At 41.0% G+C, this 249,054-nt stretch overlaps 4 protein-coding genes and 1 long non-coding RNA gene across 61 annotated transcripts; 2 read left to right on the top strand and 3 right to left on the bottom strand.

Moving 5' to 3' along the window:
• The first annotated feature begins 12,514 nt into the window (after positions 1 to 12,514).
• On the top strand, positions 12,515 to 112,187 carry TASOR2 (transcription activation suppressor family member 2). Of its 47 annotated transcripts, XM_070601914.1 has the most exons (27): positions 34,946 to 35,484; positions 37,486 to 37,613; positions 57,583 to 57,716; positions 61,908 to 62,053; positions 62,346 to 62,441; positions 62,886 to 63,029; positions 63,509 to 63,581; positions 67,066 to 67,157; positions 73,997 to 74,134; positions 74,281 to 74,405; positions 74,486 to 74,505; positions 74,608 to 74,707; positions 76,582 to 76,682; positions 77,580 to 77,683; positions 80,849 to 80,921; positions 81,020 to 81,082; positions 83,702 to 84,421; positions 87,591 to 87,833; positions 91,227 to 92,106; positions 93,707 to 94,136; positions 97,939 to 101,826; positions 105,171 to 105,296; positions 106,009 to 106,162; positions 107,199 to 107,304; positions 109,985 to 110,166; positions 110,941 to 111,055; positions 111,462 to 112,187. In XM_070601914.1, the coding sequence occupies exons 10-27, from the start codon at positions 74,380 to 74,382 to the stop codon at positions 111,463 to 111,465; spliced, it is 7,335 nt and encodes a 2,444-aa protein (XP_070458015.1). In that variant the 5' UTR covers positions 34,946 to 35,484; positions 37,486 to 37,613; positions 57,583 to 57,716; positions 61,908 to 62,053; positions 62,346 to 62,441; positions 62,886 to 63,029; positions 63,509 to 63,581; positions 67,066 to 67,157; positions 73,997 to 74,134; positions 74,281 to 74,379; the 3' UTR covers positions 111,466 to 112,187. The 47 variants fall into 47 exon arrangements, 46 of the variants coding, with proteins under 46 accessions (XP_070457999.1, XP_070458033.1, XP_070458011.1 ...); XM_070601907.1 differs by lacking the exon at positions 62,886 to 63,029 and having other exon boundaries at positions 34,797 to 35,484; XM_070601915.1 differs by lacking the exon at positions 57,583 to 57,716 and having other exon boundaries at positions 34,799 to 35,484.
• A 1,721-nt stretch (positions 112,188 to 113,908) lies between these two features.
• Positions 113,909 to 145,743, bottom strand: GDI2 (GDP dissociation inhibitor 2). 3 transcript variants are annotated; one of them, XM_070601946.1, is made up of 11 exons: positions 145,455 to 145,743; positions 131,417 to 131,524; positions 128,923 to 129,022; positions 126,431 to 126,565; positions 120,608 to 120,806; positions 120,216 to 120,347; positions 118,205 to 118,304; positions 116,577 to 116,748; positions 115,202 to 115,346; positions 114,944 to 114,998; positions 113,909 to 114,854 (listed from the first exon to the last, which is right to left on the bottom strand). In XM_070601946.1, exons 2-11 carry the CDS (start codon positions 131,501 to 131,503, stop codon positions 114,708 to 114,710), a joined length of 1,272 nt encoding a protein of 423 aa, XP_070458047.1. In that variant the 5' UTR covers positions 131,504 to 131,524; positions 145,455 to 145,743; the 3' UTR covers positions 113,909 to 114,707. The 3 variants fall into 3 exon arrangements, with proteins under 3 accessions (XP_070458047.1, XP_070458046.1, XP_070458048.1); XM_070601945.1 differs by lacking the exon at positions 145,455 to 145,743 and adding an exon at positions 144,531 to 145,403; XM_070601947.1 differs by lacking the exon at positions 145,455 to 145,743 and adding an exon at positions 144,084 to 144,407.
• A 31,496-nt stretch (positions 145,744 to 177,239) lies between these two features.
• On the bottom strand, positions 177,240 to 180,244 carry LOC139080560 (uncharacterized). Its single transcript, XR_011535161.1, has 2 exons — positions 179,520 to 180,244; positions 177,240 to 177,495 (listed from the first exon to the last, which is right to left on the bottom strand). It is a non-coding gene; the product is annotated as an uncharacterized lncRNA (long non-coding RNA).
• Positions 180,245 to 181,994: 1,750 nt separating this feature from the next.
• ANKRD16 (ankyrin repeat domain 16) lies at positions 181,995 to 197,876 on the bottom strand. Of its 8 annotated transcripts, none has more exons than XR_011535157.1 (10): positions 197,419 to 197,876; positions 194,550 to 194,770; positions 193,036 to 193,078; positions 190,569 to 190,677; positions 189,895 to 190,056; positions 188,623 to 188,701; positions 187,347 to 187,586; positions 185,623 to 185,690; positions 185,338 to 185,452; positions 181,995 to 182,711 (listed from the first exon to the last, which is right to left on the bottom strand). XR_011535157.1 is itself a non-coding variant. In XM_070601895.1 (8 exons), exons 2-8 carry the CDS (start codon positions 196,057 to 196,059, stop codon positions 187,429 to 187,431), a joined length of 966 nt encoding a protein of 321 aa, XP_070457996.1. In that variant the 5' UTR covers positions 196,060 to 196,080; positions 197,419 to 197,630; the 3' UTR covers positions 187,010 to 187,428. The 8 variants fall into 8 exon arrangements, 3 of the variants coding, with proteins under 3 accessions (XP_070457996.1, XP_008515106.1, XP_008515107.1); XR_544379.2 differs by having other exon boundaries at positions 185,631 to 185,690; XR_011535160.1 differs by lacking the exon at positions 185,338 to 185,452.
• Positions 197,877 to 198,266: 390 nt separating this feature from the next.
• On the top strand, positions 198,267 to 243,108 carry FBH1 (F-box DNA helicase 1). Of its 2 annotated transcripts, XM_070601892.1 has the most exons (21): positions 198,267 to 198,466; positions 208,843 to 208,998; positions 211,229 to 211,830; positions 214,757 to 214,887; positions 214,993 to 215,128; positions 216,698 to 216,888; positions 219,186 to 219,278; positions 219,630 to 219,724; positions 221,750 to 221,918; positions 222,620 to 222,842; positions 223,493 to 223,580; positions 223,664 to 223,750; positions 224,453 to 224,589; positions 227,996 to 228,095; positions 228,185 to 228,306; positions 230,129 to 230,204; positions 230,820 to 231,017; positions 231,570 to 231,695; positions 233,224 to 233,330; positions 241,985 to 242,116; positions 242,624 to 243,108. In XM_070601892.1, coding segments are annotated over exons 1-21 (3,141 nt in total). In that variant the 5' UTR covers positions 198,267 to 198,465; the 3' UTR covers positions 242,795 to 243,108. The 2 variants fall into 2 exon arrangements, with proteins under 2 accessions (XP_070457993.1, XP_070457994.1); XM_070601893.1 differs by lacking the exon at positions 208,843 to 208,998 and having other exon boundaries at positions 198,301 to 198,466.
• The last annotated feature ends 5,946 nt before the right edge of the window (positions 243,109 to 249,054 follow it).

Genomic DNA, 249,054 nt, shown 5'->3' with positions numbered 1-249,054 from the left:
CTAATAGTCTTAGCAGATAAAAGCTGGGGCACGTTTGACGGAAATGAAAAACCTGTTTCCAAATGATTCCAAGCCAACGACTGAGTAGGGGGGGCGGGGGGTGTTATAGGCGGCCTACGAAATACAGAAGGTTTAACCTTAACCAAAGTTCAGTGCAGCCCGGTCACGAGATTTCTCAATCACCCTGACCTGTGCTGAGCCTAATGTAAAGGTAGTTTGGGCTGGAAAGTAAAAATATGAGGAATCATGCGATCTGGAAATACATAAGGCCTTGCAGAGAGCAAAAGGTTTCGTCTTTACCCGGAGTGGGCCAGGCTCCCCGGGGACGGGAATCATTACCTCCAGGCTCCACCGCAGGCCCGCGTTGAGGAAGGATTTGAAGCCTATCTGTCAGAATCCCAGCCTCCTGAGGATTAGCGCTCAGGCCTGGGAAGGACATTGCCAGCCTATTAGCAATATGTGTTTGTACCCTTTTTGCCACTTGTCTTCAAAAATTAGGCTCTTGCATTTTTCTTGCATTTTTTAATGTAATTAAAATGTAATTTTAATTTAATTAAATTTAATTTAAATTTAATGTAATTTTTAAAATGTAATACATGTTCGAATTGATATAATTGCCATGGGATGTTATGTTTTCTACTATGACAATGTCATGTGTTTCTACGTTTTCATTTTCTTCAATATTTCTTCCTTGACAAAGTATCATCTAGATCTGAGTATAGACCACATATATATGTTTATATTTACATGTATACCTTATATATTTATAAACTATATATTTATTTATATGTTTCTAGTTATGCGTGTATTTGTCTATATATATGCATGCATATATATACACATACATATATGTGTATATATGTGCAAATATTTGCTGAATATATTAGAAAGCAAATGTTTCATTATTATTATTTTGTTATATTGTCATTTTTTCTCCATTCTCTTGCTTGATATCAATATTTTATTGCAGAAAAGCTTTTTTAAGTTTTTATATATTCAGAAATATATTCTTTGAGAGTATTTCGTCTTTCTTCAATATTCAGAAAGTATTTCCCCACCAAGACCCAGAATGTGTATATTATTCTGTTTCATTCTGTTCTGTTGTTAAGGCTTTAATCCATCTGGAATTTGTTGCAATGTATAGGATCTATATTAATTTTTCTCTAAACTGAAATAGAACTGTTCCCAAAATATTCATAAAATAGTAAATCACATCTATTTTTGTGTTAATCTCCTTTTATTGGATATTAGCTTCCAATTTTTTTCTTCTTTTATTGATATAATTGACATATAACATATTAGTTTCAGGTGTACAATGTAATGATTTGATATTTGTATATATTGCTAAATGATCACCACAATGTCTACTTAACATCCATCACCATAATTATAATTTTTCTTCTTGTGATGAGAATTTTTAAGATCTACTCTCTTAGAGCTGAGAACCACCTTGTAGGCGAGTGGCCTACAGAAATTGTAAGCCCCTGAGCCTAGCAACCAGCCATGCTAGGAGCCTACTCACCTAACAGAAAAACTGCAACAGGAATGTGCTGTTAGACCTTGCAGCCAACTGTGCTCAGGCTCCCCAAAACTGATATAGTGGCTGAAGGGGGACAGCCTAGACTCCTTGGGCAGCTGCAGCAAGAGCAAACCTACCACAACAGAAAGACACAAGTAGCCCACACAGAGGTCACTCCCGGAACATTTGGAACTAGTGACAAGAGGGATGCACACTGCTGGGCCTCAAAAAGCATCTCTTACATAAGGCCACTTCTCCAAGATCAGGAGACATAGCTGACCCACCTACTACATAGATATAAGCACAGAGAAAGAGGCAAAGTGAAGAGGCAGAGGAATACAGATCAAGCAAAGGAACAGGACAAAACCCCAGAAAAAGAACTAAATGAAACAGAAATAAACAACCTACCTGACAAAGTGTTCAAACAAAAAGTCATAAGGATGCTCACTGATCTTGGGAGAAGAATGAATGAACTCAGAACATCAACAAAGAATTGGAAAATATAAAAAAGAACCAATAAGAAATGAATAATACAATACCAGAAACGAAACGTTCACTAGATGGACTCAATAGCAGAGTAGATGATACAGAAGAACAGATCAGCGAGCTGGATGAAAGACTAGAGGAAATCACCCAAGCTGAACAAATAAAACAAAAAAGAATTAAAAAGGAGAACAGTCTAAGGGGACTCTGGGACAACATAAAGTGCACTACATTCGTATTATAGGTGTCCCAGAAGGAGAAGAGAAAGACAAAGGGGCAGAGAATCTATATGAAGAAATAATATTCCTAACCTAAGGAAGGAAACAGACATCCAAGTAGAGGAAGCACAGAGAACACCAAACAAGATAAACCCAAAGAGGCCCACACCAAGACACATTGTAATTAAAATGTCCAAAACTAAAGATAAAGAGAGAATCCAAAAGGCCACAAGAGAAAGGCAACAAGTGACATACAAAGGACATCCATAAGGCTATCAGCTGACTTCTCAGCCAAAACCTTACAGGTTAGAAGGGAGTGTCATGAAATATTTAAATTGCTGAAAGGAAAAAACCTACAGACAAGAATATTCTACCTGGCAAGGTTATCATTCAGAATGGAAGGTGAGATAAAGAGTTTCCCAGACAAGCAAAAATTAGAGGAGTTTATCAACAAGAAATCAGTTTTACAGGAAATGCTAAAGGGGCTTATGTAACTGGGAAAGAGAAGACCATAAATAAGAATAAGAAAATTATCACAAGACAAAAGGCAATAAAATCACTGGTAAAGGCAAAAATACAGTAAAGGTAGCAGATCAACCACCTATGAAGATAATATGGAGGTCAAAAGACAAAAGTACTAAAATTACCTATTTCAATGATAAGAAGGTAATGGATACACACACAAAAAAAATAAGAGGTTAGATAGATATCTAAAACACAAAATGTGGGAGGAGGGGAGAAAAAGAGTAGAGCTTTTAGAAAGAGGGCAAAGTAAAGAGACCATCAATTCAATATAGATTTGTATATATGTAGATTATTATGTATGGACCTCATGGTAATCATAAATCAGAAACCTATAATAAATACACAAATAATTAAGAGAAAGGAACCCAAACATTATACTAAAGAAGGCCATCAAACTACAAGGGAAGAGAGCAAGAGAAGAAGAAAGGAACAGAGAAGAACTACTAAAACACCCAGAAAAAAAAGTAGCAAAATGGCAATAAGTACGCATTTATCAACAGCTACTTTAAATGTCAATGGACTAAATGCTCCATTCAAAAGGCATAGGGTGGCCAATTGGATAAAAACCCAAGATTTATACATATGCTGCATACAAGAGACACACTTCAGACCTAAAAAACACAAATCAAAAGCGAAGGGATGGAAAAAGATACTTCATGCAAATGGCAAAGTAAAGAATGCTGGGGTAGCAATACTTATATCAGACAAGATGGACTTTAAAACAAAAACTGTAGCAAGAGACAAAGAAGAACACTACATAATGATAAAGGGAACAATCCAACAAGAAGATATAACACTTGTAAATATCTATGCACCCAACATAGGAGCACCTAAATATATAAAGCAATTATTAACAGATATAAAAGGAGAAATAGGCAGGAACACAATAATAGTAGGGGACTTTAACACTCCACTTACACCAATAGATAGATCAGCCAAACAGAAGATCAATAAGGAAACATTGGTCTTAAATGTGATATTAGATCAGATGGACTTAGTAGATGTATATAGAACACTCCATCCAAAAACCACAGAACAGACATTCTTTTCAAGTGCACATGGTACATTCTCCAGGATTGATCACATATTAGGCCACAAAACAAGTCTCAATAAATTTAAGAAGATTAAAATGATATCAATCATCTTTTCTGACCACAAAGGTATGAAACTAGAAATCAACTACAGGAAGAAAATCAGAAAAGCTACAAAAATGTGGAGATTAAACAAAATGCTACTGAACAATGATTGGGTCAAGGAAGGAATCAAAGGAGAAATCAAAAATTATCTGGAGACAAATAAAAATGAAAATATGACATGCCAAAATCTACAGGATACAGCAAAAGCAGTTCTAAGAGGGAAGTTTATAGCAACAAAGGCCCACCTCAACAAACAAGAAAAATCCCAAATAAACAATCCAACAAGCCACCTAAAGGAAGTGGAAAAAGAACAAACAAAACCCAAAATCAGTTGAAGGAAGGAATTAATAAAAGTCAGAGCAGAAATAAATGAAATAGAGACTAGAAAAACAGTAGAAAAAAATCAGTGATACCAAGAGCTGGTTCTTTGAAAAGGTTAAACAAAATGGGCAAATCTTTAACCAAACTCGCTGAGAAAAGAAGAGAGAAGGCTCAAATAAATAAAATCAGAAATGAAAGAGGAGAAATTACAACAGACACCTCAGAAATACAAAAGATTCTAAGGGAATACTATGAAAAGCTATATGCCAACAAATTGGACAATCTAGAAGAAATGGAAAAGTTCTTAGAATCATACAACCTTCCAAAACTGAATCAAGAAGAAATAGAGAATTTGAATAGACCAATCACCAATAATGAGATCAAAACAGTAATCAAAAACCTCCCAAAAAATAAAAGTCCAGGACCAGAAAGCTTCTCTGGTGAATTCTACCAACACTCAAAGAAGACTTAAAACCTATTCTTCTCAAACTCTTACAAAAAATTGAAGAGGCGGGGAAGGTTCCTCTTCTATTCTTCTATTCCTCATTCTACTAAGCCAACATTACCCTGATACCGAAACCAGTCAAGGACATCAGAAAAAAAAAGAAAATTACAGGCCAATATCACTAATGAACATCACTGCAAAAATCCTCAACAAAATGCTAGCAAATCGAATACAAGAATACATTAAAAAGATGATACATCATGATCAAGTGGGATTTATCCCAGGGATGCAGGGATGGTTCAACATCTGCAAGTCAATCAAGGTGATACATACACCACATTAACAAAATAAAAAATAAGAATCACATGATCATCTCAATAGATGCTGAGAAATCATTTAAAAAGATACAACATCCATTTATGATAAAAACTCTGATTAAAACAGCTATAGAAGGAATGTACATCAACATAATAAAGGCCATATATGACAAACCCACAGCTAATATCATTCTTTTTTTTTTTTTTTAAAGATTGGCACCTGAACTAACAACTGTGGCCAATCTTTTTTTTTTTTTTTTTCTGCTTTATCTCCCCAAATCCCCCCCGGTACATAGTTGTATACCCTAGTTGCAGGTCCTACTAGTTGTGGCATATGGGACGCCACCTCAACATGGCCTGACGAGCAGTGCCATGTCCACGTCCAGGATCCAAACCCTGAGCCGCTGCAGTGGAGCGCGCGAACTGAACCACTTGGCCACGGGGCCGGCCCCGCTAATATCATTCCTAATGGAGAAAAACTGAAAGCTATCCCTCTAAGAACAGGAACCAGACCAGGATGCCCACTGTCACCACTCTTATTTAACATAGTTTTGGAAGTCTTAGCGAGAGCAATGAGGCAAGAAAAAGAAACAAAAGGGATCCAAATTGGAAAGTAAGAAGTGAAGCTGTCCCTATTTGCAGATGAAATGATTTTATATTTAGAAAACTCTCAAGAATCCACCCAAAAAAAATCTTTTAAGAAGTAGTAAATGAATACAGTCAAGCTGCAGGATACAAAATCAACATACCAAAGTCAGTTGCATTTTTATACACTAACAATGAAGTAGCAGAAAGAGAAATTAAGAATACAACCCTATTTATATTGGAAAAAAAAGAATAAAATACCTAGGAATAAAGTTACCCAAAGAGGGGAAAGATCTGTACACTGAAAACTATAAAACATCGTTGAAAGAAATTGAAGACACAAAGAAATGGAAAGATATTCCATTCTCTTGGATTGGCAGAATTGACATAGTTAAAATGTCTATACTTCCTAAAGCACTCTACAGATTCAATGCAATCCCTATCAAAGTTCAATAACATTTTTCACAGAAATAGAACAAAGAATCCTGAAATGTATGTGGAACAACAAAAGATCCCCAATAGCCAAAGGAATACTCAGAAGAAAGAACAAACCTGGAGGTATCACACTCCTTGATTTCAAAATATACTGCAAAGATACAGTAACCAAAACAGCCTGGTACTGGCACCAAGACAGACACACAGATCAATGAAACAGAATTGAGAGCCCAGAAATAAATCCACACATATATGGACAGCTAATTTTCGACAAGGGAGCCAAGAACACACAATAGAGAAAGGAAAGTCTCTTCAATAAATGGTGTTGGGAAAATTGGACAGCAACAAGCAAAAGAATGAAAGTAGACCATTATCTCACACCCTACACAAAAATTAACTCAAAATGGATTAAAGACTTGAATATAAGACCTGAAACCATTAAACTTCTAGAAGAAAACAAAGGCAGTACACTCTTCGACATGCGTCTTAGCAGCATATTTTCAAGTACTATGTCTGACCAGGCAAGGAAAACAACAGAAAAAATAAACAAATAGGACTACATCATACTAAAAAGCTTCTGCACAGCAAATGAAACCATCAACAAGATGAAAAGAGAACCTAACAATTGGGAGAAGATATTTGCAATCCATATATCTGATAAGGGGTTAATATCCAAAATATACAAAGAACTCATACATTTCAACAGCAAAAAAAATAGCCCAATTAAAAATTGGGCAAAAGATCTGAGCAGACATTTCTCCAAAGAGGATATACAGATGGCCAATAGGCACATGAAAAGATGTTCAACATCATTAACTATCAGGGGAATATAAATCAAAACTACAATGAGATATCACCTCATTCCTGTCAGAATGGCTAGAATTAACAAGATAAGAAACAAGTGTTGGAGAGGATGTGGAGAGAAGGAAACTTTCGTACACTGCTGGTGGGAGTGCAAACTGGTGGAGCCACTACAGAAAACAGTATGGAGATTCCTCAAAATAATTTTTAATAATTCTTAATTAGAATAGATCTACCGTATGATCCAGCTATTCCACTGCTGGCTATTTTTCCAAAGAATATGAGAACACGAATGCATAAAGATATGTGCACCCCTATGTTCATTGCAGCATTATTCACAATAGTCAAGACTTGGAAGCAACCTAGGTGCCCATCAAGGGACAAATGGATAAAGAAGATGGGATACATATACACAATGGAATACTACTTAGCCATGAGAAACGATGAAATCTGGCCACTTGTGACAACATGGATGGACCTTGAGGGTATTATGCTAAGTGAAATAAGTCAGAGGGAGAAAGTCAAATACCATATGATCTCACTCATAAGTAGAAGATAAAAACAACATACAAACAAAGACGTAGAAACAGAGATTGGATTGGTGGTTACCAGAGGGGAAGTGGGGAGGGGGTAGAGAGAAAGGGGTGATTAGGCACATCTGTGTGGTGACGGATGGTAACTAGTCTTTGGGTGGTGAATATGGTGTAATCTACACAGAAATCGAAATATATAACGATCTACACCTGAAATTTATATAATGTTATAATCCAATATTACTGCAATAAAAAATATATAAATAAATAAAATAAAAAATAAAAAATTTGAGAGTACTGGAATAAAGAAACATGTAAATATGGTTGACCAAAGAAAGAAACCTCTCAGCAACATTCAAATATACAATACAATATTATTAATCATCGTCACTATGCTGTACATTACATCCTCAGGACTTATTTATCCGATAACTGAAAGTTTGGACCTTTTGACTACCTTCACCCATTTCACCCACCCTGCATCTCAAGCAATCACCAATCTGTTCTCTGTATCTGTAAGTTCAGGGGGTTTTTGTTTGTTTATTGTTAGATTCCACATATGAGTGAGATCGTATAGTATTTGTCTTTCTCTGCCTGACATTTCACTTACCATAATGTCCTCAAGATCCTGCCGTGTTATTGCAAATGGCAAGATTTCATTCTTTTCCATGGCTTGTATATGGTATATGTATATATACCACATTGTCTTTATCCATTCATCCATCGATGGACACTTAGGTAGCTTCCATGTCTCAGCCAATGTAAATAATGCTGCGATGAACATAGGGGTGCAGATATCTTATTGAGTTAGTGTTTTCATTTCCTTGAGATAAATACACAGAGGTGGAATTGCTGGGTCATATGATAGTTCCATTTTTAATTTTTTGAGGAACCTCCATACTGTTTTCCGTAGTGGCTGCACCAATTTACATTCCCACCAACAGTGCACAAGGATTTCTTTTCTCCACATCCTCACCAACATTTGTTATTTCCTGTCTTTTTGGTAATAGCATGTATGAGGTCATATCTCATTGTGGTTTTGATTTGCATCTCCTTGATGATTAGTGATGTTGAACATCTTTTCATGTGCCTGTTGGCCATCGGTATGTCTTCTTTGGAAAAATGTCTTTTCAGATCTTCTGCCCATTTTTTTAAATGGATTTTTTGGTTTTTTGCTATTGAGTTGTATGAGTTCTTTGTATGTTTTGGATATTAACCCTTTATCAGATATATGATTATCAAATATTTTCTCTGATTTGATGGGTTGGTTTTTCATTTTGTTGATGCTTTTCTTTGCTGTGCAGAAGCTTTTTGGTTTGATGTAGTCCCACTTGTTTATTTTAGCATTTTTTGCCTTTGATTTTGGTGTCAATTCCAAAAATTCATCACCAAGGCCAATGTCAAGGAGCTTACTGCCTATGTTTTCTTCTAGGAGTTTTATGGTTTCAGGTCTTACATTCAAGTCTTTAATCCATTTTAAGTTAATTTTTATGTACAGTGTAAGATAATGGTCTAGTTTCATTCTTTTGCATGTGGCTGTCCAGTTTTCCCAACACTATTTATTGAAGAGACTTCCTTTCCCCATTGTATATTCTTGGCTCTTTTGTTTAAAAATAATTGACCATATAAGCACGGGTTTATTTCTGGGCTCTCTCTTCTGTCCTATTGATCTATGTATCTGTTTTTATGGCAATACCATACTGCTTTGATTACTATAGTTTTGTAATATGGTTTGAAATACTGCTTTGATTACTATACTGCTTTGATTACCATACTGCTTTGATTACTATAGTTTTGTAATATGGTTTGAAATAAGGGAGCATGATGTCTCCAGCTTTGTTCTTTCTCAAGGTTGCTTTAGCTCTTTGGTGTCTTTTTTGGTTCCATACAAGTTTTAGGATTGTTTGTTCTATTTCTCAAAAATGCCATTGGAATTTTGATAGTGAATGCATTGAATCTGTAGATTGCTTTGGATAGTATGGACGTTTGAATGATATTAATTCTTCCAGTCCATGAGCATAGAATATCTTTCCATTTATTATGTCTTCTTCAATTTTTCCATAAATGTCCTATGCTTTTCACTATACAGGTGTTTCACCTCCTTGGTTAAATTTATTCCTCAATATTTTATTGTTTTTGATGCAATAGTAAATGAGATTGTTTTCTTAATTTCTCTGATTGTTCATTGTTAGTGTATGGAAACACAAAAGATTTTTGTATATTAATTTTATATCCTGCAACTTTACTGAATTCGTAAATTTATTTATTAGTTCTAACAGTTTTTTGGTGGAATCTTTAGGGTATACTATCGGGTCATCTGCAAATAGAGACAGTTTTACTTCTTCCTTTCCAATTTGGATGCACTTTATTTCTTTTTCTTGCCTAGTTGCTCTGGCTAGGACTTCCAATACTATGCTGAATAAAAGTGGCAAGAATGAGCATCCTTGTCTTGTTCCTGATCTTAGAGGAATAGATTTGAGCACTTTACTGTTGAGTATGATGTTGGCTGTGAGCTTGTCATATATGCATTTATTATGTTGAGGTACGTTCTCTGTATATTCACTTGTTGAGAGTTTCCAATTATTTTTTAATCTATTTCAAGAATCTCTATAACATTAATAAAATTTTTATTATTTATGTAGCAAATAGTTACTGATTACTTATTTTAAGGAGGTAACATTTAAACAAGACACACATGGTTTTCTTAATAAATGTCATTTTATAACATCATAACCTTTTTTGTTAGAGTTTTAAAATCTGATAAGATAACTATTTGGAAAATGGTATACGTAGAGACTCCCCAAATGTGATGAATTGAGATGTCTTAAAGAGCTAGATTGCCTACCAGACAACAGGACTTTCTATGAAGCAGTGATTAAAACAGCGTGATAATATGGAATGTAAGAGAACCCTCCGGAAACAGATAAGGGAATCTGGTGTTCAATAGAAAAAGTATCAGTGGGAAAAGAGGATTCATTCAATAAGTTGTGTTGAGTCAAATGTCTGTGAAAAAAGATAAAATTTGCTTCCTACCTCACATCATACACAAAAATTAATTCCGGATGAATTAAAGAGCTAACTGGGAAAAAACAAAAATGTGACTATAACATAGGAGAAAATTGTCGTGACATCATGATAGGGAAGAATTTTTTAAACAAGACACAAGTAACACAAAGCATAAAGGAAACTATCAGTCAATTTGACTGCCTTAGGCCAGATTTGGCCTCTGGGCACAGTTTGCCAACTCCTGCTTTATGGCGTTAATTCTGCTCTTTCTACACTCCATTGATGTTTTCATTTTGTCTTTATTTTTTTCCTTTTTTTTGCTGAGGAAGATTTTCCCTGAGCTAACATCTGTACCAATCTTACTCTATTTTGTATATGGGTAGCCACCACAGCATGGCTGCTGAGGAGGGGTGCAGTTCTGTGCCTGGGACCAAACCAAGGCCACCAAAGTGGATCACGCTGAACTTAATTAACCACTAGGCCATGGGCCCAGCCCCCTCATTTTGTCGTTAGCCCTTAAAAATTTTTCTTTTTCTTTTGATATCAGAGCATGTGCCTTTTGGGCTGGAATTTCTTCTCCTTTTTTGCTTTTAATAAAAATTAGTTTCACTGCTCTTATGTTGGTTTGATGGTCTTGGAGTTATTAATCTTGAGGATGAAATTAAGGAGTGTCTTTCACCTAATCTCAATTGCAACACGAAGAACAACAGTGAGATGCCAGTAAGAAAGACCAGTTCCTGGGCCCCGACCCTTACCTAGTTAAAAGCATTTCTAATAAGCTCCACAAGTGTACTAGTTGGGTTCCCTGGGAAGGAAATGCTAAAATGAGTCAGGGTTATGAGGGCAAAATGTTTATTGGAGACTGTGTCAGTTTGGGTTCTCCAAGAAGCAGATACCAAGATGGGATAGATGCGTGAGAGATTTTTCCATGACGGAAAAATGGAGAGCACACAGGGGTATATGGGGAGAACCTACAGATGGAGATATAAGTCCAACACCTGTGAAAGAAGAGAAATAGGAAGTTTTGGCTATCAGCAGTCTCAAGTGTCACCTCAGGTCTGAGAAAGTTTTGGCCAGGTTGATGGAGAGTCCCAGAGCAAAACTTGTCCATTGGAGTCAGGCAGGAATGGGCCTAGTACCCCTGTTGTGCTCAGTTACCGTCTGGGAGCATCCTGGAGGAAGTATGAATGCCACAGTGGGTCCAGTGGGGTGGCAGTTGGAGCCTGTGTTTCGCTTCCACATCAGCTTCTCTTGAAGGAGATCACTTCCATTGCTACCACAGTCTACCCCTTGCACCACACAGATCCATTTCTCCACACGTATTTGGGGAGCAGTTCTGTTATGGTTCCCAAGGGCTTCTCAAGGGGAAACTTAGAAAAACAATGTTGGTAAGGTAAAATATAGCCACTGCCTCTGCAGTCAGTTTCAGGGCCTCAGTTAGTATCCATCCTTTCTCTTCCACTATTCATTTTAAATTCCCCTCGCTCTCAACTATCATCGCAATAGGTCTTGGTGGCTCACTTGGTGGTGAGACTCAAACCTTGCTTCTTGAGACATCTGAACCCATAGTAATCATACACTTCATACATTGGAATTACTGTATGTGCCCATTTGCAGTTATGATAGGGCAAGGAATGGCCAAGACATATCCAAGTGGATCACCTGGGTACACAAGTATTCCTTCTTATACGTAAACATAGTCTTACCTCCTCCTGCTGATACTACCGTCAATATAGTGACTCCTTTTCTCACCCACTGCCCTCTGGACACGAGTCCAGAGTGTCTTGCCAGCAGTCTTAGCTTGCAGTTTAAAGGGCCCAAGCTGAGTCTCCTGACAAGAGTGTACTTCCTCTGGAGACCAGGATCTCCAACCCAGCAGAGCCAAGAGTTTTGGAAATGAAGCACAAAGTCTCTTAGTGGGTCATTGGGAGTGATTGTAATTTGGGCCACTCCTGCTTCCAACTCAACCCTCAGTTTTCCTCTCTCCCATTCTGGCTTTCTTCAGGCCAGAACCCTTATTAGCTGCCCACTTATTTTGCTTCTAGAGACATCATGTCTTTTTGGTATCTCCACAACTCCCTGTCAAACCCCCTTGGCTGTCTCTCCAACTTTACAAGTCATTAGAGTAATTGTGACCTTTGGTTTCTGTTACTACCTGGCCTTTATTACCTCATGTCCCATCAGTCCCATGGATAATAATGAGCCAACCCTGTGAACACCTCTCCCAGGGTGAGCTCTGACCTGCAGAGTCATCTCATTTCTCAAGTTATCACTGGTGATGTCTTCAACAACTGGGCCACCAAGGGCCCTCCTGTACCTCAAATCCCATTTGGAATGTGTTCCATCTTGTCATCTGGAGAGTGAGTGAGCCAATCCTTAAACTCCATCTAACCTCCATTTTTCTTGGGCCATTATTAGCATTATCTGAAACAGTTCTGGTTCTCCATATACAAGAGATTTAGAGGGAGAAACACACGTGAAGGACAAAGAAGAAAGAAGTAAGAGTAGGTGGGGAGAGTCTTCAGATTGTGGTGCAGGTCTGATACTTGTGAATGGAAAAGGGGAAGGAAGAATTGGGTGGGAAGAGTCTCAGACCACTGCGAAGTTCTGAGAAAGTGTCAGCTAGGCTGATGTAGAACCTACAAGCAAAGGTTTTCCATTAGGGGAATCCTGCATTAAGTAAGAATGGCCTAACACTAGAACCCCCACCATGCTCAGTCATTGGCTGGGAACAGCCTGAGGGAGGCACGGTCTCAGCATGGATGCTGTGGTAGACTAAGGGTGTGGCAGTTGGATGCTGTCAGTCAATGGTGATCCCCACAGCAGGTTCTCTTGAAGGAGATCTGAGTAGGGCATCTCCATGGCCACCACAAGGAGTAATCCCTGTGAAATAACGGATGAGGGAGCAGAATTGGGCAGGAAAAGTGATCAGACTGCAATGCAGACCTGGTAAAGTCTCTGCCAGCCCAACAAGGAGCTCCAGAGCAAATTGGAGGAATCCCATGTTGGGGAAGAAATGGCTGAGCTCCTGTACCATTGCCTTGTTCAAGCATTGGTCAGGGGCTGCCCCCAAAAGAGCATGACTTCAGCTCAAAAATTGAGGCAAACCCTGAAGGAGCTGACAACTGGGTGCATTAACTGACCATACTCCTTGCATCTGAATGGAAACTTCTTTCTTTAAGGTAGACCTGAGCAGCCCATCCCCAAGCTGGCCAGAAGGAATTCTTACACTAGCTAGAGTTTAAGAAACATGACTTTAAGGCTGCCTAACTATCCACTTGCTTGTCCTCATTTGTTTCAATACTAGGTGATAATTATACCTGGATTCTATTTTGTTATTGAGGTAATATTTGTGGTTGTTAAGATTTGCTTATTTTGTGCTGTCTGTTTTATGGTAGATGTTTCTCTAGATTGGACCAGGTGGTATACCAGGTGGCCGTTTTAGCTAAGCCTAAGATTTCTAACACTCAAATGAGGAAGTAAAGCTAGCAGCTAGTCAAGAGGAGACTGAGAACAGGAAGCGATTGGGGAAATTTCTAAGCAAAAAAAAAAAGTTACTTTCAGACCAGTCATCTAGGGCTTTTTTCCACAGAATGGGTGGAATGGAAGCTAGAAGGATTTGCTTAATCCTGTTTGCTTCCTCTCATCCAGTTTCCTCTGAGTGCTTCTCCTGTCTTTGCTTTCTTTTTCCCTCACTTGTTCTCTCCTCTCTCCACTTCAATATAACAGAACACACCCTTTGATTCTGTGAGTCAGTAATGTTTATCTATTGAGTCTCACTTTGTGCAAAATTTTGTACTAGATACTATGGTGGATAGGAAAGCAATGGAAAATGTGATCTCAAGACTTAAATAGGTCCCGGTTATGCCTCTGTGTCACTCCCATATCCCCCCCCAACCTAGCCCACCCTCCATATGGCCATCAGAATTATCTTTTTAAAACAGATCCGATCAGATCCCATTGCATCTTCAGCACTCTGAAAGCCTATCTCACAAATGACTTGCCATCTTCTGCAACACTGAGCATTTTAAACTTCTGTGCCATTACTGCTTCTTCTGCCTGTCAAAATCCTACTCATCCTTAAGGAACAAACTAAATATCACCTCTCCCATGAAGGCTGCCTGGTTTTCATGATCAGATTTAACCCCACACTCCCCTATACTTCCATAGCACTTTTTTCTTTTTTCAAACCACACAATACTTTGTTTACACTTTTCTCATGGCATTTTGGGGAAGGAAGTGTTGTAGTATTGCTAAGTTTCATAAGTTGGGCAATAGGGTACCCTGAAAACACCTAGAAATACTCTTGGTTTCCTGCTTATTAGTAAAGATTATTTAAGTCTTTTTACTCTACTTCCTTTTTTATACAAACATATCTTCTGTCCCTTTTCACCTAATATAACTGTGTATGTACATGTATGCATGTTTTGTTGGAGAATTTGGGGATATATTTTTGATAGCTACAGAGAGAAAATGGAGCCAAGTATTAACTCCAAGGAAGACAAAAAGTTGTGCAAAAATTGTTTTATGGCTTAGCTGTGAACATGCTTATTTAAAAATGGTGATTTAACATTATTGAGAACATGAAGAGAGGCAAACGTATATTTGCAGGGTATTGTCTAAAAGAGCTCAGTCCTAATTACTCCTATTAGGAAGATCTCATCTAAAACTGAGAAATCGAGTGGCAGGAAAAATATATATACTTTTAGAAATATGTGGGAAAATAGCAGAAAAAACAGCCAAAAGAATTGGAATTGCTTGTTTCTGAGGAGCAGGAATCAGGGTAGTGAATATGTAGAGGAAGGTGTACCCCACCCAATCTTTGGGAGTCGAGACAGGCTTCCTAAACTGAGACCTGAATAAACATAAGTTAGAAGAAGAGAAACTACACAGAGCAAAAGTCTGGAAAGAAGGAGGAATATGAATTTTTGACTACATAAAAAAAAAATCAGTGTGGTTAGAGAGTAGAATACAATGGGTTGGAGTGGGATTAGGGTTGAAGTTATAATCATGAGTGAAGTGATAACAAATGAAGTTATAATTATAAAGATGGAAAGGTAAACAGAGTCAGTTCTCAAAAAGCCTTATAAAGCATATAAAAGAATTTGGACTCCAGCTAGGAAAATGGAATCATAAGTAATATTAAGAAACTTCCTTCAAAGTCATGCATTTCTAAATGAAAGTAATCGAAGAAATCACTTTCCATTTTCACTTCTGTTTATCTAGATCCCACCTATCTTTCAGGCCTGGCCTAAATACCAGTGACTCAAATGAACCTTCTCCACAATTCCCTAGCCATATAACTCTTTCCTCTGACCTCCCATAAAATTGTATCTGTTCCTCTTAAATGACACCTATACTTTTTAGCCACATCCTGTTCATTGTTTAAATATCTCAAACCTTCAAATATAAGAGCTTTAATGTTGGGGTCTTACTCATCTGTATATCACTTAGCCAATAACACAATGTATGAACATACTATATGCACATAAATTTATGTTAAAATATAATTGAGTAAAATTAAAACGTACTGGTTGCTTTTAAAAAGAATATCTTTTATGTGGTGTAGCTGTGAGTCCAGGCAAACAAACCTTCAGCTTCCTTAAGTGCCCATAGCTCTGCTGTGGCCCCAAAGGAGGAAGTGTGACCCAGTGGGACTGTGGGAGCAGGTGGCAGCAACCCTGAGCCCCCAGTGATCGCTCCTTGGTCCAGTGGGAAAACTCTCAGTCCTACCATGGCCCCAAGGAGTGACTCAGGCTCTATCCCAGTGGAGAGGCCCCGCCTACTAAGTTCAAAGGCTGGTGTAACCTAGGAATAGATGGCAGCATATCTGCAGCCTGAGCAAAAGTGCCCCCAGCAGTTGCAAACATCCACAGTATCACAGGGTCCCCCTGGAGGGGAGTACATCTGGTGGGACAGTGGGAACAGGTGGCAGCAGCCCAGAGCCCCCAGGTGACTGTTTCCACAGTTGGTGAGAGAGCCTACAGGGCCACGGCAATCCCAAGGAATGGCCCAGGCTCAGACAAGCACAACTGATGGGGATCCTGGTGGGCGCAGATTACACAGCTCCTGTCCCCTCCCCCCAGTGGCAGCAAGTGGAAGCTGCAACCAAATTCTATCTCTATGTGGAGGCACAAATCCATGCCATCAAGCAGTATGAAAAAAACATATTAAATCTCCAAAACAGAAGGAAAATGACAAGTACCCAGAAATCAATCCTGAAGTCACAGAAACCTATAATTTAAATGACAAAGAATTCAAAATAACTATCACTTAAAAACTCAGCGAGCTAAAAGGGAATAAAGATAGACAATTCAAGAAGTTCAGGAGTTACTTCACAAAAGAGCTTGAAACTATAAAGAAGAACCAATTAGAAATGTTGGAGATGAAAAACATAATGGATGAGCTAAATAAAAATATGGACACCTTGAACAGTAGAGCTTATATTATGGAGGACAGAATTAACAGTCTGGAGGACAGAAATACAGAAATGCTTCAGATAGAGGAGGAGAGAGAACTAAGACTAAAAAGAAATGAAAAAACTCTCAAGAAATGTCCAACTCAATTAGGAAATGCAACATAAGAATTATAGGTATCCCAGAGGGAGAAGAGGAGAATGGAACAGAAAGTTTGTTCAAAAAAAATAATAGCTGAGAACTTCCAAACCTGGGGAAGAAGCTGGAAATCCACATGACAGAAGGCAATCTCCAAACCTTATCAATGTAAAAAGACCAACTCCAAGGCATATAGTACTAAACCTGGCAAAAGTCAATGACAAAGAAAAAATATTAAGGGCAGCAAGGCAGAAGAAAATAAACTACAAGGGAACCCCTATCAGGCTGTCAGCAGATTTCTCAGCAGAAATCTTACAGGCTAGGAGAGAGTGGAATGATATATTCAAAATTCTGAAAGACAAAAACTTTCAGCCAAGAATACTCTATCCAGTGAAAATATCCTTCAAATATGATGGAGAAATAAAAACTTTCCCAGATAAACAAAAGTTAAGGGAGTTCATTGCCACAAGACCTCCTCTACAAGAAATGCTCAAGAAGACCCTCATATCTGGAAAAAAAGAAAAAAGAAAAAGAAAGGGCTTACAAAACCCTGAGCAAGGAGATAAGTAGATAGGAAAAATCAGAAAATTGCAGCTCGCCATCAAAACAGGTTAGCAAACACTTGATTATAACATTAAAGATAAAGGGAAGGAAACCAACAAAAATAAATATAATCTTGTCATTTTAACTGCAAACTCACAACACAAGATGAAATAAGATGTGACAATAACAACTTAGAAAGGGATAGAGGAAAGGGATGGGACTCGCTTAGTCTAAGCAAATAAGAGGCTATCAGAAAATGGACTATCTCATTTATGAGATTTTTTTATGCAAACTACATGGTAACCACTGAACACATAATTAGAACAGAGTCACAAATAATAAATAAGGAGAAAACTAAGAAAACCAGCAAAGAAAACTACCTAACTGAATTGGTAGTCCAAAATACACAGGACAAGAAACAAAGGAAATGCAGGAGAACTGGAAAATGAGCAATAAAATGACAGCATTAGGCCCTCATATATCAATAATCGCTCTAAATGTAAATGGATTGAATTCTCCAATCAAAAGACACAGAGTGGTAGGATGGATTAAAAAACAAGACCCAACAATATCCTGCCTCCAGGAAACACATCTCAGCCCAAAGACAAACACTCAGAGTGAAGGGATGGAAGACGATACTCCAAACTAATGGCAAACAAAAGAATGCAGGTCTTGCCACACTTACATCAGACAAAGTAGACTCCAAGACAAAACAGACAAAGAGGGGCAGTAAATGATAAAAGGAACACTCCACTAAGAAGACATTACACTAATAAATATTTATGCACCCAACAGAGGAACACGAAAGTACATAAAGCAACTATTAACAAACCTAAAAGGAGATACTAACAACAACACAATAATAGTAGGGGACCTCAACATCCCACTTACACCAATGGACAGATCATCCAGACAGAGAGTCAACAAGGAAATTGTAGAGTTAAATGAAAAACTAGACCAGATGGACTTGATAGATATATAGAGAGAGAACACTCCCTCCAAAAACAGCAGGTTACACATTCTTCTCAAGTGCACATAGAACATTCTCAAGGAGAGACCATATGTTGGATAACAAGGCAAGCCTCAATAAATTTAAGAAGATTGAAATAATATCAAGCATCTTTTCCGACCATAATGCTATGAAACTGGAAATCAACTACAAGAAAAAAGGTGGGAAAGGGGCAAAGATGTGAAGATTAAACAACATGCTACTGAATGACCAGTGGATCATTGAAGAAAGTAAAGGACAAATTAAAAATTATCTGGAGGCAAATGAAATTGAAAGCACATCATACCAACTCATTTGGGATGCAGCAAAGTGGTCCTAAGAGGGAAATTCATTGTGATACAGACTCACCTTAAGAAACAAGAAAAATCTCAAATAAGCAATCTCAAACTACACCTAGTAGAATTAGAAAAAGAAGAACAAACAAATCCCAAAGTCAGTAGAAAGAGGGAAATAAATAAAAATTAGAGCATAAATAAGTGAAATTGAAACAAAAAAGACAGTAGAAAGGATCAATGAAACAAAAACCTGGTTCGTTGAGAAGATGAACTAAATTGATAAACCCTTAGCCAGGCTCACTAAGAAAAAAAGAGAGAAGGCTCAAATAAAATTAGAAATGAAAAAGGAGAAATTACAATGGATACCACAGAAATACAAAAGATTATAAGAGAATAAAAAACTGTGTGCCAAAATATTGGACAATCTGGAAGAAACAGATAAATTCTTAGACTCTTACAACCTCCCAAAACTGAGTCAAGAAGAAATAGAGACTCTGAATAAACCAATCACAAGTAAAGAGATTGACACAGTAATCAAAAACCTCCCAAAAAACAAAAGTTCAGTACCAGACTGCTTCTCTGGAGAATTCTACCAAACATTCAAACAAGACTTAATACCTATCCTTCTCAAACTATTCCAGAAAACTAAGGAAGACGAAAGACTTCCTAACAGATTCTATGATGCCAACATCACCCTGATACCAAAGACAGACAAGGACAACGCAAAGAAGGAAAATTACAGGCCACTATTGCTGATGAACATAGATGCAAAAATCTTCCACAAAATATTGGCAAAACAAATACAGCAATACATTTAAAAGATCATACACCATGATCAAGTGGGATTTATACCAGGGACACAGGGATGGTTCAATATTCACAAATCAACCAATGTGATACACCACATTAACAAAATGGGGAAGAAAAACTACATCATCATCTCAAAAGACGCAGAGAAAGCATTTGACAAGATCCAACATCCATTCATGAGAAAAACTCTTAATAAAATGGGTATAGAAGAAAAGTGCCTCAACATACTAAAGGCCATATATGACAAACCTACAGCCAACATCATACTCAATGGGCAAAAACTCAAAGTCATCCCTCTGAGAACAGGAACAAGACAAGTGTGCCCACTCTCGCCACTCTTATTCAACATAGTACTGGAGGTTTTGGCCAGAGCAATTAGGCAAGAAATAGAAATAAAACGTATCTGAACTGACAATGAAGAAGTGAAACTCTCACTGTCTGCAGACAACATGTATTTATGTATAGAAAATCCCAAAAAATCCATCAGAAAGCTATTAGAAATAATCAATAATTATAGCAAAGTTGCAGGGTATAAAATCAACTTACAAAAATCAGTTGCATTTCTATACTCTAATAATGAACTAACAGAAAGAGAACTCAAGAACACAATCCCATTCACAATCACAACAAAAATAACAAAATACCTTGGAATAAATTTAACCAAGGAAATGAAAGACCTATACAGTGAAAATTACAAGACATTACTGAAAGAATTTGATGATGACATAAAGAAATGGAAAGACATGCAATGCACATGGATTGAAAGAATAAACATAGTTAAAATGTCCACATTACCTAAACCAATCTACAGGTTCAATGCAACCCCAATCAGAGTCCAAGTGACATTCTTCGTGGAAATAGAAGAAAGAATCCTAAAATTCATATGGGGCAACAAAAGACCCCAAATTGCTGAAGCAATCCTGAAAAAAGCACAAAGCTGGAGGCATCACAATCTCTGACTTCAAAATATGCTACAAAGCTATCATAATCAAAACAGCATGGTACTGGTACAAACACAGATCAATGGAACAGAATTGAATGCCCAGAAATAAAACCAAACGTCTATGGACAGCTAATCTTTGACAAAGGAGCTAAGAACATACAACATAGAAAGGAAAGGCTCTTCAAAAAATGGTGTTGGGAAAACTGGACAGCCACATGTAAAAGAATGAAAGTAGACCATTCTCTTACACCATAAACAAAAATAAACCCAAAATGGATCAAGACTTGAAGGTAAGACCTGAAACCCTGAAACTTCTAGAAGAAAATATAGACAGTACACTCTTTGACATCAGTCTTAAAAGGATCTTTTCAAATACTATGTCTTCTCAGACAAGGGGAACAAAATAAAAAATAAACAAGTGGGACTTCATCAGACTAAAGAGTTTCTACAAGGCAAAGGAAACCAGGATCAAAATGAAAAGACAACCCACCAACTGGGAAAAAATATTTGCAAATCATATATCTGACAAGGGCTTAATAACCATAATATAGAAGGAACTCATAACACTCTACAACAGAAAAATCAAACAACCCAATCAAGAAATGGGCAGAGGATATGAACAGACATTTCTCCAAAGAAGATATACAGATGGCCAATAAGCACATGAAAAGATGCTCAACATCACTGATCATCAGGGAAATGCAAATCAAAACAACACTAATGGAGCCAGCCCAGTGGCACAGCGGTTAAGTTTGCACATTCCGCTTTGGCTGCCCGGAGTTTGCCGGTTCAGATTCCAGGTGCAGACATGACACCTCTTGGCAAGCCATGCTGTGCCAGGCATCCCACATATAAAGTAGAGGAAGATTGGCAGCAGATGTTAGCTCAGGGCTAATTGTCCTCAAAAAAAATAATCACTAGGATATAACCTTACACCCATTAGAATGGCTATAATGACCAAGACAAAATATAAGAAATGTTGAAGAGGTTGTGGAGAAATGGGAACCCTCATACACTGCTTGTGGGAATGCAAACTGGTGCAGCCACTATGGAAAACAGTATGGTGATTTCTTAAAAAACTAAAAATAGAAACACCATATGACCTAGCTATCCCACTACTGGGTATCTATCCAAAGAACTTGAAATCAACATTTCAAAGAGATGTATGCACCCCTATGTTCATGGCAGCAGTATGCACAATAGCCAAGACATGGAAGCAACCCAAGTGCCCATCGACTGATGGCTGGATAAAGAAGATATGGTATATATATACAATGGAATACTATTCAGCCATTAAAAAGATAAAATCATCCCATTTGCAGGAACACGGATGGACCTTGAGGGTATTATGTTAAGTGAAATAAGCCAGACAGAGAAAGGCAAACACTGTATGATTTCACTCATATGTGGAAGATAAACAAACACATGGACAAAGAGAACTATTTAGTGGTTATTGGGGGAAGAGGGTGGGGCGTGGGCACAAAAGGTGAAGGAGTGCACCTATATGGTGACTGACGTACAATAATGTAAAACTGAAATTTCACAATGCTGTAAACTACCATAACCTCAATTTTAAAAAAGAATATCTTTATTTAATAAAATATGATTTTTAATAATACGCATTAAATATTTTGTATTCACTTCACTTTGTGCAAATTATATTTTTCTACAAATTTATTTTATTTTTTCTGTCTATAGTTCTTATCTATGTTCTTCATAACATTTGAAAGCATTATTTATTACAGATTTGCTTTTTTAAGGAAATCTCATCTTAAAAACATAATCTAGGACCCATGATTCTGAACGTCTTTTGCTTTCTAGTCTGTTGCTGCGATTCTGCTGAAAATGCATATAAAAGTCACTTGCTGAAGGGAATGTCCTGGTCTTCTCGTTTTCTTCTATTGCTAGCTTGTTCCCTTTTAATTTTTGTCTGATGTTATTTCCCTCTACACTGTTTTGTTCTCTGAAATATTGTCATCATTTTCTTCGGTGAGTTTCCTCACTCTACCAGAATTAAAGAGAGAGAGAAGTAAAACGTTGCTTTGGAGGAAAGTGGACAGGGAGATGATAAAAATCAAGATATTTCATGGACTTTTTAATAGAGTTCTATTCATCCTTCAACAAGAACTAACCATCTTCCTTTCCTTCTTTAGTTACACGTGTTCTGTCATTTTTTTTTTTTAAGGTGTGCTTTTTGGTGAGGAAGATTGGCCCTGAGCTAACATCTGTTGCCAATCTTCATCTTTTTTTCCTCCCCAAAGCCCCAGTACATAGTTATATATCCTAGTTGTTTGTCCTTCTAGTTTGTCTCTGTGGGATGTTGCCACAGCATGGCTTGATGAGTAGTGTGTAGGTCCACACCCAGGATCCGAACCAGTGAACCCCGGGCCGCCAAAGTAGAGGGCATGAACTTAGCCACCACGTGACTCAGCTTGTCCCTCTGCCGTGTTTTTGTCACTTAACTTTTCCTGAGCTGGAATACTACACAAGGCTAGGTTCTTAAGTCTCAATTTACATAATAGAAAACTCCCTGGAGATGCTTTGACTTCCCTTCACGTCATTGTTGCTCAGGTTGTAACCTATTGAGTGCCTTTGGCCTGTTAGATGCAAGTTGAACAACCATATCAACCAAATTGACCTAACGTATTACAAATAAGTGAAATGCAGCTAAAGCAGCACTTTGGGGAAATTTATAGGATTAAAGACTTTTATTAGAAAGGAAGACAGTTCTCAAATCCATATTAAAAATCTCTACTTTAAGAAACTTAAAAAGGAGGGCAAATTAAAACCAACAAAGAGAAGAAAGAAAATAATAAAGAGAAGTACAAAAATAAATCAGAGAGAAAACAAAAACAATACAGAAAGCCAATGAAAAAGCTGGTCCTTTGGCATGATCAATAAAAGTGATAAATATCTTGCCAGATGGACTAGCAAAGAAATGGGAAAAAAAGAGAGAGAAGACACAAATTACCAATATCAGGAATGAGACAGGGGATATCACTACAGATTACATAGACATTAAAAGGATAATAAGGAAATATTATACACAACTTTATACCAAAAAATTTGATAACATAGATTATATGGACAAATTCCCTTAATGACGCAAATATCCAAAGCTTGTTCAAGAATACATATTATTTTTCATTTTTGCTTTACTGAGAAATAATACACATACCATAAATTCATCTCTTAAAGTGCACATTGCAATGGTTTTTAGTATATTCACAGACACGTACAACCATCACCATAGTCATTTTAGAAAATGTTCACCACCTGCAAAAACAACCCTCGCTATTAGGTCCCTATTTCCCGCCCTGCCCCCCAGTCTTTAGCAATCATGGACCTACTTTCCGTCTCTATAGATTTTGCTATTCTGGAGTTTTATATAAAAGGAATCATATAACATGTGGTCTTTTGTGACTGAATCCTCCTACTTAGCATAAAGTTTTTAAAGTTTATCCATGTTGTAGCATATATCAAACTTTATTCCTTTTTATGACTGAACAGTATTCCATTTTTTGGATATACCACATTTTGTTTATCCATTCATCAGTTGATGTACATTTGGGTTGCTTCTTTTTTTTTTTTTTTTTTTGGCTACTATGAATAATGCTACCATAAACATTCGTGTACAAGTTTTCATGTGAATGTGTATTTTCTCTTCTCTCAAGTATATAACTGGGAGTAGAATTTCTGGGTCAATAGCAATTCTATGTTTAATCATTTGAGATACTGTAAGACTATTTTCTAAAGTGGCTGACTATTTTACATTCCCACTAACAGTGCATGAAGGTTTAGATTTCTCCACATCTTCATCAATACTTGTTATTTTCTAACTTTTTTTATTCTAGTTATCCCAGTAGATATGAAGTGGTATCTCACTGTCTTTTTGATTTGAATAATGTTGATTTGTTCTTGATGGTGTTTTTTGAAGCACGAAAGTTTTTAATGTTGACAAAGTGCAATTTATCCATTTTTCTTTTGTTGCTCAGGCTTTTGGTGTCATATCTAAGAATCCTTTCCCTAATCCAAGGTCATGAAGCTTTACTCTTATGTTTTCTTCTAAGAATTTTATAGTTTTCTTTTTATGTTGGATTTTGATAAATTTTGAGTTAATTTTTGTATATGGTATGAGGTAAGGGTACAACATCATTCTTTTGCATGTGGCTATCCAGTTGTCTGAGCACCATTTGATGAAAATCAGTTGACCATCTATATATGAGTTTATTTCTGGGCTATCAATTCTATTCCCTTGATCTGTATGTCTACCCTTGTGCCTGTATTGCAGTGTCTTGATTATCATTGCTTTGTAGTAAGTTTTGAAATCAAGAAGTATGAGTCCTCCTAACTTTGTTCTTCTTTTTTTAAGATTGTTTATTGGCTATTCTGGGTCCCTTGCAATTCCATATGAATTTTAAAATCAACTTGTCAACTTCTACAAAGAAGTCACCTGGGAATATGATAGAGATTGCGTGTAATCTGTAGATCAATTTGGGGAGCATTGCTATCTTAACAATGCTGAGTCTTCTGGTCCAGGAAGATAGGATGTTTTCCCATTTATTCAGATTTCTTTTGACAATATTTTGTAGTTTTCAGAGTATAAATTTTGCACTTGTTTTGTTACGTTTACTCCTAAACGTTCTATTCTTTTGGATGCTATCATGATTGGAATTGTTTTCTTAGTTTTGCTTTTGGATTGCTTATGTAAGGGTAGAAAAATACAATTGAGTTTTGTATATGTATCTTGTATCCTGAAATCTTGTTGTACTCATTTATTTCATCTGGGAGTTTTTTTTTACTGAACTCCTTAGGACTTTTTTATGCACAAGACCATATCATCTAAAAATATAGATAGTATTACTTCTTCCTTTCCAATCTAGATGCCTTTTTTTCTTTTACTTTCTTGATCGCCTTAGCCAGAACCCCCAGTGCCATGTTAAATGGAAGTAATGAGAGCAGACACTTGTCTTGTTCCTGATCTCAGGGGAAACACATTCAGTAATCTTAGTTATTGTCTTTTTAAAAAAGAAGAAAACAAGTATTCTCAAGGTCTCTATACTTGGAATTGGGAACGTTCAAAATTAAGCACATCACTTTTGGATTAGTTCTTTAACTTTCTTTTGTTCTTTACAATGTCGAATGTGGCTAAGTTATGCAAATGATTAATCAGTCTGCACTGATGAAAGTTTTGACTTTGTCCCTGGTACAATTTGCATTGAAATACTTTATGAAATAAAAAGGTTCTGCTAGAACTAGTGTTAGGACATTTCACCGAGCAAAACTATCGAGCTGACATTTCTTCAGTTGCTTACTGGACTGAGTAAACTCTGTTCTATCTAGTTAAAAAAAACACCTCAGCAGGATGTTGGAATGGATCTTTTGTAGATGCCCTTTATCAAGTTGAGGATGATCCCTTCTGTTTCTAGTTTGCTGAGTGTTTTTTATCAGGAAAGGGTGTTGGATTTTGTCAAATGCTTCTCTGTGTCTATTGAGAGGATCATATGACTTTCATTTTTGGTCTATTGATATGATTTATTACTACTAAGGGTTCTTGGACCCAATTCCAACATGCATGTGTGGAGTCTTCCCCACACAACAAGCAATTCTCAGACACGAGCAGGGTGAATTTAACTCAGTTCTGATACTATCTACCCAGAGATAGAATCAGATTTGATGGGTAAAGCACTCAATTCCACAAGAATGCCCCCCGCCAGTTCAGAAGCCAGTCACATGTCCCAGATTGTGACCTGTACTTCTGACCAACTGGCTATAAATCAGAAGTTCCCACAACCCCCTCCTTGGGTTTGATTAATTTACTAGAGTGACTCACAGAACTCAAGAAAACCCATTTACTCACTAGTTAATGATTTACTACACAGGATATAAAGGAATCAATAGTCAGATGAAGAGATACATAGGGTGAGGTCTGGAACAAAGGAGCTTCTGTCCTTTTGGAGCTTGGGCCTGGCACAGTGGCACATGAAAGCATTCTGGTTTCCCAACGTGGAAGCTCTCCAAAAAGGCCAATTTGCTGTCCTTTTTGGCTTGTATGGATGCTCCATTATGTAGTCATAATTGACTAAGACATAAGCCATTGGCAATTGATTCAACCTCAAGCCCCCCTCTCTCCCCTTGAAAATCAGGGAGAGGGACTGAAAGTTTCAATCCTCTTGATCACAGGGCTGGTTCTGGCAACCATCCCCAGCTCTTCAGTGGGGTCCAAAAGTTACCTTCATTAATGTAAATAAGAGACACTTTTATCGCTCTCAACACATAGGAAATTCCAAGGGTTTTGGGAACTGTGAGCGAGAAATGAGGACAAAGACCAAATATATCTGAGAAATATGTATTTCAGTTATCTGAATAACCATTCATTTTGCATTCATGTTCATAAGAGATATTGGTCTGTAGTTTTCCTTTCTTGTGATAGTTTTGTCAGTTTTTTTGGTATCAGGATAATACTGGCCTCATAAAATGAGTTGGGAAATGCCCCACACCCTTCTATTTTCTGGAAAACTTTGTGGAGAATTAGTAATAATTCTTTAAATGTTTGGGAGAATTCAACAGTGAAGGCCTCTGTGCCTGGGATTTTCTTTTTGGGTAGTTTTGTGTGTTTTTAATTACTAATTCAATCTCTTTACTTGTTAGAGTCCCATTCAGATTGTTTATTTCTTTTTGAGTCAGTTTTCAGTAACTTTTCAGTATTTCTAGGTATTCATCTATTTCACCTAATTTATCTAATTTGTTGGCATGCAGCTGTTTGTAATACTCCCTTACAACTCTTTTTATTTCTGTAAGGTTCATGTTGATCTTCCCTCTTTCATTTCTGATTCTAGTAATTTGAGTCTCCTCTTTTTTTCTTGGTTAATCTCATTAAATGTTTGTCAATATTTTCATAGAACCAGCTTTTGATTTCACTGATTTTTCTCTATTGTTATTCTATTCTCTATTTTCCTAATTTCTGTGCTAATCTTTATTATTTCTATCTTCGTTATTATTTCTATCTTACTGTTTTAGGTTTAGTTTCCTCTTCCTTCAGCAGTTTCTTAAGGTGGAAGTTTAGATTATTGATTAGAGATCTTTCTTATTTCTCAATATTGACATTTACAGGTATAAATTTTCCTCTAAGTATTTCTTTAGCTGCATCCCATAGGTTTGGGTATATAGTGTCATAATTTTTACCCAACTCAGAGTTTGTCTTCTAATTCTCTTTTGATTTATTCTTGGACCCATTGACTACTTAGGAGTGTGTTAATTTCCACATATTTATAAGTTTCCTAATTTTTTCTGGCTATCAGTTGCTAATTTTATTCCCTTGTGCTCAAAGAAATACTCTAAATTTATTGAGGTTTGTTTTATGACCTAGTATATATTCTATTCTGTAGAATGTTCCATGTGCACTTGAGAAGAATGTATATTCTGTTGTTGAGTGGAGAGTTCTTTAAAGGTCTGTTAGGTCTACTTGGTTTATAGTGTTGTTTGAGCCTTCTATTTACTTGTTGCTCTATTTAGTTATTCTATTAATTATTGAAAGTGGGGTATTGCAGTCTCCAACTATTACTGTTTAATTATCTATTTCTTCATTTATTTCTGCAGTTTTTACTTCATGTGTTTTTGAGTTCTTTCATAAGGTGCATATCTATTTATAATTGTTATATCTTCCTTATGGATTGACCCTTTTATCATTATAAGATTTCCCTCTTTATCTCTACTAACATCTTGTTCATTTTAAAGTTTATTTTGTTATATATTAGTGTAGTCATTTCAGTTTTCTCATGAATGCTACCTGCATGACATATCTTGTCCCATCCTTTTACTTTCAATATATTTATATCTTTGGATTTAAAGTGGTCTCCTGCAGGTAGCATATAGTTGGATCATTTTTTAAATCCATTCTGCTTATATCTGCCTTTCTATTGGATTATTTAATCCGTTCACATTTAATGTTATTATTGATATAGTTTGATTTATGTCTGCCATTTTATTTTTTGTTTTCTATTTGTCCCATGTGCTGTTTGTTCCTCTATTTTGCCTTTACTGTTTTTATTTGCATTAAGTGAATATTTTCTATTGTAGCATTTTCATTTCCTTAAGTTTATTTGGGGTTTTTTTTAGGGGTTGCTATAGAGTTTGCCATATATATCTTAACTTATCAGAATCAGCTTCAGATTTATACTAACTTAATTCCGGTGATATATAGTAATGCTACACCAGTTTAGCTCTGATCCTTTTTCTTTCTTTTTTTTTTTCTGTATTACTGTTATACATATTACATCTATTAATATTACAAATCCAACAATATATTGTTATAATTATTACTTTACCATTTGTTGTCATTTCCTTAGCCAGATACAGTTTTGTTCCCACCTACGTCTTTTATGGTTTTATTAGCAAATATATTTTACATATACTACATTTCTAGATGTTATAAGGCCAATATTACATTATATACATATTATTTCATGGCTTTTTAAATCAGTTATGAGAAGAAAGGAGAAAAATATGCATTTATACTGTTTTTTATCATTACATAATTAATTTTACCAGCCTTCTTTGTTTTTTCACGTAGATTCAGATTACCATCTGCGGTCACATGGTTTCAACCTGAAGCACTTCTTTAGTATATCTTGTAAGGCAGATCTGCTAGTGACAGATTCTTTCAGCTTTTTTTTTCTTATCTGGGACAGGGTTTTATTCACCTTCACTTTTGAAAGGTAGATTTGCTGTATATAGGATCTTTGGTTGACAGGTCTTTTTTTCCTTTGAGCACTTTGAATATGTCATCCTTCCCACTGCCTTCTAGAGTCCATTGTTTCTGCTGAGAAGTCAGCTGTTAATCTTATTGGGTTTCTCTTGTAAGTAACAAGTTATTTTTCTGTTGATGCTTTCAAGATTTCGTCCTTGTTGTTGCCGTTCAGCATTTTTACTATGATATGTCTATTTGTGAATCTCTGAATTTATCCCATTTGGAGTTCATTGAGATTCCTGGATGAGTATATTGTTTTTCAATAAATTTTGGGAGTTTTCAGCCATTATTTCTTCAAATAGTTTTCCTTCTCCTTTCTCTCTCTCTGCTCCTGGTACTCACATTACACATATATTGGTGTACTCAATGTTGTCCCACATTTCTCCAAGGTTCTGTTCATTTTTCTTTAGTCTTTTTTCTCTCTGTTCTTGAGCTTGCATAATCTCTATTGATCTACCTTCAAGATTGCTAATTCCTTCTTGTTACAGTTCAACTCTATTTTTGAGCTTCTTTAGTGTTTTTGATTTCAATTATTGTACTTTTCAAATCCACATTGTTCATTTTGCTCTTTTGTATAATTTCTCTTTAGTGATATTCTCTATTTGATGTGACACTGTTATATCTTTCTTTACTTCTTTTATCACACTTTCCTTTAGTTTGTTGAACATATTTATTATGGCAACTTTGAAGTCTTTCTCTGTAAAATCCAACATTAGTTGCTTTCACAGGAGTTTCTTTCTTCTTTTTTCTTTAAAGTTCGGCACCTGAGCTAACATCTGTTGTCAATCTTTTTTTTCTCTTCTTTTCCCCAAAGCCCCCCAGTGCATAGTTGTATGTTTTAGTTGTGAGTGTCTCTGTTTGTGCCATGTGGGATGCCACCTCAGCATGGCCTGATGAGTAGTGCCATGTCTGTGTCACTGGCGAACCAGCAAAACCCCAGGCCACCAAGCAGAGCACAGGAACCTAACCACTCAGCCATGGGGCTGGCCACCACAGGAGTTTCTCTTGCTTGCTTTTTTCTCAGTTTATGGTTCATACTTTCCTGTTTCTTTGAGCGGTATTGGCAGTTTCTTTGCAGTGGTATCGGTAGAGCTCTCTTCCTCTGACATAGATATTATTAATACCTCTATATCTACTAAATAAATAAAATCTGCACTTAAACATCTTCCTATAAAGAAAATACAGGCCCTGATTACTTCACTGGTTAATTTTATTAAATATTTTGAAATAAATATTACCAATTTTAATCAAAGTATTTTGGAAATCAAAAGAGAAAGGATTACTTATCAACTCATTCTGTGAGGCTAGAGTTACCCTGATACCAAAACTAAGATATTACAAGAAAAGTAAATTATAGACCAATATCCCTCATGAACATAAATGCCAAAATCCTCAAGAAAATATCATCAGTTTATGTCCAGTAATATATAAAAAGGATAAGCCCCCCTAATTAAGTTGGACTTTTCCCAGGAACTCAACTCAAGGTTGGCTTAACACTTGAAAATCAATGCAATTCACCATTAGTAGACTAATAAAGAAAAACTATATAATCCTCTCAATATATGCAGACAAAATTCAACGCTGATTTGCGATAAAAGCTGTCAAAAACTGGGAGTAAAAAAGAAAATCCTAAACCTAAAAAAGGACACAGAACACCAAAGTTAACATTACATTTAATGGTGAAACACTGAATGCTTTTTCCCCAAGATCAGTGGTAAGATAAAGACATTTGCTCTCACCTCTCATATTCATCATTGCCTTGATGCCTGAAACAACGCAATAAGGAAAAAAAAATACACATTGGAAACAAATAAAAGTATTTTATTTGCAGTCAACATGTTTGTGTTAAAAAATATTAAAGAATCACACACAAAAAAATTACAATTTTTACAGCTATTACATCTAAAAAGTGAGGTTAGTGAGTTGCAGGATATAGGGTTAATATGGAAAAATCAATTATATTTCTATATACCAGCAACAAACCATTGTAAATTAAACTTTTAAATACCATCAAAAATATAAAGAAATAAATATAACAAAATGTGCATAAGACCTGTGCACAGAAAACTATAAATATTGCTCAGAGAAATTTTTAAAGACCTAAATAAATAGAGACATCATGTTCATGAATTTGAAGATAGAATATTAAGATGTTAGTTCTCTCTAAATTGATCTATATATTCAACAGAATCCCAAATGAAATCCTAGCATCTGTTTTTTTTTTTTTTTTGAGGTAGAAAATGATAAGCTGATTCTAAAATTTATACAGAAATTCAAAAGACTTAGAATAGCTAAAACATATTTGAAAAATAACAACAGTGGAGGCAACACAAATTCGAACCATAACATATCCTCCAGAATATCTAAAATTGAAAAGTATTGGCAAAGATGTAGAGCAACTGGAATTCTCATACATTGCTCGTGGAAATGTAACTTGGTACATTGTACAACCAATTTGCGAAAAGTTTGGCAATATCTACCAAAGTGGAATATATGGTCTCTGTATTGCCACAATAACGTTGCATAATAAACCACCTCAAACTCAGTGGCTTATGACAAGAGCATTCATTCTCTCTTACTCATCAACCTTTGGGATGTCTAAGGTTCTGCTAATCTAAGGTGGGTTTGAGCTGCAAGTTAGAGTCACATCTGCTCCATATATGTTTGTTCTAAGGGCCCAGGCTGAAGGGACAAGGGCTACATGAGACATGAAGTCTCTTCATGTACATCATCTGAGCTCAAGAGCCAAGTTAAACTACACAAGCACACCTAGGACTCCTGCTTATACCATGTCTACTAACATCCTATCAGCCAAAAGAATTCATATGACCAAGAAAAATATTAATGGAGCAGAGAAGTAAACTTGGCCAACAATGGAAGGGGGAAGGGAATAAACATTTGCTGAAACAAAAATCCAAATTATCACGTCCAGCATGATAGGCACCCAACAAAAATAATGCACATGTGCACCAAGAGACATGAATAAGAATGTTCAAGCAGAATTATTCATAATATCCAAGAATTGGAAACAATTCAAATGACTATCAATAGTACAATGGATAAAGAAAATGTGCTACATCTACGCCTACACATATAGCAATGAAAATGAAAAAATAAGTACACACAAAAACATGAGTCTCATAAACAATGTTAGTCCCAAAGAAACCAGGCACAAAATTATTCAATTCATATAAAGTTCAAACCACAAGCAAAACTAAATGATAAAGCTTAGGGATGCATATTTAGGGAGAAACCTATTAAGAAATGTAAGGAAGAGATTACCGTAGAACTTAGATTAATGGCTAGGTTTGACGGTAGGAAAGGAGAGTGGGTATTGATTGGGAACTGGCACAAAAGGGAACTTCTAGGGTTTCGGCAATGTTCTGTTTCTTGACCAGGTTAGTGGTTTCATGAACATTTGCTTTGTGATAAATAGGAAGTTGTACAGCCTGGTTTTGTGTCCAAGCGTACCTTGTACTTCACTTTATTGCCCGACACAGATATTACACATTTTACAAAGGTTTGTGGCAACCATGTGTTGAGCAAGTCTATTGGCGCCATTTTTCCAACAGCATTTTCTCGCTTCCTGTCTCTGTGTCATATTTTGGTAATTCTGGCAATATTTCAAACTTTTTCAGTATTGTATTTGTTGTGGTGATCTGCGTCAGTCATCTTTGATGTTACTATTGTAATTGCTTTGGGGAACCATGAACCATGCCCACGTAGTACAGCAAATTTAGTTGATAAATGCTGTGTGTGTCTGACTGCTCCAGTGACTGGCTATTCCCCTGTCTCTCTCCCTCTCCTTCAGCCTCCCTATTCCCTCAGACACAATAATATTGAAGTTAGGCCAATTAGTACCCCTACAATGGCCTGTAAGTGTTCAAGTGAAAGGAAGAGTCATATGTCTCTCACTTTAAATCAAAAGCTAGAAATGATTAAGCTTGATGAGGAAGGCATGTCAAAAGCCAAGATAGGCCAAAAACTAGACCTCTTGCACCAAATAGTTAGCCAAGTTGTGAATGCAAAGGAAAATTTCTTGAAAGAAATTAAAAGTGCTTACTCCAGTGAACACCTGAATGATAAGAAAGTGAAACAGCCTTTTAGATGGACTTAATTTTTGTCCTAATTTAACAAATTGCCACAGCCACTCAGACTTTCAGCAACCACCACCCCAACAGTCAGTATCCATCAGCATTGAGGCAAGACTCTCCACCAGCAAAAAGATTATAACTCAGTGAAGGCTCAGATGATGGTTAGCATTCTTTAGCAATGATATATTTTTAAATTAAGGTATGTAATTATTTTTTTAGACATAATGCTATTGCACACTTAATAGACTAATGCAGAGTGTAAACATAACTTTTATAACACTGGGAAACTAAGAAGTTTGCATGACTCATTTTATTGCAATATTCACTTTATTGGTGTGGTCTGGAACCAAACCTGCAACATCTCCAAGGTATGCCTGTACAGTCATGTGCCACATAATGACACTTCCGTCAATGGAGGACTGCATATATGATAATGCTCCCCTAAGATTAGTACCATATAGCCTAGTTGTGTACGCTATACCATCTAGGTTTGTGTAACTACACTCTATGATGTTTGCGTAACAAAATCACCTGATGATGCATCTCTCAGAACATAACCCAGTTGTAACGCAATGCGGGATTGTACTTTCAAAATATCTATTATATTTCATTCTCTTCTTCTACAGCCAACCTTCTTCAGTTCTAGAACACACTTAATTTCACTTCTGGGGCCTTTCCACTTGCTTTGCCTTCTGCTTGGAAAGCTCTTCCTCCACTTCTTTCAAAGATTGGTTTGTTCTGTTTTCGTCATGGGGTTTTGACCTCAAATGTCCTTTATTCAGTGAGACCTTATAGCTCTGCCTCTTCTGCTCCTGGCCTCCGGCCTCCAACATCATTTCTAGCTTTGTTTTCACAGCAGTACTGTTAAATGAAATTCTATTTTTTGTTGCAGTAGTGGTGGTCTACTTGTTACTGTTCAGCATCCATCTCTAGAATAAGTTCCATGATGTGCAGGATCCCTGTCCAGCTTGTTCACAACCGTAATTCTAGGGTTTAATTCAGCATCTGACCACAGCAAACAATAAAACGTGCTATTGAATGAGAAAATCTTTCTATTCCCATCATGTAGGACTAACGCTATTTGTGGTCCCTTGGCGCTCTCTGCATACATTATAAATTTATACAGGTGTTTTACTAGAGAACTAGCACGTGAACAAATGCTAGTGGATTTAATATTTATTAAATTACAAGAACGAGATTGGTTAATGTCCCACTTGGGCAAGACGAAACAAGCGTCATCGCAGCAGCCTCAGCAGGACCCTCAAGGAGAGACCGACACCCGACCAGAGCGCGAAGGATACCCAAAATCACGCGCGTAAGTCATGGCGGCGTCTCCCGCGTCTTCCCGTGCGTGCTTCCGCATCCGGCGATGTCCAGCCCCGCGAGATTCCCGGTCTCGCCCCACCCCACCCCGCGCAGGGCCATCATTTTCACGAGACTCCGTCGTCCAATCCTGGGGCGCGCTGCGACCTCGCGCCTGCGCAGAGGGGAGAGTGAGCGCCGCGTGGACGCCGGTCTCAGCGCACGCCTGCGCGTCGCTTTTTCCTCAGCGATTGGCTCCTGCCTCCTACGGGGACGCCACAGTTCAGTTTTCACTTTCTCTTTTTTTCCGTCCGTCCCCCCCTCCCCCTTCCTGAGGCCGCGGGGTTTTACTTCCGGTTCCCAGCCCCCGTCGCTGAGAAAGGCGACATGTTCCCTCAGGCCCCGGCGCGTCTTGGGGTCCATTCCTATCTATGAGCCTCTGGAAAAGGGACGACGCTTGGCTGAGGAGCGCGGCGGGGCCTGCGGGCTCGGAGCCTGGACGCCGGTCCCGCCTGTCTCCCGCGGGCGCCTCGGGCCGCCCTCCCCGCGCGCTGGCACAAGGGCGGAGAGGAAGGACGGGCTGCGACGTGGAGCTTCCAGCGCGCCTCTGACGGGCTGTGGTGACGGGAGGCCGAGGGCGCCCCTTGGAAACCCGGGAGGAGAGGAGTCCCGGAAAAGGGCGACTCAGGGCTCTCTGGCTGGGAAGGAGGCCGAGACGGCCGCGTATTAACAGGGTCCGACAGCATCTCTGTCACATTTGGCCACGAGGGACCGAGTGAAAGGAAGCGCATGTCTGGGGGCGTGGACGACCTGCGAAAGCATGGGGAAGAAATTGAACAGTAATCTCAGGTCGTCGGGGGCGGCGGCGGCACGAAGGACAGGTAAAACCTCGCGCTGCGGGGACCCTTGTGACACCTGGGAGGAAGCAGGGGCGCGCTGGCTGCCTGGCCTTGGGTCGTGTCTGTCGCGGGCTTCGCTGTTGTTATGTTAAGAAAGTTTAAGATGACGGTTGCCGTTGCATGCTTTTCTGGGACGGTGAGTGACTAACGCGCTTTGGCCTGTTTACCCTGCTCTGGGGCGCTGGGGTGGGAGAGGTCGGTGGTGGTAGACTTGGCTTTTGCTTTGCTTTTCTTGGCTGCTTTTTTTGGGGAATGGCCACTTTTCACACCGGTGGCCATTCTCAATGTTGCTATTATGTCGATCCTGACTCGTTTGGAGGAAGTCAGCGTTTTACAAGTTCGTCTAGGGCTTTAGAGTGCGTTTTTCCCCTTTTTGAGGCAGACAGCCTAGAACGGCTGCAACGTGTCCTTTGAATTGTCTGTCAGAGGACAGCTTCATCCTCAGGGACGCGATGAGAAATGCTTAGTTGAAGCCTTGCTCGTTTGGTTTGGACCGACTAGTCGATAATTGTCTGAGGGTTCTGGATGAATCTGCACCTCGAGTTTCTCTCTGGGGAGACTTCACGGCAGTCCGGGCCCCTTTCCTTTTTAAAGTAGGCGTAAAAGGAAGGGGTCCATCCATTGGGAGGCTCATTTAGCAGGAAAACGAAGTAGTGCGTAAGGAATGTCATAATAGGCCAGTCCCTGTAACCCGGCAGTCTGTCTGAAGGTGGCACCAGGCAGCATTGTCGGGGAGAACGTGGCAGATTAACCTCAAAACTGGAGGAAGATACTTTGAAAATCCTCAAATTTCATTTAATAACCATCTGTTTGAAATCCCAAAATTTAAATACACCTTTTCTGTTACCCTGCTCTGTTCTCCCTGTAAGGTAAAGTTAGAATGATGAAGTTTATGAAAATGTAAATTCTAAACCTGAGGGTTGCCGGAGTATATGGTGTCACGTAGTGGATTGGTGATCTAAGGACCCACAGTTTTCCCCTGAAAGAGCATTAGAAGATAAAAAGGGGGTGTGTACGTTTAATCTTACAGGATCTGAGACTGGTAGGAAGCCCCCTCAGGAGGTTTATAACGAAGCAGGTGTTCCTCAATAGTGAAAGAATACTCTTCTGTTGAAAAACTGCCTTCTAGAACTGGATCGATCTATGTAATATGTTCAGTACATCAGCAAATAACCCAGACTAGAGAAAAATAAAAAGTGACAAAGTGTCCACAGTTATTTTAAGAAAGGCAAAAAACGGTGTTTGAAATCTTGTGTTTTCAGAACACTTGCCCAAATGTAACCAGTTCTCTTTACAAAGAGCTGTATCATGAGCATCTCCTGTAATCCAAACATAGTTGCTTCAATAAATTGAAATCCTCGAAGTGCCTAAAAACTTGCCTGAGACGTGGTGTTTGTTAAATAAATGCGGTATGATATCTATTTAGTATAATTAAATAGATGTGGCATCTGTTTATCAAATGAGTCTTTCGTTCCTCTCCTGATGGACGTTTAAGTTATGTTCAAGTTCTTCCCTATTACCAACAGTGCTGCAGTGATTATCTTTTTTGCTGTTATAAACAATGCTTCATGGGCTCATGATAGTATGTCTAGAATTGATTCCTTATGAGAGCTGGATAATAATGCTGTTAAATGGCCCTCAAGTGATTGTACCCTTTTATATTCACTCTCTGAAAAGGTGTGTTTTTATTTCCTAGCTAGCCAGCACTGGATGGTAACAGTATTTCTTTAATATTTTACTAATTTTCTACTAAGTGAAAATAACATTTCATTTTAATTTTTACCTTCCTTGGGTAATAAGAAAGTTAAACATTTTTGGCTGGGTCATATCCTTTGCTCGTTTTTTTTTTTAATTGGTTTCTGAACTCTCTTCTTTGACCCTTTTAACTATTACCACACTGTTTTAATTATTGTAGCTTTATAGTATATTTTGGTACTTTCTTTTGAAAAAAGCTTTGGGCTCTTCTTTGCATTTTTCTTCCAGATGAAATTTAGAACCATCTTTTCAAGTTCTATAGAAAATCTTGTTGGGATATTGTTTGTGATTGCATTGAATTTATAGATTAATTTGAGAAGAGACATTCTTTTGAGTTTTTCCTTCTAGGAGAATAGGTATGTCTCCTTGTTTCTTCTACTAATATTTTTGTTGTGATATATGTCGTTTATATGTACTGTTAAAAAAAAAAGTATATCTGTGTACCCAGCTTAAGAGAACATCACCCCCATAACCCTGGTCATTCTGAATTTTGTGTTAATTATTCCCTTGCCTGCCTTTACAGTTTTATTACTTATATTTGTATCCTTAACCAACATATTGCTTACTTTCACCTATTTTTGAACTTTATTTAAATAGAATCATACTGTATATTCTGTGAATTACTTTTGTTAAACATTACGTTTCTGAGATTCACCTGGGTGGAAGCTTGTGCTTGTAGTTCAGCAGTTCAGAAACTTTTCTGTTGTTGTTGATGTCTAGTTGACATACAGTATTATGTTAGTTTCAGGTATACAACATAGTGAGTCAACATTTACATACGTTGTGAAATGATCACCATGATAAGTCTAGTAACAGAAACTTTTTGGTCTCAGGACTCCTTTACCCTTTTAAAAGCTATTGAGGATCCCAAAGATCTTTTGTTTATGTGGGTTATATCCTATTAGATAGTAAAACTAAAAAAAAATTAAATATGTTAGATATGGCATCTATTGGTATGTTTGTGGATACCAATAAATGTATGGCATATTTATTGGTACCTCTAAAAGTAATAATGTCTATTACATCTTAACATAAATATTTTTAATGAAAAATAACTATTTTCCAAAACAAAAGAAAGTAGTGACAAGAGTGGCATTGTTTTACATTTTTGCAGATATCTTTCATGGCAAGAGTCTCATGGCTGCATCTGCATTCATTCTGTTGCAATATGTTGTTTTGATTGAAGTATATGAAGAAAATCTGGCCTCAGTTAGCTGTGTATTTAGAAAAGGGAGAAATGTTTTAATAACCTTTTTAAATAGTTATATTTTTCTTAGATACTCCTCAAAACCTAATGGTTTCTTAAAAGTTAGCTGCAGTGTAGAATTTTAAACCGTATCAGTGAACTTCTCAAACTCTATGACATTAAAACCCGTTGGTCTGTCTTGCATTTTGAAGAGATCTTTCACCCATGCTTTGGTCACGTGGAAGATAGTTCACTGAATTATGTTGATCTCCCAAAAGATCACACATTTCGTTATATAATATCAAAAAATCACATACATTAGCATCGTCACCACTTTGAGAACCACTGCTATAATTCACTCATTTTCATTGAAATATAATGGTCTAGTGTAAGAATATATTACATATTTACCCTTTTTATTCTTTATGAACATATTGGTTATTTTCAACATTGGGCTGTTATAATTAGTGCTGCTCATAAACGTTCTTGTTCGTCTCCAAGTGCATATATACAATACTTTTGTTTGGGTGTATTAGTAGTGGAATTGCTGGATCCATTGGGAGGGTGTGTACATGTTCAATTTCATTAGATAATATCTAACTTTTCCTAAATGCTTGTTCTGATTTATGCTGCACCAGTTGTGAATGAAACCTCCCTTTGCTCTCCATATCTCGCATTGTCCAGCTTTTTTCATTTTTGTCATTCTGCTGGAAGTGAAGTGATATATTATTGTGATTTTAAACTACATTTCTCTGATTACTTAAAAGAAATTGAGAGTCTTTTCTCTTTTGTGTAATATTTAGTCATGTTTTCTCCGCTTTTTCTATTGGGTGCTTGTTTTCTCTTATTAATATGTACAGTTTTTTTAATATGTTATATGTACACAAGTTGATGAACTCCTCCTGTTGCTAAGTTAGGTTACTAGGATCACTTATTTAAACAATTAAGAAATATGTAGAGACGTACACTGAACAGTCTTTCTTCCCTGTACCTATTCAGCTCATTCCCCAGTGTATTTTTTTATATTCCTCTTTCTTACTCTAATTTCTGCTATGCTACATTTTCTTCTCCACATACCAGTATATCCTAGAAATCTTGACAAATGGGTATACAGGAAGTATGCTCCTTGTACAGCATAGGAGCACAGTTTCCCACTGTGTGGCTGTACCAGTTTATTTAACTAGTCTATAGTAGGTTGACTGACTATTTGATTTTCTAGTCTTTTGCTGTTAAAAACTGTAGTGCATGGAGTAACTTTGTAGAGTTGTCATTTTGGATTTGAGCACATATTTCTGTATTATTAATTTCCAGAACTGTGATTACTGGGTCAAAAGATAAATGCTTTTGAAATTTTGACAGATATTGCCAAACTGCTTTTCTCTGGGATTTTGTACTCTTACTCACAGTGTACTAAGGAGACAGTTTTCCTAAAGCTTCCCCACCTCACGGAATGCATTGGTAGAATTGTAGATTTTGATAGCTTGCTAAGTGAAAAGTGGTATGAGTTTATTTAAATTTACATTTTATTATGACTGAGTTCGATCATCTTTTCATATGTTTAAAGGACTTTTTCCCTTTTTGTTTGTACTAACTGTTCATATCCTTTGTCCATTTTTCTATTTTTTATTGGGTTGTTGGACTGTTGGGTTGTTGGACTTCTTTACATACTCTGGGTACTAATCTTTTGATAGTTAAATGGGTTGCAAATACCTTTTCTCTCCCTTGGTGGTGGTTTTGATGAGCAGAAGTTCTAAATTTTTAAAGATTTTCATTTCATGTCTGTATCTTTGGAATTGTTTGTGTGTAGTTTGGAGTATAGGTATAAGTTAACTTTATTCTCATGTGGATAAGCAGTTGTAGAATTTACCATTGAATCCACTTGGGTCTGAAGTTTTATTGGTAGCAGATTTTTAACTAGTGATTACAGGATTACTTAGGTTTTTAAAAAAAATTATGACAGTTATAGTAAGTTAGATTTTTCTAGGACTTTATTAAATTTTTAATATTTATTGGCATAGAGTTGTTAAAAGTATCCTCCCACTATCTTTAATGTCTGAACCATGTGTAATTATGCCTCCTTTTTTCATTCCTGATATTGAATATTTCCATTCTCATTTCCCTTACCCCTTTCTGTTAATTCATCTTGCTTGTAGTTTATCAGTTATCGTAGTCTTTTCAGTGAATCCTTTTGTGATTATCTCTATCAAGTATTTCTTTTTATGTTTATTTTTTGTTTTTTTCATTTACTAAACTATTTTGAGATAGCTGTAGATTCATATGCACTTGTACGTTTTAGATCTGTCTCTTAAATATCATCTGTTGGAATTTATTAATGCAATTTTAAAACATTTTTAGCTGGGACATATAGCCTATTTACATTTACTACAATTGCTCCTATTTTGTGCTTTCTCTTTTCCTTGGCTGTTCTGTATTTCTTTTCTCTCTTTTTTTGTTACTTTTTAAAATATTGATTTAATGTTTTTTATCATTCCACTTTTCCCATATACTAGTTTGAAATTATATACTTTTTTCTTTTTAAATTATTCTAGAGATATCATGCATCTTTGACTTTTCAAAATCTCAAAATAACCTATAACTTTACCTTCCTCTGAGACAATACAAGATCCTTGGGAGTTGAACTTCATTCAACCCCTTCATGACTTATATGTTATTATCTTGTATTTTAATTGTTTTAAAAAAATTCTCACCCACCAGAAGGGGACATGTTTAGAATTAATTGTGTTTTACAGTCAGTACTTGTTTACATTTCCCATACTTTCACTACTTTCTCTGTTATCCCTTGCTTCTTTTATCTTTTAGACCATCCATCTAGGGCTTTTTTTTTTTTTTTTTTTCTGCTTACAGTACATACTTTGGAACTGCTTTTATTGAAGGTCTATTGATGATGAGCTTTCTTTGTTTTTGTTTACCTGAAAATGTCTTTGTCTCACTGTCATTTATTTGCTGAATATAGCAGTTTAGTTTGGCAGTTGTTTTCTTTTAGTACCATTGAAGATCTCATTCCTCTATCTTGGGTTCCTTTATTGCTATTGAGATGTTAGCTGTCAGTCTGTCAGTTCCTTTTTCTCTGCTCTGATATTTTTCTCTTCATCTTTAGTTTTCTGCTGTTTCGCTGTGATATATCTTTGTCTTGCTTGGGTTGTTTGGCTTCTTAAATCTGTAAATTAGAGGTGTTTTGAAATGTGTTTGGCTATTCATAATTTCTGAACTGTGTATTTCTATTTTTATATTCTATTGATCTATCTGAATGTATAAATAAGTCTTTTATAACCTACATAGTAAGTATTTTCTCCTGATCATTTGCTCTTCTTTCGCTTTGTTTCCCACAACTTCCCAAGAAGATTGCATTGCCGAACTTGTGGGTTTTTGACAGTTTGATAAGTGAAGAGTGAAACTTGAGTAAAACTCTGGAACTGGTCTTTTGGGAGACAGAGTAGGACTATGACTACTCTTTCAGTTTTTTCATCATACTTGGTTTATTTAGATGTTTCTTCCATTTAGACCAGTGTTGGTAAATTGTATTTTTATAGTTTCCAAATTTATTGGTATAAATTGTGTAGGATAATTTATAGTTTCAGACCTCTTTTCCCTCTATTTGTGGTTGCATTGTCCTTTTTGTCCCTGATATTTAATTTTTTTCTTGATTATATTTGCTAAAAGATTATTCTAAAACAACCAGCTTTTTGTTCTATTGATTAACTCTGTTGGCCTTTTGTTTTTGTTTTTAAATTTGGCTTCTCTTTTTTTGATTACTACTTTTATCGTAAGAAATGTGTGTGGGGCATGCTTTCTGTTTTTCCTTAATAAGATTTTAACAATACTTAATTGGAGAAATAAATCCCTTGCTGATATTCTTTGTAAAGACTCACTCCCTCCCTGGCATGTAGAAATAGACCCTGTTTAGAACCTTTGGGTACACCTGCTCCCTCATTAGGAGAAGGAATATTCAAGACCCCAGCTCCTGAGGCCTAATTTGACCAGTTGAGGCACCTGCTTCACCCTGTGGTTATGCCTGCTTCTCTGTGAACCACTTTAGTGAAGCCCTGTTCTTTGCTCTGGGCGTTTAGGATGGGATATATCTAGGGGTGGTGGCAATAAAAAAATCATCTTTGTTATGGCATGGGTTAGGTATCACTTTCTCTCTTTTCATGTGTAATAATCAAAAGAACCCAAGGTAGGTCTTAAAATCTAATTGTCCTTGAGAGAAATTTATTCTTAGAATTTTCTTGTCAGAGGGACAAGACTACTTAACAATATTCTTGTAATAAATACAGTAATGAGTTTAATGCAACCATTTCATTGCAGGCTGACAGTTTAATGCTAAAGCGTAAATTAGTAAACTCAGTTTGTTCAGGAGCCCCGAACATAGGTCAGTTACTTTAGAGGGATGTCTAAAAATGTCACCATAAATATCTTGCTTTGTGAGTTCAGATCTTCCTATGTTTTCTATATGTACGACACAGTAGTGGTGGTGATTCTCTAGGATCTCCTGACTGCATTTTCCTCTAGCAAATGCAGATACAGTCCACGAGATGCATGCGAGTGTCTTAGGTTACTTGGTTAAAGCATAAGTCAAAAGTGAAGATGTCCTTAGGTCAGGCCAAATGCTTCACTTTCCTCCCTCCCATTCAGTTTTATCTTCGGTGGGTGAGTTTTGTTAGAGCCGCGTGGCTTAGTGGGAGGGACAAGCACCCCCATCCCCACCCCAGGTGCTAGTATCAGCATCTTTGGGGGTATATGGAGTATTCAAAACCATATTCAATAGGCCTTTTATTTTGTAAATTAAACAACAAAGCCCCATGAAACCCTAGCCGGTGAGTTTATGTACTTGATAAGGGGAAAGCTTTTAGGGGCAATGAATTAGAATGAATGAGTAGGGGTCGCTGTAGCGAAAAGACAGATTTCGGTTTAGGTCTGAGATTTGCAATCCTGCATGGTTACTGGGTGCCTGCGGGCAAAAGCCAAGAGAAAATTGAAACTTGGAGCATCACTGTAAAGTACCAATAAAACTACCTAGAGGTGTTGGGTGACGTGAGAAATAGAGGACCGAGGGCACTCTGCTCACTTACTCCCATGACCCCTCTCCTCCAGTTTCAACCGGAGTCTGCAGTGTGCGGCGGTGCGCCAGGCTCAGGCTCGCGGTATGCCGCCCTCGTTGACTTTTAAAAGGCCCCGCCCCGCGCCGCCCCGGCCACCGCACTGGCCATCGCTGGCGGGAGGGGGCCAGCGGGTCCGACTGGACAGAGGCACAGCCCCCTCCCCCACGCACCATGAGGTGAGGAGCAAGGGCCGCCTCCCACCCCCAGCTCGGGCTCTCCGCTGCTGGCGGGGGCACCCCACTTGGCCGGTGAGCTGCCTGCCAGAGCGCTGGGTGCAGAGGAGAGTGGGAGAAGGGACAGACTAGGTTTCCTACCTTCAGGGGGCTTTAGGGAGTGAAGTTTTGGTCGAGCCTCCGTGACAGGTGAGGACTCCCATGGTTGTATGGTACTTCAAGGTTAGAGAGCGCCTTTGTTTCTAACTTGTTGGATTCTGTGAGTATGGTAGTGGGGAAACCCTTGGAGACCTACTAGAGAGAGGGCATTACTTCTCACAGCTTTTGTGTGTGTGTGTGGGCTTACAGTATTTTAGGTCATCTTTTGAAATGTAAACCCGTGATTCCAAATGGACTTTGCACTTCAGATAATAGCAAGGAGTACCTTGGTTTTCATTCCATCTGTGCATGATTATCTTGACATCAAAAGACATTTAAACTTTTGTACATGGCAAACATTTTTATATATCTTAAAATTTTTATGAAACTAATACATTTCTCATTGTATAGTATTTTCAGTTTTTTATTGGGGACGGTTTGTTTTGTGGGTCTCTTTATCATTATTTTGGCTTATAGAAAATGCTGTTTCCATTTGTTTTCTCTACCTTGTCTTCATTTTAAAAAACTAACTTGTTTGCTGCTTATGGCTAGAGCTATGGGAGATGTTTTTTCCCAAAATGAAAATAGCTTTACTTCCCCCAGATTATGCTTATGTAAAATTTCAGATAATGCATAAAGCTGTAAAAAATGAAACAAAATTTACCTGTACTTGATCCACCCAAAGATAATTTGGTAAAGTATTGAGTATCTACTGGGTACTTAAGACAAAGAGTATCTGCCTCTGTGGACCTTATGTTCTAGGGGAAGATAGATCCCTACAAAAGTAAATTGATGAAATAATTGGATGTTGTAAGGAGTGCTCTAAAGAAAACACATACTTTAGATGAGGTGATCAGAGGTTTATCTTGAGGAAATAACTTCTAGATTTCACTAAAGGAAGAGAGAGATCTAAGTCATGGGCAGAACAGGAGAATGAGCACTCCAGTTGGAAATAATAGCATGTGCAAAGACCTGAAAAAAGGAAAGAACTTGAATCGGAAAGATGAGTGTAGCTGGAACTTAGTACATAGTAAGTAAGGGGGAGGTAGATCAAGGTGAGGTGTAGGAAATAAGCAGGGGCTGGATTTTACATGCCCATGGCAGGGAGTACACATTGTGTTCTGAGGGCAGCAAGAAGCCACTGAAGGGTTTGAAGTAGAGAAATGAAGTGATCTGGAAAACAAATTGATTCTTTCATTACATAAATTTTTACTGAAACCTTACTATGTACCAGGCACTGTTCTGGGCACTGGGGACACAGCGTGGATAAGGACAAATTCCCTGTATCCATGAAGCTAATAATCTAGTCGTAGGAGGATAATCAAATAAGAAAAATATCAGCTATTGATGGGTGTTGTGCAGAAAATGACCCTTGTTTAAATTGTAGTGTATGTTCTTTAAGACTTTGTATGTATACATATGCTGCTGTTTTGTAGTCTGCTTTTCTTTACCCTAAACAATTTATGGTAGGACATTTTTCTTTGTTATTAAATAAACAGCTTTCTTTTATTTGGGAGCATCTTTGTTTTTTAGATTAAGTATGGCAGAAATAATAATGCACAAATGAAAAAAAGTACTGTGCAGCAACAAAAATTTACATGTTATAAGGCATCTATTGGGAAAGAATTATATAGTACTTTCCTTTTGACAGGCTGGCATGTTGCTCTCCTACCTCATCCCCCACCCCAGCAGCGCCTCTGTGATTTTTTCACTTTGAGCTATAAATGTGGTTAGTAAGATTTATGGATTTCCTATTTATTGAACCAATTCTTATACTCCTAGAATGAACCCTAATTGATCTCTGTTATTATTTTAATATCCTGATGTATTCTTTTTGCCAGTGCATATACTTTAGGATTTTTGTAGCAATATTCATAAGAGAGAGGCCTGTAGTTTCCTCTTTTGTGGTTTTCTTTGTCATGTTTTGGTATTAGCATTTGACTGCTTTGTAAAACAGAATTGGGAGGCTTTACCCCTTTTTCTGAGTTTTGGAACAGATTAAATAGCATAAGTATTATTTCTTCTTTGATTCAGTTACCAAATATGTATTTACTAAATACCCACTGTGTACCAGGCATTGGGCTGATGCTGGTTAATCAGAGGTAAATGAAGCAAACGTGGTTCCTGCCCTCGCAGGACTTGGTTTATTAGGGATTAGACATTAATGAAGTAATTATGAATATGTAATTATAAATCATAAGTACTCTGAAAGAGAAGAACAGGGTGCTTTGAGAGAATGTCATTGAAAATCTACATTAGATTTTACTTTTTTGCATTTTAATAAATGGTTATTGAGTACGTGTACCAAAAGCTAATTAATTCTTTTTAAATTAATCATATTTATTGAAAATTTAATATGTAATTAGGTCTGTCATAAGTACATAAGTAAATGAGGTCTTCATAATTACAAAAGTTAAAATAAAAAATAATGGTAACAGTAGCTACTATCGTGGCTGGTATAGTTCACTTTTTATTTTTTGAAGATTGGCCCTGAGCTAACATCTGTTGCCAATCTTTATCTTTTTCTAAATTTTTTTCCCCAAAGCCCCAGTACATAGTTGTATATGCTAGTTGTAGGTCCTTCTTATTTTTCTCTGTGGGATGCCGCCATAGCGTGGCTTGATGAGCAGTGAGAGGGTCTGCACCCAGGATCCGAACCAGCGAACCCAACCACTATGCCACCAGGTTGGCCCCCACATTTTTTAATTAAGACTTAGATTAAGTAGACACTTCTAGTTTAACATGTCCAATTGTATACACCCTCTAGAAATCCCACTAAGATTATAGTAAAAGAATAAAGATATAAATCTGTAAAGATCAAGAGAGTGAGAGAGGAGATGATAGGTGAAATCAATATTTCGGAAACTAGAAAGAAGGTGGTCAAGTAATAAATGACTTAGTGGCTTAGAGAATGCTGAAGGCTGAAGAGAGGTGGGCCAAACAAGAAGCAAGCCAGTTCCCACCACAGAATCTGGAAAGGCTCTGGATTTGGAGGTACCAAGTACTTTTGAAGGCAGGAATACAGGCTGGAGAGGAAATAGGAGGGTTGACTGATGATTTTTATAATATTAATGCCCTGGGTCCCCTTCTCTGCACGACTACCTCTCTTCTACCGTGACAGAAGACCAAAGGTTTACACGCAGGAGACGTTAATGAGGCAGGCTTGAGACAGCTGAGGTAGGGGTGAAGCACCTAAATGGAAATGAGGATGAAGTCAACATACTGAACAATGACCCTAGAGCCGTCTTTCTGTGTGATTCCCAGAACAAATAGTCAAGCTTATGCTCCCCCTAAACAAGATATCAAAGGATTCTTTTCTTGGGAATCTTAACAACCAATGGCAAAATGTTTAACAGATGGGGACTTTCGAAGTTTACCTGATTAAACAGCTGCATCGCCATCAGATCACCTAAGTAAGTGCAGCTGGTCAAGAAGCACTGTTTACACACCAAACTTTCAGTCAGCTTTAAGTGCCTCACACTTAAATGCACAGCCGAGCATCACCAGCCATGTGGTGCAAGTCTCTACCCTCAGACCAAACAGGAATAAACAAGTAGGAAATGAAAGGGGCTTGGTAGAAATAGATTTGCTGTGGGTAACAAAAGAAACATCAACTGAAGAAAATTATAGTATCTTTAGAGAGAAAAGAAAAGATATTACATCTATGAAAGAAGAAGAGGTTGTTTTTAAAAAGAGGGAAATTATTTGGAAAACAGAAAAGAGCTCTGTGACAGCAGAATTTTTTTTAAAACTTTTATACAAGGATTGGATAATAAAGGTGAAGAACTCTCCTAAAAAAATAGAACAGCCACAAAAATTAGAAAATGAGAATGAGAAGGTAAGAATAGTAGAGAACCAATTAGGGAGGTCCTTCATCTAGATAGGAGGAAACTATCATCTACGACTCCAGAATTGAACGATGTGAGTTTCTAGGTTGAAAGGGTCTATCTGGTGCCCTGAACAGGAGAAGAATACAAAAGCACCAGACTGGCTGCACACTTCCAAAAGGGACAAGACCAGATTAGTTCCTAATCTCTCTACTTCTGAAAAGAAGAAGGCGGGGGGGGGGGGGGGGGGGTGCTCTCAAACTACGTTTTGAACAAATTCAAGAGAAAAAGAAACCCTGTAAACTCTAAATTTGCATGTAAGTGCTATTGGGAAGCTGAGATGGGACATTCCAGCAGTTCTGTGAGAAAAGGTAGAGTTGTGCAGAGGAGGCATAGCTCAGAAATCTCCAGCAACCATTCAGTCCCAGAAGCACAGAGCCCCATCCTAAGAGAATAGCTGTGTACTGGGTTAACACGGGACAGCCACACAGTTTCCTTAAGGAAAGCAGGGAAAGAGGAATTGGAAAGTGTCTGGGTGACCCAGAGATCTTTGAACATGCTAACAAAATACTCCTAGAAGTGAGTGTATGACCTTGGAAAGCAAGAGTTGTGTCTCTTAGTGACACTGGTCTCAGAGAAGAAGTAAAGGCACTCCTGAACTAGATTACACTTGCAAGTTAGAAGAGTGGCAACAAAGGCACATGTGATTTTAAAAAACAGTCTTTACGGGGCTGGCCCCGTGGCCGAGTGGTTAAGTTCGCGCGCTCCGCTGCAGGTGGCCCAGTGTTTCGTTAGTTCGAATCCTGGGCGCGGACATGGCACTGCTCATCAGACCACGCTGAGGCAGCGTCCCACATGCCACAACTAGAAGGATCCACAACGAAGAATATACAACTATGTACTGGGGGGCTTTGGGGAGAAAAAGGAAAAAAAAAAAAAAAAAAAAAAACAGTCTTTAGGGGCCGGCCCGGTGGCGCAGCGGTTAAGTGCACACGTTCTGCTCTTCGGCAGCCTGGGGTTGGCCGGTTCAGATTCTGGGTGCCGACATGGCACCCCTTGGCAAGCCATGCTGTGGTAGGCGTCCCACATATAAAGTAGAGGAAGATGGGCACAGATGTTAGCTCAGGGCCAGTCTTCCTCAGCAAAAAGAGGAGGATTGGCGGCAGCAGTTAGCTCAGGGCTAATCTTCCTGAAAAAAAAAAAAAAACGGAAACAATCTTTGGATGCAGGAACACAGAAGGGAACCTTTAAGCTGAGAAACCTGAAAACTCTTCTGTTCCCTTCATACACCCTGAACCTTCCGGTAATGGTCCAGGATAATTCATCTCATTCAAATATGAATAAAAAGAATATGCCCAGCATCCATACAGTGATACTGGGGTAGATTGCATTTCTTTGTTGGTTTGTTTTTGTTCTTTTAACATAATATTTTTGTTATTCAGCTATAATTTACATGCCATAAAATTCACCATTTAAAAGGGTACAATACGTTGGTTTTTCGTATATTCACAAGGTTGTACAATCCTCACCACTGTCAATTACACCATGGACCTCTGGGCTTTACTTCTTGTATTCCTGCCATGACTCTGCAGTCCCTCCCCCTTGACTTTGGATTTGGCTGTGTGACTTGCTTTGGCCAATGATATCAGGTGGAAGTGACAGCATATCAATTTCAGGCCTAGTAAATCTTAAAAGGACATGGGATTTTCTTTTTTTCCTGCACGTCTGCCATTTCCATGAGGAAAATGTTCCTCTGCTAGCTCATTGGTTGAAGAAAGATGAGAGACTTGTGGATCAGGGGCCCCCCGCCAGCCTAAATGAGCCTAATTCAGCCAACACTGTAGAGTGTCAGCAATAGTAAATGATTGTGGTTATAAGCTGCTGAATTTAGGCATAGTCTGTTGCTAAGCAATTGTTAACTGATACAAATATATAAGAAAAAAAAGACGAGAGAGAGAGAGAGAAAGGAAACCACAATTTACTAACACACTACTACTAGATTGTGAAAGGAACCCTGAAAATATTGGCACAAAGTAGATCGGTGGACGTGCTACTGCCTGTGGTCTAACCTACAGTAACAAACATTTTGGTTAAGGACAGACCACGTATGCGACAGTGATCCCGTAAGAGTGGTACCATATAGCCTAGTTGTGTACGATCTGTGATATTTGCACAACAACAAAATTGCCTAACAACACATTTCTCAGAATGTATCCTCTTAGTTAAGCGTGTGTGACTGTATTTTTCTAAGTAAAGTTTTATTGGAACACAGTCATTCCCATTCATTTACACATTGTCTGCGGCTGCTTTTGTGTTCCACCGGCAGAGTTCAGTATTTGTGACAGAGACTGTATGACTCGAAGTTCTAGAATACTGAGTGTCTGGCTGTTGATGAGAAAGCTCGCTGACCTCTTCAAGTAGGTGAAAAATGTAACCTAAAATTCCAATATAACTTTAAAAATAAATAAATAATACATCACTAGGATGGCTATAATCAGATAATAACAAATGTTAGCAATGATGTGGAGAAAGTAGCACTTTTCATACACTGCTGGTGAGAATGTAAAATGTTTCAGCCACTTGGAAAATAATCTGGCAGTTCCTCAAATGGGTAAGCATAGATTTACCATATGATTCAGCAGTTCTCCCTGGTATATACTCAAGAGAAATGAAAACATGTCCGCACAAAAACTTGTACACCCTTGTTCATAGCAGAATTATTCATAATAGCCAAAAGTGGCAACAACCCAAATGTCCAATGATGATTGGGTAAATGAAATGTGGTATATCTATAAAATGAAATATTATTTGGCCTTAAAAGGAATGAAGTACATGCTACAATATGAATGACCTTTGAAAACATTATGCTAAGAAGCCAGTCACAAAGGACCACACGTTGTATGATTCCATTTATATGAAATGATCTAGTATAGGCAAATCTATAGAGACAGAAAGTAAGTTAATGGTTCCCTAGGCCTGGGGCTGGGGAAAAATGAGGGGTGAGGTGGATGGCTAAGAAGTACAGTGTTTCTTTTCGGGTAGTGGAAATGTTCTAAAATTGACAGTGGTGATGGTTACACAACTCTGAATATGCTAAAAGCCATTGAATTGTACACTTTAAATGAGTGGATTGTATGCTGTGTGAATTATATCTCAATAAAGTTGTATTAAAAATAAGAATTAATGAAGCATGAAAGATATGAAGAAAGATCACAAAGCAGAAATATAAGAATTCAAGGAAGAGACAGCTGGAAAGCAGGAGGATATGAAATGGGAACTAGCTGAACAGCAAAGAAATGAAAGAAAAAGATTAAATCATTTCAGAAACACGGAGTAAATTATGTGGTAGACATGGGAGACTAAGCACCATGGCAAAGGACGTAGAGATAGATATGAAATTTTATGATGTGTGTAGTTTACCACAATTTTAAAGCCAAAAAAACCCTAAAGATAGACATAAGAAAAGTGAGTAAAAGAAAACAAAGATTTTTTTTTTAAGTGAGTAATGAGATAATGATATAGAAGACAGCCAGAAGAGATATGCAAAACTGGAGCCCCAAAGAAGAAAATCAGAACAGTGCTATAAAACAAATAATCTTAAAGTATAATTCAAAGTGTTTCCTTAAATTAAAAAAGATTTGAATCTGCCTATCGAAAGAATACATCATGTTCCAAAGAAAACTGGCTCAGCACTGAGACATATTCTGGTAAAAAATTTTGGACTGGCAAAAGGTCATATCATGAGGAAAAGAAAATCAGATTGGTGGCAGAACAGAAACACCACCAGAAAATAGTCGATGAACCACATGCAAGCTGCTTGAGGAAAGAATGAGCTAAGAATTTTATTTGTTTTTTGTCCTTTGGGTATAAAGACTGTTGACAAGTTTTGAATGTTCGGGGCTTCAGATTTTTACATGAGCCTTTCTTGAGGAAACAACTAGAAGACAAACTCAAGGTGATCAGTAAATGAGAAGGGAAATTTCAGCCAGGAAATTGACCACTAAAATCCTAGAATTAATTACAAGGTATCATTAGGAATCATTGTCTTCCTAAATTTAAAAGGAGTACTCTTTATGTTCCATCATTATATATGTAGGCTGTTTTCTATATATCCTTTTATCACTCGAAGTAATTTACTACAAATTGTTCTTTTTATTTACAAGTGACTGTTGAGTTTTATGAAGTACTTTTTTTGTGTCTACCAGGTCATGTTTTTTTTTTAATCTCTTAGTGTGGTGAATTACCTAAATAGATTTTGTAATATTAACACTTCCTTAAGTTCCTGGCCGTAAGCCTTACTTGATCATGTTATAAATAAACTTTGTGATTTATATATATAGCTAGTTTAGGTTTTCTCATGTTTTTTCTCATCTATGCATCTATCTCCATTGGTGTTATTGCCTGAAAAGTTTCTTTTATAACTGCCCTCGTCTGGTTTCTCTATCAAGGTTATACTAGCCTTATAAATAATTTGAGATGATTTTCCTGTTTTCTGTTCTTTAGAAAAACTTTTAAGTGGAAAAATCCTGGGCCTGACATTGGTATACCTGTAACAACTAAACAACTGTATCAGTTATTTAACAGTTATAGGTATATTCTGGTTTTCTATTTTAAGTAGGCTTTGATACATTTTATTTCTAGGAAATTCTCCCGTTTTATTTATAATTTCAATTTTTGTCATAAAATTGTTTCTTTTATTCTTTCATGTTTTGTAGTATCTATAAATCGCAACCCTTTCTATTCCCAATGCTATTTGCCCTTTTTTTAAATTAGATTGGAGAATATATCAGTTTTTTCAAAGAACTAATCTTTTTTTCTACTCTTTCTTTTTTCTTCGTTTGATTAATTTCTGATCTTTATTATTTATTGCCTTCCCTTATTTACTTTGAATTTACTGTTTCTCTGTTTTCTAAGGTCTTGAATTGACTCTTTAGTTCATATATTTTCAAGTGTTTTTCTTTTCTTATATGTACATTTCAAACTAATGGTTTCCCTGTAGGTATTTTAGATTTGTCTAAGTTTAGATAGATGGTGTTTTTGTTGCCATTCAGTTCAAACCCTTTTAAACCTTATTGTAATATATTCTTTAACTTATGAATTATTTATAAGTAAAGAGTTTTTTTTCTTTATTTCCAAACATGGGCCTCTTGAGATTAACTTTGTATGATCACTTTAGTGTAATTTTACTACGTTTTGGTCAGAGATTGTGTTCTGTACAATATCAGTATTTAGTACTGAACACATTTTAAGCATATAGTTCAATTAATTTTGGTGAATGCATGCACCCTGTAACCACCACACCAATAAAAGTACAGGATATTTCTATCACCCCAGAAAGTTTCCTTGTGCCTACTTCACTTGTAATCAATTTTCCTATTCCTACCCCCTATCCCAAGCAACCACTGATGATTTTTATAACTATAGATTAGTTTTGCCAATTCTGGAACTTCATATGTATGGAATCCTGCAGCATGTACTCTTTTATATCTGACTTCTTTTGCCCAGTTTAATTTTCTTGAGATTCAAGCATATATCAGCAGTTTTTCTTTTTTATTGCTGAGTAGTAGTATATTGTATGAATAAACCATGGTTTGTTTATCCATTCACTTGTTGATGAACATTTAGGTTATTTCCAGTTTTAGCCTGCTGTGAATAATGCTGCCCTCAACATTCATGTACAAATATTTTTGTGGACAAATGTTTCATTTCTCTTGGGTAGATATCTTGGAATAGAATTGCTGGGTCATATAAGTAAGTATGTGTTTAACTTTATAAGAAACTGACAAAACTATTTTCCCAATTAGCTATACAGCTTTGTATTCCTACCAGGAATATATGGCAGTTTCAGTTGTTCCTCATCCTTGCTAGCACTTAGTAGTTTCTGTCTTTTTAATTTTAGCCGTTCTAGTCGGTGAGTAGTATTTTATTGTGGTTTTAATTACCACTTCCCTGGTGACTAATAATGTTGATAACGTTCATATGTACTTACTTGCTATTAGTATGTCTTTTGTAAGTGTGTCTAAGTCCCTTTTTTTTAATAAGGAAGATTGGCCCTGAGCGAACATCTGTACCAGTCTTCCTCTACTTTATGTGGGATGCCTCCACAGTGTGGTTTGACAAGTAGTGCTGGGTCCCCATCTGGGATTCGAACCTGTGAACCCTAGCCCACCAAAGCAGAGCATGCAAACTTAACCACTACACCACTGGGCTGGCCCCTAAGTTCTTTATAAATTCTGGATACAAGTTCTCTGCAAATACTTTCAACTTCTTAATGATGTCTTTTGAAGATCAGAAAGTATTAATTTTCATGGTCCAGTGTGTCCATTTTTCTTTTATGGTAAATGATTTTTGTGCCCTAAGAAATCTTTTCATGCCCCATGGTCAAGAAGGTATTTTTTCTATGATCTTTTTCTGGAAATGGTATAGTTTTAGCTTTAATGTTTAGGTCTATGATTCATCTCCAGTTGAATTTTATGGTTTGAGGTAGGGGTTTGTAGTTCATGGATTTTTTTCCGTTTTGGTTGTTATTGCATCATTTGTGGTGAAGATGTTCTTTCTCTAATGAATTATGTTGGCACTGTCGCTGAAAATCAGTATCTGAAGTCTGTTGAACTCTATGTATTATCTTTACATCAACACATAATCTTGACTACTTTGGCTTTGTAGTAATTCTTGAAATAAGGTGGTGAGTCCTTCAACTTTGTTCTTCTTTTCTAAAATTGTTTTGGCTGTTCTAAATCCTTTGATTTCCTATATAAGTTTTAGAATAAGGTCATCAGTTTCTGCAAACTGGGATTATGTTGAACATCTATAGATCAATGTTGTCTCAACATCCTCCAAGCAAGGTCACAAAACTAGGCAATAGTATTAGTACAAGTCCAGACTGAAGCTGGACCACGAAGGATGTCTCCAAAAACACTTGGTATATCTAGTCAGAGGGGATTTCTAGTTCTCTAGGAGAATTTTAGGCTGAAATAATGATTAGTAACTGAAAATTAAGCAGAGGCAGTTTGAAATTCAGAAAAACAAAACATGATATAAGAAAGGAAATTGACTACCCAGCGTGGCTCAGCTGTGATTAATGCATACAATTTAATGAAACATTGAATACTGATATAACAAAAATAGTGACATAACTATGAGAGGATGGGAAGGAGAAGTGTTTTTTTTTTTAATATGTGTGTTTGGGAGGGAGGTTGGTTTCATTAAAGGAATCTCTAAGGTTTGTACGGGTATTTTATTTAGAAACATGGAGTTACACCAGAAGATATAGCTGAAGTTGAAAATGGTCGCCTAAGAGGAATGGAAATAGGGGCTCCTTGGGAGGGTGGGAGCAGCAACTGATAAGGCTAGTGGTATTTGGCTTTTTATTTAGTGTATATTCTTTGTTGAAATTTATTTTTAAAGACAAGGGGAAGAAAAATTAAGTAGCTTTCTCAGACTCACAAGGCTAGAAAGACCTTGGTTCAAAAATCTTGTCTTGCCAAGACCTTTTGATTCCAAAGTCCATGCCCTTCATCACTTGTCCCACTCACTCCCTTCAGTTTGAAGAGGACATTGTCTTGAACACAGTTGTTTCCTACATAAGTCTGAAATTATGACTTAAATGTTAAAGACTACTCTTGTAGGTAGGCACCTGGTCTTCAGTTTTCTCTTATAATCCCAGCTCCAGTGCAGAGCTATACATATAACAGGACTATGATAAACACCTGTGGAACACTCAGTGAAGAATGATAAATGTGAGCTGGAAAAATCTTGAGACATCAGAGAAGCTCGATCTTGGACTAGGCTTTAAATATGAGGGAAAGTTAGGCACGAGTCGGGGAGGGGTGTGAAAATCAGACTATATATAACTAAAGAGGGAAGTTACGTGAAGAGTGATCTGAGTCAAGGGTATTTTGCCCTTGTGCCTGGGAGGGAGATAAAATTTATTGAGTAGGTGGAAATCAAGCAGTCAAAGGCTTTAAATATCTTATATTTTAACTTTGTAAAGCTATTTCTAACTACCTTATATATATATATATATATATATATATATATAAACTTTTGTGCATCTGTGCTAATAAATACTTACTAGGATAAATGTCTCCATACATGGCAAAAAAATAAAAAAGGGATTTGATAAAGTATCTAGTGCAGTGTACAGTCCCTCATACGTAATAGTCCTGTAGTGAGACAGTTTGTAGAGTCACAGTGTCAGAACTGAAAGGAGCCTAGAAAGATAATTACAGCCAAATGAGGCCTTAGAGGGAATAACAAAATCCTTGTTAGTGTGCTTTCGGCTGCCAATAAAAGTGGTTTAAACAATAAAGAACATTTATTATTTCACGTAACAGAAAATCCAGAAGCAGGACAGCTCCAGGTTAGTTTATTCAATAGTTCAAGGACTTAATTAAGGATCTGGATTCTTTCTGTTTTGTTCTATCCTCAGTATAATGCAGGGTGGTCAATCCCATCTAGGTTGCAGGGAGTTCGAGGCAACAAACACAGCTTCAGACAATACCCCAAGGCTAGAAGAAGATGGAGGCAGGGAGAATGCATCTTTTATCTCCTGTCCTTTTGTAAGAAAACTTTCCCAGAATTCTCTCTGTAGATGACCATTCAAATCTCATTGGCCAGAATTGAGTCACATGTTTATCACTAAACAGTCACAAACCAAAGAGAGTAGAATTACCATAATGAACTTAGAATAATTGAGTCACACACAAGGTTCACCCAGTCCCAAGCCTCTCCTGAAGCCTGAGATCACCCAATACCTGAATAAAATGGTGGTTTGGGGGAGGGAAGAAAAAGGGGCATGATTATTGGGAAGACAGTCAACATCATCATCCCACTAAGGTCTCAGAACAAGTTATTGGTAGGCCTGCATTAGAATCGCAGTCTCATGATTTCCCAATTTAATTCTCCCCTCTTGACATAGATAACCTATTTGCTCAGTGAATGAATATGGTCAGTATTGCTGCTTTTTGTAAAGAATCTTGCATATATCCACACAATTCTGCCTCGAATCCTTTTTGGAAAAAGGTGTACTATTATAAAACTATATGTGCTATTTTTTTGTGAAGCACGTTTAATTCCTCAAATAATAAACTACTTGCAGTACCTTACATCTATTGTGCTTCTAACTCTGCATTAGTTCCTACTATTTCTGTTGGCTGGAAAACATACACACTAGTGCCCTTTTTTGGATTCCTTATCATTTGAATACCTACTCAGATTTCAAGTATGAGTGTTTCTATGAAACCTTTCTTGACATATCCCATCTCAATGAAATTGGTTGTTTGTACGTACTATATATCATGTTCTAGATTCTCCTACACATTTATGGTACTGATTTCTTTACAGGTTTGTCTTCCTTTTCTAGTCTAAAAGCTTTCATCATAGAAACATTTGTCTTGATAAATGCAGGGTATAGGATAGTACTGGATACATCATAGTCACCACTAATAGTTTTGTTTAATGGATGAATCATATACTACTAATTTAGGAGTGGGGAGAGATTTTATTTAATTGTGTTCTACTTGATTTGATTTCCAACCAGTAGAATGTGGATATGGTTCTATAATCTCTACTCTTCATTTTGAAGGATTTTTTTTCAGTGAGGCAAAAGTGATTCCTATAAGCATAATTTATTTCTATAAATAAAATTTTCTTTAGAACTTAAAGAATTTTGGGTAAAAACATTTCATTTTATGTGTGTTACTGCTTATAGAGCAAATTTAGCCCTTAGCTCTGGAGGCTTGTCAGAGGAGATGAGCATTACAGAATTGTACCTAATGCAAATTAGATGCTGGGTAAACATTTGAGTTTGTTTATATAGTAGATATGCCATAAACAGAACTATTCACTTTATGATTTAATTTTTTCTTTTTTCATTTTAGCGTTTATGACATTAACAGAGAACAGGACTATGTCAAGAGTTCTGGGGGTATACTTGGTGAAACTGAATTAAGACCACCCTCCCAGCTACATTTTCTCTTAGAGAAGACCAAGACAGGGTTCATATCAGAACAGAGTGGGTATTAAACTAAATGCTATAAATTATTACTAATGATTCCAAAGTAAAACAGTACAATTTTTAAAATTCTAATTTAGAGCATGTAAAATGACAGGACTTTAAAATATATATATAATTTCCAATAGCTACAAATTTCATATAATCATTGGTCCAGAATTGTTAGGTGATTGTTTTCAAATTATATCAGAAAAGGTATTTGTTCAAGGGAGATTGTCACATTCCTCTATTTGTATTTCTTTGAAGTTATTCATTTTACTTGATTTTGAATTGAGATATTTTAAATGGAAGTAATACATGCTTATGTAAGAAAAACCTGAATTATAGTAATATATCTAAGGTAAAAAGCATGATTCCCTTTTATCCACTCCCCAATCTCAAGAACCATTAGTTTAAACACTGTTAGCAATTTGGTTTCCCATTTTTCTAGATCTTTTTTGTACACTTTCAAATACATAATTTTTTACCAAAATGACATTATATAATGCAAGTTATTTACTCAGTAGTATATAATAGATATCTTTTTATGCCAATATACAAATTTACTTTATTTAATGGTTGCAAGTGTTTCCCTATTGATGGCAATTGAGGTCGTTTCCAGTGTATTTGCTGTTATAGATGCTGGTACATGGAACACCCTTGTACATATATCCTGTGCACTTATGCTGGTGTTTCTGAGGAATAGATTCCCAGAAATGGAATGGTTATTCAGTTATACACATTTATGTTTTTGTTAGGTCCTGCCAAATTATACTCTAAAAAAGTTATATTTAACTTACAGTGGCAGTCCTTTCATTTCTTAAAAGTAAAGGTAATATATTTTAAGGATTAGGTTAAAGAATAGGCTGTTCTTTCAACAACTGTCAAATGGCCTACTTAGACTACATAAAGTATACAGGCATCAATCATATTGACGGATGTAGGTTGCAGTCAGTCTATAGGGAACACTAATAAGGGTCTTTCATGGCAAATGTTGGGTTCTGAGTCTTTCTGTCTTTGATGGGTGCTAGCACTTAATTCACAAACAGGAGATTGGGTCATGAAAGTCCTGGGGAGATGTAGAAGTGGCTAGTTTTTGTGAGAATTAGTGTGACACCTAAGCTGTTGGCATTAGTGCATCTGATTATTTACTTTCAAACCAGATGCTTATAAGAATGGAAAACAGATACCTGTGGTATAGCATCAGAAATTGGTTTATAATTTTCTAAACCTTCCTATTAAAAGTTAAAAAGAGAAAAAACTGTCCCAAACCAACTCAGTATCTCTGTAATGGATTTTGAGAGAAAGGGAGATTAATGCAGGGCAATTTGAGCAGAATCCAACTTGTGTCAAGCTCAACTGAGCTTTTAAGATTGAATCCATAAATAGAGAAGTGTGCCCAAAGCCAGGTGCTACAGGAAAGAATATTAACTCGGTTTCCAGAGCCATTGTGATTGGACTTAAGTTTTCTCCCTGTGCTCTCTTAAGCCCTAGGGACACTCTTTACACTTTATAGATAGGTACTTTTCAAGTTATCTTCTTAGATGTCCTAGGTTTCTTTGTGAAATAGCCTCCTCTTAATAGTCTGTTAACTTTCACTTTTTAAATAAAGCATGTGTATTGCTCAGCAAAAATGAGGCCATCCATTTATTTAGTGCTCACATTGTTTCGTACCCTAGGTAGACTCTTAAATGAAAGTACATTGTATAAGAAGAGACAATGCCAAATAATTTCTCTGTAAAGTTCTCGTCTATCTCCGTATTTATAGAGCAGGAAACTTGTGCTTTCTGAGAGTATAATTGAGGTCATTTATTATAAAATCATGAAAGAGTCAAGGTTTACTATAGTTTTCTAACAACTTTTGACATGCTTTTTCCTTCCTCTCCTCGTAAAATGATTACTTTTATAAATATATTGCCATTTGGAGAATGCTGACCTAGAGGGGAAGCATTTTTAACCATAAATAAATAGTTTTAGAAATAAAAATGTATAAGTACAAGATAATTCATTTCCTGCTTGTTCCTCTTTGTTTATTTTAAATCATTACCTTTATTCATAGCTGTATTGGGGACAGGATTCCCCGCACTGGTGTAAATAAAGTGTTCTGTGACCACATGTATTTGGGAAACACTGTGTTAGATAGGTTTTATTTCTTTTTAATTGCACTATTTCTCACAGTTTTCAGTTTGTTGTTTTACATTGACACTCAGAAATGGGGATGTGTGTAGGGCCGGCCCAGTGGCGTAGTGGTTAAGTTTGCGTGCTCTGCTTTAGCATGGTTCACAGGTTTGGGTCCTGGGCAAGGACCTATGCATCACTTATCAAGCCATGCTGCGGCAGGTGTCCCACATATAAAATAGAGGCTGCACAGGTGTTAGCTCAGGGCCAATCTTCCTCAGCAAAAAAAATTAAAAATAAAATTAAGAAATGGGGGTAGATGCAGTATTCACTAGTTTTGAAACTTAAAATCTGTGCCTAACTTTTAACATCTTACAGAATTTAGAGAAGTTGATTATCATAGAATGTTCATTTCCAAAGCTGTTACAACTTTTCTTTCATTCACTGTAAGCAATGCATTTTTTCAAATACTGCGCTGCAGAGTATACTTAGATTTTTTAATATTATATTACCTCTCTAAAAATATTAAATACAAGGTTTCCCAAATTATAATATTTAAAGGAGTACTGATTTGTATTTGAGCTAGCAATACAGATTATTTGTAAGATGAATTTGCAGGCGCATAGCCTTCACAGTTTGTTTTGAATAATGCAGCTAAAGAAAGCTATAATTTTAATTATCATCACTGGTGTTTTGCAATTTGAATCTCTTTAGAATATCCTTGTTTTTTATAGCACTAGTATACTGATTGTGAAGGAGAAAGTGAAACTGCGTAAAAGTGAAACAGAATCTATATAGATCCAGATGTACCAACTTCAGAATACTCTTGTATGTTTCGTCCTCTTTCCTTCCTTGCTATTTGTAATCTTTCATTTTTGATAGTACTAAGTTTTATTTGTTAAAGCATTTTTAAATTACTTTGATAGTTGAAGTGTTAGGACACTTTTAGTCCAAATTAATTTTACTGAAATGTTTGTTTTCATTTGTGTGATAGTCATTTTTTTTAATCTGTTGTTCTTAAGTTAATTTTAATTAAGATGGTTTCTTTTTCTTTAACTTTTGAACTTTAATGTAATTGGCAGAGGTCTGTTAAAAGTAGGAAGCCATATTAATGTACTTATTTATACTTATTTTTACGTATTTATATTTATATGATCAAAACTTCTAGTGCTATTTAAATTATTCCATTCTCTTTACTATTAGTAAGTAATCAGTTTGTATCTCCCCCCTCAATCTTGTTAAAGAGAATAGAGAGGATACAAACAGAAGGGAGTAAACAAATCAAATGGTTAAGTGTTATGAGAACTCATTAGGCTCAGTTCTTACTAAAGTGAAGATTTGTAAAATCAAAAGGCACAAAGGCTCAATCACAAGACTTAACTGGATCGAGTTACTAATTCTCATTTAGGAAAGATACCTCTCATGGCATGGGCATATCAGAATCTGGGATAGCTCATGGGTACGGTTTTAAAAAAGCACTTTCAAAAAAAAGTAATAAGGTTTATTTATGTAAAGTGAAAAAAAAATAATGATTTTTCCATACAACCCATAAGAAGTAAAGTTCAACAGACACATCTAAGCTGGTGAAGAAACCCCAAAGATACAGTGATTTCCAGTATGTTTGCTGAGTGTCCAATAGTAGGCCCGTTAAAAGGAACCTACCAGACTTACTTGGGGGTTTGGTGAGAAGAGTGAGTTTATCAAAATGTGGAATAGAATGAAAAGCCTTAAGGATGGGAAACATTGGTCTAAGTGATCGCTAACCGCCAACTTGAGACTGCAGTTCCGTCTGCGTTTACCAACTCTGATTATGCACAGAGCTGTAAACCGAAAGCCATACGGGATCTAGCAGGGTATTCTTCACTCTTGTAGGGAAAGTGATTCACCCTCAGTTGTTAATTAATCCATTTAGATTATTTTCTTCACATGAGAGGTCTTTTAAGATAGTACAGATATGGTAACCAAGACGCATTGTGAATGTCTTAGTTATAAAGGAAGGAAATAGATGAGGTATTCAGTGATGTTTAGTGTGCCACTCTTAAGCCCATCCTTTGGTTATCTTAAACAGTTGCATTATTTTTGTTTGTTTTACAGTTTTTGAGACAGTATCCTTGAGTTCAGACTCTCTCTTCCAGAGGGCAGTTTCAATTCTCCATACTTCTTACTTGGACTCTGCATCTGAGCATGGTTTTCAGTACAGTCAAGTGACTTTGGTGAAAAATGACATTTTCTTAAATGAGGTGAGGTGCTTGGTACACACTGTGTCTGTGTGTTAGTTTTATTTTAGTTTTAAAGAAATAGACCCATCATTTCTGGTATATAAGCCTAGATCTTTTTAGCTATCACTTTTCAGATGAGATAAAAGATCCTTGGAAATAGTCACTTGAAAGGTAATAATAATATATTTGGGGGAATAGAAAAATAATAAAATTAGTCTTTTAGCAGGAGAAAATCAGATGATGCATTTTTTAAAGTTAATTTGCAAGACAAAATAACATGTTTATAGCATTTGGTTATTCTCTCTTTATACAGTACAAAACCTTTTACCAAGAAAAAAAAGCAAATAACTATACTCAGGAAGAACTTCAAGAAACCTACGGGTTTCTTCTGTTTGAAACTGAAAATCAGGTAAGGGAATTAGGTTGTAGAAAATTAATTTTATGATATTAATATACAAAATTAATAATATCATTAAACTCAAATATTGGTATTTCAGTTCTGTAAGATTTGTAAGATTACGAGTTAGTTCATCAGTCTTTTTTGTTACTAAGTTTGATGGCAATGTAAATGACAGTGAAAGCTAGTCATATTGATTTCTACAGCTTTTCATAGGTTCTCTTTGCTTTTATGTTATATACATTTGTAAGCTAATGGTAAGATTTAGATTAATGCAAGTTTCTAAGTATCAGTAATGCCTTTTAATGGATATTTCTCCATACTGGATCATTGTTTACATAGATACTTTGTTTTGCTTGTGGAGATTTTTGAAGTTTAAATTACATGGTTTTGGGGATAAGATGAACACTTTCAGCATTCTGGTTCCTTGAAATTGTTTTATGCCTGTCTTTGAAGATCGAACATCCATATTGTTACTTGTGCCTAAATTGTGGGAGAAGGAAACTGCTGTGTGCAGGGTATGTCTCCAAAGATGTGTGTGGCTTCCTGGATATAATTCTAATACTAGAGACCTATAATCCAACTTAAAATAATTCAAAGGTAATATTTTGGTTGGGTTCATGATTTTTAAAGAACAAGGGTAGATTTGCTTAAAGAATAACATTAGCATTTAACGTAAGGATTATATAGTAATACCAAAAGAGTTTATTTAATCCATATACTTCCAAATAAGATGTGTTATGGATTCATACTAGAAAAAAAGCATTTGAAATTGAGACATTTTCAAATTTAGTGATTCCAAAGCTATAATTGAAAAAGAATCTTCAAGAGAGGACTTATCTGTGAGCTTGTTTAATTTGGTTTTGCTGGTGACATTTTTGTTAACAGAAATGGTAAAATTTCATGAAGAACTTTGAACTTTTTACCAAAACACAATTGCCTTACATAAGCTTGCTTTGTGCTGTGAATATATACAGTGTACAGATTCAGATTTATTTGAAAGTTTATAGATTGTAGTGTGATTTCATTGCCTCTCCCAAGACTGACATGATACACACAGTACTATCTTTTGTTTAAAGGCAAAGTTGGTATGTCAACGTGGACTCTGTGTTGGCAGCAGCACCATTACCACTCTGGGTGATCCAGCGAAAGGTAAGTCTATAAGAAAAAAGACTTTCTTCTTTTACAAGATAAAGAGGGTTTTAGTTAATTTCACAAGACACCTATATTAAAAGGCAGTTTTGTTAATGATAACAACCTTTAGAGTCAGAACTTTAAACATATAAATGGGCTTTGAGCCTAAGACTTAAGGTTTTCCAATAGGAGTTACATGATCAGAACTTTTTTTTAAAGGTTGGTTGTACTAGAAAAGATACTCAAGGTATCTTTTAGTATCAAGAGATCAGTATGGTCATCCAGGGTTAATGAGGATCTCTTCTAAAGTATCCTAATGGCGGTAGGAATAGAGAATAGATAGAACTGACCAAACTTGGCAACTATGGAATGTGAGGAGTAAGAGAAAGGAAATAAACAAGTATAAGCTTTTAAACTTACACTACAGTCATCTTATTAATAGAAGAGAGAGACAGAAGGAGAGGGGATTATAGGAAAGCTGATGAGTTAAAAGAGAAAGGTAATCTTATGGTTAAGAATATGGATTAGCACTAAATTAAGCTTCAATTTCTTCATTTGTAAAATAGAGAAAACTATCTTCTAGATTTGTTGTTAGGATTACATGAGACTATGTCAAGTGCTTAGCCCCAAGAGTACACACAGTAAGCTCTCAGTAAATGGATACTGCTACTTTGATGAGTTAATTTGAGACACTGGATTTTCATAAGTGTTTCTGGATGAAGTGTTTCTGCTGGTGGTAAAAACAGTTGGAAAAGAGATTAGGTTTGGAGATTGGGCTCAAGGTGGTGGGGATGGGTGTAAGTTGAAGCCAAAGATATTGTTACATGGACAGTGTAGAAGGAAAAGATGGCGAAGAACACAACTTTTGGGTCCTTATGGGACTAAGGAGTGAGGAGATGGGGTAGACTCTAGAAGGAGGAGTCAAGAGCTGTCCAGTGGATGAAGAATTAGGAAGGAGAGTTTTACAGAAAGCAGAAGGATCTAAGGAAGGGTATTTAGTAGTGTCTGATGCTACAGAATTTGGAGATGAAAGCAGGACTCAGATTATCGGGCTTCATGGCTAGATTCCTGCTGACCTTTTTTTTTTTTTTTTAATAACAGCTTTATTGAGAAAAAATTCACAAAGCATACAATTTGCTCATTTAAAGTGTACAATTTAGTGTTTTTTGGTATGTTCACAGAGTTGTGCAACTATCTGCACAATCAATTTTAGACCATTTTCTTCACCCAAAGAAGAAATCCCATACCGATTAGCAGTGACTCCCCATGCCTCACTACCACCAGCCTAGACAACCTCTAATCTGCTTTTTGCCTCTGTGGATTTGCCTACTCTAGACATATAAATGGAATCGTATATGATCTGTTGTGACTAACTTCTTTTACTTAGCTTAGTGTTTTTGTGGTTCATCCATGTTGTAGCGTGTACCTGTATTTCATTTCCTTTTTGGCTGAATAATATTCCATTTGTATGGTTATACCACATTTTCTTTATCCATTCAGTGGTTAACTGATGGACATTTGGTTGTTTCTCCTTTTTGGCTATTATGAAAAATACTGCAGTGTACATTCGTGTACGAGCTTTTGTATAGACGTCTCTTTTCATTTCTCTTGGGTATACCCCTAGGAGTGGAATTACTGGGTCATATATGGTTACTGTGTGTAAAACAGAATTTTTTAAAACTTACTCAGCTCTTCTAAAGAACATGAAAGGGGATAAATTTATAACTCCAATAACACTTTACATAAAACCTTTCCTCCTTCTCCCCTATTCTTCACCCTCCAGTCTTTTCATTATGAAAAATGCCAACATAGAAAAAGTAGAGAGCTGGATATAATATACCTATCACCTAGGTTTAACAGATAATGTTTTGCATTATTCCCTTCATTTGTTTAAAAAAAAATTTATTTTGCTGGAGAATTTGGAAGTAAATTACGAGTGAAATCCTCAGCTTACGTCTCCAAAAAATAAGGCCATTTTTTCTACATTATTCCAATCCCATGATTTTATTGTTGATGTTTGAGAGGCTGACTTCAGTAGGGTGGTGGAGTATAAGCTCAGTTGTTCCTAACAATACTCTTTCTTAAACACATATACTGGGGTTGATAATGAAATAGCACTACTGCCTATGTACATTTGAGATAGTTTTTGACTCAAATAGAAATGGATAGTTCTGTGCAGAATAGCAATATTTTACATTAATGTAGTATTTTATAGTTTTAAAACTTTATTGATCTTTTTAAATCTTCCTGAGAGTTCTGTGGTTTATGTATCCATGACCCAAGCCCACCCTTCCCACTTAAGTGACATACTCCTCAGTCACGTGCTTATTGTTAGTAAGTGGAAAACTTGGAACTGGAACCCAGGCTTCTAACCACAAGTTCTTTGCTCATTCCGCTGTATCAGAGTGTCCTCACCATTCTTTTATATTTCAAAGGAGATGCCTGGGTTCAGGAAGATCTCTGAAATCTGTCCTTTCCTCCTTTTCACTGCTGCTGCCATGTGGGGATCCTCCTCTCCTGTCCCAGCTCTTAAGTAGCTTTCTACTTGGTCCTGTCTCTAGTCTCTTCCCTCTGTAGACTCACCTCTCCAACTTTTAAGCAGCAGTTTACTGCTTAAAATCTTTGATGGTTCTCTGCTGCCTACAGAGTAAAGTCTAGTAAATAAGCCCATCAGCATGTTCTACGAAGATCTTTACTGTTCAGTCCCAAGCTTCCTTTTCAGCCTCAGCTTCCACCATTTTCTCCCCTGCTCCCAACACTGTGGCCTACTGTCCTAAATAATTTATCATCTTTTGTGCTTCCGTATTTTTGTTCACTCTGCTCTCTATTTAGAATTTCATTCCTCTCAGTGTCTAAAGAACTCCTTTCCTAGACAAATTTAATTACTTGATTATTTCCATCTCTCTTTGTCCTCAAGTACAACATATGTCTGACCCATAGTTAAGTACCTACTATTTGTTGGGCTATGATGTGGCTGCCGTGGTGAACAAAATGAAAATAACCCATGGAATTTATAATCTAACAGAATAAACTGCTTGAAAGCAAGGACCTTGTTTTATTTTTCTTGTGTCACTGCTGCCTTGCACAGACCTGCCATGTAGTAAACCTCAGTACATGTTATTAAATAGGAGTATTTACTGAGATTTTTTGCAAAAAATAACTTGAGAATCAGATTACCATAGACCTTTTCACTGAATGATTGTAAGAGAAAAAACAGACAGACTTAGACTTTTCCAAGAATGTGATACTTTTATCCCTTTTTAGTTATTGTACTCATAGAAAATTAGTTATCCAACAGCTATATTCTGTATTATCTTAGCTCTGATTTTTTCATACCTTTAGAATATCTCAAAAGTTTTCAAAAGGTAAGCAATTTCCAAACAGATTTTTAATGTGGACCTTTGTCTTTTGTGTTGTCTTGTTCAGTTAAAGGTAGCCCTGCATGTGAAATGTGTATGTGTTTTTTAAAGTGTAAATTAATCTATATTTTATACTTTTATAGGTGTATACATTTCCAAATACTCAGACTATCTTCACGCAAGACCATGGTATCATGGGAAGTCCGGTTATGTTGTAATTTTTAATCTAATTAAGGTAAAGCCCAAATGTGCTTCTATGTAATTTTTCTTTTAAAAACTAAAAATTATCAGGCAGTGATAATGTTCATTGCAGCCATTTGCTAAACATAGTTCTTTCCAAAGACAGCAATCCAAATTCAGAAAAGATAACTATTTTTGCTCTCCTTTAAAGACAAAGCTTGTTTGTTCATTTAATAGATGATTTATGAATTTTTTTTAAAAAGAAAACAAAATGCTTCAAAATAATACAGAGGTATTCAGTGAAAAGTTTTCCTCTCATCTATGTCCCACGATGCCATTTTTTAAACATTAACAGAAAACAAGTAGCTGCTTATAAAACACTGTGATTACAGTTATAGCAGACAAATTTAGAGAACAACATTCGTTATCTGGTTTAAATTGTCAAAAGAAGAAATGTTTATTTTCTTTATCCCTTACATAGTCCCGTGTAAGTGAATCACACAGAATTTTCACTCAAATAGTAGGAAAACTCTGATTTTAGACGTTGGTGGGCTTTTTGAGGATATATGCTGTGGTCTTTTTGGTGTTTTTGTTTTCGCTTTCCTATTATTTTAAGTTCTTTGGTTATAAACCCAACACTAGTGATTTTTTTTAATAGTGTGAACTCTTCATATTCCAAAATTTGTTCCCAAGAGCTGGAGGGAAATTAGCATTGCATTGGTGCACAATCACAGTCTTCCTTCTCCTGCTCCGTGATAAGTACAGTCATGTGCCACATGATGACATTTCATTCAATTATGAACCACATATGTGATGGTGGTCCTGTAAGATAACTGAGAATCTTGAAGAACAAAACAAAGTGATGGAAGTTGTTAAAGCATCTGCTTCCTTGAAGGCAACGAGACTAACAGAAATTTAAGAAGGGCCTATATCATGGAGAAACTTCTAATGACCTGGATTGAAGACCAGACACAGAAGTGTATCCCTCTCAGTACCATGGTGATCATGGCCAAAGCAAAAAAATTTGTTTGTGATGTTGAATTTACTGCCAGCTCTGTGTGGTTTAAACAATTCAAGAATCGTCATTCATTATATAATGTGAAAGTGAGTGATGGGTCTGTGAGTGCTGATGTGAACACAGCTGAAGAATTTTTGAGAACTCTAGCTGGTCCTGGAGGAAAATTACTTACCAGAGCAAATATTCATTATAGATGAAACCTCCGTACTCTGGAAACGGATGCCTGAAAGGACTGTCATCCATGAGGAAGCCAAGTCAATGCCAGGATAACAGTCTTGCTTGGGGGTCATCGATCATTGTGGGCTACAAATGGAAACCCTTTGTGATCTGGCACAGTGAGAACCCCAGAGCTTTCAAGCATATCAATAAGCACATACTGCCAGGGCAGTACAGGAGCCGTAAGAAGTCATGGACAACCCTACCTCCTCTTCCAGGATGCCCCGCTGAATTGCTGTACTAGTGAAATGGAGAAATGCTGTTTGGAGAATAACATACCTTGCAGCGTTTTGCTTATTGTTCATAATGCTCCCAGACATCCTCCTTTTATTGGTGATCTTTATCCCAATATCTAAGTGATGTTTCTCCCTTCAAACACTCCCTCTGATCCAACCAGTGTATCAAGAAGTTATAGCAGCTTTTAAGGCCTACTGCTTGAGGAGGTCCTTAGCCCAGGCTATTGCTACAGCTGAGGAATACAGTGAGAAGACACGGATGCAATTCTGAAAGGATTACAGCATCTATGACTGCATCAAGAACCTTGCTTGGGGGGCCAGCCCCATGGCATAATGGTTAAGTTCACATGCTCTGCTTTGGCGGCCTGGGGTTCACAAGTTCAGATCCTGGATGCAGACCTACACACCACTCATGAAGCCGTGCTGTGGAAGCATCCCACATACAAAGCAGAGGAAGATGGGCACAGATGTTAGCTCAGGGCCAATCTTCCTCACCAAAAACAAACAAACAAAAGAACCTTTCTTGGGCTTGGGGTGATGTCACCAAGGCACATATGAATGGCATCTGGAAGAAGACACTCAAGAGGTTCGTCCATAACTTGAAAGAATTTGCCACCCTGTCTGGCGGAGGTTGCAAAACTCAACAAGGCTGTGGTTGAGATGGCAAATAACTGTAACCTGGGCAGGGATGAGGAGGATGCTGAGGAGCTCCTAGAGGGGGCTCCTGAGGAAATGACTAATGAGGAGTTCTTGGAACTGATCAGGAACACAGAGCTGAAGAAGAGGCAAGAGAAAAGGAAACTGCAGGAGAAGAAAAAGAAAGACCCTCAAGAAAATTCACAGTGAAGGGTTTAGCAGAAGCTTTTGCAGACCTCACCAAACTCCTTAAAAAGTTTGAAAACATGGACCCCAACACTAGAAGGTTTTCATTAATAGAGAGGAATGTTCATGGTGCATTATCTGCTTACAAGCAAATCTATGGTGAAAAAAAGAGAGCAAGCAAACCCCCATGGACATACTACTGAAAAGAGTGATGCCTCTTCAAGAAGAGCCTCAGGCAAGTCCTTCAGGAGGTGTTCCAGAAGAAGGCACTGTTATCATAGGAGACGACAGCTCCATGCGCCTTATTGCCCCTCAAGACCTTCCAGTGGGACAAGCTGTGGAGGGTGGTAGATAGTGATATTGATGCTCCTGACCCTGTGTAGGCCTAGGCCAATGTGTGTGTTTGTGTCTTAATTTTTAACAAAAAAGTTTAAAAAGTAAAAAAGTAAAATAAAAAATTTTTAAATAGTAAAAAACTTATGTAATAAGGATATAAAGGAAGAAAATATTTTTGTACAGCTGTACAATGTGTTTATGTTTTAACCTAAGTGTTACTACGAAAGTCAAAAATTTTGAAAAAATTAACATTTATAAAGTAAAAGTTATAGTAAGCTAAGGTTAATTAGTGGAGAAAGAAAAATTGTTTTAAAATTTAGTGTAGCCTAAGTGTGCAGTGTTTATAAAGTCTACATACAGTAGTGTATGGTAACGTGCTAGGCCTTCACAGTCACTCCCCACTCACTCACTGCCTCACCCAGAGCAACATCCGCTCCTGCAAGTTCCATTCATGGTAAATGTCCTATGCAGGTGCACCATTTTTTATCTTTTATACCGTATTTTTATTGTACCTTTTCTTTGTTTAGTTATGTTTAAGATACATAAATACTTTACCACCGTGTTACAGTTGCCTGCAGTATTCAGTACTGTGTCATGATGTGCGGGTTTGTAGCCTAGGAGCAATAGGCTGTGCATATAGCCTAGGTGTGTAATAGGCTGTACCCTCTAGGTTTGTGTAAGTACACTCTACGATGTTCACACAGTGACGAGATCGCCTTATGACACGTGTCTCAGAAGGCGTCCCTGTTGTTAAGCGATGCACGACTGTGCTGTAGTTCTGCTGTAAAAGTATGCCTGTCAGCTCAATTAACAAACATCTGCTTTTTTATTTGCGTTAGATTGTGCCTCACCCTTGGGTTCTTGCCCCTGTATCCCACCGTGTCTGGTGGATGTTGCTGTTTAGTTCTCACTCTTAGTTCCTCTTTACTGCTCCAAAGCCAGCCACACCCAGCATCCTAAGGTGTTTGATGGAGAGAAGATACAGGGTGTGATTGTTCACTGAGAAGTGTTGTTTGTATTCTTTGACTTCTTAGTATTGCCTTTGGGGGTCCTGTAATTGAAGAGGCAGGACCTTAACAGGAAAAGAAATTGTTTTTTTTTTAAAACAAGTAAATTCTTCTTGTGAAGATAAAAATAAAAGTTGTCTATAATTTCGTGCCTCATTTTGGTATACGTTTTGTATCTTTTTTTTTCCATATATGTCATTAAATTCAAAACAGCTTTTAAAAATCATTTTATGATATTTCATTATATGGTAAACTTGACTGTCCTTTTTTTTTAATTTTCTTTTTCTAGAAGACATACAACCCTTGATGAAGAGAAATTTGTGGTGGGAAATACTATGGAGTGTTCAGTAATTAGGGCCATTGGTCTGCTAAGCACTTTACCGCATATTTGCTCCTTGCTAATTTACTGGGTCCTGGCATAGTAGATGTATCTTGGTCTGTAATTTACAATTGATAATTAATACTTCAGTTTGGAAACTTGTCTTTTGAAACTTTAGATTTCATTTGTTATCTTTGATGTTATAGTCATTGAATAGCCAATCTGTTAGGTGGGCTATATAATTTTTCTTTTAAAGAAATGGTTCTCTTAAATTTGGGGTGATTCATGTACTTTTTGGATAGCATGATAAAAGCTGTGGACATTTGCCTCAGGAGGATGCCCAAACATACCAAAATTTTAAATATAAGCATACCTCATTTTATTACATTTTGCTTTATTGTACTTTGCAGATGTTATATTTTTCACAAATTGAAGGTTTGTGGCAACCCTGTGTCAAGCAAGTCTGTTGGCGCCATTTTTCCAACAGCATTTGTTCACTTCATGTCTCTCTGTCACATTTTAGTAATTCTCACAATATTTCAAGCTTTTTCATCATTATTTTATTTGTTGTAGTGATCTGTGATCACGATCTTTGATGTTACTATTGTAATTGTTTGGAGTGGCACAAATCCTGCTTGTATAAGATAGTGAACTTAATTGATAAATGTTGAGTCTGTCCTGATTGTTACATCTACTGGCTTTTCCCCATCTCTCCCTTTCCTTAGGCCTCCCTATTCCCTGAGACACAATATTGAAATTAGGCCAATTAATAACCCTGCAATGGCCTCTAAATGTTCAAGTGATAGGAAGAGTCTTGTGTCTCTAATTTTAAATCAAAAGCTAAAAATGATAAGCTGATTGAGGAAGGCATGTCGACAGCCGAGATAGGCCAAAAAGCTAGGCTCTTTTAGCCAGTTAGCTAAGTGGTGAATGCAAAGAAAAAGTTCTTCAAGGAAATTAAAATTGCTTACTCCAGTGAACACATGAATGATAAGAAAGTGAAACAGCCTTGTTGGTGATAGGGAGAAAATTTTAGTGGTGTGGATAGAAGATGAGACCAGCCACGACATTCCCTTAAGCCAAAACCTAATCCAGAGAAGTCCCTAACTCTCTTCTATGAAGGCTGAGAGAGGGGAGGAAGCTACAGAAGAAAAGTTGGAAGCTAGTAGAGGTTGGTTCGTAAAGTTTAAAGAAAGAAGCTATCTGCATAACATGAAAGTGCAAGGTGAAGCAGCAAGTGCTGATGGAGAAGCTGCAGCAGGTTATCCAGGGGATCTCGCTAAGATGAAATTAATGAAGTTAATGAAAGTGGCTACACTAAACAACGAATTTTCAATGTAGCTGAAACAGCCTTCTATTGGAAGAAGATGCTATCTAGAACTTTCATAGCTGGAAAGGAGAAGTCAATGCCTGGCTTCAGAGCTTCAAAGGACAGACTCTCTTGTTAGCGCCTAATGCAGCTGGTGGCTTTATGTTAAAACCAGTGCTTGTTTACCATTCCACAAATCCTCAGGCCCTTAAGAATTATGCTAAATCTACTCTGCCTGTGCTGTATAAATGGAATAAGAAAGTCTGGATGACAGCAATATGGTTTACTGAATATTTTGAGCCCACTGTTGAGACCTGTTGCTCAGAAAAAAGATTCCTTTCCGAATATTAGTTCTCGCTGACAATGCACCTAGTCACCCGAGAGCTTTGATGGAGGTGTACGTCAAGATTAATGTTGTTTTCATGCCTGCTAACACAGCATCCATTCTGCAGCCGATGGATCAAGGAGTAATTTTGGCTTTCAAGTCTTATTATTTAAGAAGTACATTTCATAAGGCTATAGCTGCCATAGATAGTAATTCCTTTGATGGATCTGGGCAAAGTAAATTGAAAACTTTCTGGAAAGGATTCACCATTCTAGATGCCATTAAGAACATTCATGATTCATGGCAAGAGGTCCAAGTATTAACATTAGTAGAGTTTGGAAGAAGTTGATTCCAACCCTAATGGATGACTTTGAGGAGTTCAAGATTTCAGTCGAGAAAGTAACTGTAGGTGTGGTGGAAACAGTGAAGAATTAGAAGTAGCCCCTGAAGATGGGACTGAATTTCTGCAATCTCGTGATAAAACTAATGGATGAGGAATTGCTTTTTATGGGTGAGCAAAGAAAGTGGTTTCTTGAGATGGAATCCATCCCTGGTGAAGATGCTGTGAAGACTGTTGGAATGACTACAAAGGAGACGTAAACTTAGTTGATAAAGCGGTGGCAGGTTTTGAGAGGATTGACTGCAATTTTGAAGGAAGTTATGCTGTGGGTAAAATGCCATCGAACGGCATTGCATGCTACAGAGAAACCGTTCATGAAAGGAAGAGTCAATCGATGCGGCAGACTTTATTTTTGTGTTAATTGAAGAAATTGCCACAGCCACTCCGACCTTCAGCAACCACCACCCTGATCAGTCAGTATCCATCAGCATCGAGGCAAGATCCTCCACTAGCAAAAAGATTACAACTCAGTGAAGACTCATATGATGGTTAGCATTTTTTTTTTAGCGATAAAATATTTTTTAATTAAGGTGTGTAATTCTTTTTTAGTCATAATGCTATTGTACACTTAATGGACTACTGTATAATGTAAACATAACTTTTATATGCACTGGGAAACTAAAAAACTCATGTGACTTGCTTTGTTGCAATATTTGCTTTACTGCATTGGTCTAGAACCAAACATACAATATCTCCGAGGTATGTCTGTACAATTTTATGGGGTTTGTGAATAATTAAAAGTATTATTATCCCTAAGATAATTTTCTAAGAACCATAGTTCTTAACACAGTTAACTGTTCTTTGAAATACATCCACATCCTTATTAGTCTCCTTTTAAAAATGAATCCTAGAGTAAGATTCTTGCTCTTTGAAGATATCTGATTAGTCTTAATATTTTTATTCTAGGGAAAAGTCAAGTTTGTGTCTGAGAATTACACAGCTAACTATACTAGCCCATCTTCTGGCTATGATTGCCACGTGGCTGCAAATACTAACAAGGTTTCTCACAAGACGAGTCATTTTCGCACCTTTGAACTGAGTCAGGTATTGTCACCTGGGAATATGTCATTCCCAAGATACATTTCTGAATCTAATGTGTTAAATTTCAGGACTGGGTGGGGTTGAGATAGGCTTGGTACGTATGGAATTTCATAGTGTTACCCTGATGATGCTCATTTCTTTTCTTTTAGTATTACCTCTATGAACTTTCAGGCAGCACTGTTAATGAGCGACCCAGACAGATCTGTCCATATGTAATTGTAGCTTTTCAGTACAGGGAACCTAAAAAGATGGCAGCACCAGCTGTTAAAAGCATGTAAGTAATTATGTAGACACTTTGTTTTACTAGATTTGTTTCCTTTGCTCTTATAAAAATGCTTTTTTTTTTTTTTCTAGACTTGAACTCAGTGAAAATGGTAAGAAATTATTTAATTGGTTCTGTGAGGGGTTTTTTTTAAGTAAAACTTTTTGTTCATAAATAAAATAATCAGTTTCTTTCTTACCCTCATTTCTTAAAGTTCTCACCTCTCCGTGGAAAGGCAAATTAATTATTCAAGGCTGCCAACTGTGTGATATAACTCTTCAGTCCTCCTATGGTTCAGTAGTTCCAATACAACTGTAAGTATTGAATTTCTGTTCTTTACTAATGCTTGTATAATTTTTTTTTTTAACTCTCATTTCTGGGTCTTGCTTGTTAGCACTGGTGTGAAATATAGCAATTGCATTTGGTTTTAGATTACTTTTGGGTAGGTGCATAGAGCACAGGGTCATGACACAGGAGACCTAAATTCAGATAAATTCTGCCCTTGGCTTTGAAATAAGTTAGTTTTATAAATCTTTGACAGATCACTTTCTGAATTTTAATATCTTAATCTGTTCATGGAAAAGTGACCTCTCAGGATAAATCAAATTGATTTGATACTAGAAGTTTGACTTTCCCCAAAAAGCAGATTAGATTTGCCTAGATAGCAGGTGCAGCAGATTATAGCCTCTTAATTCTATTTTTGAGTCTTTATTAAGATTTGTGATATTTGATTTTCTAATTTTCACATTTTCCTAGAGTGGTATTAAATAGAATAGCTGTTACATGTATATACATTATAATGAATTATCATAATATTTTCTTCTGGGGAACTGCGAAGGCCATCTTTGTTTAGTCTGTTCTTAGTTTGCACTCAAAACCCTTGAAAGATAGACAGTTTAATTGAAATATAAGGTGAAAACTGATGTGCTCTCAGAATTCATTTTCTTTCTATTGGCCTTTTTTAAAAAGAGTTAGAGGTATTATAATCCATAGAATAAAGTAAGAATTCTTTGAATAAACATATGGGAGAGAAGGGAAAGTTCTTTCTCACTACAGAGTGCAACTAATAAGTGTAGAAAGAGTAATGGACTTAGAAAATCACCATTCGGCAGCACCGTGATAATCAGTGGATACTCAGAATAGTAGGTGAAAGTTGATGGTATTTCTCTATCTCACAATATATCCTCAAAACTTACATATTAATCACAAAGGGGAAAATATAGACTTTACAGTGGGAAAACTGCACATACCACCTTAACTAAGTGGTTAAGTTAACGTCACCAGGAGTAGAATAAACATGTGCTTCCTGGTATGATGCATGGAGAATATGGTATCACTTCTGTGGTGGTCCTGCCAATCTAATGAGAAAGAAATATTAGACATACCCAGATTGAGGGATGTTCTGCAAAATAAATGGTCTATAATCTTCAAAAATGTTAAGGTCATTAAAGATAAAGACTAAGAGACTGTTGCCTATTGAAGGAGACTGAAGAGACATAACTAAAATGCAAGGTGTCCTCCTGGATTGGATCCTGGACTGGAAAAAAATTGTTTTCTTTTGTTATAAAGGACCTCAGTGAGATAATTGGCAAAATTTGAATAAGGTCTGTAGGTTAAATAATTGTAGTATATAATTGTTAATTTCTTGATTGTGCTATTTGTTTCGTTGTTGTATAAGGAAATGTCCTTTTTTAAGGACGCACACAGAGAAATATTTAGGGGAAAAAAGGGCATCTATAAGTCTGCAAGTGTTTCAAAATGAATTTTAAAGAAGGAAAAGGTAGTCAGGGGAAGTGATGCAAAAGTCTGGATGCGGTTCATTCTCTGGCACTCATGGTAAGCAATCCAATATTGTCAAAAGTTTTCAACTCTGACGTAGTGTAATTTTTAGAAAATTCTCATGCTAGTATGCATAATTCTCCCTCACATCTGTATATTTTGGTTATACCAAAAATACGTGCATTCAGGAAATGTGAACATATTTGCAGACCATGGTCTGTGGACTCGTATATTTGAAAATCTGTAATATTTATAAAAATGCACATTATTTGACCTGAAGTTTATCAATTTAGATGTTTTGTGGTTATGTTATTTTTGTTTGCATTTATATTAGAAAACCAAAAATTATAAAGCTGTAGATAGTCTCAGTGTTTATTACATTGCATGGTTTTGTTGTTTTCTTTCTTAGCCCACATGAACTAGATTTTAAGTATGTAATGAAAGTATCGGCTTTGAAGAAAAAATTACCAGAAGCTGCCTTTAGAAAACAGAATTACTTGGAGCAAAAAGGTCTGTTCAAATGTAATGATTCACTGCATGTCCTGGGCTTTGTTTCAGTTATTTCCCACTCTTAAACATACACACATAACTTCTGTTTTGCCTTAAGTGATTCTTAAAAGGGTCTTTTGGGAAAGCTGTAGAATTGCTTTGTGATTGATTTCCTTGGAGGCCAGCTAGAAACGGAAAAGTAATTTCGTCTAAGATGACAAAGACTAGCTTCAGTATAGAATACCGAGGGTATTAAGCAGACAGGATATGCTCACTCATAGTTGCAGACTCAAACCACTCCCTTCGAGTTGGACAGGACTTTTGTGGTGGTTTTTATTTATTTATGTACTTTTAAATGAAGCAGAAAATGTGAGAAGGAAATTTCTTGGTCATTTAGATTAATTCATGGAACATTGATCTTTGTATTATTTATATAGTATTTATTTGTCTTGTTAATCTTATAATAGTGTCAGTATAAATGAAAGCATTGTTTTCAAATACTTTGTACAGTAACTTTTTATTAAGTTTTATAACCAAGAACATTGAATGATAAATGTTTTTTGAGTAGTCTCCCTAGTTCTTTCATCTTTTTAACGTATAAAATGAATAAATTGGGGGCTGGCCCCGTGGCCGAGTGGTTAAGTTCACGCGCTCCGCTGCAGGCGGCCCAGTGTTTCGTTGGTTCGAGTCCTGGGCGCGGACATGGCGCTGCTCATCGGGCCACGCTGAGGCAGCGTCCCGCATGCCACAACTAGAAGAACCCACAACGAAGAATACACAACTATGTACCGGGGGGCTTTGGGGAGAAAAAGGAAAAAATAAAATCTTTAAAAAAAAAAAAATGAATAAATTGCTTATAGAAAAGCATAATAGCATTTTAAAATAATACATGTTCTGTTTTTCTGGTTTTCTCCACAGTCTGTTGCCAAGATATGTGCTTTGATATGTATGAGGTGGAACTGTCAAATAAACAAGGGAAAAAAATAGATAAACTAATAGAATACATAAAAAATAAGCAATTGGTAAGAATCATCAATTTAAAGTATAGTTATTGTTTTTTCCTTAAATTGAGAAATTGGTATCTAATTATTAGTTGTCTGTGCCAAGGTGGAATTATTTAAGCTTTGCTGAAAGAGTTTCCATCATTTAATATTTATTGACATTATCGACACGATATTTGTTGACTAGCATTCTCATCCCCTTTGTATCAGTTTACTTTTATTGTCTCACTAGTCAGTTTATATTCCTGATTTTAAGACTAGGAGGACAGTTTTCCTCAAATCCTTTGTTGTTGTTGTTATTTTATGATAGAAGAATCGAGTAGATCCTTAATGTTTCTGCGTTAATCTAAGGACCACTTGTAAGATACTTCTTTAAAAGTGACCTGTATCAACCCATAAGTTATAAGGAAAAAAAAGTTGCCTCTTCTACTGTTTCCATAGTGTAGAAAGTAAGACCCTACTGAGAACTATATAGGAATCCAAAGACTTCTCTCTGTGCTGTTACCCCGGGCTCCTCAACGTGCGGGTAGGAGTCGATGCTGCCTTTATAGTGAATGATTCCTAAACATCCCAAAGGAAACGGTGCAAGTGTGGAACAGTGGCCACACAAGTCTGAGCCCTTTAGTGACTTGACTGACTGTCCCCATAGTAGATAGCGAGACATCAGTAAATTAAAATGGAACATCTAGAGTCTAAGTTGTGAAGGCAAGCCGTCTTAGGAATAGTGTCAGTTAAGGTACTTTGAGTTGCATGTAACAGAAAACCAAACTGGCATAAACAGTAAAGGGATTTAATTAGGCTCACTTTTCAATTCTAGGTGATAAGGCAAATGCAAGTGCTGCTTGCTCAGGACTCTTTCTCTTTCAACTTCACTCTCCTCTTTGTGATAGTTTTGTCCTAAGGCTGCCAGTCAGGGCTTCATGCTTCCTTTCTATATCCAGAGGGAGAGAGAACCCCTCCTCCAAACCGTTACTTCAGTTTCATTAGACCAGTTTATGTCATTTGCATATCCCTCAGCCAGTAACTGAAAAGGGAATGGACTACACTGATTAGCTCAGGCTCCACCTTCCAGAACTGGGTACGAGGTCACTCCCACGCAATCTGCAGTGTGGGGCTGAACTAGGCGACATTGGAAGTCACCTAAAAGCTGTCATTCTAAATCATAAAAATAACAGTGGAATATCTATTGAATATCTACTGTAGCATTGTAGGCTCTGTTTTTTTGAAGTGACGTAGTCCATTTTATATTTGGAAATTAAAAGGGAGGAAGTCTAAAGATATTTTCAGAAAACGCATTAGTGAAGGGACTACTTGTAAGTGCTTATAGTATTGAAAGTAATAGAGACTTGGTGCAGAACTTTCCTTTGCAACCTGTTTATTAATAGTAATTATAGAAATTACATATTACACAAGGTCTTTCCTCCTCAGTGCTCCATGCTTCTTTTCTTCCCTCATCATATTATGAGTAGTTTTGTATATCAGTCTCCCCAACTAGACGTTAAGTTTCCTGAGGGCAGGTATCATGTCTTAAGCATCTTTGACACCTTAGTGCCTGGTCTCTAGTGGATGAGCAATAAATATCCTCTGAATAAAGTGTGTGTGGGTTTGTACCTACAACACTGAACTGCAAGAACAGTACAGAGCAAGGTCTCTTTTTAAAAGAATGTTAAACACATAGATGACTGTATTTTTCTGTGTGTAAATGGAAGAGACTAGAAGTAGATCCTGAAAAGATTCTATGATTTCTCCCCACAAAGGTTAAAATAGAAAGTTTATGTAGCTTTTTCAGTGCATGATTTGAGAGACTAAGATGTACTACATATTTACGTTTTATTTGCACATTTTTTGGAAGATAGAAATGTATGGTTTTAAGTAGATACAGTTTTCATCTATATGACGAAACTAAATTGCAGAACAATGTGGAGCCTAGTTATTGTCACTTTCACTTTCTATATCAATAGAAAGTGAAACAAGAATTATACCTGTTTGCAGTTTAATAGGTACCAAAGCTATGGGTATATATAACTATTGGTATATTTATTTAGTAATTCTTTCTTGAGTGCTTACTGTGTTCCAGAAGCAAAAATACAAATAGTCCCTGTCATTAAAGAACTTATAAGACCGTGGAGGAGACAAAAATGTAAACTATAAATGCATAGGGGCTATAATAGAAACATCTGGAGACTCACAATAGTGATTGTTCCTGTTAGTGAAGTATCAGTGTTATAACTTAGTTCTAATATAATAATTAGAAGACTTTTTTCATACTTGAGTTGTTGTTGATTAATTTATCAATTTACCATATTTGTAGGCTTATGACCTATCAATTTTTTAGATAGAATATTTTGTCACTTTATTTTCTAAAATGGTGTATTTTGTTTATTTTTTTAACTGAAAAATTATTATATGAACATTGGATTTTATCTTTGTTATGGTTATATAGGCTTTTGAAGTGGTGAATAATAGGAAAGAAAATCTGTTATTTTTATGATTTAGAATGACAGCTTTTAGATAACTTCCCCTGCTACCTGGAGACAAAATTCCTTGTTACTGGAAACATTAAAATTACAAATTTTTTTTTCTTGAGCTCAAGGTTTCACTGAAGACTATGATAGAGGGGGAAGAAAGAGGAAGAAGTTATTTTCATCTGCATTTGTTATTGCCACGGACCTAATTATGTTATTTTCCATTATTTTCCATCTCTTAGGCTGCTATAGAAAGGATCCTTTTACTGGATGATATCTTTTGGTTTTTCTGGTTTCAGGATTCTGTGAGGTTTTGTGTAAATAAGAGCTTAAGAAGCCAGTCCTAGGTCTGCTCCGCCTTGAATTCGTAGAGGCTGGATGCTAACAGATTGGCTACCTGGGCAGCAGTATGAAATGTCAAGCATCTCAGTGAACTCTGAAATGTCTCTTCTCTGCTTGATTTGCTATGTGATCGAACACTATACTGAAACTAATCCTGGAGGGGCCAGTTAGTGTATGTGGCCCTAACAGGGCCAAGAATATCTGAGTGCTGAGGAACTTGCAGTTTCTGATACTGGGGACAAAATTTCCCTGATTCCCTAAACACTAACATTTCAAGAATTTTTTTTTTCTTTTCATGAGCTCAGAATTCACTGAAGAGTATGATAGAGGGGGAAGGAGGGAGGAATTGAATCTTCTTTCTTTTTTTCCTATGTTTAAGGCGATCATCAAACGCTTAGAAGATCGGGAGTTTTTCATTTTACTTACATCATCAACCTTACTATCAGAAACAAGTAAGGACAACTTTTTTGAAAAAATATTTTTCAGTGTGTTTACTTTTGTTTTATAAAATCAACAACTTAACTTTTCTTCTGATTTTCATTCTGTATAGATTTTGGAGATGAGCAAATGGGGCTACATGGGTTACATTTATTCCATTCATCCCCCTCTACAGGTAAGGGCACAGTGATTCGCAGGTCCCTGAATCTGTCAGCTGTTTTTCAGTCATCATCTTACTTAACTACTTTCCTCTCTTAAATAACTCTCTTCCTTCAACCTCCCTAGTTCGTCCTTCTCTATCTCCTTTGCAGGCTTATCCTTTCTTCTGAGTTTCCCACCCACATATCCATCTGTCTGTTGACATTTCCACTTGGGTGTCCCTCAAATTCAGCATGTCCCAAATTGAATTCATTTGCTATTGAACAGCAGTAGCTGGGAAATAGTTTCATCATAGTCTGCCGGGTAAGTGGGACTCAAGGCCTCCACAGATGCGGCCCCCTCTCTCTGGGCTCCTTGTCTCCTTTCCCTTTGTTAAGTGAGGTTGACCCCATAAGACCAAGAATTGGCTCTTAGAGGCAAAAAAGTATTACTCATACAGTATAGAAATAGATATACAGTATATCTGTGGTATTAAAGTTTCAAAGAGCAACTAGGAAACGAAGTCTAAAAAGGATCTGATGGTGGGGGCAGATAATGAATAAAATCACAGGAGAAGCACTGATCTGTCTAGCCTGTTTCTCCTGTCTGTCAGGTGTCAATTTAAATGTCACTGTATTGATTCCTGTCACCACTCTTCCCTCAATGAAGACCCCTGGGCTTATCGTCATTGTAACAAATATTTATTTGTATAATTATTTTAATGCCTGCGTTTCTTATATTCTACTTTATCCTCACTGCCTAATGCCAGGCACCTAAAAAATAATAAATTTTTGCTGAACAAATAAATAAATGGAGTCATTTCTTTTTGTCATGAGAAAATTTTCCTCATTGTTTTATAGTTATACTATATATACTATATATACTATGTGTGTTTAAACATAAAATTATATGTAGCATTTATAAAGTTAAAACCAATACAAAAGTGTTTTTAAAGTTGATCTTTTGAAATTGTATTCAGTTACTAAAAGCAGAGAACTGCACTTTTCTTGGGCATCACTTCTCTGGACTAAGCAAAACGTTTACCCAGTTATAACAACATGATGGCAGGAGCTGTTGACTCTTTTCAGGCATTTACTAGGTCAAGTATTGTGCTAGGTGTAATTGATTTTGCAGCCCTTAAAAGAGGTGTTCTTATGACCATTTCAGAGATGAGGAAAGTGAGATTTAGACTGGCCCAGGTCACACAGCTGACTCTTGAGCTGGCTTACGACTCCTGTCCCCAACCGCCTCCCTCTTCTGTAAGAGCTCTGACTACTCTTAGCTGTAAATGTGAACTGCCGCTTGAGTGAGAAGCCTCAGTCCCTGTACCATTCAGTGTTGAACAGCACAGGATTGCTCTGGGAGTCAACGCTGGAGTGCTGTGTCCCAGTGCTCACGTCCTCTGGCTCATCAGACAGTTTCTGTTAACAGCAGTTTGGAGGTTCAGAGCCAGGGTGATTTGTTTTAAGTTGAGTGGTACTTTGCTTAGCAAACTGAAAAAGTTCTTCTTCATGGATTTTTTAACAGTCTATTACAAATCATTCTGGGTTCTGTCTTCACAAGTTCTTGAAATAATGAATTTGTCTAGAAAAATACTACTTTATTTTGAACTGTTAGTAGTACGTAAGAACTTTCTTGTGTTTTATTTTTCCTTCACTTGTTACTTTGTAAACGATGAGCTGCAGAGAAAGGGATTTTTATTTTGGTGTCTTGCCACATTTTCCTCTTTATTTCTATTTGCCATTCTTTTCTTTTCCTAGCACCCACTCAAGTGCAAATGTGTTCAGTAAGGGCTAACTTGGTGTTTCTTAATTTTACAGTTACTTTTTCTTTAAAAAGAATGTTATAATTCATATTTTAGTTTAGTAGATACTAGAGGTCTGTGTCATCTATGGGTTTTTATTACTGAGAACTCTTAAATTTTTAGAGTTTTATTATCCATTTCTCAGTGACCTGAATTCTTCTCTTTTTTCCCCTTTTACTGTTTTCCTTTAGGTTATTCATTTGCTGAAAAATTAGCATTTCAGTTAAAGAGTGAGCCAGGGAGAGGAAGTGAAACACAGACTAGTCAGTTTAATTACTTAAAAATTGGTTATTTCATTTGATAGAGAAGTTGATGAAATTAACACCAATAGTTACCATGAGATTTGGGGGTTACTTAAGCGTTTTACTTTTTTCAGTTCAGTTGGTTTGTATTGTACTTCTTAGGAGAATTTGAAGTAAATTATGTAAGATATAGATAAAATTTTAAAAGCAGAAAGTGAGAATTAAAAAGTGGAGAAGCAAATCTGCCAACTCTAACAACCGGTGCTATTGCTCTGACGGTGCATGAGCTCACCCTGGGCTCCTGGTGAAATGGGATGGGGTTGGAGGCAGGGCTGCCTTCTTCATCGTAACCTAGTGGTTGCATTTGAATGATTCTTTTTTGGTTCTGTGTGTGTGTGTGTGTGATTTCATATATATGGAGAGAGATATATATATATTCATTAAATGTACCGATGAGTCTTCTATTAATTGTCATTTAGTTTACCATTTGAAACACGGTATCATATTTAGCCATCCCATAATTTTGTAATCTAGAGCATTGTTTTCCTGCATGTTTTTGTCAAAAAAAAAAAAGACCTTCAGGTTTTTAATATATGTATATGTATTTTAGGGCTGAAAGACTTGAAAGTTGAAGATGACATCTCACTGAAGGTGATACCTATTTTGCCTGCCCTTAATTGTGCCCTGTTAGAAGCAAAGAAGTCATTTACTGAAGAAGGAATCTGTCCAAACACATTAGTAAAGCATAATTTCCAAGAACTATACAAGGTGGACAAAAGTCCTTCATTGACTGCTTCTTCTCAAGATGGAATTAAAGAGACTTCATTCTTTGGCAAACTGTCCAATGGTTTTGACTTAGTTCCTCCAGCTGAAACGTGCCCTTTACAGTCTTTAACTCAGTTGAAGTCTTATTTTTCAGATCCTAGTGGGTACATTTTGGAAGTATCTACTGCGTTAGATTTATTGGCAGAGCGTCCTCAATCTCCTTATGTTTCAGATGGGATTTGTGATGCTGGATTTTCTTTAGTTATGACTCCCGATCCTGAATTTCTTGACTCAGAGGCAGAAGTAAGAAAAGAAACTGAAACAGAAAAGAATTCTGAAGAAATGTTTAAAGCAAGACAGAGAGCTGTGGTTCCTCTGAGTCCAGCATCAAATCTGAGAGTTCGGCCTAAGAGAAAGGCCAGCATGCCACCCATGGTGCAGAGTAAAAGGGTGAACTTGTGCCGTCCCTTCCCCAAAAGGACTCCTGCTGGAGTAAACAAGGGTTCAGACTCTCCAGCCACTCTCAAATTAGTTAAAGGACAGTTTCCTCAGAAAAGAAAAAGAGGTAAGCACGCTTTATGTAGATTATTAAATGAGCAGTTAGTAATAACTGTTATATTTAAGCACTATTGCTGTCTGATTATTATGAACTGCCTCTTGACAGTATCAGTGAGAAGTTTATTAGAAATGCCAGCATTTCTCTCCATTTGTCCAAGTGCTAAATTTGAAGAAGTGCTGATCTAGATAACAGATGAAAATGAAGAAGTAGGAAAAACTGTAAGATATCTCAAAAGCCCACCCACCAAAAGCTAATATTTCACTTGTAAAACTGCTCAAACTGTCATTCAGTTATTCCATATCATTCCAAGAAACAGGGTTCTGCAGTTGCTGAGCTCTCCTCCGACAGGCAGGAGTGAAGGGGGGAAGATCTTCTAAATCAGGCCCAGCAAGAGCAGCAAAAATGAGGACTGGCAGCCTGAACGTGCGTAAAGATGGAAAAAATGCCTGCAACCTCCAAAATAAAGCAGTCCGTGGCAGAATTTCTAATCCTTTGTGTGCATCAGAGTTTTAAAAATGATCACCTGGATCCTACCACAGACCTGTTGAAACTGCATGTCCAGTGGTCTGGAGACGTATATTGAAACAGTTCGCAGGTGGTTTTGTTGCCCCTCGAAACTTGAGTGAGAATCAGAGTCTAGAGCCAGTTAGTGTATAGTCAAATGCACTTTAGTGAACACAGCACACCAAACAACATGATTCTGGCTTAGAGTCATTTCAGATATGTGTCATGTATTTTGTTTAAAAGTAGGGAACTTTATGCTCTATGAACCTTTAGAGAAGAGAAGAGGTCAGCAAACTGTGATGAAAGGGCCCCACAAGCATTTCCCTGTGGTCTCTGGCTGCCTCACACCATGCTGGCAGAGGAGGGCAGTAGCGACAGACCAGATGGCCTTCAAAGCTGAAAATATGTACTGTCTGGCCCTTCACAGGAAAGGTTTGCCAACCCTATCTATAGTGCTTTGAATTTAGAAATTTGGGTGCCTAAAGAAGAAACATCAAGAATATGTGGATGCCCAGGATTCTAGATAATTAAGGTTTTTTTACCCTATGGTTTGACAAATAGTTATTTCTGGCCTATTACAGTTTGAGAAATGGGGGTGTGTGTGTGTGTATTTAGGAGGGTATTGGAAAGTATGGCAATTATAAAGCAGTGAATCAGACTATTGCAACTACTTACAAATAAATTCCAGGCCAACCATAAGGAGCTTTTGCTCTATATGAACCAATTTAGTTTAAGGTATTAAATAAATTAATTGTAATTCAACATATATTTTGTCATCATTTCTCAAGTGTTTTTAATTTCATCCACTATGAGAAATTTGTTTTATATTGTAGTCCATTACACACAAATTCACGCATGACTGAAACAAAAATTTCTAAAAATATTTATCCTAACTTCATGCAATACAATCTGATATTTTCTGTTCTATTTTGTTTTATTTAAGATAGAATTCTGTTTGCAACCCATTAAATGTATTTTACAGTCCACCAGTGGATTATTGCATGCAGTTTGAGAAACATGGCATTGAGTGATACAAATTTGCTGAACAGTCACTCCCTGCAGGATCGGCTTGTTGGTTCATGACCCTGTTTTTCCTCCCAGGACCTGGGTTATGAGAGTTCTTTCCTTCCTGCCTGAGCAGGTGTTAGAAACTTCCCTAGATCTTGGTCATGTCATCTTATTTTCTATCTTTTTTTTTTTTTCCCAAATCTGCTGTAGGAGAGAAGTAATCTTATTTTCTTCCTCTTCCTAATTTAGTCTTAACTATTTTCCTGCTTGATTTATACCTTGCCTTTCTTTATGCTAAAAGTTTTAGAAAATGTAACTGAAGTTGAATGAGAAGTCCTATTATTAAAAAAAAAAAATGCTGCTTTCTTAACTATAATAATTTACTAGGGAGGAAAATAATTAGACGCAGGGACATTTACAACATGAAGAGATTCTAAAAGCTTATTTTTTAAAACCACTCCATTCTCTGACCCCAAAAGGAATGAATTGGTCACTAACAGTCATCACAATTTCTTAAACTATTTAGTATCATGTTTCCTGTTCTCAATTAGAAATAGTGTTTTCTGTATAATGTAATTTAAAAATATTTGCCAACATCCTTGTGTGTGATTATTTTATATGATATCTTTGGGGCTAAATTTTTTAGTGGGAACAACTGAAATTATGAAAAGTCAGTGAAGAAAAAGAGTTTTCAAAGGGGACATTTATTAACTTTTTAACTCTTAAAAGGTTGAAGCACTTTGTATTGTGTTATATGAGCAGATAGTCACTAATTTTTTTCTCCTCATGTGCCTCCATCATTATTTCCTTCCTTATATGTGAGAAGCAAAGCTGAGCATTTTGTAAGAGAGATGACTAATTATAATAGATTTGTAGGAAATTCAGGTAAAGACTTTCTTCAGTGCATATTCCTCTGTTTTAAAAGGTGGTTTTTTTTTTTGGTTTTTTTTTTTTTGCCAAGGAAGATTTGCCCTGAGCTAACATCTGTTACCAGTCTTCCTCTATTTTGTATGTGAGCCATTGCCACAGCATGGCCACTGACAGATGAAGGGTGTAGGTCAGCACCCAGGAACCAAACCTGGGCCACCGAAGCAGAGCACATCAAACTTAACCACTAGGCCACTGGGGCTGGCCCTTAAAAGATGGTTTTTAATGTGGTATTAAGACTTTGATATTTAGTAGTAGTAAAGTAGAATATATCAGATGGCTCTTTATGAATATGCAATCTCTTCTCTACAGTGTGACTATAGTTTTAACCACATCTCTTTATGGGAGCTGTGTTGCCTTTGTGTAAATTGAATTATCCATTTCCCAGTGCTATGAACTAGCATATTCATTCTTACCTGCCACATCCGTCTGGAAAGATTATGGACATTTTTTAAAAAATTAAACCATGCCTTGTTTCTATAAAGTTATTTCTCTGATATTTTTCTCCTTCACCTGAGAAGGATATAGACCAGCACTTAGCAAGTTCATATTTTTATATGAGAACTTTTACGTCTTGCTTTGTTAAAAAAAATCTTCTACTGAAATACCCAAAATTTTGTATTTTAATTCCCCATTACTAAAGTTACCCCCCAAAACAGAAGAAATAAAAGGAAAAGCTATGCTGATAAATATCTGAGCCCCCACCCCTTAAAAAACGGTGTCTTTTCTACATAAGGTGCTGAAGTGCTGACTGCACAGTTTGTACAGACAACCAAATTGGATAGGAAAAACCAAGATGCTCCTATTTCTAAAGATGTTCCAGTGGCAACGAATGCTAAAAGGGCAAGGAGACCAGAGAAATCTCCAGTCAAAACTGTTCCAAGGGCTAAGCCACCTGTGAAGAAATCGCCACAAAAACAGAGGGTAAATATAGTAAAAGGCAATCAGAATCCCAGAGTCAGAAAGCAACCACAACCTGGTAAGAAATACTCTTCCTGTAAATTTAAACACGACAATACCGACTGATCGAGATTGCAAGATAGTGTATTGAAATAATATAAGAACAGCTGAAATCTGTCAACAATTCTTGCTATATTCTTTAGTGCAGACACTAACAGGACTAAATAACTTGCTTTCGTATTATAAGTAAATTAGGAAAGTGCTAAGATTCATGCTTTCACAAAATAGACCCTAATTTTTAGTTTGCATAAAGCCTAAACATGAACTGTGTGTGAGAATAAGTGTAAATGGCCTTTTTTATGACTAAATGCACAAGCAGGTAGTAATTGACAGTATTTTTCTAGACCATAATCACTTATAAAAAGTAGAAGGTTATAAGTTTATTTGTCCAAAGGGAATTGTAAAGAGATTGTTTAAAACAGTCAGTAATCCAGATCCTGTTATTTGGTTTTAAAAGGCATTAAATTAATTTTAAAAGCAGTTTTACTTTTTTAATTTTGCTTAAATTAATAATAAAGTTTACTTATATGAGCAAACAACTGACTGTTCTACTTCTGTCTTTCCAACTGCTGGATGTACCCTCTGTACTTGAAAATTCCATTGTCACCATAGACGTCACCTCTTAATCTGCACGCACCCCAGCTCCTCTCCAGGCCCACTGCGCTCTTCTGACTGTCCTCTTTCTGCACATGGCACAGTTCTTCCGGTCTGCCGGATCTGCCAGTTTTACTTTCTCCTGGATATTGAGTTCTGTTATGTTGTATGTGTGCTGGTTTTGTTTAACAAAGACTTCATTTCCTCCTATCTTTAGATTTCTATCAGTTTTCTATCTAACCTTCCTTATCTATTTTTAGATTTGAAAAAAAATCTCAATTAGTGGGAATTCAGAGAAAGAAACTGTTGTTTTGTTGGGGTGATGGTATTATGGGAGAGCTTCGTTTTTTCCCCTCTAAGTTTCTTTAATATTGTTTTACAATTGAAGACTTTTTAAGAGCTCATCATGTCATTCTAAAATCCATAGTGTTGCGATTTTGGCATCCATACCAAATATAAGCTCTTCTACTTGTGTCTCAGGGCAGTTCATAATATGCTCTGACCCTCCGTGTCCTCTTTCTCTCTTGCTGTTTCCTAACGTGTGCCTTCCCTGCCAGGCACTCAGTGCTGCCCCCATGAGCATTGCACCTGTTTTTATTCTTGTAATCCCCTCTATCAGTCCAGATTCTGCTCAGCTAAGTCCTGCCTCCATCGTGAGGCATTTCCTGATGCTCTGATCTTCACTGATCTCTCTTTCATTTCCTTTTGGGTTTTTGAGAACATTATGGAATTAAGTTCACACTACTTTCCAATCATTTGATGTGTCTTGGTCCTTTCTTTCCAGTTAGTTTGTAAACATGAGCATAGATTCATATATCATTCCTTGTATTCTTAGCCATGTCATTTGAATTCTTTGTACTGAATTGGCTCTCAGATATTTCTAGATTAATTTATTAGTGGGAAGAAGTATGCAATTGAATATTGGCAGAAAAGTGAGCACAGAAAATGAAAAGTTTTTAAAATGTGTGTTCAAAAACAGGCTGATTTGTACTGGAAATGTCTGTATATATTCTGCAGCCACATTCCAAGCTAAAAATTTTAAGATTACTACCTTTTAAGTAATCTCTTAATTTTTCTATTATTTATTAATCACCTATACTAATCTCTTTCAATTCTTATACTTGAAATATCAGAGTTTAAGAAGTCTCAGTCATTTTGTTACTGAAACTCATGGTTTTCTGCCCTTTTAAAAGTTTTTAATATAGTTTTCATTTGCTGAACTCTATATTTTTTATATAATTCACTGGCATTGTCTTATCTGTATTTCTTAAAAGAGACAGACTATCAGTATTGTATTTTTAGTTGATTGAGAATGTCTAACAAGTCAGCAATTAAATGATTTACCTGAGATTACATGTGTTTATTAAACTGAATCCTTTTCTTTGACTTCACTATAGTATTCTTTTTTTTTTTTTTTTTTGAGGAAGATTAGCCTGAGCTAACTGCTGCCAGTCTTCCTCTTTTTGCTGAGGAAGACTGGCGCTAAGCTAACATCCATGCCCATCTTCCTCCACTTTATACGTGGGACACCTACCACAGCATGGCTTGCCAAGCGGTGCCATCTCCACACCCAGGATCCAAACTGGCAAACCCTAGGCCACCGAAGTGGAACGTGCAAACCTAACTGCTGCACCACCGGGCCAGCCCCTATAATGTTCTTTATATTAGACCTTACTCATAGTGATAATTCTGTGTAAGAGCCATAATATTAACAAAAATAGAATGAAATTAGTATCAATAAACACATCAGATCAAAAAATGAATTTCGCATTTCCAGTACACCTGTGGGGCTAATGAGATGATTCTCTGCTTTGGGTCACTTTCTTCCCCCTCGCCCCCTTGAATTTTGCTATTTTCAGTAAGAATTGGACAGTGGTTGGTTAATTTTACCCTCCTCACCATGCACACACACCCTTCTCATTCTATTTGATGACCTCTTGGGAAAGTGGAGCACAGAGAGTTTTCTGTCCATCCATCCACCTGCTACAGGGAATCGTTGCCTAGTATTGTTGTGAACTTACCCTTCATGGTAACTGCGTTTAAGAAGGCGGAATTAATGTCCTGAGAATGCAAGTCAATCAGTCAATGTCAGTTTTCTGATTAAAGGCAAATGGGTAGATTTGAACATCTGCAGAAAGGAGAATTGTCAGTAGACAAGGAGATTTGCTATTTTGCAGATAGAGAGGAAATGTTTTCAGTGCAGAAGCTGAAGTTTTAAAGGGTGGTGAAATTAATTTGCAATTCTCAATACTTTTAAGACTTTTCTGATTTTTTTTATTCATAGCATTACGTGTTATAATTAAACATCAGTATGGTTAAAATCATCTCTATTTAGAACGTAGGTGATTTCTCTAGTCAAGTGTTAAAGGGATATGATTTCTAAGAAAGGTTAACAGAGTATAATATACTCTTCAAACTTAGAAATTCTTGTATTCTCACTAGATTGTAAGCTCTCTAAGGGCAGGATTCTTGTTTTCTTTTTTTGTTGTTTTTGTCTTTTGCTCTTTGTATATTTAGCTGAGCAGGGTGCCTTATGTGTAGTTCAGTACGTGCATTTTTGAAGGGTGATTTCTTTTTAAATTAATATGCACATTCCTTAAGACTTGTTCCTCTGGTAAATACATTATAATAGGTCTGAGAGTTGGAGAAGACCGCAGTCTGATAGTAAAATTTTAGTGTACAATCTATACAACATATCAAGAGGTTTTTCTTGCGTATATTGACTTAACCATTGATTTTCAGTAAGTGATAGCAATATGGCAAAGAATTAATTCTATGGAATCAAATGTTATATGTCTTTTTTTCTTTTACACTGAAGCCAAAGGAGAAACTGCTTCACAGCTTCAATCAGAAGTTTCATCAGCTGGTCATGAAGATGTTATTAGCATAAATGCAGCTCAACCAGAAAATATCACAGTGGCTCAGAAAGATTTACCTGACAACCCCATTGTCAACTGTGACTCCCAGGCCCTAAATATGTTAGCTGATCTAGCATTAAGCGCTGCTACCTCTGCCACGCCATCATCTGAGCCCAGAACCCTTCCATGCTCCTCTGAAATGCCAGAAAACAATGTTTTGCTTTCTAAAGAACATTCTTTGTGCAGTACATCTGACCATGAGTATCACAGAGGAGTTAAAAGTCAAAAAGGTGGACTGCTACCTAAGCCCTCCTCTGATAAGAAGAGTAATTCGACGTCAGACTCCACTGTCAGCCAAGAGGAAGAAAGCGTGGTTCCTGGCAGTCAGGCCCCTGTTGAAGCCCAATTGGCACTTCCTGAGGAAACACTAGAAACTTCCGATACAAGCCAAAGCTCCTTTGTTGCTGTGGAACATTCCTATGCCCTGTTCCTTGCAGAACATTCAAAAAAGCATCTACAGCAGAGAGGGGTACCAGGCCCTGCCTTTGCCAAGAGTGGCACAAAAGGCCCTGAAGCAGGAACCCCAGTGGGAAAAGTAATGCCATTTCGGCATCAGCAGAACACCTCCCCTCTGCAAAAGCTTTCTGAGGACCCGTTACTCAAGCGCAGGAGCAGACTGCTGTCCTCCAGCCTGAAAGATTTCCACTGCTCTCATACCGTGTTCAGCTGTGACGGCTCCTTTAAGGTCACTTTCAAATGTGAAACAGAATATGTATTCAGCTTAGACAGCAAATATACCAACAACCCACTAGAGAAAACTGTAATAAGAGCATTACATGGGTAAGTAGGAGTGACACTTGATGAAAATGAATGTAACTTTTGTGTTGAGAGAAATGAAGTGAGAAGAGATACTTGTGCCAAACTTTGGGAAGGAGAAAGAAGTGTTGTGTGTAAGTCCAGTAACTTGGTAACGATATCAAGCAGTCGTGTTTACTGACGGTTAAGACTATGAGGCTGGTTTTGTCCACATGGAGAACTTAGCTTTCCATTTTGTGATGCTCCTTCGTAAGCCTTTGTGGTCTTTGAATTATAATACTTAAATGAGATCTTAATGTAAAATAGTGAGATACAGAAATAATGCCTTACAGACTGAATTCCAGAAGAAACATTTAAAGAATTACTTCTAGCTTGTTAAGTTGGTTAGATTGCTATGAGTGAATGGTTTTACATGGGGTGGTTCTATAAATCTTCCTTAAGAAGAGGTTAAAGCAGTAACAGCAGAGCAACCGAAAGCACGGGTTTTAGGGGGTGGACTAACCTAGGTTTTGAATCTAGGCTCTCCCACTTCCTAGCTTCTGTGACCTGGACGTTCCTGTCCTTCAGGACACTGCTGCTCAGTCTCTACTGTGTGCACGGCTCATCTAGGCCTCTGAACTGCTGATTCTGGTTTGTTGGGGATGGGGCCTGGGGCTACAGTTCTAACAAACTTCCAGATGATGCCAATGGAGGATGACAGTCTGTGGGTAACACTTTTCAGTATGGGTTTAGTGATAGCTACATTATGAGGTTGTTAACGTCCATTTGGGTTTTGCACGGTGACTGGCACATACTGATAAATGGTAACCTTACCATTTGCAGGAAGCATTAGTTGTGTGAAATGACATTCAGCTACCTGTTAGTGGAATATTTCACACGAGTGGCTAAATCGTATTAGACTTCTTTCCTTGCTCCAGTTAGGAGCTCACACTCAAAAGAGCGTACACTTGCATTCCCACCTAACCATGAGGGTCATTTCCTTCACCTGAATCTGACTCGGCCCACTCCAGCTCCGTGCTCTCCTTTTGCCTGGCGTGTGGACAGAAATGTTTTGTGTCTCCCCTTACGGTTTCAGGAGATTTGCTAGAATTGTAATCTGAAAGTAGTATAGTAGTTCTGCTGATTTGCCCACAGAAATATTTTAATCTTCAGACTTTCCCAACTATTGAAAGAGAGATGCAAAAATAGAAAACAGACGAGTCGGCCAGACTTACAAAAGCAAGGAGATGAGGATTTGGGTAGTTGCTGAAACCATTCGTCACATAATAATTATGTTGTGTCCAGAGAGAGTTTGTGTAGTATGAAAGAAAAATCCTAGACTAGGAGTCGGGAGACCGATGTTCCGATCGTGGTTCTACCACTTACAGGTTTTGTGATTTGAAAGAAGTCACTGAAAGTTCTGATTTTCAGTTCCCTTCTCTCTCTCTATAAAATGAGTGGATTAGATTCATTGTAATTATTTGTTGCATAAACTTCTTTTTTATCTTATTCATTGTTTCATGTTTGTGTAATTTTTAAAATAAAAACACAAAAACTAAAGTTAATAATAAAGGCACTTATGATAAAATAACTAAAATTAATCATTTTCAATAATTTTTGCTTGTTCTTTCTTTAAAAATCTCAGGCCCTGGAACACTGATTTACCTGATAACGTGGAAGAAGTTAAGCTTTTACTTCATATGTGGGTAGCTCTGTTCTACAGCAATCAAAACAAGGTCATACGATCATCCCGCAAAGTGGTGGAACACAGCAACCCAGCCAAGTATGTGTCTATAAACAGCACATTAGAATCGTTTGAATTCAGTGAAATTGAGGAGTCCCCCAATGCGGAAAGCTGTTCTGTAGACCCTCTGCTGGAGACTAAGGAAACTCCCAGAGATCATCCTGCTGAAGTGTCCTTCCCTGACACTAGCTCCGTGCTTCCTTTTATGAAACCACCGTCTGCAAGAGGCCTGGAACTCTGGGTGCAGAATGAACAGAAAGAAATTTTTTCAAGAGAGGGTGGTCCAGATACCCCAGAAAGCCGGAATTTCATCTACTCCTCTAAGAAAGAGGTAAGTAAAGCTGAATACTATAAATGCTAAGATTGTTTTTGAAGACATTTTTATTTTTTTGTAGGCAAAACTCACATTCAAAAGAAGCCATTGAGGGCCAGCCCGGTGGCACAGCGGTTAAGTGCGCACGTTCCGCTTCGACAGCCTGGGGTTCCCACTTCGGATCCCGGGTGCAGACATGGCACCACTTGCCAAGTCATGTTGTGGTAGGCGTCCCACATATAAAGTGGAAGAAGATGGGCACAGATTTTAGCTCAGGGCCAGTTTTCCTCAGCAAAAAGAGGAGGATTGGCAGCAGATGTTAGCTCAGAGCTAATCTTCCTAAAATGAGAAAAAAAAAAAGCCATTGGTTTCTTTTAGGAAAGTGGATCCTCTAGTATGTAAAGGATCATAATGCCAAAAACTTCATTTTTGTGAGTGTCGCTCTGAATTATCTGCAGATGAAGCTTATCTACCATCCTGACTGAAGAAGCAGAAGTAGACAAAAGTCATAGGGTCAGATGATCTGGGAGCCAGCCATAATTGTGTCACTTATTAGTTGTATAATTTGGGGTAAATTACTTGTTCTCTCTGCGCTTAGTTTCTTATCTTTTAAAAGAGGTGAATAATACTTGTTATGTCTTACCTACAATAGTGTTTAAGGATCAAATATGGTAATATTAGAAATCTTTGATAAACCTTTAAATAAACTTAAATATATTAAAATTATTTTTTGAAACAAATACTGGAACAGTAAATAAAATGCCAGACCTCTCATAGGTCTGTACATAACCATTTATAAATATGGAAAATACACTTTGTTTCATTCCATTGTTCTCAACTGATGTTCAGCCAGGCTAGATAATAAAATTTTAACTGGAGCAAATTAAAAAATTGTATCAAGGGGCCGGCCCAGTGGCACAGTGGTTAAGTGCGCATGTTCTGCTTTGGCGGCCCAGGATTCACCAGTTCGGATCCTAGGTGCAGACGTGGCACCACTTGGCAAGCCATGCTGTGTTAGGCATCCCACATATAAAGTAGAGGAAGATGGGCATGCATGTTAGCTCAGGGCCAGTCTTCCTCATCAAAAAAGGAAGATTGGCAGCAGTGAGCTCAGGGCTAATCTTCCTCAAAACAAAAAAAATTGTATCAAAATTCCAAGTAAATGGATTGACAATTACCTGCCCTTTTTAAGCTTTTGGCCTAGATTTATTCCAGAATAATTTGGCATGAGTTTGGGCGCCTACAGTGCCTTTGTTTCTATACCTGGGGTTACTTAGGAATTTGCAGGTCCAGGGGTGAGCCTCAGAGGCTCTGTGAATGTCTCGAGGTGCTCATCTTAATCATCAAAATGAAGACTGACGGGGTGCTGGGCCAGGTGGTAGTCTGAGCACTTCACTCAAATTCACTCACTTAATGCCCACACAACCCAGTGAGGTAAGGCCCATTCCTCCCCACCTTCTAGGTGAGGAAACTGAGGCATAGAGAAGTATGGAAATTGCCTGAAGTCACATAGTTAGTAAATTGTCAAGCGAAGGTTCAAATCTAGACAATCTGAATGTTTCTCAATATCAAATTCTGTGTACGTGTATGTATATATAGTCACACATCGCTTAATGACAGGGATACGTTTTGAGAAATGCTTCATTAGGTGATTTTGTCATTGTGTGAGCATCAAAGAGTGTACTTACACAAACCTAGATAGTATAGCCTATTATACACCTATGTAGTACTAACCTATGGGACCACCATCATATATGTGGCCCACTGTTGACCAAAACGTAATGTCGCGCATGACTGTATATACCTATATATATACATACACATATGTTACATATGTATTTTTTTTTTCCTGAGGATGGGTTCATAAATCTCATCTGATTCTCAGAGAGAAACCTAAAATCCAGTTAAGAGTCGCTACCTTAGAATAAGAAAATATTCATAGTTTAGTCAGGCAGATTTTGGTTGCTACCTATATATATACTAGTTTCTTTTAAGTATTTTTTTTTTGTGGTAATACATGATTAACATCAGTACTAGTTTTAGGAATGATTTTTTGCAAACCTGAAATACAGTATTAAGAAGTAGAAAGACTACTAAGATTAATGATTCCTAACAATGTCTATAGCATATACTTAAAAAGTTTCCATCATCTTCTTGGATGCTGTGCCTGTACTTTAAAGGCGCACACACAAGTGCTATACCACACTCCGTTACTCCACAAGTGGACAAACTAGGATGTGAAGCGATTCCAGCACAACAGTCTTTGGAAACCAGTAGCATGTTGCTTTTAGGAGTGTGTTTAATTTAGCAGCTGTTTTTCAATGATCAGACTGTATTTTAGAAACATTACACTTCACCTGTAGTAGAAAAACATTAGTATAAATGTATGAAGATTTTCACAATTTGCGTTTCACTAAGACCACAGGTATGGTGAGGTTTGGGACTGAGGCCAAGCATTAGCAGCCACGGCATGATTGAGAAGGTCCCCGGAAAGTCCTCAGAATGACTCTTACCATCAAGACTTTTCTATGCTTTGTGTCTCGCCACTCACATCCTCTTAAAACTCTCAGTCTCGGCTCCACCTTGCCAGTTACTTGGGTCAGTGTCTTTCTTTGGTTTTTAACAAGAGATTTGAAACACAGGTTCTGACTTCTAATGTGATTTCCTCAAGACGTGGCAGGAAATCTGTGACCATAATGTTCTAAAAATTACAGGTGTCGGGGCTGGCCCCGTGGCCGAGTGGTTAAGTTCGCTCGCTCTGGTGCAGGCAGCCCAGTGTTTCCTTGGTTCGAATCCTGGGCGCGGACATGGCACTGCTCATCAAACCACACTGAGGCAGTGTCCCACATGCCACAACTAGAAGGAGCCACAACGAAGAATATACAACTATGTACCGGGGGGTTTTGGGGAGAAAAAGGGAAAAAAAAAATTACAGGTGTATGGTCAATCATATGATCACTCCATTTTACCATATTCTGCACAAGACCATGTTTTAACCTTTAAAAAAAAAACCACCACCGCCAACCTGTTTATGAGATTATCAAAATTGTCCAGAGGTGTTTCTGCTAATGTTTAACCTAAGTCCTTCCTGTTAGTGTTTATATCAGTCCCTTTGGTTTAGGTTATTAATGCAAACTGTACTGTGTTTTCTATTACTCTGTCCAATAGGAGGTATTATAATGAGAGAGGGATTATCTCCAGTTATAAACAAAGAAGATAGCTAAAGGGTAAGGGACCTTTATTTACCAGAATGGAGATTGATACCTTGGGAAAACTACTAATCAGTGTATTCTGAGTGTAAGAGAGAGTAATTACTGCTTCCTCATGGGAAAGTTCCAGATAACAATGTATTTATAGTCTAATTGAAAGCTGGTGTTTAAAATAAGTTATTCTTTGTTTTAAAAAATATCTTTTAATCTTACTAAAAACAATTAAAATTAATTGAGTACTTTTTCTCTAGTGCCGCATTTCTGAATTAAGTGATGCTATTTAGCAAACAGGCTTCATTTTCAGGACTTTAAATTGTCACTGGTCTAGCCACTTTTCTTCTCAAAAGTCCCTTAAAAAAATGGCCTGTGCAATTTAGAAAGTTTGGAGCTCTCATCTGTGTGTATATTTAAAGAAAACAGATTCCTATTTTGGGGCTATTTTAAACATATTTAAAAAGAGAAAGATTTTCTTGATCCCTGCCCTTTGGTATAGACTAGACGATTCAAAAGAACAAACTAAAATTAATCCTTGTCTATTCCGTTCTTCCCATGTGTAAATATTTAAAAAGCAATCTGTTTGACTTCTTTTTTTTTAACTTTTGTAATTTCAGATAATTGGGGGGAAAGCCGAACAAGAATCATCAGATAAACCAGAGACTTCTAATCTTGTGCTTTCTGGTATTGGAAGTACCCAAACTAATGGACCTTCTATTTCTGGTGAAGAGAAAACTTTTGAGGCACTTGATAGCCCAAGAGTGACTTCTTACAATGATACTGTTACACAAACCACATTCACCAAGACTTATGATGGAATCAGCAAGCAGTCATTGATTTGTCAGAAGTCTTTGTACAGCACCCTTGAAAGCAAAGTTGATATTTTTCATGCAACAATGCAGACAAAACCAGGTACTTTACAGGGCCTTATCCAGCATGGCAGCTCCATAAACACAGAATGTCAGCCTTCATTAGAAAGGAAGGCTGATGTGGGGTATGTAATGATTAATCTGGAGCCAGTTACTCTCACTTTTGAAAAAAATGCCTATGTCCCAATACATCCAGAAGTTGTAAATAGAGCTGATAAACCTACAGCCTTTAATATGGAGTCGATTAAACAAATATCACCTCCTACAAGTCCTAGACATCCTGTATCCACATTTGAAAAGGCACAAACACAAGGTCTTAGGGACATTCCATCTCTTGCAATGTCAGGACAAAAAGGCACTAAGTACCTTTGTGCCTCCTCAGGAAATAGAGAGACATTTGCTAAAGAAATGTCTTCATTACAGAAAGAGATTCCTGTTCCAGGCTCTTCATCGCCATCTGATAATTCAGTGGTAACGGAAGCATTATCATTAGTTAAAAGTTCTAATTGTTCGTTACCCAAAGAAGAAATGAAACTCTCTCAAGAATTTTGTCTGCAGTCTCAGAGTCTCTCTAGCTTATCTTCAGAAGAGATTATAGAGCCATCACACGTTGGAGAAGTAGCCTCAGCATCAGCCTCTGCCACCTTGGAAAAAAATTATTCACTTAACTACATTCCATCAGTAGGTAGTATATCAGATGGCTCTTTAGAACTAAAGAATGACAAGAGTGGTCTAAACAGTGAAAATATGAATTTTGAGTCATTTAATTCAACATTTACCAAACAAACCAGCCTATCTCTGAATAGAGAGGAGGTCAGCCTAGAGTTGTCAGAGGAAGATTCTGACATTGACCTAACTCTCACAATCTCACCACCTACAAGTCCCAGAGAAGAAATGCCAGCTGGTGAAATAGAGCACCGGGAGGGGGCCCCATTATCAAAGTTAGATCTTCAGGATACGACTGAAGAAATAATTGAGCCAGAAGAGGCGACTTTTGTAGAAAACAGAGAAGTGAATTCTACTAATTATACATCAGCATATCCTACAGTGTCAGAGAAGCCATTAGAAAATAAGGAGAGAAAAGATGATCATTTACCAACAGTTACTTTAATACTTCCTAAAGAAACTTGTGCCCTTGAGATTGCAGAGGAAGTTAATGTTAGCTCAGACTTTCCCTTTGGTTCTTTAATTGAAGAAGTGTCACCAGCTTCTAGTCCTGACCCCCTAGTACCAGCTGAAGAAACACAGCCGTCTCAGGCTTTGTCTCTGTGTAGTTTAAAACTTCATGATACACAGTGTGAGAAAAGTGACAAATTCTCCCAGATTGAGTCAGTAGATTTGGCCATAGCTGAAAAAGAAAATTCTTTTGTTGGTCCTACCAATCCAGTGGGACAGGCTAACTTAACTCAGGTACAACAGATGCAACTTTCTGCTGAAATACCTCTAGTATTATTAAATAATCACCCAGGAAGAAGAGAGAGACATTTCACCCTTCCTGGTAAGGTAACTGAGGAGGTTGTCCCAAGTGAGCACAGTGAAGGTTTCTCTTTCTCAGAAAAAGTGCCACACTGTGATAGAGAGTTAGATCAGCCTGCCTCCGCTGCCAGATACAGAGATGACTTCAAGCCTTCTCTAGAAAAACTGGTAACATCAGGAAATCGAGTGCAGCCAATTAGTGTAGAGAACAGAAATTCGGACTTAAATCATCTTGTCTTGGAGACCAGTGAGCCTCCATTTAGTCCTGGAAAGATTATGGAAAATATGCATTTGGCTGACACGTTTGTTTCTGCAACTGCTCCAAGTGGTTTAGTGAACGTGGTGTTAAAACAGCAGACGAGCCCCGAAGGCACTAAGAAAAGTCTCTTTAGCAGTGATTTGAAAACAGGTGAAGGCAATTACATGCAGGTGAAGTCCTTGAGCTCCGATTCGGTTGATGGAGCCGGTGTTACGCAGGCACACGTGTACTCAGAGAGCCCCGAACTCACCTGTTCCTCAGCCAGCGCTGCGTCAACCCATCGGACAGGATCCCTAAGTGCAGAGACAGGGTTTCAAACACAGGAGATATCAGTAGTCAGAATGGCTAGTTTGCTTAAGAATAGTGACACTGAAGCTGAATTACATGAAAAAACCATAGATCTAGGAGGTGTTGGCTCTCAATTGAACGCCACATCTCCAAAAGACAAACAGAAAATCCACGTGCTGCAAGATATGTCAGCATGTGAAACCAAGGATCTGCTGAATGGTGGTCTTTTTCCCATGTATTTACATGCTGAATCTTACCAAAAGATAGCTGTCTCTAGTGAAAATGCCACTAAGGAGCCTTCTGCTTCCTTTGTTCCCAAATCTTGTGCCCCTCTTGTTTGTGGAGTCTCTAAAGAGCATTTGGAAAATAAGAGGGCTGGTGAGGGGCTTAGGGCCACGGAGGCCTCTGAAACCCTGGGTGGAGACATGGAGATCAGTGTGACACCTATTATGAATTCTGACATCCATTATGAACCACTTTCTGGAGACTCCGATCACGACTCTTTTGGTGACTGTAGAAATCCCAAATTAGACATGGAAGATTCCCGCACTTTGCGATGTAGTCACACCAAGAAAAGAGAAGGTGCTTCAAAAGATGATTATGACTCTTTCCTGGGTCTAAACAATAGTGATAATGAAGATTGGGGCTACTCTAACCAGGTTTCCGGGTTGGAGGCAAGCATTCCTCCCAGAAACTGGTCTGTTGGATTAAAGAAAGAAGATAAGTGTGTGCCGCGTTATGTCCAAATCAGAGATCTGCATGGGATCCCCAGGACTTACGCTAACTTTACTGTGACAAGAGAGCTCAACGAGACCACAGGGACATCGCAGAGCCTGAGGAGGCAGCCTGGCTTTGCTGCGCAGTGTGACTTGCTCAACTCCTGGGCAAATACTTGCCAGGCGGCAGACGACCTCACCCAGAAGACTTTAGATCTGGAGTATCTCCGCTTTGCACATAAACTAAAACAGATTGTAAAGAATGGAGATTCTCAGCATTCCGCGTCTTCCACCAACATCTTTCTGAAGGAGTCACCTTTCCAAATCACTGCTGGAGCTTTCCCTTTGACAAAACTCTCTGAGTCCCCAGTTCTATATCCTGCATCCCGGAGCAGAAGTCCCCTTGTGGTAACAGTCGTGCACTCAGACACCAAACAACAGAGTCAGTACACAAGAGGCCACACGCCCAGCAATTTGGACACTTCTTCCTTTTGGAAGGAGACATGTGGTCACAGTACAAATCATCTTACAAATTCTGAAAGAAATCAGACTGTTTCATTCCACCTCAACAAACTGAAATATAACAGTACTTTGAAAGAATCACGGAACGATATCTCACTTATTCTCAATGAGTATGCTGAATTTAACAAGGTGATGATGAACAGCAACCAAGTTGTTGTCCAAGGGAAAGAGCCAAATGTTGCTTCTGGGGAAGCCACATCTCAAGAGATGTATTCCTCTTTCCCAAGAAGGTCAGCCTCCTATGAGGATGTGATTACAGACCTGTGTACCAGTTTGCATATGAAACTAAAAAGTGTTGTGAAAGAGGCTTGTAAAAGTACCTTCCTCTTCTACCTTATTGAGACAGAAGACAAGTCGTTCTTCGTAAGAACAAAGGTAAAGTGTCAGATTTTTCTTACAGTTTATATTATTTTGATTGCCATCTACTTTTAATTTATTTTAGAAGTAATAGATTTAGCATTCTTGGCTTCAGAAGGAAGCCATGATAGGAATTGGTATTTGAGTTTCACAGCTTGGTCTTTATCTGCATACCAAACATTAAGCTACAGGATCTGCTGTTTGTACTCTATTTGAAGGTTTGTGTAATGTTCCAGAATTAGTGCAGTGACTAATTTTCACAGTTACCAATGTAGACATACTCATATTCAAATGTAAACACATATTCCAAAGGTAAAATCCAGATTTTTAAAAAATTATTACCTCTCTTCCTCCATTAGTGTGGATAGTTGAGGGGAACCTCTTTTGGTTTGGGATGTATTTTTTAAATTTGAATGTTAGGATAATTGACGTTCTGGTGTGAGAACATGGTCCTTAAATTTAAATGATGTAACCATGGTAAAATTCTAACTTGGTAGGAGCCAGAATCTGTCTTGATTTACCATTAGCTTCCTCATTTTATCCTCTCAGAATTTATTTCTCTCCTATTTTGGGAAAAGAGCATTCTCTCTCTTTTTATTAAGTTGAAATATAACTTCTGATTTACATAAAGGTTGCAGAAATGGTAACCTTCACCCAGATACCCTGCTGTTAACATTTCTGAACCATTTGAAAATATGTTGCAGACATGATGTCCTAGTACCCCTTCCTACACAATTATGAGTGTATGACCTGAGGAAGGAGCCGCCTTCTGTCTGCTCACAGCACAACCCCAAAAGTCAGGACGTGCATGAATGCAGTAGCTCGTCCAATCCACAGACCCCACCGTTGGTCCGGCACCGCGTTATGTTTGCTTGTCGTGTCTCTTTTCAGCTTCTGTCAGTCTGGAATAGTTCCTCTGTCATTCCTTATCTTTTGTGACTTTTGACAGTTTTGAAGACTATAGGCCAGTTATTTGATAGCATTTCTTTCAGTTTGTGTTTATCTGTTGTTTCCACATGATTTATGCATTTTAGGCAAGAATACCCAGATATGATGCTCTCTTCTCAGTGCATCATCTCAGGAGGCACACGATGTTGATGTGTCTTGTTCCTGGCATATTAACTTTTTCAGTTCGTTAAGATGGTTCCTCCAGTGTAAAGTTAATTGATAAACATGTGGTTATTAATAAGTGGGAAGATACAATAGGATATGTAAATATCCTATTCCTCATTAGACTTTCATCCACCGGTCTTAACATCCATTGATGATTCCTGCCTGGATCAGTTAATACTGTGGTGGTTGCTAAATGGTGGTATTCTGCTTCCATCATTCCTTCTACATTTATTTGTTGGCATTCTACTGTAAGATAGAACTTTCCCTTCTCTCCCATTTGTTGTTTATTCATTCATTCATTTATATCATTGTGGACCCATGTTCCATATCATTTTATTCAGTTACTATTTGGTCCTTCTTTCTTTCTTTTAATGCTCAGATTGTCCCAGGCCCAGCCAGTGGGAGTCCCTGTAATAAAGCTGGCTTCTGTGTCCTTTTGACAAGTCCCCATAATTCTTTGGACACTTCCTTCCTTTGTGGTGCAACATGATAGTATAAGCCAATCTCGTATATTCCCTGCCCTGGCCTTGACTTGGAGCTGTGGTTCTTTTTAGTGGAGAAGAGCATTTGGAATCAAGATCTGGGCAGTGGATGAACTTGGTGCCACTGGATGTCACTGCATCTAGGTCCTCCCAGTAAACAGAGCCAGGAAATGTATTATGTGTATACATACACACGCACACACACATCTGTGTCTACATTTATGTTTAAAAACAAGAACAGGTGGGACCGGCCCGGTGGCGCAGCGGTTAAGTTCGCATGTTCCGCTTCTCGGCGGCCTGGGGTTCGCTGGTTCGGATCCCGGGTGCAGACATGGCACTGCTTGGCAGCCATGCTGTGGTAGGCGTCCCACGTATAAACTAGAGGAAGATGGGCACGGATGTTAGCTCAGAGCCAGGCTTCCTCAGCAAAAAGAGGAGGACTGGCAGTAGTTAGCTGAGGGCTAATCTTCCTCCAAAAAAAAAGAAAAACAAAAAAAAAAAAACAAGAACAGGTGTGTCCTTATCCCCAACTTAATCCAGCGCCACCAGGTTTATCCTAGCCGCCTTTGCCAGGGTTGCCGCCCCCTTCTCCAGCTGTCAGGAAGCTGGCTCCCATGACCCTGAATGTGTCCACTGCTTGGCTTACTCCTCCACCCCATGTATCACACTCCTGGCCTACAGCTCAACCCTAGGCTTGCCAGCCCCGCTTCACCACCTGGAGCACCCACCCAAAGCCGCGCCTGAAACACCACCTCCCGCAGCCCCCCCCCGACACTCGCAGCGGGAGCCGGGTCAGACGCCAGCAGTCCCTCAGTCTGTTTTAGAGCCTCACTGTGTGCAGGGAGGGGAATGTTGCCTTTTTGTCATGATCCTGACAGTCTAATGGGACAAGAAACACACAAATAAATGTAAAATTAAAACTGTGGTAAGGGTCATGGTGCAGGTGCTTTGACCTTGTTTTGAGGGCAGTAGGCCTAGAAGGGGTCAGGGACGCTTTTCTTAAGAAAGTGATGCTAACCTCTTGAACAAGGTATGGACTGCTGGACTAGTGTGTGTTTCTTACTTCTGAATGCTCAACTAGATTGTTTCAGAGTTCGCTTAAAATGTCAACCCTTCTCAGAAGTCATGTGTTAAGTCCAGAGTGTGTGTCACATGGTGAAAGTGTCACATGATAAATCCATGATTGGAATTAGTAAGGAACACGGGCACATTATAAAATAAACTTGAGAAAGAAGTACTGTCAAGAGCAAAATGTTTGTAGAAGCTCAGAAAGCCATGCTGGGTCAGAGGCCTGCAGCAGTCAGTCCTGGGGACGCGGGGCCCCATTTATTTGTAAGCTGACACAGATCTGTGAGGTCACTAAGCACTGTCGAAATTCAGAGTGCGTGACAGTAGCTCAGAACTCCGCGGGATTTGACGGAACGTGTTGAACATATCAGAAAATGTATTCATTCAAATAGTTTACTGGTAAAATAAGTGAGGGTTAAAGATTTATATTTAGATATTTTAGTGGGCTCTTTGTTAAAAGAAATCGTATCTGTGCTTTGCCTTGAAATAAACCTCTAAATCCAGTTGTTAGTGATACCCGGAAATCATTTCTTTTATACGTGAAAGCTCATTTAGAAATAAGACACACTGCCATTTATGTTGCCTTGTTAGAATATAATTTAGTAAATAAGATGTGCTTTTTGATATTTTTAGTAAACTATAAAAGTGGTTCTTTGCAAGTATCCTTTTTCTAGTAACGGCTATTTGTAAATCTTTCAGAATATTCTGAGGAAAGGAGGCCATACAGAAATTGAACCTCAGCATTTCTGTCAAGCTTTTCACAGAGAAAATGATACATTAATAGTCATCATCAGAAATGAAGATATATCTTCACATGTGCATCAAGTAGGTTTGGAAATATCTTTCTTACAAAGAAATGTATTTCAGACATTTTATTATTCTATAATTATCAGACTCATCGTTGCCTTTTTTATTAGGGAAGAAGTTAAACAATATTAGCATTGAATCTAAGTGGGAAGATAACGGGGTCAAAATAATGTCCTTTAGGATATTGTACTATTACCAAGGTATTTATAGGGCAAATTATGTTTGACAGAGTTAAGAAAATTTTCAGAGTAACTAAAGGAGAACTATGAAGAGTGGAGATAATTGGTAAATTTTCTCACCTGATAGAAATCTGCATCTCTTGATATCTAAGATTTAAAACAAATCTTGCTTTAAAAGGACTTGAGAACATTTTCATAACTCTTTGTTATGATATTTACCTATTAGTTGAACAAAAGTAATTGCTTGTTGCAGTAAGATCTAACTTACAGGCACAGGCTGGGCAGACAGTCCTGCTGTGGGGAGGCAGAAACTGCACCTCACAGCGCCCAGCCGACCCGACGCTGTAGACAGGGAATGCTCATCTGAGCTTGTCACCTGCCTGTTACGTTACAGGGCCCCAGACCTCAGGCAGCTCTTCTTTCACTCACTATCTCCAACCTTTGAAGTTATGGAGACCACGTTGTAATGAGCTAACTTCATCCTTTGGATAAAAGGGACAAAAGTGACCTACTGAACCTGTGTTCACTGGGGGTCCTTTTATGTTGAACAGATACCTTCTTTGCTGAAGCTGAAGCATTTTCCCAGCGTCATCTTCGCTGGAGTAGACAGCCCGGAAGATGTTCTCGATTACACCTACCAAGAGCTATTTCGGACAGGAGGCTTTGTGGTATCAGATGACAAAATATTAGAAACTTTAACATTAGGTTGGTCTTTTATTTTCCTCTTGTTTGTTTCTTTGAAATCCAGTGAAATCAAATTTCTCCTCACCCAGTGACCCAAATACTATTTCATCAAAAAGAAATTAGTATCAGTCACCACCTATTGAGGGCCTAATTTTTGCCTGTGGTATGCTAAGCACTCTTTGTATAGTTGGATGTAATTCTCATCACCCATGCGCATGCTGTTAACCTCTTTTAACTTCTTATCTTCACCACCAAACCTACTTCTAAGTTCCTCCCTCTCAGTGCAGCTAAACTCCTGTTCATACAAATTTGACATTTTGTTATATTTGACTCATTCACTTGCCAAATGAAGTCAGCTCTCTCTTAATTTTTTTGTTTAGAATCACCCCTGCCATCTTGATATCCTGAAAATCTAAAATCACCCTTACAATCTTGTTGATATCCTGAAAATCTAAGAAATAGCTACTAAAAGTGTTAATTATCTGCGTAGACAACTCATGTATAATTTATTCCTCAGGGTACTGAACTGACATAGAACAGTGTTAGAGCACAGAGGCCGACTCTTCTCTGTATGGTCAGAACCTGCCGTGCCTCTGACAGCACCGTAGAGCTCAATGTGGACCCCACTTCTAGATGAGATGAGGAGGGCAGACCTCAACAAACATGAATTCTGCATGAACACTGGAGTTGAAAAATATCTGTAGATTCTGTATTTAGAAACCTAGACCTGTCTTTTCTCTTTTGCAACTGGACCCCCTCCTTTTGTTCCATCCACGTGATGTATACACATTCACAGCTTTCCTCGTTGGTAACTACAGTGTTCTCATCTCCTCACGCTTCTCTCCTACTGTAGCAGGAGTAGGCAGGACTTGAGGTAGGAGTTCAGGGACCATACGTTGCTGTATCTTTGAAATGCAGTATGGGGTTAAGTGGCAATAGTGGTATACACTCAAACATGGGGTCTTACTTTTTACAAGTAATACTTAGTGGGCTTTGACTAGACAAGCCAAAAACCCTAAAACACATCTTCCCTTGCCAAACTTCTTCTCTTCTGTAGTTCAACTAAAGGAAATTGTCAAAATCCTGGAGAAACTAAATGGAAATGGAAGATGGAAGTGGTTGCTTCACTACAGAGAAAATAAAAAACTCAAGGAAGATGTCAGGTAAGACCTTTATGTAAGGTGAGGCCTTTGGTGTGGGGGATTCTTCCTTCCCCCTTTCCTGGGAGGAGGGCGCGATACCAACGCAATTCACACGCTGACGTGTTCAGTGTGCTGGACTAGTGTTACTTTAAGTGCTGCAACAGAGTAAGTTTGTGCTGGAATCCCACTAAACACAGGGTTTCGGTCTGTTCACTGTTTTGAGGATTTTGTTTTTGTAGTAGGGCTTTCACTGAAGGAACTGTGTGTTGTAACTGTAATCAAGAGTTTGATGGGGCTGGCCCCGTGGCCGAGTGGCTAAGTTCGCGTGCTCCACTGTGGCAGCCCAGGGTTTCACCGGTTTGGATCCTGGGCGCAGACATGGCACCACTCACTCCGGCCACGCTGAGGCAGCGTCCCACATGCCACAACTAGAAGCACCCACAACTAAAAATACACAACTATGTACTGGGGGGATTTGGGGAGAAAAAGGAAAAATAGAATCTTAAAAAAAAAAAAAGCTTGAGGCACATACTTGGAGTAGCACTTCTCTAGACCAGAAGTAAAGACGTCAGATGTAGGAGTCCTAAAACGTCCGTATAGTCCCGTTCAGGCTCTACTACCATGAACTGTGAAAAGTAAATTGAACTATGGGCTCGCCGCATTAATGCTCTTTGGGATATTTATTCATATTTTAAGTTGCCACAGTTATGAGGATGCAAAAATTGAGACCAGAATGTAACTTTAATTTTACCTTTAAACAATAGACTAGAGGCAAATCTCCTTACATGTACAGCTAGGGTTTTTTAAAAGAAAATTTTTTTTCTTTGAGTCCTTGGCTGAAGAGACCTGGGGCCTGCAGTGGCTCTTCCGTATCAAAGACCTGCCATGAGTGGAAAGGGCTCTGGAGCTCGGAGACAGACAGGGAAGAGAGATTTGACAGGCCATCTCTGGAATGTTTCTGGCTCTTTGAGGTGTTTTACGTCGATTCTCACTTTCTAACTTCATACGTAGGAAGTAGACAGTAAAACCCACTCTAATGAGGTGCAAGTTGAAGCACAGAGGATGACAGACCTGACCCAGGTCGGAAGAAGACCAAGTAGTGAAGCTGGGCTTCAGCCCCATACCGTTCATCTCCAGACTGACAGTGATTTTCTGTCTCATCGGACTGCCTTCTCAAAAGGCAGACTGACTGAGGCCTGAAGACAGCTGAACTGGTGGAAGCCTGAGATCTTCAAAGGAAAGACAGCTAAGAACAGAAGTCCAGGAAAGGCTTGTACTTAGGAGAGGGACCAGTCCAGGAGGAAAGGGAAGAGCAAAGTAGGAGCAGAACCAAGGGCTGCCAGTCTAGGAGGAAGGAGGGCTCAAAGGAGCGATGGCGGTCAAAGGCCGTGACCGGGAGGTCACAAGGAGAGAGGTAACCAGCACTTACAGAAGTTCAGCTTCAGGAAGATTAGAGAAGCAAATGAAAGCTCGGAGGGGCCACCACGCTCCTATAAAATTAGTAAGGATAAATTAACTTAGCATTCGTAGGACTTGGGGTAAGCAGAAATAGTTACCATTTATCACTGTTGGCACTGTAATACGCTCTTTAAGTCATACTATTCTGGCATAATGAGAACTCACCAGAAAACTCATCATATCCTTTGACATTTAGGGGGAATTTATCCAAAACTAAAACCAAAAAGAAACCTGAGCTTTTAAAAACCAGTATTTTTACAAAGATTTTAGAGCCATAGGTGGTTATCAGTAACTACAAAACCAGCCTCAGATTCATCTCTACAGCAAATATAAAAAATAGATATATGGACTAAGTAGATATATAACTTTTTAAATGTATGCAAAATAATCTTTGTCACACAAAACACAGTAAGTAGAAGCGCATAAAGTTCCTACTCAGAGTAATAAGGAATATTTGGGATCTTAAAACTACATACAGTATGATGCCAGTCACATAAATTTATATATACAAAGGATAAAGCCTGGAAGGACACTGATCATCACGATGTGACTGGTGCTTGTCACTAGAGTAGTGGGAATATGTATGATTTTGGTGAAGCAGGAGAGAGAATGTGAGTGATGGAGAAGACTGGGGAGATGGAGTCAGGAGCAGGTAAAGACGTTTAAAAGTGGAACATGTTCTGCTGACGGTGAGGAAGGAAAAAACTAGTAACAAAATTTAAAGGGAGGTGAGAAATTAAGAGACTCCTAGCTGCTACATAATTTTAATGAAGTTGGTGATTATCTGACCAAAAAGTATAAGTATAGAAGTTTTGAAGAGACTTAAAAGATTTGGAACCATAGCGTTGCGATACAAAGAAAGAATGCCATAAGAGGTCCACTGGAAATTAACGAAAGGCTTGCCAGGGGCGCTGGAAGTGGTAGTAGATCACTGTGTAGATGTCCCTCTTGCTTGGAATGAAGCCCATATTTTTTTAAAACTGTATTTACAAAAGGAGTAGGTACACTTGTACTATTTTGAGGGAACTCAACAGGGCAGTGATGTCTAGGAAGCCAAGTGTGTCGCGAAAAAGTATCTCATACAAGTTTGTGTGTTGTAACAAAAAGTGGTTAAACTAAGAGTCTATAGTGAACACAAAACAAAGTCTAGGTAGGAAACAACTGAAAATTAAGGTACAGTAAAAAAATAAACTTTCACAAACTTACACTGAATCTAAACTTAACATTTCTATGTATTTTCCAGAGTGGATTCAGTTGCACATAAGAAGAACTTAATATTGAAATCATACCAGAGTGTAAATATCATTGAATTGCTTCATTATCACCAGTGTGACTCTCGATCGTCAACAAAAGCAGAACATTTGAAATGTCTGCTAAACCTGCAAATTCAGCGCATCCATGCCAGGTTTGCCGTTTTCCTAACAGGTAAATTCACAGCCTTAGTTCTCCCTAATTTTCGTCGTTAATATAAAACAGGTCAACTCTAGGAATGTCCTTCCAGTGGACTCATTGGATATGTAGGGTATCCGACCACTGGGGGCCAAGAATAAACTTTTGGCCTGGTGTGTGTGTTGACAGAAGCGCATAAGGCCAGGGCAGAGGTCTTGTGCGTTTTGTCCCATAATTTTTCAGTTAAGTTTGATCATCTCCTACAAGTATTTATTTAATTTTATACTTACCTCTGACTTTTAATGTTTCATATGAATCTTAACCAAGCCTTGTAAACTTATTTAGGGAATGACTGTAGTTGTCACTGGTCACTGGTTTTTTGGGGGTTTTTTTCCTGCTTTATCTCCCCAAAGCCCCCCCCATACACAGTTGTGTATCTTAGTTGCACGTCCTTCTAGGTGTGGGAAGTGGGACGCCCCCTCAACATGGCCTGAGCAGTGGTGCCATGTCCACGCCCAGGATCCGAACCCTGGGCCGCCGCAGCGGAGCACGCGAACTTAACCACTCGGCCACGGGGCCGGCCCCTGTCACTGGTTTTAAGCATTCCGCGCCCCGCCCCCTGCCCCTGGAGGCAGCTGCTCCCAAAGCTTCAAACCCTCTTCTTCACTTGAATCAGTTCCTTTTTTTCACCCCTACATGTATTAGGGAGTTTTACAAAAGATTTCTTTTTTTAAGTAAAAGGGGTTCTGCTACTTTAAAAAATGTATATTAATGAATTTTTCACCAAAAAAAAGATTTTTCTTTTTACAGAAAAGCCTACTGTCTCCAGAGAAGTCTTTGAAAATAGTGGCATCCTTGTTACAGATGTAAATAACTTTATTGAAAACATACAAAAAGTAGCAGCTCCATTTAGGAGTAGCTACTGGTAAGAACACTTTTGTATTTCTCATCTCCCACGCGTGCTGGAATTGACAGCAGATACTGATATTTGTGTTTGTGAGGGAACCAGTTGTTCAGAAATTCTGTTCTTTATACATCATGCTGTAAATTTAAACTATCTGTTTGTTTACTTAGGGGTGGAATTGCTGTTGGTTTGGCATAAATAGGAATTTGTGAAGTATCACTTAATGAAATAACCAGCCTACTTCGAGTTACCCCTTTTACCTAAACGATGTGCATTTTCACTTGCAGTCCATCTTGACTGCCAGGACAGAAGATAATGTAGCATAAGATGCATAAAAGTTTTCACCATTAAATAGCATACTATTTATAAAATTTCTCGGTTATTTTCTTTTAAAGATGGAATTACTATCAATTTTGTGTTTATCCAGGTGATTCAACTGCAGCTTGGCTAGATATCAATGATGCCAACAACAAATTAGTGTTTTCCCTTTTCTTTGAAAAACTTTAAGGCGCACAGAAGAGTCTTCTCATATTTGAAAAATCAATGTTCTACAACTTGGAGGAAAGTTTCCTTCCTTCATTTTTATAAACTTTGCTAAAATGTCTGACTTTGTTCACAGTGACAGTAGTCCATTAGCTTTTGGGTTGCAGTGTTAAATATTGTTTTAAATTATTCTCATTTTAAACAGAATGCCTTTAAAGCTATTAATTGAACTTAATGTTTACTCAATTGTAGCAAAAATAAGTCTATTTTAACCAATAGCTTTGTTTTTGCATGTTAATGTCAGATAAGCATATGGAATGCATGTTATTATAGTCTGCTTTAAAGGTTTTACCACCCTTGTAAAAACTATAAACTTGAGTGGTTTTATTTGCTGTTACTCGAGCAACACTACATAAAGTTAAACATTTTTTTCCAAAATGGTACAAATTTATAAACTGTCATTTTTCACTTAGTTTTTGTGAATAGTGCACTACAAATCAACCCTCTGAGGAAGAAATAATCATTTATTTATGATGTTAGAAATAATTTCTACTGTGATCTTGGAAACTCAAAACCAAGCAAAAAACATTTGTAAGATACATAGTATCTATTTGGAGCAAAGGGTTTTGTAACTAATTTCATTTTTTAAATAAAGACAACTAAAAATCAACTGTTTCTGCAGTGACTTGAGAGCAAAAATTGAAAGTGTAGGGAATGTTTTTAGCAGTTTTTAGGCCACTTAGCAGGAATAACTAGCTTCCAGAGGCATCCCGCCACTTACAGCCCTTAGGCCATGACCTGTCAGTCTCACTCCCACAGACCTGCCCAGGGCTTTCCCTCCCCCAAGTAAGGCGCACTGCGCAGCAAGCCACAGAAAGAGGACGTCACAGGACTCCTCACCCAGCCCTACTACAGGCCTTTGAAAAGCCATTCATCTGCTTTGTGCACCTCTTACCTAAACAAAAGTGCAATTTCACCGTTTTCTCGGGAGGACGACGACTAACAGAGTTTTAATTATTTGACACTAGCTCTTGCTTAGAAACCCAATCATGTGATTGTTACCCCAGGGATAAGAATCTAGTAAGAGGATCATAACTATGTTCAGCACACTGAATTAATTTGAAATTACTCAGGACAAGGAAACATTTATTGAGCACCTACTACCTGCCGGGTACTGTCTGCCTGACACTCTCTCAGATTGTACCTCAGATGTTCATCTCCCCTTGCCAAAGGGCCTTCCAACACCCACAAGGCCATCGTTTCCCTCCCTCCCACCTTTTCTCCAACTATTTTAACACTCAACCAAGCTACAGAATAATGGGTCTCCTCTAGCCTGTGAGCTCTTCCATACACTGTACCTTATCATCTTTGTGCCCCACTGGCCTGGCACAGAAGTATTAGTTGTCCAATAAATACGTATGTTCAATGAAGAATATGAAAATATCCTGGTACTTTTTCTTTATACTTATTACTAACCCAGCTTATGCCTTTGCCTGCATTAATAGTTCAGAATTTGAAGTATTATAGGAAGGGAAGGGACAGCCTTGCTGGAATTTTTGATAACCTTATCATGGCGATAAAGCAGTGGTTCTCAACTGGGGCAGTCCTGTGTCCTGGGAGACATTACTGATCCTGTCTGGGGACATTTTTGGTTGTCACGCTAGGGAGATGCTATTTGGTATGTAGTAGCTAGAGGCCAGAGATGCTGCTCAATGTACAATGTACAGAACAGCACCCACACACACCCAATAAAGAATTATCTGGCCAAAAATGGATACCGTCGAGTGAGAAAACTAAGCTGAAGTGACCACTTAAACAATCTGAATAACAATCTGTATTATTGTCCTAAGTTCTTTAACAGACCATCTGTGTCTGTGTCCTTCAGACTTAACTATCAGAATCAATATTCAGCCTTAAAGGAAGACAGGGAGGCTTAAAACTATCAAGGGGAAAAGAGGTTATCAGTAAAAACAGTTTCTAACGACAACTTAAATTACTTGAAAATAAGAAAGCACCTATTCCACCTGACAGAATTCACTTACTCTCACAACCGCGGCTGTAAGCAAAGTCATCGAAGGCGGTAACTCGTATCTGTGTGGAAAGGAGAACTGCCTGTTGTAAACCACTGCTGAGAGTGCGCAGGAGTCTCACAGTTAGACTGCGTCAGGACTCGGATCTGGGGTCTGCTCACAGTGAAGCCAGGTAGCAGGGACTCTATCCAGCCCAATTTGAACCTTCACCTGCCGTTAGGGACTCGCACGCCTTTTGACTCCGGCATCTCTCTCCCAGCATCAGTGCTGGCTCTACTGAAGAAAATGAGCCGCTGTGTCATGGCCACTGCGATACTCACTAGCCCTTAAACATCACACAGACAGACCAGTGGAGGGGAGCTGTTTCCAGAGTTTGGCTTTATTCTGCAGTACAGAAATCATGTGGAGCCATTCTGAGACAGACACGGTGGAGGCTCTCTCAAGTCAATACTGCAGCGCAGCTTGGTCCGTTGAAGAAGCCGCACCTGGGATACAAAAGAAGCTTCTACGTTTACCTGCTTTATGATAGGTTTCTTCCCCTGTGCTCTCATCAGTTGTATTAGGTTAAAACACTGCACACAGGCTTCCTCCAAAATGACTCTCAAAGTCCGGAGATGGGTTAGAATTTTAGGCCCACATAAACCAAACTTGTGGCTGTGGTACATGGGCACTGTCATAATACTTGACAGGACACAAAATGTAAAGGGATAGGGAAAACTTAGGGATGCTGTCCCAAATTATGGAATATTCGATTTCGAATCTCCTTAACGTTAAGAGGACAGATGGCACGCAAATTGTACTGATCCAGCTCTTGAGCAGCAGAAGCACATAATTGCAAAGGCTACACTGATTAAAAGATACAAATACTGTATCAAGTTCTCTGTATCAGTATCACAATGTTTTTTTAAAACTGATCCTTCACTAGAAGAAAAAAAGCCAGTAATGGTTAAATTGAACAGAATGTGGTAACCTGCCAATTCTGAACAGCCACTCCATGAAAACAAGTTAATACATGATATTAGAAAGGGGAGGAATATTTACTGGTGCAGTGCTCTGCAATCTGTTTTGATTACAAAAGCAGGCCTTACAATATTGATTTCATACAATATGCATTTGCCAAATTTTTTAAGTTTGTCCTAATTAGATGACATATACTGCCGTTAGTCTTCCCCATAGATGTCATTTTTCTTGCGCTTCATTTCCTCAAAGTCAAACTCTGATCCTGTCATCCTCTTATAGATGTCTTTAATGTCATCACAGGTTGTCTCAAAGTGAGTTGTAGCATCATATGTGCGGGAAATAAAGATCTGGAAATAAAAATTAGAAAGACTTGAGACTCTTGAGGGATGTCTCCCAATAAAGCCCGGTGTTACCCTTTTCAGATCGCCACACTCACCTGGCTTTCTGTTCCCAAATCTTTCGGTACAAGGAGGTCACTGATGCTAACAAATCTGGAGGGGAAAAACAAGTTAGCAGGGGAGCTGACCACACACCCATCCACCCACTCTGCCTGAAATTCAAAACCCAAAACATGAGATTGGTAGAGACAATACCCACACAACAGCCAATGGCTGCTGCTGTTATGGGGTTCACCCCACTACGGAGCCAACATCAGCCTTGGGTTTTAGCTGATAGAAACGAGCACATCACTTACTTCTGTTCAATTGGTTCCAAGAGCTCCAGAGCTGGTCTGATTTCTTTCTCAGGCTCCTTGGTTTCCACAGTTGTGCTAACTATGGCAATGTACTTCCCCTGGGCTGCCACATTGTGTGCAGAGGAGATCATGCAGACATAGATATCTGGAAAAAAAGTAATGCTGTCACTGCCAAGGTTTATAAACTGCTGGCACGTGTGCACACTCAGGTTTCACCTGTATTTCATCAAGGTGTGAATTAAAATTACTTAGAATAGACAATACCTTCTAAGCTTAAGTTCTATATGGAGGCATGGGGTCATACATAAAATATGCAAATAGTTAGCAACTTTTAGCTTACTGGAGATGAAGTTTGTACGCAGCAGTGAACTGCTGGACTCGGAAATGAGAGTCCTCTTCCTCGTTCTCGTCACAGCTAACTGTGGAAACCTAGCAAACCATATTAACTGCTCTGGGGTCGTCTTCCTCTCTGAAGCCAGCATTTAGAAAGGTTTTGAATAGCTAAAAAGGATTTATTAAGTACTGATTTCTCATTTAAGTGACATAAAATTGCAAATCAGCGTAAGCTATTCAGTTGGCATAATAAACTCATGTAATTCCATGAATTTTACTTGTCTGTATACCACTAACTACATAATTTCTAACATAGAAAATAATTACTGGGCTCCCTTTACTCTTCGTAGACTTTCAAAGACACAGGATCTGCCTGGGAACCCTCGACAGATTACTTTAGTCCAAGTCCTTTTGTTCTTGCAGTAATCACCTATCATCTGGTTCTTATATGGAAAATAAATACAGATAGCTTTTTACTGTCCGTTTAAAGGCTGATAACCCCTTTTAAGTTGAATTTCTGATAAATAAAAGATTTAGGGCTTCTAAAAGAAAGAAAGATGGGAAAAGCTAGTAAATAAATACAAGTGGTTAAAGCAAAAAATTAGGATTTACGATTTTAGAGCTAAGTCGTGATCTTAATCATAGAAATGAAAGGTAAGTATTAAGTTGACAAATAATGACACAAAAGCAGTACTGTCATCAGCTCAAACACAGTGAAGTCAGGTGAACTAAGAAGTTAAACCTCCACAGGCACACAGTGTCCAAACCGGGAGCGGCTCTGACCGCTCCTCTCGTCCAGCCTCTTGATTCTACAGACGAGTGGACGGAGGTCCAAGGCAGCGGCCGCAAGTCCGAGGCAGGGCTCCTGGCTGCCGCGTTCATTTCAACGCGGTGACGGAGGATGTCTCTGAGCTAGGCCACCACATGTTGTTTCCCATATGTAAACTAAAGTTTCTTCACTATAAGAGCAGATGCAGTTAGGAATTTGGGCTGAAACACAAAGCAGAAATTCTACAAACACCTGCTGATCTTCCAAACTCACCTGACTTCCGATTGACCTGGTTCTGTGGAATAATGATCTGGCAGGAGTTGGCATCATTGGTGTTCTTGATGGGGTGGCTGAGGATGCAGATAACTCTGATCACCTGGCCCACTTTTTCTACCCGATCTTTCACATAGCTGGGATCACAGATGAGCTGCTTACAGCGAGCAATCTGTAACAACATTTCGAGACTTCTGAACCTTCAGTGTCTACCTGTTTTTAGACAGTATACTGATGCTACTGTCCCTTGAATATAATCTGTTACCTTCATAAAATTACCTGTAGACAATTAGTCAACTATAGATAACTACTAAAACTAGCTATGCCAACAATCCCTACAGGTTCTCCTGGAACAGATCCATGGATTCCAAATTCTAGTCACATATTAAGAAATCTGTGTTGCATAGTGTTCAGAAGTATAAGTTTTAAAATGGGGCCAACCAGGGTTCAAATCCTGGCTCGACCCAACCTCAAAGGGTTGTTGGTAGGATTAAATGAAAGAGTGTATTTAAGGGCTGTCATTACATGTGAATGTCAGTAAAAAGAAAATGTTCTATAAATGGTACTAATATTACAAACAGATGAAAATCATTCTCATCTTAAGACTATGCCAAGTAAAACTTAAATCGCAAGATAAATTACATATTATTACATTATAGTCTTCTTCCTTTTTATATCAAAGCCTTGAAATTTCCTAAGAGGAAGCAGCTGCGTGAAGCAAAGAAGGATGCAGTGAATCTCTGCAATAAAAAGGACTTCTGAGATATCAGATTAAAATATTTAGCCCTATTTCCTAAATGCCTATTATACTGAAAGCACAAGGTAGTTACAGAAGATATACAACAATAATAAAAGTTCAGACGGCCAACTTGTAAGTGCAGATTATATGGTCTCAACCAATGGAATGCCGTCAGAAACACCAAAATAGTTTTTTAAACTTAGTTTTTTAGTTTCTTTTTTCAGTAGTTCTAACTATTCTTGAGTTGCTATTTCATGAAATATGAATGATCTGGTTTGCAGACCAACAGGATCAGCATCACCTGAAAGCTTGCAAGAAAATGCAGAGCCACCTCAAACCTAATGAATCAGAATATGCATTTTAACAAGATTAACAATGACTTATATTCAATTCACATTTGAAAACACTGCTCAAAACTCCACCTAGCCATCTCCACAGCTAAACCCCAAATTAAATAAATGGTAATAACTGTCATTAACATTATTTATTAAATAATAAACAATAAAAAGGTCAGTATTGACCAAGCCCTATGTCAACGAATAAATTATAAGTGGTAAAAATAAAGTTAAATTTAAATGGAAATTTGGAAGACAGGCACCAACCCACACTATGTAAATACAGAATATCTACCATTATTTATAGCTCATCCATAATGTATATTTTAGTCTTAACAGAAGCATCAACACAATACAAAGTATTAAGATCTGTTTTTTTAAATAAAGCACAGCATCTATAACTAGTCCCTAGTCATTATGAATACCAACTTACTATAAACAAACCATATATAGTCTGAAATCTAGTATCCATGTCCATACCAAATTAAGTACATATTAGATAATAAAACTTTCTTCACAAGAACAAGATTTTTTAAATTGTAAAAGCTACTTACCTCTCCTTCAGATTTTACACCAATCACTTTTCCATTTTGTACAATGATTTCTTCGATTGGTTTATTCAGCATGTAGGTACCTCCGTAAATTGCACTTAGCCTAGAAGATTTTGAAAATTACAAGTAATAATTTGTAATTGTTTCAACTACTAAAGTCTCCTTTCTTAGATCTTTATGAATTACAGGCCGTATACACTTGCTCAGTTTTCTAGAAGGTGTTAGTTTAAAAGTCATTAAGGCATGAACTGTAAAACAGAGTCAGAACCATGAAATAATGTCTCCTGTTCAGAGGCCTTTATGTGGTTTCTGTGGCTCTTCCCCTGAAGGAACCGCCTCCCCAGTCCTTGTAACACGGGGCACCGAGACCAGAAGAAAAAGCGTGCAGTCTCACTGACGGGAGGTGCCACAGGATAGAATCTTGGGCTGTCAAAGGAGATAAAAATTGTGGGGTAAATTCTCCCCCAAAGTGATCTATAGGTTTAACTCAATTCCAACCAAAATCCCAGCAACCATTTTTTCTAGAAACTGACAACCTGTTCTAAAACGTATGTGAAACACAAAGGACCTAGGATAGCCGCAGCAGTCTGGAAAAGGAGCGAAGCCGGGGCTTACATTACCCGAGTTCAAGACTTACTATAGAACTGCGATAAGCGGGACAACGGCAATGCCAGGAAAAATAAACAGATCACCGGAAGAAAACACACTGTCCACAGAGGCCCCTAGACAACTGGAAAAGGACGCCTTTGCAATAAACGGTGCGAGAACAACTAAATAGTGGTATGGGGGAAAAAATGAACCTCGAGCCCTACCCCACCCCACACACCATTATTTCAAGATGGAACACAGACTGGAACACAGTACCAAAGCTACAGAGTTTCAAAAAAATAAGACACAGGAGAGTATCTTTGTGCTCTTGAGATAGACAAAGTTTCCTTAGATAGGACCCAAAAAGTGCTAAACATGAAAAAAGATTGCGATATATTATGAAAATTTAAAACTTCTGCTTATCAAAAGATAAGCCACAGACTGGGAGAACAGTTCTAATACATATAATCTGACAAAAACTTGCTGCCAGGATATATCAAGATCTCCTACAAATCAGAAACGAGGACAACTCAAATCTTTAAAAATGTACAAAGGACATAAACAATCACCACAAAATCACACAAGTGGCCATCAGGCTCCTGAAAAGGTAATCAGGAAACGCAAATTAAACCAGAATGAGAAAGCATCTCACACCTACTTGGGTGGTTAACATTCAAAAGTGACAACATTAAACGCTGGCAAGGACATGGAGAAACTAGCACTCTCACACACTGCGGAGTGTATGTAAAATGGTGCAACCACTCTAGAAAGTTGTTGGGCAGTGTCTTAGGAAGTTAAACATACTCGCTATTCCACTCCCGGATATTTACCCCAAAGAAATGACAGTCTATAGCCATACACACTTTTACACAAAAGTTCACAGGAGCTTCATTTATAATACCCAAAACTGAAAACCACCCAGGTGTCCATTAGCAAGACAAGGTGGTATGTTCACATAATTGAATACTAACTCAATATTGTACAAATAAATTATTGGCACATGTATCAACATGGATGACTCTCAAAAATATTACGGAAAAGCCAGACACAAACACGTACATACTGTTCCTGTTATATACACTTCAAAAACAGGCAAAAGTAATCTATGGTGATAGAAATCACAAATGTAGTTGTTAGTGTGGGAGGAGTGGTGATTATGAGGTGATGCAAAGAACTTTCCGGAGTAAGAAAAACGTTCTGTATCTTGATTGGAGTTTTGGTTACACAGGTCTATACATTTACCAACTCAATTTTTTCACTAGATCTGTGGTTTCACTGCATGTAAATTCTCCTTTGATAAGAATAAAAAGCATCTCACTACTCACAGACATATCCTGCTTTGTACACAATATCTCATATGCTTCCATTGAAGACGAGGTTCAGGATCAGTGCAGTTCTACCCAATAGGTTGAATACGGGCTCTTACCTTGCAAATCCTTGGGGCAGCTCTCCAAGGCCATACAGTGGATAAAGGTATGGGCTTTTGCCGTATCTTGCCAGAGACTCACTGTAAAGTTTAATCCTATTGATGGTTTCACAACAGGGTTGATCTAAATAGCTGGAGAAAAGGAAATGAGTATTACAAAAGGGCTTTGGTTTTCCTTCTTGTGTTAGATTTAAAATCTTTTCTGAAGTGCTTTCACTTGAATACCTTCATATTTTACTGAAAAGGTTCTAAGGTTAATGTGCAATGAGAACCTCTTCTTTCATAGTGTAACATGACTATATATTTGTTTTGTTAGAACTTGCACAATGGAGAATTGGGAAATTCAGTAGGAGTTCCAAGAAAAATATAAATCTAAAAACAAAAAAACTTACTCATCAGTTCTGTAAAGTGCCAGGGCATGACCCGTGAAATCTATAACATCTTGGCCCAAGTCAAATTTCTTATACACTTCTCGCATTGCAGTCTTCTTAGGATCAATGCCCTCCAATGTTCTAGGATCTTTTTCATCAAAGTTGGCAACGTACACTAGGAATTTTCTGAAGCGACGTTTTTCAAACAGCCCCATTAAGCCTAAAAAAAGAGTTTTTCAAAAAGCACACACTCACAATAGGACACTGAGGAAAACTGTGAAAAGCGTGACAGGAGAGTTTAAAGGTGCCATGTTATTATCTGAGGCTCTTCTAATGCAAGGTACAATTTAAGGGATGGGAGTTTGGACAACACTTAAAGTGACATAATCACAACAGATCAGTGAGTGAGCCTTCAATTTTACAGTACAATTACAAGTAATTATAACCAGTACTTATTTAAACGTACTATGTCTACTTATGTCTCTTACTAGATAAAAGGTAAATATGACGAGAAACATTATTCCTGAAGGCTCGCAATGTTCTTCTTTTGACAACTCTGATCTCTAACTCGGCCAACTGCCCAAACTTCCCAATGCTCTTCCTTTTCCTTTTCTGTATGCTAAGATACACTCTGACATTTAATGAGAAAGCTCAGAGACTAACAACAAATTGACCTCAAAGAAATGTAGTGTTGATTATGCTGCTAGTCATTTACTTTAATGAATACCTAGATAATCAGAGTTCACCGCTTTTTATATTAAAAAGCAGATGAGGAGACAGCTACAAACTACTACATGAGAACCTCTCAGCTCTTCCTACTAGTCAGTATTCCTACTACTATTATATAGCTGGTTAGAAAGACAAGACCAAAGGAAACGAAAATACTGACTCTGTCTCCTTCTCCCCATTTCCTAAACCGTACGGCTACTTTAAAAACAACTATAGCTTTAATAATAACAAACTCTCAAACGTTTCTTTCATGTCAGTTGACAGTTTAATGTTCTGATATTTTTAACAGGATTCCCCCCAAGACTACATTTGAAACCAACAAAACTGAAAATTAAAATCAGCATGAGGCTATTAATGACAACTGACTACATTTAATTTTTTCACTATTTACAACCTAGCGTTAAAAAAAAATGGACAGATTGCATACACAGTAAAGGCTAAAAAGAAATATTCTATTTACCACCATACTTAAGACACAAGTTTAGTTGCCAGGGGGAGGAGGAAGACAGCTAAGAAACGAGTCACTGCCGCAGGGCACTTCTAACTCAGCTGTCTTACTCTGCTGGGCCCGCCTGTTGGAATGTAAGCTATTACCGACAGCTTATTGTCGAGTTAGCACAGCACTTTGTTAAAAATCAAATAAAAATCTACTGTGCCTCCTTGAATTTCCCACTCTTGTCTCTTCTTTCATCTCCCTCCCACACTAATCCTCAAGCCTCACAAGGACAGTGACAGCTGTTCCGGTGACTTCTGTTTGACAGCACAGTAGAGATGCTCTAACTGCTTGTCCATGGCCTGCCATGCATGGCACCAACTAGTGTCTCCATTACTAGCTGACACAGCATCAGAACCAGGTACCATTGCAATTACAAACATTTTGGAGATCCAGTGCTCATTCTGAAAAAGTTATAATCGAAAGGGTTCAAACAACATCTCCTACCGTATAATTTTGCTAACAGCTCCTTCTGTACAATGATGCCTTCCCTGATCACCCCCATGCTCCCGCCTCCTTTCACCTTTCTCCATAGCACCACATCACCGTCTGATATACTTTTCTCTGTTTACAGCCTGTCCCCACCAAGGTTAAGCTCCATCAGGGAAACCAGTTTTTGTTTACTTTTTTCCTTCTGTTGAACCCTCCTTACCCCCAAACCTAGAAGGGCACCTGGCGCACAGCCAGCACTCAAAAAATATTCAGTCCATATAATTAATGTCTGATGGCAGTAAACATAAAAGAAGTCGACTTATTCATAAACTGACTATATATGAATATACATACATATATGAATGTACATATATTTACACAATATGTAAAGAGAATATTCAAATTATATGAGGAAATGATTTACAAAAATCTTTTTCAGAGTTACGCAGTCCCCTGAGTAGTGTCTTAACTTTATTTCAAATGGTTTTACTTTCCTTCACTTGCACACTGAGGTTTATTTACGCAAAAAAGCCACTTATGTCAAGACTTTTAACACATAAAAAAGCTATAAAAGCTTTCCAATTAACTAATAGGTTTAAGATTTGACTAGAGAATTTTTAAAAAATTGGAGTAGAATTAGTGTCACAAGAAAACTCCTAAGGTCCGGTACATGGTGTAATTCTCAGGGTGGACGAGCTGCAGCAGACACGTCTACTTCTCCGGCCACAAGCCCCGAGATTCACTTAGCTCTGTGAGATCAGAGATGTGCTGATGTCAAAGGCGCTCCAGACACACAGATGCCTCACAGCAGCGAGAATGAGAATAAACAAACAAGCTAAAGACGCAACTTAGGATACAAGGTTTTGCTGGGCACATTTCAAAGCTATTCATGAAACCTCCTCAAAACTTTTCTGAACACGTTATCTGCGTTCAACATTACTCTAGCGGTCAAATATATCTCTCATTGATTTGACTAACATAACACTTGACAATCGACAAATATTTATCAGAACCTTGAGGTTTTAGTTGGCATGAACTACCACAAGAACCAACAGCATTTACAGCTCCTAAAAAAGCCAATATAAACTCAGGCTACATTAAAGAAATGAACTGTCCTAGGAAAGAAATAGTCCCACTGACACTGAGCAAGCAGACAACATCTGGAGTATTATGTCCAGTCTGGCTGCAATACTGTTATGTACAGAATGATCTTGGCAAATCAGAGAATCTCCAAAGAAAAGTGGCCAAGACATCTACATAGCATATTATATGAGAAACGATCACAGGAACTAGAAATGTTTAGCATGAAGAAAAAAAAGAATTAGAGGGTATGTGATAGTTGTTAAAATACTAAAAAGCTCTATTTATATACCATATAAGACAGTGGTTAAGAACATGGGGTTTTAGGGGCTGGCCCCGTGGCTGAGTGGGTAAGTTCTCGCGCTCCACTGCAGGTGGCCCAGTGTTTCGTTGGTTCAAATCCTGGGCACGGACATGGCACTGCTCATCAAACCACGCTGAGGCAGCGTCCCACATGCCACAACTAGAAGGACCCACAACGAAGAACATAAAACTATGTACTGGGGGGCTTTGGGGAGAAAAAGGAAAAATAAAATCTTTAAAAAAAAAAAAAAAGAACATGGGGTTTTAGAGTCAGATAAATCTGGCTTCAAACCAGTTCTACCAGTCATGAGCTATGCTACTCTGAGCTCTTCTTTCACACCCACATACCTCATTTTCCCATCTGTAAAATAAAGATAATAGCACCCACATCTCACAGGGTTGTAGTGAAAGACTATATAAAATAAAGTCAGATAATATGCATAAAGTACTTAGTACATACATGCCCACACATAATGTTAAAAAAGTTAGCTATTACTAAAATTATAAAATTATTTGTTTTTATCTTTCTCTTGAACTTCCCACCTCTAAACTTTTCCTTACCCCATTCATTCACTCTGCCTAGAATTTTCTTGTCTGCCATTCCAACTTGAAAATCCTATCCATTCATATAAGAAAGCCACTGATAAGGCAGTGATTTGGTAAAAATTCATAAAACTGCATATTAACACAGGTAAATCCTACAGTATGTAAATTATACCTCAATACACCTAAACTTAAAAAATATACATTCACATATTTGCTTATTTTTGTGAAAAGAAACCTAAGGATAAACCAGAAACAAGTAAAAATGATTAGTATCAGGATGGAAAAAATGGAGTGGTGTAGATAAGAATAAGATTCTAAATACATCCTTTGATATAATTTTCACTTTCAAGTCATGTAAATGTTTTACATGTTTGAAAAAATTAAATCAAAAAGGGGAAAATAAAACTGCCAAATGCTAAGTCCTTCAACTTTTATTAAGTGAAAGAAGCAGCTGAAGCTATTAATACAGATAAGAGCTCCCAGAGAGAATAAAAATTTAAAATAAAAAACACAAACTTTGTTTAAAAGGATTCTACTCAAACTCTTAAACTCTTATTTCTATCAAAATACTTTATTTGGATTAAACTTATGGTCATTTAGAAGATTTATATAATTGAAATAATTTTTTTTTTTTAAAGATTTTATTTTTCCTTTTTCTCCCAAAGCACCCTGGTACAAAGTTGTGTATTTTAGTTGTGGGATGTGGGATTCCAATTCAGCATGGCCTGGTGAGCAGTGCCATGTCTGCACCCAGGATTCGAACCAGCGAAACCCTGGGCCACTAAAGCAGAGCACGCAAACCCACTCACTCAGCCACAGGGCCAGCCCCAATTGAAATAATTTCTAACCCGTGATTATACCACTGACTCCTCTCAATTTAATCAGGAGCCATTCCTTTCCATCCCCAACTGTCAATCCTAACCTCACCACAATTGTCAGTGGTATTTTTTTACTTTCTGGCTAGTGTCTTTCAACATTTTATGCCCAGTATTTTCTCCCCTAATAGCAAGAAGTAAATAGATAGAGAAATTGACAAAATAATTCAACTTAGGTTTTTTAGGTGAGAAAACTTTTCCAGACTTATGCCAGAATACTTACTGGCATTTCATCTATTCTCCCAGTGCAAACACTCCCTCCTCTAAACTCCACAGAGCACTTACTATACAACACTATCCACCCTTTAGTTACACAAATTCATCCTGCCTCAAACGTCTGCACAGCTGCACACCTTAAAGGACAAAAGGTCTTTTCCAGGGGTGTTTGCTGTTCGAGAGAGAGATGGAAATAGAAAACGATAACCAGGAATCTTGGGCGAGCCAACAGAGGATATTTTGGGCAGAGAATAAAATCACTCCAGACTCACTGGGAACTCCTAAAAACAGAGATGCTGAAAAATGACAACAGCACCACCTAGAAGACCAGTTTTGCCACAAGGGAGTTCTTTTCTCTCCTGGCAGGTTGGGTAACACGGTACAAGAGATCAGCCTGTGACAGTGATCGAGTACACACCGGCTCTAATCAAACCACTAGGGTTTCAATTCCAATCCCGCCACTTACTACCTAGGTGATTTCAGGCCAGAGTTTCCTCATCTAAAAAATGGAAACCCTACCTCATGAAAGTGTTTCAAAAGTCAAATTAAAAAATGAATACATGTGGGGCTGGCCCCGTGGCCGAGTGGTTAAGTTCGCGCGCTCCGCTGCAGGCGGCCCAGTGTTTCGTTGGTTTGAATCCTGGGCGCGGACATGGCACTGCTCATCAAACCACGCTGAGGCAGCGTCCCACATACCACAACTAGAAGAACCCACAATGAGAAATATACAACTATGTACTGGGGGGCTTTGGGGAGAAAAAGGAAAAAATAAAATCTTTAAAAAAAAAAAACGAATACATGTTTAGCACAGAACCTAGCACACAGGAAACACTAAAAGAAAAAATAAACCCAATCACTCTCACAAATTAGTATTATGAAAAGAGCACACTACTAAACCTAAATAGGCTCAGATTCACCAGCAACAAGCTACGTGATCTAGAGATGGTCACTTAAACTCTCTCTAAGTTTCAAAAGAATAGGAGTGCTTGAACCTTGTGTGTACTGACATACTCTCAACTGCCTAAAACAGTGTCTGGCAGTAATACACCCAGTACAGCTTTGTCGACTCAGTAAGTGGATGGAAGGTTGATGTGAGGGACCTTAAATTTTATCTCTACAATTCCTTTCTATTATAAAATCTTAATATTCTGAGAAAATAAAATTACTTACTAGATGCCAGGGCTTCCGCTTCAGTGGAAGGAACCTTGTAGATTTTCCCTCCCTTATAGACAAAGCTCCCTTCAGTCACTTTGAAATCCAGATAGCGAGTGACCTCTGTATAAAGCAGCATCTTCACCAGCTGACCTGTAACAGTCACATAATTCAAACTGTAACTTAAACCTTACTGCCTTCAAAACTTAGCAGAAATAAAAGTACATTTACTTACACTAATGGCTTCCCATTTTTTCTTAACATTGTCCAATAACTTCTACAAAAAGTCTCCAAAGCCGTGTTTTAAGTGAGACAATCAGAATGCACATATTTAGAAGTATTTTTCTAAATGTTACAACTTCATGGTGAATAACTTTATCAACTTGCTTTTATAAAAGCTACACAATAATTGTTAGAGGTATGAGGTTTAGAATTATGGTACTATTGCAAATCGGTTTAGGTTTCTTTAAAGTTCCTATTGTATTTTGAAGAGAGGCAACTCACAGGCAAAATTTTTCAGGAATTTGTGCTTTTCAGTTTCTAAGTCCATTTATATTTATTAAAATGAACATTAATTTCAGATAAAGAAAAAGGCATACAATTAAAAATATTACCTGCCTATAAACCAAAGAAATTTTGGTATATTAAAAATAGTAAACTTCTTTAAGAAACCAAACAAAACTATTTTAAAGCTCATTTGAAACGATAAATATACTACGAAGGTCAAAAATTTTGTTTTTTTTTTTTTGAGAACAAGTACTGAGGAAAGCTTTATGCTGCCAGATATTCATACGGTTTTCAGGGCCAACTTTTTCAGAAGTGGGTGGCCAGGTCCTTCTTCCTAGTCTGTCTAGTCTGGAAGCTCTGCTGAAACCTGTCCACCATGGGTGACCCTGCTGGTATTTGAAATACTGGTGGCATAGCTTTCAGCGTCATAGTAGCATGCAGCCACCACAGTATGACAACTGAAAGACAAGTGGTGTGGTTCCCTGACCAGGAAATGGAACCAGGCCGAGGCAGTGAAAGCCTGCATCTTAACCCTAGACCACCAGGGCTGGGCCTAAAAGGGGATTTAATAGCTCTTTCACATCGGTAAGGAAAAATACGAAATCTCAACAGAAAAATATGCAAAGCCCAGGGCTGGCCAATTCACTAAAGAATAGGAAAGCCAGTAAACATCTAGAAATCATTTCACCCACTAACAAATAGATATTTTTTTAAATCCATTATTTTGCCTAAAATTTTAATATGACAAAATGACAAAAACTAAAATGACTAATATCTGGGCTTGGTAAAGGTACTGGGAAAGATGCAGTCTCATAGTCTACTGGTAAAAGTAAAATTGGCAACATAAAGGAAAAGCCTTAAAAATAATTGCCTTTATCCCATAGTACACTTCCAGGAGTATACAATGAGGTTCATCACACACACACTCTCTCTCCCTCTCTCTGTCAAACGTTCACAATATATTGGTTGAAAAACATGTTAACCGGGGAAGAAAAAAGAAAATGAAATACATATATACGCATAGCCCAGCAGGTTATACACCAAAATATTAACCATGATTCTAAATGGTAACAATTTGGCCATGAAAATTTTCTTTCTTTTCTGCTTATCTGTGTTAATAAAATTTTAATAAAATAATTTTATTACTTATATAGTCATGCGCCACATAACATCATTTTGGTCATACAGGATGGTGTCCCATGAGATTAGTACCATAGAGCCTAGGTGTGTAGTAGGCTATATCACCTAGGATTGTGTAAGTACAGTCTGTGATGTTCGCATAATGATGAAATCACCTGAAGACACTTCTCAGAACATAGCCCTGTTGTTAAGCAACGCATAACTGTATAATAAAAAATTTCGTGTTTACAATTTACCTCAAGAGAGTTCAGTCAGTTAACTTTAAATTTCAGAGAAAATACAAATAAGATCTTTCCATTAAAATGAACTACAAAATAAGCTCAAAAAAAAGAGAAAGGGTGGCACATACTTTATTTCATCGGACATAAATAAATAGACTTATACCAACAATTTAGTTTTTCAAATGTCATCTCTGAAAAAGTTACTAAATATCAGAGCAATTTTAAAAGATACAGAGCTCCTCTAATTAAAAATATGCAAAAAAGTAAACATGATAAAATGATGTTAAAAGCCTAGAAACTAGAAAAACATTAATAAGGCTGTTTCTGAAGGTCTAGTTACCTAAGGCTGTCACTGAAGCATCAGGAGGAAAGTCCATTATAAATGCTTACAATTTTGGTATGAATTGTGCCACATCCTAATTTTGCTTCTCCAGAACCAATTACTAATAAGTCACCCCCCTTCCCTCCATTCTCAACTTTGTGACTCTAGACACCTCTGATGGGCCATATTACTCACCATACTGTCTCCATTAAACAAAATCCGTATCCACATACCCCAAATAATACTCTCTGTCAAGCATTAGTTTCTACTTTTAAATTGGATTCAACGTACTGTCATAAATTTAAGTTAGAATTCTTTACCATTAGCCATAAGGAACTTGGGAATTAGGTCAACATTCCAGTCCCTTCCTCTGCCCATGGACGCCGGTGGTGCTCCTGGGATTTTAAATCTTTTGTATAACTAAAACCAAAACAAAAAATACCCATAATGTAACAAAATTTAGTTTTCATTAAGCTATGCAACTATTTTTTGATGAAGTGGTTTTGGTATAACTAAATACTACTAATATGAGGTAAAGTATAAGGATGTTTCATTTTTAATCAGATAAAATTCTCAGCAAAGTTCCTATATATGTAAATTAAATATATTACTAAGCTAGTGAAAGCTAAAATAAATATTGCAGAGGTGGTATGTGTTTGCTTTTTACTAGCAGAAAAGCAAGAATACAAAATACATTGTCGGCAACACACTAGTTCTGCAGAAACATCCCTTATTATTTGTAGACATCATTTAAACTCATTCTCTCCTGAATAAAAAGTTAACAAAGGCTTAATTTTGCTTTCGTAGTTATGTAAGGAGTTAAAAATAAATTTTCAGTTAATTTATAAATTTATGAGTTGATTAGGAGCTCTAGATAAAAAGAAGCTTGCAGTTTAAAATGTGAGAATATTCATTCAAACTCATGAATTCTATTGCTAAGGTGGAAGAGAATAAGCAAACTTGGTATGTATTTACTCAATAAAAATCTCCAAGTCCTTGAGACACACAACACACACACACGAAGACAGCTTTGCTCGTCTTACTGAAGATTATATTAGGTGTAGGAGGAATGGCACCAACATATCACCGTATCACTGCACAGACTATTTACAATGAAGAGATGTGGCGGGCATCACTTCACCCAAGGTCAAACTCAGCATCATGAATAGTGAGGGGCAACCAGACATTATGTGCCTCCTGATGTGATGCAACATGAAGGACCCAACAATACTTTCTTAGAAACTGGCCTAGACTTTTCCCAAAAAAAGCACTGGGGAGATTTTTGTAGAATAAGAGAATAAAGAGAAACACCACCAAAGGCAATGCTTAAACTGGTTTAAAAAAACACACAACTACATGGCAATATAGGACATTCTTGGAATCACTGGGAAATTTGAGTATCATATGGATATTGTTAATTTTCTTAAACGTGGTAATGGTATTATGATTATGTAGGAAAATGTTATTCTTAGTAGATGAATGCTGAAATATTTAGTTCAAGTATCATGGTGTCTATTACTTTCAATGGTTCAAAACCAATAACAAAAAGGCAGACATGAAGCAAATATAGCAAAATGGTAACTGCTAAATCCATATGGAAGGTTTTTGATCCACTGGTATTATATTCTTTCAACTTTTCTGTATGCCCCATATAGAAAAAACTTTTTGATATAAATATGAAATTTATTTTATCAAAGTCATTATTTAAAAAGTAACTGATGAACGGGGCCGACCCTGTGGCTGAGTGGTTAAGTTGGTGCGCTCTGCTTTGGCAGCCGGGGGTTTCACCAGTTCAGATCTTGGGCACGGACGTGGCACTGCTCATCAAGCCATGCTGAGGTGGCATCCCACATGCCACAACTAGAAGGACCCACAACCAAAAATATACAACTATGTACCGGGGGACTTTGGGAGAAAAAGGGGAAATAAAATCCTAAAAAGAAAAAAGTAACTGATGATATCTATATATCTCCTATGAGGCACAGTACAGCTCATATCCATGCATGTGGATGTTGAACAAACCTCACACAGAGAAATAAATACATTTAGTAAAACACCCTTTGGAAATGCTTCATGTGCCCATATTCTAAAAAAGTAGGAAGCAAAGCAGTACAGGGAAAGGAGCTAAGCTCTGGAGACACAGAGCCTGGGTTCACAACACTTCTCGGGGATTTCAACCCCACAGAGACCAGTCTGTCATCTGAAAAATGGGGATAAAATCTCTTTGAGTGACTGGGAGAATAAATAAGACCACGTGGAAAGCCCGTGGGCAGTGTGCCTGGCATACATCAGGTCTTCAGCAACAGGTGATCCTCTATGCACTCTGCTGAGTCTACACTCTATTGTTTTTTTAATATTTTTAAAGATTTTTATTTTTTCCTTTCTCTCCCCAAAGCTCCCAGGTACAGAGCTGTGCATTTTTAGTTGTGGGTCCTTCTAGCTGTGGCATGTGGGACACTGTCTCAGCATGGCTTGACGAGCAGTGCCATGTCCACGCCCAGGATTCGAACAGGTGAAACCCTGGGCCGCCGAAGTGGAGAACGCGAACTTAACCACGCGACCACGGGGCCGGCCCCCGAGTCTACACTCTATTGACTCTGAGAGTTAACAGATAACTGCTCCAGAGGGTAACAAAGGTCAAAATTTAAAGTGAAATTTCTACAAGCCCCAAACTAGGAGCTCCTGAAAAATTATGATGATGCAGATAACATATTTAACGAAACAAAATTAAAACCATGTATAAGGAGTAAAGTTGAGATTCACCAGTAAAAGATTCAAATTATGAAAGGCATATTAATTTATTCTAATACTTACATCTTCCAGAGGAGTAATAGATGCACTTTCTCCTCCATAATATGGGTTTCTATCCATGTGAAGAACTTTCTTTCCATTCACTGACATTATACCTGACAGGATACATTCCTACAGGGAAAGCATAAGTATTTTCAAAAGAAGGAAAGTGCTACACCACATTTCAAATAGATACTTAATTTTTTGAAAAAAGGCTATCATTAAACGTTCTTTGAGTAATTAACAGTTAGATATGTGCAATATATGATGTAATTTAAGGACAAAGACCTAAAGCAACCAGGGTTCAAAATGTGGTCTGTGGACCCCTATGCGTCCCAAGGTTAGAACTACTTTCATAGTGACACTAAGACATTATTCACTCTTTTGACGTGTGCACTGATGGTGCAAGAACAATGGTGGATAAAACAAATTAAGGCAGTGGCTCTACACTGCATTAGTCATTATATTCTTCACCACCAGGCACTCACAGTTTCAAAAAACAAGGCCAATCTCACTTAAGAAGATCCTTGATGGAGCATTAAAAATTACCTCTGTTAGAATTCTACCAAACATTCAAAGAAGATTTAATACCTATCCTTCTCAAACTATTCCAGAAAATTGAGAAGGTGGAGCACTTCCTAACACATTCTATGAAGCCAACATCACCCTGATCCCAAACCCAGACAAGGACAACACAAAGAAGGAAAACTACAGGCCACTATCACTGATGAACATAGATGCAAAAATCCTCAACAAAATTCTGGCAAACCAAATACAACAATACATTAAAAAGACCATACACCATGATCAAGTGGGATTTATACCAGGGACACAGGGATGGTTCAACATCTGCAAGTCAATCAACGTGATACACTACATTAACAAAATGAGAAACAAAAACCACATGATCATCTCGATAGATGCAGAGAAAGTATTTGACAAGATCCAAGATCCATTTATGATAAAACCTCTCAATAAAATGGGTATAGAAGGAAAGTACCTCAACATAATAAAGGGCATATATGACAAACCCACAGGCAACATCATACTCAATGGGCAAAAACTGAAAGCCATCCCTCTGAGAACAAAAACAAGACAAGGGTGTCCACTCTCACCACTCTTATTCAACACAGTACTGGAAGTTTTGGCTAGAGCAATTAGGCAGGAAAAAGAAATAAACGGAATCCAAATAGGCAATGAAGAAGTGAAACTCTCACTGTTTGCAGATGACATGATCTCAAATATAACCCCAAAGAATCCATTGGAAAACTATTAGAAATAATCAACAACTACAACATTGCAGGGTATAAAATCAACATACATAAATCAGTAGCATTTCTATACTCTAACAACAAACTAACAGAAAAAGAACTCAAGAACACAATTCCATTCATAATCACAACAAAAAGAATAAAATACCTTGGGGTAAATTTAACCAAGGAAGTGAAAGACCTATACAATGAAAACTACAAGACTTTCCTGAAAGAAATGGATGACGACATAAAGAGATGGAAAGACATTCCATGCACATGGATTGGAAGAATAAACATAGTTAAAATGTCCATACTACCTAAAGCAATCTACAGATTCAATGCCATCCCAATCAGAATCCCAATGACATTCTTTACAGAAATAGAACAAAGAATCCTAAAATTCATATGGAGCAACAAAAGACCCCGAATCACTAAAGCAATCCTGAGAAAAAAGAACAAAGCTGGAGGCATCACTATCCCTGACTTCAAAGCATACTACAAAGCTACAGTAATCAAAACAGCATGGTACTGGTACAAAGACGAGTGCACACATCAATGGAACAGAATGGAAAGCTCAGAGATAAAACCACACATCTATGGACAGCGAATCTTCGACAAAGGAGCTGAGAGCATACAATGGAGAAAAGAAAGTCTCTTCAACCAATGGTGCTTGGAAAACTGGAAAACCACATGTAAAAGAACAAAAATTGACCATTCTTTTTCACCATTCACAAAAACTCAAAATGGATCAAAGACCTAAAGGTAAGACCTGAAACTATAAGGCTTCTAGAAGAAAATATAGGCAGTACACTCTTTGACATCAGTATCAAAAGGATCTTTTCGGACACCATGTCTTCTCAGACATGGGAAACAACAGAAAGAATAAACAAATGGGACCTCATCAAACTAAAGAGCTTCTTCAAGGCAAGGGAAAATAGGATTGAAAGAAAAAAACAACCCACCAATTGGGAAAAAATATTTGCAAGTCATATATCCGACAAAGGGTTAATCTCCATACTATACAAAGAACTCACACAACTCAACAACAAAAAATCAAACAACCCAATCAAAACATGGGCAGAAGACATGAACAGACATTTCTCCAAAGAAGATACACGGATGGCCAATAGGCACATGAAAAGATGCTCATCATCACTGATCATCAGGGAAATGCCCATCAAAACTGCATTAAGATATCACCTTACACCCATTAGAATGACAAAAATAACTAAAACAAATAGTAACAAATGTTGGAGAGGTTGTGGAGAAAAAGGAACCCTCATACACTGCTGGTGGGAATGCAAACTAGCACAGCCACTATGGAAAACAGTATGGAGATTTCTCAAAAAATTAAAAATAGAGATACCATATGATCCAGCCATCCCACTACCGGGTATCTATCCAAAGAACTTGAAATCAGCAATTCCAAAAGTCCCATGCACCCCTATGTTCATTGCGGCATTATTTACAATAGCAAAGACATGGAAGCAACCTAAGTGCCCATCAACTGATGACTGGATAAAGAAGATGTGGTGTATATATACAATGGAACACTACTCAGCCATAAAAAAGGATAAAATCGCCCCATTCACAACAACATGGATGGATCTTGAGGGTATTATGTTAACTGAAATAAGCCAAATAGAGAAAGACAATCTCTGTATGACTCCACTCATATGTGCAAGTTAAACACGTAGACAAAGAGAACAGATTAGTGGTTACCAGGGGAAAGGGGGGTTGGGGGGTGGGCACAAAGGGTGAAGTGGTGCACCTACAACATGAATGACAAACAATAATGTACAACTGAAATTTCACAAGGTTGTAAACTATCATAATCTTAATTAAAAAAATAATTTCATTGAGTACTATAATAAGATAGTAATTGCAATAAATTTGTTTCTTACAGGGCTACCCTATTCTGCACTCATCTACCTTTGCTCAAGAATCAGTGATTAAATCATCTATAACATCATTATTGCATGATAATGAAGCTTTAGCCTTCTGTGTCATGCTAAGTCTCAGTATTTCTATCAAAAAAAGTGATCCTGACATTATGAAATGTCCACATTGATTCTGTATTCTGTACTTAGTCTTTTAACTTAGAATTCCCAAAGATTACAAAATGAGAGAAAAAGATAATACAGTTGTGGCATTCAAGAAATAAATTTTAAGTAGACATCTACCAGAGAGACCATCTCATAAACTTACATACACACAGTGTACCTCACACTGACAGGTTTATTGCGGTGGCCTTGTTACTGAACTATGGGTACACATTTGTTAAGGACAAAGCATTCATGGAGGTGAATAATGGCAAATAGTAAAAGGGTCATAAACAACTTCAGATAAACTACAGAGATTCTGCAAAGAATACCAGGGTTTTTTATTAATTACTCTAAGTATTAGATATTTTTAAGACAAAGATTTCCAAATGTATAAAAATTCTTTAAATAGAAAGCTGTGTTCAAATGCATCTGTGAAAGTAAACCAAAGAAAACACATATACAAAAGAAAAAAAATTACCTCTGTTAAATGTACACCCATCCTTGAATACCCATCTTTTTCATATTCTCTGTGACAAAGTGGGAAGTACCTATAAAGCAATTCTGGCTCAAGGAAAACCTTTTGTGGGATTGATTTGTAAGCTGAACTAGCAACTTTTTGCAGGGATCTTTTTTTTCCTGAGGAAAATTAGCCCTGAGCAAACATCCGTTGCCAATCTTTCTCGTTTTTTTGCTTGAGGAAGATTAGCCCTGAGCTAACAGCTGTGCCAGTGTTCCTCCGATTTATATGTGGGTCACCACCACAGCATGGCTGACAAGTGGTGTAGATCTGTGCCTGGGATCTGAACCCACGAACCCAGGCAGCCAAAGCAGAGCATGTTGAACTTAACTACCATACCACGGTGCCAGGCCCTCATGGATCATCATTTTTATTTGAAAGTACAACTGACTGACAAACCACGATTACTCAGACTTAGGAATCTGGCAGACATTTTCTCAAAAATAAACATCAAGGAAAATAAGTGACAGCATATGTTACCAAAAACAAAAAGTCAGAATGTTGAATGAAAATTTGGATTTTGGAAAACTTACATCTACCACCATAAGCACATCAAGTCCTCGATACTTAACGGACTTTTCTGAGAATATCAGCGATACTATTAACAAATACCAGTTTCTGGTAGTGTATAATGAAATGTGTCAACAACTTGGAAGATCTGCATTACTCAGTAAAGCACTGTGTTCTAAATGACCAATGAATGATGTTACAAAATCATGCAGGGAGATAAAAAGAGGAATTCAAAGCACAAGCTAGATTAATGGATTTTAATGTAAGAGAATGTGAAATGTTCACTGATGTGGTTTCAGATTTCATATTGCAATCAATCTTCCAAACACCTGTGTTTTGGTAGAAATCAAAGAATATCCACAACAATCTGAAAGACTATTAAAATACTCTTCCTTTTTCTAGCTACACATCTGTATAAGGCCTGATTTTCTTTTCTAATTTATTTTTTTCCGATTGGCAGCTGAGCCAACATGTGTTGCCAATCTTTTCTTTTCTTTTCTTCTTCTTCCTCCCAAAGGCTCCTCAGTACACAGGTGCAGGTCCTTCTAGTTGTGATATGTGGGATGCCACCTCAGCACGGCTTGGTGAGTGGTGCTAGGTCCGCGTCCAGGATACGAACCAGTGAAACCCTGGGCCACTAAAGCAGAGCGCACGAACTTAACCACTTTGTCACGGGGCTGGCCCCCTGATTTTCTTCACATACTTCAGCTAAGACAATGTATAACAAAAGACTGAACACACAAACAGATATGATAATCCAGCTATCTTGTAAGCCAGACATTCAAGAGATGTGCAGAAAATGTAAAACAAATGACTCTTCCCACACATTTTTTTGTTTTGGAAAATAGTTACACTCAAAAGAACTGTCATTCATATTAACACGTAATGGGCTCATCATTGTTATCTTTAAGTGAATTAATAAAATTTTTTTTTAATTTCTCAGTGTTGATTTCTAATATGATAAATATTGACAGATATAACCATTATAAACAAAAGCTCTTCTGCGTCCTCAATTTTTAAGAGCGTAAATAGATTCTGAGACTAAAGGGTTTGAGAACCAGAGCCCTACAGGAAGCACTGAGGAAAACCATTAATAAAGTGACAGTCAACAGAGGATTATAAAGGACCACTCCCAGGAAAAAGATAAACAAAGCGTGGATATACTAAGACATATCAAATCAAGATGGGGTGGGGGAGGGGCAATAAGAAAGAATACAATCAATGAATTAATGAGAAGAAACAGAGATGGGATACACATTCACTCAAAACCATTATGCCAGGGTTTTGGTGATCAGAGCTTTATTTTTTAAAAAAGACAAAGGAAATTCCATGTATCTTCATAAATCCTTAGTACTTCACGAATTTATCAAAAGACCCTAGATAGCAGAAAATAATCTCATTCCTCTAAAATTCTGACTTTGAAACCTTTATTTTTAAAATTCATACATATTTCAAATTTTCCTCCAAAATATATCTATTCATTTTAGGTTTTTTTTTAAAAAGACTGGCACCAGAGCTAATATCTGTTGCCAATCTTTTTTTTCTTCTTCTTCTCCCCAAAGCCCCCCAGTACATAGTCGTATATTCTAATTGCAGGCCCTTCTGGTTGTGCTATGTGGGACGCCGCCTCAGCATGGCCTGATGAGCGGTGCCATGTCCACGCCCAGGATCTGAACGGGCAAAGCCCCAGGCCGCTGAAGCGGAGTGCGCCAACTTAACCACTCAGCCACGGAGCGGCCCCAGTATTTTTTAAATTACTTACTATTGGATTCAAACTTTACTGCAGGAGTGTGTATCATTTGCTACTTGGATCAAGAAACATGCATCGTGAGCACTCCAGAAGGCCACCTCATGCCCTGTTCTAGTCATAGCCAGCCCCTCACTCCCAGCCACTCTCATAACTTCTAAGAGTAAAGGTTTGTTCTGCCTGTTTTTGAACTCTGACTGAATGGAATCATGCAGTATATACTTTCTGTATACACCTTTTAGTCAACATTATGTTTACAAGATTCACCCATGTTTTGTGTGTAATCGGAATTTACTTACTCTCATTGCCGTAGAGCAGGGGTCCCTAAAGTACTCCGGCCAAATGCAGCCTGCAGGTTATTTTTGTAAACAGTTTTACTGGTAAACACCCATGCCCACTCATTTAGACATTGTCCATGGCCGTTTTCACTGTACCAGAGAACTGCAGTTGTGACAGAGACCTGGCCTGCAAAATCTAAAATACTGACTATCCGAACCTTCACAGAAGGTTTGCTAACCGTGCAAGCAGTGGATCTCAAAGTGTGCTTCCGGCTTTGGTATCACCTGTGAACTTGTTAGAAATGTAAATTCTAAACAGATTCTCAAAATTCAGTTTGCATCCACATCACTTGGATGGCTTGTTTAAAATAGACTGCCAGGTCCCAGCCCCAGAGTTTCTGAGTCAGCAGGACTGGGGTGGGGCCCGAGAATTTGCATTTCTCACCAGCTCCCAGGTGATGCTGCTGGGCCAGGACCAATTTCAAGAACCACAACTAAAGCAGAGCTGCTCAAACTTTAATACTAAACATAAGAATCACCAGGGGATGTTAAAATGTAGACTGTGATCCGGTATATCTGGGGTGAAGCCTAACCGTCCGCATTTCTAGTAAGCTCTAAGGTGTTGCACAAGCGGTTGATCCATGGACCACACTCTGGGGAACAAAGCTGTAGAGGATTCTGTTGAATGAATATACCACACGGATATACCACAATGTATTTATCCATCCTACTACTGACCGACATCTGGGTAGTTTCCAGTTTTTGACTATTACAAATAATGCTCTATAAACATTCTCAACATTGTCTTTTATGTCTGATTTGTTGGCCATATATCAAGAAGAGTCCAAGTATGTTCAACTTCAGGAAATAATGCCAAAGAGCTTTCCAAAACAGTTGTACCAAATGACACGTTTGTCAGCACTGCACAAAGTTCCTGTTGTTTCAAATCCTTGCCCAACACTTGTGTTGTTGTCCTTTTAATTTTAGTCATTCTTGTTAGGATGTGGTTTAATTTGCATTTCCTGACCACTAATGAGGTTGAGCACTTTTTTATAGTTTACTGATAATTATAGTTATCTTCTTTTGATAAGAGCCTATTCAAATTATCTGTCCATTTTTAAAACAGACTTTGTCTTTTTCTTACTGCTATATAAAAGTTCTTCATACATTCTGGATGTATAAAAATCCTTTATTGGTTACACATATTGCAAACACCTTCTTCCACTCTGTGGCTTGCCTTTTCACTTTAATGATGTCTTGATAAACACAACTGAAGGTATTTTACAACTACAAACATCAACCCTAATATTATCAAAAGCAAGTCACCTGTTCAAAAAAAAATTCTAAAGAAACACTAACATATATGGTTCAACATATTATATGAAAGTGGATTAACATTTACTATCTCAAAAATAGGTTTTGACATAAACAGAGGAAGACCAAATAATTACATTTCCAGCTGACAAAAAGTAGACTACAAGGTTCAACTTTTGGAAACAAAATCACAGCAAGCAGCTTTGAGTGTTGCATAGCTTCTATATATAACTTTTCATACTCCACCTCAAGGAAGCATGACCCGCTCACTGGACCGCGGCTCTAACGCAAGAGGCACAGAAGGCTGAGGCCTAATCAAGGGCCCAATCATATAAAGACTCAGCAGAGCGCAGAGATGATGCTAACTACCTTTACAGGCATCACTTGGAGCAAACATGACAAAGGCCAATTAAACATCTGCAGGTCCACTGATTCTTCTAAACCCATCTATAAAAGGTTGCTTTTACATTACCAAAAGAATAAAACACATAGTAGCACAAATGTAATACTTTCAATTTTGCTTTACAACATGGAATGAAGTCATTAATTCACTGTAAAATTTATCAATCATCTTGGGCATAGGGTGTACATTAATGATCCTAAAATTTTAATATCTTCCAAAATTAACAACTAAACTTAAAATCTACTACAACTACCTATGTGGTGAATACAGAATAACAAGCAAAGCACATTAAAGTCAGAGAAAATACTCGAAATGAATTTCCTTTTTTTGCAATTAAAAACCTGGTGCATTCATCAGATGCATCAAGAATACTGATAACTTTTACCAGGAGACATATTAATGAATATTAACCAACATATTACTTTTAAATCTAACAGATGAAGAGTACTCCACATTTAAATTCTGACTCAGCCACAAATATCCTGAGCAGGACAAGAATACACAGACTCACACCCAAAATAACTAAAACTATAAAACCATCCTCAGAATCCAAGTTCTGGCATTTCATGTGCGACATAAAAGGAGGTAACCAGATAAAACTGTTTAAAGTTCAGCTGCATCAAAGTTCTAGAATGTCTATATAGGTGGGTGTGGGGATGGGGGAAGGACCATTATCAGTGATACTGAAGTTCACTCCCCTTCAGCACCCTACACAGAACACTAGAGCTGCAATAAGCAAAGAGCAACTCACTTGGACAGCACCTAAACACATTACGTGAAGCACCTCTTACGTACTGAAGTGGCCTGAATGGCGTTCCTATATAATCGAAATGGTGTTTACAAGGCCAGTGGGACTAAATAGTATCCTAGTATCCTGCAAAAGTTAATGCCCACCCAGCGTCCTACTTAGAGAGCAACTTAGGCTTGGAAGGGAGTAGAGCCAGAGTACATTAACATTCTGATTTAACTTCCAAGTGACCAAACTAAACACCCATTAAAACTCTAAATCCTTCCGTATTTTTAAGTTCTGTTATGAGGGGGAAAAAAAAACTAACAGGAAGCAAATGCACACAAAAATGTGAGTAGGAAAACGTCTCTGCCCCTCTAATGCACCTCATTAAAAGTTAAAAGAGAGGTCCGGCCAGGCGGTGCAGCAGTTAAGTTTGTGCGCTCCGCATCGGTGGCCCCAGATTCACTGGTTCGATCCAGGACGTGGATCTAACACACCACTTACCAAGCCATGCTGTGGCAGGCGTCCCACATATAGAGTAGAGGAAGATGGGCACAGACGTTAGCTCAGGGCCAATCTTCCTCAGCAAAAAGAGCAGGATTGGAGGCAGATGTCAGCTCAGGGCTAATCTTCCAAAAAAAAAACAGTCCTGTGTCTACAGAACTCTAATATAGTATTGGAAGGATTTTCAAGGAGCAAATCTAGGAGGCAATTTAAATGACAGTCCAAGATTTTTTTTTAATTTTTTTGTCTTTTTAATACTTTTTTCTTTTAAAGATTGGCACCTGAGCGAACATCTGTTGCCAATATTTTTTTCTTTTTTATCTTCTCCCCAACGTCCCCCAGTACACAGTTGTATATTCTAGCTGTAGGTCCCTCTGGTTGTGCTATGTGGGACACCATCTCAACATGGCTTGATAAGCAGTGCTAGATCCACACCTAGGATCCGAACTGCCGAAACCCTGGACCACTAAAGCAGAGCGCATGAACTTAACCACTCAGCCATGGGGCCGGCCCCCAAGATTTTTAAATCAGCTACAAAAACTCCTCTTTGAAACCACAAGATTTTAATAAAAACAAAGGAGGAAAAGTATGTCTGGGATATAAAACAATTTTTTAAACGTATAATGCTGAGAACGATCTGCTTAAATATCACTGAACTATACATTTCTATTCGTAACTCCTTACTAGAATTACTAAATAGAACAAATACCTCTGGGAAGCACAAATAGCTGTGGAGTTAGTTACTCTTATTTTACATACTATTTCTAAGACTCACGAATTTATCGCCAAGCCCAAAGTCAATTAGAAGTAGCAAATCTGGTGGCCAGAGGTTATCTATACATGCTGAAAGAAAGTGAAAGTGGCCAGCCTAACAGCAAAGTAAGAGGGCGTAGGGGATGAAAAGGAGACTGTAGAACTCGGGAAGCCAAGCAGTCGGAGACTATTTAGTAAGGAGGGCTGAAGTTCCTACAAAGCTCACTGGGTCTCAGTGGCTTCATGATGTTACAGCATAACACAATAATTAACCCTCATGATGCAAAATCTTAAAGTAAACTGTGTTCCTTGCTTTGTTAAAGAAATTGTGGTATCATTTGTAAAGGCTTTTACCTAAAAGCTGTGGTTCTTTAAAGGGATAACCCTCAATTCCTTAGAAAATTCAATTATATGGAATATTCCATTTCTCCTAGACAGAGCAGAGATTTTGCTCTAGTTTTTACCAAATTGTCTTTATTAATGTTACTATCAATATTTGTGGATTAATATGATCTTATTTTAGATGTAACAATCAATACAAAACAATGACAACAATAGGCAACATAGAGAAACTCCAACACTTCCTTCCACTTTATTTTAAAAGTAACAAGTTAATTCCACTGTAATTATCTGACACACTGGCATCACATGATATTTGCTACCCATAACTGATAGCATATGCCTGTTTTTAGGTTCTTAAATCTCAGGCACTAAATATTTATAAACCAAAAACTAAGAAAATTAAACACGTTCACTCTAAATAAAGTTAATTCTAATTTGAGGGTTTTTAACTTTGGTGGTCTCTGCATTTAAGTAATCAAAGTCCTTGTGTCACTAAAAATGAGGGTACAAGATTTATCCTTATCAAAACCATCCCATCACCACTACTCCTATCCATGATGGTAGTAATGTGATTGTTCCGAATTGATACAACCCTCAAAGAACACCTCACAAAACAATCTAGGAAGACTCATGGAGATTAAAGTTATCACAGCTATAAAATGACAGCAGAAACTGGTCTGATTTCTAGTTAGGTATGCATCTCCCACTCATCAAAAATCCAAATGAATCCAATTAATTAACACCTAATGAAAATTTAAAGTGCATTATCTTAACTTGGCTGTTATACAAGACACTGTTATCTTTGATACAAAGTGATGTTTCTGAACTAGGCATGTAGAAACCTGCATGATGATGGATTTGCACTCATTTGTCCAAGCTCAACTGACCTAATCAGGAGCAAATCTGAAAGACCAGCACTAACTGTGGAAAAACAGTGGAACTAACTGGCTCTTACAATATGCTGGCAGCAACAGTGCCCATTCCAATGAGCAAAATCCATCACAAACTACTAAGCTCAGCTCAGAATCCAAATTAGGCACTTTAAAAATTAAAAAAATAACCCTGCAGTGGGTAGGCCTATTCATTTAGGCATCCAACAATCTTCCAACTCACTACCAAAAAAAAAATTCAACCCAATACCTCACATTCTAAATGACTAAACAGCTTTCTAGGTAAGTAATCTCATCTATTTGATACTATTTCCCAGCCAGGCACAGGGCTATTTCTGGACTGGTCAAACATAATGGAGCATTCAGAAATAAGTATTCTCCCACAATCACCATAAATCACTACAAATTGAAAAATGACAGGCGAGGAAAGTGCCATTCTAGTTCCTAACCACCTTTTCCTAAAAAATCAGCCAAATGGAAGTTCGAAAGTTTTCTCTTGTCTAGAGAAATCGAAAACAGTTATCTTAGAGTGTTACCCGAAAAAAATATTAATTTGATCCTGAAAGATTACAATGCATTTCAATAACTCTGAAGCAGTGATTTACATTAAACGACTCGGAACTCTGCGATCAGATTATATAGGATACAGTGTTCATCTTATTAAGACAAAGCAGCCCGAAGTCAGAATTTCAAATTTCAAAAAAAAATTCTAATAATGAGAATGGAATTCTTTTGCAAGACGAATAGGCTTCATTTTCTTAAAACAGGACGACGAGAAGTGCTACAAGATACAACACCCACCTGCATTATTTTGCAGATTATCTATAGGTCTCTAAGCGGACAAATATCCAGGAAAATACATTTGGCACGGTGTTAGAAACACCTTGCCTTCACATTACAACTGCACTCTTTCTGTGGGCCCTGATTTATCTAACTCCCTGAAGAGAGCATAGCAGCAGAGCACTCGGCCTCTAGCAGTCCATCACCGGTCCAATTCCCAGGCGAAAGCATCCAGATGAAACAGTGGACTCAGGGGACAGACCAAACAAAAGGAAAAGATGGCAAAGGCCAGGCGAGAAAGCATCTGAGAGGCAAGTTTTGAGAAAACTCATTTCCAGTTCTCCAGATGCTCCATCAGTGGGATGGGAGGGCGCTTAAAAGGAAAGGGATGATGCTTCTCATTTGGAGCGGGCAGGGGGATAAGAAAACTAGTTTTCTCCCAAAAAAAGTTTGAGTTAACTGAACTCGAACAATTACAAAACAGTGACTAGCCAACGACTCGTCACAAAACCGTGTGCCTGGCTCCGGCGGCTGCAGACTAAGTAGGAAATGCAACTGAGCGTGGCTTCCCCCTCCCCCACCCTGCCTGGCGCTTTTCCGTTTCCAATCCGGAGAGGCCACCAACCCGAAGGCCGGCGGGGAGCATCCATGCCCGGATCCGGGCTCTTACGCTCCCTTCCGCAGCACAGCGGAACTCTCCTTTTCGCCCCACTTTTGTTTCGCCGTCACCATCCATCAAGTCGCCTACTCGACTGGTCTTGCAGCTCCTGGGCCTCCCTCCCACTTTCAGAGACGATCCCCCCACCCCACCCGGGGACCCGCCCCCGCGCGCGCGCCCGCTCGCCCGCCCGCGCCGGAACTCGCCAGCCGAAACCGCCACCGAGGGCTGCGGGCACGGGACACCTCTGCGGCGACGCCGAGGCCCGGGGCCGGCGCGGCCTGCCGGGTGGGCCTCGCCTCACGCGGCGCGAGCGAAGCGCGCGGGCCGACCCCCGGCCTCCCCTCCGCCCACCCCCGCCGGCCCCCACGCCCTCCCGGGCCCCCGGCCGCGCCGCCGCCGCCCGGAACGCACCGTCAGGCCGGTGCCCAGCACGATCACGTCGTACTCCTCATTCATGGCGGGGCAGGGCGAGGACGGCGGCGCAGAGGAGACGGCGCAGGACTCTGGGGGCAGGGGTTATGCGGCCACCCTGAGGGGGCGGGGAAGCGCTCTGGCGGTCTCGGGCCCGAGGGAAGAGGGAAGCCGGGAGGAGAGGCAGACGGAGCTGGAGCGCAGGGAGGCCGGCCGCCACCTCAGACGGGAAGAGAAGAGCGGGGCAGGGAGGGGAGGGAGGGCAGGGAGGGGAGGGAGAGCGGGCGGCGACCTGGGCCTCCGCAGCCGGGGCGGGGCCTAGGGGAAGTCCTGGAGGGCCGTCGATCACGCCCTTCCCGCGCTCTCATTGGCCACGTTCCGTCGCCCGCCCACCCTTCTTCCGTTCCCACCTCTCGCGAGAAGAGGGCGGAACGCCCCTTCATGGATTCCGTTTCGCTAGCCGGCCCTTTGCCACCGTGGTGGGGGGCGGTGGCGGCCGTGCGCTGACCCTCGCGGGCTGGGGAGGGGGCGGGCCCGCGGCCGGAGAGCGGCTGTCCGCCTCGTTACTCCCGTCGCCGTGCGGGAGCGGAGGTGCGTTCCGGGCCCCGCGCCCTGCCGCCGCCCTTGGACTTTGAGCCTGCAGCGGCCACGTGGGCTGGAACCGGCCGCGCAGGGTCTAGGCGGGCGCGGGCGCGAGGAGCGCGGGCGGCCGCCCCGGGTCCCGCCCGCGGGGCCGGAGATTGCGTCTGGCGGCCGGACCCCCGCTGCTGCCCACGGCGGGCTCGGCCCCCAGCGCTCCCGCGGCGGCGGCGCCTGGTCTTGTCGTTTGCAACTTGCTCCGTTCTGCTTTCTGTCCTGCCTCCCTTTACTGATGAAAAAGGACCCAGCGTCTTTTAGGGAGTTCAGAAATCACATACGTCTTACCTCATTTCTCGCCCTGTGTCATCCTTGCTCGTGCATTGCCCCATGTGCGGCCTTAGGAAATTTAGAAGAAAGAAGAAAAAACCACCTCCTTTTTCAAAGTAACCCTTAGCATAAATAAAGAGGAAGGCCACCTTGGCTCTAGAAGGAAGTCTGCGCCTACTGAGAGCTGCAGCTTAGACGAGCTGTACAAATAGTAGCTGACCGGTCTGTGAATAGGTTTAGGCCACGCGTGCAGAAGAACCTTGTTGTCTTCCATCTCCTCTACCGCTACCCCCCAACCCCCCCCCCCACACACACACCTTTTTTTAGGATTCTCATTGAAATCTCCAGCTTTGGGCGAGGAGACCGGTGTAAGCAGAGGCTTGTGTTCTCAGCCACAGAGAGTGGACCTTATAGAGAGGCCTTCTAGACAAGCGATCCTCCTAAAAGCGTTGAAAACCTGTGTGTTTTCGCCTGTGATAGGTCTGCATACTTAGCCGACAAAAGAGTTGGTATTTCCTTCAAGATTTACTCTCAAATATAGCTGGATAAGAGCTAGTCAAAGCGAATCTTGGCGGACAGAACTTCCTTCGTATTTAAATCGTTCAGGTTCGGGAAAGAATGTAACAAAAACATGTTTTACAATGTTTCTTCACCCTATAAAGAGACATTTAAGAAGGTATGTTACATTGAACAATGGACCTTTTGGGAGGAGGGGAGAAGAAAGCAGTTTAAATTTACATACAGCCTTGATTGGATCTATATATATTAGTGCCCAAATGAATTTATATAAGTAGACAAAAATCAAGTGCAAAGTTTACTACACTACTGAACAGATTATGTAACAGTGGCGTAACTGACTTTTCTGTTGACTAAGCAGATAATACCTCAAGAAGGTCTGGGCCAACCCAGTGGCATATGGTTAAGTTCCCACACAGCCACTTGGGCAGCTGGTTTTGTAGGTTTGGATCCTGGGCACAGACCTACACACTACTCATCAAGCCATGCTGTGGTGGTGACCCTCATACAAAATAGAGGGAAATTGGCACAGATGTTAGCTCAGGGACAGTCTTCCTCAAGCCAAATCTGTTGCCAATCTTCCTTACACACACACACACACAAAATTAAATTAAATTAAAAAAAAAAAAGGTCCTGCTGCCACTTTACAAGTAATCAGGAATCACTATATATGTGCTTATAAACAATTATTTCTTACAGTTCTGGAAGCTGGAAGTACAAAATAAATGTGTGTGTGGTGAGGGTCCATTTCCTGGTTCTCACTGTCTTCATTGTGCAGCAAGGAATCTATCTGGGGCTGCTTTTATAGGTTACCTACATTTTTTGAACTGACATGAAATATTGACCCTTTTTTAAAAATTGGTAATAACAATAAAGAGGCTTTTTCACTTGTTGTCTGCATCTGCATGTTGAAGCACTTTTAAGTCTATCAGCTGATTTATGGTACTGTTTTAAGTGAAGGATCGTTCCATCAATTTTCAGATGGAGCTGCTGAGAAACTTAAAGGCACTGGATAAGGGAACTGAATTTAAGGCTAATAAGGCTCCTCAGTCTGATCCTTTACACTGAAATTTAGTTGTGTTGGCAGTACAAGTCCCGTGGCCCAGCAGAAGGACAAGAAAAAGAAACCCACTGGACTAGTCTTCAACAGAGTCCATCCAAAATTGTGTGTCTGCTCTTGGCTCCTCCACCCCACCTGTTCCAGTTACCAAGGAACTTGGTAAACAACAAATACTGTTTATGGCGGAGTGGCTTGAAAGCCACTAATTGGTTCAGTGTATCAAAGGCCACAGATGGCAGTTCCTGATAGAGTGAAACCTTGGGTTTGGAGGAAGTGGGTGGTTGGTGTAGAGGAGCGGAAAACACCATGAATCTTGAAAATATTTCATACCTTTCTCTAGAGCAAGAGACCCATGGGAGTCTTATGATAGTCGGGCACTTGGGAATAATTATTTACTGACCTGTTTCTACTAAGTCTCCACCTGTGCTTTACAAAGGAAGAGCCTGAGTCCAAGGAAAAGAAACTTAGAGTGATTCTCAATCCAGGCCACTACCTCTGTCCTGATCCACTGCAACATCTCCGCCAGTTTTCCTCTCCTGTCTGACATGAACCAGACCAAGGTTCTGCCTCTCTCTTACTTTTAGAATAAAATGCAAATCCTTTGATACGGCCTAAAAGGTATTGTTTAATCTAGCCTCTCATCTCTCTCCAACTGCATCTTGCTCACTACACTCTAAACACACTAGTCTTTCAGTTCCTAGAATCTGGTCGAGCTTTTACCACCCAAGGGCCCCTCGTGGGTCCCATAGCTTTCAACCCCCACTTCCCCTCCTGCACCTCTTCTCACGGCTAGTTCTTTCCACTTCCTTACATTTCGGCTTAAGAATCTTCCCGGACCACCTTATCTAAAGCAGGTTCCCCTCAACTTTTATTCTCTATCAGCATCCTGCTTCTTATTTTTTTCATTGCTTTTTATCAAATTGGTAATTATTTTCTTGACTTGTTTTTTTGTCTGCCTGCCAATCAGAATGCAAACTCCATGAGGGCAAGGATATTACCTGTCTTGTGCACAGCTGTGCCCCTAATGCCCAGAGCAGGGCTGAGCACCTGCCAGATGAGGAGTAGATATTTGAGGAGTGACTAAGAGACCTGGAGTTGATCCCTAAATCAACGAGAACTAAATGTGATGAAACAGGTACCAGTTCCTCTTGGTACTTTTGAGAAGCACAGCTTTTCTTACAGCAGAAGATACTAAAATTATATTTTAGAGGGTCTTAAAGATAGGGATCTACAAAATAGAAACCTTTTTAAAACCTAGATAGCTAATGCTAAAGATAAAACATAGTAGGATATGTAGGAAAAAATTTAATAAAGTTCCAAAACTATATCTTTCTTAGTTTATGATAGATCATTTACACACACACACACACACACACACACACACCCTTACAAACTGTTCATCTGCTCCCTGTCTCCATCTCAGCAGTGACTCGCTCCACCCTGGGCCCAAACCAGAATTCTAGACATTATCCTTAGTTCTGCCTTCTTTCTCTCCTTCCACATCTATTCCTGGTTTTTTTTTTTTTTTTTTGGCGGGGGAGGGGGGGAGGTTGGTGTGGTTTTTTTGCTGTTTTTTGTTTTTGCTGTGTAACAAACCACCCCAAAACTTAGTGACTTAAAAAAAGCCTACATGCTTAAAACGAAAATGTATTATTATCTCTCATGGTTCTGTGGGCTGAATGGGCTCAGATGCATGGGAATTACTTGGGTCTGTGACACAGCTATAGTCAATCGCTGGGGTCATCTGTAGGCTCAAATGGACTGGACATCCAAAATGGTGCACTCATGTAGCTGACACCTCATGCTGGCTGTCGGCTGGGAGCCTGGCTGGGGCGTCAACCAGAGCAGCTCTGTATGTGTGGCCTCTCCGTTTGGCATGCAGTCCTCAAAGTATGGTAGTTACATTCCAAGAGCACGATTTCCAAGAAACAAGAAATGGAAGCTGCAGGTCTCTTAAGGCCTGGGCCAGAAACTGGCACAGTTTCCCTTCCGCTATGTTCTGTTTGTCAAAGCAGTTACAGAGCACACCCCAATTCAAAAGGAGAAGCTATCAGGACCCACCTATCAACGGCAAGAGTGTCAATGAATCTGTGGCCATCTTTAATCTGCCACAATACCCCATTACATTCTAGTTCTTTCACCTCATAAAAATCCTTCCACTCCGTTCTCTTCAAGCCTCACTGCTACTACCCTAGTGCAGACCACCATCGGATTGCCTCCTCGATAATTGCAAAAGCTTCCTCATTGGACACCTGGCCTTCAGTTTAGGGGTCTCAAACCTGTTCTCTGTATTAGAGCCCAAGTGTTCTTCATAAAAATCAAAAGGGACCAAGTTGATCACGTCTTTAAAATGTTCATGGGTCTCCACTTCTCTCAGGATAAAGTCCAAACACCTGGTCACTTCCTAAGACGAGCTTGAATGATCTGGCCCTCATTTACCTAGTCAACCAAATCTCTGACCATAACCTGCCTCCACCTCTCACCATGTTTTCTGATTCACTGCTGTATTAGTCATTGTCCAGCCAGAAAAACAGAAACCACTCTAGGTATTTTTAACAGAAGCAATATAATATGGGTAACTGGTTTCAAAACTTGAAAGGGCCGGAGGGATAAAAAAGATAAGGTTACCCAGAGGTGAGGAATGGCCTGAAACTCTAGGCTGGAGCAGGAGGGGAAATGGTGTTTCCCAACACTCGGGGCTGTTGTGTTGCTCAGGCTGACCCACCGCCATTGCTGCCACTGCCACAGGCACTCTGCCACTACTGCTGCTGAAGCCCAGAAGTCCTCGCTAACCGGCCGCTCCTGCTGCCACGACTGGAGATGCCACCAACAGCGTGGGGAGCATGGCTTCTCCAGTCTTCCACGAATGCTTTCCATGGGTAGATGCTCGCCAGAAGCCAGTTGGCAGAGGGACCTGGGGAGTGTGATTTGCTGACTCAGCCCATGCAGTACAGAAAAAAAGCAGGAATGGAGCCGAGAGCCAACAGACAGATGATGAGCACAGCTGCTCCAAACAGTTTTTGCATTCCATGAACTCACCATGCCCTTTCTCTTCTGGACGTTTTTCCCTCTGTCTGGAACGTGTTTCTCTATCCTTCTACTTGAACTTGCTTTCTCCTGCTTGTTAGACTTCTCAGTGCAGAAATCACTTCTTCTAGGAATCTTTCCTTAATTCCCAGCCTGGATTAAATTCCTCTCTTCTGGGTTACCACAGCACTCTCTATTGCCCTTCTCTTAGCACCTGTCACCTGGGTTGTAACTGGGTGTCCACTGCTCTAGTCTTACCAAGCTGTGCTCCTCTACATTTTGATCTTTTTTTCCTTACCATCTAGATCATAGTAGGCACTAAAATATTTAATGCAGGGGCTCATAATCTGGGGGATAATTATGATAGCCTCTAAGCGGTCTGTGAACCCTCAGATTTGTATGCAAAATATAGTGGACATGTGTATTTTTCCAGAGAGAGGATCCACCACCTTCCAGAGAAAGGGTTCCCAGTGGAATCGATGACTCCTAAATAATTTTTAAAACATATGTATGGATAAAGCAATGAATTCACAATATTCCTAAGACTTAGATAAAGAAAAATATAATTTCCAGCAAGAAACTGAGTATCAAAGACCATTTCACTGGCTTACCCTAGATCACAACTTTTATTGAATTCCTGTATATGGAGAAATGAAATCAGTACCACGACTGATGATGTACATGGAAATACAAAATAAGATGCACAGTAGAAATCATTAGCAAGTGTACCTTGTATATAATGACTAGGAGTTGGTGGAACTTGGTGGGGCTCAGGTGTAGTGGCAGAGCGGGTGAACCAAGTGTCCTGATTCCCAAAAGACTCATAAGCACAACACAGGCATGTTCTAGACTCCTTTGCCCTTCGAAAAGCTTCAGCTCACTCTAGCACCTAATTGTAGAGACGTTGTAGGAAAAGAGCATGTCTGTCATGGAAAAGTGATGACAACTGACTATTTCATTTTATTTATTTGTTCCATCCTAGAAGACTAGAATGATCTCTAAGCTGCCCAAGCCTTAATGTTTTTTAGGTCACTTTAGAATCATTCACTTGAATGTTTCTTATATTAATTTAAGTTACTTTGGTTTCAAGTAACAAAGACCATGTCAAGCTATCTTAAGTATAAAATGAGGATATATTAGAAAAGGTAGTCAGGTCTCTGGAAGGACCTGGAATCAAGAATTGGGAAACTCTTGTCTCTAACCTCCCCTCCTCTACGTACGACTTCTTCGTTATTTTCTCTCTCTACAGGTTGACTTTGCTTCCCTGGAATGTGGAGGGTGGACAATGGCTGGCAGTCCCTGTCAGCCTAGTTACAAGATGTCTGTTCAGGTGCTCACACCGGAGCAAGGTTTCTCAGCCTCACACTGTTGACATTTTAGGCCAGATAATTCTTTGTGATGGGGGCTGTCCTGAGTATTGTAGGATGTTTAGCAGTATCCCTGGCCTTTACCCACTAGATGCCAGTATCACCCAACCCCACCCCAGTTGTGACGATCAAAATGTCTCCAGACACTGCCAATGTCCCCAGGGGGCAAAAATCACCTTGGGTGAGAATCACTGGACTAGATTGTCTAGATTTTCATAATTCAATATCAAATTTGCAGAGAGTCTGATTGGCTCAGCTTGGGTTCTGTGTCTAACTTGATCCAGTTAACTACAGCCAGGGCAGAGTGTCATGTGGCCAAAGTAAGGCTGCCAGGAGTCCACACCTGAGGGAGGGGTGTCCAGCTCCCAGAGAAGAGGGATGAACAGATATTCTAGTTGGTATCTATTACGTTTCCTTACCCCTAGAAGCGAGGTGTTCTAGCCCACCTCTGTGTACTATAGCCATAGGTGGTTTAGGAGAAAATTTTCTCAGAGATATATTTATATCTATATGCCTTTAAGATTTTAACCCCAAATCTTCCACTATAAGGCTTTGGAAATAACAATATCTGATATTTTCTCATGTATTTCCTCCAGAATGATGTAACGTGTCTCCTCTGTGCCAGGTGCTGGGCGAGGCCTTTGTGAGCTAAGTAGATTGGGTCCTGTCTACACAGAGGTTCCATTTTGATTCCATATTGATTTAACGGTTACAGTAGTATGGTCCTACTTTGGATTAGCCCTTTTTTTTATTTTCAAAGTGATTTTACCTTTGATATCTAATTACTGTTTTTAATTTTAAAGTTTTTAAATCTAATTTTCTTCTTTATACCACTATGTGGTGATCTGCCTGTCAGAACCGAATGTTAGTCCCGATGTTCTGACCAGCAATTCGAGAACAGATGCCCGTGTTTTACTGGAATAGACACAATTATGACCACTGTGTCTCAGTTGCCCATGGTCCCGGGAAAAAACGCCAAGGTTAGTCTTGACTCCTACCAGAAATAAATAACAAAGGATTAGGAAGAACATCTCGTCTTTTCTCAGATAACAGAAAAATAAGCTATTGGGTTAGCTGGCAAATAAGGCTTCATTATGTAATCAAGGTTATAGACAATTACTCTCAGTTTGAAAATAGGCTAAATTTATAGGTACGAATCTCCCCATTCCCAAAACAGCGTGCTGCTCTTCCAGTCCTGTGTAATCTCGTCAGGATCTTCCAGAATATTCTGTGAGACACTGAATGCTCAAAATGCTTCTCAAGGAAAGAGGTCCATGGTTATATAAGTTTGAGAAATGCTGCCTATTATAACCACCCTTGATGTTAAGATGGTAAAAGCTCTGAGAAGTTTTCACTGCCACAGTTGTTTCGGGGGAAATCTGAAGTTAAAGTTAATAACTTTAACACGTGTAAATCTTATGTCCCAGCTCTCTATTCTTGAGTACGTATCAAAAAGAAATTTTCTGGTGGGTAAGAAGATGCGCTAAAATGTTCACCAAATTGTAATTTACGGCAGCTAAGAATTGTAGGTAACCTCGTGCAACAATGAGAAGGACTCAACTACAACATAGCAAAGGAGAGGAAGCTGGAAATAGTTGTTAAAACAAGCACAAGTCAGGGGCTGGCCCTGTGGCCAAGTGGTTAAGTTCACTCGCTCTGCTGCAGGCGGCCCAGTGTTTCGTTGGTTCGAATCCTGGGCGCGGACATGGCACTGCTCATCAGACCACGCTGAGGCAGCATCCCACATGCCACAACTAGAAGGACCCACAACGAAGAATATACAACTATGTACTGGGGGGCTTCGGGGAGAAAAAGGAAAAAAATAAAATCTTTAAAAAAAAAGAAAAAAACAAGTGCAAAACAGAATGAGATTTCTAGTAAAATACTGACTGTAAAATTTTTAAATGCGTGCATGTTATACATTGTCCAAAATATACTTATGTTTAAAAACCTGAGTGGAAGTAATTGTAACGGCATTTGTTCATTAAAGGGGGTGCATGTGGGGAGAGGGAACAATAATAAAATAAAAGATCAAACCCGAGATGACATTAAAAGGATTGAACACATGCCTTTAACTTGATGCTCTCCTCAAAGTCTGCTAAGACGGCATTCAAAGAATATAAAAGGACGTAAACCCATGACTTCAAAGAGAGTAGAAAAGGAGCTCAGCGGATGAAATAAGTTGATGGAAATTCCCAAATATAAGAAGCAGATGGTTAAATCTCACTGACCTAACAGAGCGGAGAGGGCCGAAACTTGAGGGCCTGCACAGAGGTAAGGCATTAAGCAGCAAACATTCAAGCTCGAGGACCCCAGAAAAGACCAGGAGTTCAGGGAACGGGTCCCTCCAAGGCCAGGCTGGGGTGAGAACAGGAGAAGTGGTTGAAGGTATGTGCGAGGAGCAGGGGGGTCCTGTAGCCCCTCCTGCCACTGCCCCCTCCACCCAACAAAAGACAGGAGTGTGGAAAGGTGGAGTCAGAAAGGCCCTGACTCTGGCATGCCAGGCAGAGAGAGAAAAGGCACTCACATCTGGACAAATGGGACTCCGTGCAGGATGCTGATAGTAGGGGAGGCAGGGGACACATGGGACCTCTCTGTACCTTCCACTCAATCTTGTTGTGAACCTGCTACTGCTCTAAAAAAAAATCAATCAAAAGTTCAAAAAAAAAAAACTGCTTTGAGATAGAATGTCATTCTAAGAAAACAGAATACAGCATTTTGACTTTATAAAAATAAAAGGAATCCAAACAGCGCTTGGCTGATGTGAAAACTGAGATGGAGGGAGAATGAATATCTTCCTAGAAGACGAGGTAGGAAGTGGCAGACGCGGCCGGGGCCTCCCTTCTCGCACACGCACTGCCGGCTCCTGGTGCCTGCCCTGGCCGTGGGCATCGTGGCAGTGCTGGGTCTGGAACAGCCCCGCTGGTTCCTCTGGTTTTCTGGGGCCACAGAGGGATACTCAGTGAACATCTGGAAACCACAGGACCTTTCCTCTTCCGTGGAAATGGAAACAACTTCCAAACAGGCACTGGTGGGAGTCAGTACCTGGAAGCAGCTGTGTTGGTCTGTGGACCTGAGCGGTGGCCGTCTTATTCCCGCCGTTTCTCACATTCCCAGGAGCTTCCCGTCGTGTTGTTTTGTTTCCGTTTTGACCTAAGGCTTTCAGTCTCCTGGTGCTGTTTCAGAGAATTGCTGCCCTACTTCACCTCTCCGCCCCTCATCTTCAGACAGTGGGGAGCCCCTGGATTCTGGGATAGACTGGAAAAGACTTTAGAGACCCCACTGAGTCTCCCCAATTTATGGATGAGGAAACCTATGCTAAGAAGGTTTAAACAGCTTGTACCAGCAACCATCATCTCTCAGTGAATTAAACTAATTTTCTCTTCTGGTGGGGTCCTGTCAACATTACATGCTTTATGTAGGCCCTGCTTTATGCTTTGAAGATTTTAATTTAGACCCAGACAATTCCTTCGACTTCCAGGCCCCTGACTTCAGAGAGACACTCAACACTCTGAGCTTCATCTTTGTTCTCAGGGGGACTGAGCTGACCGGCTTGGCCCAGCCGGCTCTGCACTTCCCTTACTACCCTGCTGTCAGCACAGCAAGCAAACAAACAAAATGCAAGTTACAGATGTGTGGGGACATTTGTATCCCTGATGGCTGGCGCTTCTTTTTTTTTTTTTACTGTTCATTAAATAACACTTTCTTTTCCACGTGAGCATTTAAGCAGCAGTCCCTGGAGGGGGCACATGGCTAGGGGTTTGGAAGATGGGTCGGCGGGCCGCTGGCTTGCCCTGGATTATAGAAGCACATACCCTGGGCTCACTCTTCACCTCATCCCCACACTTTCTCTTTCTGCTCTCCGATTTTTCTTGCCTTCTTTCACCCCCTTTCTTAGACCTTCCCTCCCATAGCACCTTTGACACTTTTCCGAACGACTGACATGAGAAGGTGGAATCTTCCTGTGTGTGTTGTTGGAAACCTGACATAATTGTTTCCACCCCTCTGGAATGCGCCACGAACTTCTCTGCCTCCCTCTCGCTCTGTCCTCTTGGCTCTATCAAATGGTAGGTTTCTCGGGACTCTATTATCTCTCCAGGGGTTTTGCTCCCCCAGGACCAAAAGAACCCTCAAGGTGTACAGTGAAAGTGACCTAGGATGTGGATTTGAGGGCCGTGCCATGCTGTGTGTGGTCCTTCATTCTGCCCATCCCAGGGCCTCCGGGGAACTGCTCTGAAGGTTAGCATCTTGGCCCACAGCTTTATTTGCATATTGGGGTGACTTGACACATGTCCTTTGGTGGGAAGTCCCTGGGTGTCCCGTGTTGAACAAGAACCTTCTCCTTCCTTCATTCGATACATGAAAGTAACCTCAATTAACTCTGTGGCTTGGCCTGGCTGGCAGCAGCAGAGAAGTCCTCTGATGTGGGCTCTTGACCTTAGAGCCTAACATTTCTACAGTTAGAAAACTTCCACTGCAAATTTTACCCTTAAAAAGCCAATACTATATATTTTCATTAATTTTTTCTTTTAAAATAATACACATAGTTAAAAAAGTCAAATAGTACTGGAGTATACAATGGAAAGTAGCATGTATTCCTTCTACCCCAGACCTCCAGACCCCACTGTTAACAGCGTGTGTCCTTCCAGAAATCTTTCACGTATAAACTCACGTGTGTGTGTGTGTGTGTGTGTGTCTGTATGCATGGTAATATAAATAGCAGCATCCTTAACATTATTCTGCTCCTTCCTTTTTTCACTTAATATATTTTACACATTATTTTGTTTCTGCACATATAGACCTAACTCGTTCTTTTTTACAGTTGCACAGCATTCTATAGTGTAACCACACTATTTGTTTTTTAAGTTATAGTAAATATTCAGAACCTTTCCTAGGATAGAAGGTAGAAAACAGCTTGGAGACACTCAGTGTAAGCACCTACATAAAACATTAACTTGCACCTTATTGGCAGAGCACTACATGAATGGCAGGACAAGAGATTTTCCCCAAGGAGCACGGAGTGGATTGAATGATGTCCCCAAAAAGCCCCATGTCCTAAGCCCTGGAAACTGGGATTGTGACCTTATTTGCAAAAAGGGTTTTTGCAGGTATAATTAAGTTAAAGATCTGGAGATGAGATCATCCTGGAGCATCCGGGTGGGCCCTGAATCCAATGATAAGTCCTTATAAGAGAGAGAAGAGAGACAGAGAGAAGAGGAGAAGGCACGTGACCATGCAGGCAGAGACCGCAGTGACGCAAGCCAAGGAACACTGGGGCCCCCAGAAGCTGGGAGGGGCAAGAGCCTTTGGAGGAAGCACGGCCCTTGATCTTAGACTTCTGGCCTCCAGAACTGTGAGAGAACAAATGTCTGTCGTTTTAAGCCCCCCAGATTGTGGTCACTTGTTACAGCAGCCCTAGAAAACTAATACGGAGCACTAGCCTAGGCTTCAGGAGTCCTGGCCTCGTCCTTTTAAATTATGGCATTAAATGTGTGCACCTACTCATTCTGGGTCTTGGTTAACTTCATCTCTAAAACTGAGAAGACTGGGCCACATAATCTACAAGTTTCTCTGTAGTCACAACAGTTTCTGACCTAGTTAGGCTGTAGACACGTACCCTTGGAAAGTTAAACCACAATACAAGGTCACACCTGATGGTGATAAATCAAGGGACGGCCAAGCACTCTGAGTTCACATAAGAGAGGTTTCCCCGTGGGCCGTGTGTCTAGGCGAGGGTCGCAGAGAAGGCTGGAGGAGAGGAGAGGAGAGAAAGAGCCCAGCTGGGTGATGATGCAGGCCAGGCTAGTGTGGGGGGTGGTCTAGAGATTTGATTTGGAAGAGCTCTCCTATTGAAACGGAATTTGTGACAACAATAATATTATCTCCCTCACCCTGGGACAAAGCTGAGAGTGGCATTAATGAGAAGAAATTTGTCGTGAGGAGGTTAGCTTTGATTTGAGAGGGGACACCAAGCAAATTTGGGGAATATTAACCTTGGAGAAGAATAGGAAACCGCTCATGGAAGGACCTTTTGGTTTGCCAACCAGTAGATACTGGGTGAGATGGACAAGGGAATGGGGACACCTTCAAAAGTGCACCCAGATCTTGATCATTAGAAAGAAGCCAAGGAGAAGAACATTTCTTTCATGAAGCTAATGAAATCGAGAAGTATGCCAAAGAGTCGAATGGAACTTTGACACCTATAGAGACAAACAAGAAAACATCAGAAGACATGGGGGATGTGGACTTCGTGGACACATGCAGGGACATCGACCAGGGGAACAGCACAGAGGACACCTGGGAGAGTGACCTGCCGGGTGAGGCTGCAGACATCGCTCAGGGACTGGCAGATGCGGGGGAAGGTGTCCTTCAAGGCCTGCTTCCAGAATTAATAGTTTTGAGACATGGGTAGATCAGAAGACGATAAACATGTTCCAGATCATAGAAAAAGGAAGACATTAAGGGAAAAAAATATTTTTTACAGTTTTCTGGCCCCTTAGATCAATGATTAACATATTTAATTAAAAGTTGACCTTGTACCACTTATAAACCAGGCCTTTCTAACCTCCTTATGTCAAAGTCAGGAGTTGTCTGCATCAAGAGCCCCCTCATTCAAAGCCAGGGCTGTGCAAACATCAGCTCAAGCTGTATCTGCTCTTTCCCACAACTTGGCTTTTTCCTCCTTTCCTTTCAGAGTGCTTCTTTTCCTTGAGGTTACCTAATGCTTTTCCATGAGTGCTGGCGTGAAACACCATGAAAATTTCCAGCCAGAAGGAACAATCTTCCCTGCAAAAGGTCAGGACTCTTCTGTGACCAAAACGTGATTCAAAATATCTTAGGAAAAGGAGAAGTGGGCGGATGTTATGAGGCATCGCCAAGATCCCCCTTCATGAATGAATGATTCACTACCCAAAATGCTGGGGCTGCCATGGCAGCCCCTGGGCTGTCGGCCCCTTGAGGGACTGCATCAGCTTTAGAGAGCCACCTTGTCCAAGGCCATGCCCTTCCCAGGCCCATATCCAGTGAGCGGTCCTTGGAGGGCACAAAGACCCGCCCTCTCAACCCTGCTCCAGCTCTCCAGGGCTCCCAGGGGCTGGCCAAGGCTGTCCTTGCGTCTGCACGGCAGCGTGGTTTCACCCTCCACCCAAGCCCTTCCTCCCTTCCACAGAGTTGACACCAAGACACTCCCTAATGGGCCACCTGCCCGCTGAGTGCCATCTCCACCCCAGCCCGGGGCAGAAACCTCACTTGGCTCCTGTAGCCAAGCCATTAGTGGAGCAGCAGTAGAGCAGCCCAGGAACCCGCTGGATCGGGGGTTCCACTGGAGACTCCCGCTCCACGCTGGCCTCACGTTGGCCTTGTGCCAAGGAGCCGCTCACCCCACAGAGAAACCAGGCTTCATCCTATGTCTGCCCCCCAACAGCAGATGCTGGAAAAGGCTCTGTTGGCCTAGTGTGGGTCAGGCCCCCTCCAGACCGAGGTAGAACCCGCATTTATAAAACACTCACAGTGCCCATTTAAACCATTCGTCTTGAGCAGGGGAGGACCAGAGCCAGGTAACAGATACCCGAAGAGGCCGGAGAGTGCTCCTGAGCAGACAAACCAATGACCCCTGGACACTGAGGGCACCCTCTTCCCATCACTTTTCAGTTTTTATCAGGGGACCCTCCCTGCCCAGGCCATGTGCATCCAGGGGTGAGGCCAGCAGCCTGAGCTAGCTGTGGGAGGTGGTGACTTTGGGGTCCCAGTGGACCCCCTCACTGCATGCTAGTGTTAACATGTTTCTTCACATGGTTTAAAGCACCTTGAAGTGAGCGCCACACTTTCTGAACTGTATTCCTCACAGGGCCTGGATTGGGCGTAATAAATGTCAGCTGATGACTAGAGCCAATACTAGTTCCTTATGGATTAAATTGAAGGGAATGGGGTGGAACGGCTTAGAAAAGGCTTTGCTGATCCCCAGGTAGACATCTTTTTCAAACCATTCCAGCCATTCAAAACATTGCTAACCTATCTGTGTAGCAGGCCTTGAGATGAATAAGAAAAATATAACATCAAGAGAATCAAAGCAAGTTAAATCAAAATCCAAACCCCTAACAAATTAGATAGAGATGCCCAGCTCTCTTGCACGCCAACCCCACATCCCACAAATGCCAGGTCAGAACCCAAAAGCTCTGCTGATGGAGTAGACACCTTCAGGACTCCGCACACTCTCCTCCCCTCCCCGCCACCATGCATGTGGACCCGCCCCCCTCACAGCCTCTGTTCCCTCCAAGAACTGACTGGACCAGGATGGGCCCCTGACCCTATCTAGGCACTCAGTCAGATTCCCTCTTTGGCCCATTTGGAATCATGACCCAAAGGTGCTGCAAGTCCATTATATCCTCGGCTGGGAAGCCATATGAAGCCAGATGTGCAGTGACTGCATTTAACCGTGAAATCGCAGGGGCCAGGAGGCAGGCGGCAGAGAGAGGAGGGGCGGCGAGGTCCTGGGGGCTGGGACACTAAGCTAGGGGCCTGCGGATTCAGGGCCGATTTCCTGTGTGCTTCTCCCTGGGCTTTTGTGCTGATGACATCAGACGAAAGGAAGAGTACAATGGGCCCTGCCCGCTTCCGCTAACCTGCTGTCCATCTTTATCCTTCTTTCATTTAGCGTAAGCCAGGCGAAAGCTCTCCGTGCGCATTCACATTCTGGAAGGGATCGAGGCCTTAAGGAAAAATTTTCAGGCTTTAGCTGGAAGAGCACTTTCCAAGTACTCTGGAAGCCAGAGGGAACCTGCCTTTACAGTCATGCCCTGCATTACAACCTTTCAGTCAAGATGGACCACGTGTATGGACGGTGGTCCCACAAGATTAGTACCATATGGGCTAGGTGTGTAGCAGGCTATACCATCTAGATTTGTCTAAGTACATTCTATGATGTCTACACAATGACAAAATCGCCTAACGACACATTTCTTAGAATGTATCCCCGTTGTTAGGCAAGACATGACTCTGTTCTAGGGGCAGCCCCAGTGAAGACAAAACAGTGTGAGAATCAGCGGTTTTGTGATCCGCAGGTGGGGAGGGTTGGGCTCTGATCTGAGACCCTTTACATCTGAGGACATTTATACCTGAGCCTCCCTCACTCCTGCCCTCAGTGTGTGGCACCTGTGCCTGGCCCACACTGGGCACTTGGTAATCGTGCGTGGGTGATGGATAAATGGATGAGCAACTCTCCAAGGATGAAGGGTTCGCTTTGAAAGCAGCGACCACAGGACATTCCCAGGAAAGGGAGATAACTTAGGAACTATGCAAACCTAATAGGAGACTGATCATTTTTTTCAAGAGGGACTTGGGAGAAACACACATATTGCAAGACGAGTAACTCGTAAGTTGCCCTGGAACAAGATGTAGGAAGGAAACAAATTGCATTGGTCAGGATTCTCCAGAGAACAGAACCAATAGGATATATACAGATATTGCGGAAGTGAGAAAAGACAGGGTCTCTCACGTTAAGGCACTAAAATCGAACTAGGCAGACATGAAGAGGAGAGGAACAAATTCTTCCTTCAGGATGAACCCTAGAACTCATTAGATGCCAGAGGTGCATCCGCAAGTCTTCTCAAGAAGGATAAGATTGGGACAGAGACCTCACTCCCGTCAAAGTCGTCTTCTACATTCCTAAGTTTTAACAGTTTGTTTCAACTGCCCCTCATCCCAACCATTTCCTTGTGCCTGGAATTTGTTAAAGGACAGTTCCTTCCATGTTTTTCCTTTGTCCTTGTTAGCTACAACGATAAAACCTTCCACGGTGGAAACACAATTCAAGAGCTACTTGAATCTGAGGTCCCGGGGTGCGGTCCTCACAAATCACAAATAAACATCTTTTTGTTTAAGTCTATCAGAGTTTACCTCATAATTGGTTGACAATATACATAAGAGGAGATTTATTATAGGAATTGGCTCACATGTTTATGGAGGCTGAGAAGTCCCATGATCTGCTGTCTACAAACTGGAGACCGCCGGTGGTGCAATTCCATCTGAGTTTGAAGTCCCAAGAACCAGGAGCACTGATGTCCCAGGGGTGGGAGAAGATGGATGTCCCAGCTCAAGCAAAGAGCAGATTTGCCCTTCCTCAGCTTTTCTGTTCTATTCAGGCCCTCAGCAGATTGAATGATGCCAACCCACACCGGGCATCTGCTCAGCCTGAGAACCAGAGTGCTGATGGTGTAAATTCCAGTTGGAGTCTGAAGGCCTGAGGACCAGGGGCACTGATAATGTAAGTCCCAGTCCGAGGGCAGAAGACCAATGTTCCAGCTCAAGCAGTCAGGCAGAGACAGTGAATTCGCCCTTCCTCTGCCGCTTTGTTCTGTTCAGGCCAAGGACAGATTGGATGATGCCACCCACCTTGGTGAGGGCAATCTTCTTTATGCAGTCCCCCCATTCAAATTCTAATCTCTTCCCGAAGCACCCTCACAGATAGACACAGAAATAATGTTTTATCAGCTGCCTGGGCATCCCTTAGGCCAGTCAAGTTGACACATAAAATTAACTAGCTGTCACACAGACCAACTGAATTTTAGACCCTCTAGGATTCTACCATTTATTTAGTGTGACCCTCCTTACAGGTAGATGGGGCCACCAGAGGCTTTGACTTCAGTGGGAACAAGCAATTTTCGAAAGCCATTTAGTCAATTAGTGGAAAAGTCAACTCTTCAACAAATGTTGAGTGCCTGCAGTGTGCTGGGAACTGGGGTGAGGACAGGGGATAGAGAGGGACCACAGCAGGTGCAGTCTCTGCCTTGTGGAGTCTAGTCTAGCACGAAAGACAGTCACTGAACAAGCAACGGAAAATGGGACATGAGTTAAAAAGGAGAGGAGCGGATGTCATGGAGCATTTGGCAGGAGAAGCTGGGCTGATCCACGCTAACAGTTACCATCTCGCTTTCCACACCGCTGACACTGTGCAGCTTCTCTACACATGCTGTGTCCTCTCACCGCAGTCTGATGAGGTGGGCTTCACGACCATCCCCATCTTACAGATGAAGAGACTGGAGGCTCGAGAGCTTACATGCCTTGCCCAAGCTTATGCCACCAGTAAAGGGCAGAGACAATGTCTATTTGACACCCAAATCTGGGCTCTTTTGACTATTTAGAGAAATCCAAGTCAGAATATTGTGGGTCACATAATTCAAAAGTCTAAGTGTAGGCTTTAAAGCGTGGCTAATCCAGAGGCTAAAATAATGTTGCTGGGGCTCTGTCCTTCTCTCCTGATACTGGACAGGCTCTCTCGAGAGGCAGACTTCATGGCCACCACAGTCCACGACCAGGCCAGCCATCCCAGGAGAAAGAGCTTCTCTGGTGGTAACCTGGAAAGGGCTTTGGTACCTAGCTTGGGTCACATGTCCATCATTAAACCCATCAGGGTGCCAGGTGATGAGGTCCTCTGATTACCAGACCTGGCCTGTGACTGCCCTTGGGTGGGCAGTAGCCCTACCTGAACCACTTGGAATCAGTTCCCCATCGGAAGGAGGGCTTCTGCTGCCAGAAGAAGGGGAAGGGATGCTGATCAGGTGAAAAATATGCCCACCATGGCTTTTAACCACTGCACTCTACATCCAGCAGCCTTTCCACAGTCTGTCTACTCTGCGCTACCCTCCAGCCCGAAGTGCCAAGACTCTGGTGCACATGTAAGAGAATAAATGAATGCCAAGGATGATTCATGTTCTCGTCATAGGACCACCTAATGACTAGTTTTTATTTATTCCACAAATTGTTTAGTACACGTTAATTAAGCCACTGTGTGCCAGATATGGTTCTAGGCCCATGGACTAGAGGTGTTTTGTTTTGTTTTTTTTTGAGGAAGATTAGCCCTGAGCTAACATCTGCTGCCAATCCTCCTCATTTTGCTGAGGAAGACTGGCCCTGAGCTAACATGTGTGGGATGCCTACCACAGCATGGTGTGCCAAGCGGCGCCATGTCCGCACCCGGGATCCGGAACCGGCAAACTCTGGGCCGCCAAAGCGGAACATGCGAACTTAACTGTTGTGCCACCAGGCTGGCCCCTAGGGTCTTTTTTCTTTAAAGGCACAGCCTTGGCTCTTAAGGAGTTCTCCCTCCATATAGTAGAGGAGGGAATCGTAAGAAATTGGAATGCACACAATAAAAGCATATGGACTCATCCAGGATGTGTAAAGAACACTTACAACTCAACAACAAAAAGACAAATGACTCAATTAGAAAATGGGCAAAGAACTTGAATAGACATTCCTCCCAAGAAGATATACAATAGCCAATAAGCTCATGAAGAGAAGCTCAACATCATTAGTCATGAGGGAAAGGCAGATCAAAACCCTGAGATACCAGTTCACGCCCATTAGGATGGCCACCATATTAAAAAACAAAACAATCAAAAACAACTATTAGTGAGGACGTGGAGAAATTGAGACCCTTGTACATTGCTGGCAGGAATGTAAAATGGTGCAGCCACGGTAAATACTTGGCGTACACTTGTTTTCAGTGTAAACACTGAAAACGGCTTGGCGGTTCCTCAAAAAGTTAAAGAGAATTATCCTAATGATCCAGCAATTCTGCTCCTAGGTATATACTCCACAGAACCGTAAGCAGAGACTCAAACAGATATTTGTACCCCAATGTTCACAGCAGCAGTATGCCCAACCGCCAAAAGGCAAACAACCCAACTGTCCGTCAATGGAAGAATGGATGAGCTAATTGTAGTCTACACATGCAATTAAATATTCAGCCATAAAAAGGAGTGAAGTGCTGATACGTGCTCTAAAACTTTGTGCTAAGTGCAAGAAGTCATACACAAAAGGGCACATAGCGTATGATTCCTTTTGTGTGAAATATCCAGACTGGGTAAATCTGCAGAAACAGAAAGCAGCTTGCTGGTTGCCGGGGGCTGCTGGGAGGGGGAATGAGGAGGAACAGCTCAACGGGGTTTTACCCTGGGATGATAAACATGTTTTGGAACTAGATAGAAGTGGTGATTGCACAATATTGTCACTGTGCTAAATGCCACTCAACTGTTCACTTTAAAACAGTTCATTTTATGTAATGTGAATTTCACCTCAATAAAAACCCAAACAAAAAAGCTTCTGAAATTGTACATAAGTTACGTAAAGCACATGAAAAGGCAGGCCAGAGGAGGAGGGTGATTAAGTGCACGGTGGAGTCAGGAAAGCCTTTCTGGTAACAGATTTTCTCTGCGACGTGTTTTGTGTGAGTGACTGAGGTCAGCGCAGCTGTGGGCAGGGACCCCAAGTGCCTGTTCCCCTCTCATCTAGAAGAAGGCCGGTGCATCTCCCCACGGAGGTGGGTCTCCGTTTCAGGGTCAGACCTGGCATCTGGGCTGTGTTGGCTAGAGCCATCCTCAGCGTGTTTGGTTCTTTGATTTGGAGGCCGGGATAAAGGGCCATTATCAAAGGACTGCATGTTCCCTGCCTGGTCACAGCATCCCTGGAGGCCACCAGTTGACTGGAGAGGAACAAAGCCGCCGTTGTGGTGTGGGGGAGGCAGTGAGAAAGTACAGTTCTTCTCGGGAGGTGAATTGCTGGCCCTGCAAGGCAGGGACACTTCTTTCTATTTCACAGAGGGCCTCGTTTTGCGTCTGTGAGGCCATGGGCAAGTGTCCACTCAGGTTTAGGCTGCATGCTGCCGAGTTGGGAAGCGGGAGGGGAGCGGCCAATGGTCACCCTGGGCCTGTGATTAGGTCTAGCAAGCGTTCAGGCCTCCTGGCCCCGTCCCAAGCTTTCCTGGAAATCCCTGATGACTGACAAGAGAATCAGATGGAACCTGACGGAATGTGCAGTTCCTGGAGTTAATGGCAAACGTCCCCTGGAAGGTTTCACTCTGCTGCAGTTGGCTTGGCGCACGTGAAGCAATGCTCATTCGGCCGCTGTCCTCAGAGCCCCTCTCCCTCCCCTTTATTTCTGGCATTCCCTCCCTCGGTTTAAGGCAGCCCCCCCATTCTGACGCCTCACCGGACCTTTCCTTTAATAAACACCAGGCTACTCCTGGCTTCTCTTCTTCTCTAATACCATCCCACCTGTTTTGTGTGCTATTGTTCCATTCTTTCAAGGTCTTCTGACACACATTCAAACTAGTATTTTGAGGTTCTGTTTTGCCCAGGCACTAGCTGGGTATTTATCATATGCTGGTTCCTTTAATCCTTGTAATCACCACATCAAGCAGGCATTACTGAGTCCATTGTACAGATAGGGAAACAGACTCAGAGAGACTGGAATTTGGCCAAGGTAAACAGCTGGACAGGACTCAAACTCCAAATTTAATGTTCAGTAAACAGATCCCTACTATAAACCAGTTACTGGAGAAATTATCCCTCCCAAATGACATAATGTCTCAACAGAATAAAAATAAGAGATTTTCGTGTAGCCGTGGTATATTCGTAGAGAGATGGGAGGTATTTGGGTATGTATGTTTTCGGGGAGGGGCCTTTCTATAACCTCCAAATTGCCACCTGTACTGACAGCCTAGGTCTACACTTTCCAGAACCTGCTATTTAACAGCTGTATTTAACAAATAGTTCAGTGGTGGTATTTCCTCTTTGAATTGACGCATAGACGGCTCTGAGCGCGCACAGATGCATCAAAGGCACTTCCTTCATCATCCCCTTAACTTATACACTGGCATCTATAAGTTAATGGTTATAGAATTAAGAGCAAGACTCACCTGGGGTCACAGGCGAGCTGGAATGTTCTTCCCAACTCACTCCCAGTGCTCTGTCTCGTGTGAAGGCCCCTAGACTCCTGACCCAACACAGGTTGCCCCTTTTGTGTTATCTCATCCACTAGACTCGGGCATCTTGAGCTCAGGGACTGTATTTGAGGAATCATCTTGTCCAGAGGAAAGAAGGGAGGGAGGGAGGGAGGAAGAAAAGTGTCCAGAAGGTTTATAATTCAATATAAAAAGACAAACCAATGAAAAAACAGGCAAAGGACTTGAATAGACAATGCTCCAAGCAAAATGTACAAATGGCCAACAAGCACATGAAAAGATGCCCAACATCATTAGTCATCAGGAAAATGTAAATCAAAACCATGAGGAGACACTGCTTCATGCCCTCTAGGATGGCTAGAATTGAAAAGACAGACAATAATAAGTGTTGGAGAGGATGTGGAGAAATCAGAACCCTCATATACTGCCAGTGAGAACATAAAATGGGGCAGCCACTTTGGAAAACAGTCTGACAGCTCCTCAAACGATTAACCTTAGACACTGGAGTTGCTTATACAGCGAGTTGTCATATGACCCAGCAAGTCCACTCCTAGTATATATCCAAGAGAAATGAGAATATATGTCCATATGAAAACTTTATTTTTTAAAATTACTTTTAAAGATTGGCACTCAAGCTAACATTTGTTACCAATCTTCTGTTTTCTTTTTTTTTCTTCTCCCCAAAGCCCCCCAGCACATAGTTGTATATTCTAGTTATAGGTCCTTCTGGTTCTGCTATTTGGGACGCCACCTCAGCACGGCTTGATATGTGGGACTAGGTTTGTGCCCAGGATCTGAACTGGTGAAACCCTGGGCCACCGAAGCAGAGTGCATGAACTTAACCACTGGGCCATGGGGCTGGCCCCCACACAAAAACTTGTGAAAGAATGTTCATAGCAGCATTAATCATAATAGCCAAAAGGTGAAAACCACCCAAATGTCCACCAACTGATGAATGGATAAACTATGGTCTATCCACACAACGGAATATTATTTGCCCATAAAAAGGAAGGAAATTCTGATACACGCTACAACATGGATGAACCTTGAAAACATTGTGCCACGTGAAAGAAGCCCATCACAAAATACTTCATGTTACATGATTCCATTTATATGAAATGTCCAGAATAGGCAAATTCACAGGTGCTAGTGGTGGGAGTGGGGAGGAGCGGGCATGACAGTGAAAGGCGTGGATGGGGTTTCTTTTTGAGTGATGACAATGTTCTAAAATTGATTGTGATGATGGCTGCCCATATCTGTGAATATACTAAAAACTAGTGGCTTGTATGCTTTAAATGACTAAATTGTATGGCATGTGAATTATATATAAGCTGTTTGGGTTTTTTTTGGTGAGGAAGATTGGCCCTGAGATAAGATCTGTGCCAATCTTCCCTATTTTGTACGTGGGATGCCACCACAGCATGGCTTGATGAGTGGTGCATAGATCCACACCCAGGATCCAAACCCATGAACCCAGGGACACCAAAGCGGAGCACAAGAACCTAACCACCATGCAACTGGGCCCGCCCCTATGAGCTGTTTTTTTTAAAAAGTTTCCAGAAGGCACTCTGCCCCTTTCCACAATTCCTCTTTATTCATATTAAGCTTACTTACTTAAATTTCAATTTTTAGCAATCTGATAAATATTTTTAAATGCCTCATAAACATTTTCACAAATACTAAAATAGCACTTAATATCTATTCTTGAGTTTTCTAAATATATAAACCATTTAATTTCTTAACATCAGATACATTTTCTCACAAAAGAATAAAATACTTATTACATACAAGGAATTTAGCATCTCAACTTTGTTCTCATAATAATCCAGGTCCCAGGGCCAGCCCTGTGGCACAGTGGTTAAGTTCGCAAGTTCCACTTCGGCAGCCTGGGGTTTGCCAGTTCGCATCCTGGGTGCGGACATGGCACGGCTTATCAAGCCGTGCTGTGGCAGGCGTCCCACATATAAAGTAGAGGAAGATGGGCACGGATGTTAGCTCAGGGCCAATCTTCCTCAGCAAAAAGAGGAGGATTGGCAGCAGTTAGCTCAGGGTTAATCTTCCTCAAAAAAAAAAAAAAAAATCCAGGTCCCTTATTCTATATTTTTAGTGTCAAAAGAGGAGTGATGTGGGGCTGGCCCAGTGGTGTAGTGGTTAAGTTTGCATGCTCCACTTCAGTGGCCCAGGGTTCAAAGCTTCAGATCCCCAGTGCAGACGTATGCACTGTTCATCAAGCCATGCTGTGGCAGTGTCCCACACACAAAATAGAGGAAGATTGGCACAGATGTTAGCTCAGGGCCAATCTTCCTCACCAAAAAAAAGAGGAGTGATATGATTGCAGCATCTACACTTGACATATCTTGTAGGGTAGCAGTGGCCCAGAGGATGGACAGGAAAAAACAGTCCACTTCCTGCCTGGCCCCAAAGGAGTTGAGAGAACAGTGAGGAAAAATGACCAGTTAGCTAAATGCTACCGCAAAGCAACGGATAACGACACTTGCACTGTCCTGCCCTCCATTCCTGGTTTCCCATGGGCTGCTGACTGAACAGACTCAGGAGAGGAGAAGGGAATTCTGCCCGTGACAAAAGCATCTGCCAAAAATGAGCGCCTTTTTATTTTTAGGAAGATATTTTAAAATTTGCACAAATATCTCTGTTTAAATTTAACTTGAAATTACGAAGCAAGCGGAGAGTCTTCCAAACGACATTTTGGCACGACTCTTTTGATTGTTTTGTTATCCCCTCACAAACTCAGCCGGCCACACCCATTTCCTAGGACCTGGCAGGACCCAGCCCTTGGGAGGAGGGATGCAGTGAGAAGTTCTTGGTTAAATGAACGACTGATGAAAACGTGTGCAGGTGGACAAAGGCAGGAAGGAAATAGGAGAAGTGAAAATGCCGCATTTGTGTGTAATGAGAGTCTGGTTAAATTGAATCCTCTAAAATTGCCTTTTGGTATGATTATAATGTTGTTAAATAAAATTTGGGTTAAAATATTCACCTGTAGGAGCTGGCCCTGTGGCCCAGTGGTTAAATTTACATGCTCTGCTTTGGCAGCCCGGGGTTTCACCAGTTCGAATCCTGGGCACGGATATGGCACCGCTCGTCAGGCCATGCTGAGGCGGCGTCCCACATGCCACAACCGGAGGCACTCACAACTAGAATATACAACTATATATTGAGGGGGCTTTGGAGAGAAGAAGAAGAAAAAAGATTGGCAACAGATGTTAGCTCAAGTGCCAATCTTAAAAAAATAAATAAGTAAATAAATTTGGGCCAACCTGGTGGCACAGCAGTTAAGTTCACACATTCTGCTTCGGCGGCCCCAGGTTCACCAATTTGGATCCCGGTGTGGACATACGCACCACTCATCAGGCCATGCTGTGGCAGGCGTCCCACATATAAAATAGAGGAAGAGGGGCATGGATGTTAGCTCAGGGCCAGTCTTCCTCAGCAAAAAGAGGAGGATTGGCGGCAGATGTTAGCTCAGGGCTAATCTTCCTCAAAAAAATTCACCTGCAGTTATATCCACTCAATGGAACTTCACATAGCAGTTAAAAAGTATAAAGTATGTCTATAAAGTACTAGCATGGAAGGATGTCCTAGATATGGTTAGGAGAAAAAAGGAAGTAGATTCCAAAAAGAAAGTATTAGGAACAATTATATATATTTTTTGTAGTGCCCTCCCCAAAAAGTATTTGATTCACAGATAAAGAGAAGGTGCTGGAAAGCTGTCCACTAAGCCATTAACTCTGCTTGTTTCCAGGAAGAAGGACAATAGAGAACTTTCACTGTGTTCATATTTCTATTTCATTTGCATTTAAATGTGTACATTTCTATTTTAATAAACATTTAAAATCTATTTTTAGGCTTTTCTTCTTTTTTTTTTTCCTGCACCTGATCATGTATTAGTTTTGTGGTTAGCAATAAAAAAAAGTAAATCACCCATTTTAGAGAGATACATATATTTTTTGGTAATTTCACTTTAAAAATAAAACTCTTGGAACTTGTGTTCAAGTTGAGGCTTGCACAGACCTGACTTCAAACCAGCACTGTATTTAGCTTTTCAAAGTTATCAAGCTCTCATGATGGAAAGAGCAGCTGGTCCCTCACACAGCTTCTCCCTCCTCCCGCAGTGAAGACGTGAAGTGGCCCCGGCTATTTTCATCTGCATAAGTAATGATTTCCTTTCACTAACCTACCTTCTCTCTCTTCTGTCTTTCCTCTCTGTCTGTTTGAGGGGGTAGCTATGTATAGTGTCTGGCTGTACTTGGCCATCAGGAAGAATGGTCTCCAAGCTCAGACGGGGTAAAACAAGAGGAATTGGACTTTGTTGCTGGTCTTTATTAAGAGTTATCACGTGAGAAGCTCTCATGTGAAGCTCTTAAAAAGAAAAAGAACAGCCAACTGTGAATCTTTGGTTGTTCTAGGGACCCCTCAACGTTGAGGCCTGGGAGTCAGCTTAGTGGCGCCTAACAATCCTTCTCATCTTGTATGTGGTTCTACCCAAAGGACACCACTGACTTCAGGTTCCTACTCTTCCCTCTTGGGAGACAGAGCCAACAAAATGCGATGATTTTTTTTGCTCAGGGAATACCCTTTCAAATATTTGCTCTAAATATACTCTAAGTCATGAGCCTCATCATATATATAGATAGATAGATATATCTTTTTTTTTTTTTTTTTTGCTGGGTAAGATTCATCCTGAGCTAACATCTGTTGCCAATCCTCTTTTTCCCCTCCCCAAAGCCCCAGTGCATAGTGGTATATTCCCGTTGTAAGTCATTCTAGTTCTTCAGAGTGAGCCGCCACCACAGCGTGGCTACTGACAGTGGAGTGCTCTGGTTCCACCTCCGGGAACGGAACCCAGGCCACCGAAGCAGAGCACACCAAACTTTAACCACTAGGCCATCAGGACTGGCTCGAACCTCATCTTATTTTTGTCAAAGGTATTTTTTGAGCCTTCCTAGAGAACTAAGTATGTCATTTATAACGTAGCCTTGAACATATTTACTTGCCAATCTGCCAGGGGGACCGTCTGTATTGTAATTCGCCCCGTGGAAATATCTAGAGAATGGTATCTTGTCACTTGCTGAAAATAACTTGTGAAGAAGAACTTGTTGGAGACTTTTTGTGGGTTAGCCATTTTGAAGGACGTTATCTGCCTATGAAGTACACTGCTTCATCTTTGGGTTAAGAGAAAAGGGGAAATTATTGTTTATCCCTAAGACCTGGCAGAAATTTTATTGCAGTGCCTGTCCTGTTTTTGGACACTGGCAGGTGAGCAAGGTGGCCACAGCAACCTCGCCAAGGCTGTTGCGATAGATCACAAAGCTGGGGAGTCTGAGAAATCCATTGAGAAGTCAGTTGCTTCTCTCCCTGACCCCACTCTTCCTTGTCACTTGGAAAAATACGGTAAAGATAAATTAACCCCAGGAATTCAAGTGCTGCCCATACCAGATCCACAGTTACACGACCTCAGGCTCCACTGCTGGGTCACTGGCAGTTCAGCCTCCTTAGTAAGTTCCTTCGGCATGGCAAAATGCAACCAAGTCAAAAACCAAAAACCGAAGCAGGGGAAAAACGTGGTGGAGCCGTTTAATTGTCTGTTGTCCTTAGCAACCCATTTTGGTCCAGATTGACATCTGAACAGTAAAAGTGTTTAGTTATAATCATAGGGGGTGCTGTATGTGCTGGAAAAAATGAGTAAGACCCATGGAGGGAAATTCAGCCCCACCGAGAAGTCAAGCGTAGTGCTGAGGCCAGTGAGAAAAAGTCAAAGTTTCTCAGGTTTTCTTTCACTGGATTATATTCAGGGATCTGGTGGGGGAAACTAGAATTTCCTCCTAGGCACAATTCCCACTGATGTCTAACAGAGAAAGAAAGAAAGTCTCCCAACTGTTTGAAAGAAGTAGCAAATGCAGCCTGACCCCTCCATGTGGGCATGTCCGGGACAGTGTGGACCTCTGGGGAACATTACACCCTGGTCCTGAGAGGGCAGGGCGCCAGCCGTATTTTGAGACACTTGGCTGTATGAGCTCAGTCGAGTTACCGGACTTTGCTGAGCCACGACTGGATTGGATGGTTTCTTAGATTTAAAAAGCTAAGACATAAAAAATTTTGACACTACTGTTCCATGTTGCTATTGGGGAAACCATCACCACGAGGTTATCCCTGGATGTACTTTTTTTGTGTGTGAGGAAGATTGTCCCTGAGCTAATATCTGTGCCAATCTTCCTCTATTTTATGTGGGAGGCTGCCACAGCGTGGCTTGTCCAGTGGTGCTAGGTCTGTGCCCAGGATCCACATCTGGGAACCCAAGGCTGCTGAAGTGGAGCTCGCAAACTTAATGACTATGCCACCGGCCCACCCCATCCCTGGAGATTTTTCTTTTTTTTAAAGACTGGCACTTGAGCTAACATCTGTTGCCAATCTTCTTCTTCTACTTCTCCCCAAAGCCCCCCAGTAAGTAGTTGTATATTCTAGCTGTAGGTTCTTCTGGCTCTGCTATGTGGGACGCCGCCTCAGCATGGCCTGAGGCTCGATGCCAGGTCTGCACCCGGGATTCAAACTAGCGAACCCTGGGCCACCACAGCAGAGCATGCAAACTCAACGACTCAGCTGTGGGCCGGCCCCCTGGATGTACTTTTAACAACAGGTTACAAACAAAACGACAACATTTTGTTTGTACCTGCTCTTCACTCAGTGCCTTCCACGTGCCAGGTGTCATCCTCTGACAACAACACTGCAAGGCAAGAATTGTGGCCTTTTTACAAATGAGAACATGGAGGCACCTGGTCCAGAGTCTCTTGGATGGTGAAATCCAGGGCCGTGATTTACAGAGTTCCACATGCCAAAGCCTGTGTCCCTTCTGCTCATTCTACACACTGCTCTCTACTCGCTGGCCTTGAGCTCTGGGGCACTCGGGAAGACCACATGTCCTGCCCTCCTCGTGTCTGGGTGGAGCCATGTGTCTGGTTTTGCTGCTGGAATGTGGCTGGGGTTGATGTGGGCCATTTACCTGCCTGCCCAGAGCAGCCACGTGACTTTTCATGCTGTCTCTTTCCCCAGTTTGTGAGGCCAGAAACAAAGGACTCCAGGTGGTGGCAGCACTGCTTAGTGGAAAACTGCCCAGGAGAGCCACCCACCACCAGCGTCCGAGTCAGACATTTCATGAAGGAGAAACACACCTTACCTCTCTTAAGCTCCTGAGATTCTGAGGTTGATTATTTCAGTGATGATTTAGATGTTGGGCTCCAAATTCAGCTCAATTCATTTTTACTCTGTTTAGCTAACAAAACAAATTAGAGAGCAAATCATTTTTGCCCTTTAAAAAAAGAGGCAGAGTTGCTATATGAATTAGCATCTCATTTAGGGCTGCCAGACCTAGCAAATGGAAAATACAGATGCCTGGTTAAACTTGAATTTTAGATAAACAACAAATATTTGTACACTTTTTTTTTGTTTTTGCAGGGGAAGACTTGCCCTAAGCTAACATCTGTTGCCAATCTTACCCCCAACCTCACCAAAAGCCCCAGTATGTAGTCGTATATTCTAGTTGTAAGTTCTACTGGTTCTTCCACGTGAGCTGCTGCCACAGCATGGCTACTGACAGAGGAGTGGTGTGGTTCCGCACCAGGGAACGGAACCTCGCTGCTGAAGCAAAGCTCACTGAACTTTAACAGCTAGGCCATCAGGGTTGGCTCAACAAATACTTTTTTTTTAGTTTAAGTATGTTTCATGCAATACGTGGGACATAGTTATACTAAAAAACAATTCACTGTTTATCTGAAATTCAAATTTCACTGCGTCTCATCTGGCAAGCCCAAACTCATTATATCACATCCTTGCTCTTGACTGCTCAGAAAGCTCTTTCCCATGGTCTCCATAAATCAAAATGATTTCCATGCTTCAGATCCAGCCCAGATGCACTTCTCCCACACAGCGTCTCCTACAGTCCTTCCTTTGTGGCTCTTGCCTGGCCCTTCTCACCCCGTGCCCATCACGTAGTCATATAACGCATCTTAGTTTTCTCTTAGACTTTAGATTCTTGAGGGTGGAGAGTCTCGGTCCGGTGCTTCTCACCTGCACCATTCATTCATTCAATAAATATTTACAGAGGGCCCACGCTATGCCAGGCACTAAAGAGACATGGACATTGATCTTGTGGATTTTACAGTTTTGTAGGGAAGACGGGCATTATTTAAACAATCACAAGCAGTTATAAGAAAAGATGTTACCAAGTGCTACGAGAGAAGGGCTGGCTTTCCGACTGGGGTCAGGGATGGCTTCTCTGGGGGAGTGACATTCGTGGACCAGAGGGATGAATAGGAGTAAACCACATGACAAGTCAAGAGAAACTTCCAGGACACTGAGGTGGGAGAAAATTTGGTCTGTCCGGGGAACTGAAAAGCCTGCGACACGGAAGCGTGACCTGGAGTGACAGGTGTTTTACGCTGATGGAGAGGCAGGGCTGGGCCATGCAGAGACTCGTGTACCACTGGATTTTATCCCAAGTGCAGGGTTATGAGCCACGGAGGGACACGCCCTAATCTGTCGTAGGCTTTTTCAGGCTGCTATATGAGAATTACACGGAGGGAAGCACGAACGTGGAAGTAGCAAGCCCGGTCAGAGGCCATGGGAAGAATTCAGGCAGGAGAAATGTGGCCGAGTCCGGGTTTGACAAGTGCTCACATAGGATTTCCAGTCCCACCTGCTGTCCCCAGGAAGAGGTGGAGTCTGTTTCCCTTCCCTTTGAACTGGGGTGAGGTTTTTGGGATGGCCCTGACGAACGGAATGTGGGGAAGTGAGGCTCCACGACTTTCAAAGCCAGGTTGTGGAGGGCAACATGGCTTCCACCCAGCCCGCCCTCCTTCTCCCTCTCTCTGGGTGCTCATCGGTGGAACCCCAGCCTCCAGCCTGTGAAGAAGCTTATACCAGCCCCTAGGCAGTGACCTCCTCTGGGAGAAGCCCACGTGAAGAACTCAGACTCCAACAAGAGCAGCACGGACTGCCAGACGCAGGCAGGAAGGAGCCCCCGAATGAGTCCAGCTTTCCAGTCTTCGGGCTGAGATCCCAGGCACCGTGGAGCAGGGAGGAGCCGCCCCTGTCGTGCCGGGCCAGGGCTCCTGACCCTCAGAACCCATGAGCGTGATAACTGGTGGTTTTACACTGCTAAATTCTGGGGTGAGATTTTACCCAACCACAGGAACTGGAACCAGAGGACATAAAAATGTACAGGAGCAGCGGAGTGGAAGAAAAGTAGACCCATCTGAGACGTGAAAGGAAATAAAATTAATAAGATGTGGTCATGAAAGGTCAGAGAAGTTCTCAATTATGAAGATAAGAGGGAAGGCCCAGATGGAAAACATTTTGGAAAATTTTTCTTTACATTGTCAATGATGCATGCATTTCATCTTGAAAACTTCATTCTTTTGGTTTAATTTGATCCCTGTTAAAATGGAGATAACTCAGCGATTGGTAAAATCTGAATTTTTTTTCATTCATTAACATCTTAGCATGGATAAAGATGAGACCAGGTTTTCTTTTTGATTAAAAAAATAGAGACACCTGAGGGCTAAGGAAAGGATGTCCCCAAGGAAGGAAGGAAGGAAGAAAATTAGGGAGACGAAATATAAATGGTGCCTCCATAACTCCCTTCTTTGCGGTCAGCCCTTCTCTCAATCTTGCCGCTGCTGATCGTGATGATTTTCATTCGTCTTTGATGAGATCAGCTGGTGCTGTTACTAACGATAACAACGGTTAAGGTTCACTGAGGTGCTTGCCGTGTGCCCGGCATCACGTGCATTAATCCATGTCATCCTCACATCGGCACTGAAGGAAGTGCCACTCTTAGCCCTTTTACCAGGAAGCAGCGAGCAGGGAATTTAAGTAACTTGTGCAAGGTCACCTGGCTGGTCAGCGGTAGTGTGGGGACCCATATGCAGCTCTCTGTGACTAGGAGCCTGTTCCTCATCCCGACACATCTTCACTGATGGCCTCCAGTGTCCCCTACAACTTTCAGTCTATAAATAAGGGGACTGCTCTCTGCTTTCTAGGACTTTGAAATCTGAGGTTAAGGAGTGAGAGCGTGTGGGGACAGGTGACTGTACACAAATGTCCTCAGCAATGCAGCTCTGATGAGGGCAAGTGGCAGAGACCATAACTGTCCCCCAACTTCAACCCTCCCCTAGCTACCGTGTGTGGGTAAGCTGTGGCCAATGGGACGTGACCTCCCCTTCACCCTGGTCCCCTTCATGGGCTGGTGAGCAATCTTGGACCCCAGAGAACAGGGCCCCATGCTCAGGATGGCAGAGCCACCAGGAGCCTGGATCACGACACCAGGGGTCTGCACGTCCCCATCTGACCTAACTCACCCTAGGTTGGTGCCGCCCGACTCTTACGTGGGAGAGAAATAAACCTGTTTATGCTACTGCTATTTTGGGCCTTAGCTACAGGAGCAGAATTTATATCCTAACTAACATGGGCAACAAAGAAGGTGTGAATGGAGTGCTATGGAAGCTCTGAGAAGAAGCAATTATCTGTGAAAATATTTATATTGTTCTCTCCCAGTGTGTGTGTGTGTGTGTGTGAGGTGAGGGATGTATCCACACTAACAGTACCGATGACCCATTTCTCTTTGCTCTTGGAGTCTGTATGTTTTCCTTGCAGACCTCTCCTATCAAGCGATTTTTTTTCAGTCTAAGGTGAAATCGTAAAGTTGAGTTTGCTAAGCCTGCGCCAGCTGGAAGAGAAGGAATGGTGTGAGGCCCAGAGCTACATACCCAAGGACAGGATAATCCACAAGCTGGAGTTTGTTCCTAGGTCTTTTACATTCATCTGAATCTTAGTTGATTGTGGATTTTCAGCAAAACAGGGAAAATAAAGCCCATGCAGACTGCAGGCTGGCACGGATGAAAGCCCTGCCTTAATGTTATCACAGACTGTAATCAAAATAGAAAGGCCCACCACACCCAAGCTGAACGTGCTTCCCACTCAAGTGTGTTAGCCTCTGTGTACGTCCACATCTATTCAAAAGCATTTTTTTAAAAAAGGAGATATATAGGAGATTTCTCCAATGCTGTAGTCTGTTCTTGTTTCTTCACTTATAAGTGTATACCCAAAATTTTATTGTTACTATCTGAATTTTGTGTAGAGTTAATTAACTCAATATAAAAGATTCTTACAAATCAACAAGACAAGGCAAACAACAATCAAAAGATAATGCACAAGACTGACTTCACGGCTGGTGCCAATCAATGGCCTCTCTGCGTCCAGGCACTGGGTGGGGCCCTCTCACACTGGGGCTGCACTTGGCCATGGGATTTGCTTTGGCTAATGGGATGGAAGTACCTGCACAAACAGAACAGAGATGAGAAAAGCACCTGAGTCTTTCTTCTTCCTCTCTTGCATCCCTGCCATCATCATGAAAATAAGCCTGGGCTGGCCCGATGGAGGCAGAGACCACATCCAGCACAGCCAGCTCTACTCTATACCTGCCAGCTCAAGCGACCCACCAGCTGACCGCAGACACACACGCAAGCCCAGCTATCAGCTGAGTCAGCCAGCATCTGCAGAACCACCCGGATGACCTGCAGACTCCTGAGAAAGAATTAATAGTGGTTGTTTTAAGCCACTGAGTTTTGGGATAGTTTGTCACTAGGTAATAGCTAACTAATACAGGAAAAATTACGAAAAAGAAATAGAAATGGCCAATAAACAAAGCTAAAGATCTTCAGTCTGATTCATAATTAAAGAAATGCAAAATTAAAACAACAGGACATTCTCTCAAGTTAATAGAAAATAAGAGGGTGATAACACACAGCTTTGGTGATGCTGTGGAGAAATCAGGCAATTTCATATGTGGTAGATTTTGGAAGGTATTTTGGTAACACCAAGCATGGCTGGTGTGGGCGGCACTCGAGATCCATTCCAGCCTCCTTTTCAAGTGCTTTCGTACACTGCAGAAGCAGCAAAGTTATAAACCACACTTCCTGGGCTCCCTTAGAGCTGGATTTCCGGATGGGAGTTGGATTCTGCTAATCACTCGAGTTTGAAGAGGAACCCATGCTCCTGCTGGCAAACACTGTCAGGAAGGTGACCACTTCTCCCTTGGGGACTTCCTGGTTCTTCCGGCTTCCTGACCGCAGCAAAGACAGCAGCTCCCGGAGCTGGGAGGTGAGGTGGCAGCCTCCCTGTGGGCAAGGATTTTCGTGATGGAAAAGGCAGCACTTCCTCTGGAGGCTCAGGTCTGCCGCACGGCTCTGGAAGTCATTCCTCACAGTCCTGCCCAGATCCGTCTTTGAGCCGTCCCAGCAATTCTGCATACCCGCCTGTACCCTGTAATAAATCTCCTCTACTGAAGCCAGAATGTAGGCTGCGCTCTGTAAATGATACAGCTGGCAACATAAAACATTTACATATCCTTTGATCCACTTCTAGGAATTCATCTTCCAATTGCTCACAGAAGGACACAAAGATATGTGTTCACTGCACCACTGTTTATAATAATTTTGAAAAGCTTAGAAGCATCCTAAACGTCCATAAATAGGAAACAGTTTAGACAAATTATGGTCCATCTGAACGATGCAATGTTAAAAAGAGTGACTTAGATCTACAAGTACTAATGAGAAAACATGTCCACGGTACGCTGTTATGGTAAAAAAGTTGCAGAGGAGTATGTACTATAGGATCCTATTTGGGATCAAAAAGGAAATATATCTATCTCCACCTCCTGTGTGGAAAGCCCCCTAACACTGATTACTTCAGGTGAGTGAAATAAGAAGCTGGGAAGAGGACCTTTAAAATTTTTTGGTGAGGAAGATTTGCCCTGAGCTAACACCCGTTGCTAATTTTCCTCTATTTTTTCTTGAGGAAAATTAGTCCTGAGCTAACATCTGTGCTAGTCTTCCTCTATTTTGTATGTGGGAAGCCTCCACAGCATGGCTGGTGAGTAGTATAGCCCTGCACCCAGGATTCAAACCCAGGAACCTGAGCAAGCAGAGTGCAAGGAATTTTAACCACTCGGCCACAGGGCCAGCCCCCAGGGGAAGAGGACTTTTATTTGCACTGTTTCAATTATTTTTTACCATGAGAAGTATTACTATGCTTGTAATAAAAACTCATTAAAAATTAAATAAGATGCATGAGTGTTAGATCATGTATGAGTTTCTTTCAAATCCATAAATAATTTCTTGAAGGTACAATATGGGCCAGACACTGGGTACAGAGCTTCTGGGGTTTATGAGACGAGTAAGAAATACCCCAGGGCTGCAGTTTAGTGGACTTGAGTGGATAATCAGCTCTAACACAAGGCAAACCACATGACTGTTGCTGGAAAGTGCAAAGCAGAAACGGGAGGAGAAATGAATTTTCACCGTGAATCTGGAAGACTCTGCCGGCTGTGGGCTTCGGTGGACAGAGTTACGCCAAGAGCTCATTTGCATCCAGCACCTCCTCCTCTGCGGGCCTCTGAGGATTGCTGACATCTGCCGCTCCTGTGTGACAGACTTGTACTGAGCGGTTCGCATGCAGACTCTCGGGTAAAGTTCCCCAAAACTCTATGAAGCAGGGTAGTTAGTGGCTCATCTTACAGATGAAGAGACGAAAGCTTGGAGATGCTGAGAAACTCGCCCAAGGTCATAAAGCCAGACTCAGGTGTGGGGGCCCAGAGCCGGGGAGAGGGTCCTCTGTCCGCTGGGAGGCAGGATCCTAAGGGCAGGCTGGTGCTGGGTAGTAACTTAGGTTTGGGGCAGGTACTACGTACTAGACACTGTGCTGAGTAACCCTTTGCTCTATTTACCTGGAATAATTTCACCCCTATCGTGGTGCAGTCTAACCTTGTGCCTCCTCTGGACCGGATCCTGAGCAGCTGGCCACGGCTGGACAGAACGGCAGGACATGGAACCTCAGCGCCTCTCTCAGGCAGCCTGCCAGTCCCACCGTATTTCCCTATTCCAGTGCTTCTCAAAACGTGGGCTCCACACAGCAGCACCCACATCTGCATCCCCAGGGAGCTTGTTAGAAATGCAAACTCCCAGACACCTGCAGCCTGGACCCTGTGTGAACTCCAGACCTCACCCACTGCCTCCTGGACTCCCACTCAGGTGTCTAATGGGCAATTCACTCAACAAACGTCTGAACCCAAACCCCTGACCTTCCCCGACAGCTTGCTCCCCACTGTCTGTCATGACCCAGTAAGTGGCAATTCTATTCTTCCGTATGCTCAGGCCTGGAGATTGCACTTTTTCTATTTCTCTCACACCTAGCATCCAAATCCTGTCGATTTACCTTCAAAACACACCCTATACCTTCTCCCACCTCTGCCCCATCACCCTGGTCCAAGTTCCCATCACATCTCACATAAAGTGTAGCAATGGCCTCCTAACTGGGCTCTTTGCTTCCACCCAACACTCAGAATGACCCTGTTAAAAGCCGGGTCTGATTTAATCACTCTTCTGCTCAAAACTCACATATGGCCTCCTCCTTCTCCCCGAGTGAAAAGGCCCCAAAGGGCCTGCGTGACCCGGCCCCCCAACCCACCTTTCTGCCTCGCGTCCCACCCTCCCGCCTCGCTTACTCACTTGTGGCCACAGTGGCTTCCTTCCCCTTCCTCTCACACGGCAGATGCATGGCCTCCTCAGGCTTGTGCCACTGCGCCGGCGCTGCCTGGAATGTCCACCCAGAGGGCCGCCCGCCCTCCCCTCACAGCGTATGTGCTTCTGTGCTTGGGTGGCACCACGAGTCCCCTGCCCGGCTCTGCCCCCTGCCCCTCCCTGCTGTATCTTCTTCCCAGCGCTCATCACCATCTAATGCTTCACACACCGAGCCAGTTTTTGTTTTGTGTGTGTGTGTGTGAGGAAGATTGGCCCTGAGCTAACATCTGTGTCCATCTTCCTCTATTTTATGTGGGATGCTGCCACAGCATGGCTTGAAAAGTGGTACACAGGTCCATGCCAGGGATCTGAACCTGTGAACCCCAGGCCGCCAAACCGGAGCACGCAAACTTAGCCACTACACCACCGGGCCAGCCCCTCACAGCCAGTTCTTACGGTCTGTCTCTCCAGCTACAAGTCTGAAGTTTTCGTCTAGGCTGTTCAGGGCCAGGCACAGAGGTGTTCACAAACACTTGCTGAATGAACAGACACGGGTTCTCTCGTTTAATCCTTGTGACAGGTTCCTCTGTGGTGGGTGGCAGGACTTTCACTTTAGAGGCGAGAAAGCTAAGGCTTAGAGGAACCAGAATGAACTCCCAGGTCACACAGAGAGTGTCTGAATCCAGGATGTCTGATTCCGGAGTCTGTGCTGGTAGCAAAGCTCTGCTGCCTCTCTGCTCAGTGAAGACATCTGAAGCGGTACACCCCACCCAGAGTTCATCACCATCACTGTATTGTTTATGTTGTTTCAAGTGCCCCCACGAAACCACTGACCCCAGAGTATGTTCTGGGCCTTCTGGAGACTCGGAAGAGGAAAAAAACGACATAGCTTAACCAGGAGGCTGGCTGAAGTGTCTGCACTTAGGCTCAGGTTGATATGTTCAGGCCAGAAAACACGCCGTGGCAGAACCTGGGGAGCTAAAGATGTAACTGGTCCTGGTGTTTCTCAGGAACGCCACCGCCTGTCCGTGTTATCAAGTCAAGTCCCTCGCTCGGGGATGGTCACAGGAGCTAAAACTCTGGGGACACTCTAAGACAGGCCTTCGTCACACACGCTAAGCTAACCCTCAGTCACAGCTGAGGTCGGAGGCCAGCCCTCACTTTCACCTCGTTTCTTCTCAATAAAAATCACATCACTGTTTCTAATGGTTCACTCCACACCCTTGCTGGCTTATAAAAAGCCTAAAGGCTACCAAATGTAGGTTAACATTATTTTATCATAGAAAATGTAACATACATGTTCCGCCAACCCCACAGCTCCAAATACTGGTGTTGTAAATGAGACGAGGACGCGGGTTCCACGGAAACTTTCTCTTGATCGCCATCCTTTCTTCCTTTCTACATCTTCCTCTGCATTCGAGAGCTCAGCCTCCCCGAGGGCTGTCAGTGCCTCTTCCCCCGTCTCCCGCAGGACCCGCTCATCAATGAGCCTTCCCCCTCTCTGCTCCGGTTTTCTCCCCACCACTGGATCCTGCCCCACATGTGTAAACATACACTCTAAAAAATCTACCGCATCAAACTACTTCCTCATGTCTTTCTTTCTCTTCACACTCAACACATCCAACAGAGCACGGACCTGTTCAGGCCGCCACAGTCTCCACCCCTAGCCCAGGCTGACCTTCTGGCCATCAGATCCAGCAGCCTTTGCTTCCAGTCGAATGTGACAAAGCTTCAGAGATATCCTATCTACATCTTATCTTAACAAAACAAAATAACCGAAAAATGACAACATGAGGATAAACATGGACAAGAATATGATGGAGGGGCTGGCCCCGTGACTGAGTGGTTAAGTTCGCGTGCTCCGCTGCGGCGGCCCAGGGTTTCGCTGGTTCGGATCCTGGGCGCGGACATGGCACTGCTCATCAGGCCACGTTGAGACGGCGTCCCATATGCCACAACTGGAAGGACCTGCAACTAAAATACACAACTATGTACCATGGATTTGGGGAGATAAAGCAGAAAAAAACAAAAAGAATACGATGGAGCATTAGAGAGTGATTAAAATAAAAGTTCACGAAGTTTTGAAGAGCATTATGATATGCCTGTGATATAAAGTCAGGGTAAAAACTGCATAAATAGCATCATCTCAACTACATACATATAAAAAATCTAGGAGGAAATAAGAGTGGTTCTTTTTGGTTAGTGGAATTATAGGTTATTTTTGTTTTCTCCTTTACTTTTCTGTTTTACAATGAATCTTAAAAAAACACTATGTGAAGGGGCTGGGTCGGCCCCCTGGCCGAGTGGTTAAGTTTGCGTGCCCTGCTTTGGCGGCCCAGGATTTCACCAGTTCAGATCCTGGGCACAGACATGGCACCACTCATCAGGCCATGTTGAGGCGGCGTCCCACATGGCACAACCAGAAGGACCCACAACCAGAATACATAACTATGTACTGGGGGCCTTTGGGGAGAAGAAGGAAAATTAAAAACAAAGAATAAATAAATAAATAATAAAATTTTTAAAAATCCAAAACACTATGCCAATAAAAGGGTCGCTGCTCTGGCCTGCCCCCTGCTGGCGAGTCCCAGCAACGTCACAGTCACACTTAGGGCCTGCCCTTCCTCTTTATTACCTGAGCTCCCTTCACATACAGTTCTCTTTTTTTTGGTCTGAGTTTTGTAATTTCTTTCCCATTTTGTAATTCCTTTCCTATTTTGTCTTGTAAATACTTTCTGGCGTAACTTTTTTTGGTAATATGTTAGGCCTCGCTATTTTCCAATGATTGCAATTCTCACCTATTTGTATCTCTTTCCAGAGGCTTCTGCCCTGGTCGATCTTAGGAACACATGCCCACTGTGGATCAGGTGTGCTTTCGGAACCAGCCAAAAGCCCCTGTGAAAGCAGGTCTTGGTCAAGGCACCGGAAACCCTGGTGAACGTGCCCGTGTGTTCCCTGGGAGGGGAAGCACGGCAAGGCCCCGTCAGCAGTCGGTGCCTTGGTCACGTTAGTGAGAGCTGACAGCTACGTGGAGGATGGATCTGAGGAGGACAAGACAGGGAGCAGGAGAACAGTTAGGAGGCTGCTGCAGTCGTGGTCCGGATGAGCACCTGAGGGCTCGGACCAGGGAGTCACAGCAGGCAGGGAGCGGAGCTTCCTGCCGGAAGAAGAGCGCTGGATCCCTGGTTTGCAGCTTGGGTCACTGGCTGAACTGCGGTGTCATCCACTGGGCTGAGAATACAGACATATAGTAAGCAGGTTATGGGGAAAGCTAGGTTTTGAATAAACTGAATGTGGGATGGCCTTAGATGTCCATGCAAAAACATAGAGCAGGCAGAATAAAACAAGGGTTAGAGAGAGACTGGGGTGCTACAAACATCAGGGTGCAGGCGGAGTGAGCAGAATGGAGGGGGTGGCTTTGGGAGTGTACACAGAATAAGGAGAGCAGTGAGTGGGTGACAAAAGCAGGCATGTTAGCACTCACGGGACAGGCCTGAACACGCTCATCATGGGGACAAAAAAGGAAACATCAGAAAGAAAGACCCAGGAGGTGTCACCAGAGGTGACAAGAAATGAGCTTCCAGAAGGTGGGAGTGACGGACAACTGAACTGAAAAGATCAGTAACATAAGGGCTAAAATTATATTGCTTGATCCGGTGATCAGGAAGTCACTGGTAACCGACTAGAGAACAGTCTGCGCACAGCAGCAGCGAGGAAGCCGGACAGCAGCGGGGAGAGCACTGCCTGGGAGCTGAGGAACCAAGTGTAGGCGCTTCTCCAAAGAAGTCTGGATGAGAGAAGATGCTTGAGACAGAGTAATAATTAGGAGGGGCTGCATGGGGCAAGAGTCAAGGGGTGAAATGAGGCCGTCTAGGTGAGGCATTCAGCACAGTATCTAGGATACAGTAAGTGTTCAAGAAACCTAAACTATTATCACTCACTCATTGACCATCTAATAATTTCAAACCTTGCCATATGCCAGGCACTGTTCTGGGCCCTGCAGACGTGGTAAATGATCAAGAGAGACAGAAGTCCCTGCTCAAGGACCTTACATTCTAGTGGGGGACACAAACAGTAAACAAAATAAATAACTCAAAATGTATAGCCTATCTGATAGTGGTAAATGCTAAGGAGAATAAACAAGCTGGGAAAGGAGATACAAAATGCTGGAGGAAGGAATGAAACTTCAGACCAAGTGAGCTTCGAGGGCCTCCCCGAGGAGACTTTTAAATAAGACCTAAAGGAACTGAGAAAAGTACCTATAATTAGGAAGTTAGGGAATAATACTAATTATCACTACTGTCATTAGCATTCCTTTTTTTCAAAGGTTGGCACCTGAGCTAACACCTGTTGCCAATCTTCTTTTTTCTTCTTCTTCTTCTTCTCCCCAAAGCTCCCCCAGTACATAGCTGTATATCCTAGTTGTGAGTGCCTCTGGCTCTGCTATGTGGGACGCTGCCTCAGCATGCTTGATGAGCAGTGTCATGTCTGCACCCGGGATCCAAACCAGTGAAAACCCAGGCCGCCAAAGTGAAGCGTGCCAGAGGGCCGTCCCCATCATTAGTACTCTTAATATCTCACTATTACAGTCATAAATTACCATCTTTGCCATAATTAATGTCATCATTACTGCCATCTCCGGCTTTTGAGCAGTTTCAGCAGCAGCATCGAGGAGCCATGGTCTACTCTCCACAGGCTTCTCAAATCCAGAACCCCTGGGGAAGAAAAGTGTAACCGAGAGACCACAACCCCCGCTAGTTTGTTCGGCGGGAGCAACACTACAGATGTGACCGGACCTTGCATGTAGTCATGGCAAATAAAAAGCTGATTCAGGTGTGTGCTGAGGGGCAGAGAAAGCCCGCACCACCCGATCCTTCCATCCCACCTGCACACCTGGAGCTCCACATAACGGCACCTCCTTCAGACCCGCAGGGCAGCAACACAAAGACATGTCTGAAACAACAGGAGGATGGTAACCGCAGCTCGAATGGGTGCAGACGCAGAGCATGTGATTTAGAGGTCACAAGACAGGATTATATAACCAAGCTGTGCTTCTACCGGAACACGTGTGTGGCTGTCAGGGATAGGATCAGCCAGCACCATCTGGGAATAATGACGAAGTGGAAATTCTTGCTATTTACCCAGCGCAGTACGATGCTGAGAACAGGTGGGTGTGTAAATTTCTTACCGAATTGCACTGAGCAAGCGGATTAAGTCTTGCTTGTGATTGATGCATACAATTTTTTTAAGAGACTGACTTGAACTAATAATTATTCTTTGCAATTCAAAGAAAATGATCAAAGAAAAAGAGAAGAATCCAAATGCCTGAGGACTCATCCTATCTTCAATCTTGCAATTTAAGCTGATGCAAAATTTTTTACAGTTACGCAAATGTTCATTCCTTAACAATCACAGGCTTCATAGGCAGGTGGCACAGGACAGGAGCTGTGACCCTTGTGTTTAAGACCACACCCTTTCTTCAACTGAGGTAATGGAAAAGTTCAGAAGATATCTTAGATGCACTGTTTGTTTTGAATGAGTATTTTATTTATTTCTTCTTGCTGGGAAAGATGTGCTCTGAGCTAACATCTGTTGCCAATCTTCCTTTTTCTTTTCTTCCTCCCCAAAGCCCCAGTACATAGCTGTATATTCTGGTTGTTAGTCCTTCCACTTCTTCTATGTGAGGACCACCACACCATGGCTACTGACAGTCGAGTGGTGTGGTTCTGCGCCAAAGAACTGAACCCAGGCTGCCAAAGTGGAGCATGCAGAACTTTAACCACCAGGCCATCAGGGCTGGCCCTTGAATGCATCTTTTAGACCTATTTATTACCTGAAAACAGCCCATACAGAACTTGTCTATTAAGAAAAATAAGTCTCGGGGCCACCTTGGTGGCATAGTGGTTAAGTTTGTACGCTCTGCTTTGGAGGCCCAGGGTTCGTAGGTTTGGATCCTGGGTGCAGACCTAGCACCACTCGTCAAGCCACACTATGGCGACATCCCACATAACATAGAGGTAGATTGGCACAGATGTTAGCTCTGGACCAATCTTTCTCACACACACACACACACAAAAGATAAAGAATCCTCAAGATTAAAACATTATAGCTTAACTAGCAGTGCTTAAAATATAGAAACATTTTCATTAACTCCTTATAAATGTCTGTGTCAACAGATTATAAGCACTTCCTTCCCAACTACAAAACCAAAAGTTAAACCATTGTAATGGCCAAGAAAAAAGCATATGAAAGAAGAAAGTAAACAGCTAACAGCAGTTTCTTCTACTTTTAATGTTATCATTGCCTTGCCATATATTTATTATAAAACATTTCATATATATACACACACACATATAAAAATATGTACACATCATATTCATGCACATTACGTGCTATTCTAAGGAGTCCAGACACTGACCTCACAGACATCATCTAATCCCATCTGAAGAGTAGGAAAGTGAAATACAGCCTATGGGAAGATTCCGATTGTGCTCAAGATCTCACACTGTGCCAGTCACACAGCTGGGAAGCCAGCCCCCCCATCTCTGGGAATTCTCAACTGAGTGGAGAGGGCAGAGTGAAGGAAGGCAGAAAACACTGGCTACTGACCTAACTTCACTGAATCTGGTAACGACTTAAGCAGCAGGATGGCAGTTACCACACGCGGCACTGTCTTCCTTTAGAAACACCCTCACGTCGTCACACTGTGGTCGAAGCAATGGAGGATGTCTGCGCTCCGTGTGAGCTGCTGAGCCAGGGTGCCCGTGATGTCTGCGGAGTCTCTCAGCCCAGACTGCAGGAGAAACTCGACACAAGCCACGTGCTGCCCTGCGCAGGCCAAGTGCAGGGCTGAGCAGAGGGAGAGAGAAGCCACAGGAACTCAGTGCATGACCCCAACACAATAATGACCTAGTAAGTACGTTGCTCCTAATAAAAACACTGGCTCTTTCAATTATACAGATCTTATATTTCCATAATTTATCCTTATGACTGCCTATATGGGATCAAAATATTTCTCCTTTTAACCTGACTGGGACTGAAATGGTTTTAAAAATAATAAAACCAATGGGAGAGGATGTAAGAGACTTGTCTGAAGCAACAAAGCAAGAATGAGAATCGGAGACTTCACATGGCACAGAAAACATTCTCAAAGTTTCGTGAATTCTCTGTGTGAGTAAAAATATCACCACGAATAAGAATGATGTGACAAAAAGAAAAAGTGCTGACATTTTAGGAAAAACGCTAACCCATTCTGGTTAGAAGTTAGAGCAGGTTTCCAGCGTGCTGCGGGCCCCAAGGTCCCGGGTCCTGCCCCATCTTTAGGAGACAGTCTTGTGTCCCTGGACTCAGTGACTGCCCTCTGCAGCCCCATGGCGAGCAGCTGGTTATCTGTGCGATCCCACTAGACCCTTGCAAGGTGGCCACTGGCGCACAGAATGATAACGAGAGGGTTTATTCTAAAGGGTAAGTCTAAACAATTAGCTCTGAAAATATCTTTCTGAGCCCTAAACTTAAAAAATTATAGTGATTATAGTTTCGAAATACGCTCTAAACAGAGACGATCTATGAAGAATCTATATAACACCCGGATAGCTGGCGTCATCATGGATTAAGATAAAGTGCTTTTATGTCACATATATTGTTGTGGCTTAAAATAATAAAAACGACAATAACAGCAGTAGTAGTGAATAGTAGTCATCATGATTGCTATGGCACCAGCAATATTTCTATAGCTTTGCCAACAGAACAGACGTTATTTTAAAGAAAAGCTGGCTGAGCTACTAGAGGACTAGTACTAAACCAACGGTTTTAATATTAAGGTCCACGTACTGTTTCTACTCGGTTTACTAACAATTTCCAAGGCCCATGTAAAATGAGGGCGTACCTGATCGACTTCTTGCATCTTTAGCGTTGATGTCAGCACCCAAGGATAAGAGCATCTGAACTGTGCTTACGTGACCTTCCTGAGTGTTGAAACAAACTTGTTATCGCTGCGACGAGGACAAAAGCAAAGCTTTAAACGCAAACTCTAATGCATATTAGGCACTTTTTCTAAAACACAATTGCTAAAACTGAATTTTCATATCTAAAGGAAGACATGTTATATCACTCTCAAATTTCAGTAAAAATCAATAAATAAAGATTTTGGTGACATTTAGTCATTAGAATATAGAAGATCAACTTTGTAAGCCAATTTATTGACTAATACAGTTGGGTTTTCTTGAGTGCACTGAGTATAAATCTTGTGATTTGTACAGAACACACAAGTCCAAACCCTCCCAAGCAAACATACTCTTTGCTGAAGTCTTTAGGGCAGAGACAAACTAGAGAAGACTGCAGGCTCTCCTGGATGGGATTTTTATCACAGCTAGCATCACCATTTATAAGGCAATTTATGGACTTTCTGTCTAGCCAGTTAGTCCATTAGGATGCGGTGAGACTAAAATCAATCGCAGGTTCACTTCTCCTGTGGGTGAAGCCGCTAGCTTTTCTCCCCCTGCGGCCACATGCCACACTCTCAGCCCAGCCTCATCTATCTATCCACTTTCTCACGGGGGGAACGCAGGCAGGAGTGTAGCTCACCAGAAAAATACTTATTTCTGTTGCTAAGAAAACTAAGTAAAGGTAGGTAGCTAACCGTGTTAAAGATAATCCACAAAAGACTCCTGGCATTTAAAACAGGAGGGCGCAAGCGGCTACTTTTCTAGGGAAAACTTTTTGCATGTCTTAAATATTTTATACATCGGAGAGTCCAGTAAATGCAATTTCCTTGCCTCAGTTAAAGAAATCTTAACTTCTGAAATCCAGTATAAGGATAAAGAGCTAGAAATTTTATACAATGGATTTTTATGGCTTCAAATAACATTCCTGAAAACAAAAAAAAAGGTAGTGGTGGGGGGTGGGGAACGGACAGACATAAAGCCCAGGCAATATATGGAGTAAAGGGTTTTTCTCAGTTTTTACCTAGGAAAAATAAAGGCAGTTTTCTCCTTAAAGGGACACAGGGCTTCAGAATCACAAACATTTCAGGAGTATATCATGGGTGATTTCTTTCCTCCACAGAGTTGAAGCCAAAGAAACAGAACTCTGGAGCTACTCATCAGTGGGGTGAGGCAAGCCTAAGGGAGCAGGGACGCCGTGACGAAAAGAAACAAACCTTAGCTGCATAATGAAGTGCCGTGAGGCGGGTCGATGCTGCTCTCACATCTACGTCAACGCCAAGTTCAGAGACCAAGAACCGGATGGCTTCGTTCTGCCCGGTGACTGCTGCCCTGTGGATAGCCTGGGCCCCCAGGGAATCCTCAGCAGAAACGCAAGCCTAGCAGGTTGGGGAGAGAGAGGAACAAAAATAAGGCGCAGAGAAACCTGCGCCATGGACCTTCTGATCTTTTGCCAAAGCTTTGTCATCTATGTATGTTTTTCTGGGCAGATGATACATAGCTTATGTAAGATTCTCAGAGGACTTTGTAACCAAAACAAAGGTTAAGAGTCAATGCTCTATGCTGAAGTACCAAAAGCGTACTGCGTGGGGAGAGCTTGTGGTTATCAGTGCTATCAAACGGCTGCTGTTTATGGAATCCTGACTTTGCTAACTGCTTTATGTGCATTATCTTATTTAATCCTTATGGTAACCCTCTGAAGAAAATTAAATGTGTCTCCACCTTACAGATGGGAGCACTGATGCTTAAAGAGATCAAGGGGTCCCACAAGAGGTCCCTGTGGCAGAGCTGGGATTTGAACCCAAGGTCTGAATACCTATGCTTTCTGTTTATTCTATGATGTAAAACTTGTAGGAAGACCCAAAGGAATAAAACCAAACCATCGCTATACCTTATGTTCTTCCAGGAGCAGCCTGGCTACGTTGATGTGACCACACTGAATCGCGTCCATAAAGGGTGTGAGTCCACACTTGTCTCTGCAGTTGGGTTCATACTGGCACCTAGAGCCCAAATCCAACACACCAGAGCTGAGGAAAGTCACTGCTTCAAATCCATGCACAGTGGAGTCTTGCCCACCTGCAGTCCACAACACACCTTACAAACGATCTGTGAAAACCTGCGACTCTCCCTCTTGCCCCATCAGTATCTTGCCCTCAGTATCTGACCTGAGCTCTTCAGGAGTGCGCCGCTCTTCCCCATCAGCCCCTCCTCCAGCCTTCATCATCGGTCCAGCTTCTCATGCCTATTACCAAAATCTCTCAATTCTATATCCAAAATATTTCAAAAAACCGTACCCTTCTCTCCATCTCTGCTTTCACCCTTATGACCAAGTCAATAGACAACAGCCTCCTAATGGTTGTGCTCACTGAGGCTCCTGCCTTGCTAAGCCATCCTCACTGCCACCAGAGCAAGCTTCTCACCACGTGAATTTGAGGACAGCCACTCCTCCTGAAAACCTGGAACTACTCTCCAGTTGCAAAGGATAAAGTCTAAAACCGCAACATGACCTCTAACCATCAGGATAACGTGGCACCTACTTAGCTCTCCAGGTTCCTCGGGGACCCTCTTCCCTGGGCACCCACAACCTACTTTCTCTCCTTCCTTCCTTCTTCCTGTCCTCCCTTCTTCTGCTCCTTCAGTTGCCCAGCTCTTTGCTGCCTTGGCACTTGCTGATTCCCTCTGCTCGGGACCTGATTTCTCTATTCTTCCTTTGACAAACTCCAACTCATCCTTCACCTTGCAGCTTCCCTGCGACCTCACAGAGCCCTGTCTTCTCCCTCATCTACTGTACGACCTTCGTTCCCTCATGGCATGGCGTTCTTTTCCTTTGTAGAACTACTAACGTCTGTAATTTTATGGTATTTATTTCTGTGACTGCTTGTCGACACGTGGCTTCCACACCCGCCTAGAGGCCGTGAGGGAAAGGACCACGTTTGTTGTGCTTGTCACCCAGCACCTAACACACGGGAGGTGCTTAAAAAGTATCTGTTGAATGAATGAATATTTAGGAGTTTGCCTAAAAGAGTGTTCCAACCGTCGGCAGGCAGGGCCCACACGTAAGCTGTGCTTTCAGGGCCCTGCGTCAGGCCCTCTTCTCTTCTTACTGTACATTGTCCCCTCGGGTAATCTCTTTCACTCCTACGGAGTCAACTGTCATTTCCGTGTCGATGAAACCCACATTTGTGTCTCGGCCCACACCTCTCCACTGGGCTTCAGAAGTGTGTCTCTAACTGCCCACCTGACACCTTTGCTTGAACGACTCAGAGGTACGTGCAACTCAGCATGTCCCAAAGTGAAATTATCATGTTTGCCCCCAAACCCTGCTGCTCGTCCAGTGTTCTCTATCTCAAGAAACAGCGCCCGCGCCATCACTGGTTGCCAAAGGGAGAAACCTGGAAGCCATCCTTGACTCCTCCTTCTCCCTCATCCGCTTTATCGAATTACTCACCTAGATCTGCTGCTTCCACTTCTTCAGTATCTTTCTCATCCCGACAGTCAGGTTCTTAGTCCAGCTACTGTTATCCCTCTCCCGTTCAACTGCCACAGCACCCACTCCTGCTTCCCCTCCAATCCACTGTCTATTTAGCAACCAAAGGATCTTTGAAAAGCACAAATTTCTTATTACCACACCCCCGTTTAAAACCCTTCATGGCATCGTATATGCTCAGAATCAAGTGTAAAATCCTTCACAGGGTCTAGTGTCCCACCTGACCTAATTCTGGCCTCCCTCCGCAGCCTCATGGCGCCCTGCTCTCCCCTTCGCTCTTGAGTCTTCAGCACATACTGAACCTCTTCCAGTTTCTCACACGCAGTGTGCCTTTCCCTGGCCAAGCACTTAGGGGTACTGTTAGCTCTGTCTGAAACGGCCCCTGCCTCCTGCACTCAGCCTCGTCAGGCCACAGCTGAAGGATCACTGAGGCTGAGATTCCTCACTCCCGGGCCAAGCTGGGTCTTCCTGTCTCATGCTCCTGTCGGGGTCCCGCGGCTCCTGGCACACTCATCAGACTCCTGACTTCCGTGGGGGCCTGTCTTCCCTGCAGTCTGGGAGCTCCGGAAGCGGGGAACCACGTCTCGTTTCTGTGGCTGGCTCTGCATCTAGTACGTGCTTCCTTTCTATTAGGCACTGAATTAATATCTAAATATTTGTTGAGTGAATGGTGAAATGGATGATTTTTCTTCATGCTCGTTGGGCCATTTTTGTTTTACCGTCTTTGAGTTACTCACTTACGTCCTTTGTTCATGTCCTTTTGGTACCTCAGTTTCTTTCCGAGTAATTTGCCTGAGCTCTTTATGTAGCACAGATTATCAACTGTCACAATTAGCAAATTATTTTCCTCTACTTGTTGTTTTGTTCTTACCTCCGAAGAAGCACCTGTACTGCCTCTAAACAGCCATGCATCGCTGGGAGAAGAGAATTGAGAATTAGAGCTTTTAGTGCGTGTATAAAATGCGTGTCTCCTCCTGGAACCTCTCTCTGCCCCATCCTTTTAGCCACGACTTACAGGAAGGAGTAAGTTAGGTATACTGTTACCACCCCAGGAAAATAAGGATTTAGCAGGACAAGTGGTAAAGAATGATGTTGTCACTTAACAGGTACACAGCTAACACCTGATTACCTTGTCTTTGTGAGCACTTTCACAGCAAATTTTCGATCCTAAACCTATCTCCTCATTTAGGTGTAACAAATCCCTAGGGCCAGTCAGTTCTTGCTGAGGAAACGTAAAACATTTTAACAGTAATCCACAACAAAATAACTAGGGATTTGATTCTCCTACTAAAAATAACTACACTCAGTGATAAAGATTTCGACGATGTGTTCTCCACCGTTTTCTGAGAATGGCTGGGTGCTGACTGTTTCTCTGGAAGAGAAGGGGAGCTGGTCAAATGATTATGAGCGGAGAAAAGTATTCTACTCACTTGCAAAGTTTTACAAAGGATTTCTTGGTCCCCACGTGCCCACTGTGGCTAGAATAATTACATGCCTATTTCCTACATTATACCATGTCACAGGCATTGATTTCTAGAGAAACGAAGAGCCCTGTGTTCTAATTCAACGTACCACCTAGAAGGCTAGATTATGTTCTGAATTTCTGGATCTGGACTCTTGAGCTCCTCAACATCCATCTCATCTTATGCCACAGGACTTTTGCTTTTTACTAATTTAAAACAATCCAGGAATAGATAATTCAGAGTTAAGGATAATTACTCCAAACAACAACGACTGTACCCCAAATCTGTATCTGACATCGTCACTAGACAAGTCACATGCACTCAGCCCAGGTATTGAGTTAGAAGCCCCTCTATCTGTTTAGGTGGACAGCACTGTGGGGGCTGCTGCTGAGGATGTAAGAAAACAGCATCTCATTTCCTCCTGCCTTTAATAACAACAATGTGAAAATGACTATGGAGGGAGCAGCAGCTGGTTGTTCTGTGCTCACCACATGTCAGGCACTGTCTGAGGGATTCCCACACATCATGCTCCGGAAGCCCAACACCCACCCTGAGGAATGGCATCAATGCCATCATCACTTTGCTGATGAGGAAACTTGCTCAAGAGGCTGTTTCTTGCCCGAGGTCAAAGACTTCCTTAGTAGAGAACGGAACCAGCTTACCCTCTAACTAACTGGGGAGAATAAGACAGATAAACATGAAAACTGAACAACAGAGAAGAGCACGTTAAATGCCAAGTTACAGTAGCTTTAGAAACTAATTGCATGCCAAAAGACCCCAAAGCTGCTCTTATCCTCTGCCCTCTATCTTCCAGAACCCTCCATACCCCCCGTGGGTGCCTCGACCTCGATGATGTTCTGCAGTTCTGGGCAAGGCAGTCAGCCCACCCACGCCGGCAACCCTGCAGAGCTCCAGGCCATACCTGCGGTGTGCAGAGGAGTTCTCCCAATTTTGCTCTCTGTCTTCCAGGCAGCCGGGCAGACAGTGAGCAAGTACTGGAGGATCAGGGGGTCACCTTCTCGGCTGGCAATGTGGAAACTGTTCCAGCCGTCTTTGTTCTTCAGAAGCGGATTGGCACCATGTTCCACAAGGTCCTGGATCACCCCGAGATTCTTCCTTGTGCAGGCCATCATCAGAGGAGTCCTGAGGCCAAGCAGGACAAGCTGTCAGATGGAAGGGCAGCCGAGACATTAGAAGCGCGAGACCAGGTCTTTAGAAAAATGCACAGCCTTGGGGGAGATGGGAAGCTGAGAGGACTCAGGGGTCTGGGAAGCAGGAAGACTGGCAACTTCTCTGCCTGCTGTGAGGACCCTGGGAGAAATAATGAGGGGAAAATGGTGGTGATGAAGGTGCACCCACAGGAGGAAAATACCGAGGAGGCAAAGCTGCTTCTGAACTAGTTTACAGTATGGCACTGAATTGGGACAGAGCTAACCAAAACCAGAGACAGTTTGTCCTGAATAACACTTGCATAAGAGGTACTTTGCTGGACTTATCCCATTGACTTCAATCAGTAACCATTTATTAATTAAATTGTGCTGAAAAGGAATTAAAGAAGAGCATTTGACACAGCGTCTGGCCACAAGGAGCACACACTGGTGAAGCAAATGACACAGTGTGACTACAGTAAGTTTCCGAATGGACTGTCCGCAATCATGAGAGAGTGAACTATTATTAATGAAACAGGCAAACAGTTAGCCATTGATGATTAAGCAGCTAGGAACTAGAGTTTTTTTTTCTTTTTTGCAATTACTGACTATAGTTTTTAGTTGTTCACACGCCCACTGTTAACTCGCCTATTTAGGCAATATGCTGTCTGACTCCCACCACGTTCCTACAGATAACATCTCCCTGGGGATGGAGCCTGGATCACCACGATAACGGGTGTTTGAGCTGTTTTTCAGGAATTAGAACCCTTTGTCCACTTTAGACAGGTGGAGACCACCAACCCATCAACCGCGCCCACGCAGATGTCAGATAAGAAACCTTTTGACGACAAGAGGCTAAAAACTCTACCCTCAGATCATGCTAACGCCACCATTTTGTGAGCATGCGTTCTACGAAGAGCCATGAAATCTGACTACGCTTGCGCAGCTCATCAATTACCTCCCCTCCAATCCCATCCCCTCCAGTCATCTATCTCCACATTTCCGACCACCTTGCCCCCCACCCCATAAATATCCCTGAGTCCCTATTTTTGGGGAAGCGGATTTGAGACTCATTCTCCTGTTTGCTCACCTGGCTCCTCCATGATTAAACCCTCCCTCTGCTGCCATCTTGTCATCTTGGTGTTTGGTTTTCTGGGTGATGGGCAAAAACGAACCTGGGTTGGGTAACATGAATATCGAGGGAGGCGGCTCCGGCCTTCCTCTTCTCCCACATAAATGATTTGGGGTAAGCCATTTCACTTCCGCAAGCTTCTGGTTTCTCATCTGCAAAATGAGCTACGATTCCTGGAAAGCAGGGGAAGGTCTTGTTTACCTCCTATTCTGAGAGTTAGAACCTGTGTCTGGCACACAGCGGGAGCTCACTATACCGAGAAGACCTCTAAAGTCTCATGTAGGATCTCTCCTCTAAGGTTGGTATGACAGTATTTACTAACACTACAGATGTGTATCTTTGGTCATGCGGTAATGACAGAAAATGACAACTTAAGAGGGAGAAACCCTGATATATGAAGGCTGGAACATTCAAGAAGAACTTCACAGAGGGAATGAGTCTTGAGCAAGGCAGGATGACGGGAAAAGCGTGGCAGAAGGTATTTCAGAAAGCCAGGAAGATGACAATGCACGAAACTGTCCCACTGTGACGACACCTCCCAAATACAGAATCCAAGGAACCTTGCCCTTTTAACGGTTTTTGGGGGAGGCTATTTCCTTATCCACAGAATTGTTTTGAGGAGCATACGAGGAAATATGCCTCTGGGAACTATCTTTGGACCAGTTTACTGGCAGCACAAGAAAATCAGTCTTGCGCGTGGTCACAGCCAAAGTGCAACCCTCAAAACATAACCAGGCCTACACCCCCACCCCCGTGGGCGAGATGCACTCTATTCAACTATATGGCTGTCTGCAGGCACGAACCTTATCATGCTATGAATCTTAAGATGTTCCTAACCTCTAAGGAGGCCCACATAGTACCGAAAACAATGTCCATCTAACAAAATGCAATCGGTTTGTGTGATGGTGAGTAATCCTGACTGTGCAGCAAGGCTACACACGTGAGAAAATCACAGATCGCCACACACACGCAAGTGCATGTATAACTGGTAAAATCTGAATAAGCATATTGATTGTAGCAATGTCAGTTTCTTACTTTTGTTATTGTATCGCAGCTGTGTAAGATGCTAACTTTGGGGAGGCTGGGGGAAGGGCGCGTGGGACCTCCCTGAACATATCTTTGCAACCTCCTGGAAACCTGTAACTATTTCAAAATAAAAAGTCAAAACAATGCCATTGGTGAAGTAATCATTTGGCTAGATGATCCCAGAAGAACATCGCATTCTGGGGCTCATGCTACATGCAGTGCACACAATTCACTGTTGGATCCTTTGATCCATTCTATCTGTTCGATCATATTCCATACCGTTCTCTGCTCAGTCAAGGGAAGCAGTTTGGAACAGAAGATTGGAAGAGTTAACCCCACAGGGTAGGAACAATGTTCGCTGCAGGTCATCTGCCCTATAGGGGAAGGGGGAGAAGCTATGCTGTCGAGGCGGACGAAGTACACGGGAATCCTATTCTGCGGGGAAGGGGGGCGGGGGGCGTCTTTCTGGAACTCCCGCCACCTACCAGTCGGCCTTCTTCAGGCAGTCGACCGCGGCTCCCCGGCCCAGCAGGTACTGCACGCAGTCCCGGTGGCCCATGGAGGCAGCCTCGTGCAGAGGCCGCTTGTAGTCTCGGTTGGCGGCCTCGATGTCCATGTCCCAGGCCTCGACCAGGTAGGCCAGCACGTCCCGACGCCCGTGGCGGGTGGCGCAGTGAAGGAGGGTGTCCCCGGCCGGGCCCGGGCAGAGGGCGGGCCCCGCGCCCCGTAGCTCCTCCCGCAGGGCGCCCAGCCGGCCCTCCTGCACCAGCCTGCAGAGCCGCCGCGGGTCCGCCATGGGCCCAGCCCCGGCCCCGCGTGGGGGCACACCGGGACCCCCAGGCCCGGCGTGGGGAGAGGCCGTGCTTCCCTGAGCCCGGGGATCAGGCCTCCAGCGGGCCGCGGGCTGCCGCGGACGCGCGCTTCAGGGGCGCCACCACTGGTCTCGTTTTGGGGCGGAACGGGAGGCAGTGGGGTGATGCCGCCGCCAGGAGAGGCGCGCGCCGCCCGGGAGGAGCAGGCCGGCGGGGCCCTGCACCGGCGAGGGGCGCCGATCCGGGCTGGCTGGACCGCGACTCCGCGGAGGCCGCCGCGGGTCCTCGTCACCAGGCGGCCGCGGGCCCGCCCCTCGCTCCCCGAGCCGAGCCAGTCCCCGCCCCGCCGCGGCCCCTCCGCGGGTCCCTGGGAGCTGGGAGGAACTCTGGGAAAGTTTCCACTCGCCTCCTCGGCCCAAGCGGAAGCACGGACGGGGCGGGGCCCGCTAGCGGTAGCCTCGCCCCCTCCGGACGCGCGCTCCGATTGGCCTTTCGAACAGTTCGTCAGCGCTCCCGCTTCGTGCGCACATCCCGATTGGCTGGAGGGGCAGTCCGTCAGCCCTGGCGGCGGGCTCTTCCCGGGCTGCGGCGGGGGCGCAGCTGGCGGAGGAAGTCCGCGGCCTGCTCGGGCTCGCGCTGCCCTGGGAACGCCGGGACTGGGAGGCTGGGCGGCCCGGGCCCAGCGGCGGCGGCGGCTGGAGCCCCGGTCCGGAGCGCCATAGTGCGTGAGGCCGCGGACGTGGCAGGGGGCGTGGGCGGGGCCCTGCCGTGTGGACACTTAACCTTTCGGGGTCCTTAGTGGGGGTCCAGCTTCCAGGGGTGGTCAGCGGGTCCGCGGGAGCACCGGGGTCCGGGCCGAGCGCAGGCGTGGAGGGGCTTGGGCGGCCGGCGGGGGGGAGCTGCAGGGGCGCGGCGGGCGTGCACGCACGGGGCGGAGGGCGCCCCCACACTGCGGCCCAGGAAGGGGGAGCTCGTCGTGTGTCGGTGGTTGTAGCAGTCACGGGGGACGTGGCCTCGGCTGCTGGCGAGCCAGCATTTCCTTTTCCCTCTGGTGTTTTGACCTTGGGCAAGTCATTTTATTGTGTCCTTTTTGCCTCTGTGTCATATGTCGTCTCCCTCCCCCTCACCTGAATTTTAAGAAATTTCAGGTGATGGGGGAAGGCCTGGAGCTTGTGGAGGGTAGGCTGAGATCGGACCATGCCGTATGGGGGTGATGGCAGAGATTAGGGTAGGTGTTGAGGTCTCTGCCCGATCTCATTAGGTACGAGTCATTTAAACCCCCTGGTGTTTTCAGTTCCTTTAGCGATGAAACGGGAGTTGCTACTATTTGCCAGGTCAGGAAACAATTGTGCTTTATATTTTGGGTTGCACTCTATAGTTTACAAAGCACTTGACATTAGTTATCTATCTGCAAACAACCCTGTAAGGCGTCCTTACAGGTGGGGAAATTGAGGCCTGAAGAAGTTAGTGATTTTTCCACAGAAGTATAGGTAATAAAGTCCCTTGCAAGGAATGATGGTAGCACCTAACGAGTCTGCTAGTGCCTGGCACTCTGCTCGATAAATTAAGGGAGATCAAATGAAAAAAGACCCCTGGTATGAGCCCCAGACTATTTTACCAATGAGCAGATTGAATTTGGTTAGTTTATTGAATAATGTGGCTAGTCATTGGAGACAAAACCAAGGGCAGCTATCAGCTTTGCCAAAGTTACTGTTCACAGTAATCTTGCCTCTGCAAAAAAAAAAAAGGAAGATGTAAACATGCTTTGAAATGCATGAAGTTTTAGAACGTTCCAGTCTTTGTCTTTACTGCAGCTGTTGGTGTCAGCTGCAAATGGAAGTTGAGGCATTTGGTAGCTTTACACTTTTTGCTCTCATGCTGCCCTGCCCATCCTAATTACAAATGACCTCACCTTCTCTTGCCTTATGCCTCCACTTTCCCTGTCTTTAAAAACAAAATTGGGACACACGGATGCACAAGAGGACAGAATATTTTATATCCAGACGGCTGGTTACTTACAAATGCAATTCTGCTTCTGCTGTCTTCTTTAGGAACTTATTTTTGGTCTGTATCCCCCTTTAGAAGACTAGGTCATGATGTAGGTTAAACTGTACACGGCTCATTTGATGTTTCTGGAGCCAAAGCTTGGTGCAGAGGGGAGGGCTTCTTACAGTAAACTAAGAGATGGAGCTATTCTGGGGTCTTGGTGATTTCCCAGTTGGGTTGCCCATTTCTTTTGTGCAGGCTTTTGGAATTTGTGGTCTGCCCTTTAGTGTCTCGTTTTGCATGCAGTTGTCAGTGGCATTGTGACTTGCTACTTGGCCGTCTTCTTTTCTTTCTGTTACGTTGTGTTTCGTGGTTCTGTAGCGTTTAGTTATGATTGTCAGTGTCCTGATGATCTGACATGTGTGGTCTGTGAGTGTCAACACCAAACTGTTGGTATGGGGTTTAGAACACTAATTTCAGAATTGTTGCCATCTTCTTTTCTTTGCTTTCATATCCCTCTCCTTCCTAGGCTGATTTTATTTGAAGACTGAATTTGGGTTCTGTCTTTGCCCTTCTGGATCTGAAATCACCTACTCCTAGAAATTTATTATCTATTGCCAAAGCATCTCAAAGTCTGTGTCTTCAGCTGTCACTCACATGCCTTTTGACAACCAGTCTCGTATTTCAGAGTTCTTCCTGGAGCTTAACCTGGCATTCCACAGATAGCTCTAAAGCAAAAGAAAAACAACTATTTTCAAAACTGAAAACTTTCATCCTACCCCTACTCCAGGAAAAAGTGATTGAAACAAAAACACTATTTCTCCTTTACTCCTTAATGTAGTTAGTGACATTATCATTAAATTCTAGCTAGAAATGTGAGTTATCTTTGTTGTTCTTCTCTTTCACCTTTTTCTTCCAGTCTTGTTGAAAAAGACTGTCTTGATCTTCAGTTTCCTTTCTGTTTCTTCTGCTGCTGTTCTAAGGCCTTTACCAACTCTTGCCTCGGTTGGTAAAGTGACTTTCTGCCTTCTTTTCCTGACAATCTCCTTGTCTACCCAGCCTGTACCCAACCTCCAGTTATTTTAAAGTGTGAATTTAATTGTGCAGTGACCCCACTTATAAGCTAGGTAATTCCTGAATTGCCTACACCATAAAATCCAGTGTCCTTAGCATTGTATTCAAGGACTTTTATAGCCTGTGCCTCCAAATTCCTCTTCCGGCCTTGTCCCCTATCCGTGACCCTTTTGTTGTAATGAAACCCAACTTTTCGGCCACAACAGTGCTGTGCTATTTCTGCGTATTTTTGCATGTGTTTCTCTTGCCTTATTGAATCCTACTCATCTTCCGAGGCTGAACTTTTCCGAAAGCCTTTTCCAACCTTCCTAACTATGTTCACTTTTGTTTACCACCATAGCACTTCATGCATGCATTTGTGTAGCACTTACATTGCCTTAGGTATAGTAGTTGGTGTCTGTTTTGGTAGCTGCCGTATGGGCAGACTAAATCATTCGTTTTTATGTCCTCATTGTCTAAAGTAGCATTTCACATCAGAGATACCAAGAGAGGAAGCCCTCATGGTGTTTATAATGAATCTGGGACATGCTAGATACTTACAAGAAACTGTGGAATGAATTGATGGTAGATAGAGCCTTTCAAATATATAAAAATATATTCTAGTCTGTAAGTAATGATCACTTTCTTGTTTTTCTTTCACCCTTCCTTCTTTTCCTTGTGAGAAACATATGTAGAGAAAAGCTCTGTCCATCCTTGTTTGCTAGAAGGGAATGCTGTCTCCAAGGGAGGAGCAGATGTGTGCATGGTGTGAGAGGATCTAAAGATTGAGCCTGCGAGCCCAGACCTTGTGGGTTCCTAGAGAAGCAGGATGTGGTGCTGGGAGGGCCTTGGCTTTGCATCAAGAGCGTGTGCTCAGAAAGGAGCTGGCACTAGAGTGTTTTCTTTCTGTTTGTTTCCTTTAGAGCTAACGGGGACAAAATATTTTGAAGTTTTTTCATTTTGTGTCTACAGTATTTAGTGATATTTTCCTTATAGTTATGTTTTCTAAATACTTGTTAAATCTTTGGTTATGACATTTCACAGTGATAAAAAACAGTCACATGGGAATTAAACCTGAGGTTTTTGGAAGTTGCTTTAAATCTTTCTGGATACGGAAGGGACAGTGTTACAGGAGAAAGAACATGGACCTGGGGAGTCAGAAGACCTGAGTTCCATCACCTACAGGCTGTGTTGTGACTTCAAGCAAGTCTTCTCTGAGATCTGGTTTAATCGTGGCACAATTGTAGGATTATGCGAGGATCAAATGAGAATATGGGAAAGAGCTTCAAAAGCTATGAAGCACTTAGGAGCTGTAAGATAGTGTAGGGTTTCAAAGCCGAGGAAGACAGCCTAAACTTCAGAGGGCAGCGCTGTGGTTGTGCATTTGTTCATTTAACCGATAGTTACTTTGCAGTACGTGTGGGATGCTGGGGCTGAGTTCCTCTCTCCTCCCCCCTCCCTCCCACCAGACCCCAGAGCTTTCAGCCTGGGCGTGGAAGACATATTAGTACACACACCAACAATTGTTAATAATATAACAATAAAGTATACTACAGTAATAATAATTTGTGTATGACATATTAAATACATAATTATACAAATAATCGTTACAAGTATCTCAGAGACATGCAGAGTGGTTTTATTATGGCAAAGTGCCTCCCGGCTTGAATGCACACTTGCTCCAGTACTGCAGTTGGGGAGTGACACTGTTAACTGTGTTTACATTGGGCTCTTCCGTCTCATGGGTTGCAGTTTGACCTGTGAATTCTCTAAAACCTTGTGGTAATGGCCTCCATTGCCATGCCTCTCTGCCCTGTCCACAGGAAACACAAGAGGGAAAGTGTCCCCTTGATGATCTTCACAGAGCCCCTTGGAGACGAGTGAGAGGCTGTGGGAACTACCAAGATGAGGTGGGGTGACTCAGTGAGTTATCTAGATTAGCAGAATTGCCCTCTGCGGTTCTCGTTATGAGCAGTCTCTCCACTTGGGTACCTTGTACTAGAGAGTTACCTCGATTTGTAATTTTTAAAAAAGCAGTTATTTAATAATAATCTTTCCCTCCAGGACTTGTAGGCACTTATTATCTTCATCTTGTCCATTTAGGTCTGTAACCTGTAAGTTTTTAGAGGACTTTTCGGCATAAATTCTGATAAGTAAACGTGGGAGAAGAAAGGAAATTATTGGGTATCAATTTCCAATGATCCTGGACCGGTCAGGAAGCTTGGCTGCAGTAACAAATAGAGGCAAACGTGTCCTGACCTCACCATCAAAGTTCATGTCTCCATCATGTAACCATGTGAGGTGGTTCCAGGTTTTTGGAGAGTGTGTGTGTGTAAGTTAGGGGGGAGGAGAGCGCTCTTTAAAGCAGTAATCCAAGGACCCATGCTGCTGGACGCTCTTCCTCTTTGAATATGTGGCTTCTCAGGATGGCCTGGGGAGCCCCTTCCCCGTTAACTGGAAGGGAGCAGGGAACCGAGGAACAAGCAGGAGTGGTGTTTCCAGGCCAGGCCTGGAGGAGTCATGCATTCCTTTTGTTCACATTCCGTTGGCTGGAGCTCAGTCAAGGCGACATCCGACTGCAAGCAAGACGGAAATGTGGACTAGCTGTGTGTCGAAGAAGAGGACTAACAGTCTTTGCCACAAAACCCAAAGCACTCCGTTTCACTTTCTGTGACTTGTTTTGTAAATTTTTTTGCAATAAAGAAGATTGAAAAATAAAGCCAGGCAGTTAAAGCAGAATCGAGGAATCATAGTCACGTACTTCTTATTCAGTGGGTATTTGAGTAGCTGTTATTTGCAAAGTGTTGTGCTAAATGCTTGGAGGAATAAGATTACGAGACATGTTCCGTGCCTGTTAGGGGCTGTAGTCTTGTAGAAGTTTAGTAAGAACTGTAGTTCAAGAGAGATGGTAAGAGTCTAGTCTGTCTGCGGGCCTGATGGGGAGTGAGGGTGGCGGGAAGTGGGGCTAGGGTGGCAGGCCATCAAGGTGGAGAGATCCTGTGATTGACAAGGGCCAAAGGCCTGGTCAGCACCACTTTGAAGTCAGACAGCAAAGACCGGGAAGCTGAGGTGCCAGTGGTCTGCTGAGTTGGGGGCTCTAGGAAGGGGGACCCACGGGAGTGGGGGATTGGAGAGTTGTCATGGTGTGTAAAGCCATCACAGAAAATCAGCGTAGGAATGGGCAAAATTATTTGACAAAATGGCTTTGATACATTCTCAGTTTTTTTCCTGTCCTCACACCTGAGGGATATGTTGCATTTCTGTTAGTCACTGGTAGTCTGCAAGAGGGGTACAGATACTCACCTTGGTATACGGGAGATTCAGTTGGGCATCCTTGGGGCCTTATATAATCTGGAAGGCCCACGAGTGATTCTGATCTCTCCCCATCCCTTCACTGCACGTTCCTCAGGGAGCACTCTCTAACTTTGCTCCTTAAAGAATTCAGGGAGCATTCTCTAACTTTGCTCCTTAAAGAATCAGGAGCAGCTGCTGACGATGACGGCCCTTTAAAGAGGCGTGTAGTGCACTTGCTGTTTGAGAGGGGGATACTTTGAGGTTTGGGTGACTCAGGGAAGGAAGAAGGAACATTTGAGCATCTTTATTTTGATGAAGTTATATTTGAACTGCTGGTTAAAAAGCATGTATAATAGAAGGGTGGTTAGAATTTTACTGTAGTAATTTTTTGTAATTCTGCAAGAACAGTAATGCTATTAAAATAGAACTTATGCACCTTTTAGGAGACACTCAGAATGGTGTGGTCGACGTGTAATTCTCACATTTCAGCTGATAGGTTTTGTCAGCCTCAACAGGGGTGTCACAGGGGTGTCACTTTTGTCTATTGTCTCATTTGAACCTCATGCCATTCTGTGAATTCAGTGTGGCATAATCCCCATTTTTAATAAGGGACTCACCTACCGACTGGAGGAGGTCTTGTGACTCCAAATCTGAATACGCCACACATCCTTGTAGTTAAATGGGCTTGTTTAACTCCAGAGGGAGGTGCCGGCTCCTGGCTCCCAGTTCAGCGAATCACAGAACCTCATCTCTGAGAGACCTGAGAGGCAGGTAAAATACACTCTAGTTTTTCTGACCTCTAGCTGAAATCAGAAAAGTAATTTTTGACATGTAAATACAATAAGAGTGTTAGCTCTGCCTGCCAGGTGAGCAGTCATGACTCAGGTGGCACCAATTCCGATGGACCATATGGGTAGGCGTATTAGTACCCAGGAGCCAGTTGGCTCAGTCCAGGCACCCCTCCCCCGGGCTGTTAACCTTCACTCCTTCCATGGTGGCTTCATGACAGAATACGCCGGAAAACACCAGAACTCTCTGGAAGCAGAACACTGTTCCACTCACTCCCATGACCTCTTTCTTTTGCTCCCGTGCCTTTGTTAGATTTCTGCAAACGTTTAATCTTCTCAACAAGGCTTTAAGATCCAGACGTATTTTACAGAATAAATACGTAAATAAAAGTCTACCCTGTCCGTATTACCTATTGTTCCAAAACAGTTCCTTTTGGGTATTTTTGATGTTCTCTTGTCTGTCTGTTGTGGTACCTTCCGGGAGGTCCCCCTCTGTGGTCTGCCCTTGCCAGGTTCCACATGAAAGCAGTTTTGCACCAAAATCTTGTGAATTAGGGCTTAGGTTCCTGTTCCTCCCAACCTTACCTCTCTTACCTTGCTCTCTTCTCATCCTCCTTTGTTCTTTTGGTATCTGTGTGCCTGGCACCGTGCCCGGTGCAGAGGGCACAGCAGTGGAACAGGCAGAGTAGTTCCTTACCTTCTTGGAGCACTCTTTGACTCTTAGGCGTGTGGTTAAGACCCTCCTACCTGGTTGATGGTCATCAGGGCCTCTCCAGTTTTATTATGACATCGCTATTATAGTTAGTTGGCTGGGGAAGGCTGGGATAAAGCCATTCTTAGGTACTTTTTACAGAAAAAGTTCTAAGGTGCCTTGTATATGTATGAGTACCTCCTTTATACAAATCTGCTGCCAGCCTACATCTTGTGTAACTTTCCAAAACCTGACTTTAGGGGTATATTGCAGATTGGGGTGGGCATCTAATCTCTTGGTTGACCCCAGCGTTCTAATTGGTTATATGTCTCTACTGACTTTCAGAATTCTTAACATTACCTGATAATGGCAGTAAGCTACAGGCCTGTGCTGGCACTGGGCTCCTGGATCATATGAGTCTGAGCGGTGTAATATTGTTGATCTTATTCCTTTCTGATTTTATCTATGAAAACTGCCTCTCCAGGTCAGGTTGGCGATAGACCGTCACCTTCTGTCTTAACTTTTCTCAGCTACCTCCAGTTCCAGTTCTAGACAATGTGTTTGCCAGCTCTGAAACAACTGGGGATATTAGAAGAGAGAGAAAAGCAGAGATCGGTCACATGTCTGGCATCTGTAGGGTCAGCGTGTTTATTGGTTGGAATTCTGTGGCAGCTCCTGTGGTTGAGCCAACTGTGTTTGAAGCACCTGGATTAGGGACCAGGGTTCGTCAATGTTCTGGAAGGCCCGTTGTAGATTTACTTTATCTCTTTTGCCAGTCTGACCAGAGATTCCTGTTCAGACAAAATAGTAAGTAGGTCGTTGACTTTGTAATATGAGGGGTTTTGAGCAGAACAGGTAAAACTTCATGTCTTATTTTTAAAAAGAGAATAATCAGACTTCAAGCTTGTTTTTTTCAATATAGAAAAATTTCATATTTATTTTTTTAATATAGAAAAACTGCACATTCATTTTTTGCCTCTGTAGGTGTGAATAAGACTATTGGTTTTGGGGCCAGCCTGGTGGCGCAGCGGTTAAGTTCACACGTTCCACTTTGGCGGCCTGGGGTTTGCCGGTTTGGATCCTGGGTGCAGACCTACACACCACTTGTCAAGCCATGCTGTGACAGGTGTCCCACATATAAAGTAGAGGAAGATGGGTACAGATGTTTGCTCAGGGCCAGTCTTCCTTGGCAAAAAAAAAAAGAAGAAGAAGAAGAAAAGACAAGACTATTGGTTTTCATTGTAGGGGAATATGTTCAACAACAACAAAAATTCAAATTTATGAAATCATTACAGTGGAGGGGATATTTTCTGTTTGTAATAAATAATTAAGACATATTACTTGTTATTTCTTAAGGTATTTCCAGTAATACAGAATTGGCTGTAATTGGACTGCTGATGCACCTCACATCTTGCCACTATAATTTGCATCTTTATAATTTGCAAGTTATTTCAATATTTTATACAAATCAGTCATATCTAAGCTTTGTTAAATAGAATAAGCAGATGGGTATGTGTAGAGTTTTATAGTTTAACAAATATTTTTGTATTTTCTCATTTAATCATTATAACATCTCTGAGTCTTAGAGAAGCTGAGTGACCTGGGGTCCCACAGCTCCTGTGTGGCCGGCTGAGGGCTCACACCTGGTTTTTTCCCTTCGAGTCCACTGTCCCCTCCCTATACAATACTGCTTTTATCCAGCTAAGCTTATTTGTAAATACTACATGGCTTAATAGTTATGTCACTGCATTTAAACCTAAATTCGGGTGGTTGTAGGGTCTCTAGCATCCTTTTAGAGGGGCTTGTAGAGCTATTTTTATGTATAGAAGTAGTTCTTTTAAAGTCTTGAAATCTCCATGAAGTTTTTTTTTTTTTTTTAACTCTGTTAAACCTTGAAAGAATAAACTGAAATTTGGAAAGGTAACTTCTGAAGAAGCTAAGGGGTGAGGGGAGTTAATGGTTAAAATATAAACTGTATCAGTTAGGGGCCAGCCCCATGGCCTAGTGGTTAAGTTCGGTGCACTCCACTTCGGCAGCCAGGGTTTGGTTCCCAGGCACGGACCTACACCACTTGTCAGCAGCCATGCTGTGGCAGCGACCCACATACAAAATAGAGGAAGACTGGCACAGATGTCAGCTCAGGGCAAATTTTCCTCAGCAAAAATAAATAAAAAGTAATGATTTCTTCAAAACAAAACTGTACCAGTTATACTCATTAGTGCCTTGGTTTTAGACATTTTCAGGCTTAAAGGAAATGTTGAGTGAGGTTCCAGCATTTGATACTATACTTTACTCGAGTATTTTTCGGACCTGTGGAATGTGGTACTGGCAGGAACTGATTTTATTCTGTCTTGACCATTTCCTGTAAAGGGTAACTTTAATTCTGTTATATCTGTTCTTGTTCTGTCTCTCTCCCTTTTTTTATTTTTTAAGTGTAACCCTTCTGTTTTACAGTAGTATAACTATTCTATTTAATGCCATAAGGAGGTAGCTTGATCTTGCATACAGTAACAGATAGAGAAACTTGAAGAGTCTAGGTTAAACATGAAAAGGAATTACCTAATAGAAAATGACTAATATAATATGAAATCTTTCAATACTCTTGAGGCAGAATTCTGGGTACAATTGCTGCTATAATGCATTGCTAAGGGAGAAGATGTAATTTCCTCCTCTGAAGATGCTTAAAAGTGAATTCGATTCTCTTTTCCTTGAGGGCCTTGCTCCCATCTTCTTACATCAGTGCCCAGTATTGAGATGCTCTGGGGGCTAAGAGAGGCGTGCGGTGTGGTCCTCTCAAGGAATTTGCAGCGGCTTTGTATTAGTCACTGCGTTCTGCTTCTGAGACCTGGAGAAGCTGGGACAGACAGGGCATGAATGAGTGTATTTTTGAAAAGCTATCACAACTCTTAAATATTTATGGTAATTATGGGAGCATAAATGGCCTGCGTACCGTCAAGGAAAAGATGCCAGATCTCAGTTTATCCATTAATGGCAACTTCTTTTTGAATGAGCATTTCATGATCAGGATGTCTAGAAAGTATAAGAAGTAGAAAAGTCATTTTGGGATCTTATTTTTAAGATTCTGTCTTAAATTCTAAGGAAGAAATGGTAAGAAACTATGAAATGGCTAAAAGTTGATGGGAATATAGGGAAAAGGGGAAGGGCTGGCTGGGATGGCCCACGGGCACTATATTCCTGAAAATTAAGTAGAATTTGCTGGCTGGCTTGTAGAATTTATGATAACTAACGAGTGTCCCGTTTCTTCTGCCTCTTGCTACAAAACAGTGAGACGGTTTAAGCGGAAGCATCTTCTAGCCATCGACTGCCAACATTTGGCTCGGAGTCACTTGGCTGTGGCCCAGCCCTTCGGTCAAAGATGGACAAACAGAGATCCGAACCATGGTCTCTATCCTAGACCCAGAACAAAAAGAGGGACTAGGGGTATGTCTTCCCAAAAAGTACCTTGCATTTCAGAATCTGTAGTGTATGTGGCCTCTGAATATCTCCCAGGATTTGTAAACATTGCTGCTATGATTTTGTAGTCCTGTTGCAATAGTGTGATGCTTCTTTTCATTTATTTGTGAGTTGACCGTGAAAAGGCCATCCTTATTTACAGTGGTTGATAAAAGCCCCAGGAGAATGTGGCTGCGTGAATTCCATTAGCTTGCTTAATTGTAACGTGGTGGAAGACACGTACCAATATCACCACTGTTCCAGTCCAGACCATTGTGATTTCTTGTCTGTTCAGTGGTCCTCCTTGTCCCATCCGTCACTAGGTCCACTGTATCATTATTTTTCTCCAAAATGTCCCCTGCCCAGTGCTTCTGTGATGGACTCTGCCTTGGTCACTTCGTACCTGGGCTGCTGCGATAACCCTTCTCCTTGCCTTCGGATTTTATTTCTTCCAGTCAACTGGAACCTAGTCATCAAGTTAATATCCTTGAGTACATTTTCTATCACATCGCCTCTATGCTCAGGAGCCCACAGTGAAGTGGTTCCCTGGTGCTATTACGGACTCGAGCTCAAACTTGCCACCACTTGGTATTTATTTGTTACACACCACTTCTCCTTCTGGCAGTTTGGTGTTCTTACTACCCGTCTCTGTGCCAAACGAATTCCTACTTTTGTTAGTATCTGTTGGTATAATCCAGATTGCCTTATTTCCCTGTGATATATCTAATTTCTGAATATATAATTCTGACAGAATCCAACTCAAATCTTACCTAGTTGTTTTAAAGTATTATAATATGTGTTTATCGCTTTCTGGAAGTACTGTAACCAATTGAATGAGGCAGTTTTCAACTTAGTGGGTATACATTGTTTGGTATCTTGTTTGTGTCATGTGTGTAAGTCAGCTTCTCTTCTGTGTTGTCTTTGCCAACGAAGACTTTGCCAGTGTGTGTGTGTTTCAGCGTGGAGTCCTGGCCCAGAGCAGGTCGTGTGTGCTTCATAAATGCTGGTGTGATCAAATTCCACAATTAGAAAATTGCAGAATTTAACCCAGGCCTATTGACTTCAAAACTCTGGGTTTCTATCAAATTGCCCCAGAAGCAGTTATAATTTTTTCCTATGATAGAAAAAGCATGAAATTCTGTAACTTCTCTTAAAAGCCAAACCTGGATTCATTCCACTTTCTTATCTTCCAAAGTGAGAATTCTGGCTACAGCCATTTCAGGAAGGAACCATGTATTTTGTTATATATTGATAAGGTGTTTTAATCCTCCATTGGCATTTTTCAGTAAGTTGTAGGCGTTTAAAAATGCAGCGGTGATGTGAGAAATCACCCTTTGGACTCCCCTAAATGCCTGAAAAATGTGTGAGGGCAGGAAGCACGCACTGTTATGCACCACATGAAGATGTTTCAGTCAAGATGGACCACTTATACCATGGTGGTCCCATAAGATTAGTACCATAGAGCCTACATGTGTAGTAGGGTATACCATCCAGGTTCGTGTAAGTACATCCTGTCATGTTCACACAACAACGAGATCACCTAATGACACGTTTCTCAGAAAGTGTCCCCATCGTTAAGCAACACGTGACTATACCATTCTTCACTTTGTATTTGTCTCAGAATCATAGGTGCTTAGTAAATGCCTATTGAATAAATGTATAGACTAGATTACGTACCTCTATAATAATATGAAGAGAACGCTGACCACCTCCTTTTCATTTTAAAATAAATTAATGTGTCAGCTTCACAGGAGGAGATATAAGTAAATTAAAAGAATTTTAACTTTGTCAGATGAGAAGAGTGGGTTTTACTGACTCCTGATAACCTAAAGCATTTTTCTTTCTGCTGAAGCAAACTCAGATTTTTCATTGTAAGAGCAAGCCAGAAGAGGTTACATTTTCTGAGTGGATCTGTGAACGTGAGCGTTTACGTTTTGTCTGTCCATTCGGGTGTTCAGTTTGTGTATATTGCAAGGTATGATGTGGTCCTCACACCATCTGAAGACTGATCTCTTTCTCTTTTCAAATGTGTGTCTGACTATATGACAGAGCCAAATAAGTATTTTTTGGATTAATCTATTTATATAATCAACTGACCACTAAATAGATCCTGTCTCTTTCCTCTATTAATATAGATAATTGAAAATTAATTGATCTCATATGGCTCAACCAGTCATTTACTCATTTCTAGTTCATTGTGTTTGGGTTCTCTTTACAGGTCAAGGATGTCAAAGACGCATCACTGAATTCTTCCTTGCTGGCCGGCAGCGGTGCACCAATGACATGGCCAAAAGCAATTCTGTGGGCCGGGACAGCTCTAAGGACTCAGAGGGTGAAATGATCTTTGCTGCAGAGAGCAATTGTGCTCTGCCTCAGGAAGGGGATGGAGAAGCAAGGCTGGGCTCATCAGGGTCTGCTCTGCCTGCCAGGAAGCGGTCTCGGTCCTTTGAGGACGAGAGGAATCAGGCTACAGGGACTAGTCATTGGGATGGGGTTTCTAAGAAAACCCCACGGCATCATTTGTCTCTGTCATGCACAAAGCCCACAGAAGCCAGGCAAGAAGCAGAGGACTCTCTATCATGGCTCTCTGCAGAATCTGGAGAATCCAGCCAAGAAGTGGAGGACATTGGTCCTGATCCCATTCCCGACTCTTACTATGGGCTTCTTGGGACCTTGCCCTGCCAGGAACCCCAGAGCCACATTTGTAGCCTGCCCAGTGAGGTCCTGAGGCACATCTTTGCTTTCCTCCCCGTGGAAGATCTCTATTGGAATCTGAGCTTGGTGTGCCATCTTTGGAGGGAGATCATCAGTGATCCACTGGTATGTGAAACGCTTGGAGCTCCATGATGTTTCCTCTTAAAATACACAGATTAGCTTCACTTAATGCATACTTCTGATGATCATGTTTCTTCAGAATTGTGAGCTATAATTGCTTTTTAGTTGTTAGAAGGTTACCTATATGTTTGTGGCCTAATCTGCTCTCTGATTGCCATTGTCTGCATGTAGCTTCCATTTGCCACCAGAATAACATCCAGATTCACTGGAGGCATTTAAGGCCTTCCGTGCTTGTCCCAGCTTATTACTCCAGCCTCATCGCTCGCTTCTCCTCAGCACGTGCCTGTATTCTATCCACAGCAAATGGTTTGCTGCATCCCAACCATAGATCGCGTATTCCTTTCCATATGTTGGTCTAATCCCCACCCCCCAGCCCCATGTAAAGGGCCCCTCATGTCTCTGTTGACGTCTTACCTCTTCTTCAAGGCTTCACTCTGCTCCTTCCCATTTCATCCCCTTGCAGGTATAAATTGTCTGTTAGGAACACTACAGTTTAGAGAGCCTTCCTCCCGTCTTTAAATTATTAGCTCGTCGGTAGAAGGCTGATCCTGTTTGTTTTTGCATTCTCCATTGTGCCTCATGATATTTTACATATAGTAGGTGATTCATAAATGAGTGTCGCGTTGAGTCACCCTGGAGAACCTTTAGAGCTGGATACGGGGGGCAGCCCATGCTCTCAGAAAGGATTTCTCAGTGCTACAGTTAATCATGTCCTTGCTCCAGCACCATGCTCTTCCTTTCCTGTTAAATTATACTTTTTCCCACCCCAAGTTCAGGTTCTCAGGTAAACCTGAAGGCTGGGGGAATGTTTTGGTTACTTTATACATCACTTAGGCTAGCCATTGGGAATAAATCAGAGAGACGGGGTGAACTCTCCCTTCAGCTATATTAAAGTTTAAAAATTCAGGGATGGAGTGTAAGATGGATATATCAAGACTTAGTACGTTTTTCTTCTAAGCACAAAAGGTTTTGGAGGAAATTTCATGTCACTTGTGCTCCATTCTTTGCTTAGGGTCTTGTCTTCTACTTTCTGAGAAATGTCTTTCTGCTTTTAAATGTGAACTGTTTTCTGTATTTCTACCCAAAAAGTTGAGACCTCTCTGATGTGAACTGAATAGTCATAGATGGGGTTAAGTGAGGGTTTTCTCCATTCTGCTTGAGAAAGTTTTTGGGAACATATTCCAGCTTATACTTATCTCTTGAAATGTTAGAATAATGTATCATCACCATCAATGACACGATGTATTTATTTTCAGTAACCTATTATAGCTCTCATTTTCTTTTCATTTCTTATCATGTCTTTGTCTGGCCTTGGTGTAAGGTTATGCTGGCCTCATAGAATAAGTTTAGAAGTGCTCCCTCCTCCTCAGTTTCTTCAGAGTTTGAGAAGGATTGATGTTAATTCTTCTATAAATATTCAGCAGAATTCTCTAGTGAAGACATCTGGTCCTGGGCTTTCCTTTGTTGGGAGGTTTTTGATCACTGATTCAATCTCCCTGCTGGTTATTGGTCTGTTCGGATTTTCTATTTCTTCATGATTCAGTCTTGGGAGGTTGTGTGTTTCTAGGAATTTATCCATTCTTGTAGGTTATCCAATTTGTTGATGTACAATTGTTCATAGTGTTCTCTTGTAATCCTTTTTACTTTTGTGACATTAGTTGTAATGTTCCCTCTTTCATCTTTGATTTCAATTATTGAATCTTCTCTTTTTTTCTTAATCAACCCAAGAGTTGTCAATTTTGTTGAGTTTCTAAAAAACAATTCTTAGTTTCTTTGTTTTTTTTCTATTTTTCTGTTCTCTCTTTCGTTTATCTCTGCTCTAGTCTTCATTATTTCCTTCTGCTAGCTTTGGGTTTAGTTTGTTCTCCTAGTTTCTTTAGCTGTCAGGTTAAGTTGTTGATCTGTGATCTTCCTTCTTTTTTGATGTGAGTGTTTACAGCTATTAACTTCTCTCTCAGCACTGCTTTCACTGCATCCCGTATGTTTAGGGATGCTGTGGTTTTGTTTTAATTTGTCTCGAGATATTCTTTAATTTCTTTATGATTTCTTTTTTGAACCGTTAGTGCTTTTAACAATGTGTTATTTAATTTCACATGTTTGTAGGTTTTCCAGTTTTCTTTCTCCTACTGAGTTCTAGTTTCATTCCATAGTGATTGAAAAAGATACTTTCTAGATTTTCAGTCTTTTCACATTTGGTAAGACTTGTTTTGTGGTTTAGCATGTGATCTGTCCTGGGGAGTGTTCCATGTGCACTTGAGGAGACTGTGTGTTCTGCTGTTGGGTGGAGTGTTCTCTGTATATGTCTTTAGGTCAGTTGGTCTAGTGCTGTTCAAGTGCTCTGTCTCCTTATTGATCTTCTGTCTGGCGGTTCTCTCCACTCTGGAAAGTGGCGGATTGAAGTCTCCTATTACTATTATGTTGCTATTTCTCCCCTCAGTTGTCAGTGTTTGCTTCCTAGATTTAGGAGCTCTGATGTTTGGTACGTTACATTTACAATTATTAGATCTTCTTGGTGAATTAGCCCTTTCATTGTTGTCTGATCTCCTTCTTTGTCTCTTACAATAGTCTTTGACTTTAAGTCTATTTTGTCTGATATTAGTATAGCCACAGCTCTCATACTGTTTAATCTTCATTGAAACTCGGAGCCATTAGTGTCCTGATATTTCAGATATGGAAATTGAATCACTATCTTTCCCAAATTCTATAGCAAGTTAGCGCTGAAACCAAACCAAGACACGGTTCTAGTTTCCAGCCAAAATCTGTGTAATGTTTCTACCCTATTTTCCCAGCTTTTGAATTGCGAGCTATAATTGCTTTTCAGTTGGTAGAAGGTTACCTGTATGTTTGCGGCCTAATCTGTTCTCTGATTGCCATTGTCTGCATGTTGTTTTGGGTTTTTTAAACTATATAGTTCATTCCTTGGAAAAAGCTGTATCATCGATACTTGATGAATGAAGAGCAAGCCGTCAGCAAGGTGGACGGCATCCTGTTGAACTACGGCATAGAGAAGGAGTCCGAGCTGTGTGTGCTGAACCTCATCCGGTGAGTTGCTTTTCTCCTGGGAGGAACACAGTTTCTGAAGACCTTTGACGTATATTATCTCTTATGCTCATTTTTCCCGTGGACTCTGCCGTGGATGTTTTACAGCTACACAGCCACCACTAAATGCTCCCCAAGCGTGGATCCTGGAAGGGCGTTGTGGAGTCTGAGGGATCATCTCCTCCTTCCTGAGGCGGAAGCGTGCGTGCGTCAACACCTCCCTGATCTCTATGTTGCTGCCGCGGTACGTGAACAGGCTGTGGAATTGTTGGGCCGGGCAACCCCTTTTCTCATGGGGAGATAGCGTATTGGTGATTATGTTTGGCTGAAGGTTATCTTAGATTTATTTTCAAAATCTTTGAGGCGTTAATCTTGTCGTTGGTCCCACTAGAGAAATAAAAGACCACATTGTTACAGATTCTTAAATTTGGAAGGAATTTTAAAAAAGCATTTAGTCCAATTTCCCATTCTGTTGAGGAATTCTTGACAGAGGATGGTTGTCTAATCTCTGAACACTTTTTTTTTTTTGAGGAAGATTAGCCCTGAGCTAACATCTGCTGCCAATCCTCCTCGTTTTGCTGAGGAAGACTGGCCCTGAGCTAACATCTGTGCCCATCTTCCTCCACTTTATATGTGGGACGCCTACCACAGCATGGCTTGCGGAGCGGTGCCATGTCCGCACCTGGGATCCCAGCCGGCAAACCCCGGGCCGCCAAAGCAGACTCTGGGCACTTAACCGCTGCGCCACCAGGCGGCCCCTGAACACTTTAGTTAATAATGATTTCTTTATAAGGCAGCGCATTCCATTGTTGACAACTTGGGTTAACTGAAAGGACGAGAGAAATTAAGGGTCTTGCTGCAGACACGTAATGAGTTGATGAGAAGCCAGAAGTAGTCCTCAGTTTCCTGACTCAGTCTTGTGGCTCCTCGTTTAGATCACGGTTTCTCACATTTTGTCTTGGAAGCTGCCCGCAACCTCAGCCTATACTCTGCAGCCAGTGGAGGGTTGGAATCCAGCCATGTGCATTTCTCTTTCTGTCTGTAGTGAAGCGATTGTCGATGATGGTGGAGTGAGTTTTCTTTCACAGGATGGCTGTAGTGAGAGGTGCCTGGAACTTTTCCTTTCTTGGAATGCATTTTTTAACAGGAAGACTTGTCGTAAAGTTAAGAATGATAATGATATATGTCCATTATTGACTGTTTGTATGTTAGTGAACATTTTCTTAGACATTACTAAATGGAGCATACTGTGTCCGTAATAATAATTTTTCAATAATTTACTATTTATTTAACTTAATATTTAATGATTATTAAATAATAATGACATAAATAGTAAATTAACATCTTAATGCCAGGAATTGTCAGTCTTGATTTCCCCCTCTGAAGACTGCTGTCTTCTTTTGTGTCTCCCCCCTGTTGTGCCTCCCAGGTAGGCACCTATCTGAGAGGGAGCTTGTTTTGACTCTGTTGAGTATCTGTGGCCCTGAGAGCTCACGTTGACCTGGAGAGGGGTGGGGTGGAGAGGTGAGAGTATCATCTCCATGCAAGGTCCTATGTTAGAGACTTTATAAACGTTATTTAATTAAGGAAAACTAAGAGCCCAAATCCAAAAGTCCTCAGAAAGGACTCCAAGGCAAAAAAAATGGTTCCCGTTATTTCCCAGATGTCAGGTGGGAAGTTTGCACCCAGTTCAGACAATCTGTAGATGACACCAGGACCCCAGACATGGCTTTCTTCACTGGTTGTCTGAGGTGATCTTTATTAATTATGTTTTGGGTCTTTTCTCCCCTCCCTGGTCCACCCCCCTCCACAGGGGGTCAACGTGTGGGCTCTGGTCGCAGCCATTGTCCTCCTCTCCAGCAGTGTGAATGACATCCAGCAGCTGCTCTTCTGCCTCAGGAGACCCAGCTCCACCGTGACCATGCCAGACATCACTGAGACCTTATACTGCATCGCCGTGCTTCTCTACGCCATGAGGGAGAAAGGAATTAACATCAGCAATCGGTAAAGTGGTGGGAGGAAGAGCAGAGACATGGAGAGAGTGAAAGCTCTAGACTCGCGACAGTGGCAGCCCTGCCTACCGTCCCATCTCTGCCGCTGCCGCTCACCAGCTTTCACATGGGGGTGGGGGGAGCGCATAACACTCCCACTGCTTCTTTATCTGTAAAGTGAAGGTAGTGTGAGGCTTAAGTGTAGCGATGCAGGAAAGAGTGCCCTGCCATTTAAATATGAAGTGCTCTCCAACTGTAAACATCCCTGAGGCAGTTTTGAAGTCCCCTCACAAAAAGAAGTCTCTATTCATATGTGCATACATTTTCCTAGGAAAACATTAGGATTTGGTTCCTCCATTTCTCTCGTTTTGGGGCGAGGATGTGCAGATTGTGGTTAAGTCTTATTTGCTCTGTCACCTTAGTGTGAGAAAGGCCATGGCTGTGGGTTGCCAATTCAGAGGGACCTTAATGGTTTCGCTCATCAGCAGATATCCGCTGGTGACTTTTGAGAGAGATCCATACATTCAGCAAATTTTTGAAGCCCTACTCCACATCAGATACTTTTCCAGGCACTAGGAATGCCCGTGTGAAAGAGCGAGACAAGATTCTTGCTGTTGTGGACTGTGTGTTCTAGTGAGGGGAGGCAGATACTGCCTGAGTAAGTGTGTTAAACAAGAACATGTGAGTGAATGATAAGTGGTGCAAAGAAAAAGAACGGGGGGATGGGCGAGGCAGGTGGGGAACACTATTCTAGATCGGGCAAGAGAAAGCTGCTCTGAGGAAGTAACACTTGACCTGAAACCTAAGTGTCAAGGACAGGCTGGCCGTTTTAAGATTCGGGAGGAGAGCATTTTAGCAGAAGGAATAGGTAATTTAAGGGACCAAAGACAGGAATGAATTTACTATATACAAGGCACAGAAGAAGTCTGGTGTGGCAAGAATGTGGTGAATAAGAGGGAGACTAGCACGCGATTTCAAGAGGTCAACAGCAGCCAGATGAGGGAAGATGTTGTAGGCCCCGTAAGAAGTTAGAGTGAACTCCCAGGTGTGAAGGGCAGCTTTGGAAGGTGCCCGATCCCTGACCTGGAGACAGGCAGCACGATAATGCAGCGGATGCTGGAGAAGCAGAAGTTCCAGAGAGGATTTCCTTTTCTGGAGTTAGTGAGCTCTAGGAGAAACGTGGCTGGTGGCACCAGGTGAGCTGCGGCCCAGTCATCCTGGGTGAGGTTGAAGGATGGAACATTCATTCTCTAAAACTGTGAGAGTGTTTGCTCTGTTTCTGAGTTATGTTTGAATTCAGCATATATAGTTTATGTTGTTTCCCGCTTCATGGCATTGAGGCATGGGGCAAGGAACTTTATGACATAATTTGGACAAGACAAACAGACAAATGATGAATAACATCCTTAAGTGCACATACACATTATCTGCATGTTTACATGGACATAGATGAGGAATGGGGAGGAATAACGATATATTGAGTTTTGTTATGTTTATATATTTCTTCCTGCTTAATCTGGGAGATAATATGACCAGAGATTGAAATGTACTATGAAAGGTGTTTGTTGCATCAAAAAGATTGATGCTGGGAGATTACCTCTTCTCACTCTGGGGATGGGAGCAGTGCACTAAACTGTGGGCGATTGGTGACGTGGGAGATGAGTGTGGGTTCAGTGTGTACACGGAGAGGTTTGGAATGGCTTATGGCGGGATGTGTTCGACTGTGTCCAGTGCCTCTGTTAAGCGCTCTGAGTCACCTTCAGCCCTTCTTGGTGCCGTGGAGGCTGTTTTGTTTTCTAGTCCTTGGTAATCGTATCTTGCTATGCACGTAGCACCCTTCCTTTGGGACCTTAAAAGGTAGGATGTTCTTCAAGCTTCTAGAGGAGTACCACCTCACAAGAAGCAGGGAGCAGAGCAACAGAGGCTCAGAAAGATAAGACGACGACGTTAAGTTGATGTTGAACAATCTCACCGCTAGGAGCAGAGTTTACAAAGTTTGTTTTCAACTGGTCCTTACTGCTTTTGTGATTATTTGTCTCTTAAGGTCACGGCTAGTGCCTCATTCCCCAAAGAGCATGTCCTGCTCCCTCCTTCTGCCCTTGCACACTGGAGCCAGGCGTCTTTCCCAGAACTGCTCTCCAAGAGGGCGTGGGTCAGCTAGGGGTATTTAAATCTTTTCCTGTTTTTCGTAAAGTGATGGTAGGCGTTTTCTTTATAGAAATGGAAAGAGGTCTGAATACATCTGAGGAAAAGTAAGATACAGATTGTGACTTAATTTGAAAATCTCTACGTCTGCCTTTTCCCTCTTAGGATTCACTACAACGTTTTCTATTGCCTGTATCTTCAGGAGAATTCCTCTACTCAGGCCACAGAAGTTAAAGAGGAACCATCAGTTTGGCCAGGGTATGTATATGGATCAATGTTTGCGTGTATGTTTTCTGTTGTCCGTTTTGACTCGTTCTCATACTTAAGGAGAAGTCTTTCGTTTTAACAACTTTATTGAGGTAGAAGTTACATTACATAAAATTCGCTCATTTTAATTGTACATTTCAGTGATTTTTAGTAAATTTACTGAATGTGCAACCAACGTCATAATCTAGTTTTAGAACATTTTTATCACCCTAAGGGGAGGCCTTTCTTGGGGGGGAGTTAAATTTTATTCATCCAGTCTGCCTGTTTGGTTTTTGATAATCCCTTACCTGGTCTTTTCAATTCCTTTCTGTTTTTCTCATTTCTCTTCTGTATTGATTATAGCAAGAAAACAACCATCCGACTTACGCACGAACAACAGCTGATCCTGAGCCATAAGATGGAACCTCTCCAGGTGGTAAAAATCATGGCATTTGCAGGTAAGGGAGCTCTCCATTCCTGGAATAGAGTCGGGTTCCTGCCTGTTATCACTGCATCCCCCTTCTCTGCCACCTGCCAGAGTATCTTCACCTTGATTTATTATCAAATTACTGCCATTGAAAGATCGAAAAAGCAGTTGCCAAGGAATACTTGCTTTTTTTGCCACTTCAGGGAGCATCCACACTGGAGTTCCAGTGAGACAAGTAGTTTATAGGAATTAGTGTGTAGGGTAGATACCACCGGGATTCATCCAGCCTTTCATTTCTCAGTGTATACACTCAGTCACTGATTGCTTATGGAGCAGCAGTGGCGTTAATCTCCCACTCGGAGGGTTTCAGTCGCTCCCTGGTTTCTGTAGGGTGAGGTCTAGAAGGCCCTCCCACCATTTGGCTCTAACCTACATTGCTAAATGTGTTGTCTATGATTCTGCCTCAGTCGGCTATCACACTTACAGTCTCCTAAAGCCCCTGGGAATTCTTTTGTCTGAACCTTTGCTCCTATGATTTTCTCTATCTGGAATTCCTTTCCACTTCTTTTCTGCCCGATATCCTACTAAAAAACAATAACTGTTTATTAAATGCCTGCCATGTGCCCAGCACTGTGTTAATCCTAACAACATTCTGTGAGGTTGGTAAGTTATCTCTAGTTTATAGATAAAAATTCGAAGCTCAGAGAAATTAAAATGACTTGCCCCAGGTTAAATAAGTAATTAAGTGGTGGAGGTTGGATTCAGAGCTGGATCTGTTTCTCTCCAGAAACATGCTTTTTCCCCTCCTGGTCTCCTTCTGTCTTTCCCCCTCCCTCTCTTTCTTTGCCATGCTAGGTTGACTCCCCTCATTTCTGTTTCTTTTTGATGGAGCCTTCTTTAGCCATTTGAGGCCTATGTCATCTCTGAACTCTTTCTGTAACTAATCACCTGTATTGACTGTTCAGTACTTGATTATATAGTAAGAATAGCCACACACACATTTTATAAGTCCTTCTATACTCTGTCATTAATCCTCTAAACAGCTCTGTTAGTTGGGGAAAGAGGTACTGTTTTTCTTCTTTTACAGGTGAGATTTTTTGTTTCCAAATCCATATTCTTTTTCACTCTACTGTGTTATCATTATAGTCTCATTTTGTTCTAATTGTTTCCACTGTGTTGATATTTTATTCCCAACTAGACTGGAATGTAGAAACCTTGTTGTGTGTTTTTAACACACTCTTAGGACTTAGCATACAGCTGAACACATCCTTGGTGCTCAAGAAATACTTATTAAATGAATGAAAGTTGAATAATTACATAATCTGGGCCAGCCTGGTGGTGTAGTGGTTGAGTTCACATGCTCTGCTTTGGTGTCCCAGGGTTCATGGGTTCAGATCTCACACATGGACCTACACACTGCTCATCAGGCTGTGCTGTGGTGGTGTCTCACATACAAAGTAGAGGAAGACTGGCACAGATGTTAGCTCAGGGACAAACTTCCTCAAGCAAAAATAGGAAGATTGGCAATGGATGTTTGCTCAGGACCAATCTTCCTCACCAAAAAAAAAAAAAAAAAAGTGCATAATCAAATGAATGGTGGTGAGGTTGGGCAGACAAGAGAGTTCAGAATGGGTCAGGAGAATCCTTGAATCTCATTTTCATGCTCTTGCCATGAAAGCATTAATGACTCCTAGGTGAGGAATAGCTACCATTTATGGAGTTCCTCTGCTGGATATCTTGCTTATCTTTATCCTGCCAGACCCTACAACGTCAATGTTACCCACACATGACTGAGGAGCAAACAGTGAGGTCAAGTGGCTCACCTTTCACTCCTTGGGTAGAACCTGCCAGAGCTGCAATCCCAACCCAGGTTAATCTAGTTTAAAATTGGCTGCTCTTTTCGCTACACCATGTTTTAGTTTTAATCAGTATTGAAAATCTTGTCACTGGGAGCCAGCAAGAGGCTAGATAAGCATGGGTAAGACCTGATTAGGGCATCCTTCAGGACAGTTTCTCCTGATCAGAGGGTCACTTCCTTTCCTCTTGGCTTCCCCAGGCACCGGGAAGACCTCCACCCTGGTCAAATACGCCGAGAAGTGGTCTGAGAGCAGGTTCCTGTATGTGACGTTCAACAAGAGCATCGCGAAGCAGGCCGAGCTGGTCTTCCCCAGCAATGTCACCTGCAAGACCTTCCACTCCATGGCCTACGGACACGTTGGGCGGAAGTGAGCATCGCGTTGCCACCATCATCATGTCTAATTACGGTTTTCCACGTTGTGATCATCACGATCACATATGAACTTACACTGTAACAACACTGAGAAAACTTCATGCTTTTATCTCCATTTACAGGCAGGAAGGATAAAGATAGATTTAGTGATTTGTACTTTTACCCCATAAACATACATTGTTTCCAAACAGCAGTATCTTGCTGAGGGGGGCGTTCTCATTTCTCTGAAATTGAGGCACAGAAAGTCAAAACGACTTGTCTGAAGTTCAGGATATCACCAATCTGATTGATTGGTTTTAGGCTTTCCTTGGAAGGGAGGGCGGGACGGGGAGAAGACTAGGTGGGGGTACAGTGGGCCCAGGTCTCCTGGGGCCCCTGAACATGGCATGAAGCCTTCAAGGAACTCCGAGTGGCCCTCCTGGGGGCCTCTTGCAGGCTGGTCTATGCCTTGGAACAGTTGTATCTGCCCTGAGCTAGTTCATCTTCTGGGTTATTATATGTGACTTCCTGAAAGCCTAATGAAGCCATTTCAAATCATACGTGGACCTCGCTCAATTTCTCTGACTTTTTTTTCCCCCTCAGCTGTATGTGACGCTTAGAGTGACATTGGAGAGAAGGGGGTTGGGAGCAGGGGGGACACTAAACACTGAATTCCCAGTAAAGCCGACTACTGTTCATTTGGGATATGCATTACAGGTACCAATTAAAGAAGAAATTGAATCTCTTCAAGTTAACGCCCTTCATGGTCAATTCTGTCCTTGCGGAAGGGAAGGGAGGATTCATCAGGGCCAAGCTAGTATGTAAGACCTTGGAGAACTTCTTCGCCTCGGCTGATGAGGAGCTGACTATTGATCATGTGCCTATTTGGTGTAAGAACAGCCAAGGACAGAGGGTCATGGTTGAACAGAGTGAGAAGCTGGTGAGTATCCAGGCGTCTTTAGTGTTGGGGATCTGGGAGTGAATGAACAGGGTTGACATGGTACAGTGTTGCATGTGTCTTTCACTTCTTCAGAACTGCCTGCAGGCAGTAAAGGTGGAAGGGAGAGACTGTAGGCCCGCCGTGATGACTGTGAATGGTGCCGTGTCTTCTGTGAAGAACACTCATGAGCATCTCACTTAATCCTCACACTGGTCTTCCCGTTTAACAGATGAGGCACCTACCCAAGGTTTATAAGAGCTTGTCCTTGGGTGTGCTGGACCTAGGATCTAAGGATTGGAAATCTCTTCTGATTTTTATCAAGTCTTCTCAATCATTCACCATTCTTGTTATGAATTAGCTGTCAGTCATAAATCTAGAGAAATAATCCAGCCTTTTCTGGTTCATCAGATGTTGTGCTCTCTGGGTGACGTTCTGTCCCCCGGCTTGGGATGGCCCCAGCTTCTTACTTCTCGGCACTTGACGTTGTTAAAGGCTGTCGTGGAGGCAGAGGGAGGTTAGGGGTGTGCCGGCTCACGGTGCTGTCATGGTGCCTTTGCTCTGACCTCTGTACGTGGGATGAAAGTGTGACTTCAGGGTGCTGGCTTTTCCAGGGTCTTAAACTGGGAGTTACCATATCACTTGCTTTCTAGAATGGTGTCCTTGAAGCAAGCCGACTTTGGGACAACATGCGGAAGCTGGGGGAATGCAAAGAAGAGGCTTACCAAATGACTCACGATGGTACGAAGTTCCCAAGTCCTTCTGTCTGTTCACTCTGGCTGCTTTAATTACGAGTTCTGACTCTTGCTCCTCCCTTCTTTCAGGCTATTTGAAACTCTGGCAGCTGAGCAAGCCTTTGCTTGCCTCTTTTGACGCCATCTTTGTGGATGAGGCCCAGGACTGTACCCCAGGTGATAAACTATTCAGGACATCAGTAGTCAGATACATAGAAACAGCATCATGATTATGTAAGAGGACATATATGTGCATAAATTGATTATTCTTATTTGTTGTAAAGAGGAGGAGCAAATGATGTTTAGTCATTCAGAAATCCTTTATGACCTGACTTTGGATGTCAACACTTGTCCTTCTCCCCGACCCAAAGCAGATTTATTTGCCTCTAAATGTTTTGCTTAAGTTATTCTTAAAATGTTGACCAAGCGTGGGTCATCAGATGATAGGGACCTAGACTCATGGTGAGTGTGAAAAGGGAGTCAACTTAGAGTGAACAATTTGTGTTGTAACTTTTTCAAGGGGCTACTAGAAAATAGTGTGACTGTGTAGGTCATTTTTGGGCCTTAAGTTATAACATTAGAGAAGATAATTTGCCTCATGTTATATTTGCCTATGTGGTTTCCTATACTCAATAATTTATCCAGGACTGAGATAATCTGCATTCCTAGGATTAGAAATTGTTTCTTGTGTCTAGTATAAAATCGTTTTTTGGACTGAGTGTGCCTGTCTTCCAGGAGAAGACAACTCTTCTTGTCCAGCCTGCCCTGGCTTAGTTTCATGAAAGCGTTTTCATCCTTTGCTGCCTTAAATATGGTTTCTTTTTGCTGTGTGGGCCGGCGTTCCCTCCGATCTCTTACTTTCCCTCTTACTGGTTGCAGCTATCATGAATATCGTTCTGTCGCAGCCATGCGGGAAAATCTTTGTAGGGGACCCACACCAACAGATCTATACCTTCCGCGGTGCAGTCAATGCTCTCTTCACCGTCCCTCACACGCACGTCTTCTATCTCACACAGGTAAGAGCTCTCTTTGCTTCCGAGTCCCCAGAAGCGCATGAGCAAGCGTGATGGCCCCCCACCCTCGTTTCTCAGGGTTTGCCACGTGCCAGGCCCTCTGCAGCAGCTGTCCAGCTCACAGTCTATAGCAAACCCCTGCTTCTAAGCAGTGGGTTCTCCGTCATTCTCAGGGGATCCGCAGAGTCACAACTGTTCTCATAATAGTTATTTGCCTTTTTCACTGTGTTGACATTTGCACTGATGGTGCAAAGCCGGTGGTGGGTAAAACCACCGGTGCCTTCCATGAGTCAAGGCTTCGGCACCACACGATACTATCCATCATTGTATTCTTGACTGCAACACACTCGGAGTTAAAAAAAAGGAAAAAAGCAGTCCACATAAGAATGTCCTTGATGATACAGCAAAAGTGAGTAATTTCATTAACCACTGACCCTTCAGCATGTGTCTTTGATATTCCGTGTGAGGAGTTGGGAAGTACGACTAAAGTGGTTCTGCACACTGGCATGTGGGTTGTCTCAAAAAGAGCACTTTTTTGGTTGAGCTGTGAGCTCACTGGCTGCTTTTTCTTGTGGCATTGTTGGTATGTGAAAGAACGGCTGACAGACTGACTCTGGTCGTTCAGACACGAGTATTTGGCATTTTCTCAAAAATGAATGAGATGAGCTATGACTTCAAGGAAAACAACTGACAAATGTTTGTTGCCAAAGATAAAATTCTTGCTTTGAAGTGAAATCAACATTTTGGAAAACTTGGGGCTGGCCTGGTGGCACAGCAGTTAAGTTCACACGCTCTGCTTTGGTGGCCTGGGGTTCGCCAGTTCAAATCCCGGGTATGGACCTACTCACCGTTTGGCAAGCCATGCTGTGGTAGGCATCCCACATATAAAGTAGAGGAAGATGGGCATGGATGTTAGCTCAGGGCCAGTCTTCCTCAGCAAAAAGAGCAGGATTGGCAGTGGCTGTTAGCTCGGAGCTAATCTTCCTCAAAAAAAGAAAGAAAGAAAAAAAGAATTTTGGAAAACTTGTGTCTGCCCCTGTGGGCATGACAACTCTTGGTGTCTTTGATTGTCCCAAAAGGCTGTATTAAACATTCCTCCCCTTCTCAATGTATATCCCTGTAAGGCTGAATTTTCTTCCTGTACTTCAACCAAGACGATATATCACAACAGATTAAATGCAGACAGAACTATGAGAATTCAGCTGCCTTCTGTTAAGCCAGGCATTAAAGAGATTTGTAAAACAGTGCCCCTCTTCTTGCTAAATGTTTTGTGTTTTGGAAAATGATGGTTTAAAAACCTGCATTCTCCATGTTATGTAATGGGTTTATCGTTATTTTTACATGAATTAAATTTCTAATATGGTAAATAACGATAGGTAGAACTGATATAAATAAAATTTCCTTTAGCTCCTTAGTAATTTTTTTAGAAGTGTGAAGAGTTCTGAGACCAGGAGGTGTGAGAAGCACTGTTTTAAGAAACTCACCTCTAGTTAGAGGACATGAGAGGTGGCGGCTTTTATTCAGGCGTTGTCTGAGTTTTGCTCTGTGGTAGAAAGTCCTGCAGCCTGCTCTGTGACTTTATTCTCTCGAGTTCCTGTCATTGCACGCTCCAGTCATTTAGAGTGGCATCAACTCAGAGTAATTTTTTCTAATAGACTTTTTTAGTTTCAGATTTACAGAAAAATTGAGAAGATAGTACAGAAAGTTCCCGTATATACCCAGCATTCAGTTTACACTATTAACATCTTATATTAGTGGAGTACGTTTGCCATAATTGGTGAGCTTGTATTGACACGTTATTAGAAACTAAAGTCCATAGTTTATTGAGATTTCCTTAGTTTTTACCTAATGTCATTTTTCTGTCCCAGGATCTTATTCGGGTCACGCCATTACATTTAGTTGTCATTTCTCCTTAGGCTCCTGTTGGCTGTGATGGTTTCTCAGACTGCCCTTGTTTTTGATGACCTTGACAGTTTGGAGGAGTACGGGTCAGGTGTCTGTAGGATGCCCCTGTGTTGCAGTCTGTCTGATGTTCGTTCTCATGATGTTACGGGGTTTGGGGAGGAAGGCTTCAGTAGAAAAGTGGTCACTTTCGTCACATGATATCAAGAGCGCCTATGGTCAGCCTGATTTAGGACCGTTGATGTTGACCCTGACTGCCTGGCCGGAGCAGCGTTTGTCAGGTTTCTGCACTGTGGAGTTGCTCTTCCCCCGCACCCCTCCTTCCGTAGTGTATGCTTTGGAAGGAAGACCCTGTGCTCAGCCCTCACTCAGGGTTAAGTGTTGGAGTATCTACATAGCCTATTTGGAATTCTTCTGCAAAGGAGATTTGTGTCTTCTCTCTCATTTATTTATGTCAGTGTGGACTCATGGATACTTATTTATAATTTGGGTTATGGCTCACTCACAGTGGTTCTATTGCAACAAAGTACTATTTGTTGAAAGTCTCATTTTCTGTAGGCTGAGTTATTGATGTTCTCCAAAAGGTTATATAACTGTATTAGCTTAAGTTATCAATACATGGAAAAAGGCAATAAATACCAGGAGTTTGGGCAAGAATGGTGTCTTTCCAGTGGCAGTGGTCAAGGAGGTAGGGTGTTGGGCCGCGTTTTGAAGGGCAGGAAATTATTTTGCTGTGTGCCGAGGCAGGGAGAGTGCACGGAGCCCTCAGGACATGACGATGATGCGTGAGGCTGCTTATGTCAGGCAGTGGTTTTAAATTAATCTTGAGGGAATTTCAAAGGCAAGGGGAGAACCCCCCCCCCCCCTTTAATCTTTTGTAAGTACATTTTACACTTCTTCGTTAGGTTTGATTTGGGAAGAAGGGTAGATTTGCTTAAAAGAAAAGTTTGCTATTGGTCTTGGGGATAAAGGGGGATAAGGCTGTCCAGCTGTGAGGGATCTTGAAAGTGCATGCATCGCCTTTCCATCGTGTATTGCTCTCCTTTTTTGTAGCAAGGGCGTGGCTCGATGAAAGAGTGTGGGTAACAGTCACCTGACAGAGGTACAGGGTGGCAGTGGGAGAGACCAAATAAGCGAGGCATGAGGTTTTGATTTCTGAGCTGAGCTGGTAGCAGTGGTAAGAAAAATAGTGTAGAAAATATGGCAGAAGAACCGTCAAGATTTAGATTTGGGGGCAAGAGGTAAAGAAAAATAGGTGACTCTAAGGTTTCAAGATAGAAAATGCTCTTCTGAAAACTTAGAAATAAAGTCAGTAGTTCTTTGCTTGTCACACTCCCGTTCAGTATCAGTGGGTTCACAGTAGGGAATTTCCAAATCTCCTCTCCCGGTCGGGTGAGTCAGGAATGATCAGTTGGGTTTGGCAAGGCCAGGACTTGACAATAGTGAAATGTGTTCACATACTCCAGGAAGGGGTGTTCACGCCTTTTGTTTTGTTGTTTTCCAACAGAGTTTTAGATTTGGTGTGGAAATAGCTTATGTGGGAGCTACGATCTTGGATGTCTGCAAGAGAGTGAGGAAGAAGACTTTGGTTGGAGGAAACCACCAGAGTAAGGCTTTCAGTTACTCTTATTTGTTACAAAGGTGAGTTTTCCTCTTTATTTGGATCTGCCATAGAGTCTGTGCTCTCTCCCAAAAGGTGGCATTAGAGGTGATGTCCAGGGGCAGGTGGCCCTGTTGTCCCGGACCAATGCCAACGTGTTTGATGAGGCCGTACGGGTGACGGAAGGAGAAGTACCCGCGAGGATACATTTGATTGGGGTAAGAGTAAATTTCCGTTGACTGCTTCCTGCGCAGAAATGCTGCAGACAGACGTAGCCAATGAAAGTGTTCGACTTCATTAGGATTATTATGCAAGCAAGCATTTGGGTTTTTGACTATTTTCTCCATCTGTGCTGTGACGGAAATCTTTACCCTTGGCCATTCTGGTTAGGCTAGCCAAACTTTCCTATAAAGTCAGACCTAATAAGGACTGATGATCTTCTCTCCTACTATTTAAAAAAAATAAATGCCCTTCTCATCTTTGACTATGCCAATGAGGCTGCCGGCTCTCTGGAGTGTTCTGGTGTGTGTTGTTCATTAGTGTAAGAACAAGTGACATGACAACACAGCTGGGAAGCGCTCGGGGGCTCCAGTGTAGAAAGTGTGAACACCTGGGTTCTAGCTCTGGTTCTGTCACTAACTTTGTGTGGCTTGCGGCAAGTCACAACTTCTGTGTGCCTCATTCTCTCCATCTCTATGATAAAAATAATGCCTTTCCTTTACCTGTTTCACGGGGAAGTTAGGAGGATTAAGTGACACGTGTGTGGCATTTTTAACTTTTCGAAGCAAAGTTATATGACTAAAACACATTCACTCATTCATTAATGAAAAAAATATTTTTGAGGGCCTACTATGTGGAGACACTCAATAAATAGAGTCAGTGAATCATAATCAAAAGATGTTCTGACTTTTCTCTTTTTTATTTACAAAGATTATAAACAAGTGTCAGAAATTTTGGGAGTTAAAAGGAAAACAAAATCACCCTTAATCTCAGTATTTTATATGATAATTTTCATTTTTGCTAATTATTTATGTCACTGTCCTTATAGATGTATATTTTTACATAATTACAATGATAGTGTACATAAAAATTATGCTACTTTTTACTCAACACACAACCATATTTTCTTTCATGTTGCTGCTTTAATGACTTGACAATATTTTGTTTAGTGGATATAGCATAATTTAACCATTTTCATTGTTGTAAGTAAATAGTACTTTTGGAGTGTCATCCATGCTGGGCAGGATATAAAGCAAGTTGTTCTCATTTCCTCTCACATCAGCTCATCGCTTGTAGCATGCATCGTTACACTTGATCATATCTGGTTTCCAGTTTTGACGTATACTGTCTTATTTTGGTCTCTGTTTTATGTTAATATTTTATGTGTCCCTTCCCAAAATGATGATAAATCCTTGGAGCGTGGAGTCTTTGTTATGTGTTCCTTCTTCCTGGGGCTGGGCGCCATGTGAGGGCCGGGGCCCCCAGTCGGTGCTCAGCACATGCTTCTAGGTGGAACTGGGCCGAACGTGGCTACAGTCAGCCCTCTCCTCCGGGAGCTAGGCGTTTAAAACATACACTAATCTGGACCTGTAGACAGTCTCTAGTTCTTTCCTCAAAAGAAACGACGGTAAGTATTCATACTCCACACTTTATATTCAGGTGTTACTGTGTTCTTCATTGCAACCATTTTATCTTCCTGGAGGTAGATGATTTAAATTGCCCTTTTTTGACAAGAAAGCAATGCGGAGCTAGTTCTTGCCTTTTTTTAAAGCCAGGAAGAATTTGAGGTAGCAGCCGAAACTTAGTGCTGGATCGTCGCGAGTTTTCGGGCTGCGTTACAGCCTAGTGCCTCTGTGCTTGATCAAGTTTCCCCGCCTGCTGTCTTTATGGGTGCAGTTTGAGATCCATGTCCAAGCAACCATCTCATTTCAAAATCACATCTCTACATTTGCCTTACTTGGTTTTGTTAAAACAACAGCAAAAACAGAACAAAACAAAAAACAACAAAAAAACAAAAATCCCACCAAACAACTTTTTCAGGGGATTAAATCATTTGGATTGGACAGAATCATTGATATTTGGATCCTTCTTCAGCCGGAGGAAGAACGGAGGAAACGTGAGTACCCTCCTGGCCACAGTGCAGTGGACGGAAACAGTCCATCACGGGGGTGAAGGATGGGAGAAGGATGGGCTTGTTCTCGTTTTCCTCCTGGAGATGGGTGGAGCTGGCGTTGCTCTTTCCCACCAAGAGTGGGATGCCTGAGGCCTCTTGTTTCAGAGGCACCCATAGCTCTGTCCAGGTCCTTCTCTCAGGAGTCTCAGTTTCTTTCTATCGTTGGTCCCCTAGGCTGTCTTCCCTCACCATCTTTCTGTCTGCCTGGGCACCTTGACACGCTGAAACTTCTCCATGGGCCCCAAATGATCATTTCTAACCTCTCAATAGCGTTCTTCTCGTTACTGCGCTGTTCCACATCCCTGTGAAGTAGGTAAGGATCTCAAGGGTAGGGCTCTTGATCCTCAGTTTGGAGACGGAGAGGCTAAAGCACAGGTCATTTCACTGACTTGCCCAGGAACACACAGCAGGTTAGTGATGTAGTCGGGACTAGAACCCGGATCTCCCAGCTGTAGGACCATTCATTAGGAGTGTGCCGTTGGCTAGGAACGTGGAGCTGCTGCCGCTGTACGTCGGTGTGGCCTGTGTCACGTTAACCTGTATATTTATTCTCCTTAGAAAACCTCGTCATCAAAGACAAGTTTATTAGAAGATGGGTGCACAAGGAAGGCTTTAGTGGCTTCAAGAGGTATGTGACCGCAGCCGAGGATAAGGAGCTTGAAGCCAAGATTGCAGTCGTGGAAAAGTATAACATCCGGATTCCAGAACTGGTGGAGAGGATAGAAAAATGCCATATAGAAGACCGGGACTTCGCAGGTGAGAGGAGTTGTCCCTTCACTTGCCCCAAGGCAGAGGGACACAGGGTCTTCTCGTGCTTCCTGCCTGCATGAGTACCATGTGTGACCCAGGGCGGCACTGTTGCGTTCCTGGCATCGCTGAGAAGAGAGGAGAGCAGAGCTGCCTCTCCTTTGGGGCCCTGTATTTCTGGTCTACCTCCAAGCTGGGGGCACTTTCTAGTCCCAGCTCTGCCACTGTGGGGCTTTGGACAAGCCACTCACCCCTCCTCTGGGCCTCTGTCCCTTCAAGTGTAAAACACAGAGGTGGGTGGGTCACTGAGCTTGGCAGTGTGATGCTCAGGTGGACTAACTGGCCTGCAACTAGTTTTCTCCTTTCCCGTCATGTTTTTATTTCTCTCTCTCTCTCTTTCTGACTGTAGTTTCCCCCTTCCCTCTCTCCCTGCAAAGCTGCACACAGGCAAGAACACATAGTTGAGTTTCAAGAGTCTATTAGGAAGAATAGCCTTTTTCCCCCTCTCTTGTTTCCTTGCCTGTCGAGCCCCTCTAACTGTAGGCTGTGTTTTTATTCCAGAGTACATTTTGGGCACCGTGCACAAAGCCAAAGGCTTGGAGTTCGATACCGTGCATGTTTTGGATGATTTTGTGAAAGTGCCTTGTGCCAGGCACAACCTTGCACAGCTGCCCCACTTCAGAGTCGGTAAGGAGACTGCTTGCCCCGAGGAGCCTCTCGAAGAGCTGCCTGGGATGTTTCCTTTGGACTGCCCTGCTTTCTGTTGGATGGTGTGGCCTCTTGGAAGGATCCTTCTGGAAAAAAGCCCGAAACTCCTAGTCCTAAATATTTTATTCTTATACTTTATTTTTAGAAAAACTGAACTTGCAGGGTCTACGTCTCTCCGGGCTGCCTCCTGGGCAGTTGTGGTGATCGTGGCCCTTTTTAACCTGCGTCAGCTCTTCACCTTTGGGTTGTTCACCCTCAGACGTTGGGTGCCCCAGCCTCATAAAAGCTTCAAAGTGTACAGCTTACCTGCTCACCTAGATGTCTTTTCTTTAATTAACTCTTCTTTTTATTAAAGAGGCCAGAAAATCCTAAAAGGTGAAATAGCAAGCACGCTTCATCCTTTGTCTGCTTTTGTATAAATTCATACTCAAGGCTAGTTGTTGAACTCTAAGCATCAGTGCTGTTGTTTTGGTTTTAAATCTTAGAATAAAACCATGTGAAGTTTTCCCACAAACAAACAAACAAAAGCTCTCTCTTAACCGTGGATTCAAAATTTGGGGCATAGCATACATTGGTGGGCCAAAAAAGAAATACTAAAAATTCCTTATCGCTGATGAATATATTCATAAAATGAGAGAAAGATACGGGATTGAACATAAATTGGAGTGGAGTGGGGAAAGGAGGTGGCCGTAGAGAGGTACCCACTGCTTTAGATTGGGAAAGAGAAGTTTATTTAATATACTACTGCCTTTTTTTCCTCCTGGTCATTACATGTTTCCATATATATATTTTAGGGGGAGGGATAACAGCTTTACTGAGAGAGAATTCACATACCATCAAATCTCCCCATTTGAAGTGAACAATTTAATGGCTTTTAGTATAGTCAGCATCACCGGCTCTTTATCGAGTTCTTAACGTCATTCTGGGTGTCATGAATGCGAGAAGAGAGGTGTAAAGCAGACAGTAAAGGCTGCGATGGTTTTTCTTCTCTGGTTGTCCTGTGACATCATAAGACATTTCCAGACTGGACTGAGTGCGAGAGAGAGACAGCGTCAGGAAAAGGGGAGGACGTGGGCTTTGGGCATGGGGACACTTGGGTTTGGCTCCTGCGCTCTTGACCGGCCGTGGCCCATTTGTCCAGGTGACTTCACCTCGGGAAGCCTCAGTTTCCCCATCAGTCCCACAGGGTTGTTGAGAGGAGAACAGGGAGAATGAACAGGAATATGCACCGGGCACGTCACAGGTGTGGGATAACCAGTGAACAGGTTCCCAGGATTTACCAGTCGCAGCACAAACTGAAGCACAGTGTTTTTGTGCCACTAGTCTGTGAGGTTTTTGTTCATTTTGGAGTTGGCGTTTGTAGGAAAATTTTGAATATACAGCCAGCACATCTTGAGTGGTTTTCTTGGGGAAGGAAGGGGGGTGAGAAGTAGTCAGCATTTAGATGAGAACATACATTTTGGCAAGCAGGCCTTTGAGTTGCTCTGGTTTTTTTCCCTTTGTTTAGAGTCGTTTTCTGAGGATGAGTGGAATTTGCTGTATGTTGCAGTAACTCGTGCCAAGAAGCGTCTCATCATGACCAAATCATTGGAGAACATTTTGACTTTGGCTGGGGTAAGAGGAGCCCGTAGCCCAGTTAACTTAACGTTTGGGTTTTATTGGCTTTGAATAAGGGATCAACCCATGGCCTTCGAGCGCCTTTGGTTCAGGATCCTGGGTTGGAAGAGAAGGACTTCTTTCGTGAGTGCACAGAGGCCCATCGCTAGTTCAGGAAGCGTTCTAATCAAAGAACCAGAAACATGGTAAATTCTTTCCTAATTCAATTTTGAAAGTTCTTTTTAAAATATCAACTATGCTTATGTATTTTTTAATTTCTCCCTTGCTCAGTTAGTGATTGACACTCTTAGGGAACAAACAACGAGAATGTTTTCTGCATCTGCACCTCCTGCCTCCCCCTCCCTAGTCCCTTTGAACTGGGTCTGCAGCTGCCACCAGTGGGCTTCTCCGAGAATGCTCGTCCTTGCCGGGGAGCACGAATATCGAGGCCGAGTGCCTCTGTAACTAAAAGTTACTACCCAGTTCATCTTTCCCTGAACTTGGAACCTAGAACTTAAGTTTAACAGTTATTATAAATACACTTTCTTCTTAGCTAACTCCAAAACGTGTCAGATTTTATATAGCAGGATGGATGAGTGGAAGTGCCATATTGCGTGTTCTCCCGAGGAAGTGAGACTGTTCGCAGCGGTGGAACCTCAGCATTACTGCCCGGGGCTTTGAACCTCAGGGTGGCTGGAGGTGTGGGGCAGTAACTGTTCTTTAGTAAATGGTGTTCAGGCTCAGAGGTGTTAGTGGTGGTAAAACAGAGCCCTGATTCTCATAAGTGAACATTGCGTGCCTAACATGTACCAGACTTGCTTCTAGCACTAGAGGTATAATAGTGGGCAAGAGAAATTCCTGCCCTCAGAGAATGTGCACTGTAGGTGGAGAGGTAGACAATAAACGAGTAGACAAATAGGATTTCTTTTGACATTTTTTTTCTCTTTTTTTGGTGAGGAAGATTGACCCTGAGCTAACATCTGTGCCAGTCTTCCTCTATTTTGTTTGTGGGACACTGCCACAGCATGCCTTGATGAGCCGTATATAGGTCCATGCCCAGGATTTGAACCAGTAAACCCCCGGCCGGGGAAGCGGAGTATGTGAACTTAACCACTACGCCACCCGGTGGCCCCTCTCTTCACATTTTTGAGGAAGATAATAGAGTTTCAAACAGAGAAACTTTGCAGATAAATACTGTCTGACCCATCACAACAGCAAAAGCTTCTTGCATAAGACCGATTGCCTTGCATTTTTATCACACTTTTCTCTTTCGAGCCTCCTTGGCATTTTTCTTCTACACCTTTCTGAGACAGGCTTATTTGGCTATAAGAAAGTTTCTGGAACTTGAAATCCACTGCATGTTCCCCAAGCAGCTTTGTTTCGCCTGGTCCTCCCCACGAGTGACACCTCGCCTAGTGTGACAGCTTATGGGTCAGAACTCGGAACAGAAACCCTTTCTTTGATTGCATCCTTAGTGGTACCCGGGTCACCCAGTGGAGGTTCCAGAGATGACTTAGAGCAGAGCTGTGTACACCGTTTCTGTGCAGGCCAGGCGGTGAATACTTTACGCTTTGCAGGCCATATGATCTCTGTCACATCTACTCAGCTCTGCCGTTGGAGCATGAGAGCAGCCACAGGCAGCTCGTTAACGAGTGAGGTCGGCTGTGTCCCGATAAACTTTATTTGCAGCAGGTGCTGGGTCTGGATTTGGCCCCAGGTTATAGTTTGCGGACCTCTGTTTACAGATAAGTGTGGCTTTTCTTAATCTCTAAACCAGTACCCCAGGGAGTCAAGCAGAGTAATAATTTTTGTGTACAAATAATCTCTACCTTTTACATGAGTTTTGTGTAAATTTTGATCATAAATATTTTTTTAGCCTGTAATATGGTTTTCTCATAGAAATAGTGTTAGGCCAGTGGTTAGATCTATAACAAAACCACATTGTCATGCTGGTAACTTTTAGTGGAGGTATTGTAGAGCAGTAATACCATTTCTCAACATGGGTCAAATAGGATATTTTTTTTAATTTAGGGAAATTTTGAGACATTTAAAAGTTGAGAAAATAATATATTGAATTACCGTATACAAATCACCCCTATATATATTTGGAGTACACATCTCTAAAAAATATGGCCCTTTTTTCCATAACCACAGTGCCATTATCATATCTTAGAAGATTTATAAAAATTCCATGTGGCCTCTACTACCCAATCCATAATCATACTTTTACACTTGTCTCAAAAATGCCTTTTTATAGTTGGTTTGTATTTTATTCTTTTCATTGCAATTGTGAATGGGATTGAGTTCTTGAGTTCTTTTTCTGTTAGTTCATTGTTAGTGTATAGAAATGCTACTGATTTATGCACGTTAATTTTATACCCTGCTACTTTGCTGTAGTTGTTGATTATTTCTAATAGTTTTTCTATGGATTCTTTGGGGTTTTCTATATATAAGATCATGTTGTCTGCAAACAGCGAGAGTTTTACTTCTTCGTTACCTATTTGGATTCCTTTTATTTCTTTTTCCTGCCGAATTGCTCTGGCCAGCACCTCCAGTACTATGTTGAATAGGAGTGGTGAAAGTGGGCACCCTTGTCTTGTTCTGTCCTCAGAGGGATGGCTTTCAGTTTTTGTCCATTGAGTATGATGTTGGCTGTGGGTCTGTCATATATGGCCTTTATTATGTTGAGGTACTTTCCTTCTATACCCATTTTATTGAGGGTTTTTATCATAAATGGGTGTTGGATCTTGTCGAATGCTTTCTCTGCATCTATTGAGATGATCATGTGGTTTTTGTTTTTCATTTTGTTGATGTAGTGTATCACGTTGATTGACTTGAGGATGTTGAACCATCCCTGTGTCCCTGGTATAAATCCCACTTGATCATGGTGTATAATCTTTTTGATGTATTGCTGTATTCGGTTTGCCCAAATTTTGTTGAGGATTTTTGCATCTACGTTCATCAGTGATATCGGCCTGTAGTTCTCCTTCTTTGTGTTGTCCTTGTCAGGTTTGGGGATCAGAGTGATGTTGGCTTCATAGAATGTGTTAGGGAGTACTCCATCTTTCTCAATTTTCTGGAACAGTTTGAGAAGAATAGGTATTAAGTCTTCTCTGAATGTTTGGTAGAATTCTGCAGAGAAGCCGTCTGGTCCTGGACTCTTATTTTTGGGGAGGTTTTTGATTACCGTTTCTATTTCCTTACTTGTGATGGGCCTATTCAGATTCTCCATTTCTTCCTGATTCAGTTTGGGGAGATTGTAGGAGTCTAGGAATTTGTCCATTTCTTCCAGGTTGTTCAATTTGTTGGCATATAGTTTTTCATAGTATTCTCTTATGATCTCTTGTATTTCATTGGTATCTGTTGTGATTTCTCCTCTCTCATTCCTAATTTTATTTATTTGTGATTTCTCTCTTCTTTTCTTGGTGAGTCTGGCTAAAGGTTTGTCAATTTTGTTAATTCTTTCGAAGAACCAACTCTTTGTTTCATTGATCCTTTCTATTGTCTTTTTTGTTTCAATATCGTTTATTTCTGCTCTTATTTTTATTATGAAATCTGTATTTTTGAAAATAAAGACAAAGTCAAGAGTTCATACTGATAATTCCAATCCCAATTTTTTATTTAAACTTTCTGTTGTTCAACAGAACACAAGTATATCAAACAGATGTACCGTTTGCAATTAGGATGAGGTGAGCCTCACCCAGGCCAGGAGACTGGCTATGCCAGCCTTCCCAGACGCCTTCCAGGCGGCCCCTCACAGTCAGCACCCCTCCCTCCCGAGAGCACCTGCCCTCCCAGCTTTTACCACGAGCACTTGGTTACTTTTCTTCATCGTTTTTTACCACCAACAATAGGATCATAAGGGTTTTTTTGGAACCTGTAGTATGGTTTTCTCATAGAAAACAAAACATTCTCATTGACACAAACATTGTCACTGAAAACAAGACATTTTTTGCACACGCTGTCCCCATTCTCCCGGTTTTGTGAGGCCGCGCTGCGTCTGCATTGTCAGGGCCTGTAGCCGTTTACGTTTGTAACTCGTCAGTCGTAGTTCTACAGTCGAATTAAGATTTAACATCAAAGGATTTTTACTTCTTTTACACTTGAATCTTTTCTCTCAAACACTGAAAATCTTGATTCCTAACAGTATTTATTAATTACTTATTTACAATAGTCTACTGTATATAAAAGTTTTAAAATAATACCAATGTTAGTGTTAACAGAAGACTGAATGGAATTTAAGATTTCCTAACAGCTCCATTCGCCACATTCCAGTGAGAATACGTAGTTAAGAGTACCATGTTCTGATGGCACTTGAAATAAGTCCTTTTGATCACCAATTTAATTACAGTCAGATATATTTGTTTGTTCACAGTCCTTACAAGGATTGCATTGCTTCTTTTTGATTGTCTGTTTTGAATTAGAAAATATTTGTTTTCAAAGTCAAAACTTTGTAACTAGTGTATTCAGAGAAGTCTCATTCTTTCCCTGTCCCCTTCAGACTTTCTCTGCCTCCATCATTGATAGCTTTTTTTTAAAATTAGTTTTTGATTTATCCTTCAGTATTTCTTTTTGCAAATATCAGCAAATATGTATGTATTTTTCTATTCTCCTTTTTCACAAAAGGTGACATTGTATATATAATGTTCTGTACCTCACTTTGTCACTGAGAAATATGCATGGACAGCATTCTTTATCAGTTGATAAAGCTCTTTCTCATTCCTTTATACAGCTGATAGTATTCACTGTGTCACTGTATCATGATTTATGCAGTCCCTCACTGATGGATATTGGGTTCTTTCCAATCATTTGCTTTTTTTTTGAGGAAGATTAGCCCTGAGCTAACATCTGCTGCCAATCCTCCTCTTTCTGCTGAGGAAGACTGGCCCTGAGCTAACATCCATGCCCATCTTCCTCTACTTTATATGTGGGACGCCTGCCACAGCATGGCTTGCCAGTCAGTGCCATGTCCACACCCGGGATCTGAACCAGTGAACCCCGGGCCGCCGAAGTGGAACGTGCGCACTTAACCGCTGCGCCACCAGGCCGGCCCCTCCAATCATTTGCTTTTAATAGTAATGCTACAATGCCTAATCTTGTGCACAAGTCATTTTCTTTTTTTTTTTTTTTTTTTGCTTGAGGAAGATTAGCCTTAGTAACATCTGTGCCGGTCTTCCTCTATTTTTTTGTACGAGGGACACCTTCACAGTGCGGTTGGTGAGTGAAGCACATCTGTGCCTGGGATCCGAACTTGTGAACCTGGGCCACCGAAGCAGAGGATGTAGAACTTTTCCCCACTCAGCCACGGGGCCGGGCCCAGCCATTTTCGCTTTTGGCCAGTGCGTGTTGGGCATACATTTCTAGAATCTAAATTTCTGGGTAAAGGATAAATCTCTTCACAGAGACTGTAAACCGTATGGAGTCCCACCAGTTATGTATGAGAGTCAAATAGACTTTTGAAAGTTAATTGGAAGCTTATCAGTTGGTGACTGCATACATTTTATGGGGAAATTGAGTTTTTCCCATAAAGAAAAGAAAATGGAATCTAGAGAAATACTTGCGCCTCACTGAGAAAGCCGCGGAAATACGGCCCATTTGTGTGAACGGATGTTTATGAGCCTGGAAGTCCTTCATGAGGAGGAGTGCTTCTCCTTTCTTCTCCGCACCTTATGAATCAGTTTGAGGACATCCTGTTTGAGAAGTGGCTGAGTCCACCCTCCGCTCAGAGAGGAAGCCAGAGGGGATCTTGAAGGCTCTGGGGTGAGGGGGGGTGATAATTTAGGGGGTACAAAAGTAGGTTATGGACGGGAGACTCTGAGAGCAAAGCGAGCCACTGTTTACTCTGAGCATTTGGTCTCCCCTGGAACCAAGAGCAGGGCGGGCAGCCCCCTTAGAAACTCCAGCTAATCACCAGAAGCCTTTTTGTTCCTTTCTTTCTTTAAGTTTTGAGGAAGTGAAGGGATCATTACATTATTGAATTATTAAGTGACATAAAGTTATGCTAGCTGCTCACAGATAGCTTCTCAGTCTCCCAGAAGCTTAGATTCGTAATCCGGATCTCACAGGCGCATCCTTGGAACGGGGCCTGGCAGGTGGTTGGCGCTCCATGAGTGTTTGTCGAGTGGATGAAAGGAGCACCCCGTCCCGTCTGAGGCCAGACACGGCCCGATTGCAAAGACTCCGGATCACACTGCCTCGGTTCACATTCCAGTTCTTCCGCTGGGGCACTTTGTGACGTTGGGCAAGTTACCTCTCACTCTGCACTCCTGTCTCCTGATCTGTAAAGCTGGCGTCACGGCCATGACTGCACCTCGGGGGAGGTGGTTGGAGAAGGCGGTGATGCGCTGATGCAATGACGGCGTTACGGTCCACCGGGGGAAACATAGGGGATTCTCAAAGGCAGTCACCTTTCTTTGAGACCTTGAACTCCAGAAGGGGTGTCAAGGGGAGAACTGGCCTCTGAGGAGGGCTGTGTGGTCACGGCATGCGTGCAGTCACGCATTCAGCAGTCCTCGTGCAGCACTGCACCTGGCAGAAGTGCTCTTGAGTCCTGTGCTTCCTCGCCTCTTAGCTCTGTATGTGGAGGTTATGGAGGAGGAGAGAGACTCACTGTTGCCTGGCGATTGCGAGCACACGCCCTGGACTTAGGCAGGCCGGGTTTGAGCCCCGTGTCTGCTGCAGTCCAGCTCTGCGATCTTATATGTAAGTGACCTCGCTTCTCAGGTCTTGCTCTCTCATCCATGCAGTAGAGACTAGGACAGTGTCGCCCTCGGGAAGTCGTTGGCGAGACTTCCGTGCACAGTGCTGTATTAGCAAAGGAACCAGTGCGTTTAGAAATGAAACAGCCTGGCATCCCATGCCTTTGAATTCCTGAAGGCCAGGGCTTCCACTGAAGCTTTGGGTTCACGGTGCTTTTCCCCCTTGTGATGGTGTTTGCGACAGCTGGTAGTGGCCCTCTGCCAGCACCTGACGCAGTTTGATGCAAGCCCCTTCGCAGTCCCTTGGGTGATGGTGTTTCCTTACAGTTACTGGTCTTCACTCCTGTGAAAGTATTGGACACCTAAGACATCACTAAAAGGGGGGCTAGACTACTTGATGCACGTGTTCATTCAGTGACGAATATTAGATGTCTAGAGCCCCTGTTAGATTCCAAGCACTATAGTTAGTGCTGGAGGTATAGGTAACGAAACCAGTAACGTGGTCTGTGATCTCAGGGAATTTAGTCTAGGAGAAAGCCGTTAGGCGGCTTTAGATCCACCAGCAAGATCTGGGGAGTCGGAGAGGGTGCCACGCTACGTGTCATGTAATCACACCTTGGGACAGATGGACCTTGTCTCTTCTCCACAGCATTGTGTCTCTAAGGGCACCAATGATTGATTGTGTTTTCAAACTAACTGTCTATATAAGAAGATTTATTTTTTTCCCCTTATGTTTGAGATTTTAAAGTTTTGGGGTTTTTTTCTTTAGCTTTTAGAAATTGTTAGGCTGTGAAATGACTCTCATTTGCCCAAATGGGATCCCTTCTCATCTTAAAGATCCTATTAATGAATGGGAAATGGAAGTTCTCCCCGAAGAGGACGTTCAGTAGCCACCAGGATCTTTACTGTGTGGAATTTGATAAACTAACTCTGAAATTTCTATGGCAGGATAATAGTCAAGTTAGGGAAGGACGAGGATGGAGAATTTTGGATGGATATTTGGACTGAGTTTGAAGAGATGTAATTAAAGCCATCTGGTTTTGGTGCAGGAAGAGATGGAGCTCAATGGAAAAGATTAGAGTCCCCGGAAGGTCACATGGGTAGTGGGAGCCTTGTATGTAATAGGGCAGTATTACAGACCGAGAGGAAAATTAGCATTGTCAGTCTGTAGCGTTGGGGTAAAGTTCAGTTCTTAACCTCATATCCTCATAATAAATTCCAACTGGATTAAAGACCTCAATGTGAGAAAAAAAATTATAACTGTTAGAATACCACCTTAGGATAAGGAATTAATAAGCATGACATAAAAATAGGAAATTATAAAACAGGTCAATCTGATTGCATCAAAATGTGCAACTTCAGTGTGATAAAATGATAGCTAACATTTAGTTAACCCTTCAACAACATCCTTTGAGATGCAGTTACTATTATTTTGTCAGTTTTACAGATAAGGAAACTGAGGCACAGAGTAGTTCAGTGACTTGCCCAGAGTCGCACAGGTAGTGAGTGGATGGATGGGGCTGTGAACCTAGGCACTCTGATCCTGGGCCTGTGCTGCTTTGCATAAAGTTAAAAGACCCACCATAGAGTGGAAGGAGTTGCTTTTTTCATCCATTCAGCAGATGCTTACTGAGCGCCAGCTATGTGCTAGCCACTGTTCTAAGGCCATGGCAGTGAGCAAGACAAATCTCTGCTCTCCCGGAGCTTATATAACTGCAGAAAACAGGACTGGCAGTGGTCATAAAGAACCACAAATTCCTAAGGAACAGATAACCTCACGGGTTCTCTCTGGGATGCAGCCTGACAGGGAGAAAAGGTAGAGAAACGTGGGGAAAACCGAGCAGTCAGTGCTTTTCTCTCTCTAGGACTTATATACATCTAAAGAGTGTTTCCAGCTCCTTAGCTACGGGAGTTTCCAAGAAGCATGTGGCAGCGGTGTTGCTGTTATTCTCTTTCTCACCCTTCCCTTCTCAGGAGTACTTCCTGCAAGCAGAACTGACAAGTAACGTTCTGAAAACAGGAGTGGTTCGCTGCTGTGTGGGGCAGTGCAACAATGCCATCCCCGTGGACACCGTGCTCACCATGAGGAAGCTCCCCATCACTTATGTAAGTGGTCTGGGCGGCAGCTTTGGCTTTCTGTAGAATTTAAGGCAGTCATCTGTGTTGTATTGCATGTGAGCTACGTGCTTGTCTGTGGGTGAGGGAGATGACAGAGAAATGTGTATAATCCTTACCAGGGGCTTTTCATAAGGCACAAGCCATGTGTCAAAGATGATATAATTGGAGTCAGAGGGTGTAGCCTAGTTTGGGAGATTTGGTTATGATCGACACTCAGAGAAGTGTTTGCCTGGAGGGCCTGGTTAAGTGTTTCTTGGCCTTCATTCCTGCCTTGGTAAATTCTGGTTTCTGCTCCAGGGGAATTTGATAGAGTTGAGTCTATCTTAGATGATTGTGCTGTGGGAGCTATTCCTTCCGAGGTTCGCGCAGTCTGAACCCATCAGAATGATGATGCAGAGTCCCCTGGCAGCGCTGACAGCAGTTCAGCACTTGTGGGTGGGAAATCCCTGTTCTTTGACCTTTCCCCTTCCCTCTTTTTCTTACCCCTCAATGCAGAGCAACAGGAAGGAAAACAAGGGTGGGTACCTCTGCCACTCCTGTGTGGAGCAGCGCATCGGGCCCCTGGCCTTCTTGACCGCCTCCCCGGAGCAGGTGCGCTCGATGGAACGCACCGTCGAGGACCTCGTGCTGCCCAGACACGAAGCCCTGCTTTTCCTTGTCTTCTGAGAGCCGAGAGGCACATCCTCCACGGTACAGAATGCCTTGTGTGGACCAGTTACTTGAAGAAAGCCAGTGTCGGGTGGTGTTCTCACTGACCTGAGACTCTGAATTCACTCTCAGAGCGTTTTTGAGGAAGACGAAGCCAACCGGAGCTGGACCTGCCCATGTCTCCATCCCCTCTAGGTAGCCAGTTTCCACCGCCCCTCCTCCGTGCACATCCGGCTGGGGACATGGGGATGTTCTTTTGATAAAAAGAAACATTTTATGTATTTAAACTTTTATTACAAGGTTTCAATTAAACAGGCATTGTAGCACTGGCATACCACTGTGTGACACCTGCCTTCAGCCCCGCTGTTTCCAGCTTTCTCCAACTTTCTCTCTCTCTGCTCACTCTTTTCAACAGCCCTGTCACTGTTCACGTGCTACATGAAGCAGAGTATGAGACCTGATGTCCAGGGTGAAAACTGACGCATCAAAAATGAGATTTTCCTGCTGTGGGGACTCACACATGTATAAGATGTAGTGTGTACCTTTGTCGTTATGGAGCTCACAGTTTAAACAGGGAGGCAAGGTAATACCTAAAAAGACAAGCACAAAGTGACAGTCGCTAGACTTACTGTGCTTCCCACAGGTAGAACTGGAGATCGAGGGAAGTGGAGCTGGCCAGCCGCCACGGGGGGAGACGGGAGTGGGTAGAGATGGAAAGTTGGTACCTGGTTCACTGCCTGGGGATGCTGGCTGGATGTTGTGATAAAGCTATTTTTATAGAAACCAGTGAAAAAACTCACACGTCTTAGATGTTCACGGATCTCGTGTTTTCACATTCTTGCCATGCAGCACTTCAGGGACCCAGGTGGCAGGTGGGGGAGCTGGCACGGCATGGCCCGGAGAGCTCACCACATCTAGTCTCTGAGCCCACCCCGCAGAGTCCGAGAGCAGACCTCAGCCTCAGAGGTGGCACTGCCCTGACCTCTCCGCATCAGGCCTCTAGTGCAGGCTGCTGAGGAAACAAGGGTGCTGTTGGATCGGGCCAGGGTGCTCGGAAGGGCGAATGCCAGGGTAATGTCCCCACATGGAGGAAGATTCACAAACGTGGACCTAAAATGGGGGGGGGAGGGCACTTGAATGAAAAAGGGACGAGGCCGCTTCCTCCATCCCACTGGTGTCCCTGCCTCCCCTCATTTTGCGCTTGTGGATAACTCGGAATAAAAGAGCAAGTGAAAGGAAATTACTTGAATTTGGATTGGCCACAGTACTCAGTGTCCTTCCAAAGAGGAATTGGGAGAGGGGTGGCAAGAGAGAGCTTGTTAACACGCTTTCTGGAAATCGAGTTTTGCCAGCCCGAGAGGAGGCGACTGACTGACTGGAGAACTCATGAACTGACTGAGCCTTCATGAGCAGCTGTTGCGTGGCAGGTGCCGTGCTGGTGGGTCTGTGGAACCCACACATGGTCCCTGACTCCCGGAGAGCGCAGGATGAAGCCTGCTGTAGTTCAGGGTGAGGAGTGTCTGGAGAGAGGGCTGCACGAGTGCGCTGGGGCCGGAGGGCCGTCTTTATCAGAGTAGAGCTCGGAGGGCTGCCCAGAGGGGGTGGTGCTGGAGCTGTGTCTAATAACAGGACGAGCAGTTAGCTAGCTGTTAAGGAATGAGAGAACATTCCACGAAGAAGGAACATGAAGGACAAAAAGGGCATGTGTGGAAACGGCACTACCAGAGCAAAATGTCAGTACTAGTGTTTGGGTACTTATTTTGAAAAATAACAGAATCTAGGAATTAAAACTGGTATTTCATTTTTTTAAGTATTAATTTAAAAAAAATCATTATGACTAAATATTGGTGTGTTTCAAATAGAAACACAATTTAAATACCCAGTAAAAATATAGATTTTAAAAATGAGTGTTAATATCCATTATCATTTTAATGTAACTGATTAGATGAGAAGAATAAAAGTATTACTCAAAAATATAAACTAACCACTGCGTGAAAATGAAAATCTATTAGATCTTTTTGAAAGTATAGTCTTTAAAATAAGAGGCTCCCATGATTTCATTTAGCTGTGAAGCTATTTTTGTGCAAGATTTTCTGTAGAAGTTTTTTTAACCACATAAATTGGGAGAAAAATAAGGAAAATATAAGCTAGTTCCAAGTATTTTTCTTTGGTTCAATAATTTTTGAATAATCCCTCTTATTTGATAGCTTAGAGGAGATCTTTTTAAATTCGTTTAAGAATCTGCAATCTATTGATAGCAAGTTCTAGTTTTTTGTTTCAAAGAAAGCATTTCTGATTTGTCTCTGTCTTCTTTGATTTTATCATGTATATAAAGATTCTGACTCAGAGTTACCCACATAAAAATAAATGCTGTTATGTCATATTCCACTTGTTTAGAAAGTATTGAAATAAAATAAAAATTATTCTTGCAATAGAAATGTTAAAATGCCATAGTGTATTGTAGACTATGCCTTAGTTTGTCCTTTCACATAATTATTCTCAAGACATATTTCAGATTTTAGATTTTTTTTTAAAATAATGAGCTGCTGGTATTAGACCAACCTAAAATATTGGTATATAGACATTTTAAAATATCACAGAATACCAGCAATTGAAGTTGCGATCACTAAGGTATGAAACTGTAGAAATGCTTGGGCACAGAAGATGTGTACGTGGCTAGAGTGTGTGCACAGTAGGAGCAGCCAGTGAGGAGCCAGGTAATAAACGGCCTTAAACACTAGGCCAAAAATGAGGAGGAATCATTGAAAAATTTTAAGACATCAGATTTTCTCTTTAGCAGGAACATTTCAGTTGTAGATTGGAGGATGTTTTAAGAAGACAGATAAGTTAAGAGGCTAAGACTTATAATCTCTGCCAGAAATGACAACTGAGGGGCTGGACCAAGGCAGGTGGAGTGGGACTGATGAGGAGGCGATGGATACATAGATTAGTGGTTCTGAAAGTGTGGTCCCCAGACGAGCAGCATCCGCATCACCTGGGAACTTGATAGAAATGTAGATTCTTGGTCCTCATCCCAGATCTACGGGATCAGAAACTGTGAGATCGAGGCTCAGCAGTTGGTATTTCACAAGCCCTACAAGTGATTCCAATGCACACTAAATTCTGAGAACTTCTGCTCTTGAGATTAAGAGGTAGAATCAAAAGGATTTAGAGAACGTTAGATGGGGATGATGAGTCAGTCTAGGAATCCCAGTAGGACCTCTGGTTTTCTGGCTTCTTCTGCAGAGTGATTGAGGGTACCCTTCATTGAGACAAAACGGGAGATGGAGTAGGTTCCTGTAACAACAATGATGAATTTGGTTTTCAACATGTTGAATTTGGGGTGCTTATGAGAAATCCAAGTAGAATTGTCCAGGAGGCTACTGGGGAAACAGATCTATACTTCAGCAGATTGCTTTGGGCTGGAAATAGAGGATTTAGAGTCGTTGGTTAGTAAGAGGTAGTTAAGATAGTCCGGTTGATGGGCTTATTCCAGCATAGCATCAAGAACGGAAAGAGCCGAGGTCTGAGAAGCACACCTGAGGAACACCAGCTGGGGATAAATAGGAAGAGGATTTTGTGAAGAAAGTGACAACTGATTCCAAAAGATAGAGTTGCTACTGAATTAAGAAAGGAAGGTGGTCTTCAGCATCCTGTGCTGTAGAGAGACCACGTAAAATACAGGTGGAGAGGCGTCCCCCTGACTCTCTGAAAGTCAGGGGCCCCCTAGCACGGGCAACTTCAGTGAGGCCGGAAGCCAGGCCGCACTGGGCTCAGCTGTGAGTTGGGGGGCTTCAGGCAATTTGATGGACTAAACATATGTATTTACTTTGGTTGCTTCCTGAAACCATACTAAAATGACAATAAAAGGATTTGTTTTTAAGGCATAAACCCTTAAGGGCAAAAAAAAAAAAAAAGAAAAGAAAAGAGATGACAGTCACAAAGTTTGGGAAGTTGGGAAGCAGATAAATGATTGATAACTGACTCAGCTCACCTGAGAAAACTGAATCCGAAGCTCTAGAATTCTCAAAAGATGTGGGCATTGATGGCACTGGGTACCACAAGTAGAGGGTAAAGGTGGAGCAAGAAACTGGAGGATTGGTAGAGATTTTGTTTAAAAGCCAGTTAAATCCTCAGATATCCTTTCCTATTCTGTGTAACTGGGCGACTTCTCATCTTCAGCCTAGCATAAGACTGGAGGTTTAATCTCTGGAGAGGACAAAATAGAGGAACATCTCATGTGAGAGACTAGGCATAGCTCACTAAAGGGCAGAGGCCATACTGAAAACAGGGCAACGGTCTAGGTCCCTCGGGCTGCTGTAACGGAACACCACAGACTAGGCAGTTTACAAACCACGGACATGTATTGCTTACAGTTCTGGAGGCTGGAAGTTCAAGATCAAGGCTCAGGCAGATTCGGTGTCTGGTGAGGACCCACTTAGTAGTTCACAGACGATGTCTTCTTTCGGTGTCCTCACATGATGAAAGGGGCAAGGGAGCTCTCTGGGATCCCTTTAATTTGGGCATTAATCCCATTCATGGGGGCTCCACCCTCATGACCTCCTTACCTCCCCAAAGGCCCCACCTCCAAACACCATCACATTAGGGCTTAGGATTTCAGCATACAAGTTTTATACGCACATAAAAACACGCACATACATACATGCACACACGTACACCTGCTGTAGGTGGGAGAGTGACAGTTCCTTCTCTGGGAAATATAACCAGCTTCAGCAGAAGCACTGGCAGTGACATCTAAGGTAATTGGCCAATCTGATTACCCAGTGGAAAGAGCCTACAGTCTTCAAACCCCACCCAAGTGCCCAGAGATTCAAACACATTTTTAGTGCTCCATGCTTACATAGGAGCTGCAAACCAAGGATCGCCAGGCATCTGACAAGATCCTGCAAGATGAAGGTTGGATATCAAAACAACAGAAAAGAACCAACCTGGAAGAAACAGTCTGTGCAGGGAGAAGAAAACATCTAAATATCTTAAATATAGACAGAGAATAAGAGAACATAGTGCATCCGTGAAATAACAAGATCAAAATATATGTAAAAATGTTTGGAGACAGTATAAAAGGAAGAAAAGACCCAATAGAATTGTTGGAAGGAAATGTCAAGAAAATATCCCAAAAGTAGAGCAAAAACAAAGATTGAAAAAAGGAAAGAAGTAGTCAGAACCAATTTGAGCATGGAGTTTCAGGAAGACAAAACAGAGACTGGGAATTTTCTTTTTTTTAATCATGAATATTACCCAGAACTGAATATATGAGTTTCCAGATTGAAATGCTCAGCAAAGTGGATGAAAGTGGACCTACGGTGAGTATATTGTGGTGAAATTTTAGGAACACTAGAGATGAAGATCCTACAAGCTCCCAGAAGGAAAAAAGTCATCTCCAAAGGTCCAGGAATCAAAATGTCTTCAGATTATACAAGAGCAGCACTGTGGAGCTTCACCGTCAAAACTGAGGGGAAATGGGGGCTGGCCCGGTGGCGTGGTGGTTAAATTCACACACTCCACTTTGGCTGCCTGGGGTTTGTAGGTTCAGATCCCGGGCACGGACCTAGCACCACTCGTCAAGCCATGCTGTGGCGGCATCCCACGTAAAATAGAGGAAGATCGGAACAGATGTTAGCTCAGCAACAATCTTCCTCACACACAAAAAACAACAGAAAAACTGAGGGGCAATGATTTCCAACTTAGAATTCTAAAGCAAGCCAAAGAATCAATAAAATAAAGGCATTTTTCACACATAAACATTTGATCTACCACGCAGCCTTTCTCAAGAAGTTCCTGGAGAACCGAAGGACAATAAGGTGATGAGCAAACCCAAGAATGAGGAGGAAGTCCTCTAGGAAACAGACTGTCCAACGGGGGGCGGGGGTGGGGTGGGCATGCCAAATGCTCCTGAGCTTGTCACTAGGATATTTCCATAACGGGCAGAGTGTTCAGGCTGGAGTTAGTGATGAAGACATAGAAAGCTAAGCAAATGGGGTGGGGAAACAAGGCAATTGTTAATTCTTTAATAATTAAACAACAGGTTGTGCTGGGGAGAAAAAGAAACTGTAGTTTACTGCCCAGCTCAGCCACGTATAGTGGTGTTTTCATCGTCTTGACAGTGCCAGCATGTGCATTGGAGGTAGGGAAATGTGTTAACGTGTGACGAGAAGGGGGTTGCTCAATCTTCACCTTCCACAGTACGAAGTCAGTTATCACGTCTGAAACTGAAGAACAGAAGTAGAAGCCAACAGGAGCTTATTGTTTAGAGACGC

The sequence above is a fragment of the Equus przewalskii genome, chromosome 30, assembly GCF_037783145.1.
Source record: "Equus przewalskii isolate Varuska chromosome 30, EquPr2, whole genome shotgun sequence".
Classification (NCBI taxonomy): domain Eukaryota; kingdom Metazoa; phylum Chordata; class Mammalia; order Perissodactyla; family Equidae; genus Equus; species Equus przewalskii.
This window is presented reverse-complemented; position numbering and strand designations above follow the sequence as displayed.

Coding starts and splice junctions, on each gene's coding strand:
- TASOR2 (XM_070601896.1), top strand. CDS start 50,054: ATGACTCGAAGTTCTAGAATACTGAGTGTCTGGCTGTTGATGAGAAAG. Junction 50,119..57,582: donor AAGCTCGCTGACCTCTTCAA/GTAGGTGAAAAA, acceptor TTTTCATTTTAG/CGTTTATGACATTAACAGAG. Junction 107,305..109,984: donor AAACTCAAGGAAGATGTCAG/GTAAGACCTTTA, acceptor TGTATTTTCCAG/AGTGGATTCAGTTGCACATA.
- GDI2 (XM_070601947.1), bottom strand. CDS start 144,194: ATGGATGGTGACGGCGAAACAAAAGTGGGGCGAAAAGGAGAGTTCCGC. Junction 120,807..126,430: donor AGCGGAAGCCCTGGCATCTA/GTAAGTAATTTT, acceptor CTCTTTTTTTAG/GCTTAATGGGGCTGTTTGAA. Junction 115,347..116,576: donor CCAGGTCAATCGGAAGTCAG/GTGAGTTTGGAA, acceptor CTTTTTTTCCAG/ATATCTATGTCTGCATGATC.
- ANKRD16 (XM_008516884.2), bottom strand. CDS start 197,729: ATGGCGGACCCGCGGCGGCTCTGCAGGCTGGTGCAGGAGGGCCGGCTG. Junction 194,771..197,418: donor TGCCTGAAGAAGGCCGACTG/GTAGGTGGCGGG, acceptor GCTTGGCCTCAG/GACTCCTCTGATGATGGCCT. Junction 193,079..194,549: donor AACTCCTCTGCACACCGCAG/GTATGGCCTGGA, acceptor CTCTTCTCCCAG/CGATGCATGGCTGTTTAGAG.
- FBH1 (XM_070601892.1), top strand. Junction 222,843..223,492: donor TTGAACAGAGTGAGAAGCTG/GTGAGTATCCAG, acceptor CTTGCTTTCTAG/AATGGTGTCCTTGAAGCAAG. Junction 242,117..242,623: donor GGAAGCTCCCCATCACTTAT/GTAAGTGGTCTG, acceptor CCCTCAATGCAG/AGCAACAGGAAGGAAAACAA.